General features: G+C 46.7%; 4 protein-coding genes across 10 annotated transcripts; all 4 read right to left on the bottom strand.

Annotated features, from left to right (window-relative positions):
- Positions 1–11,859: 11,859 nt before the first annotated feature.
- On the bottom strand, positions 11,860–20,580 carry CETP (cholesteryl ester transfer protein; the record flags this gene model as incomplete). The annotated part of the gene is given in 12 exon segments (XM_082677812.1): positions 11,860–11,982; positions 13,146–13,206; positions 13,441–13,510; positions 14,416–14,445; positions 14,834–15,019; positions 16,321–16,331; positions 16,335–16,366; positions 16,369–16,411; positions 18,219–18,316; positions 18,458–18,594; positions 20,185–20,204; positions 20,575–20,580. Coding segments are annotated over 12 exon segments (801 nt in total). The 3' UTR covers positions 11,860–11,875.
- An 11,864-nt stretch (positions 20,581–32,444) lies between these two features.
- On the bottom strand, positions 32,445–43,823 carry HERPUD1 (homocysteine inducible ER protein with ubiquitin like domain 1). Its single transcript, XM_082676295.1, has 8 exons — positions 43,580–43,823; positions 40,466–40,543; positions 40,304–40,378; positions 38,821–38,951; positions 36,583–36,705; positions 35,676–36,026; positions 34,232–34,337; positions 32,445–33,208 (listed from the first exon to the last, which is right to left on the bottom strand). The coding sequence occupies exons 1-8, from the start codon at positions 43,712–43,714 to the stop codon at positions 33,044–33,046; spliced, it is 1,164 nt and encodes a 387-aa protein (XP_082532421.1). The 5' UTR covers positions 43,715–43,823; the 3' UTR covers positions 32,445–33,043.
- A 17,114-nt stretch (positions 43,824–60,937) lies between these two features.
- On the bottom strand, positions 60,938–97,128 carry SLC12A3 (solute carrier family 12 member 3; the record flags this gene model as incomplete). Of its 6 annotated transcripts, none has more annotated exons than XM_082677770.1 (26): positions 60,938–61,079; positions 66,244–66,311; positions 67,802–67,937; positions 70,593–70,679; positions 73,004–73,115; positions 74,015–74,116; positions 74,806–74,883; positions 76,033–76,115; positions 77,572–77,678; positions 78,704–78,844; positions 79,184–79,295; positions 80,503–80,602; positions 81,275–81,430; positions 82,351–82,452; positions 84,110–84,233; positions 84,700–84,807; positions 85,090–85,244; positions 86,181–86,265; positions 90,822–90,952; positions 91,774–91,885; positions 92,917–93,027; positions 93,420–93,559; positions 93,876–93,971; positions 94,692–94,767; positions 96,264–96,410; positions 96,847–97,128. In XM_082677770.1, 26 exons carry the CDS (start codon positions 97,126–97,128, stop codon positions 60,938–60,940), a joined length of 3,093 nt encoding a protein of 1,030 aa, XP_082533896.1. The 6 variants fall into 6 exon arrangements, with proteins under 6 accessions (XP_082533896.1, XP_082533898.1, XP_082533897.1 ...); XM_082677772.1 differs by having other exon boundaries at positions 74,836–74,883; XM_082677771.1 differs by having other exon boundaries at positions 96,264–96,407.
- A 16,352-nt stretch (positions 97,129–113,480) lies between these two features.
- NUP93 (nucleoporin 93) lies at positions 113,481–216,175 on the bottom strand. 2 transcript variants are annotated; one of them, XM_082677360.1, is made up of 22 exons: positions 216,075–216,175; positions 201,509–201,701; positions 189,533–189,650; positions 152,423–152,485; positions 146,619–146,747; positions 135,612–135,686; positions 132,865–132,954; positions 131,043–131,182; positions 127,433–127,565; positions 125,848–126,005; positions 124,596–124,761; positions 124,232–124,325; positions 123,230–123,421; positions 122,382–122,508; positions 122,197–122,269; positions 121,859–121,903; positions 120,189–120,305; positions 119,315–119,433; positions 118,432–118,549; positions 117,908–117,991; positions 116,325–116,453; positions 113,481–113,727 (listed from the first exon to the last, which is right to left on the bottom strand). In XM_082677360.1, exons 2-22 carry the CDS (start codon positions 201,685–201,687, stop codon positions 113,617–113,619), a joined length of 2,460 nt encoding a protein of 819 aa, XP_082533486.1. In that variant the 5' UTR covers positions 201,688–201,701; positions 216,075–216,175; the 3' UTR covers positions 113,481–113,616. The 2 variants fall into 2 exon arrangements, with proteins under 2 accessions (XP_082533486.1, XP_082533485.1); XM_082677359.1 differs by having other exon boundaries at positions 113,585–116,453.
- Between the last annotated feature and the right edge of the window lie 1,631 nt (positions 216,176–217,806).

The raw sequence follows: 217,806 nt of genomic DNA, 5'->3' as shown, positions 1-217,806 counted from the left end.
TTATTATCATCCCATTTAACAGATGAGGAAACTGAGGCACAGAGGGACCCAAAATTAGTATTTCAGGATACCGGGCTTTGGACCCAGATTTGAAGGCCAAGCCTTCCCTCTGCGTTCCCCATTGCCCAAGGTTGGTCCCGAATACCAGGGGCCTATCCTGTCCTGGGTCAGCAGCCCAGGGGGCAGGATGTGCTTCCACAGGACCTGGCCTTGGGCAGCCCTTGTTCCCTGGAGGAAACAGCAAATGCCCCCACCCATGCTGGGGGACTTCCTGGTCTTTTGTCGTAGGCCTAGGTCTGAGTTTCTGGGCTTGGATGGAAGGGCCAGGACTGGGAGGGGTCCAGCAAGTTGGTGCTGTCCTGGCAAGCTCTGGGGTTCCACGTCTGTAAGTCCTCCTGTGCAGACCTGGCTGAGACGCTCTCCTGCGCCTGGGGCGGCAAAGGAAGCTGAGGGGCTGCACCTTTCTGGAGCAGAAATGAGCCCCAGGGCCTTCTAGGGTCCCAGCTGGGCTGGGGTCCACAAGGGGCAAGACTCCAAGCAAGCTCTCTGTCTGCCCCTTGTGATGGTGAAAGTTTTCATTTTGGGGAAGGAGCTGCCCGGGGCTGCCAGGTCATCCTGACACTGTCCTTGGGGCATCAAGTTGGGGGCCTGGGCTTCCCAACCCTTTTGGGGGTGCTCTCTTGAGTGGAGTGAGTCTCCCAACTGGTGTCACTATCCTGGAGGCTTACATCCCAAGGCCTGGAATTTCCACGTTGGACTCAGGACTTAGGGACTGGTGAAACCACTCTGACTCTTTGTGCCAGGGGCCCTGCCTTCCAGCCCCCAGGAGCACTCCTGGTCAGCTTAGTGGGTCAGATCCTTTCTTTGGACCCTGAGGGAGGAAGAGAAACAGGCCCAAGAGAGCATTTAGAGGGGACCAAGGAGGAAGGAACCGGGCTCAGAAGATGGTGCCTTCCCCTCAAGTCTTCCCAAACCTGAAGAGGTGTCCCTCTGCGAAGCTCCACCCCAGATCCTGCCTCCTGGCCGTCTCTCCTGCCCGTCAAAATAAAGGCCAGGCCCCCTCTGCACCTTCATGGTGTGGGCCCTGACCTCCTCTCTCTCCCTCTCCTCTTTGCTCTCCGTGCTACTCCGGCTTCCTTTAAGTTTCTTGACTCTCTTATGGTTCCTCCTAGGGACTCTGCACATGCCAGTGTCTTCCTATGCTTTTCCCCCTTCCATTTGGCCAATGTGGCAGCGAGGGATTTTCTTCACACACCTTCCCTGGAGCCTGGTACCTCCCAAGACTGAGATGGCAGAAAGAAACCTTCTGTATTCTAGCCTGAGTGGGAAGAAGACACGCTTTGCGCATCATAAGGTGGTCTGGCTGGTGCTCATAAGAGGTTACTCTTCCATGTTAAAGTCTGATTTGCTTTTTAGAGGCTCCATCCTCCTCCTCTTCTACCAGAAACCAGACCTCTGTGAGGGCCCCCTACCCTCCCTGCCATCCTCCGGATCTGAAGCCCCTATGGTCCCATATTTCCTATCCAGCACTGGAACCACATGGAACACAGAATGGGTGACACCTCATACAGAAAGCTGGTCAGAACAGGAGATGGGACCTCGGTGGGTGGGTGGGGAAGAGGGCCCAGTGCTGTGGGGGAGGGAAGAGAGATGGTCTGAGAGACGCTTTCTGTTGACCGATGGGGAGGCTAAGAAACCCAGCCAGGGCTTCCCTGGCGGTGCAGTGGTTAAGAATCTGCCTACCAATGCAGGGGACACGGGTTCGAGCCCTGGTCCAGGAAGGTCCCACATGCCGCGGAGCAACTAAGCCCGTGCGCCACAACTACTGAGCCCGCGTGCTACAACTACGGAAGCCCGTGCGCCTAGAGACCGTGCTCTGCAACAAGAGAAGCCACCGCCATGAGAAGCCCGTGCACCGCAACAAAGAGTAACCCCCCGGGCTTCCCTGGTGGCGCAGTGTTTGAGAGTCCGCCTGCCGATGGAGGGGACACGGGTTCGTGCCCCGGTCTGGGAAGATCCCACATGCTGCGGAGCGCCTGGGCCCGTGAGCCATGGCTGCTGAGCCTACACGTCCAGAGCCTGTGCTCCACAACGGGAGAGGCCACAACAGTGAGAGGCCCGCGTTTACCGCAAAAAAAAAAAAAAAAAAGAGTAGCCCCCACTTGCCGCAACTAGAGAAAGCCCACGCGCAGCAAGGAAGACCCAATGCAGGCAAAAATAAATTAATTAATTAATAAATTTAAAAAACCTCTCCTTAAAAAAAAAGAAAAAGAAAGAAACCCAGCCAGCTCCTGCTCCCTTTCTCTCTACCAAAGCCACACGCACAGGCAGATAATCAAAAAGACAGCAGGGTCAGCTCAGCGTATCCTGTGGGGAAACAGAAAGCTCTGGGCAGGGCCTTCTCCAGAATACCCCCTGCACACCCCAGTAATGGAGCCTGAGACTCCGCCATTAGAGTCATCTCATGTGGACAAATACCCTACAAGGTCAGCATGGAAAGGGAATTTGGGGATCATCAAGTCTAACTCTCTCATTTTACAGGAAGGGAAACTGAGGCTCGGGGCCGGGCGTGAACGAGCCTCCCAGCCCAGGGCTCTTCCTGCCACATCAGGCGCCATTAGGAGACCCGTGCCCTTAAGGGGGGCTGAGCTATCCGTGGGGTGGCAGAGACAATATTCTCCAGTGAAGCAGGAACAGGGATCCACGCTCTGGCCAAGTCATGGGTGTGCATTGCCACCCACAGGAGGAGGCGCCTTGAGGGAAGGGGACCCAGGACTGCTAAGCTTCGATGACTGGAGAACCAGGGGCACTTGCAGCTCCGCCTGGGAAGGGCCTAGAAGATGAATGAGAGCCTCCCTGTCAGGCATGTGTCCCCAAAGCTCCTCCAGCCCAGACTTTCGAGACATGACCTCAGGGGTGCCCACTGTGGTGACCCTTGTCCACAGGAGGTTCTGGGCAGACTCAACACTGCTCCTCAGATGACAAGCCCACTGTGAGTGCTCCCTGGGGCACAGAGGTGACCCATGGGGCAGACGGCCCCACAGCCTGCAGGGCCTTCATCTATATGCCCATGAAAAACTCCATCTCAACCCACCCTCTCTTCCTGTCCCCACCCCCCAAATGGTACCTCTCCCGAGTGGTCCCTCCTAGGCCCTGGGGAGGGCTGTGACTGCATCCCATCCAAGGAACCAAGGCCCGGCGAGCGGCCAGCTGGCCAGTGCTCTCCTGCCCTCCCCGCCCCCTTAATCCACACCACCAGGGTTCCATTTCTGCAATCTCAGCGTCGTCCCAACAGACACACAGGCAGAAGGGTCACAAGATAAGGGAGGGATCATCTGGTCCCGTTGCCTGATTTCCTTTAGGACTCTGTGTCCACTTTCTTTAAGACATGAGGTACACGGGGCTTATTTTTTGGCCGCACCCCGAGAACCCTTGCCCCCTACAGTGGAAGTGCGGAGCTTTGACCACTGGCCGGCCTGGGAAGTCCCGCTATGGCGCTCATTTCTCCAGGTGCGCCCAAGACCACCTACCTTGGTCAATGTGGAAAAAGTCAGTTTAATCCTGAAGTCAAAAAGATGAGAATTTGGCCCTCCATTGTGCTCCCAACCCCCCAGAAAAGAAACTCTAGGAATTATTTCAAGTGTTTCCGTCTATATTTAGGGCCGTCCACAGAGAGCCCTTTTGAGCTCTCTCGTGAGATTTGCCATTCCAGCCACCAGGGCTTTGCTCGGGCAGGCCCTTCCTCTGGCTATGCCCTCCCTCCCTCCTTCATGGTGCCTCTTCCTCTGAATTAAGACTCTAGGAGGAGTCTTCTCCCCCCAGAAGTCAGGTCCTAAGTCCTGGAGGGAAGGAGCCATATTTCCCCACCAATATCCTGTGCCTGACATCAGAGGGACAAGGGAGGGATTTGCTGAGTCAACCACTCACCCCTCTCTGCAGACATACTGGGAATCCAAGAGGCTTAAGTTCTCCTTCCTGGAGCAGGAGGCCTGGGTGGTAGTGATGGTGTGTGGTCAGGCCACTCGAGAAGTTCTCTTGTTTTTTGTACATCCCGTGCTTGACCAGACCCCGCTTCACCTCCATCCCACTCACGTTAACGCATTTGCCCCGCCCCCCACGCCCCCACGCCCCCCCCACGCCCCGCCCTGCCCGTGCTTGTTTTAATCCTTAGGCCAGAGTGGCTCCACCTGCTAGTTTATTAAAGGGAAACAACTGCCCTCCTGATGGTCCTTAACCTGAGGGTCAGTGAGGGACACGCCCCAGCTGCTGGTTTCCCTGGTAACTGATGACCCCACCTGATGTCAATTGCTATGAATGGTAGCCTCCTTCTCCCCGCCCCACCCCCGCCCTGTCTGGCATTAACCAGTGAGGTGTCGCTCCAGAACATTTTGCTTAAGATCCCCTGTCCAAGATCCCCAATGGTCTTGAGGCTGGGCAACTACAAGGCTCCCAGGCCTGCAGACTGCAGCCCACAGGTGGTATCCTGGGGAGAGAAACCAGGTTCCCTGTGAGCAGGGGCCCTCCTCAGAGCAGAGAGCAACCCCCAAGCCCAGGACCCTCAACTCTCTATGCTGAGTGATGGGAGAGGTGTGGGGAGAGGTGGACCCTGGGGACTCTTGGGGTCAGCCTAGCATTGATATTCTACAAACAAAAGGGAGTTCCCCAGGACCTGCCGCGTGGGGATTCTGTGGCAAGTCCTCTCCTGGATTCTCACTCATCCACATTCCCATCAGCTTCTTCCTGGTTTGAACCTGCACCAGGACTTTCCCGCATGGCTCACTTCCTCCACCTCCAAAATGAAACCATCAGCAAAACAAGGTGACACTTCATCTGCTGGCAGTTGGATTTAGCTGCATTTTTACATTCCAGAGACCAAGTATGGATCCTCAACCAGGAGCATTAACTTTACCACCTGGGAGAGAGCTTGTTAGAAATGCAGACTCACAGGCCCTACCCCAGGCTCACCAAACCAGAAACTCTGAGGATGAGCCCAGGAATCTGTGTTTTAACAACCCCTGCAGGTGATTCTGATACAGGCCAAAGTTTGAGACCCATAGCACTAGATAACTTTCAAATAGCCTCTTGATTTGGGGTTAGGAGTTGTATAAGCACCCAACCACCCACCCCTTTTTGCTTCATAGCTCCAGGCACAATTAGTGGTTATATAGTCTTTTGTTTGGCTAGATATTATCTATCTCTGCCTATGTCCCCTAGACTATAAGCTTCACAAAGTCATGAACCATATGGGCCTGGCTCAGAGTAAGAACTCAACAGATATTGTTGAAAATCCATCCATCCATACATAAAAATGCTGGGGCCACAGAAAATGTTGACTCTGATATGAATGTGACATGTGACCTTGAACAAATGTCCTTCTAGTTCTCAGCCTCTGGACCTCCCTTTGTACAGTGAAGGGGTGGGTCCAGCTGACCCTTGAGGGCCACGCCACTCTCTACTATTTTAGCAGAGGCTCAGTTTGACGCCTCCCCAATCCAGGCATCCCGCACCAGCGCCAACCAAGGCATCTCCTCCCACACCCCACCCCAAAGCCTTCTGGAGCTTCTACTGCTTCCTTCTGGCCTTTAAGTCTCCTTGACATGATCTCAACCTAACTCCTGGCCTGATCTGCAACTCCTTTACCCCCAAACAACCCTTCCCTCAGCCACGCTGGGCTTCCTTCCTCCCCCGGTCCTGTCACTGCTGTTCCCCAGGCAGGACACCTGCGCTTGGCTCTCTCCCTGCCCCTTAAGAGCCAGTCCAAACTGCCTTCTGGAAGCACTCCAGCACAGAGAAGTCTTGGTTAATAGATTCCTAAAAAGCATGTATGTCCACAGTCAGACTCAAAAGCAAGAAGGGAAGTCCTCAGGACCCAGAAACAACAGGGGACTCTGAGAAAAGTCAGGGGAGGGGAAATGAAATGGGATATTCTGGGAGGTGGAGTTTACAGCTGGGTGTTAAGAGTACTCTAAACTTTTCAGATTCCTAGATTAAAAAAAAAGTAAATAATACAAAATTTAAAAAGATTAAAAAAAAACAACCTAAATGCAGTGTGCTAACCTGGATTGGATCCTGGGACAGAAAAAGTCTATCAGTGGAAAAACTGGTGAAATTCAAACAAAGTCTGGAGTTTGGTTAATAGCAATATACCAACATTAATCTCTTAAGTTACAACAAATGTGCCACGGTTGTGCATGACCGTGGTGGGTTTTCTTCCTTATACTTCTCTCTGTTTTCCACTCTGTGCCTACATTACTTTTGTCTGCCGTTTCATGTATGAAGAAATATTGAAGACATGCAGAGGGGCATTAGGAGTAGTACTGATCATCAATTCCTTACCTACAATGACAAAATCAAACACGCTCTGAAGACTACAAGTTTTTTTCTTAAGTTTGTCAGCAAACCTGGCCGTTTGGATGGAAGGCTGTTTATAGTACTTATCTTGCTTTATGTGAAAATTCATATGCAGAGAAATGTCAGTGGACTTGACTGTGGGGTGCCACCCCAGACCCCATGCGGGTGTCCCGCAATATATCCAGTGTGCATGTACCTGTACTACCTTCTAAAATACACAAAATTCTGGATTTGGAAAGTCATGTGGCCCTAATGGAGATGGACAGTGGTTTGGGGACCTATGTTCCAAACACCCACGTCCCACCACCCAGGTTAAGAGATAAGATATTACTAAAACTGTCAAAACTCCCATGTGTACCCCATTCATAACTTGTATTGTGTGATTTTGATGATCAGGAGGACAGCCATGTTTTAGAAACAACCAGTCACAGCAGAAGCAGTGAGAAGAACTTGGAGGTTTCAGAGGTCCATCTGTGGAGGGGTTGCCAACTACCGGCCTCCCCATCTCCCTGCCTTCCTCTGTCTGTACTCACTTCACCTCTTCAAGTGTAAGCCTCAGGGACTTCCCTGGTGGTCCAGTGCTTAAGAATCTGTGCTTCCAATGCAGGGGGCGTGGGTTCAATCCCAGGTCGGGGAACTAAGATGCCACATGCTGCTGGTGCAGGCAAAAAACAGTGTAAGCCACAAAAAGTTGGCTGCCTGGGTGTAGGGAGGGGAATTATACCATCAGTGGAGAACCATGATACCCTTGTTCTGACAGTAGAGCTTGCACATCCTGAGGCTGTAGACAGTTACCTGGGCCTGGTTGGCGGGGAAGCTATGGGAAAGCAGTGGGAGACACAGAGGAGGTCCCGTGGCTAGGATGGGGGCCCATCAGAACAGCTGTGGCCACTGCCTCTGGAGACACAAGGGACAAAGCTGACTCGGGGTTCCCAGGGCTGAGAAAAAAAGGAAGCAGCTAGGGCAGTGGCTGGGGCCCAGGCCACCCCATCACTAATTTGCCAGTGACCTGGGCATCACTCTTGCCCTCTCTGGCCCTTGGCTTTCTCACCTGTGTGATAGTGAAGTAATCCCTTGCCCTGCCCACCTCTTAGTGTGTGGAAAGGCCTTCTGTGCCTCACTTTCTTCAGTTGTAAAATGGGGATAATAATAGTACCTACCTCCGAGGATTGTTGCAAGGATTAAATGAGAGAATCAACATAAAGAACTTGCAGAAGGACCTGCGCATGGTTACCCTCCAAAAGAAGCCGCCGTTGCTTTTGTGTAACAATAGTCACGAAACGCTGACTATGCTTCAGCCCCGGGTGAGGATATGCGGGGCAGCGCAGAGCTCAACAGACCTGGTCCCTACCTTCAGGAGGCTCAACATTTATCAGATAATCCCAGAACTAAATGTAAAATGGCACCTGAGGAGCGTCTTAAAGGATGGATCCACCGGGCTGTGGTTTGAGAGCCCTGGAGAGCAAATCTCACCTAGTTAGGGAATGGGGAGGCCCTCTCTGAGGCTAAGGAGTAATCAGATGGGGCAAGGAAGAGGGGACACCTCTGGGCAGGGGGCACAGCATGTGCAAAAGCCCTGTGGTGGGTGGGGAACATGGTCAATGCACAGAGTGCACAGGCAGCCAGGGGCTGGGAAGTACGGCCCGAGGTGGCCTGGGCAGGAGGGCAGGACCTCCGATTTGCAGACTGTTGGGCTAGGCTCAGGGAGACCTCTCTCCATCAAAAAATTGAACCAATAGGTACCTTGCAACGAAATGTTTTATTTAATACACAGCTGAGCTCAAACAAAAGAAAGGGACAATCCCAGATACTAAAGATGAAGAGGGAAATGAGAGCTAAAACCATAAGTAAGGTGGCCCAGAGAGACAGGCACTGGATGTGGGTTCAGACCACAGTAAAACGGGGTTTTAACACTATCAGAGGGAGAGAAGTGAGAGGACGGGGGATGGAAATACCTCCTCTCAGTGAAAAGGAGACCAAATGACTTCACCCACCAAAGGAAGCCACAAGAAACGTCAAGGTGGGTCTGGGAGGCTATAATTTGAGAACCCGAGCCTGCAGCTCGGGTTCAGCATAATTCAGATGTGCAGCTCTGAATTATGTATGCATTTATACTGCCAGCATGGTGCAGGACTTTCTGAACTGAGAAATGGACCTACAAAGCCAGGAAGGAAGGAATGATGTAACCTTTGGGGTCCCTGGCAGTAATAAGTGCAAAATTATTCTCTAAGGAAATGTGGGTGATTCAGGGAGCAGAGTCTGTCCACAGAAAAACCAAATTCCACTAAAGGTGAGCTTCTAAGAAAATAAATATTACAAGCCACACAAGGAAACCACGAGAGAGAGCTAGCAAACACAACCAGCAAGAGGATAAGCACCTCAAGGCTCTGACATGAGAGAACATGGAAGAAACTACAAAGGAACTAATTTTTCAATGATTAAAGAAATAGAGCCATAATGAAAGCATAGGACTCCAGGGGGAAAAAACAAAAGATAGATTTGAAAAGGAAAACTTGAAAATAAACTCAAGAAGATGTGGAGAAAAGGGAACCCTTGTGCACTGTTGGTGGGCATGCGTATTCGTGCAGCCACTATGGAAGACAGTATGGAGATTCCTCAAAAATTAAAAATAGAACCACCATGTGATCCAGCAATTCCATCTCTGGGTATCTTTCCAAAGAAAACAAAAACACTGATTCAAAAAGATATGCACCCCCATGTGCACTGCATCCTTATTTGCAAAAGCCAAGATATGGAAGCAACCTAAGTGTCCATCAACAGTTGAATGGATAAAGAAGATGTGGTATAACAAATATTACTCAGCCATGAAAAATAATGAAATCTTGCCATGTGCAACAACATGGATGGACCCAGAGGGTACTGTGCTAAGTGAAATAAGTCAGACAGAGAAAGGCGAATACCGTATGATTTCACTTATACGTGGAATCTAAAAAACAAAACAGATGAACAAACATAACAAAACAGAAACAGACTCGTAGATACCCAGAACAAACAGGTGGTCGCCAGAGGGCAGGGGGCTGGAGGGATGAATGAAATAGGTGAGGGAGACTGAGGTACAAACTTCCAGTTATAAAATAAATGGGGACTTCCCTGGTGGCGCAGTGGTTAAGAATCTGCCTGCCAATGCAGGGGACACGGGTTCAAGTCCTGGTCTGGGAGGATCCCACATGCTGCGGAGCAATAAGCCCGTGGGCTACAACTACTGAGCCCACGGTCCACAACTACTGAAGCTCATGTACCTAGAGCCCGTGGTCTGAAACAAGAGAAGCCACTGCAATGAGAAGCCCGTGCACCACAACGAAGAGTAACCCCCGCTCAACACAACTAGAGGAAGCCTGCGCTCAGCAACGAAGACCTAACGCAGCCAAAAATAAATAAATAAATAAATTAAAAAATAGAATAAAATAAATGAGTCACATGAATGAAATGTACAGCATGGGGAATATAGTCAATAATATTGTAATAACTCAGGTGATAGATGGTACTTAGACTTATCATGGTGATCATTCTGTAATTTATAGAAATACTGAATCGCTATGTCGTGCACCTGGAACTAACATAGTGTTGAAGGTCAATTATACTTCAATTTTAAAAAATGAACTTAATAGAATTTCTAGAAATGAAAATTATTAATTTTAAAATGAAAAACTCAGTGAATGAGTAAACGGATGAGCCACAGCTATAAAAAGAATGAGTGAATTGAAAGAGATAATTGAAGAAATGATTCAGAATTTAGCATAGAGATAGAAAAAGATGGAAACTATGACAGAGCAACTAAGAGACATAGAATGGAATGAGAAGGCGCAACATACGTCTAGTGGAAATTCGAGACGTTAAGAATAGAAAAAATAGAGGAGAGACAATAATTGGAGAAAGAGTGGTTGAGAAATTTCCAAACCTGATGAAAGACACCATCCCTTAAACTGAATGCTTATGCTGAGTCCAAAACAACTAGATTGAGAGGTAAACAGGGGCCAGAAAATACATGACCCTGGAGTCCATGTCAGAGAATTTTGCTTTTATCCTAAGACTTTTATTCTTGATGAGTTTTAAGCAGACAAGTGAACAATCAGCTTTGCTTCTGGAGGCTACTGTGGGGAACAGATTCAGGAGATGTCAGGATGCAGGAGGCTGTAGATGGGTCCCCACAAGTGATAATGGTAGCCTGGCCCAGGTGGAGATGGAAACAGAGAAAAGTGGACAGGCTCCAGAAATACTGAGGACATAATAGGGACTCCGTAATGGGGATGATGAGAAGAGCAAGTCAAGGGCAAGCTTAAGATTCTGAGCTGCAGAGACCTAAACAGACATTTCTCCAAAGAAGACAAACAGATGGCCCATAGACACATGGAAGTGTGCTCAACATTGCTAATTATTAGAGAAATGCAAATCAAAACTGCAGTGAGGTACCACCTCACACTGGTCAGAATGGCCATCTTTAAAAAGTCTACAAATAACAGATGCTGGCGAGGGCGTGGAGGCTGCCCTCCCACCACTCCCACCTCGTGATGGGACCCTAGGTGGGTGGTTTTGATGACAGGCAATCCTGTCAGGGAAACGTCCACCCGACGTCTCCATCCGAGGGGATGTTGGCTGTGGGGAGGGAGAGATCAGGGTGGAGCCTCAGGATGGGGCGCCTGCCCTGAGTCACCTGCTCCTCCTGGCCCTGCCCAACACTCACAGGTGCCCCCAGCCTCCAGCCTCAGGGCTCCCATCTGTAAAATGGGTCCTGGGGTGCACAGGGTGCACTTTGTCATTCTCCCTCTTCTCAACTTCTGTCTGTCTGGGTGGCCCTGCCCTGCAGGAGCCCTTCTAGAAGAGTGGTTCAGAGTGTGGGACTCTGAGTCGGAGATGTAGGCTGTAATCCCAGCCCTCTACTGCTGGGTGATCCGTGGGCAGGGACCAAGCCTCACCCCCAGCACCCTCGGTGTCCTCGTCTCCAATGAGAGCATCCACCTCAGAGCTATGTATTTAATGGAACAATTTGGTAAAAGTGGGTGAGCGCCCAGTAACATGAGCTACTCTGATTTTCCTCCTAATCTTCTCCCAAGAGAAACCTGGAGATCGCCCCCACCGCCAGCTCTGGTCTGCGTCATGGAGTTCAACAGGCCAGACCAGGAGTCGGCAAACTTTATCTGTAAAGGGCCACATAGTAAATATCTTAGGCTTTGCGAGCAATGCAGTCTCTGTGCAACGACTCCACTTTGCTACTGCAGGGCAAAAGCAGTCACAGGCAAGAGCATCTACATGAGTGGGCATGGCCATGAGCCAATAAAACTTTATTTATAAAAGCAGACAGCAGGACGAACTTGGTCCTCGGGAGGTAGTTTCCAACTCCTGGTGCAGAACCAGCACGAGGGCTGGAGGGTGGCGGGGGAGTGTAGTGGTACTGCATCCAGAGCCACGCCCTTGGTGAGGCCCCCGGGCCCCTGGCCCTGTCTGTGTTCTGGCAGCTGCTTGGGCCTGTCCAGGGAGGCTGGCCTCACCCTCGCATTAGCTTTGCCTACGTGCACTCTGATGGCACAGCCCCTGGCGTGGTGCTCCCAGAGAGACGAGCAAGGTTCCCGTTCCAGGCTTGGCCAGTGATGGGAGTGGGGTCGGGGGAAGGACCTAGCACACAGGAAGACGCAATTATGCTCACTCCACCCCCTCCTCCACCCCTCCACTGCCAGTCCACACTGCCCCGGACCTGGTGCCACCAGGGGTCTCCCCTCCTAAGGCCCCCACAGGAGCCCAGAGGGTCTACCCAGTGGGTTTCACTGTCCGTTATTGCCTCTGTTCACTGAGTACCTACCACGTGCCAGGGTCCAAAGAGCCGGGTGCATCCCTCAGCCTGGCCACCTCCCCCTCTGCTGGCCAACCACAGTGGGAGCAGTTATGACGTAGTAAGAACAGGGACTTGGAATTTTTAGATGGCCCAGGCTCAAATCCTGCTCTTCTGCTTCCCAGCTTGGGGGAGGGGGGATGGGTTCCCCTCGACTCCCTAAATTTCAGTTTCTCCATCCATAAAATGGGGTGATTGTGAGCATTCCACAGTTAATCTAAGTCAAGTATTTGGTTGGTAGCACGTTCTGCAAACATTGGCTTGTATTCATGTTAGGACTGGGACAGGACAGTGCTTCCTACCTCTCAGATCACCTTCTCCTCTTGTCCTGGGTCTCTCTCAAAGGCCCGGTGATGTCCCCATTAGACAGATGAGAAAACTGAGTCCTGAGTAGTTTTTTCTTCACTGCACAGCCTTGTGGGAGTTCCCCCTTAGCCCAAGGCCGTATGGGAAGGGAGGGAAGAGACTCAGGGAGTCTTAGATCTCCAAACCACTTTCTTCCTCTTAGCTTTCACCTGTTGTTTGCTGCTGCTTGAGAAGTACTTGACAGTATGCTCATGCTGGGGGTACCAGGCTAGTAACAGCAGTAGTAATAATAGGGACCAACTGGGCCGGGTACCATCTTAAGCATTTTATATACGTTTTTTTCCACTCAATTCTCACAACCACCATATGGGGTAGTTGCTATTATCACCCCCATCTTGCAGATGAGAAAACTGAGGTTCAGAGAGGTTACGTGACTTGCCCAAGGTCACAGCCTGACAGGCTGCAGCCCTGAGGGAAGTGACTTGCCATAGCCTGAGCATAACTAATCACCAAACGGTAGAGCCACACAGGGGCTGTGAGACCCAGATAGGGGCAACGACTGTCCCAAGGTTCACAGTGACCACAAGTGGCCTCCTGGTTCCCACCACTGCCTTCCAAGGCATGCAGACCAAAGCGCACTCACCAGCCCTTGTCTGGACTAAGTTGGCTATGATGTTGGAGATGATGCAGATCTCTTCACAGATCTGGGGCGGACAGGGCAGGCGGCTCACCAGGCTGGAAAGGAGACCAGAAGAGGGGCAGGGCCACGTGGAGGTGGCAGTGCTGGGAATAGGCACAGGGGGCTGACCACACTGGGAAGTGGTGGCTGTTTCTCAGGGAAGGGCAGTGGGGGGAGGAGGACCCAACCTCGGGGCATAACCCTGGACTGCTCCCCACAACGAGTGGTCGGGCCAGAGGGGTAGGCGAGCCCCACTCACCTGTCCTTTTAGGACCAGCTTCAGGGTGAAGGAAATGAAGTCTGTGAACAGCTGCTTGGTCCACCTGGGCCTGAAGGGAGCGAGTGCTGCGGTGCTCCAGTTCTGTGCATGCATTGAGCACCTACTGTGTGCCAGGCACTGCTCAGGGCTCTGCCAGCCTTGGAATCCTCCCATAACCCAGCTATAACCCCATTTCACAGCTAAGAACACTGAGCCTCAGAAGGAGCCTCAGACCTGAGTGTTAACCAGCCCAGAGTCCCTCGGGAGGCCCCATTGCCTGTGATGTTCATACCTGTTACACTCACACATACGGATATGCCTGAATCCAGATTCACACACGTGTCCATCTGCTCCATGGGCAGAGAGGGGCCTGAATCAGGGATGCTCACAGCAATTTGACAGAGGGTTGGCCAAGACAAAGATCTGAGTAGAGTACTCAGGATCTCAGGTTCCAGAGTCAGGGGGCTGCTGGGTTCAAATCCTGCCCCCATCCCCTAGTGGCGAGCTGTGTGTCCTCAGCCAGTTACTTAGCTTGGCTAGGAATTATAGCTGCGAACTTGTGTGATGCCTGGGATGCCAGCAGATATGAGTTTTTCTTTCCTTCCTAAGCTCTCTGTGCCTCAGTTTGCCCATATGTAAGAATGGGGTTAATAACACAGTCTACCTTCCAGGGTTGGGTTGTGAGGATGTAATTAACTAATCCATGCAAATGGCTTGGAAAAGTGCTTGGCTCATAGCAAGTTCTCAGTAACTGTAAGCGATTATTTTTTTCCAGCCTTTAAGGGGGCGTTGATGGGGAGAGGTAGGTAATGACCCCACTGAAAAGACTGATCCCCCAGGTTTGGCTGCCACAGGCATGGTCTGGGGTTGACCCTCGGAGGGGCAGTGGACACACCACCCTTCCATACTCCTGGGGCTCATGCTAACAGGAAGGGGCACAAGTAGAAATGGGGGTCACAGAGGCAGCATACTTACTTGCACTCCCCTTGGAGATGCAGGAGCAGCCTGTGGAAAGATAGGTAGCATTCAGGGGCATTGGTCCACACACTGCCAGAATCACAGGCTGCAGAGTCCCCTGACACCACATCAGGGCAGCCTCGGCCTCCAGGCAGAGCCCATGTGCTGCCCAGGCCAGCCAGGAGCTAGGCTAGCTTTGGGCTCCCCCAGCCAGCAAACTTCCCGGGCTGGACTGTCTTTGGCAGCCTCAGAATCCTCGGTCTGCCTAGCCTTCCCTCTCCGCTGCGGCCGATTCCTGGAGTCCAGCCTCTCTGCCTCCCCAGAGGGAGTAGGACACATATTCAGCTGTGTGTGTTGACCTGAAGGTCAGTAGAGTCGATTTCAAAGTCGACAGGCTGATCAACCCTCAACCTGCAAGGAGGCCACGGCCCAAGACCCTCTCTCTGCCCTCAGCCCAGAGAGGGCCAGGGAGAGGCATGTCAGCTGAATGGGAATGCTTATCTCCAGGCGCCCCAGCGTCCCCTTGAAGATCACAGGTGCATTCTGAATGGAGACATTGGTGGACTTGTCTTCCACCAACTCTACCTGGCTGCTGGAGACGGACAGGTGGCTGATCTGGACGCTGGGAGAACAAAGGGAAATAAGGAAGGGCGTCGGGGGCCTGGGAAGAGGCAAGGGGGTGTTTTTGTTACATCTCCACTTCTTGTCATCCTGCGCTGCCCAGGGATGCAGTGGGCAAAGCCCTGCCCTATCCTCCTGGAACTGAGTCCAGCTTCACCTAGTATCAGTCATGGTCAATCACATTTAATCTCTACTCCACCCATGTTTATTTTGGATAAGTTATATATTAATTAAATTTATTCTATGGAAGTTTGGTCTTATTGAATTGTTGATGATTTATTCAGGGTAATATCTCTTTTAACTACTCCAGGCAACTTTGCCATCTCTGACCTCTTGTGATGTAGGTCTAAGATGGCTTTATCCTCATTTTATAGAAGGGAAACTGAAGCCTAATGTCACACAGAGAGTGCAGGGCTGGGGCAGCCCCGTTGGACGCCCCACTAGACCTGGGATACCCCCACTCCAGCTGCTGGCGGCAGGTGCTTTCCTCCCAAGAGGTAACGGTGGCATTCAGCATCGCCAGCGCCCCCTAGTGGTAGTAAAATGTTTACACCGACTCCAGCACCAGGTTGGTTACCTGTGCAAATCAGAGTCCACCTTTATTGAGTTTGTCCTTGGGGGGGGGGGGTTGGGGAAGATGAGGTTTTAGGACAAAGATTAGGTCCCTGAGCAGTGTTTTCCCCATCCCTGAGGGCTCACACAGATATACAGACTCAGAATCTGTTCCCTTGCCGCCTGAGGGGCCCGGAAGGTGGATGTGTCGTGTTCCAGGGGCCAAGCCTAGTGCTCAGACCTGGGTTGGAACCTGAGCTTGCCGCTGCTAGCCTCGCTGTGTGACCTCCAAGCTGCTTAGCCTCTCCGAGCTCCTGTTTCCTTGTTCAGTAAGAAGGGCCAGTAGAGGGATGCGCTGAAGGTAAAATGAGGTACTGTTTGTAAAGGCGCCTGGCCTATAGCACAGCCTCAGCCCAGTTTGCCAAGAGATCTTACTACCCTGCCTCCCTCTACCCAAAAAAGACCCCATAGTAGGGGAGAGAAAGGGCTGTTCTAAGGCCCGAATCTTACTGGGGCTGTTGGAGAGACTGCTACCTTCCAATAAGTCCCCACAGGGGCACTGGGGGACGGTGAGTGGGTTGAAGCAGCATGGTGGGGGCAGGTCGTGCAATACCAGGCTTCTGGCCCTGGTGTCAAGTCAGGTGGGGAGGTCTGAGTTCTCCTGGCTGCCCTTGCTCTCTGGGGGCTGGGGGCAAGTTTCAGGCTACTCCCCACCAATCCCCAACTGTTCACACCCCAGGCCTGACTCACTTGTGCAGACCTTACTTGACTTGGCCAAGGATCACCATGGCCCTTTGCCCTTGATATCGCTGGAGGCTGTCTGGATCACCTTGGTGGTCTCCTGGCTCATGAGAAGGGAGGGCAGTGGTGAGGGGCTGCAGGACCAGGACCAGTGCCCTGTCCCCTGGCCTCAGCTGTGGCTCAGCCTCTTTGGGGTGAGGGGTTGGACTTGGCCTCACTCTGGCATAAGTTAGATGGCTACGCTCAGGGCACATAGAGAGAGAGCTCTGACCCCTGACCCTGGCCAGAGATCCCAGTCATACCCTAGCCTCTGGATCCCAACACACAGGAACCCCATGATCCTAGTCAAATGGCAGCCTCTGAACCCAGCCACACACTAAGCCCAGCGTCACCCGTCACTGTGCTGGGACACCTCCTCCCCTAAATACAAACTGAGTGTTTAGTCCTGGGACTCAAACTTTGAGATCCTCCATTTTAGAGATCATTGCATTCAGCCTCCCTATGCCCTTAAGAGGCTGGGGCCCAGAGAAGGTAGGGGAGCTGACCAAGGTCACACAGCAGTGAGTGAGTGACAGAGCCTCCCCATCCTGGGCTCATGCTAACCCGACTCCAGCCATGGAAGGATCCCCAACACCAAATACACACGGACCTCCTAACCTTCACCTTCTAACCTGACCCTCAACCTGGCTCTGCTCTGAAACTTAACTCGAACCCCAGAATGATCCTGGGTCCCAGGCAAACACAAACTCCCACATCAGGCTGTTTGCAGCCCCTCAGGGACCTTCTCACCAAAGAGCTCGACTTGAAGGTGAGGACAGGAGAGAGTGAGGATTGCTCCACTCGGCCCAGGGCTGTCCTCTCTCTGGGCTACAGTGTGGCAGCCCCTGCATCAGAGCTGGCTTCTGGCCAGGGAGTCTCCTTCTCAGTGGGTGCCCCCCAGAGGAGCCCTGGACCGACAGACAAATGGGTGGACAGACAGATGCATGCACAGAGCAGTGGTGGTGGTACTTACACCCCAGGAGGGCAGGCTTGGTAACTCGGTACACAACGCCTGGTACAAAATGCCTTTGGGGCAGGCGCGGTCACTGCGGGGCAGGCGCGGTCACTACCCAGCATGGCTTGGGGCAGGAGAGAGGCAGCGAGCGTGGTTCTCGGGCAGCCGTGGGCGGGTCCACGCGGAGCTCATGTCTGCACAGCTCCCACGGGACAGGAGGCACTTCCGGGGCAGAGGGTCTTGCCTAATTCGCTGCCCTTCCGGCCTTCTCTCAGGTTCAGAGCCAGGCATCCAGCCAGGATTCCCACCTTCTGCTTGTCTCCCCTCTACCACCTGGCACCATGTTTGCCCTCTCCTATGTATCTGGATAATTGCTTAATACTTAAAACAAAATTTATTCTTTTTTTTACTTAAACAAATGTATGTAAAAATAAACGTTATCTCTTTTGCCATAAATAGAAAGAGGCTAACATATAATGACAATAAAATGAAGACATTTCATTGTTGCCAGATACTCTCGCTTGACAATGACCCTAAGTTTGAGGCATGCTGTTGCATGTAAATCAAAACTCAGTTCAAAGAGGGAGACAGCTTTGTGGGTTTTCCCTCGCTGGAATTTGGTACCAGGGTACTTAACGCTGCATCTGTGTACCGCGCAGCAACATCTTGCACGCCCCCAGGGGTACGTACCCCACACTTCCGTACTCTGGTTTAGAGATCATTGCCCTTAGCCTCCCTTATTGAACTGCGCAAGAGGCTGAGGCCCAGAGACAGGAAGCGAGCTGCTTGAGGCCGCACAGCAGTCAGTGAGAGGGCCTCCCCACCTTGGGTTCTTTCTTTGCCCCCATTGACCTGCTGTCTCCCCAGAGCTTTTGCCCTCCTTGGAGCTTCCCAAACCCCCTCCCTCACCGACAGCCTGTCTCTGGGGCAGAATGAGGCAAGGGGCTATCTTGGAGTACACCTCCGGCCCCATGCTGGTACCCTTCAAGGTCTCTTTGCGATTACAGTAGCCTGGAATCAGAATTTTGGGGGTGTCGGGACCACTCCTGCCAGCTGGGTTCCCGTGTCCTTGGCTTCCAGAGGATTGAGAGGTAGGAAGGCAACAACTCTGAGTGAACGCCTGCCACACCCAGGACCGAGCAGCGCACTCACCGTCAGTGTCCCCCTCCCGCACCGCCAGGAGCTCTACCGACAGGCGAACACACAGAGGGACGTGCTGGCACTCACCTGGCACCTCACAGTTGCAGCTCCGGAGGTCTGGGAAGCCTAGGTCCAGCGGGGCAGGAGGCCTGGGGACACACCGAGAGAATGGCGTTCTGCCACACTGAACTTAACCCCACGTCCTAAGATGGTAACAGGAGCCAGGCTGACAATGATCATGGCTCCTAGCGCCACGGTCTGTCTCTGTGGCCACCCTCTATAGGACGCCTTCCTGGAGTACGTACCTCGTCCTTGCCGCCCCCTCCCATGCTGAATTCTCTTCAGTACCAGTCACAGGACACAGAGCATGGTTCACCATGGATGAGCTCTTGTGCCATTCCATTTTCAAATATTAATCAATTAAGTTTTAAAATATAACACTGGTATCTGCATAGTCAAAAGTCACAGAGAAAAGGAAATCAAGTCACTTGTCAGTCCTCCCATCCTGGAGCAATCTGTGTGTGTGTCCGTGCATGCGTGTGTGTGTGTGGCGGGGGGGTGAGGGGCTTTCCTCCATGAAGGTTTTTTTTTTTTTTTTTTTTTTTTGGCATTACGCGGGCCTCTCACTGTTGTGGCCTCTCCCGTTGCGGAGCACAGGCTCCGGACGCGCAGGCTCCGTGACCATGGCTCACGGGCCCAGCCGCTCCGCGGCATGTGGGATCTTCCCGGACCGGGACACAAACCCATGTCCCCTGCATCGGCAGGCGGACTCTCAACCACTGCGCCACCAGGGAAGCCCCTCCACGAAGGTTTTTGCCTCTGCACATTCATTCCACAAATATTTACTGAGCACCTGCTCAACTAATGTGACCCCAGTCAGGGACACAGAGGGTGGGGAACAAGATGCCGGCCCCTCCTCTCACAGTCCCACATTCTAGACTTGGGTGGAGACTCAGGTACGGTGGTCTCACCTCCGCTTCCCAGAACCAGGAGGCAAGATGACTATTTGCTGAATAATAACACCCACCGTTCATTGAGCTCTTATTGTGAGCCTGCTAGGCTGTGAGCTCCCTGAGCCAGGATCACGGCTGCACTGGATCCTCACACAGTAGGTGCTCAGCACATAGTAGGCCCACAATAAAAGCGTGTTGAATGGCGTAGAAAAGCCAGGTGCTGTGCTGAGCTCTTTACATGCTTTGTCTTATTTTGTTCTTACGATAACCTCATAGGAGCTATCAGTTATTATCTTCATCTCATAGGTGAGGGATCTGAGCTCAGAGAGGTGCAGTAACATATTCTAGATGATGAAGCTGATAGACATTAGAAGGAGGACCTAAACTATAAGGTCTGTATTCTGTGCAGAGGGCTTTCACAAGTCCCCGAGCCCCGAGTGGGGGTGGGTAGGAGCACACACTGGGAGTCAGGGATCGGGTCTAGTTGGCCCTTGACTCACTCACTGTGTCACCGTGGATTGGTCACTGGCTGTCTCTGAACCTCAGTTGCCTCATCTGTAAAATGGGAAAATGTTGACCGTTGCCCTTTGCATCCAAGGAGATAAAGGCAGTGGACCCAATATGTATACATATAGCTGATTCACTCTGTTGTACAGCAGAAGCTAACAACATTGTAAAGCAATTATACTCCAGTAAAAAAAAAAAAGAGTCCTATATATAGGCTTTGGCTTGATCAGCACGAAGTATCTCTGGGTGGGTACACAAGATCCTGAAAACATGGGCTACCTCTGGGAGGAACTGGGTGTCTGGGAGAAAGGGGTGGGGGAATTCCACACCTTTTGAATTTTGGGTCACATGAATGTATTATTTTTCAAAAACTATGACATATGGTGTTTTACTCACAGCTGGGGCCAAGAATTCCCCTTAGCAGCTGAGATCAAACAGCCGATTTCTCCTTCTCAAGAGTCCTCAGGCAGGGAGCCAGGGCCGCAAGGATGTGACAGGATGCTATCCACAAAGGGAGGGCTTGCCCAGACTGCTCCCGGGCAGGTCCCTCCCTAGCCCCACGTGATATACCCACTCACAGAGCTGGGTGAGCCTCACTGATTCCCAAGGCCCAGCTAGGGGGGGCCTATTTCCCCTGGGCACCCAGCCCCTGGGGGGGTACATACCCACCGTCATCGCGAGGGTATGATGAGCAGGCATGTGCCCATTGGCCACACCAGGGTGGGGGCTGGAGGGCAGAGATTCCGCCCAGGAATCCCCAACACCCCCATCCACAGGCTGGGGCTCGGGAGCCTCGTTAATGGGCTCCATTTCCCAGGAACGGGAAGACTCCCTGGCGGGCTACTGTCCTCCTGGCTGCTGTTCATATTCCACTCCTGGGGTCGTGGAGGGCAGTGACTGAGGGTGCCCCGGCCAGGGTTCTGGTGGTCGCGGCTGTACCCACAGCAGAGAGGGAGGCATGTCCATCCTTTAGTGCAGCTGGCTGCTGGGGGGCCTGGCATGGGAGTGTGAGAGGCCCAGGGGGTAATGGATTAAAAAGCAAAATAAGGGCTTCACTGGTGGCGCAGTGGTTAAGAATCCACCTGCCAATGCAGGGGACATGGGTTCGAGCCCTGATCTGGGAAGATATCACATGCCGCAGAGCAACTAAGCCCATGCGCCACAACTACTGAGCCTGCACTCTAGAGCCCGCAAGCCACAACTACTGAGCCCGTGGGCCACAACTACTGAAGCCCACGCACCACAACTACTGAAGCCTGCGTGCCTAGAGCCTGTGCTCTGCAACAAAGAGAAGCCACGACATGAAAGGCCCGCGCACTGCAACGAAGAGCAGCCCCCGCTCACCACAACTAGAGAAAGCCCGCACGCAGCAACAAAGACCCAACGCAGCCAAAAATAAATAAATAAAATAAATTAATTTTTTAAAAAAAGGTTTAAAAGGCAAAATAAAACAAATAGAACCAACCAAGCAACCAACCAAAACCAAAAACCAAAACCAAAAAAAAAATCTATCCCTGGCCGGGAGGGATAAGTTAAGAGGTTGGGATTAACAGATACACATTACTATACATAAAACAGATAAACAACAAGGACCTACTGTATAGCACAGGGAACTATACTCAATATTTTGTAATAACCTGTATGGGAAAAGAATCTGAAAAAGAATATATATATATATATATATATAAAAAAATCACTTTGCTGTACACCAGAAACTAATACAACATTTTAAATCAACTATATTTCAATAAAAAAATCTATCCCTTCAAACTTAGAACCCTGCATCTTAAATTCTTAAAACTTAATAATCATAATCTCAGCTATATTTCTGAGCTATATGCTGTTTACATCATCTCATTTAATCCTCTTTTACTTTTATCATGGTAAAATACACATACCTTAAAGTTTACCATTTTAAAAGGTACAGTTCAGTGACATTTAATATATTCACAGCGTTGTGCGCAAGCGTCAAATTCCAGAACAACTTCTTCACCCTAAAGGGAAACTCCATACCCAATAAGCAGTCACTCCTCCCAACCCCCCAGCCCCTGGCAACCACAGATCTGCTCTGGACCTTTTGTGTAAATGGAATCCTGCATCCCGATGATTGTAAAAGTACACAAAGTCAGCTAGGGATTAGGGCGGGGATATCTTTTTAGTGGGGGGAGGGGGGAGGGGGGCAGTATTCAGTTTACCACAGTTTCACTGGGGGAGAAAAATGTCTCTAAAGCAGATAGTGATGACAGCCCCAGACCCTGATTATGTCTATGTAGGGCCATATCGGATTATTTGGAAGGACACACACTAGATTGGTAACTTGGTCACCTGGGGTGGGGGTGAGGGCAAGGATGGGGGAGATAAAGTCACCCTTGAGGCCCCAGGGGACTGACTTGCTCCTTCATGTTCAGTCACAACAAAGAGTAGGCGGCTGTGTCTACGTCGTGCCCAGGGGTCTCTAAAGAAAGAGAACTTATGAATGTGAGCAGGCTACACGTGGCTCCCAGCGTGGGCCACACACCGGCTGTGCAACTTGGGTAAAGCCACTTAACCTCTCAGAGCCTCAGTTTCTTCAAGCATAAAATGGGCGCATTTTACACATCTCCTAGGGTTGGAGGGAGAATTAAAGGGGGTATTGCTTGCCTGGCCCACAGTCGGCTGTCTTATCATCATGGCTCATCCTCTTCTCCAGGCTGGGAGGAAAGCTGCTGGGTGTTAATATACTCTGCTCTAGCGAGGCCTCGGTCCTCAAGGCTGACGGGGAAGAAGTGTCGCCCATCACTAGAAGGTGAGTTTCTGCAGCAGTGCCCGGCACACAGTAGGACCTCGTTACATATTTGTGGATGGAAAGACTGTGGGGGCTTCCGGGATTTGGGTTAGTCACTGCCGCCACTGGGCTGACCTGGGGGTGCTCCTCCCTGTTAGCACAGGTGGTGGCCCTGGATGCGGGGACAGAGCCGAAGGGCTCTAGGATCCAGTTGCCCCTGTGATGCCAACCTGGGAGCCTCGGAGGGGCCTACTCGCCACAAGCCAGGGGTGAGCCCAAGGGTTCAGCTGTATTCTGAACAGGCATGGGGCTGAGAGTAGGGGAGACAGACAGCTACAGAGCACCCCTGAGACCCAGAGCCCAGCCTGCAGAAGAGTCAGAAGTGGCCAGCCAGCTGTACACACCCCCAGAATTCCAGATGCCAGCACCTCAGGGACCCGGGTCCCTTCCCCCCATGACCCCAGGAGTCCCACACCACCTACGACCACAGGTCCATTTTCTGAGTCCTAGGTCTTCCAGCAAGCCTCAGCCACGGGCCGCTGGCTAATCTGGCAGAAGCCTGGGGCGATCTGGGGAAGTGGGGACAGAACAGAGGGAGACTTCCGAGGGCCTCGCATGCCCAACTCAGAGGAGACCCGTCCTGAAGAAGGCCCTGCTCGGCCTCTGCTGCCCCCTGGTGGCTGGAGACCAGCTGGCCCCAGGCTTCCGGCCCAGCCCAGTGCCACTGGGTAGCGCTGAGGGCTGGGAGGGGGAGGCGGCTGTAACCCAAAATGCTCGCATACCTGGTGTACCCGTATCCACACACCTGCCCAGATAAAGCAATCCACGTGCACATGCAAATAACCTTGCGTGCGTGTGTGCACGGATGTGCACATCCCACGTACACACACAGGTCCCCTACACACCAACCCCAGCTACATCCGCCTGAGACGTACACGCCCACACGTGTGCACATGAACCCACGAGGGCCACCCAAACACAAACGATCGCGATGAGATTCGTGTCTTTTTTTTTTAAACATTTTCATGGGCTATATGTTCACAAAGCTTTTAGTGTTTCCTGACCTCCATCATTCAAAAACTACTGCCATGATTTCTGCCTTCTCTGCACATGCTTTAGACTGTTACTTACTTAACCTTTTAAACCGACTCGCTTTTTTTACTTAAATGTATTTTAAAAGGGAACTCCATATCTCCACTTTAAGTAGAAAAATACACTTATCTAATACACTGAAAAGTAACACGGTTATTAAAATAAGGGACAAACCCTCTAGATTTGGTTCTGCACACCCACCCCAGGGCACGTTTGCCACCTTTGGAGAACACTGCGTTATTCTGAGCCTCATGGCCCCTGTGGGGTGGACAGAGCAGTTTTTTATGTCCTAGGGGTCTATGTCTTGGATGAGGGAGCAGGGGCTCAGCCTGGAGAGGCCCCAGGGCTCAAACCAGCTCTCCTGCCCTTGCACCCTCTGCCCTTCCCTAGGGACGACCGCTCTGGCCTCATCCTGCCAACACCTCCCTGTCTGTCTCCAGCACCACCTATATGCGGGTCTCCCAGTCAGCCCACACCAGGACTCTTACCCTCTGCAGCTCCCTGCAGCCCTCAGCCAACCCAGCCCCTAGTCCTCCCTGACCCCAAATCCTCCCACCTGCCTTCTGTCGTCACTGGCACTCTCCTCCATGCCCTCAGCTCCTTGCTCTGACCCTGGATTTGAGGCCTTCCCCGCAGGTTCTCAGTGAGCAGTCCTCCCTCCTATACCCCTTGTGTGTAAATCGTTTCTCCTCCCTTCCCCTCATCCTGGAAAACTCCAGCTCCTTGAACTATAATCCATCAGACCATAGTGTTCCCTCCCTTATGACTCCTCCAATGGACCCCATCTCACTTTGACTAGAACCCACATTCCTTACGATGGCCTAGAAGGTCCTATATGATCTGTCCCCCCACTTTTGGATCCCTTCACCCACCACCCCCTTCACTCAACTTCAGCCGCCTGCCACCTTCTAAGGCATTGGCTATGCTGACCTTGTTCCTACCTTAGGACCTTTGCACTCGCCTTTCTACTTGGAAGACCCTTCCCCAAATCTTTGCTTGGTTTGCTTCAGCTCATCATTCCGGTGTCACCTCCTCAGAGGCCTTCCCTGACCACTGTCTAACCACTTGTCCTCCCCCAAACCCACTGCTAACTAGTGTCCCCCATCCCATTATTCTCTTTTCTTTCTATGTTTTTTCCCCAGTACTTGTCATTTTATGTCCACTTGTTTCCTTCTTTAGTCTCTGTCATCCTGCCAGGATGTAAGCTCCATGAGGGCAGGAACACCCGGCACCAGGAAGGTCCTGAGTGCGTAACTGTGAGTGTCGACCCCGTGACACGTGCCTGCCTGTGTGCTCTTCAGCCAGCTGTGTGGCAGGGAACGCAAGCTCCTGCCATGCCTGAGTACCACAGGCATCAGAGCGTCCGAGTCAGCTGCTGCCGGGCCACTGGGTACCACTGCGGGCAAAGCCACTCTTGGATGTGTCACGTCGGAGACAGCTAGCCCCACCTCACTTCCTGCTCCCTGCACCGTTATATCCCACCCCTGCCACCCTAAGGACGTGCTTCCAGCGGAGGCTGCCTCTTCCCATTTCCCCAAGGCTGCCCAGCTCACTTCTGGAATGGGAAACCTTCTTTGTGAGGCACAGAGCAAAGCCTTATACCTTCTCTGGAGCTGCCCCCATATGCCTTTGGTCTCAAGCAGAGCCGGGGGGCGCCTGATTCTGAACAAGGGACACAGCCTGCCTGGCAGCAACCCCACTGGTCAGTGTGGTGCACCAGGCTGAGGAGCAGGACTCCTAACCTCCAGAGCTGGGGCCCTTTAGCAGTCAGGGCTCTAGCAGAGAAACAGAACCCATAGGAGATTATTTGCTTGTTTCTGTCTTTCAAGAAATGGGCTTACATGATTGTAGAGGCTGGCTAGGTGAGTCTGACATTGCAGGGCAGGCCGGCAGGCTGGAAACTCTTGAGAAGAAGCTGATACTGCCACCCGCGGCCTTAACGGCTTCGTCCTCTGGAAACCTCAATTTGTCTCTTCAGATCTTTCAGCTAGCTGGATGAGGCCAACTCAGATGCAGAGGATAATCTCCTTTACTTAAAGTCTACGGATTGTAGATGTTAATCACATCTGCAAAATAACCTCCCGGCAACACCTAGATTAGTGTTTGATTGAATGACTAGGCCTAGCCCAGTTCACCTTTTATCAGCTTGCTACCCAGGCACACGTCCTTAAACCACACTTAATCTCCAGATAAAGAAAATAACAAAGACTTGCTTCCATCTAATGTGATGCAACTATCCTGTCTATAACCCAAAACACACAGATCCTTTCCCCAGAAGAGAATGCCAAGTCCTTGGGTGACAGTTACTCTTCTCTATGAGATCCTGTAACCTAAATCCTGTGATGTAGGGACTTCCCTGGTGGTCCAGTGGTTAAGACTCTGTGCTTCCACTGCAGGCGGCAGGGGAAATATGATCCCGCAGGCTGCGTGGCCAAAGAAGAAAGATCCCGTTATGTAAAGTTAACTATTATTAATTCATCTTATGTTACATGATAAGGATATAAGGGAAGAAGACAAAAAGATTCACTTTATACTTACTATGTATCTATACAAGTTTGTGTATGAAGATAAACAGCACAAGATGATGAATTACATGAAAATTACAAGATGATTCATGATAATTACAGGCCTCATTTCTGCAACTGGTCACATAGATGTAGCTGGTCTTTACAACTATTTTCTTCCACTACCCATTCCACACCCTCAGGAAGCACCTCAGCTGGTCATGGTTGCTGGGGTGTCCCAAACCTTCATTCCTGAAGAGTCAGGGCCATTAGTAGTTCTGCCTTAATTGCATTTTCCATCGACTTTAAGGCAGGGTAGCCTTAGGGATCTCCTGTATTCTGCACATCTTCTTCCTTAATTGTATAGTAGCAGCCCGATTTCCTCTTGGTAGTCGGGGTCAGTCACCCCAGCCAATAGGATGACTCCCTTCTCTGCCTGATGACTTGGAGGCTTAAGGAGCCCAAAGTGGCTGGTAGCTGTCTGAACTTCCAGTTCAATGACATCAATGTTGTGTCTCCGGAAAGCACTTCTCCCTGTTGTGGGGTGAATTGCGTCCCCCCAGGTTCACGTCCATCCAGAACCCTGGGATGACCTTATTTGGAAATAGAGTCTTTGCAGATGTAAATCCAATGGCTCAGTAGTTACTCAAAAGGAAAGGGATTATCTGCAGAGGATGGCAGGACTTTGCCCCCAAATCCTAAGGGCCTCCACTGTGATTCATCTGTAGGGACCTGTCGCAAGCTCCAGACAGCATCCCTGCCTGCCCCCGCCTCTTCAAGCACCAGGAGAGCTGCTGGATCCTGTGGCCCAAGTGGCAGAGCAGCACACACAGCAGCCTGGACCTGGTGCAAGTCTTTCTCTTGTTCTGGGCCCCACTCAAAATAGGCAGCTTTTCAGGTCACTTGGTAAATGGGTCAGAGTGACACACCCAGAGAGGTCCAATATCCAGAGAGGCCAACTAGGTGTTGTGCCTGGTTTTTTGGCTGCAGGAGGGGCCAGATGCAATAACTTATCCTTCACTGAAAAAACAGGTATCTTGACACGCACCCAACCAGTGCATCGCTAGAAATTTCACTGAGATGGAAGGCCCCTGACTTTTGGTGAAATTTATTTCCGACCATCGACGATGCAAATGTCTTACCAGTATATCTATAGTTACTACTTCTTGTTCTCTAGATGGAATCTGCATATATCATCGATGTTAAACCTGTGGGATATTTTGTGGAAGGGAAAGGTGATCAAGATACCTGCAGACCAAATTATAATGACATCAAGCTGGAGAGCTGATCTACCCGAGGCAGGACAGTGAAGGTGTACTGCTGGTCTGGCCAGCTGAAAGCAAACTGCTTTTCGTGGTCTTTACTAACAGGTACTGAGAAAAGAGCACTTGCCAGATCAGTAGCTGCAAACCAGGAGCCAGGGGATGTGTTAATTTGCTCAAGTAATGAAACCACATCTGGAAGAGCCACCACCTCCGATCATCAGTTTATGATCATCCACTGTCATCTTCCACGATCCATCTGTCTTCTGCCCAGACAGAACGGGGGTTGAATGGAGATGTGGGAGTGGCCACCCCTGCATCTCTCAAGTCCTTGATGGTGGCGCTGATCTCTGCAGTCCCTCCAGGGATGCGGTATTGCTTTTCATTTACCATTTTCCTAGGTAGAGGCAGCCCTAATAGGTTGCAATTGGCCTTTCCCACCGTAATAGCCCTCACTCCACACGTGAGGGAACCAATGTGGGGATTCTGCCCGTTGCTAAGTACAGGCACACCCCGGAGATACCGCGGGTTTGGTTGCAGTCCACTGCAATAAAGCGAATATCGCAATAAAGTGAGTCATATGAACTTTTTTTGGTTTCCTAGTGCCTGTAAAAGTTATGTTTACACTATACCATAGTCTATTAAGTGTGGAATAACATTATGTCTAATAGAACAATGTACGTACCTTAATTTAAAAATACTGTATTGCTAAAGAATGCTAATCATCATCTGAGCCTTCAGCGAGTCATCATCTTTTTGCTGGTGGAGGATTTGAAATATTGAGAGATTCACCAAAATCTGACACAGAGACACGAAGTGAGCAAATGCTGCTGGAAGAATGGTCCTGATAGACTTGCTCAGCGCAGGGTTGCCACAAACCTTCAATCTGCAAAAAAAACACAGTTATCTGCGAAGTACAATAAAGTGAAGCACAGTAAAACAAGATGTGCCTGTGTGTCTATTTCAACTATACATCCTGGAACTGGGGACATAACCACAAGATGGGTTCAGGGACCCACTGGACCTACTGTGAGATGGACCTGACCTCCATAAGTTTCTACTCTTTTTTTTTTTTTAATTGATCATTTTTAAAAAAATTTATTTTTGGCTGCCTTGGGTCTTTGTTACTGAGTGCAGGCTTTCTCTAGTTGCGGCGAGCGGGGGCTACTCTTCGTTGAGGTGCGCGTGCTTCTCATTGCGGTGGCTTCTCTTGTTGCGGAGATCGGGCTCTAGGTGGGAGGGCTTCAGTAGTTGTGGCTCACAGGCCCTAGAGCGCAGGCTCAGTAGTTGTGGCGCACGGGGTTAGTTGCTCCGTGGCATGTGGGATCCTCCTGGACCAGGGCTCGAACCCGTGTCCCCTACATTGGCAGGCAGATTCTCAACGACTGCTCCACCAGGGAAGCCCCATAAGTTTCTACTCTTGACTGGCGGACCACAGTCACGTTTTGGGTCTCCTTGAATTACTTTTAGTTTAGAGGCTGTGTCCAGCCATCCCCCCAAAGTCTGATTATTTCCTTTTCCCCAATGCACAGTCACCTTGATAAGAAGCTTCAGGTTCCTTTAGGGGAAGGCTGGGCAAAACAGTGTAAATTTTTTCAGTGTTGCAGGGTCCTTCCTCAAGGAGACTTGCCCCCCTTCATTCGAGGGTTTCTGGGTCTGGAAACTGTCTCAGGTCCGGGAACTGATGGAGAAGCTGATTCCGTTTGAGTGATTCAACTGAGATTTCTGTTCACTTCTGCTTACACAGATCAAGAATTCAGTTAGCCTGCCCCCATTTCTTTCTTTCCAAGGGATACCATGATCAACTGGCCAATGCCCTAGGTCTCTGCAAGTCCAATGATTCTATTTCTTTTTAGACTCCGCTGGTACCATAATGACATCCACCACAGCCACCTTATCTCTGGTGATTTAAGTTCTACCACTTGGCCCCTGCCACCCAGGAATCCGATTATCCCTATTGCATTTAAGGATCCTAGTTCAGTAACTGTTGTTCCCACTGTAATTTCTGACCTACAAAGAAGAATGACCACAGAGCTCTGCAATGACGCTGGGCTCCCCTCACAAATTTATTTCTCAGTCGTGGTGAAAGGTGTGTCTCTGGACCCTCGCAGGGTGGGTGAGCAGGTCTGACATGATAAACCCACTCCGATGGACTTCCCTGGTGGTCCAGTGGGTAAGACGCCGCGCTACCAATGCAGGGGGCCCGGGTTCGATCCCTGGTGGGGGAACTAGATCCCACAGCCATGCCACAAGTAAGAATCCTCATGCTGCAACTAAAAGATCGTGTGTGTTGCAATGAAGATCCCCCGTGCCATAACTAAGAACCGGCGCAGCCAAAATAAATATTAAAAAAAAAAAAAATCCACTCTAACATTCCAATCTTCCTAAGATTCAGAATACCTTCCGCTACAGTTCCCTAAAGCAATCCTGGCACTTCAACTTCATTGAGTGTAGGCCACCTGTTAGACTATGTTTCAGCCAACTAAACTATCAGTGTCCTTCCTCACTCTTCATGCTAAAACAGTAAACGCAGAATCTCTGCTTAGTGCATCCACGTTAATAAATTCAGCCTGACCCAACTCAATGTTGCTTCCACCACTAACCCACACCCATTAATATCCATTCCCACGCACCCCCCCGAGATCTGTCTGTATAAATTGGAAAAATCATGCAGCTCTTTCAGTGTGTAGCAAAAAGCTGTTCACTCCTTGAGGCCTGCTGGGACTTGAGTCTGGTTATAGGTCTAGAAGCAAAGAGAGGTGGGGTGGGCATAGGTCCTGAGAAGAATCAGCAGCATCTCTCAAGGTAACTACACCGGGGAGGCCACTACAGTTTCTTCTGACAAAGGGCTAACTTCCTTAGAAATGGGTAAAATAGCTACTTCTGACAAAGATGACCTGTAATCTCTCCCTCTCAGTCAGACTATAGATCCGCATGGCTTCTGATACCCTCCCTGGCCACATAAAGAATATTTATCTCCATTGTTCATTATGGATGTATGCCATCACTTCTCACCATGCATCTGTTTGCTGCTTAGAATGCCAAACAAGGTGTTGATTAATAGTAACAACTGCATTTCCCCAACCGTGGCACACCATTCAGTCATGGGCAGGTTCATAGAACAGAGGGGCCCGCAGACCACATACCCTCCTTCAAAAGTACATCAGCATATTAAAGGCCCCGGGAATCCTGCAGTGAAGAAACCCACCAACTGGAATCAACCTGGTTTCCAAATTTACTTTATCATGGGCTCATTTTCTGGAGTGTTTCTTCTACAGAACTAGGATTCTAGTTCTTGGAAAATGCAAACTTAAAAAGCTACTATGGCTTGAGCTAACATTTGGAAATTTTTTGGTTTGTGCTTTTAGCTTTTTAATTGCTACTTAACAACAGAGACCCCAACCAATAATTTCCTAAGTATTAACAGTGATACATAGTACATCCTTATGCTATATTTAGTAACTGTTGTGGAAGCACTGTTATTTCTGCCATGTCACCCACCCAACAGCGCTCTTAAGCCTTGGCTCTTGTCTGAAGGTTCTTCTCTTGTATTAGTGGGGCTTGGGACAACCTGAACCCTTGTCAGCTGTCCTCAGGAGCACCAACCATCCTGGAACTATTTTGGGCTGGTGGAATCTGGAGTTGAATCGATGCAACCTGACACCACAGGGAGAGAGGCCCCACTCCTTCAGAAACAGGAGCTGGGCACTGCCAGCTGCCTGGGGCTCCAGGCCCCTCTTCCAAAGGATGACGCCCCTTGCTCTGCAAAACGATAGGATTTTCCACCCAACAGTTTTAAAAGGCCTTCGTATCAACTCTTAATGACCACTTTCATCAATCCAGCTTCATGGCAGGAGGGAAGTCTCATCTCTGCACTCTTGCTTCTGCTGTGACCCTTCTCTCTCCAGCTCCTCAGGCGTTTTCTGTCACCTACTTCCTCACTTGTAAAACTACAAAACCTCTAGTCTCAAGTCACTTCTTCCTTCAAGCAAACATTGCCTTCATAACTCATCAATAATCACTGCCTCCTGACTGACCATTCCTTTGTTCTGGAGGTCTGGTATTATCTGAAACTCTATGCCATTTCACGTCTTACGTAATTATCTTAGTTGGCTTTTTAAAGCACGACCATACATAAAACAGCTTTGTATCCACCCAGCACCTGGCTATGAATTGTTCAGTGAATGTTTATTTGATGTCAATGTGTCCAGTCACAATTCATTCAAATGATCGTGACCATGACACAAGAAGCTCATTATACTTTGCCCAAAACAACACTCCCAGGCCGTCAGCATTCTACTTACAGCATCACTCATGTTAAAAATTACACAGGGCTTCCCTGGTGGTGCAGTGGTTGAGAGTCTGCCTGCCGATGCAGTGGACACAGGTTCGTGCCCCGGTCCGGGAAGATCCCACATGCCGCGGAGCGGCTGGGCCCGTGAGCCATGGCTGCTGAGCCTGCGCGTCCGGAGCCTGTGCTTCGCAACGGGAGAGGCCACAACAATGAGAGGCCCGCACACCGCAAAAAAAAAAAAAAAAGTACACAGCACTTTGCTTTTCAGATTAGTCTCAAAAATAATACTTAAAAGAAGGACTAAAGTCCAAAAGTAAGCTCAGCATGACACGTGAGCAGGTGAAAGGTACTTAATGCCATTAACTTTAAATCGTGGGAATTTAACTCTGATGGGTTACAACATAAGCTAGTACTGTTTAAATCAGGAAATGGGGGGCAAACACAAGCATAATCTTAGTAAATTAAAACTTTCGTGGCCTTACCCTATCTTCTTCATCAGTACAAACAGTCCTTTAATAAAAAGAAGCACAATATTCAGGTTACTCAAAAATCAGCAACTCAGCTGTTGACCATCCAGGGATGATGGAAACGGAGTAAACTGGAAAGATGACAGGAGTCTCTGCCAGGGTCATTCATAGTAAAACTTTATTGAACAGAAAACCCAGCAAAGGTTTTCACCTCTGCAAAGCTCCTCTTGGTTTAAAGTAAAGCACGCATTTTAAAAAGCAATTATACATAAGTCTTTCCTAGAAAAGTCCTGCTAAAACATGTCTAGCAATTTCATTGATTATATAAAGTAGTACACTTAGTGTAATTTAAACATTCCAACAGGAATCAAATCGTACCAGCAGAACCGTTTCTGCATCTATGACATCTATGTACAAACACACATGCAGACACACACATCTGGAAAAGTTCCTCAGGCATAAACATGCGACACTAATGCCTTCTACTTACAATGTCTATTAAACTACAACAATATATATTAAAGCTCTTCAGAATAAAGATATGAGAAGCCTTAGGCATTTTTTGTTCATCAATTTGTATCATGGCTTCACGTCTTACTTTCTGCCTTTGCAGAATCGCAAAAGCATATCATCCTCTTTGTTGATTCTTTTACTAATTCTGTGCTGTCGCCACATCCAGGTAAGGAAATCTAGCCAGAACCAGATGATCCAGTCCACGCCTGCCAAAGCCTCTAGCAGCCAGAGAGCAAACACCATCAGTTTGCTATGGCTGGGGGACCTTCTGGAAGAAGAGAGGCAAAGAAAGTCTTGAAGACGAGCCAGGCTGTGCTCATAAATGAAGGACTGGTCTGCTCCTCATCCACTACGTCTCTGTCTGGAGGGAGGCGGTTGGGGTCTGCAATTTCAGGATCAGGGTCTTCCTACAGGTAATAAAACACAAGGAGAAAAGAGGACAGTGACAAACACCCAATGATGTCAGTAAAGGGCAGAGTGGCTCCCTGGACCCTTGCCCCATAAGCCAAGCCAGGCAGGCAGGACCCCAGGGACGACACCCCGGCTGGACGGAGCTCCTTCTCCAGCCTCCGTAGCACAACTGTGCTGGAACATTCTCATAGTTTTCGATATTCCTGGCAGCAAGTATCAGATCAAATGAAGTACTGTAACTAGATCTTCAACTATTATTAAACTAGTAATTAAGTTAGCCACTTCATTAAATGTGGGTATTTTTCTAATTCTGGCAGTGTCCCGAGTTAAAGAAAACTAAAACTAAAAAAAACGAAAACACAGGATTCTAAAAACAGATTCGAGGGTGACACTTTATATTAAAAAGAATATCCTTTAGGATTATGCATTAAACTGCCTTATAAAAATTCTATTTCTTTTTTTAAATATTTATTTATTTGGCAGTGATGGGTGTTAGTTGCAGCACGTGGGATCTTTGTTGCTGCATGCAGGATATTTTAGTTGCAGCATGTGGGATCTAGTTCCCTGACCGGGGATCGAACCCAGGCCCCCTGTACTGGCAGCACAGAGTCTTAGCCACTGGACCACCAGGGAAGTCCCTAAAAATTCTATTTCTGTATGTTATTTTCCAGGAAATCTATTCTGTGAGACAGGCTTATGTTCCTAATCCTTAATTAGAATAACTCTCCATTAGCAGTTTCCATGGTATAACATATTATTGAGAATGAACACTAAAAAGAGTGAGTTTAAAAAAAAATTACATATATATGCCAAAATGCAAATTGCCACATGACCAAAATACCTGCTGGATTTTATGACACAATGTTTTAAAAACAGCTAATGCTATAAGAATAAATTTGAAAAAAATCTTGAAATACTGAGCCTAATAAAATGGTACACCACAAGGTGTCTAAAGATTAAGGACTCGAGAGCCCGGTGTTTCACACCGAGATCGCCGGGCTCCAGCAGAAGCTCCATACCTGGAAGTTATTGTTGGGGTCCTGATTTGCAGCTTCCTGAGGAGGACCATCATTCGGGAAGTTCTGAACTGGCCTCTGTCGAAATGGAAACCACCCGACATGATGCCTTCAAAGGAAGCATATAAAGTCCATCTTAGTGAACATCAGAGTGACATGTATTCAAGAATTTAAGGGTCCTCTCAGTGAGATGAGGTCCCCCTTGCTCCCCTCCTCTCATCAGAGCAGAACCTGATTAGAAGCTCGCAGCCAGGCCCATCTACAGAGACATTCCACCACACCAGCTCCTAGACTTTCTCACTGGCCTGTCAGGTTCTCGACAGGCACTATGGAAACTAGGCTTTATGCATTATCATGTGCCCAGCAACATAAACAGCACCTGACACATAGTATGTGCTCAATAAATACTTCTTCATCTGACCTAAACCTTAGACACGAAAACCTGAACAGAGGGGAAAGGGGAAATACATACACAGCCGTGACTATATGTAATAACATACTAATAAGACCTAGATTTGGTCACCTACATATATGATTCTAGAGACTATAGAATTTAAAGAATTAACTAAAAGTTGCATCTGAAAAATCCAATTAAACCCAAGTCTTGAAGCAAATATGACAAAATATAACAATGATTAATACTGGATATGAGTACTTAATGCATTATTCTAAATATTTCTTTTTTAAGATTTTTAAAAACTAAAATAAAAATCCATTTTTCCTATAGAGGAAAAATTTCTTCTGTCAGTTTTCACCACATACAAGGACATATAACTCTAGGCCAGGGTTTCTGAACTTTGGTACTGCTGACATACCGGGCTGGATATTTACTGTGGGGCTGTCCTGGGCACCAGAGGATGTTTAACAGCTACCAACCAGATGCCAGCAGGACCACCCCCCTCGCTGTGACAGTCAAAAATGTCTCCAAACACCACCAAACGTCTTGGGGACGGGGGTAGAGGCAGATGCAAAACTACCCTGGTTGAGAACCACTGCTCTAAGCCATGGATAAAGCCAAATGCCAGGTCTGTGACGGATCTCTGGCCCTTCAGGACTATGCCACAGCCATTGCCTGACCTTTATCCTAGAAGGCAGCTGGAGCCTGATAAAAGACAAATATGTTCTTATTCAACACAAATACAATTTTCCTTTCCATGCCTCAGTATGGTTTTTATTGTGGTTCATGAGCCTGGCAGGTAACTTAACTAGAGGAAAAGAAGAGAATGTTGTTGCTGTATTAACACAGAATTAGTTGTGTTTTTGGCAATGCGTAACCAAGCCATCAATTCTTTGCATCGAAAATCCTGGAATGACATACTATTTAAATCCACCTCCTTAAATATTGACTGAGACTGCTCAAAAGAGCAAAGTCTGCACTTGGTTTGAGTCACCACATAGTGTAATCTGTAGTAAAGGGAAAAAAGGGAAAGCGAAATCATCTGCTTACAGGTACATAACGACGGTGGCCCCCATGACCATGAGGAATCTGCTCAGGGAAGAGTAGAAGTAGAGGATACTAAGAAAAACGGAAAACGTAGCTGCTGAATAGGTCCAATCCAACCAATCTCGATTTATCTCATCATCTTCTTCCACAATAGGGCCACCCTGTGCATTCATCCGCAAATTCTGATTGGCCCCAGGATTAACCACCACTTGAGGAGCAGCGTTCTGATTGGCGGGCTGGTTTTCAGCTGGAAACTGGTTGTGGATAGGGGCTGGAGCAGGCGCAGAGACCACAGGTATCTCTTGTGCACTTGGCGAGGGGACAAAAGCCCCTGACGCAGCAGTGGCTGCTAAGCTAAAATAAAAATGACAGAGGCAAATACTGTTGAGAGCAAGGCACCATGAAGACTTGTTCTCATAAGCTCGTTTACGCAGGGATCTTTTACTATTAAGTAGCCATACACAAACTTGATTTTTCTTTAACTTAGTGAAGAACTTCTTTTCTAATAGTCATATCTATAAATGTCTTTTCTACTCCTAAGAGAAGGTGCTTGGTAAATTTCATCTGGAATTAAACACCAAGGCCACCATGAAAATATGGTGCAGTAGCAAATTAAGATTTTCATAAAATGCTAAAGATATCACAAATTGAAAAGAAAAAGAGGAAATAACATATTCTAAATAAAGTCATCAAACTACGGATCAGTCAGCAAACTATGCATCAATACACAAATCAGTAGTTATCATTTATACTCTATTCCACCCACAGAAAGGACTCTGCAGATAAGTGATGAAAACACACTCATCCCACCCATCCTAACTTTATGGGTAAGTTAGGCATTTTTGAGGGATGGGAGTTCCCTCAATTTCTGGGAGCCCTGGCCACACCCAGCACGTGAGGAAAGACTCACTACTGCATGTAGTACTGCCGTGCGTATATCTGCTGGAACCAGGAGAGCTGCAGCCACCCATAGGTTGTGTAGCCTGAGAAACCAGGCCCCAGGCCTTGGAACGCCGGCTGGGCAGCTTCAGGCCTATGAAAGATTTCAAAAAATGCTCTTTTTGAGTTGGTTTAGTATGAATAAATGAAAATTAAGTTTAAATTACAATCAGGAATTCAAAACAAAGAGACAGAAGACTGAGCTTTATGATAGTTACCTGTAGATTTCTGGGTGATGCACCTGTGTAACACAATCACAGGAAGTGCTGACAAAGCCCCCCTCCCATGGCCTGGATCCCGTGGGAAAACAAGAGCCCTCTGTCCAGCACTGGGGTCTCATGATGTCATCACCATGAGGTACAAACAAGCTGGACCCTTTCAGTCTAAGTGGATCCCCACCCTTATTTTAGACTTGCTGAGTCTCACTGAAGGTCTAAACCCCACTATTCATTCTTTAGGGAGCAGCTCTAAAAAGTCACACCTCTCCCAAAGTCTTTTCTGCAGGAAATACTCCTTTCCTCCCAATACCCATTTCTCCCTCACCCCTAGATCTGAACTATACGGGGAGCAGAGTTATGTGTGGCACCACCCATGCGTGCTCACTGACCACTTGTGCCTTGTAAGGCCTCCGGGCTGTTATCTCACGGGATCCCCAACAACCTTGTGGGGAGGGAGCTCTCCACCGCGCCATTTTACAGAGGGGAGCCCGAGTGCAGCTCAGGGAAGACAAAGGATCTGCACGTGGTCACTGAACCTGTAAGTAGTAGGGCTGGATTTGAGACCTGTTTGACACCAAACTCATGCCTCTATCATGTAGCGCAGCCTGGGGCAGGGTGTGTGTGGGAGTCATCTCTGGTTTTGTGAACTCTACACAGTGAACTTCTTTGGCATCACTTCACAAAATTCAAACTAACAGAACTGCAGAAAGATCAGGAGTTGTTATGTGGTCATCTCTGCTGGTCAACTCCTATCCTTAAACAAACTTACATGCACCAGCTGTCCAATAAATATTTGTTGGACGAAATCAAGTTTTATTATGGTAAAATTCATAGTCAGATATGAGCCTAAATTCTCAAATCGTATAGCCAGAAAAAGCGAAACAGTTTTAAGCGTTTCTATCCAATAATGAATTCAATTATCCACTTTATATGGTAGGTATGGAACTTAAACCAAATTCCATACCCAGAGTATTTCTAAAATTGTATTCTAATACAAATAGGTCTTGGTACGATACTGTTTTTGATCATTTAAAAAAGATACAGTACATGGAAATGAGAAAATAACAAAGTGCTTTTGTTAGCTCTGATGATGATGACACTGTAGATATGCAAAATAACTAAAAGGTTTTTAGAGTTATATCCTGAAGTATGTAGAAGTGAACTGACATAATGTCTGGGAATTACTTTTAAATACTTCACGAAAAAATCGGAAGCAGGAATAGATAAAGCAAGTACGGCAAAACTCTGATCATTATATGGAGATTCATTATACAGTTCCCTCTACTTTTGTGTATATTTGAAAACCTCCATTAAGAAAAAAACCAACTCTTCATTCCTCAAACACCTGACTTTATCAACAATCAGATATTAAAAACTACTAGGAAATGGTGGGCAGAGGACTCGGGGAGTAACAGAGTTTCAACTTGTAGTTAATAAACTGTTTTTTCCCATAGGATCTTTCGTAGTAAGGTGTTCTAAGAGCTGTGAAATCCGAACATCGCGGCATTTAGTCGCTTCTGGCTTTTGCGCTAAAGGAAAGCTCTAATTGCTCCTTTTCTCCTAGCACCACCGACACGGTACTTGGCAGAGCATTTCTCAAACAATCCCTTCACCTTTTGTCACCCACTGTTACGACAGACAAAGCACAAAGCCACCCGGCAAAGCAGCTGCACAGTGCTTACAACAGCTGCTTTTCTGCACCAGCACTAATTCCCTACCATGAGGTCAGCGCAATGTGAAGCACACCCACGTAGGAGGAGAAACGCCCAGATCTTCAGGACATGCACCTCCACTTTTTAGATGTTCCTAAAAGGCTATGTATTAAGAAAAGTTAAATACAGAAGAGATCTTTAAAGTGAAGCCCTTATAAGGCAAAATTTTGTCCATTTAAAAATTCTGTGACTATATAGTATAAACAGAGCTTATTCTTAAGTTGATGCAAATAATGCACATTCATGTTGTACAACCTGCTTCTTTATTACAACACTCACCTCGAGATATTCTCCCATCCAGAGGGAGAAGGGTTCCGAACAACCTCCCTTTGCCTTAAACCGTCACTTGAGGAATCCCCAGGAGACTGTCCCTGATTAAGACCAGCGGGCTGCTCTATGGATTCAGCAACCTAGATAAGTGTAACATGAACATGAGAACAAAAGGCCTGATGCAATTGTGTGAAATCAAGCTTCAAGGATTCTTTCTCTGTGAATGGCTTATGTCCCCAACCCTGACCTCTGAACTTGACAAAATCAAACAGATGCAATGTTACATGAATATTCTAAAATTTGTTCAACACAGTATCAATACAGATACTAAAAAAAAAATCCATATTTTTCCTAGAATAGCTATGCTGTAGTTTCACTAAAATCTCTCAATGAAGTTATCATTGGTGAGAAAGCTTCCTGTTAATGCTCTATACGTCTTTTTTTTCCTATACATCTTATGGTGTTAAATTTACTAAGAAATTAAATTTGACCAATAAGATTTATAAACACAACCCAGCCAGCAACCTAAAGAATTTCTTACACTATATTCAGATGTTTCAGGATGTACAGTTGTAATGCAAATTTAGAATGTATCACATTAGAATATTAATACTGTATATATATATTTAAAATAAATTTATTTATTTTTGTTTGGCTGCATTGGGTCTTTGTTGCTGCGCACGGGCTTTCTCTAGCTGAGGAAAGCAGGGGCTACTCTTCGTTGCAGTGTGCCGGCTTCTTATTGTCATGGCTACTCTTGTTGCAGAGCACGGGCTCTAGATGGGAGGGCTTCAGTAGTTGTGGCACATGGGCTCAGCAGCTGTGGCTCTCGGGTTCTAAAGCGCAGGCTCAGTAGTTGTGGCGCGGGGGGGCTTAGTTGCTCCGCGGCATGTGGGATCTTCCCGGACCAGGGATTGAACCCGTGTCCCCTGCATTGGCAGGTGGATTCTTAACCACTGTGCCACCAGGGAAGTCCCTTAATACCGTATATTTGAACTAACACTGTGAAATGAAAAATGAGGGATTTTGACCATCTAACATAAGCAAGTCTTAAGAGATCACTTGATTAAGACTGCGGCCTTTTCCTATCCAAACAAATAATCACAATGAAAATTTCCAAAGGAAATATAGTCATTTTTTACTCTTTATAAAAATCAATGTTGCCTTAGAAGAAATTTATTATGTGCTAAATTCATGACTGCCTTGCTAGTTCGGTGATCTGGATACACAGCCACTACAGATCAAATCAAATTCCAGAAAAGAGTGTACTGCAGAACTCCACTTGTCCACTACAACACTAATGGAATAGTCTACTACTATTATAGTGAACTCTCACTTGTATTGATAACAGTTTCTTATTCCTGATTCTCACTGGGGAAGAGACAAAATATTATATGATAAAAAGACTTAAGAGTTTTATCCAACTTCCTTTATTTTGACCTTGAGAGTCTGAATGACACCAACTGCTATCATCATGAAAAAGCAGACATACCTTTGCGCTGGCTTCTGGCATTTTGGAAGGACTCTTCACACTGCACACCAGATGCAAAACATGCCGGGTTTCCTGCTGAAAGTAATAAGGAGGTACTTTAGGACCTGAATTCAACCTTGTTAGTGCTCAAAAACATTCAAAAGTTAATATATTTAGTGATACCTTTGGAAGCAAGTCCCTGAGACACTGGTGATCCAACAACAGCTTCCCAGAATATATTAACCTCTGGTCTTCTGGATGCTTGTGGAAAGAAAGAGCAGCACAGATCAGCATTTCGCCCCCTCAAGTTCCCAACATTGAAGAAACTGTTGTATACAAATAATTTAAACGTGTGTTTTTCCCAGCATCATAGGAAAACATTTTTCCAAAGGCTCCATATACAAAACTTTTACTTAGGAAGTACTTAACTTTAAACTGATCTCTAACATGCAAACAAATTTAAGACGGCAAACTACCTCCAGTCCACAAAACCTATGGCAGGCTACCTGACTTCTTAACTCCCAGGGAAATTGCTTTCTGCCACAAAAAGCACAAATCTGGGGCTCCTACAGCAACGAACTTCAAAACTCAAAGTTTGGTCTCAGAGAAAACTCAAAGTCAGCCTTCCCTAAAACCACCTAGCATTGTCCCAAGATAACATGAAGCAATTCTAAACTTAAGCCCTCAAAGAGACTTTTCCCAACATACAAATGCAGCTAAAGAGATGGTGTGTGGTAACATTCCACACCACAACCCTATATTTACCATGCTTATTTTAAGGGGGAAAGTCTAAAATTCACTTGTCCAAGGTCACCTGCTGCTAAAGAGTCAAGATTCCGAACCCTCTACTCCATTCCAGTGATTTTAAAACCACAGTCGTGCCACACACTTTTATACAAATCTCACTTTTAAAATCCATTTTTAATTCCCTTAAAAACTGGACTTAAGGGACTTCCCTGGTGGCACAGTGGTTCAGAAGCCGCCTGCCAATGCAGGGGACACAGGTTCAAGCCCTGGTCCAGGAAGATCCCACAAGCCGCGGAGCAACTAAGCCCGTGCGCCCCCACTACTGAGCCTGCACTCTAGAGCCTGAGAACCACAACTACTGAGCCCATGTGCCACAACTACTGAAGCCCGCGCGCCTAGAGCCCGTGCTAGGCAACAAGAGAAGCCACCGCGATGAGAAGCCCACGCACTGCAACGAAGAGTAGCCCCCGCTCGCTGCAACTAGAGAAAGCCTGCGCACAGCAACAAAGACCCAACACAGCCAAACATAAATAAATAAAATTTAAAACTGGACTTAAATAATGGCTTCAAGTGATACATACCAAAGTCAGTACACCGGAGCTCACCAGCAACTTCTCAATCTACTCTTGCCAAAATAACCAATTATGCAAGATTTGGAACAAAGCTGCTCCTGCCAAGTAGCCCATGATTATAAAGCAAAAGCTGTTTAAAACTAACAAAAAATAACTGTACCTATTTATCTGCATAAATCAGGAGGTTTTTTTTTTTGGACACTGGGCAACTATAACAAACTGCAGAAATATACTGGATGCTGTGTTCATCATTGTTCTCACTGACTGAACTTCATATGTAAATGCTATAAACCTGGACTTGTAAATGTTATTGTATAGGTGGGGTCCTGCATTATATTAAAGAGTTTCACACTAGAAAAGGTTTGAAAACCACGGGTGCCCGTGATTTGAGGCCTGTTAAAGGCCTGAACCGACACTCTGCGTCTTTATCCAGAGGCTGATTTAAAAATATATATATTAAGCAAACAACTATTATAAAGTAAGGCTTCTCATATTAGAAAGCAAATGACGAATGTGCGCCAACCAAAATTTTTAAACACAAATATACAGACCTGAGAGACCTTTTATTTACAACTTTGGATCCTTGGACTTAATAGGAATGATGTTCCTCACCCAAGGAAGCCCTAAAGGAAAGCCCTCCTCCAAAACACCGCCTTTTACCAAATGACGCAACTAGAGGCTGCACGTGCTTCGCCAATTTGCGTACCTAATAGCCATTCTTGCAGCAGCACTGCCACCTGTTTCTTGGGAGCAGCTATGGTGAAACTGCAAATAGTGCCAAGGCGAATGCTAGAGGAATGGGAGCTTATTAAATAAATAAGCACATTTCAAAAGAACGACTCAGAAGGGAAACTCACTACCACATTCTTGACAATATGAAACAAAAACAACCTGACCCATGAGCTACAACCTGACACGTTGCAACACTTCAGATAAGAAAGAACAATTTCACAATCTTGTCCTGTCCTGATGCCCTCTCCTGTCTGATGCAGAATTATAGTTGTGGGCAGTAAAAAACACTGTTGACACTTACATAATATCAGAGTAGAAAGTAAACATAGGAAGGTCCAGCTCATAGCCTCCATCACGTGGTGGGGAGGGAGGGTGGCCCTAAGGGTGATGTTGACAGATATGTCAACCAAAACAAAGCAAGGAAGTCTCTGCAATTGAGGGACCAGAGTCTTAAAACCCAGACTCCAGGAGATTCCTTCCACCTATTTTCCTTCTAAATCATTTTCTACCGGAAAGTGCCCCGGGCTCCTCCCTGGGACTAAGCAAAGGCTGTGGAGTCCAGCTCACAGGGAGGGGAAGCGCCATGTCCTGTTCCTGGGTGTGGGGCCTTGAGTACACGCTGCCTGGGCGCTCACCAGGTTTCTCTAGCCACTGGCAAGGCCTTGGCCCCTGCCCTCACCTCTCTGCAATGAGAGGCTACATTCAGAAAACTCATTTCGCAGCACTTATGTTTCCTTATTCCTACCCATCGGATGCAATCCTAACGAGGAACACCCAGTCACTCCGACGTTTGGGGAAAATTGAGGCTTGGAGGGTGAAATGACTCACTCAAGGTCAAACTGCTGTTTCAGCGGCTTGGCTAAGGCTGGAAGCCAGATCTAGGGGACCGGGAAGGGGTCTGAAGAGGTATGGCGGGAGTGTGACAGCCGTTAGAGTTTGGGGACCTAGGACGCGAGGTGACAGGGGAAGGCGGCCCGTCAGGAAGGCGGGACGATGGCGGCCTAGAACGAGGAAGTGACAGCCTCTGGGCCACGTCAGAGAGCGCCTACGGCGGCAGGGCAGAAAGGGGGAGACCACAGGCCTGGGAGAGGGGACCTGGGGAGCACCAGGGGAAGGCCGGCGAAGCGAGAAGTTACAGGGAAAGGGGAGGAGGACGTGGCATCCCAAGGGGCACGCGAGGAGGGCTGCGAGGATGACAGCCGGGGTTAGGGGAGTGTTGGCAGCTGGAGCCGGGGGCTCCTCTCACCGGGCGCTCGGGGTAGACGCGGCTCAGATGGGCCTTGAGGCGGCTCACGCTCCAGCTGCGGTCGACGCTCAGCTCCAAGTCGCGGTGGCGCTGGTTGGGGCTCTTCACCAGGAGCGTGACGGGCTCGAGCTCCATGTCGACGGTGCTGTGGGCTCGGCGGCGCTCCCAGATGCCAGGCAGGAAGTGCCGCCGCCGCCACAACCTCCACAAAAACGGTTCGCTTCTCTGGGGCGCGCGCGCCCGTCTCGGGGACCTTTTATAGGAACCCCGCGCCCGGACTCTGCGGACAGAACCCTCTGTGGCTGCCACCCATTGGCTGGGGCGGAGAGCACTGCCCTAACGTGGCCCAATCGGCGCCCGGCTCCGTGGGCGGAAGGGCGGGCGGAGCACGTGGGAGCAGGCTGATGCAACCCGCCGCCGTGGCGTCACCCACAGGCGCGGCTGCGGCCCGGGACCCTGGGTTCGGCGGCTGTGCTGGGGTGCGCGCGGCCCACGCGGGGCCCCTCGGCCCTGAGACACTGGCTTGCTCCCCGGCTCGAGTTGCTCACGGCACTTTAGGGAGGGCAGACCCTGCCGACTCTCCGGTTTGGCAGCCTCTGCAAATTGTTTCCTCACAAAGAAGCAGCTCCGCCCTTTTGACACCAGCCCCATTTCCCCTTTCCCTTCCCCGGGTGGCCCGGGACGTCAGGCTCCCCCAGGGGAGGCTTCCCCACCCCCACCCCGGCCTCAGCTCAAAGAACTGCTGGGGGAGCCCCGTTTGCGAGCCCACATGGAAGGGCGACCCGACAAGCCTTAGAAGGGCCAGGAAGAAGGGAGATTCTTCCTGGGGTTCAGGATGCAGGAATCTGAGCCAATGTTGCCCCTTCACCTGTGACCTCAGAATTGATCGTTGTACCCCTAACTGTGGGACGTCATCCTAATGAGTGGCAAGCAGGCCACAGTCCAGCTTAGGCTGGGAGACGCTCGAAAAAGGCCTCACTTTATAGGATACTAACACATACTTCCTTGAAATTGGGGCTGAGACACAGAAGGCACGTTTCTCAGTTTTCCTAAAATGTGACCACAGAGGCCTGGCTGATGTAGACACTCCCTCCCTCTGTAGGAAAAAAAAAGTCTTGAAAAACAAAACTGACATTGTGCTGGCCCGTCCTTGTTCTAATCCTGTTGGGACATCTGTTTTGCCAGGTGTGTCAGGACATTGGCAATTGTACATACAATGTAAACACTATGTAAATAGTTTCCAGAGTGGGGCAAATTTAAGGAGGGTAACAGGAGGAACCTGGTGTGGTTGGTGGGTGTAGTACCACAGACTGGGTGGCTTAAAGGACAGAAATGTATTGTCTCACAGCTCTAGAGGCTGGAAGTCTGAGATTGATGCCAAAATATTGGCTCCCTGTACACCGATGCCAAAATGAGATACAAAGACAGAGTCTTGGAGGAGAAAGAAAGGGTGGCTTTATTCTTTGTCAGGCAAAGAGGGACCACAGCAGGCCAGCACCTCAAGAACTGTCCCCCCCCCCTCCCTGGGGAATAGGGAGAGGTCTCATATTCGGGGCTTGTGGTCAGGGGTATTCAATAAGGATCAAGGCGGTAATAGTCTTACATTCTTCTTTCTTCTGCGGAGTTTCTAAAGGGTGGGGTTGCTGACAAGATTAGGGTGTGTGCAGGGTCTCCTAATCTTGAGGAGCTTCTCTGGTCCCTGTAATCTTGCCTCAGGTGGCTTCGTGGCTGCTCCCCCCTTGATTAGCAACTGTTCGAATCTGCCCTTTGGAACTCAGGGAAGGTCATGGTAGCTGGAGTCTTGCCTACAAGAAATGCGGGACAAAAAGGCCTCTGTGTCCAGGAGCCCCACAGGGCCCCGCCTGGTTTCAAGATCAAGGTGTCAGGCAGGGTTGGTTCCTTCTGAGGGCTATAGGGAGAATCTGTTCCATGCTGGCAATCTTCGGCATTCCTTGGTGTGTAGCTGCATCACCCCCATCTCTGCCTTCGTGTTCATAGTGTGCTCCCCCTCTGTGCGTGCCCTCACGTCATCTTCTCTATGCATGCCTGTCTTCGTGTCCCAATTCCCGCCCCCCACTTTTTTTTATAAGGACACCAGTCATGTTGGATTAGGGTTTTACCCTAATGACCTCAACTTGATCATCTGCAAAGACCCCATTTCCAAATAGTGTCACGTACACGTACTGGGGGCTTAGGAATTCATCTTTTTGGAGGACACAGTTCAATCCATAACAATCAGCCGTAATATAACACAGAACATGGGTGGTTTCCTTTTCAGCAGTGTTTGTACTAAGAAGGGAGGTGAAGCGCTTTGGAGATAATTGTCCCCATGCTCAGCTTTCTGTGATTGGTTTTTGTTGGCTGAGAAGGGCTCAGTCCCTTTTCATCCAGGCTGGCTTCGTGGGTGTGGCACCTCTGGGGCTCTACTCTTTGTTTAATGCTCTTCTGAAAATTCTTAATAAATTTTGAACAAGAAGTCCTGCATTTTCATTTTTCACCAGGTCTCACAAATTATGTAGCTGGTCCTGTTTTTCATACATCAGTATGGAAGAAATGACTGATTATAATCTGATAGTCTTCCAACTAGCTAGAAGCTAACCAGTGGAGCCAGGCCAGATAAAACAAGCAGAAGCCTTAGAGCAGGCAGCCAGGCAGGAGATAACAGCTTCATTGGGTAATTAAGGAGGCCACATAACATGGTTTCCTGTAGCCTGCTGTGACAAGCGTCAGGTCCCCTTAAAACAGCACATCCATTTTCGCTCAGTAGTAAGAAAGTAAAGAGGTGTGCTTTTCCCTAGGGAAAAGGCAATCCAATTTCTGTGATTCCCTCTTGAGTCATCTCTCAATGAGACAGCTCCTTGGAAAGGACTTTTGTGATTCTGCCTATAGTACAGAATTGTTCCTCATATACATGGGGTCCAGGACTCCCCCCCGCCACCCCCTCCCCCATAGAAAAATCCTTGGATGCGCGAGTCCCTTCTATAAAATGGCGTAGTATTTGCATATAACCAATGCAACATCCTCCCATATACTTTTTGTTTTTTAACTTTTTGGCCGCGCTGCATGGCATGTACAATCCTAGTTCCCTGACCAGGGATTGAACCCACGCCCCCTGCAGTGGAAGCGTGGAGTCTTTCTTAACCACTGGACGGCCAGGGAAGTCCCATCCTCCCATCTACTTTAAATCATCTCTAGATTACTTATATTACTAAATACAATGTAAATGTTATGTAAATAATTGTAAATACAATGTAAACACTATGTAAAGTTTCCAGAGTGGGGCAAATTTAAGTTTTGTTTTTTGGAACTTTCTGGAATTTTTTTCTTCAGAATATTTTCGGGACAAAAAGGCCTCTGAATACGTGGATGTGGAACCCGTGGATGTAGAGGGCCAACCATATTTATAAAAACATTGAATTCAGGTCAACATGCCAGGAATAGAGAGATAAACGGAGTGACCCTGTTCTCAGTGATCTTACAAATACAGCGAGCATGATAAGACAGTCAAACACAGAAATAAAAGACAGCCCAAAAGTCTCATACATTTCTGAAGGACTTACGATTACACTGAGGAATTACACAGAGGCAGGAGGAGAGGGGGAGACAGAGAAAACTGGATGGAAGAGGTGGAATTTGAGCTGAACTTTGAAGGATGAGTAGCATTTGAATGAAAATAATAATGGCAGCAATTATTGATAAGCCCAACAGGGGACCTGTATACACAATTTGCATGGACAAGTATAGTTCAGTGGTTCAACTGATGGGCCCAGAGCCAGACTGCCTGTTTCTAAGCCAACTTGTGTCACTTATGAGCGTGACCTTAGGCAAGTTACTCAAACTCTCTGTACCTAATTGTCCTCATCTGTAAAATAGGAAGAATAATCGTGTCTATTTCAGGGGGTTGTTGTGATATTTCAATGATATAGCATCGTTAAAGGTCTTGGGGAAGAGCCAGACACTTAGCAAGTGCTCAATTAATATTAGCCATTAATATTTAGGAAACTGCAAGGAGTCCAGTCCACAGGTTCCCAAGCCTGGCTGTGAAACAGAATCACCTGAGGAACTCTTTTTTGTTTTTTTTTAAAGTGAAGTCTTACAACACCAAGTATTGACAAAGATATGGAGCAATCAGGACTCTCATACTTGGCTGGTAGGAGTATAAAATTGTACAACCACTGTGGAAATCAGTCTGGCAGTTTTCATAAAGCTAAACATACACCTAACTTACAACCCAGCTATTACACTCACAGGGATTTACCCAAAAGAAATTAAAGACTTGTACAAGAATGTTGATGGCAGCTTTATTCGTAGCATCAAACACTGGGAACAGTCGAGGTGTCCATCACCAGGAGACCAGATAAACACTACTGTATATCCATACAATGGAATACTACTCAGTAATAAAAAAGAAATGAACTACCATACATGTAGCAACATGGATGAATCTCAAAACCGTGCTGAGTGAAAGAACCAGACAAAAGGAGTACATATTAAATGCTTCCATTCGTATGAAACTCTAGAATAAGCAAACTGAATCTATGGTGACAGAGAACAGATGCATGGTTGCCTGGGGATGGGGTGGCAGAGACGGACTTGGAAGGGGCTGTGCTGAAGTCGGCTGGTGCTGGTTTTCAAGAACCGAATGTGAGCTTATCTTCCTGACTCTGCTTTCAGTGTCATCACACTGACAACCTGAAATTGGCCATGGTAGGAATATTCACACCCCAGAGATCAGGAAACGCAATAAAGCAGAGCCTTTTTCCCCCGGGGAAGCAGTTGTTCACCTCTACTAATACACCACTGGGCATGAAGGAAATTTCTAGGGTAGTGAAAAGTTCTGTCTTGGTAGGGTGTGGGGTAGGCAGGCACAGACATTTTTCAAAATGGATCTAGCTGTATACTTAAGATATGTGCATTTCACTGCATGGACATTATGCCCGCAACTAAACATGTAAAAACAATAGGATGGGTGTCTGGTCCCATGTCAGGCCTACCAAATGGGACCTGAGGCATCTAAGTCGGTACTGATTCAAGGGCCAGCTTTGGAAACCACTGGTCAAGTGTGGCAGTAAGGACAGAGTTTATTTTAAAATACTAATAATGATGACGTCTGGACTTCTCTGGCAGTCCAGTGGTTAGGACTCTGAGCTCCCAGTGCAGGGGATGTGGGTTTGATCCCTGGTCGGGGAACTAAGATCCCACATGCCATGCCGAGCGGCCAAAAATAAAAAAATAAATAAAATAAAGTAAAATTAAAAAAAATAGCAATGGTGATGTCAGCAAGAGGTAAGACTGGAAAGAATTCTTGGGACCAGTTCAGGGAAGACTTTGCATGCTCACCCTTGAGAGTTGGCTTTATTTTGTGGGCAATAAGGTTTTTGAGTAGTAGGACGTGATCAGAATCAGCATGGATCGTCATCATTACGAAGGCTGGGTTCGAGGGGGAGAGACTTGGGGCCACGAGACCTGAGTGGTGCGTTCAAGAGAAAATGTAGATCAGTGCTAGGATCGAGCGAAAAAGGAAATGTGAAAAAAAAATTGGAAAAAGAAAAAGACATCGCAGACATAAAGCAGGAGGGAAAGAGGCCTGGGAACAAAGATGGGTTCAGGAACAGAGCTAATGGCTAACGGGGGAGTGCTTACTACGTGCCAGACACACAGCTTCAAGAAACTTGCATTTAATCCTCACAGCAACCTTTGAAGTAGAATGCTTTTATTATTGCCGTCTCACAGCTGGGGAAACTGAGGCACGGGGAGTTTAAGTAACTCGGCTACAGAGCTAGTAACTATGAAATTTTTATTTTTTAATGAACTGGTACTGAGGTATAATTTACGTATAGTAAAATACATGGATCTTAAATGTACAGTTCAAAGAGTTTTGGTAGGTGTCTTCACCTGTGTGAATTCCTATCATTCCAGATACATTCCTATCATTCTAGAGAGTTCCCCAGTGCCCCCTCCCAGCCAACCTGCTCACCCCCCCACCAATCCTGGTCCCAGACATTACTGGTCTGCTTTCTGTCACTCCAGTTTCGTCGGGCCTGTTCTAGAAGTTCATATAAGTGAAATCATACAACATATATTCCTTTGTGCCTCTCAAGAATAGAAAGTAAAGCGGCTCAGGGAAAGAAAGATAGTGAGTTCAAGGAAAATCCATACTCTTTGTTTTTTTTTTCTTTTTTGGCCGTGCCATGCGACATGTAGGATCTATAGTTCCCCCACCAGGGATAGAACCCATGCCCCCTGCAGTGGAAGTGCAGAGTCTTAATCCCTGGACAGCCAGGGAAGTCTCGGAAAATCCATATTCTTAAATGAGATTTCTGGAAATGTGGAAATGGAAGACTATGGAAATTTTAAAACTTAAAACTTGATGGTTAGAAGCACCTCTGTGGTGCTATGTCTCTGCTGTGACCTAATTCATCTTTAAATTCTGAGGGGGGAGAGGGAAGGAGCCGAGACCTGTTTTATTTTGTACTCAGGCTGTGAGGGTCTAGAATCCTTTGCAGAACCTGAGCAGGCAAAAGGTCACTGACAGTGCACGTGCTTTATTTCAAACAATCTGGTGTCTTAGGCCCTGCTGAACTTCTGTACTTTGTTCTTGGAATTCTTGTTTTTACTTGGTTTCTAGAGATTCTCCCAAATAATTCAAGCTCCAACCAGAAACCTTGCCTTTTATGGTCATTTCTGAAATCCTAATTTGGCCACACACACGAGCCATCTCCTTTAGGCCAGGAAATGGACATCCTGTCCTGTACTCATGAAATCCATCCCATGGTGACCCATGCCCACGCTAAGCCGGAAGCAGCTTTCTTTCCTCACCAGAAGTAGCGCCCACAGTAAATCCTCCCAAACAATGTGGTCAGTGATCGGGACGTGTTTTTGTTCGATAAAGGAAGGAGGTATCTCGGACTGGGATGCCCAAACTTCGAGTGTGACACCCACTTCCCTGTTACCTTCTGATATCTGTTTCTTAAAAGTGCATGTTACATACATTTTTATAATCAAAGGGAATGAAAACTGATTTGGCTTTGAGGACCCCAAGTATCTCTTGAATGGGAGACACTGAGGGGTCTGGCCAGTCAAGACCGACCACTGGGGGCAACAGTGGGCCTGGTAGTTAAATTCAGGGTGCACTTCTATTTTTTTAAATAATTTTTAAAAATAGATTTATTTATTTTTATTTACTTATTTTTGGCTGCGTTGGGTCTTCGTTGCTGCTCACGGGCTTTCTCTTGTTGAGACGAGCAGGGGCTACTCTTCATTGCAGTGCACGTGCTTCTCATTGCGGTGGCTTCTCTTGTTGCGGAGCATGGGCTCTAGGCACGTGGGCTTCAGTAGTTGTGGCTCACGGGCTTAGCTGCTCTGCAGCATGTGGGATCTTCCCGGACCAAGGATCAAACCCATGTCCCCTGTATTGGCAGGCGAATTCTTAACCACTGCGCCACCAGGGAAGTCCATGCATGGTGCACTTCTATACTCAGCCCTAAACAGAGTTATCATATGACCCAGCAATTCCACTCCTAGGGTTATATCTAAAGGAATTGAAATCAGGAATTTAAACAAAAACTTGTTTATGAATATTCACAGTGGCAACATTGATAGTAGCCAAAACGTAGAAATAACTGCAATGTCCAAGAACTGATGAATGGATAAACAAAATGCGGTCTATCCATGCAATGGAATATTATTCAGCCATGGAATAATACTGGAAAGGAATGGAAAGGAATGAAGCCATGGAAAGGAATGAAGTACTGATACTTGCTATAACACGGATGAACATTGAAAACATTGTACTAAGTGAAAGAAGGCAGACCCAAAAGGCCACATATTGTATGGTTTTTATTCATATGAAATATCTAGAATAAGGAAATCCATAGAGACATAAAGCAGATTAGTGGTTGCCAGCAGTTAATGGAGGGTGATTGCTTAATGGGTCCATGATTTCCTTTCGGGATGATGGAAATTTTTTGGAGCTAGATAGTGGTGATGGTCGTACAACATTGTGAATGTGCTAATTGTCACTGAATTACACACTTTAAAATAGTTAATATGGTGAATTATATATATATATATATATACACACACATACACACATATATTTGGAGTAGACATTAATTCCTTTTATGTTTTAATTGAAGTATAGTTGATTTACAATGTATATATACCTTGATTTACAATGTATATATACCTTGATTTACAAGGTATATAGCAAAATGATTCAGTTATACCTACTATATAAATGTACATATATATGTGTATATATATATTCTTTTTTATCATTTAGTATGATAATCTCTAGGTCCATCCCATCTATGTTACTGCAAGTGGCATTACTTCATTCTATTTTATGGCTAAGTAATATTCCATTGTATATGTTTCTTTCTTTTTTTAGCCACACCGCACAGCTTGTAGGATCTTAGTTCTCCAACCAGGGATTAAACCCGGGTCCTCAGCAGTGACAGCAGAGTCCTAACCACTGGACCACCAGGGAATTCCCCCATTGTATATGTTTGCCACATCTTCTTTATCCATTCATCTGTCGACGGACATTTAGGTTGCTTCCATGTCTTGGCTATTGTAAATAGTGCTATTGATACTATGAGGTGAATTTTATATTATACAGTTGAAAAAAATCAGAAGTCCTACTTGGTTCCCTCTTTCCTGTTGAATGCTATCTCACAGCCTTTCCTCCAATGGAGGGAGGAGCCCAAATAAAATAACCGCCACTGGACAACAAAAATCCTTCCGATTACCGCAAAAAGGACGGGGTAGATGAATGGGTGGTGTCTGCTTGATTCAATAATCTCTCTCACAGAGCACATGCTTGGCTCTTCTCTAGGCTGCAGGCGCAGCCAGCTCCAGGTTTATGACTCTCCTGGCTGCTTGGGTTTGGTTCCAGGGAAAACACCACTCAGGTGAGCCCTGCCCTCCAGGCCTGCATCCTGGGCAGGATCATGGCTGAACTCTGAGGCCCAGGAAACCTCAAAAGCCCTCACTTCCCCATCACAGGTGCCAGTCCAGCCCTCTTCTAAATATCCTGATCGTAGTCCAGCATTTTACTTTAAAAAGAAAAGAAAAAACCCATATTTATTCATCTTAAGTTTTATAGTACCTTTTCATAAATACAGAATCTTTCCTGTACTCTAAGTAAAATTTTGACTGTGTGTTAGTTTCTTTCTTTTTTCTCTAGCAAAACCCCCAGCTTCCCCAAGCTGGTTTCAGACTAGACCTAGCACTTAGGCAAAGATGCATAAGACTACAGAGATAGCTATAGCAATATAGCAATATTCTTGTCAAAATGGTGGGACTGGGCTTCCCTGGTGGCGCAGTGGTTGAGAGTCCGCCTGCCGATGTGGGGGACGCGGTTTTGTGCCCCGGTCCAAGAAGATCCCGCATGCTGCGGAGCGGCTGGGCCTGTGGGCCATGGCTGCTGAGCCTGCGCGTCCGGAGCCTGTGCTCCGCAACGGGAGAGACCACAACAGTGAGAGGCCCACGTACTGCAAAAAAAAAAAAAAAAAAAAAAGTGGTGGGACTTGATACTTTCCTCCATGAATTTCCTTGCTCAGCCCTCCCATTCAACTCTGGATTTTTCCTTTCCCAGCCCATAACAAACATCTCCACTCATTCCCCTGCCCCAGGCCTACATTAATCACTCAGGTCAGCAAGATTTCACTTACGGGTCTGGTTCTTTGTAAACAAGCTCTGGCCCCCTCCCCCTGCACCTTGCCCTAATTCCCCAAACCTCCTTATGTTAACCAACCCTACCTTTCTCCAAGACAGGACCCTCGAACATCTCCCGTTGCAGGCAGCCCTGTCTCCCCCTCCTCCTCCCCATTGTTGCTTCTAGGCTGGTGTGCATCTTAGCAGCCACTTCTCACCGGAAGGCTTACCTGACTGCAAGTATAATCTCTTGACCTCTAGGGCTCTCTTCCAAGATCACAAGCTTCCCTCCCATCCCTTCCCCATCTTAATAATTCCAGCTTCCAGATCATACTCCCTTTCATTCAGTTCTACTTACATTTATCTCTTCTCTGCTCCCACTGCTCACTGGCATAATCCATTCTTTTGCCATTCTTTCGACAAACATTTATTGAGTGCCTACTCTGTGCTAAGCCCTGTGATGGGTGCTGGGTTGCAAAGATGAGTTGATGTGGTCACAATCAGGGCTGATATGCACTCACTCAGCCATTTCAGCAGTTAAGATATTGAAATACCACCATGCCAGCTGGTAAGCATGCCGTGAATACCCTCCAGCTGCCCCGGCCCTGAGACCACCAGGTCTTCCTACCATCCAGTAACTAAAAGTTTCATCCCAACTGCCACCTTCATAGAGCTCACAGTCAAATGATAGACACCCTAGATTTTGCTCAAAAATGTTTACCTCCTGGGACTTCCCTGGTGGCGCAGTGGTTAAGAATCCGCCTGCCAATGCAGGGGACACGGGTTGGAGCCCTGGTCTGGGAAAATCCCACATGCCGCGGAGCAACTAAGCCCATGCACCACAACTACTGAGCCTGTGCTGTAGAGCTTGCGGGGCACAACTACTGAACCCACGCGGCAACTACTGAAGCCCGTGCGCCTACAGCCCACGCTCCACAACAAGAGAAGCCACCACAATGAGAAGCCCGTGCACCGCAACGAAGAATAGCCCCCACTCGCCACAACTAGAGAAAGCCTGTGCACAGCAACGAAGACCCGATGCAGCCCAAAATTTAAAAAAATAAAATAAAATAAAGTTTACCTCCTGCAGAATCTCAAACTTTGAAATGCACACATACTGACCACAAATTACCCTGTATTCTTCTCTGTCTCCCTCTCTCCCATTCCCACTGAGCATACTTTTTGTCCTCCTGCTACCAGCCCCTCAAGTCTTCTCAACTCTTGCAGCTCACTTCCGGTGTCTCCATCCATCTTGGAGCTCGTGGTCAGCCATTTTCAGGTACTTTGGTCATTCTCCTTGAATTCCTCGTGCCTTGGCCTTCCATCCTTCTTGCTTGGCCAGCCCTATCACTGGGGAACGTGTCCCCTGCATTCTACACATTTGCTTTCTGACTTGGTACTCGGGAGACCTGCCAGAGAAAGGCACCAGGGCAGGTGTTCTGAGAATTTTGCACCCTTGGACTAGCAGAGATCAGCTATGCCTTCCCTGCTGCTTGGCAAAGTTTCCGCCACATTTTATTGATTCACCATTACTACCTCTTCATCAATTATTCTCTTCATTGCATCTTAAATCTTTCCCCTCAGACCTATACATACACCCATGTCTCTCTTTATCACTCCCACCTGTAACAGAGACATGGATTGCTCGATGAATACTCTCATGTTCCCCCCAGTTTTCCAGACGCTTGCAGGGAGGTGGTGCCATGTGACTTACTTGGCTAACGGACTTTGAGTGGAAGTAACAGGTCGCTTCTGAGCTGAAGCATTGGAAAGCCAGGGCATGACCCTCCTACTCTCTTTTCCGTTCCTCAGTGAGTTAGAAGCTACTGGCTGACGTGCTAGCCTCCCAAGATGGGAATAGTTTGGATCACTGAGTCCTGAGGTGGAGAAGAGGGCTTACCCAGCACAGGAATATTTGTAGGAGAGAAATCAATCTTTGTCATGTAAGCCACTAACATTTAGTGGGTAATTTATTACTGCAGCAGAGCATACCATGATCCTGACTGATACACCCCCTAAGATAACAACGCTTTCCCTGGAGTCTCCTTTCCTTTGGAGTCTCCTCCAAGTTTCCACCTTATTTTTTCTCCCCTTATTTTCCTTATTTTTCTCTCCATTGCTGGGTTACTGAAGCACAGGTCAACGTGCATGGCTGCTGCTTTCCTTTCCCCTCCAGTAATTATTCCTCAATCTCTGGTACCTGAACCACCACCTTACCAAATTATTCTCTGTAAGGCTCCCAGGGATTCCCAGAACTGCAGTTCAGCAGCGGCTTCACTTCTGCAGTCGGCTGCCATGAGGGTCGACGATTCTATGCTTTTTCGATCTCTTCTCTGGTACCTTCTAAGGCCCTTGGTTACCTGGGTTCTCCTCCTGCCTCACCAATGATCTTTTCTAGGCTGCTTTGCTGGCTGCCTATTCTTCCTCCTACCCCTAAATGTAGCCCTTGCCAAGGTCCAGCCTCCAGCCCTCTCCATTCTCTTTACTTTCTTTCTTGGTGATCTCACCCAAGGTATGACTTCGATTTCCTGTCTTTTAGTGTTGACTCCCAAATCTACGGATGGTCTCTGTTCTTACAGTGTCAGGCTAACAGTGGACACCCTGAGCTCTTCCTGAGCTCCGGGACCACAATTCTGACCACTGGGATGTCTTCATACTTAAAGTGTCCAAAACCAAACCCACCTACTTGCTCATTTTCTACAGCAGAAAGCCTGTTACCTCGCCCTCCATATTACATGGTTTGTTCATTCTTACAGCTGCCCAGGCTCAACTCCTGGGGCCCTGTTCCTCCCACACATACATCCAGGCAATTCCCAGTTCTGGAAGATACTATTCTTCCTCCTCTTTTCCCGGCTCTTCGCCACTCTTAGAGTGTTGAGACTTGCTGACTTGCCTTTGCAATTCTGCACAGCCTCCTCTCTGGGTGCCCTGCCTTTTCTCCTCCAGCCTCCTTCATCTCCTGTCTGGCCAAGCTTCCTCAGGCTCCCATTGCCCCTTCCCCTTCAGTGGCTCTCCAGCACCCCTGAGTCAGTCCTGAGCTCCTCAGCCTCTCAGTGGGGGCCTTGCACACTACAACCTTCTCAGTCTTATTCTCCCCGGGTATGCATCCCTCATACACCAGGAAGACTGGTTTATTTCTTGTTCTCCAAACACACCTAGTAAGTTGGTCCTTGCTCAAGGCATCCTGCCACTTGGGTTACCTTCTCCCAATCCCAGCTCCCATCTCTGTCTGTAGAATCCTATCAACTGTTCAAACCTATTTTAAATACCATTTTCTCTAGAGAGAGTTTCTTAATTCCCTTGACCTTAGTGTTTGCTCCCTCTTTTGCATCCTTAGAGTGTTTTATTTTGTAACTCTCCTATGAGAAAATGAAAACACTTGTCCTTTCTTGCCACCATCTTTTGTCCGTATGATGTTCTGCTGTTCGGCCTCCCAGCCAGGTGGTTCTTCTTAACGCTCTACCACATGGTATTTTTAGAAATTGAGTTTGTTGTGGCTCCCTTTCAGGAAGCGGCGCTCATGTCATGCTTGTGTTTTTAGTCATAAGGTTGACCCTCACTTCAAGTGGCCAATTAATAATGAAGCCGGTGGCTGGGCTTTCCGGGGCCCCGTTTCTGTAAACACTTTTGAAGTGGGCGGTATGTATTTTCTGATATCCTGAGCTATACACATCTACAAGTGAAACCTGACTGTTTTGCATGTGCTTGGGGGCCTCCCAGCCAGGTGGTTCTTCTGGAACGTTCCAGCTATTCTCTTCCCTGTGAAACCCACCTCTCCCTCCTAGCCACACGAGAGGCTAGGCAGGTGTGTAAAAGGGAATTCAGTCCAAATGGGGCTCTCCATGCTCTAATGAGACCTGGGAGGTGGAACTCAGAGAGCCTATCTGGTGGAAAACAGGCGCTGCTGTACTTACGTCAAAGCCATGACAAGTCTGGGCAGGAACAGAAAGAGGATGTGAAATCTGGAGGCTGAAATGCCAAGGGGAAAATCAGGAGCTATCTGAGCTGTGGATCCTGGGGGAGATAAATGAGGAATTCCTTCTGCAGTGGCCGTTGTGGCTGCTGGTGGGGGCTGGGTCCCAGCTCTGATGACCCAGCTCTCTGTGGCTTTCCATGCACAGTGCAAGGGTAGACTACTCACTGATGTGGAGTATCTACTCGTCCAAAAGCAGAGAAAGACACACACACACTGTAGACCAAAATCTCGTACCCTCTCAGGGCCCAATATGCCCAACAATGACTTGGAGGGCCTTCAGAGCCTCTGAGCACACAGTAGGGCAGCAGGAAGTGGTGGGCCAAGCTGGGGGGACTGAAGAATGTGTCCTCCCCCTGACCCCTCCCCTCACTTCCACAACTTTGATCAATCACGCGTGGGCCAAACCACAGTCAGCAGCAGGCCAGCTGGCTGGTGACACATGCTTTGGTCCAATTCTCTCATTTCACAGACCGAAGCTCAGAGAGGTTAAGGGGGCATAGCTGAGGTCACAGCCAGTTTTGGGGGGAGACAGAAACTCAAGTCCAGGTTCCTTGGTGGCCACGCTGTGGCTCTTTCCACTCAATCTCTCTGCCCCTCGGTTTGAGGCAAGATTGAAAATTCTGGGAGACTTTTTAAAAGACTAAAGGGACTTCCCTGGTGGTCCAGTGATTAAGGCTCTGTGCTCCCACTGCAGCGGTCACGGGTTCGATCCCTGGTTGGGAAACTAAGATCTTGCATGCCGCGCGGCACGGCCACCAAAGAAAAAAAGACTGAAGAAAACAGGTTCCCTGTGTGTCTGCAAAGACATGTAAGAGAAGCAAAGGGAAAACAAGTGGCTCCTGTAAATGTCCATGTGGAAATCTGGCAATATGACCTGTAGAACCAGTGGAAGCTCAGCACAAAGTTCAATCCAGGGTTGAAAAAACAACACAGTTTTTTCATAACACTCAGCCTAGTTGAAACACAGTGCGTTCCAAAACAAATGAATTCTGTTGACTGAATAAATGTATTTTTATTCATTTCATTGTTTTTCACCTTACTGTTAACTCAAGGCTTTAAAAAAATTTTTTTTAATTAATTAATTAAATTTATTTTTGGCTGCGTTGGCTCTTTGTTGCTGTGTGCAGGCTTTCTCTAGTTGCGGTAAGCGGGGCTGCTCTTCATTGTGGTGCATGGGCTTCTCATTGCCGTAGCTTCTCTTGTTGCGGAGCACGGGCTCTAGGCACGCGGGCTTCAGTAGTTGTGACACATGGACTCAGTAGTTGTGGCTCACAGGCTCTAGAGCGCAGGCTCAGTAGTTGTGGCACAGGGGCTTAGTTGCTCTGCGGCATGTGGGATCTTCCCGGACCAGGGCTCGAACCCATGTCCCCTGCATTGGCAGGCGGATTCTTAACCACTGCGCCACCAGGGAAGTCCAAGGCTTTTTAAAAATTATTTATTTATTTATTTTTGGCTGCATTGGGTCTTTGTTGCTGTGTGTGCGCTTTTCTCTAATTGTGGAGAGTGGGGGGTTACTCTTCACTGTGGTGCATGGGCTTCTCATTGCGGTGGCTTCTCTTGTTGCGGAGCACGGGCTCTAGGCGCATGGGCTTCAGTAGTTGTGGCACGCAGGCTCAGTAGTTGTAGCTCACAAGCTTAGTTGCTCCGCGGCGTGTGGGATCTTCCTAGACCAGGCATCGAACCCGTGTCCCCTGCATGGGCAGGCGGATTCTTAACCACTGCACCACCAGGGAAGTCCCCAAAGCCTTTGTTTTAAACAAAGCTATTATCATTGTTCAAAATTTGGTTTTCAACATGGTGAATTTTTTTTTTTTAATTCCCAAAGGCAAAGCATTCTCTGTTCTTGGATCAGTGACTCCCTGAGGTCAGAAGAGGGAGCACCTGTTTGCCAGGAAATGGTTTTCCATGCGGCTCTAGAAAGGCAAGCATTCCCTGATGGAGCCTTTGCCTTATCTGGAGTTAGAGTTGGTCCAGGTCCACTGAACGGCTCAGAGGCAGCCCCCTCTCCGTCCTTCAGGAGCTCAGCCAGGCGCTCTGGCTCCCTCAGCAAAGGCCTGATGTAGTAACAGGACAGTGGGGCTTATCACAGCCTGGGAACCCAGGGCCTTGGTCTCTGTAGTGGGACGAACACTAAAGTCCTTTAAGTCCCAACCCCGAGAAAGAGACTTTCGCCTTCATGACTAAGTGGGTGCTTCAGTGCACTTGGAGGGGGTCAACCAGACCCAAAGATGCCTGGTTCCTTGGCCACCCCAGTGCAATTGGAAGAAGGCTCAGCCAGTGGAATCCCCCAACAGCTCACCTTTATGCTGCTTGGGTACGTCTGAGCTGAAATGCCCTTTCAGAGAGCCTCACGCACCAGCATTGGACATATCTTAATGTACATTCTGCTCCTGCATCCCAGGTGGTGGTGCAAACACTCTGGGGGGTTCCATCCACAGTAACCTGAACACACTTACCTGAGCAAGGTTCGTCTCCCCCAGGTTCTCTCTCTTCTCTGAGCCCCATCTTACGTTCCCCGCACTGCAGCCCCTCTGCTACTTACTCTGTTTCCATCTCTTACTGGTGGTTCCTCCTCCCTGTCCTTCCTCCCAGCCTTGGGCTGGGTTTGGACCTTTCTGATTCTTTGCCCAACGTTGCCATCTTTACACCCACCTCTCTGCTTCCGCATTCCTGACCCACCAAACCTGCACCCCCAACCAAACCTGAAATTGAACACTCCTGCATGAGACTCCCTAAACCATGCCCCTCCTTTGAAGCTCTTTCCTGACACACCCACCACCCATACCCCTCCTCCTGGTGTTTTTGTTGGTTCCCTTTCCTTCCCTGTGGGATGAGCTGGGGAAAATGGCAGTGATGCCCACCATGGCCTTTCTCCAACTAGATGAACTCCCTGTTGTATAGAAAAACACAGGGCACAGAGGAAAGTCTAAGCTGTATTTTTCAAATCATGAGTCAGCACCCATTAGTGGATCCCAAACTCATTTTAGTGGATTGCAACCAACATTAAAAGGAGAACAAGAAGTAGAAAGAATAGAAAATACCAAAGTGCATCACTCATAGTAAGGACAAGGATTGTTCTGTGACACTTCAGTTTCACTCTGTTTGTTCCAAACCTCAATGTAAAATAGATTTCTTACTGTGGGTTGCAGTCTGAAAATGTTTGAAAGTCCCGGTCTACCAAAGAACCAACCGAAACATGAAGACATGCTATTGAAAGCAAAGGAAGTGAGAGGAGGTTAAATAAATTTGCATTGCTATGGAGGCTCAACGAGCCCCTGTATTCCCCCTGTAAGGGCTGTAGGTGGGGTGCCCACTCTCCTGATATTGGAGGGGGGAGGCGTGTTTAGGGGGTGCTCCCAGGAAAGGTCTGTAGAAACGGCCCAAATTCACACTCAGCACTCTGACTAAAATTTGTATACAAATCAAAGATTGAAATCTTAATTTGTTGTAATCAAGAGCAAAAGAAAACTTAAAAGGAATATGAATCCACCAGAGAGTTTTCCAGACAGCTCCACCTGCTACTTCTCCAGCCCAGAAAAACAAAGCCCAGAGGACTTGTCTGATGGGAGTGGGGTCCAGATGAAATTTGGAAATCTACCAGCTTCTTCCATGAGATCATCAGATGCTACCTCTTCAAGTGTGCTGGGGCATGTGTCCTGTCCCCGTGGACAGGCGGGCACCCCCTGCATCCCGGCTTTGGGCAGGCGCAGACAAGCCCAGGGTTACTGGCAGTAAAAGGTGAGCACGTTTTCCTGGTTTCCTCGGATCAGGACGACCGGAGGTCTGAGGTCCTGGGACAGCGTCTCCAGCCAGGCCATGTACAGCGAGCTCGGGCACTTCCCCTTCCTCCCTATGGGCAAGGTGCTGTGAGGCAGGAAGAAGCAGCAGATGGGGAATTACCAAGGGGCCTTCCCCACACGGCCCAGTTCCTGGTTTGCTTTCTGAACAGCGTCTCTGTGTATTGGCCCCTTCAGAGCTCTTTCTTCCCAGCCACCCTAAGAAGGACCTGCTGCTCTCCTTGAAAGCATCACCTGAAACGTACCTTCAGCCGCAAAGCATTTCTTTTCTTTTTTTTTTTTGGCCGCGCCCCACAGTTTGTAGGATCTTAGTTCCACGACCAGATATCGAACCTGAGCCCCGGCAGTGAAAGCGCTGAGTCCTAACCACTGGACCGCCAGGGAACTCCCACAACGCATTTCTAAACAAAGCCATGGCCTGCAAGGTCCCCATGATCTGGTCCCCACCAGCCTCCACAACCTCACCTCCCACCACCCGCAGCCTCGCTTACACCGCTACAGTCACAGAAGCTTCCTTTCCACTCCTGAAAAAAATGGCAAGCTTGCTCCTGCCCCAGGGCCTTGGCATGTGATGTTCTTTCCACCCAGAAGGCAGTGGTCCCAGCTCTTCACCGGGTTGGCTCCTTCGATTCCCTCAGGTCTTGGCTCAAGGGCACCTCCTTCTCTGATCACCCTCTTCGATAACATCTTCCCATCTCTCTTCATCATGTCACCCTGTTTCATTATCTTCATAGCACTTCACACTCTCAAATCCTATTTTTATTTATTTGTGTGTTGTCTGTCTCCCCCCACTAGATGTATGTTCGCTCACGAGCAGGCTGGGTCTGTCTTATCCGCCTGTGCCTAGAACACAGTCTGACACAGTGAGGCTGTATGCCACTCATCCGACCACTCAGGTCATGCCAGCCTCGCCTCTCCAGCTACACACCTGCCTGTGGCCACAACAAAGTGATATGTTCACGTGTTTCAGCTGAGCGGCCTGGTCCTGCTCCCTGCCCTGTAGGTAAGGCCCTGGGAGCAGGACTCCGTTGTCGCCTGGGGAGGGCCCCTTGTCCGAACTGCAATGCTGTGCAAATAACAACATGCCCTGGGAATGCTCTTCAGCCACATTTTCACGGCTATGTTGGGAAGTGACTTTTCTACCACACTGAGATTCCAAAGACACGTGGTGATGCCTGCAGCCGTCCTGCTCTTGGCTCTTGGAGGTGGCAGCATCTCAGCTGCCAGCTGGCGCTACGTGAAGCTGGGGCACCAGCACCTTACGTGGGACTGCATTTTGTTTTCCCAGAGTACATCCACAGGTACTATTTCATCTGAACCTCAGAACCACCCTGGGGAACAGCTGAGGGAACTGGGCAGCCAGGAGGGTGCTGTGCGACACTGGGCTTCAGAGCCTGGCTCTGGGGTCAGAGAAGCTGTAGGAGTCATGGCTTTGCCACTCCCTCAGCCACGTGGCTTTGACAAATGGCTCACTGGCCCTGAGCCTCTGTTTTCTCTTCCCCGAAGTGAGAACACACATGCCTCCTTCATGGACGCTTGTAAGCTCTAATGAAAACCCAACTTAGGAAGGGTGCTGCACAACAACGCTCGCACAGAGTAAGCACTTCACGGTGTCAGCAGTCCTGTCACCACGTATTACTATTTACCAGCTCGAGATGACCAGCCAGTGAGTGGCAGAGCTGGGACTTGACCTGAGGTCCTGGGATCTTTCCATCCCAGCGGCCCCTGCTCACTGCAACTCCCACCTCCACTGAGAAGGTAAATTGAGGTCCTTAAACAGCTGTCCCTTATTTAAAATTCCATCCTCAAAGCTTCACTTGCCACAAACACTATTCTCCCTTAAAAAGCAAGGTCCCCAGGATTGGGGAACCCGGTGGGAACAAGGACATTCCATTAAGCCAGTGTCACTTTAGTTCGTAGACTGTGTTTATGTTTGTCTGGTGCCTTTCCAGGGAAAAGGGAAGTGGAAATATGGAAAGCAAACTTTCCTGATTTAACAGTTACGCTAAAGGCTGGAAATGCCCTCCCGGAACTTCTACATCATTTTCCGGGACTGAATTCAAAAACTTCAAAGGCCACGAGGGGACTGGTGGCTGCGTTATCCAGGGCAGGGGACTCCCATAGCTCCTGCTGTGGCCTTTCCCTCCCGGAGCGGACCCTGTGCACCTGTCCATGCTACTGATTCCCTCGGCAATCTCCCCCAGTGCCAGCCAATGACACGCTCTATTTATGTTCACAGGATGTGTGTGCTGTAAGCGACTAATCTTTAGAAATAAAGCTACTCCAGAACAAAGGAGCTTATTGTTCAGAACTGCAGCTCTTAGCCACAAAGAAAGGCAGCCTTGGATCAAACCTAGATGCGGAAATATAACCGTGCTTCAGAATCAGCATCTCAGGCTTCAAAACCCAGTTGCCACTTGACAGCTGTGAGATCCCGGCAGGTGCTGAATTTCTCTGAGGCTCAGTTTCCTCATCTCCTAAGTGTGTGCGCTGCGGAGGGGATGGGGGTAAAATAGAACCACTTCATAGAGTTTTGAAAATTAATAAGGCCCAGTGGGTTGGGATTTGGGGATTAGCAGATACAAACTATTATATGTAGAATGGATAAACAACAAGGTCCTACTGTACATAGCACAGGGAGCTATATTCAATATCCTGTGATAGGAACTTCCCTGGCGGTCCAGTGGTTAAGGCTTTGCCTTCCAGTGCAGGGGGTGTGGGTTCGATCTTTGGCTGGGGAGCTAAGATCCCACACGTCTCGTGGCCAAAAAGCAAAACATAAAACAGAAGCAATACTGTAACAAATTCAATAAAGACTTTAAAAATGGTCCACATCAAAAAAAAAAAACTTAAAATAAAAGCCTATGATAAACCATAATGGAAAAGAATATGAAAAAGAATGTATATATATATGTATAACGTAATCACTTTGCTGTAGAGCAGAAATTAACACAACATTGTAAATCAACTATACTTCAAAATAAATGTTTAAAAATAAAAAAATAAAATTAATAAGGCCGAATGCCTTGAGTGTCATAGAGGCCCAACCGATAAAGTGCAATGTCGATCACTATTATTTTGACTACTACTATTTGGCTTTGAGGAGGGAGCCTTTATAGAAGACAGAGGGGTCTAGACACAAAAGTTATGCCAGAAGTAGGCTGTTACTGTGGTCAAAGTTTGCTGGGCTGGTTACAAGGCTGCTTTATCAGCAGCGCAGGTTAAGTTGAGCTCAAATGTGGGCCGTTAATCAGATAAACCGCTGATTAGCAGACGGCAAACGAGCCAGTTCTGCCTCAAAGCTGCTCTAGAAAAGAGTCCAAGTGCGCTGACGTGCTGGAAAATGTGATTTTTGTCATTTCATGGAGGCTTGGGAGGGTTTTTCATCCTTAGAATTTCTGGGAAATGCAGGCTCCTGGGCCCCACCCCAGGCCCTGATCTGGAAGGAATTGAGGAATTTGCCGTTTTCCACGGTCTCCCGGTGCTTCTGATGAAGGTGACCCTCAGAGTGAATTTTACGGGCACGTCTCCGGGCTGGAGACTGAGCAGCGCAGCTGCTGCGCCCTCCCAGTGGATCTGGCTTGACAACCAGGGCCCCTTTGGGCAACAGCTGCGGCTGCCGCCATTGCGGGGGGACGCTGTGTGCAGGCCTCTTCTCTAAGGTGACTGGACTCCTGATTATTTGTATCAGCCAATCCCACAAAGACTGGTGGGTGGGGGATTGGTTTTCCCTATGAGATCCAGGGCGTGGAGGAGTGGGAAGGGAGAGGTGACAGCAGGTAGTCACCTCCTTGGATGAAATTCCTCATCTTACTGCTTGAGAGATGGACTCATTTTAGCGTCGAATAAACTTAGAATCATAGCATGTTAGCGTGAAAAAGAATCTTGGAAATAATTTAGTTTAACTCTTCTCTATAATCAGGGAAACTGAGTCTCAGAGAAGGAGGGTTACCTGCCCAAGGCCACACAGCGTGCTGGCCGATGGCAGAGACAAAACGCAAATCTGTTTTGGAGGTGGCACTCAGGAAGAGGTGGTTTGGCACACCCACACCCCCTGGCTGGCACACAACAGGTACCACACCCAGGGAAAGTCGGGGAGCCATCCCAGGATGAAGCCATTGCCACCGTCTTGCCGTCTGACCCAGTCAACGGCCAGGCTAACCTGGCCCTAGAAACATTTTCTGCAAGATGTTAGCCAGAGGCTTGGAGATAAACCCACTTTCCTTATACCACAGTCCCCACATCAAAGGCAACACGAAGCACTTTCTTTGTACAAAAAATGATCTTCCTAAAAGCTCCAGGAAGCATGGCTTCATAGAGCCATCTTCGTGGGCAGCCACCTGTGCATTCACAAAATCCCCCACTGAGAAGGGTCCCAGGCTGGGCTTCATGCTCTGCTGTCACTATCTTGACATTCTTAATCACTTTTGAACAAGGGGCCCCACCTTTTCATTGCACGCGGGGCCCTAGAAATCGCATGCTCCATCTTGATTTCTGGGTACGAACAAACAGGTTCCACAGGCTTCCCTGCTGTCCTGCGGAATCCGGAATCCGCAAGTGGCTCACCCCAGGAAATGTCAGGTACTCCGCTTGGCAAATGCCGACATCGCCTCTTGAGCTGGGCCTTTCCCAGCCATGGTCTGTCACCCTGAGACTCCCTGTGCCACTGTTACCTTCCCCTCATCTTCCACTCAGCCTCAGCCAATACCTGCCTTAGCGAGGCAGCTCCTAACCAGACACAAGCAGCAGCAACGGAAGCTCGAGGAGCTGACAGGCACGGAGACTGGAACAGCCAGGGCTGGGGCGGGGTTCTGCTTCCACTGCCTAGACCTGGCACCAACATCAATTGGGGGTGGCCGGTGGCCAAGGAGGGCTGGGTGGTTCCCAAACAACTAGGAATCGATTTTCTTCTGGAATGAGCTGGGTCCCCTTTGTCAAGCCAAGTTTGGCAGGAAAAAGCAGTGGATAAGGGAAAAGCGGTGGTGAGGGGAGCCGGTGAGACCCGGGACACTGGGGCCCCAAGACCTCTGCCAGCTGGCGCTCAGGCGAGGGGCATGGGGCAGATGCAGGCCCGGCCACGTGCTGAGAACCCACCCGGGCTGTGTTTACAGGAGCTTGGGGCCCTGCATCCTCACAGGGGAAGGCTTGGGTCCTCAGCCAGTGGCCACCCCTGCAGAGCTGACACCTTTGGGCTCGGCGACAGACTTCTCCATCTGCAGGGCGCTACTTACATGATGACCAGAGCAGCATCCCGGGAGTAATCCAGCAGAATCTCGTTCAGCCTCACCTGCCGAAGGGACTGGGCGAGGGAAAGCCATGTGGTCACTTCCCATGTCTGGTGAGTGGTCCCGGCCAAGCCCAGTGGCCTCTTTGAACACCTCAAACCAGGTGTGTGAATTGTTGCCTCTAAATTATTATAGACTCTCCCACCTCCAAGAAGGTAAGTGAATGCCAAGCTCACCTCCTGGAGAAGCCCCCTGGGTGTTTCCTTCCTGACTTTATCACCCTGACCAGCAGGATCATGGCAGGGAAGAACCCCTCACATGGCTGGGAAAGCTGGGTTCAAATCTCAGCCCTGAGGGTTCCTGGCAGAGAGCCTGAGCAGGTAACTCACCTCCCTGAGCGTCACTGTCCACAGCTATGCAATGGGTACAACAGTGCCCTCTCCCGGGGAATTTGGGGAGGCCTGAGGGAGATAATCTATGCAAAAGCTCCAGGCTGAGGGGAAGCACTTGATCAGGCGGACTTGGAGCAGGGGTGGAGCTGCTCTACCTCTCCCGGAACAGAGTAGCCAAGAGCCTTCTGTGGACACGATGCTTTACTCAGTGTTTTCCAAGGAGCTGGGCAGCTGTGGGAGGGTCTGGGGTCTCAGGGCTGCTGGGTCAGGGAATTCCCCAAAGCTGGGGTGGGCGCTGGGTTGTGTGGGGCTCCCTCCCACACCAAGGCCTGTCTCCAAATTGTTCAGAAACGACTGACACTCAGGGTCTCATAGTGGACGGCCACCCCACGTGAGAGAATGGAAAACCGAGGGGAAGTGAGTTCACATAAACGTCCCAAGGTCGGCATTTGGGTGGAATCATTCTTCGCTGTGGACCCGTCCGGTGGGGTGGAGGATGTGTAGCAGCATCCAGGCCTCTACTCGCTAAATGACAGTAGCAATCCCGTCCCCCCCACCACCGGAGGTGACAGCCAAAAATGTCTCCAGAAGTCACCAGGTGTCACACTGCCCCTCAGAACCACTGACGCAGAGCACACGGGGAGCAGAACCGTGGTCCCCAGGCCCCCAACTGCTCACTCCACCTGAAAATGGCCTTGGCAGCCGCCACTCTCCTTTAGGCCCTATCAGCGTCCTGCAGATGCTGCCTGGGAAGCGGGGCGGGGTCTACAGCTAAGGGGAGAAGATCAGCCAGCTTTGTTGGCCCACAGGACAAATTGTGCCTTGACCTTCACCACCTGCCTTATGCATCCCTTCCTGCACACATGGAGGAACAGGGGAGGGGAGGGAGAAGGACTCCGGGCAGTCCATTGCCACGGCCAGGGGGCGGTGACTCAAAATGGGCAGGGGGACCAGGCTCCCACGCCAAGGAGGCTCCGAGATCAACCACTGGGTCACCCGTCAGCCCGAGCATGTATGGCTTGAGGACACCTCAGAGGCTTGGGGCAGGGAGAGTAGAATCGAGGGTTGGGGAGGGGGTTAAGGAAGCCCAGGACAGATGGGGCACAGGTGCTGATGCTGGGGAGCCCCTGGACCCCCACCCCACACCAGCAAGGCCCATCTCTCTCCTGCACCTTGATTCTATTCTTGTTAATCTCCTCATCCGAGATCTTCCAGGGGCAGTCTCGCCTCATCTCGGTGACCGTGGCCTCGTCTTTGAAACCATCATTCAGGCGGAAGGGCGCAATCATGTCCTCAAACCGCTTGGTGCTGGGGACAGACAGAGCAAGTGAGACCGGGTGAGATGCCCGTTTCCAGGGGAATCAGGTCCTCAGAGGGAGATGGAAGTGGGTGCCACGGGGACATACATTTCAGGCTAAAACCCATTCTGACATTGCCTCTTACATCAAAGCAGCCTCTGTGTTGAATTCAGCACTGACGGGTGGGTCTGACTTTCAACAGAACTTCCACAAGTCGTCCACGAAGACCAACCTGTGATCCACCTCCATCCACCTGTCCATCCCCCAGGTATTTACTGAGCACTATTCTGTGCCAGGCTCTGTGCTACACAACAGTGAACAAACCAGACAACATACCCCACCCTCACAGAGCTCACGGTCTGCTGGGCAACAAATAAGCAAATAAATACAGATTGGAAGTATTATGAAGGCACAAACTGAGTACTGGGATGGGGACTAATTGGGCAGGAAGACCTCCCTGGACCCAAGGATGCCCGTCCTTCTGAAATCAGCTATGCACAGGGCAGGGGGTGCTGGAGCAAACAGAACTGAAGGTGCAAAGGCCCTGAGGCAGAAGCATGCTTGGGCTGTTTGAGGAGCAGCGAAGGAGCCCATGAGTCCGGAGTAAGGCAAGTGCAGGGGAGAATGGGATGCCAACCAGTGTAAGTCAGGTAAAGTCAGGTAAAGGAGGAGCCCAAACATGCTTGGGCTGTTTGAGGAGCAGCAAAGGAGCCCATGAGTCCGGAGCAAGGCAAGTGCGGGGGAGAATGGGATGCCAACCAGTGTAAGTCAGGTAAAGGAGAAAGAGCCAGCAAAGGATACTGAAAGGAGGAGCACAGAGGTAGGTGGGAACCAGGAGAGGGTGGTGTCTTAGAAGCCAAAAGAAGGACTGTTTCAGGAAGGATCACTGTGTCAAATGCCACTGAGAGGCAGAGAAAGATGAGGACAGCAGTGGGCTCTGCGGATCTGGTGGTGCGGAGGTCACGGCCGAGGCTGGAGAGAATGATTTCAGCGGAGCAGTGGGAGGGCAGCCAGACTGGAGTGAGCTGGAGAATGAGGGATGGGGAGGAAGCGGCCACAAAGAGTGTAGCATCACTTTGGAGAAGGTTGGCTGTGCAAGGGAGGAGAGAAATGGTCCAGGAGGTGGAGGCAGATGTAGGGGCAAAGGGGGGCTTAAATATAATATGTGCTGGATGGGGTCTGCACGCTGGCTTGCGCTATCCTCTGCACTGAGGAAGGTCTTCCCCCATCTCTGTTCACGGCCTTTCTCAAGGCTCTGCTCATCCACCAGCAGAGACGACCCTATATCCTGCTGTGCATTCTGGTCCCTGTCTGCAGCATTCTGATGGCTCTTGATAACCTCCCTACACCTAAGCCGGGGTAAACCCTGCAGGACAGGGCTGCAATTCACTCATCTCTGCCCCTGCAGCTCAAGCACAGCCCTGAGAGAATGGGAGAGTCAGTATATCCGTCACTATTAAATAGTTCCTTTCTTCTCTTCTTGATTTCCTTCCCTCTCCAGGTAAACAAGGGCTAAAGAGGTCAGGACAGACCTTACTTTATTGAGAAGATAGAGTCCTGGAAAACCTCACATAGACAGATTGAGATAAAGCAATCCTATTGTAAATGTCTTCTTTTAAGAATATAAAATTGAACCATTAGGAGAGTAAATCATCCCTTCTGGCCCCACAATTGAGCCCTGATACAAATTCACACAGGAGTTTGCTTAAAGTCCGCCAACTTGCCATTGCATGGGCAGGCAGGGGGAGTGGTCCCTCAGACCATTCGACATCTTCCCCCCTCCAAGTGCCAGTAGGTTAACATAACATCAGGGGCCGCAGCTGCCATGTTTCTGCCTCAGGGCCTTTGCACCTTCCGTTCTGTTTGCTCCAGCATCCCTCAGCCCCGTGGAGGGGACGTGCCTCTGACATGGCCCCTGCAGAAGGAGCTACCCTTTAGCTGTGTATTTCGGGGCATATGATTCTGCCATTCCTGGCCACAGCCAACTGGACCAAAGGTAGCCAAGAAATAGGCCTTCCAGTGGACTTTACCTTAGCTTGGCAGGAAGGGATGAGCTGGGCCAGTCACAGTCCCTTTTTTAGGCACTTAAATTAAGCAATGCCCAGAGAAGGAAGGAGGCAGCTTGTAGCGGACTGGGACTGCAGGGAAAGTTCGAGACGCAGAAAGAACTCGGAAGCTACAAGCAGGCAGAAGCCACAAATCTGAAGAAAACCAGTGGAGGTAAAATCAGCCTTTTGTGAATAGCAAGCAGTCTGGGTTCCTGAAGTGTGAAGCTGGAGACTCCCTCAGCCCCCAGGTCTGTGGGGTAGGTGGGGGGGTCCCTGGCAGATGAAACACCGGCTTCTGCTCGAGGGGCAGGTTAGCCATGATTTGTACCAGTAAGAGCTTCAAAAACACTTGGTGTGTGATAAAGCGTAAATGTGAACACTCTTTGGCCTCCCGCCCAGGTGTGTTTCTGGCAAAGACCACAGCTCTGATATGCAAAGGACCAGCCGGCAGGGGGAAGAAACACAAACAGAAATTAACAGCTGCACACTCGACCCTTCCTCTTTCTTTCCATGAGCCCAGTCTAGGTGGGGGCAGGAAGGACCATGTCCTTGCCCTTGGCTCACCCGAGAGAAAGGGCCGACCCTTCTGCCTGGAACCCCCAGCACAGAAAACTCACTGCTCAGCCTGCGGCTTCTGGTTGATGTCGGGAAGGATGTGAACTTCGTGGAATCCTAGCCGGAACTTGCTCAGCAGAGAAATGATCCTGGGAGATGGAGATTTTTTTTTTTTAATATATTCATTCATTCAATGAATTTTTATTGAGCTCCTGTGGAGGATATAGCAGCAAGCAAAACAAACCCTGCCCTCGGGGAGTTTACACTCTAACCTGGGAGGAGGGCAGACAATAAATAAATATTGATAAAGCAGGTCAGGTGATGATGAGTGACATGGGAAGGGAGTTGTCCTAAGTATCTGGTGGCCACCTCTGGACTAGGGCGCCTCACATTTTAATGTCGGAGCACCTGCTGGGGATTGTGTTACAGTGCAGATTCTGATCCAGCTGGTCTGGGCTGGGACCTGGGATTCTGCATTTCTCACCAGCTCCCAGGTTATGTGAGGCCTGCTGGTTCACCGGCCACACTTTGAGAAGGAAGGGTCTAAGGGATGGGAGGCGAACTGCAGGAAACTCCTCAGGTGGCTGAGGAAACAGATAACACACATGAACTAAGTACAGAACCAGGAGCAGCAAGCCAGATGGCCCTGACTTTGCATCCACAGGGAGGAGACGCCAACTGTGGTTTGCGGCAGTCAGGGAAGGCTTCACAGAGGAGTTGGTGATCTGGTTGGATGGTGAATGGTGGGTAAGACCTATAGGCCAAAGAGGGTGTCCGCACTGGAATCACTCAAGGAGCCTTCCAGACAGTACACGTGCCTCGGCCCTAGCCCCCCCATTGCATCAGAATCCCGGGGCAGGACACAGCGTTGGTGATGCCCCAGGACGAGGTGGTGGGGAGTGAGCACCCCAGGAGGGGAGTCCAAATGACCAAAGACATGGGGGTGCAGGGGATGGTGTGGAGCACGTTAGGGGACAAAAAGGAGATAAGCCCGAAGGAGCAGGCTGGGGCCCATCTGTCAAGCCACTGCTGGTCCCTGAACTTGGGAGTGAACTTAGGAACGCAGAGCTGTGGGCAAACATCTTGGTGTGCGGTGCTGGTTGGCAGGCCTGGGCAGGGCCTGGGTGGAGGCAGTCATGAGGAAGGCAGAGGACGTGGCCTGGTCAAGAGTCAGCTGGGGGGCAGAGATTTCACACCCTTTGCTTGAAAGACATCCTGTGACCCCACAGTGCTGCAGCCTTGAACTAAACTAAACCTGCTGAACCCAGCTTTCAGTTGGAGCTGGAACAGGAAGCCGAGAGGGCAAAGCAGCCTTCGAGGTGCGTTTACCTTTTGGAGAGCACAGGGAAGCTGATGCTGCGTCTCCCAGGCAGTGCTCTCCTCTGCATTGCTGAGAAGGGCCCTCCGGTAGAGAAGTTCTCAGTGGGGGATGAGGACAACGAGATGGGATTGCTGGTCACCCTTAACTCACGCAGTGGGTGATTCAGAAGGGGTCGTGGGGATGTGGTCCTGGCATAGGACTAAAGTGGCACAAGCCACGGGGTCCTGACCCTGGGGCGTCATGGCGGGCACTAAAGGCTGGGCAGGGTTTTCTCTCTGGTTAATTAACTACATGATTGGAGGCAAGCCACCCACCCCGTCCTTCCCAGCCCGGCTGCACCTTCCAGCAGTCCTCCATCCTACGACCTTAGACCTCACTTGACCTTGCTCTAAAGAAGCAGGTGCCCAAATCTAGGCACATATGTGCCACCTGCCCAATTCCTGCCACCTCTACACCTATGTACCTGCCTACTATTTACTTCCTTCTCAGCTTAAGTCAACTCACATTCTTACTTAGACACATCCTGAAAGGAAATTGTCATCACAATTTAAACGGAAAACCAGCATCTCTTGCCAGAAAGATATGACCAATAAAGCCAGTAAACCAATGTCACTAAATTCTGGTGGATCTCATTTCCTGCCAAGCACTCCAGCCAGGCCTGCTTCCTCTTGTTTAGACAGAGAATCAGCCACAGAATTGGAGAATTAAGTCACTTCTCACCAAGAGATTCTTCAGGATTTTCCGCCCCTTATCCTGGCCACTGAAGTCACCTCTGGTCTCACCACGGGCAGCAACCCAAGCTTGGGGGGACTTTGCCCTGAAAGATTCTAAGCTCCGCCTCATTTCTGAGGAGGAGGGGCCTTCTCCATCCTTCATTTCACACAAATCTCCTTGAGGTTTGTGGGTTTAAAATTTAACAGCTCTCCCTGTCATGGCCGGGACTAGGGCATGTGCATCTTACTAAAGGGGGACAGGACACCAAAACCACCTCTGAAATGGAGAGAAACCTGCTCCTGCCCAGAGCTTCCTCACCACGGCTGTGACCTGAGAGGGGCAAGCCCCCGGGGGCAGTGGAGTGGGGGAGGCAGGCTGGGGCAGTGTTGGGGTGACACCTACCGCTCCCGCGCGACCCACACAGTGCCCCCCACTTACGCCTTTCTCTCCTGGTCCAGCCTGTTGATCTGGCCCCCCACGAACACGCGGGTCCTGCATTTATTCCATCTCTTCTTGCGGCCGAGGAGATAGGGGATGAGGAGGGTGAGGCCTGGCAAAGAGGGTCTCATGAGTCAAGAGGAAAATGCTCTCAGGATCCAGCCCTCTCTGAGTTCCTGCCCCGCTCTGCCACTAGCAAACCGCTTCCCCTCTCTGGACCTCAGTGTACCCACCTCTGTAATGAGTGTGTCAGACTAAACCAGGGGTGAAACGCGGGGCTCTGTGGGCTGGGGTTTATGTGGCCTGCACGATGCTTTTAAACAAGTGAGCTGGCATTTAACAATTGGGATATTTCACACGTAAATCTAGATCGCTGTCACTTATCACTGTGTAATCCACAAATGACCTCACTACTCTGTGCCTCAGTTTCCTTATTTGTAAACGGGGTTAATAATCGTTCCTACCTGGGGATTGCATTAGGTTAACCCATGCAAGCACTTAGTGTCAAGCATACAGTAAGTGCTCATTCAATACTATCTATCACATCCTATATACAATAGGATATATCTTACTGGAACAGAACATTTTCTCTGTATCTAGGACTCAATCAGGGTGGGAACAATAAAGCTGAGAATGATATGCTTTAAGAAAAATGGGAGAGAGTGTTTTTCTTTGGGAAGTGAAGGATATCCCTACAGCTTTCCTGTGCACCAGGCCATCTCTCCCATTTATGTCATGTGCCTGTGACCCCAAGGGCCTGTCCAGTCTGAAGGTTCCACCTCATGTTGACCTCAGCTGCTCCCCTAAGTCTCTCATTTTATAGTTGAAAAGCATGGGGCCAAGAGAGGGGCCCAGCCAGGCTCCTGTGAGCCCAGGGGCCCCTATTTCCCTTTGCTGGGTTCCAAGGTCCCACCAGAAGCCTTGTCGAGAGTGACCAGGAGGGGCATGCTGAGAGAGTAAGTTATAGAGGGGAGACGGCTGGGGGGGATCCGGCATCCTGGGGGCACTGACCTCCATCGTCGAATAGCCAGTAGATGTCAATGGTCTTCTTTCCCTGCTCCGACTGGAAGATGGTGCTGGCCTGCTCTTCCTGCACCAGGCCCTCGGGGTCCACTGCAGGAGCAGAGGGGCAGGTCACATGGGAGCAGAGCCCATCCAAATACCCGAGTGTGTCTGAAAACAGAGCGAGCTGCCCTGGGAGGTGGGCTTGCCGTCACTGGGGCTGTGCACGTGGTGGCCGGAAGCCCCTGCTGCAGGCATGCACTGGGGGACTGGCCCGGAGCACCGCCAATGGGCCCTCCTGATGCCGAGACTCAAGGAGCAGGGACCCGGGATGGGCAGGGCTGGGATGCGCCCCTCCCCTGCTCCCAGCTTCTCTCTCCTGGGATTCTGGTTGGCACTGGGGGGTTGGGGTCATTCTCTTAACAACTCCACTGTGCCCCTCACAGATGCGCACAGGATGCCCCCAGCTCCTGCACTGCAGGTTCCCCTGCCTGCCAGAGAATCGCTGCCCCTCCAGGTTGGAGCCTGGCCAGGGGGCCCTCGGAGGGGTTGGGACTTGGGCTCCAGAGCTCACTGGGTGGGGGTCCCATGATGCCTGGACACTGAATTCTCCAGCAGGGCTGGCAGTCTTTATCCTGCTCCCCGCCCCACTCCCCGACTCCCTGTTGCTTAATCCCAGGGGTCTCAGGCACCACTGTCACGAGCAAAAACCTCCTGCCCTTGCCCAAGTTCCCCGGTGGCCCGTCACTAGCTGCTCCCAGGGTGAGAGCGCCCTGAGCCTCTGAGTGGGTGGGACTGACCCGTGCCGGAGACAGACGGCCTGGCTCCACTGGCTCTGGCTTCCTTGCCATCCTCTGCTGGGTCAAACACGGGGTTAACTGCAAAAAAGGGGGAGCTCTGTTCCCAGGCTCTCCTGCTTGGGGCTCTTCCGGGCTCCCCCTTACCCTGGGAAGAAGGTCCTGACTCTCAGCTTCCACAGATCTGGCCTCTGCCTCCTTTCATGCTTCGGCCCCACCCGGCCTCCTTCTGCTGCTCAGACAGGCTACGCTCCTTCCCACCAGGCCTCAGTGGTGGGTGGCGTGGTGAGTGGTCCCTGGGCCGGGAGCCCTCTTTCCCCAGCCCTCCCCTTCTAGCCATAAGCCCTCTCCTCAGAGAGGCCCTCCTGCCCGCATGCCCTGTGTTGGCCTCCTCAGGACACCTCCTCAAGACACCTCCTCAGGACGCTGTCGCTGCCTGAAGTGAGTCCAGTGTCCGTGTGTTTCCCGCCTGAATGTCAGCTCCTCAAGGGCAGACTTTGTTTTGCTCCCTGCTGCACGCCCAGCGCCTAGAGCAGCCTCGGTCAGGAGTGTGGCCACTGCTCTGTAAATTCTGGTTGCATAAATATTCAGTGAACTACTGCTGGGTGCCAGGCATGCCCTCGGTGACCTGGATGAACAAGACTCAGGCCAGCCTGCGGCGTCCACACCTCCCGGTTCCCTCAGCACTGCCTCCCCGTTTGTCTTCATATGCGTTCTTTCTTTCACACCTCTAAAAATTACTCATTCAGATCTGCCTGTTTACATGTGACTTTACATGTAACACACATCCCTACTCAGTGCCCCAATCCTGGTTTTGGAGACCAAAACACCCAGTTTTCATGGCCTTTCTGGGTCTGTTTTCATACTCTGTTGTCTTTACGTGACCCTCTCTCACCCCTCTTTTCCTTTTTCCTGGCTATTAAATCCTCTTTATCCCACTGGTTACAAAAGTTCTTATCATGATTCGGGGACCTCTGAGGTCCAGTTCTGGTTCTGGCCCCAGCAGGAAGTAAGACCCTGAGCTCGTCACATCCCCTTTCTGGACCTCGGTTTCTCCATTTAGAAACCTGATGATCTACATCAAAAGCGGACTTTCTAGGAGTCTGTGACCTTTTATTTACTAATTTCCCCCTGTCTTCCCTGTACCACTTTAAAAAAATGTGTTCTAGAACTTCCTGATATCCTGCTCTGATTTTGATGGGGTGTCAAGAAGGTGGGGTGTGTACTCACTGTGCGCCTGCATCACCTTCGAGATGTTGAGCCCCTCACGCATCCTCATGACACACACGCTGTAGTTGAAATCAAAAGCGTCGCTGGAAAGAGAGGAGGTGGGGTCAGCCTCCCCTTGGCCCCAGCCTCCAGCAGGCCAGGTGTCTAGAGCTGACCCTGCCTCCCCTCATACCCTTCCTCCTCTCTGGGCCTCAGTCTCCCCATCTGTATAATGTGCAGGCAGGACTGGAAAGGCCCCCAGGACCTCTCTAGCTCTACCGTCTGTGGCACTATGGATCCTACAGACCCTGTACTTGGGGAAAACTGAGTCAGGCCAGTCTTAGGGCCAGGCCCTGTCCTCCTGATACATGCAGCTACTCCTCACAACTCTGCCAGCAGAGGTGGGGATGGGAATTACTCTCTCCATTTGACAGATGCAAAACCTGAGTTTTAGGGAGTAACTTGCCCATGACACACACTAAGGAAGTGGCCAACTGGGATTAGAATTAAATAGCTGAGGCTGGAAACCCTGAGGACAGGTATGCACACAAGAATGGCCTCGCTCATGAAGACATCAACAGGTTGTCTATATAAATGTCTACAAGGCTCCTACCCCACAAGTATATTTACTGCCTGGTTGACACAGTGCCCAAGAGCCCACCACTAGGGCTAATCTAATAGGCTAAGCACTGCCCTCTCTGGACTCCTTTAACTACACATCACTGGGACAGGGGCCTTTCAGGCCCCAGCAATTTGGAGTTTCGGCGTGTTGAAGCTGGGGGTTCCTGAAAAGCAGGTATACACCGCCTCCTATTGTAATTTTGTTAGAGGCAGTGAGATGCACTGCTCAGAGTCATATAGCTGGTTCACAGCAGACCTGGAAGCAGGGCCCAGGTCCCCAACACTCAGCCTCGCGTTCTTTAAATGCTCCTGCACACTGCCTCTCTGTACCACGTCAATGCAGAAAACAACTCAGGTAGGCATTTTCTGGACCTTGCACAGCAAGAGCTGAAGGAGAAAGAGTTTGGAGTTAACCCTAAAATCCCTAGGGAGTTTATCCCCCTGGTCCCATCTCCCAAGCTTGTTGCCTCCTCGGAGGCCTGGTTTCAGAGGTACCACCTCACAGCTTGAGAGCTGGCCATCTGCAGGTCTTCTGAAGCCTCCAGGTGGACACAAGATTTTCACCTAAAAACCCACATTTTCATCTTCTCTGAAAAACTAGATCTAGCAACACCGGGCCCACATTTCTGCCTGGGCACGATTAGCTGGAGCCAAATAGCAGCTGTTCTCTCCAGTTTGCCACAATCCCCACTGTTCCCTAATGCCCATTCTGGGCCCACTTCACTGTGTTACCTGCCTGTTTCTGCTGATCTTGGTGTCTATGACTCACAGGTCAGAGTGGGGAACCCTCAGACTGTCTTTTTCTTCCTCAGCTTCAAACCAGTGGACTCAGCTTCTTATAGCACCCACTGTTTCCCCCTCTACTTCCCAAGGCCCAGGAAACTCCAAAGGCCCAAATTGAGACACCACAGGCTCTGCCTCCCTCATGCCCTCACTCACTGCAGGATGCCGATGTAGTCTTCCACTGTGGCCGGGTGAGCCGACTGCCAGTTCTTCTTGAACCCGACCACCAGAATGTTGGGTTTCATCCTCCCGAGACCTGCAGCCTGCCGTGGGTGGGGGGGGAGGGGATGAGGTGAGGAACCAGGCCACAGGCCCCACGGGGCTCTGTTCTGTGACTAGGGTGGGGCTCCATCTCAGCCCCAGCTGTCCTCTCTGCCATGTCATGGGGGCTTAGGAAACACATCTGCCAGTTCAGGGTCCTGTCTGCCTGGACACACCCACGAGAAAGGTGAAGCTACAGCCAGAGTTATTCCCCTGCGGCCTCTCCAAGCCGGGGCCAGCGGCTGGACTGTCCCATAAGTTCTGGATTATCCCAGCTCCAGCTTCTCTAGTAAATTATTTCTTATAACAAGGGACTTGAATTTGGATGTCAAGCTTGGAGTATTCCTGGGTCATCTAATTCTTACATCTTTTATATTTCTCTTTTTTTTATGTTAAAATTTTTTTTTTACTTTTTGAGGTGAAACTTACGTAACAGAAAATCAACCATTTAAAAGTGTATAATTCAGTGGCGCTTAGTATACTTAAAATATTGTGCAATCATAACTTCGACCTATTCTCCAAATATTTTTATAATCCCAAAAGGAGACCTCGTATGCTCTTTTTTCTAATTTTGAGAAATACTGAAAAGGATTCCCCTATGTTGACTCAGAATTAACAACTGTTATTTTATTCATGCATCCCATTACAAATGAAAAAACTGAACAGTAAAATGAATTGCCCAGTGGAATGTTCTAGAACTTGATCTGACTGGTGGTTTCACAGCACTGAGCAGTGTCTGCATATGTAAACATTTATCAAACTATACACTATTTCAGTTTGCTGTGTAAAATTATATCTCAAAAAAACCAAAATCACAAAATGTGTCATCAGCTCCCACAGGCCTCCAAAGCAGTTTCCCCAGGCCCTGGGCACTTTGAGAAAGTGCCCTGAATCAGCACATCTGGAAAGGCAAGAAAGGCGGTACTCCTGTTGCAGCAAAAGGGGCTTTAACTAGCCCCTCACGGCATCCCGCCTTCCAGGTTGTCACACCAACTAAGTTCTGTGAGGAAGCCCCGGGCCCGCGCACCTGCATGAGAATCTGGACACCACTGCGGAGGTCCTCAGCGATGACGTCGGAGTAGAAGGCCTTGATCTTCCTCTTGTTCAGCCACTTGGTGTGCCCGTTGGCGATGAGCCGGAGCTCAGGCATCCTCTGTTTGCGGGGTCCCTGTGGGTGACAGGGGCAGGTGACATCAGGGGTGGCCTTCACCCTCTGGGCTGGGACTCAGCCCCTCTCCTGCCCCGGAGGCTGTCCCCTGAGCTCATTGCTGGTTCTCCTTTATGGAATTAGGGGAGAAAAAGCAGAGGAGGAGGGAGAGGGAGGGGTGGAAGGAAGATGGAAGGAGCAGGTGAGAGGCAGGACAGTGTGGGCAAGCCAGGGAGAGGGATGGGGAGGGAGAGAACCTGCTCTGGGCACCACAGCCCCTCCTGCTGCCCCCGGGGGTGGACCTGGTGCCCAGGGGCTCCTCCAGGAGTACAGCCCCGCCCCCCTGCAGGGGGCACTCACAATGAGCACGTGGCCGCAGATCATCAAGCTGAGATTCCGGGTGAAGGTGCCCACGAAGTCCACCAGGGCCGGGCGGAAGTTGGGGGGCCCCGTGAGCACCAGGCACTGGGGGCTGAGGAGAGGCAGGGAAAAGGGTGTGAGCCGTCAGGACAGAGCTGGGGGTCTGGATGCCAAATACAGGTGCCCCTGGAGTTCCACCACCTCCCAGGACTCCCTTCCTAGGACAGGTGAACCACCCTGTGGTCTTCCCGTCTATGATTCCTTTCCAGCTCTCTTGGTGGCCACCACACCGGGTGCCCCTTTTCCTTCCTGCTCAGGCCACCAAATGCTGCATGTGGGCAAACCACCATCTTGCTGCTCCATCTTGTGCTCCTGCCCCGCCCAGCCCAGCAGGATGTGAAAAGAATAAAGACTGGGAGTGGGGAGGCCCATCACTTATGAGATCACTGCGCCACTGGGTGGGTGAGTCAGCCTCTGGGTCAAGAGGCAGCCAAGGGCCATGGTCAAGGGTCACTACCAGACTCAGCTGGAGCCAGACAAAATGGGCCACTCACCAGCTGTGTGACCTGGCACCAGTTATTTAACCTCTCTGGGCCTCAGTGTTCTCACCTGTGAATGTGGTTAGTAACTTCATGTACCTCAGAGGGTTGTGGTGAGGCTACGTAAGGCACTTTGAGCGGTAATGCAACATAGATACGTCCGATTATTAACATGGTGATCTGATGGAAAGGGGGTCCTGGGTGCACACTTTTCCTCACTAAAGAGGGGAATCAGCTTCGAAGAATACTCGGGAGAGGCTCATCCCAGTCAGTCTCATGATCACAACACCAGAGCACCCTCACAAACACAGGTGGCCCTGTGTATCCACATCCACAGATTCAACCGAGGGTGGTGGCTGAATCTGTGGATGTGGAACCATGGGTACTGAGGGCCAGCTATGCTAGGCTTTTTATGTAAGGGACTTCAGCATCTGAGGATACTGGTATCTGGGGGGTGGGGGTGGGGAGGCGGGGCTGGAACTAATTCCCCGCAGATACCGAGGGACGACTGTATTGTCCTTTGCGTTTGTATTGCCCAGAGCATATTCCGCTGTGGAAACTTAGGTACAGAGAAGTCACTAGACTTGCTTGGTCCCCATTGGGCAGTGTCAGCCCCAGTCTCCTGACTGCTGGGCAGTGCTCCTCCACCCTGTTTCCTCTCTGTGAGGGGGCCGTGCCCACCATGAGTCTGCCGGTCAGGTGACAGGCCTTGGCCTGGAGCGTCCCGGAGCACGGTCACGGCCAGCCCTGCCTCCCAGGCATCCGCAAGGCTGCACTCACCGATAGTTCTTGATGTGGTCCTCCACCTCGTTGAGACCCACCGAGTAGCTCAGGGCCAGGTTGTAGGAGCCAGCCTGTACCGAGGAGCCCCAGTTCACCTCTGAGGGGCGTGTGCAAGGTTAGACGTCATGGGAGAAACCAGACATACATATGTTGACCTTCTTCAGGAACCGAGCACCGTGGGAGCAGGTAGACAGCCTGTAGATCTGTTCCTAACGTTTGCACATGCAATATGGCTACACGTTTAAAAGTTATGCGTCAAGCTAACGACTCTACAAAACATTCTCCTGCCTTGACGAAAAGATCTTCACAATGACCTGGAAGGCCGGGTTCTACTTTACAGCGCTGGGCTTTCCCGGCATTCTGCATCCCACCCCCAGACTGCTGTCACCCTGGGATCCTTGCCTGCATGCGTGTAGACATCCCTGCCCACACGTCCAGGCTTGGGCTGGCTGCCCTTCAGTCAGGCAGCCCTCGGTCTGGTGTGCACACCAGTGGGCCGGCCACTCTCAGGAGGATGGACCTGGGCAGGCAATGTCAGGCCCTGCGTGTCCGGGGGGGTGGTCTAGTAGTAGAGGTGTGGGCTCTGAGTGGGCACACTCCCGGGGGCTCCTCAACCCGTGGGAAGGGATGAGGCTGGAGCACCAGAGGGGGGCCCTTGAGAGCACAGCGCCTGAGGCAGGCCCTCCGGCTGAGCTGACAGGCAGGACGGCTTGGCAGCCTCAGGGCGAGAAGGGACGCGTGACCCCCTGGGCAGCCTGTGACCGCACACCTGGCTTCTTGTAGATCACATAGAGCAGGAGGAAGAGGACCACACCGATGGCGATGAGGGCCGCCCACCAGGTGAGAAGGAACATGATGACCACGGAGATGATCGCCCCAAACAGCGCCGCCCACTTGCTGTAGTATCGGAATGAGGGTCTCCACCCTGGGCGGGGGGCACAGGGCAGGACGTACGCTCAGTACTCCGGAGCCTCCTCCTGGGCCAGCATAGCTGGGCAGGGCCTGGGTGGCAATGCCCGCAGTGCCCAGGGCTGGGGTCCCAGTCTGTGCCCGCCCCCCAACCCTGCTTCCTGGAGCTGGGCTTGGAGGCTCTGGTAGGGCCACACACCTGCCTTGGCTGGCATCCTGCCATGTGAACAGGCTACACCAAGGGGGAGGTGTCCAGCTCTGGCCAAATACGGCCACAGGACATCCAATGTCACAGCAGTGCTGGTTTCCAGGGCTCACACAGAGCCGAGGGGGTGAGATGGAGGGGAAGGACATGATTCTGCCTAGCCCCACACCTGCAGGCCATGCCAGGGCCGCCACTAGTGACAGCCGCTCCACGGCACAGCTCCAGGGCACCATGGTCCATGGTCTAGGGAAAAGGTGGCCCCAGCACCAGCCCATCGGCGATTTGGGGCTAACTAGAAAAAGTCTTCCTTGAGACTCTTTACTGCCATCTGCCAGAAAATTTTCATAATAAACATAAAAATCTATAACATCTATGAGTGGCGTCCCCTGGAGTTGGGCAACGTGCAACCTGCAGCCACCCCGTCTGTGACTGACGATTTTGTTCCCTCTCTGGGGAATCAGACTCCTGACTCCCTTAAAACTGGTGTAGGAAGGCACTAACTAGTAAAGTCTCTGCATACTGTAAACAGTGCCTGAATCCATGTATAGTGTATACTGTAAGTGCTTGATAAAGGATAGCTGTTATTACTGTTATTATATGAATGGTCCCTTTAATTGATTTCAATTTGAGAGGTGACCTTGGTTTGCCCACCTGCATCCATGCCTTCCACTCCCCGCTCCATACTCCAGCCCCAGGTGCCTCCCCCCATGAAGGGGGAGGGTCTCGCTTACCGGGTGAGTTGGTGATGGAGGCGTGGAAGCAGCTGAAGTTGATGAGGGCATAGGAGCACAGGAAGAAGTTGGAGATGATGGGGGCGATGGTGTTGAGCTCAGCTTCAGGGACCCAAGGGAGAGAGGAAACAGTCTACTGGGCAACTCCACCAAGGAGTCCTTGGTACCCTCCCTCTCAGGATAAGGGGACCCCAAATGGGCCACCGAGGCTCAGTGAGTCTCAACTTTCTCATCTGTGAAATGGGTCCGTCATTTTGTGAATCTCAAAGTCCAGTGTTTTGTAAACTGTAAACTGCCGGCTCTAAAGAGGATGGAGAGCAGTGTGAGGGTAGATCCCATCAGGCTACGCGATGGCCAAGGACAGTGGCTATCACACTTCTTTGTGTGACCACAAATTACAGTAAGAAATACATTTTACAGTGTGATCCAAGACACATGTTCTCTGTTTTCTGAAACCTTGAGACTGTATCGCAGTTCCACCCACAATGGAAACCCACTCAAGAACCGGCTCCTTCCCTTCCCTGTCTCACGAGCCCCTGCCCTGCTGCAACCCCTGGCATCCCTAGACACACTTTTGCATGTGAATCCTTGTCTCAGGGCCTGCTTCTGTGGATCCCAAAACAAGAAAAACAACTCTTATGTGCCAGGCCTTCTGTACATGAGTCCTTTGAATTAGCACAAGAGCCTTGCCCCAGAGCATTTGAGATCGTGATCCTCCATCTGAGGTACAGTCAGAACCACCCAGATAAAATGACATCGAACCCGAGGCAGGGGTGGACGGCAGGGTGAGCAGAAAACATCCAGGAACATCTGGGAATGCCAGGCCTGACTAGGTGTTTCCATTCCCTGCTTGTGGCCCTGCTGCCTCTTCATCTGGTGCAGGATCCAGGAGTATCTAGTGTCCAGAAATGTTCCCTTGAGTGGAAGTGGCTAGACCATTGGGTTATGTCTCATGGCTTGGTGACGCCAGCCTAAGTATTAGAGCAGGGATTCAGCTGTGGCAGGAAGGTGCCCCCCCAGCCTGGGAAGGTTCACCAACAGCTGATCCTGACCCCATTCCTGCATAGGGAGCAGGAACCAGGGGTCATCATGCCAAGGCACGGCGATTGCCCTTGCTTGGTAGGGCCACCTCTCTCCTAGCAAGTTCTGCCTCGTTGGCTAAGTAAATCAGGAAGTACTGGGGAGTGTGCACACATGAGTGTGTGCGTATGTGAATGCATGTGTGTGTGTGTGTGTGTGTGTGTGTGTGTGTGTGTGTGTGTGTGTGATATATACACATGGTCTCTTCCTGCCCATCTGTGACACCCTCTATGCATCATTACTCCCATTTTTCAGATGAGGAAACAGAGGCTCTAGGAGGTGAAGTGATTTTTTCCAAGGTCACACAATTGGCATATGGCAAAGCCAGGATAGAAAGTCAATCTAACTAACTGATTAACTGGAATCTTTCTCCTAAGGCAACCCCTACCTTGGAGCCCAAGGGATCCAGCAGCTCAAGGTCTGAGAAATGAGGTTGGTCTAGGTTCTATACCTACAGAGATAGTGATCCAGCTGTTTGTACCAGCTCCCGAGGAGGAGTCAGTCAGCTTGTCCTGTGCTCCCAATGTGCTCCTGGGGGCTAGTTCAGACCTGGGGAGGGAGGTCCCGGCTGCCAGGACACAGGAATGCAGAGCCAGGGAAAGCATGTCGGGCCCTGTCCCCATGGCCCTCACGGCTGGCCGGGAGAGGTGGCAGCCCTGCGTACCATGTGGCCACTCACCGATGATGATGAAGGCCACAGCAATGGCATAGGCCAGCAGGTAGCCACGCACTGGCTCATTGTTCTTGCCATAGCCTTTGCCGAAGAAGCCGATCAGCGGGTACAGCTGGTCTCTGCACAGGCACTGTGGGCACAGGACGACGGGCTCACCCCCTGGCCGGGACCTGCCCCATCCCCTCCCCTGTGGCCACCTGGACCCCAGGCCCTGCTTGCTCTCTCTGTGACCTCAGCAGGGCACTTCCTGAACTGGGTCCCGGCTTCTGTCTTTTGAAAGGGGACAGATCTCCTGCCCTCCCCACCTCACCACGAAGACTGAAAGGGCAAAAGGGGCTGATCACATCAGAGGGAAACTGGGAGGGGGTTGCAAACGGGGTGCCAGGCTGCACAGAAGGAGTGAGGGGTGGGAAAGGCAGCTGCTCTTCAAAGCTCGGCACAGGAAGGGGCTGCTTCCTGCAAGCGTTTGCTTTACTAGCTCCTTTTCCTTCAGTCTAGACACCGGGTCATATGACTCCTCCAGGCCTTTGTGGCAGTCACCTGGGGCCCCCTGCACCTGGCCTCCTAGACACTCCCGCCCCTTTCCACAGCCTCACCTGGAAAACTTTGGCGGCAGAGACGAGACAGGCCAGGGCTGAGGAGAGGGTGGCCCCAAAGATGCCGGCCGTGATCAGGGGTGCGAAGCCCGACACCATGCTCATGGTCTGCAAGGACATGGGGTTCGGGCCCCCATGGTGAGGGGTGGGGTCCAGAGCCCCCACCCCGGGCACCCCAGTCCCCGCTGCAGGCAGGGGTTGAGTCTGGGAGCTGCCACCTGAGTCTGCAACCCTCACTGGGGACCCAGTGCCCGCCACGGCAAAAACTGGGCCCAGGCCCCTACCTGAAGCTCTTTTCCCAAGCCTGGGGCCAGCCCCCCAAACCTTGTCTACCCCAGCCCAGTCCAGCCTCCACCCGGCCCTCCCTGCCTCTGGCAGGGCCGCGCGTACCTGGTAGTGGTTGATGAGGCCGTAGCGGCAGCTGTGCTGCTGGGAGCACTCAGTAAAGTTCCAGCCGTAGCCACAGGCCAGCCCCTCGCAGGCGCCTGAGCCGGGGGTCACCGTGTCATTCAGGATCCCGGAGGCATCTCGAACCACACAGGAGCCTGAGGAGGAAGGAGGGCGTGGGGAGGCCTCCTTTCCCTCCTCTCCCCTCCCCTCCCCTCCCCACCCCGAAAACGCCAGACGCTTCTGCAGAGGGCGACATGCTGCTGATGGGCCAGCTCTTCCTTTACTTTATGATAATAATGATGATGATGATGACGACGACAATGAGTTTAGCTACCATGCAGGAGCACCTCCGATGTGCCAGGTCCTGTGTTAAGGACTTTAAACGCTCTGGGGAAACAGGTATTACTACTACTTTTATTGTCATTGCCATTCTACAGAGGCACAGGGAGCTTAAGTGACCTGAGGTCACAGTGTCCTCCTTAAAATGGAGAACCGGATCTCAGGCCCTAAGTGGCTAGGACCTGGGCCACGTCCCTTGGCCACCTGCGAGCAGCTCTCCCCACGATGTGGCTATTGGGAGCAAGAGCATGTGTGAGGATCTCAGTGAGAGGCGAGTGTCAGCAGCCCAGGCCTGGTCCACAGCCCACCTCTACCACTCAGGCTCTGTGACCTTGGGCAGGTCGCTTAACCTCGCTAAGCCCTTGTTTTCTCCTCCGTCAAGTGGCAGAAATGATAGTGCCCAGATTAAATGCAATAAGGCATGTAAAGGGCTGGGCACGTGGTGATAAGTCAGTTGCTAGAGTCATCTTCCTCCTCCTCCTCCTCATTGTTTTGATCATTATTCCTGGAGTTGGAACATGACTTTTCCTATAGGATTTTCATACCATGGAATCTGTAACCTGAGGTTTGAAGGGACCAGAGGAGCCTGGGGTGATCCCCCATCTCCACCACAAACTACCCCCCAAGGGGCCCCCCAGATAAAGTTCGAGGCTCCACTTCCTGGGGGTGCCATGTCCTCCTGGCCCAGCCATCCTTGTTAGAGAGCCAGGAGGCACCCTGTGACCCCTCCAGGGTCTGGGTCGGCAGCTTACCAATGGTGGCCGAGATGGCTAGGTAGGAAATGGTGGTCCAGAAAATGGCCATGAGCGTTCCCTTGGGGATGGCTATAGCAGGGTCCTGGAGGAGGGAGGGAGAGAGGGCATCAGGCAGCCCCTGGGCCTCCTCCCAGGCCCTGTCCTTGTCAGGCTGAGGGTGGGGCAGCAAACACTGACCTTGACCCACCAGAACCCCCTTCCCCGGGGCACTGAGAGGAAGGCACCTCGAGATTGAGGACCCACAGAGGGGGACAGGACAGAACCAAGGGGACGGCTGAGACCACATTCAGGGCCCTGGGAGCCCAAGGCAGAGAGAGGAACTCCAAGCAGCCCCAGGCCTGGTCCCCGAGGACACCTGGCTGACGCTTGCTCTGGGGGCTGTGAAGGGTGGGGTGAGGTGGAGGGCTCCCGAGTCAGCCTGCCTGGGGTCAAATCCAGGTGATCGCTGGGCAGCGTGCATGTCCTCCCGTGCTTCAGCCCCTCCAGCCTCACAGGGATGCTGGTGAAACCAATTAATCCTTGTCAAGCTCCTAGACCAGGGCCCAGCTCACCAGCTGGGCTCACTGCGTGCAGTCACTATTATGCACCAGTTGATTTGTCTGGTTCCACAGCAATCAATATATAGACAAGCCCCAAACTCTCTCCTTCCCCTTCGAGAAAGAACTCTGCTGGTGCTTTCCTGGCAGTAGTAGCCGACCTTCACATCCACGTCATGTGTTTCATTCTTCCAGGCACTTTCTCAAACATAGCTTCCTGAGAAGTGGCTGGGGCGAAACTGAGGCCAGGGAGCTGTGAGCAAGGCCCAGCTCACTGAGCCCCAGCGGCTTGGTCCTGACCACACCAAGGTCCACAGCCTCAGGCCCCCCGGGGGTGCTGATCCTGGGTGGAGTAACGCAGGCTGGGATTTTTATGGCAAGTTTCCCATCCAGGCACAGACCCTAGCTTGGAGGCGAAGGTCACGTCAGTCATAGGAAGTAAATTCGTAAACCTGCCAGGCTTTTCTGGGCCGTTCTGCTCACCGCTCAGCTGGCAGGAAGAATCACAGGTGACAGAGCTTGGAGGGACCATGACACTGTTCAAATTCACTGGCAAGTCGAAGCAAAGCTGGCCATGGTCCAGCTCTCTGCCTCAGACACTCGGAGCCCTGTGCTGGAACCCATGGTCAATCTGTGATGACCAGGCCCTGAACCTGCCCTTAAGGAGCCCTGGCCCAAGTGGAGGAGGTACAGGTGGGATCCTGCCAACACAGGGCAGATGGTGCCCGCCACAGAGAGGATCACAGTGCACTGGGAAACAAGGTGGGGGAGACACTGCCAGGAACGCTGGAAGGCCTCAGGGTGGAGGGGACGATTTACGTGGCTCTGAAGGCACTGGGGTGGCAGGAAGGGCGCGGCGGGTCAGAGAGAAGTGGGAGCAGAGCTGGAGAGAGGCTGGAGGCTCTGGAGCACCCCAGGCTGCTGAGGTCTCTGCTCTGGGGGCCCTGCGACTATGGGCCAGCCAGCCCTGCCCTGAGTCCCTGGTCCCAAGGCCAACAGACCAGGTCAACCTCCCAGATCTCCTATGGTGGGTGGAATAGTGTCTCCCAAAATTCACATTTATCCAGAACCTCAGAATATGACCTCATTTGGGAATAGCATCTTTGCAAATGTAATTAGCTAAGATGAGGTCACACTGGATTAGGTGGGCCCTAAATCCAATGACTGGTGTCCTTGGAGAGGAGAGGACACACAGAGACACACAGACGAAAGAAGGCCACATGAAGACAGAGGTAGAGATTGGAGGGATGAAGCTACAAGCCAAGGAATGCTCAGGATTGTTGGAAGCTACCAGAAGCTGGAAGAGGCAAGGTAGTATTCTTCCCTAGAGCCTTCAGAGGGAGCATGGCTCTACTGACACCTTTTTTTGGACTTCTGGCTTCTAGAACTGTGTGAGAATAAATTTCCATTGTCGTCAGCCACCAAGTTTGTGGTAACGTGTTATAGCAGCCACAGGAAATGAATACACCAGGCTTCCATCCTACCCTCATGTCTCGGCATGAAATCTCAGAGCCCAACTCACAAATCAGGCATATCTGGGTCCACATCTTGCTTATCTCTTCCTGGCTGTGTGCCTGGGAACAAACCGTTTAACCTCTCTGAGCCTCAGTGTCTCTCCCCCGCTATCTGTGAAATAAGAAAGTAGCCTGGCATGTAGCCAGCACCTGTAAACATAAGCGGTTAGGGGTGGGGACTGTAACGCGACACAACCTGGGACAACACCAGCCTGGCACAGATCCCACGGCAGTCACTAGGAAGTCCCTTGTCTCTGAGCACCCATCCCCCGCAACAGCAAATTGAGTTAATAATGATTTTCTTGGCCTTAGCACAGGGTGGTTGTGAAGATTAAACCAACATGAGATCATGGTCACGAGACTGCTCTGTAAGCACTAAAGGGTTGGGGGATGTAAAGGATTAATAGTAACAATGACAACTTTGTCATCACCCCTTTAGGTCTCGGCTCACCTGTCACCTTCTCAGGAGTCTCTGGTCACCTTGTGTAAATTCACACCATGCTTCTGCACCCCTGACCCAGGGATTGCCTCCCCACTTCTCTGCTTGATTTTTCTCTCCATCGCTCAACCACCATCAGGCAAAATACAGATTTTACTTATTTATTTGTTGATTGTCTCTCTCACTAGCATGTCAGCTCCATGAGGGCAGGAATTTGTGTCTCTTTTGTTTACTGCTGCATCCACAAGCCTCAAAGCAGGTGCTCAAAAAATATTGGTTGAATGATGGAGTTGTTGTGATAAAGTTGAGGTCTCTTTGTTTTAGAAACTTGAATTCCAGATCCTCTGACACCTGTGTGTGGGACCCTGGGCAAGCCCCTAACCCTCTCTGAGCTTGGTTTGCTCGTCTGTAACATGGGAGTGATGATGGTAGAAGCTTACAGCTGTCCCACAGATACTATTTTTAAAGAAGGAGGCACCGGGCCGGCCACATGGTAAAAATGACATTGACCTTGACAACCAGCCTTTAGCACTTCCTCTGGGCTGGGCACTGTTGTAAGCACTTTATGTAAATTAGCACGTTGAATCCTTGCTCCCTGCCCTGGGAAGCCAGGGCTGCGTGAGTCCCAGTTTACAGCTGGGGAAGCTGAGGTCCAGAGAGGTTTTAAGGGACTTGCATAAAGTCCCCATGAACGGGAGCTGCTCTTCGCTGAGGACTTACTGTCCCACTGGATGAGCAAGGGGCCAGATCTAGGAGAAAAGTGTCCCTTTAGGGCTTGAGGGCATTTAAGACAGAAGAAAATGCCTGCCCCTACCCCCAGCTCTGGGACAGCTGCCTGACCCTGATGCCTGCACACTGGGCCAGTTGGTAACCTAAGAAGCTTGATAAAGCATCTAGATAAATCCCCAGGCTATGATGATCTATAACGGGGCTGGGAGGGGAACCAGGCCACCTGAGCACAAGCCCGAGCTCTGCAGAGAACTCGGGGCAGACAGACCAGGCCCCTGCTGGCTGCTCCCCAGAGAAGGGAGAGGAGCCGGGCAAACACAGCCTCCCTCCGATTTCCAGGTCCTGCTAGAGCCACGCTGCAACTCGAGATTGCCTCCAGTGCACAATTCTTAACTCATTTAAGAAAATGCATCAGGGAGCACCTTTCAAGCGGGACTGAGATGGAGGGTGAAGGTCCCCAGCACAAAGCCAGGCTTCTCACTGTTCATCCCCACTTGTGTACCAGCTCCTTTGATAACCTCCCTCTGGCAAAGATGCCGCTGGCTTTCTCGTCTCTCAGAGCCCAGCTTCAGCCCCACCTTCAGCCAGAAGTTTTGCTGGAGCCTCTGCCACCTCAGTCTGCACTTCTCCCCCACTTGTGTGCATTGTACTTCTGCTCTAACACTTCCCATTTGCCACATCCCACCACTGTTCACTCAACACACAGGCACCAAGCACCTAGCACGCGTCAGACCCTGAGCTGGGAATAGGGACATAGAGGTAGGCCCCAGTTCTCCAGATGCGGCGGGGCAGAGACATAAGTGGCCTGACATCACTAAATTAGAGGAACCAAGACTCTGACAGAAGGGCTGGGAGAGGTGTAAGGATGGAGGCTTTAATTTGCAGGAGGAACAGAACTTTACAAGGTAAAGAAATGAGGATGGCGAGTCCCAGGTAGAGAGCACAGCAGAGGCAAAGGTGTGGAGGGAGGGACAGGGCAACAGGGGCAAAGCAGTAGATCCTCAGGGCTGGGGCAGGGGTCATGGGAACAGCAACAGTTCCCATGGGGCTGGGGCCTCACATGCCGTGCCAAGGAGCCTGCCCGCATCAAGACGATGGAGAGCCCTGGGAGGATGTACCCGATCCCGTCTGAGTTTTGGAAGGTCAAGCTGGGTCAGTCTTCCCCTTAGGCTGGGAGTCCCAGGATCGAGGGAGGAGACTAGCCCATGTGGGGGTGGCCCTCAAGGCCTAGAGTGCAGTGGTGCCAATCAACAGCCTCAGGATGGAGTGGGATGAATGGGATGGATTTGGGTTGGCTTGGATTGGGTCGCACAGAAGTTTAGAAGCTGTGGCCCTGGGGTCTCAGGGCTCCGCTCAGTGCCCAGTGGGACATCCTGGTAGGATAGGGCCAGGAGGCAGGAGGGCTGGGCGTCTTGCTCACCTTGAGGTCCCCGGAGATGTTGGCTCCCGCCAGGATGCCCGTGGCTGAAGGGAAGAAGATGGAAAACATTCCGAAGAAGCTGCCGTCCACGCCCCGCCAGTCAGGCACCAAGTTCTGGGCAAAAATGTCCGCTGGAAAAACAAGGCCTGAGTCAGGGCCTCCTGGAAGGCCTGGGCACCCTCTCTGGGCCCAGCCGGGCGGGCAGGAGGTTCCCATGGCAGCTCCTGGCTGTGGGGGTCAGGGGTGCCAGCCTCCCCATGTAACCGAGCAGGACCCTATGGGGCCTTCCCAGAATTGACCCCCACCCATGTCCTCTGCCTGCCTTTTGTCTGTAGATAAGCTTTAGTCAAAGAATACATTTAATCAGAGAAGTGAGAACATGCAGGAAGAAAACAGTCAAGCAAGACAAAATAATAGTAGCTTAACCATTAAACAAAGTCAAGGACTTTTAGTTCCTCCTCAAGGGCTATAGATAATATTCTGGGCCAGATCCTTTGAGCTGTTTTGCAGCTACTGAAACCCCCATCAGGTGGGAGAAGTTAACTGCGTGCTGCCCACAAGCACGTAGATCCCAGACCAGCTGGAACCAGAAGGCTGATGATGTTGACTCCCGATTACCTCACCACCAGCCAATCAGAAGAATGTCCACCAGCTGATCACACACCCCACACACCCCCCCTCCCTCACTCTATCTTTATAAACCTTTCCCTGAAAGCTTTCAGGGAGTCTGGGTCTTTTAAGCACTTGCTGCCCTGGACTCCTTGCTTGACCCTGAAATAAACGCTGCACTTTCCTTCACCACAACCCAGTGTCAGTAGATTGGCTTTACTGCACACGGGTAAGCGGACCCAAGTTTGGTTCGGTAACACCGGTGCCCACATAATGGGCCAGATTGGTGGGCAGACTGTCCCTGTCCCCAGAGCCACGGGCAGTGGCCCCAACCCGCACGTACCCCGGTAGCTGAAGAAGCCTTTGGAGGCCTTGTCCTCAGAGGGGGGGATCAGTGTCCCAACCAGGTAGTTGGCAAAAGAGACCATGATGACGAGGAAGAAGAGCACCTGGGCCTGGGAGGAAGGGAGCCTGGAGGTCAGACGGTCTGGCTCCGCCTGTTCAGGGAGCCCCAGCAGGGAAGAGCTTGCCCCAGGTCCCTTACTCTCTCATTCATTCATTCATTCACTCATTCAACACCCATTACTCCACAGGCTCTGTTCTAGGAGCTGGCGACATAGCAAGGCTCCTGTCTTGCTGATAAATAAGGAGGATGAATCTAGAGTAAGAACAGGGGGTGTCCCGGGGACTGGGTTGAGGCTACTTTAGCAGGGTGGCCTGAGAAGGTGTCTTCAAGGGTCCTGAAGGAGGAGGATAATGGAGCAGCAGAATGATGGGGGCATAAGCTTGGTGCATTCAAGGAACAGTGGGGAGGTGGTGGAGCTGGAGGTCAGAGCCAGGGGGCGAGAGGCGGGGCGGCCGGCGCCTGGGCTGTGCTGGTCAAGGCTGCCGGCTGTGGCCCAACATCTCTTCCCTTATTTCATGCTGAACCTCTGACTCGGGGCTTGGGATAGGTTCAGATGAAGACCACGTTTCCCCAGCCCCCCTTACAGTGAGGTGTGGCCATGGACCATGTTCCGGCCAACGGGAAGTGAGCAGAAGGAACATGTACAACTTCCAGGCTGGGACAGAAAAGGAAAGGGGAAGGGGATTCTCTCCTTTCCACCCTCTTTCCCCTTCCTGCTGACTGGGCTGTGGACATGGAGGTGGGGGCCGTCATGGGCCAGGTGGATGAGGGCCACACCCCAGGGGTAGAGAGGCCACAGGATGGAAGGCGCCTGAATACCTGGTCCCCAGGGGCCACACACACACACACACACACACACACACACACACACACACACACACACACACCTGGACTGTTCCATGAGAGAGAAATGAACGATTCTGGCTTAAGGCCCCCTTCCTTAGGGTCTGTGTCACAGCAGCAGAACTTAAAGCTCATCTGACACACACAAGAGGCAGAACCAAGACTGGGACCAGGTCCCGCGATTCCCGCTTCCGCACTCGACCGTGCCCACATCCCCCCCCAACATCCTGTCCTCACCTTGGACTCCCACTCCATGCCAGCCAGGGAGATGGCCAGCAGCACAGTGACGGTGACCACGCCAACGATGCGGATGTCGTTGGTGGGGTCCACGATGGGTGAGCCGTACTCCTGGGGGAGGTGACAGGCTAGGCTGCGTGCTGCCTCTGAACAGCCCACCCCACCCCCCAGGCTCCTCCACCGTGATTTACCTCATTTATGGTTGCCCTCTCATAGGAAAACACAAACTCAAACTCCTCCCCTGCCCACAAGTCCTCCAAAGCAGCTACTGCATGGGTCTGGACAATTTGGCCCTAAAGGCAACACGCAACCCTGAAGGAGACTTCTGGGGACGGTCTTTATTTGAAGAGATCATCAGAGTCACCCACAATGATCGGACTGTGGCTTTGGTCCCTAAAGGCCAAATTGGGTAGAGGGGCAGGAAGGCCAGGCCCAGAAGGTGTGGAGGAGAATGTGGCAGGCGGCCGGGGCTCTGTCTGCCCGGGGTCCAGCCCCTACCTCACCTGGAGCAAGTCCTGCACGGTCTCTGCGAAGCCCACAGTGTGCATGGCCACACCCACAGCGTTGGCGAAGGCAAAGATGAGGCCGATGGAGCCCCCTAGCTCTGGGCCAAGACTCCGGGAGATGAGGAAGTAGGTGCCGCCTATTGGGGACAGAGCCAGGAGCCATGAAACCAGAGGAGTCACCTGGCTGGGGTGGACTTGGGGCAGGCAGAGCTGAGGCTGGGAGGGGGTGAGCATGGGGCCCAGGGGGTTCATGGAGCAGGAGACAACCAAGGCCATCCCATCCCATAGGTGTGGAGAGCCTGCCCGAAGCCTACATCTGGAATCAACAGGGGCAGCCTGGGGTGTCCCTGTCTGGGTGGGGGTGGAGGGTAGGGAGTGGTTCAGAGACCCGTTTCCGGGGTGAATACTCGGGGACCTACACGAGGAGGACCTTGGGGCTGGGGAGGGGCCCACCTGACTTGACCTTGCCGTTGGTGGAGATGGCCGAGATGGAGAGGCCCGTGATGGAGGTCACCGTGACCGAGAGCAGGATGATGATCCAGGTCAGGACTGTGGGGGTGGGGGGGAGGTGATCGCCCCAAAACTCAGTCAGGACATTTCTCAGAAGGAGCCATTTGAGGAACCTGAATCAGCCAACTGATTCACCACATGACTTAAGTCACTTTCCTTCTCTGAGCCTCACTTTTCTCATCTGAAAAATGGGTCTCTGTCTACCTCCTGGTATATTCTAAATAGCCAGGGAGCTGATAAGCCAACATGTAAAGAATCATTACGTATGGAAGGGTAGGTATCCTCTCTTAATAATAAAAAATAAAGTAATAGTTACTACTTGATGGGCACCTCTGGGTGCCAAACCCTGTGCTGTTTTATGTGCATCAGAGGAACCCCACAATAGATCTGTGAGGTGGGGACAGTTATTGCCCCCATTTAACTGATGAGGAAACCAAAGCTCAGAGAGGTTAAAAACTTGTCCAAGGTCACACAGCATGGTACAGAGCTAGCAGCTGGTCTGTCCACAGTGTGAGTTCCTAACCCAGATGCTCTGCAGAAGAAACTTGGCTCCAAGAGGTTAAGTGACTTACTGAGGGCAAACCGAGCCAGGGAGAGCCCCCAGGCCTGCTGACTCCACGTCCAGTGCTCCTTGGCCACACTGCCCTGACCTCTGTAACCCGTGGGCTCTGTAACCCAAGTTCAAGATTGCTCCCGTGGAGCCTGGGAGGACCAGGACCCGGGTGCACCTTCCCCCTGCCCCCCAGAGGCAGCACTCACCAATGCCTGCCTGGGCGGTAATCCAGGGGAGCCGCAGATAGAGGATCACACCCCAGATATTGAGCATGCAACGGATCTGGGAGGAGAGGGGGGTCAGAGGCCACCTGGGGGGGGCTGAGTACCCCAAGGTCAAGCACATAAGTCCCTGTCCCCAGTGTTGGCATGGCATCGGGCACCTAGGGGACACCTGGGTTCTTTCCTTGCTTCACCCACTTTAGTGGGTGCCCACTTCAGTGCCTCTCTGGTTCTGTGGGGCAGGGAGGGGAGGGGTACCCAGAGACCCCCCTGTCCCTCCCACCACTCTCCTACCCTCCTTCCATCGAGGCCTGAGGATGGGCAGCAAGCATTATCACCCCTCACCCTGCTCCAAGCCCAGGGTCCTGTGTCTGCCAGCCCCATTCATGGCCCAGTGGCCAGCTGTTGGCCCAGAGCCTGGCATTCAGGGGGAACTCAGCAAACGCCAGCTGAGCCAATGCCCTACATACAAGCAGAAATCAGGGCTCAGGTGGCTTTGACTTCAGCTTCCGAATTTAAAGCAAAGCCAGACGCCACAGCTGAGGCTGGAATCCCATGTGGGAGGGGCTGGTGTGGTCTTTGACCCCAGCCACGTCTTGGGGTGGGGGACATATGGCATTTACAAGCCCAGGGGGATTTCTTTTTTCTTTCTCTTTTCTTTTTCTTTTTTTTTTTTTAAGCCTTTAAAAATTTTTTGAATGTAATTTATTTTAAAAAATTGAGGTATAGTTGATTTACAATATTATATTAGCTTCAGGTATATAACATAGTGATTCAAAATTTTAGGCCTGGGAAATTTCGAAGGCCCTCCATATGGTCTGAGGTACTGAATGGGCCCACACCAGGCTCTGGCCACCACAGTGAGGGAGGGAGACCCAGACTCCGGATTACGGGCCTCTGGAGCTAGAGGGGGGTTGACTGTTCAGATGGAGAAAGAGGCACAGCCAAGCAGGCAGTTGGCAGAACCCAGGCTTCCTGCCTCCCAGAGCGGGAAGCTTTCTCCTAGATCTCATGCGATCCCCTCTGTAAAGTGCCATAATGTCTTCCAAAGCCAAGTACATTAGATTGTTTGCTATCTTCGGGTCTAAAACAGCAAACCTTCTCCTTCCCATCGTGGAGAATGAGAAAACAATGTTGTGGATTTGTGTTTAGTACTGCCCTCTGGTGGCTCTTTGGGGAAACACAGTTTCTCTCAATAACTCCAAGGTGGGCATTCATCCAAGCGCTTTACATCTATTAATTCATTGAATGCTCATCATTTCATAGACGATGAAAGTGAGGCATAGACAGGTTAAGTAACTTGTCTAAGGTCACATGATGACTGAGCAGACAAATAGAGATCTTCCCCAGGGTTAGGTCTCAGTCTGGGAGGTAAACGGAGGTCAGGAAGTACAAAAGCAGAGAAAATTTGAGGTCACTAGGCAGATGGGGAAACTGAGGTCCGGGCTGAATCTTGGGTCTGCCTTGACTACTAAGGCCCGAGAGTCCAAGCTGAGCCTGAATGGAGCTCTGTCACCCTACCCCCATCCCTGAACATCCCATCCACGCCCCACTCACCATCACTCCCTTGACCCAGCCAAAGCGCACAGGCTCCTCAGGGTTCTTCTCGCCGTTGGTACCTGCCTCATCCTCCACCAGCCCATCGGTCATCTCATGGCTGGGCCGGCTGTCAAAGGCCAGGGCATGCAGGTGGCTGCCTTCCTGCTGGGAGCGCAGAGACCGTGGGTCAGGCAGCCAGGGGTCATGACAATCCAGCTCCCCCGCCTCCCTACCCTCCACCGTCCAGCCTCCCAAGTAGCAAACCAGCAAGCCCCGTCTCTGCTGCAGACCTTTCTTACCCTCCTCTCCCCATCTCCTTTAGGTGAGTGTAAACTCTGTAAACTTCCACTGACCGGGAGCTCGTTACCTCTCTGGGCAATCCTAGATTGCTTGACTGGGTCGCCAATGACTGGGCAATGAATATTACATGTGCCCAGAGCTTTACAGCTCCCATACCCGCATTCCATGTGGGCCTCTCAACCCATGAGGAAGACACCTGTTTGTCCCCATGACACAGATGACAGAGCCAAGGCTCAGAGAGGTTAGGTAACTGGTCAAGGTCACACAGCAGGAAGGGCCACTCCTCTGGGACGGTGTTTACCTTGAGGAAGGAGTGCAGGTCGGCCAGCGTGGGCCGGGCCTTTCGGGGCTCGCCGGGCAGGGTGCTGTTGGCATAGTGCTCGTAGGCAGGCACCACATCGATAGTGTTGTAGCCAAAGGTGCGCATGTAGAAGGTGCTGCCGTGGGTCAGGTGGCTGGGGTGGCTGCTCTCATAGGCGGCCGGTGGGGGGGGCTCATCGCCCCCCAGCAACGTGCTGATGGTGAAGCGCCCACTGCACAGAGCAGGGTCCCTGGGCATCTCCGACACTGGCAGCTCTGCCATTGTGGCTCTGGGTGTCGGGGGAGGGGGCCAGGGTCGGCGGGTACACGCAGGGTGGCTTTATAGGCTGGGGCCACAGCAGGGAGGAGGCGGAGAGGTTGGCCCAAACCGCCCACAGCTGGCGAGCAAGGTCCCTGGACGGGGTGGGAGGCAGAGCATGTGCCTGATGCTGTCCTACCCACCATCTGATCTTGGAGATAGCAACATGGCCTTGGACTGGGAGCCGGGGCTGGGTCAGCAGAGAAGGGGGGCATGCCCAGCCCCTGGGTCCTAGAGAGGCTCTTCTGAGTTTGGGGGCAGTGGACATCAGCAGCCAGACCCTACGAAGGAGTGTTCACCAAGAGGATCCTTAGGGACCCTACAAGGGTCCCCAGAGACAGCCTGATGGCCTGAGGACCCACTCCACGCAGGTTCAAAAACCTCTTGTTTCAGTATATGGTATTTAGTTTTATATTTTGTTTAGTTAGTATGTTCAAATAGATGAATGGTATGACATTTAAAAAGATACACACACACACATATAAAAGGTTAGTCTCTCTTACTATGAGAGAGGTAGTGTGGTGGCCACCTGATGTGCCACCAGAAAAGAAGGACAACCCCCAGCTGCTGCGAGGGGTCTCAGTGTCAGCTCCTATGGCAATGGCCTTGCCTACGGCTGAGGTCCCCCATGGAGCTCTCATCCAATGATAGGTGCGGGATGCAAAGGCCTGATGCCCTGCCCCCGGATCTGAGGAGCCACCCCACCTCCAGAAGTCCCCAGGGTCAGCTGAGGCTTTGTCTACACAGCAGCCCACTCCTCCCTCTGTCCTGTCCTGCTTCCTTCTCCTCTCGCCAGAGGTACTGACCCCAAGAGCTCTACTGGTGAGTGCCCTGCAGGCTCACCTTTGTCTCAGAGTCTGCTTCCTGGGGGTGGGTGGCCTAAAGCTCACAGGAAAACCACTCATCTCTTTGTTATCCCTGCTGCGTTTTGCATCTTTCAGCCGTTCAACTAACAAACCTTATTGACCATCGACCATGTCATGGGTGGAGACAGGAGGCAGGAACGCAGACGGCGGGCACAGGCCTACGTTCACAGGGCTGCTGAGTTAGTGGGGGAAACGGACCTGGAAAGAGACCAGCCCCGCTGTGTGAAGAGGGCGGCGATGGGAGAGATGCACATGGAGGACGGTCAGGGTGGGGACAACCAGGGACAGGACAGACCCCTGACCGGAGTCTTGGAGGACAAGCTGCTCTTCTGAAGGCAGGGGATGGATGGAGGCCTCAAGGCCACCACCAGCCACAGGCCTCTAAGCTTGGCTTATGCCCAGGCTCTGGCCCTCCTCATGAGGGACACACTTTCTCTACCTCCCTGCCCTGCCTCTCAGACCTGAGCTGGGCTCTCAAAGCTCACCTACGTCCCCAGAGACCAGCTCTGAGATGCTCAGAGCCCCCCGGGGCTCCATGACGTCCATCAGCAAGTCAGCACCAGTGGACTGAGAACTTGCGGGGGGCCTGGCTGGCTTCTGCTGCCCCCTCACTCCTGGTTCAGAGGGGCCCAGGACAGGAGGAAATACTCAGACTGTGTTAGGGTAGCAAGCTGCGTTAGGGAATCACCCAAGATGATGGTGCTTCAATTGGGGTCCAGGAGCCCCACAAATTTGTAGACAAGTTTTCATACCTAAGTGCATTTTCCTGGAAAGGGGGGCATAAAGTTCATCCAACTTGCTAGAAGACCAGTCCACGGGGGCAGGGATCTGGGCCCATCTTGTTCACTGACATTCCCAAGCAGTTAGAACAGCACAGAGCAGGTCCTCATTAAACGCTTGTTGAATGAGTAACGAAGGGAAGCCAGAACCAAAGAGAGGCTGCCATAGAAACCCTTGGCTGACAGAACTACCCCGGGGGCGGGGATGGGGACAAAGGGTAGATCCTCGGGGTCCTCCCAGCTCAACCAGGCACAGAGGTGAGCTGAGGACGGCTGGTCCTCGATGACAAACCCCAAAGATTATGATCACTGTGCACTGTTTTGCAAAGTTGATATATTTACTATGTGTTCAATTCTTTAAAAGACTCTTCTCGGGGCTCCCCAGACCCCCAGACTTGCCTACTCTCTCTCCAGGACGTCTGGTCCCTCCTTAGAGAGGCTTCTGCAAGAGGGTGTCCCCAAGCCCGAGCCAGCTGCCAGCACGGGGGAAGGCTCCAAGGTGAGGACTCCAGGGCCAGGACCACAGCTGTGGTCAGTTTTCCACCTTCCCTGCAGCGCCCTGCCCCATCTGCCAATTACTCTTTCCCTCCCACGGGGCCTCAGGGTAGAGCTTACAGACCTTATCGCCCTCTCCATCTTTAACTGCCACTTGACTGGTGAAAATCACAGCTGCCCAACACCCCCTTATGCCGTCCCTACATACCCTGTACCCGGAGCAGCTGTGGAAAATTCGTGATTAAGATCTCAAGCGAGGAAGTGGTCAGAGGGACCAAGGCTGGTTTCCAGCAGCACTGGGGCCCCGGCAGAATGAGGGCCCACAGCTTTGCTGGATGACCTTGAGCAAGCCACTTCCTCCCCCTCTACAATCCCAGGCCTGGGTCAGCTCCAAGGTCCCTTCCAGCCCTGGAGGGGAGCATTTGCTTTTTCGAGAAGCCTTTCCTGTGCCCCCCATACCTGTATGTCTCTGGGTGGGGGGATTTAAGCAGGACCCCTCAAAAGGCTTATCAATAGGACAGTTGAAGGGACTGTTGGAACTCCTTGTCCCAAAGCACAGACGCCAAAGAAAGGGGCTTCCTGCCCTTGGATGGAAGTCCATCCCTTTGAGAAATGCTCACAGAGGCACTCTTCTTGATGGGAGCACCATGTGGGTCACACACGACTCCTGCCTTCCAGGGCTTCAGCTGCCAGGTTGCCCAGAGCCTGTCAGGTCTGAGACCAGGAGTGGAAGTTGGAGGAACCCTGAGTGAAACCCTGGGATTTGGCCTCAGGGGCTGTCAGGCTCCCGTCTCAGTTGTCAGTTTCTCCAGGGCTCTGAGCAAGTCGTTCCCTCAGCCCCCTCAGTCCCCACTTAGCAGCCAAATGGAAATGACACCTACATCAGGCTGGCTCTCACTCACTCAAGGGCCCCTGGCTGGGTGACTTAGGGCCCCTGGACTCTCCCAGATCTCGGAGGAGGAAGAATGGGGTATTAAAGGAACAGAAAGACTCAGGAAACTCCCTGGAAGGGAAAACCCCAGGCACAGGGGGCTGAAATGGTGAGGACAGAAGGGCCTGCTGTCTTCACAGCCACTGAGGCACCTAAGCCTTTATGCACCAGGACTGGAACTCACAGCCTAGCCTGGCAGACTAACCAGCAAGGAGATCGCAGCAACTGGCTAGCAGAGGAGGGAGGCTGCCCTGGAGGAGGGGGAGCCTTGAGGGGAGACGTAGGCAAGGATGGAGGGGGCTCTGGGTCATGGGGGCTTGGGAAGGCGCGGTCAGTGGGAGGGACCAGGTGGTGGGACTGGAGCTCACAGTGCCATGGTGGGCGGGGGAGGGAAGAAATGGTGGGAGATGAGGCTGAAAGTGGTCCGATTGTTTCTTCAGTCACTCACATTTATTGAGTGCCTACTGCATACCATACCCTGTGCTAGGTAAGGAAGGCACCACGGGGAACAAGACAAAGGCCCTGCCCTCCTGGAGCTCACATTCTAGTGGAAGAGACAGACAAGCAGTAAACAAGCAATCATCATGGTACATTCAGTGATAAGTGCTATGAAGAAAACAAAGCTTTTTTTTTTTTTTTTTTTTAAAGGAGGGGCATTTAGGCCTCTCTGAGAATGAGAATTTTGAGCTGAGATCCAACAATAAGGAGGAGACACCCATAAGTGAGCAGGTGTGAGCACAGGGGTTCCAGAAAGAGGAGAGAGCATGTGCAAAGGCTCTGGGGTAGGAGTGTGGCTGGGGATTCAAGATGGCAAGGAGGCCAGGATGGCAGGAGCCGAGGGACTGAGGAGATGGGTTTGAGACATGGAAGGGGGGACACCAGGCCTTATAAGCCAGGGTTAGAAGTTGCACGTTCTATTATGTGATGGTCAGATTTATATTTTTCAAAGTTCACTTTGGTCATTGTGTGGAGATTGGATGGAGGGAGGCAAGGGCAAAGCAAGACTAGTGGGGCCACTGTGGGTGAATGAAGGTGGTGGCCGGGCCGGGGAGTAGATGTGGATGGCAGGGTCGTGAGAAGTGTTGGGAGTTGAGATATATTCTGAAGGCAGAGCCGATAGAACCAGCACACGGATTCATGTAGGACAGGAGTTGGAGAGAAGAGGGGAACAGGGAGGACTCTATGGGGGAAATGTGGTGTCATTTCTGAGTAGGGACACCTGGCAAGGAGGGCCTTGAATGCCAGGGTAGGAGACTGGCCTTTGTCCTGGGGAATCAGATCTCATCTGTTTCTGGAAAGCTGGTGGGGAGCATAGTGGGGTGGTGAGCAGTGCCAGGAAAAAAGAACAGGGCCAGGGAGGGCCGGGAGGGGCTCTGGTGACAGTCAGGCAGAACAGACAACTGCACAGCTCTGAGCCCTCGGGCTCATCCCTGACTGCACACAACACTCAACCATCTCACTGGGACCTCTGACAAATGCTGACTCCTCCACTGGAGATGCTATGGGCCTGGGGCCGAAAAGGGGGTGAGGGGCCGGCATCAGTATTCTTAGAAATCTCCCCAGGTGGAACTGGGCTGAGACCCAGTGGGCTAAAGAGAACAATCTTTCACACGCAGACTGCCCACCCCCACACCAACCCCCGCCCCATCCCCACGTCCACATCCGCCCCGGTCCCACGAGGCTCGCCTGGAGAGGATGGGTATGATGCAACCCTGGTGTCGTGAAATAGCCGGGTAAGAGGATGCGCTGCTCGTCGGCCTGATTCACAACACCAGCTGCAGCAACGATACCAGAACTCGGCGAGCTTCCTCCTCTGGATGTGGCTCCGAGGGTTTGAGGCAGTGATGACAAGCCTGGGCAAACATCCTCCCCGACCGATGGCTGCCCTGGGCCAGCACCATGCAGAGGCCCAGGGCTGCAAATGATGGAGGCTGGGTCCCTGCCCACAGGGGGGGCGCACAGACTTGATGGTAGTGAGGAAGTGGGGAGCAGACACAAAACCCTGTATACAGTGTAGGGGGAAGGGCAACAATGGAGGTGTCTGGCACTGGAAAGGTCTGGGAAGCCAGAGGCTGACTGCAACCTCTGCAAGCAACCAGGACCAAGAAAACTGAGATTTCTCTTGAGCCTTGCAAACCACATAAGTGTGTCTATTGCAATCCTGGTCCTTCTATCCGGACAGTGTTACAGCAGTTGAACACTGAAGTACCTTGAAGCTACTGGCAGCTAAAGCAAAAGGGAAACATGTTTGATGATTAAGGTATTTTCATTGTTAAAGGAACAACTCCTGGTTCCTTTTTCTTCACGGTTAGACTTGCTTTTTTAAAAAAGTCTTTTTAGCCAACATTCATTCCACAGTAATTGTAGGTAGTAATAATGTATTAGACACAGCCTGGCTGTTTTGGAGGATACACAGAAGGACAGGGCACAATGTCCTCAAGTAGCATATAGTTCCTCAGAGGAGGTAACGACCACAACAGCCACAACCCAAGGCCCAAAGGCAGAAATCCCTGATAAAATGCCACATGGGTTCAGAGAAGGGATGACTTCCTCTGGCTGGGGTAATGATGGAGTGGGATGTATGAAGTAGCACAGTTAGAATAAAGGCAAAAAGAGATAAACAAACATTTAAGGCAGGAGAGTGCCATGTGTTAGCTTGGAGCTTCCTGGCAGCCAAGGCAAAAAGTAGAATTATAATCAGTAGTCACTATCTGATAAAAAGAGATTTCACTTTTTTTCCCCCTCTTCCTCTTCTTATAAAGAAAATAAATCTCCATCAACCCTTGACCCCTCCACCCAAACTTGGAAAAGATCCCAAAACAAGGGTGGCTTGAGTTCATTCCTGCTGCATCAACACAAACTGAAGCAGTGATTCTAACAGAAATTCGGTCCTGTAGTCACAGGCATGACCATGTGCTCTTCACCCTGATGACTCAGCCTATGTGCTCTCCAAGAGACCAAGGAGCCAAACCCATTGTTTCTCCTAGCCCCAGCTTTTCACTTTTAAATACACCTTCAGTTTTTCTAACTTTCCTGTAAACCTTTTTGTCTTTCTTGAAAAAAATAGAGGAAAAACATGGTCATTCTGCTCGATTTTGAACTCCACAGTGCATTCCTTATCAGAATACTCCTTAATGGCAGCTTTTGGAGCTCAGGAGACTCTGACCTGATACTGGAGCTGGGGCCAGGGGACCTAGAATCAACGAACTGCTTTAAAAGCTCAGCTTCCCCCACCCCATCGCCCAAATTGGGTCCAGCCCTAGACACATGGAGGGAGATGGAGGGAGTGGGAAGGATAAGAGTCAAAGGAGGCCTGGACCTGGCTCTGCACCACCTACCTCATGACCTCAGGCCTGTGTGCCTTAGTTTCATCATCTGCCAAATGGATAATTCTTCTCAATGAGTGTTTTGATGATCGAGAGAGGGAACTTGTGGAAGAAGCATTTCAGAGGACATTAATATTGCTCTGCAAATATGTGTGTGTGTGTGTGTGTGTGTGTGTGTATTCCGCCCCCCACCCTTCCCCCAGCTCTTTAGCTACCAGAAAAGAAAGGTGGGGGTGGGGGAAGAAACCAACTCATTCTTGACTATTTAAGGCAATACTTTTTAGTAAGGGCAGGCACTAAAATTTATTAACAAACAAACAAAAAAGTTAGGGCATTAGGAGGAGTTGCGGGGAAGGGTTGCTTGGGATCAGAAGGTGGAAACCCAAAGAGAGTTGGATTTGGTCATTTGCATTCATCACAACTCGGGCTTCGACAGGGCAAATGTCCAGAGGATCCCAGAAGCCCAGAGAGAGGGTCTCCCCCATCATCTTGTTGCCCCTTTACCAGACACTTGAAATAAGCTACTGACCTCCTTAATATATATCCCAAACGATCTTCTGCCGGTGGTCACCAAGGGTTCAGCTGCAAGATGACACTTGCCATCCGGAATGCATTTGTGCTAAAGTGGGGAAGGGGCTGGATCCAAAGGGAGTCTGCCCTCCAGACGCGGTCCCTCTGGCTGGGTGCGAGTTCCCAGGGTATGGAGCCCTACAGCAGCAAGTCCGAGGGGCTTCACGTGGAGCGGGAATCGAGTCCTCACTCCCAGCGAGCTTCGTTAGCAGCAGCACTGAGTGCTGGAGAGGCTCAGGACAAGCCCGGCAAGGCCTGTACCTGCCAAAGGTGGATGCGGGAAGGCTGGGGGCAGGTGGACACTAGGAAATAACACCCCTGATGAGGGCCCAGGGATTCGGCCAGAGGTGTCAGATGGTCATTCACGTGTGATTTCCTGGGAAATGGACACTGCGGTCCCTGCCACCCCCCCCTGCCCCCACAGTAATGCATTTCAACTGGTGTCATTTTTACTGATTAACCATCAACATCAAAAACCATCCTAGACAACTAGCTTTGACCTTGGTGGGTACACAATGGGCAAGTTGACCCAATGGGCCCTAAGTAGTTAGAATTTTCATCTTCCTATTTAGTGCATCTCTGACAGTCTATGATTTATTGAAAGTCCCTGTTGAGGAAGGTGGGGGGAGTCCACGTTTAGAGGGGCCTACTTCACTCCCTGCTTCTTCAGAACAATGGTCTTGACCCTGTTCTTGACCCAGGACATGAAAATCACCTGGGGATCTTTAAAAAACCAGTCAGCGCCTAGGCCCCTCCCCAGACCAATTAAGTCAGAAACTCAGGGGGCAGGGGCTTGGAAGCCAGTATTTTTAAGAGCTCCCCAGGTGATCCTAATCGGTATCCAGGGTTGAGAATGGCAGAGCTGGGGCTATAAGCTTGAGAAAGATGTGTTGATTAAGGCTGTGCACAGCACAAAATCTGGCTTTTCTTGATAAAGGTAATGCTGATTTAGGGTTCTTAAAAATAATCTTTCATGTTGTAAAAGGATTTTAAAGAGCTTTTTTATCCTGGGTAGACTCATGAATATATAAGCAGGTTATCAGCCCTTTGCTTGAATTCACTGCCTAAGGCCAACAGACAGCTTTACAGTTATTGATTTGTAAGACAAGTGTGTGTCCCCAAATGAGACCACCCCTCGTCACTCTGCCTGATGGACCACACACCCCAGGTGCAAACCCCACATACTCACCTCTTGGACAAGATGGATGCCCCACAATCAGGTTTCTGCTCAGCCAGGAAGGGCTGCACATGAGGCCTGTGACCTCTGGCAGTTCTCCACCTGGCTCCAGGGCCCCTCAACTCACCTGAGTCCTGCTGTTTCCCCAGCTTCAAGGTCATAGGAGAGATTAACGGCTGCATGAGACTGCTGGGGCCGAGTGGGGAGCTGGAGTGGAGCTCACTGTATCATTCTGGGATGGCTGGGTGGCCACACCCAAACCACGCTGGCCCCCCCACCCCACCCACCCCTCTGCGGTCTGGATCCTCGTCAAGTGCAGATGGTTCCTGCATCCCCCAGTCACAGGAAATCTGATCTTCTTTATCTAGCCCTTTCTTGTGGCATTTCCTAAGGCTTCCTATTTTATTATAGTGTCTGTGCACACTGCTTATCTCTTCTCCCCGCCTACCACACCACACCATGAGCTTACAAAAGCAGGAAATGCAACTAGGTCTCACCTAGGAAGAAGCCCTTTACTGTTGGTCTCACCTCAGTAAAAGGTAAGCTTCTTGAACGCAGGGATGTCAATTCATTTCACCACTGTGTCCTAGAACAATGCCTGGCACAGGATAGATGCTCAAACATTTGTTGAACTGCATTCTTCAATCAGTGGTCACTGAATCAACAGGAATCACAACTTGAACTTGACATGCCAACGTTGGTCCCCTTGTAGCAAATTTTTGGCTTACTAATTTTAACCTAAATTTGTCTCTTGCAAAAAACAAAAAGATTGCCATCCCTGGGGTGGGGGTAATTGAGTCCACCCTGCACCCATGTGAAAAACCTGTTGTGAAGTGCAGAAGCCAAATGGTAGAGGACATACCTATAGCCCTAGAGACCCATCTAAACAACGCTGGGAGTAGGGTGGCCAAAATTAACCTTTATTGAGGGCCCACAGTATGTCAGGCAATAGGTAGGTGATTTCTATAAATTAACCTCATATTCCCATTAGCCTGATGGAATATGATTGGTATCCCTGCTTTACATCTGAGCAATCTAGTTCTAAGCAGTCAAACGACTTGCCCTCAGTCACATGATTACCAGATGGTGAAATAGGGATTTTAGCCCAACTTTCAGGCCAGCTCCAAGGCTTGTGGTGTCTCTTGAAAATGCCAGGCCCTGAGGCCTGGTGGGCTTGTTCCATTCAGGGCTCTGTGCTTGGAGAGCCTTCAGTCTTGGGCTGGTCCCACAATATTCATTTCCTTTTCCTCCCCCCGACCCCCACTGTTGCTGAGCTCTTTCCTTTCAGAATTTAGTTTTCAAAGAAGTCTCGAATGGGGCTTCCCTAGTGGTGCAGTGGTTGAGAGTCCGCCTGCCGATGCAGGGGACACGGGTTCGTGCCGCGGTCCGGGAAGATCCCACATGCCGCGGACTGGCTGGGCCCGTGAGCCACGGCCGCTGAGCCTGCGCGTCCGGAGCCTGTGCTCCGCAACAGGAGAGGCCACAACAGTGAGAGGCCCACATACCGCAAAAAAAAAAAAAAAGAAGTCTCGAAATCTTTCTTAGGCCTTTTGTGCTTTCTAAAGCTAATAATCGCTGCCAGCCACCAGAGGGCCACATCCCAAACATTCATATTTAGGGAATCAAAATGCCCTTTTGGGTTTGGTTTAATTTTCCTAAAAATACAAGCCAGCTGATGTGTGTGGCTGACCAGTATGAAAGCTCACCCAGGGACCCACTCTGAGTGCAAGAGGGTCAGCCGGGTGGTGAGGGTGATGCCTCTGGGCCGGCACTGTTTGGGGGGAGGCATTTGCAGCAACTGGGCAGAGGGGCTCTCCAGCCGACCTCCCTGAGGAAAATGTCTTACCCCAGCAACAGCACCGCCGGCATGCAGCTCTCCTGGGCTCTGGGGCCTCACTGCCCACCATCAGTCCTCATACTTCTCTGTGGCTGTGTGCTTCCCGGGGCTTCTATGGAAATCTGGCTGTTCCAAGGGAATGGCTAAAGCACCCCTCATTTGGGGTGACCAGTGGCCCTAACCTTGTCCTCTTTCCTCGTGGGTGGCATTTTAAAGGTTTTAACTAGGACTCCGCTGAAAAGCTTCTAGCTCTGAGATCCGGGTAAACTTGGCTACGCCTTATTGCACAGCAGCCAGCTCTCCACCTGCCCCCAGCCCCTTGACAGATTCCCCTCTCCAGCCACCGGCTCTTGCCAGCCCCTGCTCCAGGAGGTGCTGCAGAGCGTGGAAGAGACCACTAAGCCCTACATGGGGTGGGCCCTACATGGGCACTTGTCTGAGGCCCAGATTTCCAGGTGATTCATCAGGAAGTGGCCTCACATAGGTCGCAGGGGCCAAAACAAGCTGAGGGCCCCCAGGCAAAGGGAATGGGCTGAAGCTCTTCCATGTGGCTCCTTCAAGGAAAGAGTATCCTGCCACCAGGCAGCTAGAGCCTGTCTCTTCGTTAGGGCCAGGTCTCCCAGGTGGAGAGAAATGAAGACCCCCTACCTCCTCAGCCATTTGCACATCCCCAGGCAGAAGCCCAAACCCCAGACCCTGAAAACCCTTCCTGGTCAGAAACACAGGCAGATACTGCCCAAGAGAGCAGGGGACAACTGTCCTGTGACCAGGCCCAAGTCTCTCCCACCATTGAAACAATCTTGCATCCCCTTCCCAAGGCCAATAACTGGCTATTGACCCCCATTTAAAATGCTTTCCACTGAGAGCCCAGTGTCAATGGTCACAGAGCTCCAACAGCTCCTAGCCCCAGAATGTATGCCACATGCTGGGTCACCATCAAAATACTCTGGATCTATTGTCCCACCACACCTCCAGCCAGTCCGACCTCCCTCAGATCCCTAGCCAGGGGACTGAACTCTGAGGCTGGTGAGGGGAGAGCAAGACTTCGGAGCTGGGATGGGAGTCCTGTACTTACAGAAACCTGTGGGGACTTCGAGGACCCAGGGGCTCGGCAGGCCTTAGCCTTCCTTGCAGGGAGTGGAGAAGGGGCCAGGCCCAGTCACCCCCAGAGGCTGGGAAGAGGCACTTCTGCTGCCTTCCAAGGAGCCCCAGGCTGTGCCTCAGTTAAGGACATTCCCAGGAAAGGAGGCCTGAGAGAGGTTTCTGCTCCACTGAAGGACTGAACAAAGGGGGCACATGACACTTAAGGAGAACATTCCGGAAATTTACTGGCTACGGACAGGGGTGGTGGTGAAGGAACCATCCTAAACAGAGTAAATGCAGAAGTTACTGTACAGGAAGGAACGTGAGAAAACATATACCGACTCTCTCCCACCCTGCCCCTTCTCCCCACAAATAGCACACAGAGCGACAACGTCAGCAAAGCAAAGATGAAAGGAAAATAATCAGTCAACCAAACAAAGCAAAGAATTCTCCCCCCCCACATCTCTAATCAAAGTTACTGATCAAGTGAGCAAAGGCTGTACTTTGCTTCCTTGCTCTCTTTATAAGATACACATTTGAAATTCCTGACGGAAAAATACCCAGTAGAAGCTAGCAGCTGAGGTCAACGGGGGTCCACACTCATGCAACTCAGTCAGCCTGCCTGGCTCTTCAGAACTGAATTCCCCTTACTGCCCTCTCTCCAGTGACTTCATATCTCACTGTCATTTCCGCTGCCCACAGAGGCACAAACAGTGCAACAAATCAGGGTAATCCAATGTAGCTGGAGAGCTACTGGCAGCCTGTACCAAGCCTGGAAGCCTCTACGCAGCAGATGCCAGCAGAGGCCAGCCTGAATAAGGCAGTCAGAAAAAACTGGGACAAACTTATACTAAGAACTTATTCACTGTTTATCTGAAATTCAAATTTAACCAGGTGTCCTGTACTTTTATTTGCTAAATCTGGGGCAGATGAAGGGGCCTTAGCTGCAGGCCGTGCCAGCCCTGGATGCCACCTGAGAGCCTGCCTAGGTCAGCTCTGCTGCGGCCAGCCAAGAGGCTACAGTATGTCTGTTTCTCTGTTAGAAGTCGCCTCTGGGATCACGGGCTCCCCTCTTTCCTGTTCAAACAGAAGCTACTGTCTGAGGCAAACTCTTTTGCCCTCCCCATCCTAAGAAACAGATTCTCAAGGACCCCAAGGGCAAAGGCAACAGGGCATATAGAGTATGCCAATATGCAATGCTGGGCTTCTGCCAGCCCCTCAACCTTTTATTTATTTTTTTAAAGGTCTGGCCTTTATCATTGTTAACAGTAAATCAAATGTCCACCCCTTCTTCTCAATGTTTCCCTACAGACTGTGCAGCTCTGCAAGTTTCCTTCTTTGAAGGATCAGCCCTGTTTTATCTAACCCCAGGAGACACTCCCCTCTACCTTCTTTCAGACTGAATGCCTGTTAAAGGCCCCTAAGTCTGAATCCAGGCATGTGGAGCTGGTACAGAGGACGTGGGGAGGGGGCTGGCACAGGAGGCTGAAGCAAAGAATCTGCTCATTCAAACCTTTGCTGAGCGAGCCATCGTGGGCTAAATACCTAGGAGAGGGCACACGGAAGCTATTTCAAAAATCGAGATTAGGACAAAGAATTTTCCTCCCTTCCTGGGTTAGCCACTTATAACCAACAGTATTTCCACTTAGATGATCCTGGCAAAAAAAGGAAAGAAAGAGCCCACTTAGACATCTGAACAACTCTGGGATGGGGACTTGATGACCTGGCTATCCCCAGCTACCTAGCACAGCCCAGCACATGCAGGACTGTAACTGCTGAACTGAACTTAGGCTGACACATCAACACACAGGCCTGTTTAGGCAGGCCCTCTCTGAGCTATAGCCAGTCACAACAGTTACATGTATAACAAGGCAAGGAGAAGCACAGATCACTTGAAAATAATTTTGGAAACATTTTAGTTAGTGGTTTTAAGCTTTTTTCCACCAACCCTTTTTAGTTAGAAACAAGTGGCAAGACATTTATTTCCCTCCTGTCCCTGTCCTGTGAGGGATACTAGTATACTATGAAGCTGTCAAAAGATGGGCCGGAGATAGGTGACTTCTGAATTCAACCTACAAAGGATGAAGAACAGGGGACCATCCAGGACCTCAAAACAGCCTCATTTTCCTGCAGGGAGCTACACAATTTCCGCTTAATGAGTTGCTGACTTCCTCCTGATATTCCTGAAATGCAGGCACAAAAGCCTTTTTTTTACTGATATAAAATGAGCATCTTGAACAATACCATAAAGTGCACATCTCCATTAGGAATTTTATAACGTTTTCTCCCAATTTGCTGGACACAGGGCTCAGTCAATCTCTATGACTGACTGAGGCTAAGTGAGAGTCCAGGCAGGCTGGTGACTGCCAGCACTCTGGTGGGCCTGGGACAATGCCCCAGCTTGGGGTTTTATTCAGCGTTTGGCATGCCCGAGTCACTTTCTGAGTGACATAATGGAAATGTGGCAGTGATGTGAACTACCTAATGAGCTAGACAAAGGTTCAGATGCCTAATGGAGAAACAATGATTGTGGGGATCAGTGTAAAGCAGTAGGACGTTGGCACATCTGCACGTTATAGTTAAATTAAGTATTAAAGCTTTGGCCAAAACAGTTCACTCAAACAGAGCGGGCAGGGGTGAGAATCCAAAGAGTAAATGCTCCTCAATTTTTTTCCCCTCTATATCAGCAAGTGCGGGATTCTGTGGGAAAGTCTATAGTACTGTTCTTCAAGTAACCTAAACCCTAGAATTTAAATGATTCATCAAAAGAATAACAATAGTGGCTGCTCTACTGCCATTACAAGTCCCTAATTAGACTGTAAGTTATTGGAGGGCAGGAGCAGGGCCTACATTCTGGCTTCAGTGTGCGTGGGCATCTCCTGCTCTTTGATGAACGCGTCCAGCTCAGGAGTGATAAAACCAAAGGATTCGCGCTCTGAGAGCTCACTAGTTCCACTTGTTTTCCCTTAGAAGTTAGGCGGCCACGGTTGTTTTAAAAAAAAAAAAAAATCAAAGGAACAGAGTCCATGCAATCAAATCCCTAGGCCTCTGAAAGGGACTCAGATCAAGTCAGTACATCCCTCTGAGTGTCTCAGTGAGTTTATTATGAGCCACTCGGAGGCAGGCACTGACCCTGTCAGCCTCCAAGTACCCTTGATTTTGTTAGAAAGATTGGAATCTCATCCTGGGAAAATGAAAGACTACCAGGACCACTTTCTCTCAGTTTCTCTGGGTAAATGGTGAAATCATGGACCAGTATCAAGGGAAAGGATTTAGCTCCCTGACCGAGTGAGCTAAGGATGACTTTTAACCTAATAATTTATCACAGGACCATGATTTCTGGCCACAAGCTGTAACCATGAGTACACGGGAACCTGTTAGATGCTGTGGCCTTCTAAACTCGGCCTCATGTCTCCTGCATCTCTGCACCCAGCAGGCCTTGCTTTACCACAGAATCCGTCGACAGGACAAGCCCTGGGTTTGCTCCATGAGCCTGGCCCAGCCCTTCTGGTATGAACCAAGTTACCTTATTTCTCCTATAAATGTCTCTCGCTACGCAAGTTCTCAAATGCCAACCAGGGACTGCATTCCTCTCAACTCCACCCAGCTCCCCCTTCAGGGCAGCTTTCCTCTCCCTTCTGTCCAAGGGTAGAGGACCTCATCCCCCTCTGCAGGGCTCACGTGCAGCTCTCCTATTTGGAGCTGGCAGAACTGCATGACGCAAGGAAAGGCAAATTCACAATTAATTCTCACAATGAGAATGATGAACAACAGGTGAGCCAGGGAGCAAATACATATTTAAACACCTTGCGCCTTCTCTCCTTTATGACACTGTTATATTTCTATCTACAAGACCTAGTATCAAAAAAGAAAAGAACCCTAAATCAAACTTTATGAAAAGTCCTCAGAATACTCTTTTTAAGGCACTGTTAAAGCAAATTGCTTGCTTTGTTTAAAATAAAATCAACACATATAAATTGGGCACAACTTGCTAAATCAAGTCCCCTGCCGTGCTTGCGTTCTGAGACTTTCTTAGTAAAGCCCAATCGAAGGTGAATAGATGGGACTAGAGGAGGGAGACAGCCCCTTAGGCTACATCCTTGATAGATATAAGGGGACCCAACTGATGAACAGCAGATGGCCCCATTATCTATCTATTAGCTCTTTACTACAAGGAAAGGCAACAATTAGTATTTTTATAACCAGAGGATTGTGAGGGTAACCATGCCCTGTGACAAGAGAGAGTTTCCTTCCTAGAAGCAAAAAAGTACCTTTGGAGACTCTGGGGATCTTAACATCCTCCTGGGAGAGCCCGCCTCAGGAGCAGTCCATAAAACCGGTAGAGCCGACCATACCCAATTTCTCGTACCCCCAGCTGGTCCATTCAGGAACAAACACTCGTCCTCACGTCCTCTCTAGTTTAGTCCAAGGCTTCGGGAGAAACAGGGCCAATGATGGGGGACAACCTCTGCTCAGGGACCATACATCCACGGTGCTGATGCCCAATGTAATGAGACCCATGAGCCGGCCCGGCCAACTGGCTTCATGAGTGGGAAAGGGAAGGAGAGGGGAAGCTGTCCAAGCAGAAGAACCAAGCACCAGAGAAGGGAAAAGAGGGGCTTAGGAGTCCTCTTGAAGAGGAGAGCACACAAGGCCAAGCAGTCGCCTCGCAGTGCTGCAGCTACAGAGGGCTCCCAGGTTTGCCCTCCCTTGAGCTCCAGCTGAGACCCCGGCAAGGTTCATTTACTAGGCTATCGTTTCCTAGGCCTATGTTTTCATCTCCAGTGGGATTTCAACAGAACAGCAAACCAAATAATTTGGAGGATGGTCTTGGACCCCCGGACGCCAAGGCCCACCTTGGTGAGGTAAGAGGGAAGAGGACATGGAGTGCTTGGTATTTCACACACAAATCTTAACTTACCAAGGCTGAGACTGGCTTTCACATTCAAATAAAAATGTGAAAAGCAAACTGTGACCCTGCTACAGGGAATGTTATATCTAAATAAAAGCAACTCCCAAAGGCTTCATTTCCTTGCTCATTTTGGGTGAATTTTTAATCATTTAAGGTCAACTTTAACCAAATCACAGATGCCTATATAAGCCTATAATTTTCTGGCCCAAGCACTAGTGAAGACATTTCCTCCCACACAAATAAAAATTTGAACAAAATTTCAAAGGAAAAACAAAACAAAACAATGAAAATAAAAGAATGTGAAAAGAAATACAAATCAAAGAAATTTATTGGTGTTGACAAATATACATAATACAAAAAAACAAAACAAAACTAACACAACAGAAACAAAACCAGAAACTCCCCCCACCCTGGCAGGCCCACAGGCCTGAGGTACTGACAGCGAGCAGCCCCAGGAGCCCCTTGGAGCATCGCACTTAATTCATGAGGACCTCCATCTGCACCAGCCTCGCGTTGGTGTCCCCAGATGTCCGGTAGGGTATCATCCCAGCAAAGGTAATCAGGGCTCGGGCTTGGCTGCGGAGTTGCTGAGAGAAAGGGGAAGAAGAGAAGAAATCCAGTTAACTTCTGGGTCAGGGCACTGTCCTGAGAACCACCACCCCGGCCTTCCATTTTCTACCCCTTGGGGTCAGGGCAGATTCCCGGTGGGTGGATGACAGTCTCACCCTCCACCATCATGTTCCTCCAGCATGGTGCAGAGTTAGCAAAGCTCGGCTGCTGGGGCCTCAGTTCCAAAGCCCTTCTGCTTAACAAAAGATGGATGGGTGTGCCGGGCAAGCTGCCTCACCTGACACGTCTGACCAGCTGCTGACACGGCCCTGTGCTTCAGACTGCCTGCTCTACTTCTCTGAGCCTCTCTCTCTCTCCTGGCTGGTTTCTGTCCAACTGTTACCATGGGGTCCTGAGTTTCTTTCTAGGACCCTCGTGAAGCACCTGCGCTACCAGAGGCAACAGTCGTGCATAAGTGAGGCCCATTCCAGCTCTTTCCTCTCCTGCATCTTCCCCTTTCCTTCCTTTCACTCCTTACATTCCTTCCTTCCTGACAGAAGTGCTTGGTCCTCTTTTCTCAGGCAACAATATTTATGAGATTCCTGGATTGCTCCAGGAAGGAAAAAGATTTAAACTCAGGTGTTTCCAACAACAAAAATAGGAACCTTCACTCCAATTTCCAACTGATAAATTACTGAATAAAGAAACGTAAGAGAACAGCTTCAGGTTGCCCCACATTGAGGTGTGTTGGATGCTTATACCAGCAGGAAAGGAAACCATATCTGGAATAGAAAAGGAGGGTCTACACACATCTTTTGGATCAGTAATGAGATTTTTAAGAAAAATTCAAGGGTCACTTACTAGGCTTCTTAAGGACCATTCAAGAAGAAAACTGAAAGGTAAGTGCCTTTTACCTGATATGTGAAGTAAATTGGCAAGTAAAGGTCCTAATGAATGTCCAAACCAAAAGAAATTTACTTTATGATGAGAGTATCCATCAGATTTTCTTTAAAAGTGCAAAAATGTGCATGGGTTCTCCTGCCTAACTTGCAGCTACTTTACGTAAGCTCTAGGGGTATGCAGGCCAAGCGACCCATCCACTACCTGGCAACACTGCAGCTTAAACCATGAGGCCAATTCTTGGGCAGGCAGCTTTTACACATAAGTCTTTCCTCGACTCCACCCATCCCTTCCTTTCATTACAAAGGAGAGCGGTGGGTAAAAGGAAGACAGGAGAATGGCTTTATCCATCATATGTAAAAACTAAGTGCCTAAAAAAGAGAGACTAAAACACACAGCGTGTGAGTCCAGCTAGTCTTAAATCAGTTCCCTTCAGATGTGGAAAATGGACCTGCCAGGCCACCAGCTCTGCTCTCTGTGAGCAAGCCCTGCTCTGACCTGTAAGCAGTAGAGAGTATCAGAAACGCCCACCACTTCAGTAGTTGTATTCACAACAGCACTGCTGCCAAGGCCCCAGCACAGCGAGCCCACTGCTGGCACATCTCCTATGTAGGCTCTTGCCTGTCCAAGGGCAGATGGCAGACCTGCAGCTGCCTCTCATGCACACACGGATGGGCCTACCACGTCAGAGGACCACTTCTGAGCACTGCTATGTATGCTGCTAAAGGTGAAAATTCCCACCGTCACTCACGAGGCAGAGGTTCTGACAGTGACAATGCCTGTAGGGGTCATAGCAGAGAGAGCCCTCAGATATCCATGGAGGCGGGAGATAGATTTTCAAGGCTCTAGTTTCTTGATTGCCAAAATCAGGTATGGCTGTTGTATACCATACTGAGAGACTCACCAAACATTAAGTGGAAATGTTAAGGGAAAGGTAATTCTAAAACACTGCCTGTTTTAATGGTTTAATTGGAAGTCCAATGCGCTATCCATTGCGCGACGGAATTAATGGTTTAATTGGGTCAAACACCTTTCTTTCCCCTTTTGTCAAATCAACTGTACACCATACACTGTTGGAATCCCAGGGTTCTATCTACCTGGACTCTGCGTGACCCAAGCAATGCTGGAGGCCCCACAGGCAATGGAAAGGGCACTGGCCTTGGTATCAGACAGACCCGGCTTCCAGACGTGGCTCCTTCACTTACCACCTGAGGGGCCCACAAAAGCAAGACACCTCCTGACCCAGGCCTCAGATCCCTCAACTGTAAAATGGGGATAACGACTGTCCTAGGTACCTCTCTGGAGTCACTGTGAGATGACAGCAGAAACAAGGTTTGCATCAAATTGTTGACCAAAAGTAAGTATGGTTTTCATGAAAGTGCTGAACTGAGACTCATAAAATGACCTTCTATTTAAAAATATTTAAAAAAATATATATTTTTAAAAAAAGGGCTGGAATTCTTGTGGAATCCGTATAAATTAGCATTTTGATTTTTTAAAAGGTGATATTCGCTGACTTAGCACATCTTTGTTTTTTAGCTTGAGAAGAGTAGCAACCCCATTAATGTTCGATTTCTTCCGGGAGCCCCTGACACAAACTTTACCCAGCTGCCAGGTAGTAAAGAAACGAGCAATTTAGGGTCATGAGCAGTGGTCTCATGAGGTGCAATGGACAGCAAACCAGAAAGGTGGTTCTCAGCGATGGCTCTGGCCAACCATCTGGCTGGGATCTTACAGAATCACGGTCCTCGATGACTCGCTGGGGCCTGGATGCCGATGATGGACTTGTCCCCTTGAGCCTCTTAAACTGTGTGAACAAGATGTTCATGGTGGCGAGAAGCACTTCTGAGAGGTTGTGCCTGACCTGCACAGAGGGACACACATGAAGTAAGGAGAAAGAACCAAGCCCTGGGGCCAACCACAGGTTGGGGAAGGGGGGAGCAGTGCTCCAGGAATGCCTGGTCACATCACATCTCCACAGCTGCCAGGTGGAGCACCACACAGCCACCAAAAAGGAGCTGATGGCATTGAAATGTCAAGCGTGAAAGCAAAGCTCAGGCAATGCTACTCAGAAGGTCAGGTAGGTCACTCTTCTGATCCCTTGTTTATGCCAGTCCTCCTAGGCAGGGGCAGTGAGCAAAACGCATGCCCACTACGTCTGGCCACCAAGAGTGATTAGCAAAAGCCTGCATTTGAATGTCAGCAGGCAGGGACGCATACACTGGTTCTCCAGTCCCTACCACTCCCCACTGTCTCAGACCCACCAGACTGTCTTCATGGGACCAGCACAGCCCGAGCAGAGTCCTTGGGAGTGTCTATGAGGACAGGCCCTGGTACAACACTTCAGTCCATGAAACACTGAATGATGTAACCAGGGGAGGGCAAGAATCAACAGAAGGAGTGGCTAGGGGTAGAACTGCAGCAGGTGTGAAGGGATGGTCGGCAAGAGGTAAGACCTCCTGAACTGTGTGTACCACAGCAGGCAGCTGCCTCACCACATGTGCAGAAGCCGGCCTTTCTTCTTCCTCTAGAACAGAAACATGCTTTCATAAAAGGAATGTGCTTACTAATGGTTTTAAATTGAAACACTGTTAGGAACATCCTGGAACCAGGCAGCTGGCCCTCAGTGCCTGTGGTTCTAGAGAAGAGTCTTACCCTTAGCTGCACATGGGAATAACCAGGGGAGTTCTGGGCTGCAGCTCAGATCAGGGAAACCAGAATTTCTGGGCCTGGGCACACAGATTTTTTTAAAGGTCTCCTAGCAATTCCAGTGTGCAGCCCAGTTGAGCACCCTTGGGCTAAGCAGTGGCAACATGCTAGAAACCCTGCAGAGAGACAGTAGCTCTGGGGCTCTTGGGCTGATAACTGAGTCCGTGGTCACTGCATCTGCTTCTTGAGACAAAATGGTTCAGAGAAGGGAAAGAAGGATGTGAATCATGATGCATATTTCATGTACCCAATGGAACTACTTAGACAAGATCAGAGTTAAGCACTGACACACCCTCTAGAACAAGTGCATAATAAAGAATCAAACCAGATCCCACAGATCAACAAGAAACCTGTTTCTCCCAAGAATATGTCTGGTCTCTAAAGCGAGTGTATTTTCTGAGTCAGGAACTCAGACTATAATCTGATGGGGATATGTGTACTCACAGAAAAACCAGCCCAGGATACCTGAAATTGGACTTGTCTTAGAAAACTCAGTCTGGATGGTGACTGTAGTAGGACTGTTAAAGTTATTGGCTATGTTAAAACAAAAGCTTTCAGTTAGAAGTGGGGGAAAAAAGAATTTTATAATTCAGGAAGAAAAGGACTCACCTCATCACTGAAATTTCTGAAGGCAGCCACTCTCTCTTCCACACTTTCCTGATTCAGGGGCACCAGCTTCAACCGATCAATTATCTATTTAAAACAAAACCCATCGGTCCCATATGATACAACCATCACAGTCATTTCATCTCCTCAAACACATAGTCAGCATCTAACACATTCATAGTGGGCTTCTTAATAGGAAATGCTAATCCCCTCATTCAAAGGCTTTGATTCTAACTTGCTGACTGACTCAATTCCTATCCTCGTTTTCTGAGGCAGTTTTACAATTCAGAGATTTCAAATTACTCTGAGAAACCTCTCTGTTTTTAGACTAAAGAAGAAAGGAAGAGAAAAAGGAAAAAAAGAGCAACACAGAAATCCCTTTTATATTCACAGGATCATACTTGTCCTTCTTCACTTAACAGGCATACTGGTGACATTTCCTTTGTTTTAAATGAATCTCACGAAGTGTTTTGATTTTTCAAGGGCATACATTAACCTGCACTTCAAACACCCCTCCTGAAACTTACATCAAAGGCTCTGTCAATATGCCCACTGTGATACTCGTCAAAAAAGGTGATCAGGTCCAACAGAAGATAGAACGTGGAGTCCACAAATTTATTTGCACTGATTCCCTGAGCCCTATACCTGACGGACAAAAAAGAAGTAAGGGGGGTATATTAGGAATTTCTGTGCAATCTATAACTTGAGGATAGCATCTAAAAAATGTCAAACAAAACCTCTTAAACTCTCTAGATGAAGTGAACTAAGGAGTGGAAAATAGTGTTTCTTTTGAAATGGCCAAGCACTTGATGGCGGGTTTGACAGAAATCCACCTATAAATGTTCTGTGTGAAGCACAGTTCTCTTGCCTCAGCCCCCATCTCAGCAAGCATCTCCAACCCAGTTTTCACTGGGTCACTTTATTGGGCGTATCTGCAGAGGGCACAGAAAGTGACAACTATTGCCCCAGCCTGGGAGTTACACTGGTTAAAGTATGATAACTCCTCGAACTCATGGGGAGGAAGGTAGCTTCTGAAACACTGGCCACTACATCTCTAAGAATTCCCCATCCATCCATCCATCACTAGCTTTGTTCCAAAATGTCTTTGAGATGGCTGCTAATGACATATAGATGAGTATAATGCCTAGAATTAAACCTCATGTACAGGATTAAAATGTTGAGATACCCTTTCATACCCTTCCTTTTCGCAAGAATGTTTACCAAGTGACAGTGCCAAGTGACAGTTGGTTATGACGTGGGGGAACAGGAACTGTCAAACTGTCAGTGCTGGTGGGAGGGTGAGTGAGTAGAGCCATGCTGGGGAACTCTTTGATGCTACGGTAAAGCTGCAGATGCGTCTGGGTGGGCGCTGGGAGCCCCGGGACCCCCCGGAGCCAGCCCCGGCCTTACCGCTCCGCGACGGAGAGCGCCATGTTCTTCAGCCTCTCCTTGTTGGACTGCGGGGCACTGATCTGGGGGACGACAGGGCTGAGCAGTTTGTTCATCAGCTCCAGCACCTTGTCAGCATTCTGTTCGGTTTTTTAAATTAAGAAAGGAATCAATTAAAAATAATCAATAAGAGGAAATAAACTAAATAACCGAAACCAAAGAGGTAACTTTTGTTCTGTATCTTGATCTGGGTGGTGATGACACAGATACATACCTGTGGGAAACTCATCAAGCTGTTCACTGAATATGTGTACATTTTTCTACTTTTTAATTAGACCTCAATCAGAACACTTTTAAATGAAAGGAAAAATGAATTATAACCCTCTTTTTGCCCACGTTGGTCAGCTGATAAAAGGAGAGAATGTACTCTTCTTCAGGCCCTAACAGTCATCGGTATTCCCCGCATGTTCTCACAACGAGCTACTTCCTCCAGTTCTCTCAGAACCCCTCAGCTGTGGTTTTGTTCCCTGACACACACCGGTCAGTGTTTGTGCGGCTGCCCGGAGGGTGAGCACCAGGCATCTTCACCAGCAGCTTCACCACCCAAGCATGATGGGCGCTTCCTCTGCTGCCAAGGGAGGCTTTGCTCAGTGCCCGTGGGACAGCCTTTCAATATGTCACTCTTGTTTGGCCAGAAAGACCTTATGGGCAGAAATAATTCTGTAAAATAGGAATTTCACCCTGACTGGACTATTAACTGCCTAAGCACTAGGAGAAAATGCCTCAGCAGGGAGAGGGGTACAACAATGGCACCATCGAAATGTTTGTGCATTTAATGCCAAAAGGCCGATGACAGATCTATTAAGTGCAGAAGAAAGAAAAGAGCACATTTTACCTTGGCAAGGTCATAAAGCTTTGCTGCTTCTTCAAACAGTCCTTTATTTTCTGCCACGGAAGCAACTTTGTTGATAATAGGCTTTGTGTCACTAGTAAACTTATCTATGACTCCAGGCTGACAAGACAAATCATGGAGGGGAAGAAGAGAGAAATGGGGGGACAGAGCTGTTATTTTAAACACAGAGAAGCAACTGAGATCCGAAAACTACTTTAACTGAAAATACTTGCCCTGGGCAATACACATATTTCATCAGCTAGACTCTGGCTTTCTTGAAGATATAAGGTCGTACTAAACATATGAAAAGGACCAAGGAAACTACCCATGAAGAGGCAGACTCAAAGGCAGCACAGGAGTCACCAGTAAGACTGTGCTTTCTAATTTTCCAAAATGACCTAGAGAATCGGTGAAATCATCAATGATTTTAATTTTGCTGATGAGTAGGCACTAGGGGGAAAAAAACCAGGAGGCTCAGAGAAAGTATCTGAAAGATTCTGAATTTGTTTTCTAAGACAGATGGCAAAAGAAATCCAGTCCTGAAAAAATACATGGCAAGTGGTGTCAGGATACTAAAAACAAACAAAAAAAATCTGCATCATCACTCAACAGCAACCAAATGGTCAAGAAAGTATGGGAGAGGCCTGAGGTACCGTGAAGAGAGAGGGCAGACTATGTGACGTCTGACTGGCCATCTGATTCTCCATCAGCCCTGGACCAAGTCGGGTGACCTGCTCCGCCACCCTGGCAGCACAGGAGATCAGTGAAGAGCATGGGCTCTGGGGTCAAGAAGGACTGGGCTCAAATTCCAGCTCACTTCCTTACTAGCTGTGTGATCTTGAAGAAAATAACCTCTCTTGTCTCCACTTCCTCCCTTGAAAAACAGATGACGGTTCCCACTGTGTTGGGTTCTTGTGATGATTAAGTGAGAAAATACATGTCAAGCATTCAGCACAGGGGCCTGGCAGTTGTCACTGCTCCATAAGCATGGCCACTGTCACCAGCACTGCCACTGTTCTTCTTCTGGATGGTGTGAGCAGTGGGAGGTCATCTTGAGACTGCTGTCTCTAAACCACCCATTTTTACAGATGAGGAAAGTGAGTCCCTAAGAGAGGCATGTGGAGAGTGCCCGAGTGGGTCAGGAGGGGTCTCTGACACTAGGGCCTCTGCCCCTTCTACATTGCCCAATAGCCATGATGGGTCTTAGGGAACTGCTAAGGCTCACGGGAGCAGCTGCATCTCTGGGGTCAGTGTAGAGTTCTGAGCCCTCAAAAACTATCTTTGGAGAGAGGTCAAGTGCATTTGTAATTTTCCCCTCTGGGGAGAGTAAGTGCAGTAACCAATTTCTTTCTTGCATATTTTCTGAGCCAAGAATGGCAGAAATGTAGCCTTCTCAGCTGAAAATATGGCAGGTGTGAACAGATGAGTATTCTGAACATAATAAAAAAACTATCTAACCACAAATTTACATATTTTAAGGAGAAATGTAAATGTATGTAAAATCAAGGTCATCATTTGGGGCCTGTAATTTTCATTCTTTGTTTTTAAAACTAAGCAACTTCATTCAGATTTGCATCTTCAGTACCTTGAATCCTAAAATCTAACTGTATTCTTTGGACAATTATAAATCCCCAACTGCAAACTAACACACCTCTGGGGTGCACTTAACCCACCTTTCTACTTCCATCGTTCTCTAGTTTCCCAAGAATCATATCGAACTGCAGAGACAAAAAAAAGTTTACTCAGTTGATTGGACGAGGATATATACATAATCCACAATTCTTTGAAGACAAGAGAGGAATAGGGGAGGTGGGAGAAGTCTTGCACAAACTAGAGAACAGTGAGACTGAATCAACGTTTTCATTGTCAGAAACCAAAGAAAACTCTAACACCCCCCTGCCCCCAGCCACATCCACCAAACTCATATTGAGGTGACCATCCAGTATCACATCAGCATGAGAACTTGTACACTGGAAATCATGGGGGCGTGGAGAAAAGTTAACAGACATACCTCTCGACTTTCTATCACCAGCTCGCTCACACAACGCAGAAACATGTTTTCTCCTTGACTGTCTTTCTCGTCTCTAGAAGGGAACAAAATCAGCCTGGTTTCTGGTGTGGCCCCAAGGTCTCTGTCATTCTCACAGTGGCAGAAATCAAAACCAGATGAAGTAAATGGTCAAAAGCCAGTCTAACCTGAGGAAGTAGAAGTATTGGAGGGCCTCTCTCGGGTCCGTGGATTCAAACTTCCGGGTGTAGAGAATGAGTAGCCGCACGAAGTTCAGCCTCCGCATGCAGGGAGGGTCGCCAGGCTCATGGCTGACTGCACCGACGGGGACAGAATTGGTCACAACCACACTGCCCTTCTGACCCATGCAACGGAGAGCTATGGGAACTGAGTCCAAAGACCCAGTGGTGGCACCTACTCCTGCAGCCCAGCCAATGTTTGCCACTGTGAGCTTAGGCCAATCCCCTTCACCACCCTGTCCTCAATTTCGTCCCAAGTACAGATTGGAGAAAGTGGCATTTTTAGTAAATCACTAGGTATGCTGGTCTCTGAGTGAAAAGATGGTGACAACTGACCATTACGGCATGTGCTCTGGAGTGAGTCTGCTGTGCCACTAAGGAAGCTGCAGCCATTCATGCACAGGTATCTTCTCTCCCTCCCCGGACTCCCACCCGATGCAGGTAGGCACACAAGATGGCTGGCTGTGCCTTCCAATGTCTCCAGTTAGAGCCCTAATGGGAACCAGTCTCACGACTCTAGGGACTGTTTCTCCTGCACCACCCTCCAGGCGACCTGACTCACTGGCCACAAAACTAGCACTTAGCACAGCATTTTATCTATTAAACACCTCAGGGAATACTAATGGAGGCGGGAAAGGCAAGAACCCTCATACTAATCATCTCATAAGCCCAACCGCCTACAACACTCTAAAATGATTGGTACCACTTGCCCAAATCCCTGCTGGCTGCAGCTATGTGTCCACTGCCATCTGATGGGGGGATGTGTTATGGATGTGCCACTGCCAACAAATACTCACGGAGCTGAGCGCTCTGTCCCGAGGATTTTAAAAGCAGCTTTAGCTCAAAGAGCACTAGCGCCACGTGGACAGCATGGCAGCGCAGCCGCTCCATGCGGAAGAGAAAGGCAATGGCAGCTTCGAACTGCGCGGTCAGGAACAGCACTTGGAAGTAGAGGAAGGGCTGATGGTTCACTGTGAAGTGGGACTCGCCTGTCCAGGAAGAGGAGGTCAAGCTGACTCAGAAGGAGCCGGCCTCTGCCGGCAGCCCCGAGCCCAGAAGAAGCCCTATGTGCTCAAAGGACTTGCTGGGCGGGACAAAAGCACCAGCCTGAGCCTGAACGGATGCGGGGGCTCTGGAGACAGTGGACGCCACTCCAGCCGTGGCCTGTTTCCACAGCCTCCGGACCTCACAAAACAACTGGCGAGCGGGGGCTGTGTTGTAAAACCCAAACTGCTTGCATTAGTTGGGAGAGAAACAGAGCACAGGACCTTGAAACGGAATACAAAAGGGGCTGTTTCTCTCCTTTATCCTGATAAAAGTCACTCAATAAGGACAGGAATGATTTCAAAGCTTCGGTATACTCAGATTCACAGATATCTGCGTTCAACACTGCGGACCACTAGTTGGAATCTCCTTTTCTTCCCCCAATTTTTAAACAGTGAGAGAAAGAAAAAATTAAAAGCTATTTCTCCCTTGTTTGTGCTCAGATATAGTCACTGCGAGGTCTCTGAGGAAGCAGTAACCAAGTCCTCTTATGTCTCTCCCTGAGCCAGTGTCTGCCAGAGCAGTTCAAAGAACTAGTGGAGTTTACTGTCAACGACCATGTAAGTCACATACTCTGTTTACGGCCACGTGCGTGGCCTCTACCCAAATTTGAACTCATTGTTTTGTTGTGTTTTGAAGATCCAGAGGGTTCTGAAGGAGAGACAGAGTTCAGAGATGGATTTTCCCAGAAAAAAGCTAAGCAGTGACCTTAGGTGGACAAGAGAGGAAAGGTAGTTATGTTCTGGGTATCTTACCGTAGTCTTCCAACAACTGTTTCTGGAACTGAGAGAGAGTGAGCCTGTCTTGTGGGGAGCTGGTGCCGTCATCATCGAAACACACCTGGTTCAACTAAACGCCCAAGAGAAATACAGGCATTGGTACAAGCTACTTCTTGTGCCGGGTGCGGACTTGTAGCTGATTAGCTGCCATGCTCAAGGCTACGCTAATGGCTGTGTTACTGGTTGCGAATATTACACAATAAAAAATGGGCCAGGAGACAGGAAATCCACTAGTCCAGTCACCCTATTGGCATTATACATTAAGCAGTAACATCTGTGTGCAGTGTGTGAGCAGGGGGAAGGGGAGAATGCCCTACTGGGCAAGGGAAGCAGCGCCTGCCTTCAGCCACAGGTAGTCCTCAGTTTTGTCGGCCACCTCGCTCTGGTTGTCAGTGATGTCACATCTGCCAATGATACAGTACACAGCCCGTTTGTAGGGGTCCGTGTTGTTCCTGAGGGCCCTGCGGTAATGCAGTCGGAGCTTGTTCTCCGTAGCTGGGGACAATCTAGAGACACAAGGGAACACACAGACACATATGCTAAAGACCCTCACGGGCATCTGAAAGCACCCAGGTCCCAACCACACAGCAAAGTCACAAAGCCTTCCTTCATGGAGGGTAACACTGTCCCACCCATACCCACGGGCACCATCACTTTAACCAGACTTGCAGCTACCAACACCTGCGTCTCCACCCACTGGCTTCCTCAAGTAGTGGCTGTCAGAGGCACGTGAGAAGGTCTGGGGAATTAATCCTCCACCCACCTCCCTGGCAGCCCTCAAGCAGTGATGGGCAAGAGAGAGTCAGTCCCTTAAGTGCCTCAGCCCCGCTCTGGCTTCTCCACTCCCTTATCCCTGTGAGATCACCTCCCAAATAAACTCCATGCACTCAAACCCTTGCATCTGGGGGAAGAGTCTGCATCTGGGGGAACCCTAAAGCACTGTCCCTACTTTACACTCTCTAACATGAGCAAGACAGGGCTTATGGTTTAAGACAATCTCTGGACACGGCATTATTGACACTGCCAAAAAAGTAACCCTGGTTTTCCACATGTATAACTGGGGTAACCACCATTATTTCTTCTACATACATGTCTGTATATTGAAACTGGGTTTGAATATGAACTTAAGTCCTATTACATTAACAAAAACCAGAGAAAAATGAATGCTTAGCAGTTCCTTAATGCAAGAGAACTAAAAAAAAAAAAAAACTTACTGAATTAATTCAATGATTATATCTCAAGTTTGCTAACTTCTAACTCTGGCCTTTGAGTATGAAGCGTATATTGTCATTTGGGTCAACCGGAAAAGCACTAAACGTGAACAAGTGAAGTGTAATACAACAAAGTTTCATTTACTAAAGCATCCTTGATGTGCCTGGGACTTTGTAAGTGTACACATGGTGTTGGAATGGGGCTCTTTTAATGTTCTCAACTGTTATTCTACAGAGTTCTACTTGCTTTCTAAACTTCATTTTTCTCCCAAGCAGAAACTTATTTGGAGCCACGCACAAGGAAAAGAGAGCAACGCCAGTGGGGGCCACCCTGCTGATTCCACGTGGCTTCTTCTGGATGCACCATCTCATTCACTGTACCTTCTGTCCTTGCTGTTCATGTACTCCTGGAACCAAGTTTTAAACTCTCCCAGCTGGTGCTGGGCTCGGTTGACCACCTGTGAAGCGGCAAGCAGGTCTCCACAGCGCAGGCAGTAATAAATTAACGCCCACACAGGATGGCCTTCCACCTCTCCATCCTAAAAGAGGAAAGGTTTAACTGACGACTTTTGATGTGCTGGCCCTCAGCTAAGCCCTCTTCTTGTATTAAGTCACTTAATCTCACAACTCCACTAGGCAGGGACCGTGAATGGCCTCCTCCTCTCTGTTTTACAAACTAGGAACCTGAGGCATGGGGATGTTAAATAATTTTTCCAAGGTAAGCTGGTAAGCGGCAGTCTGGCTCGAGAGCCTTTCCTCTACAGCACTGTGTACACAGGCTTCAAAGACAGCCAGTGGGTTCTCCGTGGAACCCCAGTACCCACAGCAATCAGGTGACATGTTCTTCTGTGATAATTTACAGATGTGCACTCAGGCTAAGGACGTTCACTGACCAATAAGAGACTATCATCATATTTGAGTTTATAAAATGTTAACCATTAATGATCAGCTAAATGGATTCTGGCACTTCCATTCACCTGTTAGTTGTTCACTCACTTAGTATCTTTGTTTTGGACACCGTGCTTCGTTATGCACTGGGGAATCTAGGAAAGCAGCTCTGTTCCCACTCTCCCAGCACTAGAGCTTCTCTCTCCTAAAAGTGGCTTTGTCATCACCTGCGCAGCAGCCCTGTGGTTACTCCTCTCTCTCCTTCTCCCCAACTCCTCCAGAAAAGTGGACCTCAGACTTCCTTTCTTGGCCCCTCCACCCTTCCCTCGGCAGGACTCTTTCTTAAGTCCAGATCTGATCGTGTCACTTCCTCACTTAAACCCCTTTGAGCAATTTACATCCTAAGTGCTTAGCCTGGTGCTCAAGGCCGTCACCAGCTGGCCCCAAGCTGGTCCAGCCCTACCACACACCCGATACACCAGATACTCTTTCCTGCCTCCACGCGTTTGTTCACGCTCCTCCCTCCTCCTGGAATACCCTTTTCCCAGACCCCTGGCTGGCAAGCCCCTACTCTTTAAGCACAAATGTGGGCCTCACCTCCTGTATGAAGCCAGGAGCCTGCAGCCCACCACCCGTGGTACACAGCTCCGGTTCAGCACTTTGCACAGGGTCTGTATCTGACTGTAACTAGACTGTGAGCTGAGAAGAAAGGCACGTTCTAGGACCCATATCTAACTCTGTTCTTCCAGCTGTTTGAGCCAACAATCTCAGAAGTCAGCCCTGACTCTGCCACATCCAAGTTCTTCCACAGTCCTACTGGGTCTACTTTCAAAACATGTCCAGAACCCAATGACATCATCCCCCTGCACCCTCCTCCACCCTAAGCTGAGCGACCACCATTATCACCTGGACTCCTGCACCACCAGTCTCCCAAGGTCTCCTAGCTTCTCTCCCTGCCCTCTCTGGTCTCTTCTCCATATAGTAGGTCCCACACATAACCTCATTTAAACTGAAAATGCCTATCCGAGAGAGACTGCTCTGGGAAGGTAACTCATCACATAGAGAAAGATGCCAATACCTGAAGTCCAGGCAAGGGAGCCGGAAGTTTAATGTTCAGGAAACTTCGAACCAACTGGTAAGTCCCAGGCACCCCGCCCAGCTGGGCCTGATGCAAGTTGCCAAAGACAGTCACAAGGGTATAATTCTTATAACTGGAAAAAATTTAAAGGCAAAAAAAGGGAGGTTGAAAACACATATTACATGTATCTATGTCCATACCCACAAACATTAGACTGTGAACTCCACAGGGAAGGGCCTGGATTTCAACCTAACATAGAAGAGGAAACAGTGCATGCTTAATGAAGCAAACTACATTATTTATTCATTGGGCAGTGGACCACTGTGAAGATTTCTCATCACTGCGGATACTCAAAAGAATCCCTTGAGCAATATAATAGTGGACTTCAAATGCATTAAGGGCTAATGTGCAGAATAATAACTGCTCCAGCTCACAGCCTAATGCTCTAGTGGGATCTTTTCAAATTTTTCATTTCAAAAAATTTTAAACCTAAAAAAATGAATAGTCCAAAGAATGCTCATATATCCTTTACTTAGATTCGCCAATTGTTAATATTTGTATGATGTTTTTTTCTCTATATATATACGTAGATATACACACATATACAAACACACATACTTTTTTTCTGAACCATTTGAAAATGTTACAGAAATATAGAAATCAGTGGCTACCTCATCTGTAAATACTTCACTGACCTTTTAAAAAGAATCCAGGCTACTAGCTACCTGGTAAAATGTCCCACAAGCTGAATAGTTTCTCATGACTTGATTCAGGTTCAACTTTTTTGCCAAGAACCCTACCTACACAGCACCACAATGAGGCAGGTAATACCATTTTGCCCTTCTTGGTAACATTTAATTTGATCACTTGGTTAAAGGTGTTGTCCACCAGATTTCACCACTGTAAAAGCACCTCCTTCCCCCTTTGTAATTAATAAGTACTCTATGGGGTAATACTTGGAGGTCATGTGAATAATCTGTTCACCAATAATCTTTCACCCAATAGTTTCCACTGGTGGTCCTTGCTGAACCCATTGTCACACTGGTGGTTGCAAATGATTTTCTATCATTTCCTGTTTATTTATTTGCTAGTAGGTTTCTTAAAATCCTTTACAGTGTTTTAAAATTGCTTTTATATTAAGATTAAATGGTTCAAGTTATAGATACCCAAACATGGGGTTAATACATTGAAGAACTTTCTAAATATGTTTCTTGTCTAAAACAAAACAGACTGCCTCAAAAAGTCAGGTGCTTCATATGTTCAACCACATAATAATATTAATATTATACCACATTAAGTATAATAACCAACTGAGAGAGACAGAGTGAGAGTGAGAGAGAGAAAAAGAGAGAGAGACACACAGAGAAAAACACCTAACTGTCAATTACAGAAAACAGACTCAATGGAAATTGATGTAGTCATAAAAAATGATACTGACAAAAAATTTTAAAAGCAAACTATATAAAACCATATATTGTACACATTTGGATCATAAGCTGTGTAAAAGATACATATCAAACAAAATATTCATATGTCCAAAAAGGCGGCAGGGGTGGTGTGGGGGTAAGGAAATACAACAAGGTGCCAGGGGCCTCTGGGCGGGGGAGAGGGGACTGCTCCCTTTTTCAGGTCCTCTTTTTGGCATCTTCCAAAATTTCTGTAACAGTCATGTAGTATTTTCATAATGAAAAATGAACACAATTCAATTTAGCAAAATGAGTTCGCCATCACTGGAAGTAGTTAAAAGCAGAGGTTGGAAAAGAGATTACAGAACAGTCCTGGAGCAACCAGGACAAACAGATGCTCTCTTCAAACTCGAATGAAGACAACTCACATGCTGGAAAGGGCCTCAGAGCCTAAATTCCTTGAGAGCTAAGAAATGTGTACCTCGCTTCAAATTTGGAATGTGGCAGGAAACAAAACAATGCTATGTTTTCTCAACATTTTCAGCCTTATACCCCAAAAATAATTTGGGACCAGGTCTACTTTGCCACCTGGTGTATTATATCACTTGAAATACTGTACGTACGTTACACTGTCGGTGGATTAGCATTAGAAAAAATATTTTTTTAGTGAGTACAATTATCTGAAATATTCCCTTTATCAAAAGGGACAACAAATCTTAAAAAGGATGTCATCCGAGAGTGATGCTACTAGAGTGAAAAAGAAAATAAGCATACAATAGTTGTTCACAGGAAACTCCCAAATAGCTCCAAGTGCTGCTAAAGGAATTAATGGAACAACATAATTCCAAAAAAACTAAATGAAAAGAATAATAAAAGAAATGGGATAGCTTACATATATAAAACCAAAAACTGCAGCCTGGTACCACTGGTGAAGTCAAGCAACAACGTTAAGGATGAGGTTTACTGAAGAAAAAGCAGTCACGAGCAGTCATATATGTACACACGTTAAAAACTAAAATCCTCATGTTTTTTATATACTGTAATAACTTCTGACTCATATTTTGCTGACTTGTAGCAAATAAATACCACTATATACATTAGGTTCTTTATGGCTGAAGACTTAGAAATTTACATTACAAAAATTTAGTGAAAGCCTGATATAATACTTTATGAACTCTTTGTGCCCTGTGCTAGAAGCAATAAAAAACCATTTGGAGTTCCAGATTTTTCTTAACAACAGAATGGAGGCTAGCGAGTTTAATATGTCTGATGGTGTTCATCTCGTGTAGCCATTATATAATTAATTTAGTATTTGGTATAAAAACCTGTTCTCTCTGTGCTGTACCAGGTCTGAATTACCTTGACTTCCTAATGAACTATTATTTTGTTAACAGAGGGTGACCACACTACAAGGCCATTGGCAGCTGCATGGGCTCAGCAGCAAAGAACTGCAATTGAGCAAGTATATTCAGCTTGGTTTTCTCTTCTCGAGCTAACAGAGAGAGGCCCAGCACCCTGTCTCTGAAATAAAGAGGGTCTGTTGCACGCTCACGACAACCCCTGCTGGCCAATTCAGAAGAAGAAGTGTCCACAGGGAGTGGATGAATGGCACGGGCCCTACCAACGAGGGGGACAATAGTTAGGGCACAAGGGCACAGCCACAAACCCCTTGGTGACCAACTCCAATTAGTGAGGAGATGGCAAAAAAACCCCAGGCACAAATCAGAGGCAGCCGGGAAGGATCTGGACTCACAAGGATTAACCAAGTAGAGCCAGAAGGAAAACAAAGGATCAAGGGGCCTTCCTAAGGTTTGAAGGTGGTAATGCTGGGTGGGAAAATTAAAATGCCTAGAGAAAACAAAGAGCCTAAGCAGTAATGGCTGAACCACAGGAGGGACAAGGATCCTGACCCAAGGCATCGTGCTCTAATAATCATGACTCTGTACTGAGGGACAGAGAGTGGACAAAGAGAAAAAGAAAAGCCTAACAGTGCTCAGTGCTCCCACTCAAAATGATTTTATATCGGTGCATAAATAGTTCTGGTAGAGAAGTGTTTCTGAAAACAGCCTAACACCTCTCAGACTTGCTCAACCTTGTTTAAATTATACCAGCTACACAGCACTTAGCTTGAGGACTACTTGAAACCCAAGAATGGCTGCCTTCGGGGGATTTTAAAGCCAGCCTCTGTGCTGCCGTTGCCTTACCTCTGCTCGAGGTATCCCAAGGCCTGCCTGACGAACTCCATGCGCACTTCCACGCTGTTGCGGCTCTTCAGGGCATCAGTCGCGGGTGTCAACAACACGTCTGTCATTTGTTTTACCATGGTCCACATGTCAGAGATGTTCTGCACATAAATGAGACTGCATGTGACAATGCTGTGGGGCCGGGGAAATTGCCTCGTTCTTCATGGCAATCTGACTCAAAGGCAGGCGGGACATGGAGCGGGAAGAGGTTAACGTCCTGTCTGAGGTCCTCAGGCTCAAGCCCAGTACAGAAGACGCACCTCTTCCCAGCCAGCTGCCAGCTCCCGTCTTCCCTGCGAGCAGCCCCCGTCTCGAGCTGGTTTTCAGATCAATTACTATTCCAGGTCTGACATAACCACCTACATAACTAAGACCACATAAAACTAACAAGAACACTGAATCTCAGTGGGTTATCCCTTAAGAGAGAGTGAATACATTTATAATCATCCAAAGCTCTAGGAGTTTAAACTCAAGTAGCTGCATTTCAGTCCTTACAAGGTCACTGGAGTTTTTTAAGGCTTAAAATAAGAGTTTAACCTAAATAATACAGGTTCTGTCCTCCCAGAGGCTCTCCAGGGTCCACTGCTCTTACCCCACCGTGTGAGTGGCACAGCCTCCTTTTCTCCTGCCTATTCACTCCCTTCAAAAGATGGCTTCCTGTGGCCTCCCAGGAAAGGCACTGGTGATCTCTCCTGTGTGTTACCACCACACAGCTGGACTCCCTCTTCCCAGAATCCTCCTGGCTATAAACCTCTCCTAAAAATGTGTTCCCTGAATGCTTTGCAAAATATAAAGAATCCTTGGAAGACAGTAGCGATTAGAGAAAAAGCAGGTTTACACCTTTTCCAAAGGAAAAGAGAAAATCCTGTTTTCACTGTTTCCCTCAAAAATTAAAAACTGTAGAAAATCCACCCTAAATGTGACCCTTTTTAGGTGGTGAGATGGTAGATAAATTCTTATTTTCTTTAGATTGGTTTGTATTGCCTTATATTTACTATTAAAAAAAAATAAAGCATTTTTGAAGGAAAAAAAAAGTGTGTACGAGTGCTTGCTTCCGTTACAGCCTTTCCTCCTTTCTCCCCTCCTCCTGGCCACCTACCAATCTATCCATCCCCTTTTTAATTTTTTTCCCCCAGCGGGAGAAAATTGGCCAAGGATAAGAACTGAGGGACAGGAATAAAGATGGGGAGTCAGAGAGGAACAGAACCAAGTGGCTTTTAAAGACCCCACCTGAGTCAAGTTCAAGGGGCTCACTGGTGTGAAAACCGCATCACCTTTACAATTCACATCTCATGAAAGAGCCTGTTAGTCTGTCTAAGGAGGGAAACTGGCAGGGAGGAGCTGGAGCCTGACAGAACTTCAAAGCAAACACAGCTTTGCTGGGCCTTTTGCAGATGCATAAAGATACATATATCTATATATCTATATATATAGGATCATCATCAAAAAACCACCCCAAGGGCTTCCCTGGTGGCGCAGTGGTTGGGAGTCTGCCTGCCGATGCAGGGGACGCGGGTTCGTGCCCCGGTCCAGGAGGATCCCACATGCCGCGGAGCGGCTGGACCCGTGAGCCATGGCCGCTGAGGCTGTGCGTCTGGAGCCTGTGCCCAGCAACGGGGGAGGCCACCCCAAAATTATTTAAAATAAAACTCTGAAGAACAGCTAACATCTTCTTCCAGGGCATGGAGTTTCTCTTCAGCACATTTCTGCCAAGTCAGCAAGCTGCTAATCCCATTGGAACACCAGACCCCACATGTCTCCTCGGGTCAGCTCTGGGCGCTACCTTATCATCCAGCTCTGTGACGGAAGCACAGAGGTCCACAAGGTTAGGCTGCAGGTGTCCGTTGACAATCTTCTCGTTATAGATATAAATCTGAAAGGAAAAGCAAAGTAAATCGCACAAATTCTATTTTCACCTTTTCTTTTTAGAACCCCTTGAAGCAGTTCTGAAACCAGCTTCTGCCCAATGGTCAGAAGCTTTCCTTCTTCAGAGTGGCTGAGCTATCCACACTGCCTGGAGGGCAAGGCCTCCGGCCAGCTTCCCAGTTCTGTGCCTAAGCTTCAGAAAGCAGCATCGACACCCACGAAAGCTAGCCACTAGCCCAGCCTTCCTAACATCTGCGGAGTGGGAGCAGGGTGGTCCCGGGGGTGGGGGGGGAGTCCCACGGGCAGGTCTGCATTGCTCTGCCCAGCAGACCATCAGTCCCAGAGAGCAAGGACCAAAGTGGAAGGTCTCCTGCTGCTGCTTCCTAGGAACCCAGGGAAACATTTGGTAATCTTTCTGGCAAAAGGACTGAATGGCCCCAGGCCCAGGGCTTGTGGACTTAGTAAGGACTGTCAGGTCGCAGCCCTCCACGTGTTTTATAAGAGCAGTTGCTGCCCATCTGCAGTACCCGTTTCTCGGGAAAGAATCCCAGCTCCTTAGTAAAATTTTCTCAAGAAAAAGGAACTATGTGACGTTCAACAAATGGAAAAGCCAATATTACTTTGGATTTTATTTTTTAAAAACCAACATAATGATGGTAAAAACTATTAAGTTCTACTCTTTGCATCTGAAGTCCTTGCTCTACCGAGGACTGAACAAGGTAGTGATGTTAGACAAGTCAGGACCCTGTCAAACCTTACCTCCCTCTACTCTAAATGGGGGAGAGCATCATGCAGCCTCCAGGAGTGTTATAAAGATTAAATGAAACGGTTTTTAAACCAGAACGTGGTGTTTATTCACTCATGAGCATTTATGAGGAGCCTTCCCTGGGGTACTGTGTTCAACATGGGATATAAAGATTCGCTCTCCACTGGAGGGGATAGCCATGTAAACAGATACATGACATTCCAGTGTCCTGAGTGCTAGTAAACCTTAGTTTTATGAAGTTTTAGTCTTCACAGACACAGAAGATACATGGTTTCTCTCCTCAAAAGCTTGTAATTTCATTAGGCCTGAATTCTGACGGTGCCTGTGGCAATGGAAGTCAGTCACATAATGAAAGTGAAATTTAAAAAAATGTAGATGTAGTGTGGGAGAAAAAGAAGATCTAAAAACTGAAGAAAAAATAAATGAAGGCCCAGCAGTAAAACATGAGGGAGTTGGAAGGAGGGGGACTTATGTGAGGGAAGCTGATGTGGCTGGTTTCAGATGCCTAGAGTTAGAACTGGCAGTGGTACGCTGAAGGAGAGAGGCTTAAAAAGAGCATTTAGAACATTTTTCTCAACAAGGGGTACAAGAAGGATCTCTGATAATACCATCAGCTCACCAAATAATTCAGTTACGACATCCCTCTGTCAAAGGCACAGGGTCTAGCAGTTTCTCCCCTCCCCCTGTTCACCTCTATAGCCACCACGTGTTTTTGTCTCCACCTACCCCACCCCACCCCAGCCCAGGTTGGACGGAAGAAAGGAATTGGGTGATGCTGAGGGCCACAGTGGCACCGATTGCGGGAGGGCTTCCCTGGTGGCGCAGTGGTTAAGAATCCGCCTGCCAGTGCAGGGGACAAGGGTTTGATCCCTGGCCCGGGAAGATTCCACATGCTGTGGAGCAACTAAGCCCGTGCGTCACAACTACTGAGCCTGCGCTCTAGAGCTTGTGCTCCGCAACAAGAGAAGCCACCACAATGAGAAGCCCGTGCACTGCAAGAAGAGTAGCCCCTGCTTGCCTCAACTAGAGAAAGCCATGCACAGCAATGAAGACCCAACACAGCCAAAATAAAAAAATAAAAAACAAATGAATAAATAAATTTATTAAAAAAGAAAAAGAATCGTGGGAGTTGGTCACGACAGAACAGATGTTCCTTGGTCACTGCTGGTGCAGGACAATTTAAAGGGGATGGAAGCCCACCACCCTCAATTCAAGAAACAAGACTGTTTCCCCTTCTTGATACTTTGTGCAGCAAAGCAGCAAATTAGAATAGAATACACAGGTGGCCGGCACTGCTTTATTCAAAAAGTCAATTCCAGGTATGTACTGTCCTAAGGGCAGTTTCAGTCAACAGAGTCCCAGAGCTTTACCACAAAGTGTCTCAATCCATACTCAAACCATCGCATGGTCATGATATACCACAACCCCCCAAATATCGCAAGCTTCTCCAGGACAGTAATATCAGGTAATGGTGAGTACATTATGCTTACCAAGGCAGAAAAGCATTCAGAAAATTTCTCTCTACAACGGGGTGAAGAAGCATTTCTGATAATACCATTCACCGACCAGGTGATAGTTAATACAGAACTCCATTTACTTAGCAGTGCAGTTACTCAAAGCTTTACTGTACATGGGCTGTTGCCAAATGCAAAATGAGATGCCTTGGTCAGTGTGTGAGGCAGATTTCAATTTCCTTAAATCAAACCTGAGTCATTCTATTACCCAATTTGATAGACTTCTCCAGGGACCTAGATGGTAAAATATTAACGCATCCTCTGAATGAAAACCCAACTTGTTTTCAGGGTTGGACTTTCACATGAAGTCTGTGTTCTCTTTTACTTCCCAGAGGGCTCATAGAGGATTTTCCTGGATTCGATCTTCCTTGAGAACACACTCACCTGCCGGGCATAGGCCATCTCAATGCTGTCCAGAGAGCTTCGACCAGGGGGTCCCGCATCACTGATGTAACTTGGCTGTACAGAAATACACATTCAGAATTGGTTCAGAACAGCATTCAGTCATGTAAAGAAAAAAAAAACTATAAACATATGTTTGTCTTTAACAAAGCTGTTTCTGTTTCCTAGTCAGACTTCCTCAAAACGATGATTTTTAGGGGCTTCAACAGAAGGCAACTCTCTTACCATGATCACATGAGAAGGGAGCAGGCATGGGACTCAACTCAAAAATAACAGGAGGCTGGAGAAGCTGTAAGGATATCTCAGTAACTGTTTCTGGAAAGGCACCTCTTTGTAACATTCGGTTTCAATCCCCCAGTCCACCTCATCTTCCCCCTCCATGTCTTTACACCAGTGAGGCTGTGGTGTATTTGGGTCTCCTGTTTCCATCACTCAGATCAGATAGCTGACGAAATGGAGTTTATAGGGTCACAATACCAGGATTCAGACATTTCCTATCTAGAGTCCACACTAAGACAACAGCTACTGATGAACTTTATGCATCTGAAGATATGAAGCCAGCCTAAGTTGGGCATTCATTCATTCAGCAAACATCTGCCAAGTGCCTGCCTGCCACATGCACAGTGTGTACACATCTATCCCCACAGGATGACAAGACAGCCCACAGAGGCTGTTCCCAAAGAGCTTACCATCTGATGGGGAGAGTTAGACACCAACATATGGAAAAAATTATTAGTCTTTTTTAAGAAAGACTAAAGATAATTTTTAGCTAAGTTTATTCCCTACTGTAAAAAAATATGGACCAAAATCAGGTATGTTCCAATTAGGTATATTAGGCATATTCTTAAATTTCCAATATTAGTTTGTACTGTACTGCAGCAAAGATCAAATTCTTCAAGCTTCTCTCATTTTAAAAAAAAAAAAAAAGCAATGCTCTATTCTCTAAAATCTAAAACAAAGCAGTTTAAAGTAGGTTTCCTGGGAGACACATGACAGATAGCAGCAAAACTTCCTAGCACCACCAAAGCTGGTAAAAGGGATACCAACACGAGCATGCACTGGGGCAGGACAGAGAATAGGAAGAAGCAGGAAGCAGAAAGGTGGGCTGTAAACCCTCAGGTTCTAGAATGAACACTGGATTGTCAGGACACCTGGGTTCCAGGAGGACTGCTCCACTCCCTTGCTTTGGCGTCTGGGCAAAGCACATATCCTTGGAGCCTCAGGTTCCCTTTGGCTGATGAAGGGGCTGTCCTAGACAATCTCGAGAGGTCCTCCCCAGCTCTGATTTTCTGCAATCATTGGTATTAAAAGAGCTTTAAACAGTTTACTGTTCAAAATATCGAATTTGATCTCACTACAGTACAGTAAAAACCAATGTATTGGAAATTTAAGAATATAACTAATATACCTAGTAGAATACACCTAATTTTGATCCATACTTGTTTATAGTAGGGAATAAGCTTAGCTAAAGGTTAACTTTAGTCTTTCTAAAAAATGGACTAATAAACTTTTCCATATGTTGGCATCTTACTCTCTCCATCAAATGGTAAGCTTGGAAGATGCTGCTGCTTGGATGACCCAATGACCATTTCACATCCCTACCTCTCACTTCTACTCACTGCCACTTCCCACTCTGGCATATGGAGTTAAATATATCCAATGGTGTGCTGGTAAATGTTTAACAACTGGCTTGGGAAAGGGAACTTGACTTGTAGCGTTTGCTGGTTTCTGGTGTAAATATTCCCACCATGGCAGAAATCAAGCTATTCCAAGTAGTATCAACTAGATGGAAAATTTTCTGAAACTCTAACAATAGGTCCTCATGAGCTGACCCCTACACACTACCCTTTCCCAGCCTCTACTGCAGCTAGGAGTGGCCATGAACCCTGGTTCTAGCCAACCGGATGAAAGCACAAGCCTGGTAGTACATTCTGGCTTAGTGCAGTTTCTGCTTTTCCTGATAAAGGGAGAAAAAAGAGCCTGGCATGGCCTTTCAGCTTTCTCCCCTGAATGCAAACAGGCTGTCTAGAGCTGCAGCAATCAGCTTGTGAGCCCAAAGTAAGTGTCCGTGCTAAAAATGGTGGTATACAGAGACAAGGAGGTGCCTCTGATGGCACTGCAGAGCTACTGAATTAAGGCCCATACTCTCCACACCTGCAGACTTGTTAGGTGAGAAAAATAAATCGCTATTCAACCTACAGAAACTCAAGTTTTCTGTTACTCACAGCTGAAAGCATTCCTATCTGAAATGATTGAAAACCATCAGGTTATAGTAACAACAGACACGCTTACTGAGCAACTACTATATGCCAAGCACTGTCTTAATTTCTGTGTATTAACTCCACAACCCTATGAGATACATACTTTTATTATAACAATTTTACAGATGAAGACACCAAAGCGCACAGAAAGCACCCTGCCAGAGGTCACTCTAATAGGAAGTAGTGGAGCCGTGGTTTGTGCCCACAGCCTGGGGCCACACTGCCAGCCAGGGCAGCCTGGGGCAACTGTCCAAGGATGGCCATCGAAGAACAAGAGAGAGTAGCAGTTAGAAATCCTGGCTCCACTACTCACTAGCTATGTGATCTTGATTGAGTATATTGCTTCTTTTGAGCCTGGGTTTCTTTAGCTGTAACACAGGTGCAGCAATGGTATCTCCCTCATAGATTTGTGAAATAATCTTAAATTAACTGGGAAGAAAACAGTACTTATTTCACAAGGAGTAAGTAGGAGTAAGTAGAAAGAGCTCACTGTCCAACATTTGACCAGTAAATGCTAGCTGTTACCACTTTTTAAATAAAAAATAAACCATAATGAACATGGGACTAAATCAGATGTTGAACAGTGGATAGATATAGACACTACAGAAACATAATCTAAGATATTTTCTTTGTGCTGGCTGGAAATTCTCATCTCACTCCTCTACAATGAAAACACATTCCTTGTAGGAAAAGAATCCCCCAGCAGCTCATTTTCTATTTCTGGACTAATTCTGAGTGTTCCCAGTAACACTGCATTTTGAGGACTGTTCTATAATGTGGCCATCTTTCTGGAACAGAACTCTCTGAAAGTTGATGATCCCCGAGTCTCTTGAAAGAACAGAGCACTAAGCCTGTTAATTCCAGTAACCTAACTGGGGGGAATAAATGGGGAGGAGAGGGGTAATGGCGCTAAACACTTCTGCAAGGACACAGTTGTTTCAGCTAAATATACATAAACAGCCTTGAGAAATATTTTCCAGTACTACTAAAAACCTAATTTTAAAAAGTAGTTGGTTTTTCGGCCTTCAAATTTCCATTTAAATTAATTTTGCCTAATGCCCTTGTTTTCAAACGTACCTTTCCTTCATTTGCCCTTGGCTGAGCCTCTATTTCACCACACACAAAGTCAGTTATCCATCAACAGGATGTGTACATGCACATTCCTGAGCAGAGGAACCAGCAAACATTCAATGGAATTTCAAAGCCAGGAGCTGCTAGAGGGCGGGGAAAGGAGACGCCGGTATGCTGTGTGGGAATAACATTCCAAACTCTTCAGGTTTTCTCTGTATTGGGGCCTGATCGGAGCACAGTGGGGATAACAGAAGCACAGAATCAGAGACCAGAAAGGCAGGGAAGATGGGTAGGCAGGGCCAGAGAGAACAACAAGGGGCTCACCCAGGAGTCTGGAGATAATGTGAAGAAACAGCAGTCTCTGGGAGCACAGACATGAGAAGGGTCTTCTCAGTGTACCTGGTGTTCCCCAAACAGCCATTTTCTAAGTGAACATTCCTGAACAGGCAGGATGTGGTTGGAGAGTGGCAGGAGGGAACTGCAAGCTTTTATCAAGCAATACTTTTGTACATAACATATCCAGGGATGAATAAATCTCTTTTCCCAAGGAGAGCACATTCCAGGCAGGGAAAAATGAATGTAGCACTCACTTCTAGCAAAACAAGTACAGAGTAAAAAGAAAATGTGATGATACTACAGAAGAAAGAGAGTTTTTAATTTCCAAGTGGAATGTTTTGGCTTTATGTAAGCAAAACAGAACCAAAGTAATTAATGTACAATAGTTGGCTACAGTATCTGTACACAGAAGCCCAGTACTACCAGAAAAAACACTGACTGGGCACCAGAAGACCCAGGTTCTAAACGCAACCCAACTGTGTGACCTTGGGTAATGACATCTAACTTTTCTGGAGCATCATTCTCCATGGAGAAAACGGACAGAATACTTGGGTCATTTATACAATGAAATCTATTACGGCCACTAAAAAATGACAGACACCTACATGTACTAACCTAGAAAAAGCTCCAAAATAAGTTAAAAAAAATCAAAACATAATGCTAAGTAGAATCATTTATTATATAAAATGGTGCCGTTTATGGAGTAAATTGATAATAAACTGATCAGATGGACATATACGTATAAATGTGCACATAAATACCTGAGAGGGAATTGGAAGGATAGAATGTCAGAGGTTATGTTTGGGTTGGGGGTAGAGGAGAGCAGCTGAATTTTCACAATCTCTATCTCTATCTCTACCAGTAGAACGCTGTGCAAGAAGAAGGTGTTCATGTGATATATCCTGATGTCAAAATGAAGGGCCCGTTGAGTTGTGTTCTTTAAACTTCTTTTTGAAAGAGCAGCTGAGCACTTTCTATACTTGAAATCCTACTCAAATTCCAATACATGAAACAAATTAGGAAACTACCAGGGAGCCACAAAATACAGCTTGGAATCATCTAGTCTGGGGTTTTCAAACTCATACTGTCAGTCTATATTTTTACTGTATTCCATCAAATCTAATACACCATCAACTGCAAGGCATCATGTTATTTATGTACCATTAGGAAAGAAAAATGCGGACAAACTATGACACACCACTGAATTTAAGGTGTATCCTGATTTCAGAGATGTTAAAATATAGAAAAGATGTGTAACTGGGAATTGGTGAAATATGGTATTAAGTCAGTGATCAAAATTAGAGACTACATTCAACACACACTGTTCACACATCACATCATTATCTGTAATGACTAAGCTACAATTTAGCTTCTCTACTGAGCCTATTGCTTGCTAGGCTGAGCCATTTTCCAGACAACACATTAAAGCAATACATTAAAGCAACGTCCACTGACTATGTCTAATATCAGTTCAGCCACGACACACTGAGGCTAGGTAAAAATTTACTTTTAAATGTTGCCTAAGATATATCAAGGATTCTCAACGATGCTCAAAGCCCGTAGTGTCATGCAAGGAGCGCAGACGGGGGGTGTTCTTCCCCACAGGCCAGACGCAAGGACTAGGGTATGGGAGTTCTTAGCCAGGAGTCTCTTTCTTGCTTCAAAGCACATCATTTTTATTCAGACTACAACCTGGAAAGTTATTAACAATCTTTCGATTCCTACCTTTCTTTAAAAATTATACCTTTTTCTTCAATGATATCCTAAGGAAATTAACTTCCCAAATTGAATTTATGCTACTGAAGCATCATTTCCCTTATTAAAACTTGCCAGGAATAGATATTACTAACGTGTTGTTGCTCTTCTGTTATTGGAAGGCTTGGGGGAAAAATGATTCAGGAACCACCATCTCCTACTTCATTTTTGCTTAAAAATAAAAGCCTCAAGCCTCTCTTCATATTAAATTAACCAAATTTGGACATTTTCCTTCAAATATAAGGTCAGCTCAAAATGACTGGAAGGCTCTTTCCTAGCTAATGACTCTTTGGATTCCAACAAACCTTATTCTTGACAATAAAGTGCCCAGGAAAGAATGGTTTAGATGGCAAGTCATGCTTTAATTATTTCTTCTACTTATGTCCTGAGATTTTTTTTCATTCCTAGTGACTTTATAGGTCAAGGGACACTTAAAAAGGGATAGATCCATATTAAAATGATAAAAATAAACTTAATAGTGTGTAGCTTACCAAATACCAGCCACCACCATAAAGAGTGCTGCGATATGCTGAGCGTGCACTCTATATCAGCTCTGGGCCAGGCACCTTACACACGTTCTACGTTCCTTCCAACGGTTCTTCAAGAGAGGCCTTTTACAATGAGGATGAGAACAGGGAGGTTCCCGGGAGAGCCCCGGGAACTTAGGCCTGCAGAATTCCAAAGCCTGTCTCAGGCCTTCACACTCTGCGGTTTCTTACAAAGAGGGCAGAGAAGGTGCCTGCCCAAGTGGAGATAATACCACCTTTCCATCATTTTGAAGAAAATTACACGGAAAAAACCTGTAAAAACATGGTTCTTCCACATATCCACCAGAACGGTTGAACTGAAAAAGACAAAAAATACCAAGTGTGGCAAAGGTATGGAACAAAGAGAATTCTCATAGTGCTGGTGGGAGGGTACACTAAGAAACTGTTTTGGAACAGTGTTGAACATATGTGTACCCTCTGTCCCAGCAATTGCCCGCTTAGATGTGCCCAATGGATGTGCAAACGTATGTTCACCAAAAGACAGGTATAAGAATGCTCTCAATAGCACTCTTTATAAAAGCTAAGAACTGGTAACTATCCAAATGTCCATCAACATCAGAATGGATAAACAGATTGCAGTCATACTATTCGGCCATGAGAATGAATAGTCTTCAACTACATGTAACAATATACAGAATGTTAAGCAAAAGCCAGAAACAAGAGTACATACCATATGACTCCATTTACACAGAGTTTAAAAACAGGCAAAAATCTATGACATCAGAAGTTAGGACAGTGTTTCTTTTGGTGGTGGTGGTGAGGGGTGGTGAATGAAAAGGCACAGAACAGGGGATGCTGGGATGCCAACAATGTTGTTTCTTCATCTGGGTGTGTTCCCTTTTGGTATACTCATTGAGCTGTATACTTAAGAAGTGCATACTTTTCTGTATATATGTTATACTTCAGGAAAAAAGTTCAAAACAGCAACAAACAACAAAACCTACAAGGTTCCAGAAATGGCAGTTCCCTGGATTATCTGAAGAACCATCTGCATCATTTGCCAGCTTTTTCAGCAAAGCTATCCACTCCGCTAGGTGTCACAACAGACAACAGCAAAAGCATCAATAACTCCCTTCCAAGAGGGAGGACTCGAGGTCAAGGAAGCAGAGTCTACTAAATAGATTAGTCTATTTTAAGACAAGAGCAATCAAGAAAGAATATCTCATTAGCAGCTTATAATTACTTCCAAATCCCAATACAGACTACAACCTATTAACACAATTTTAAAAAATGAAGTTTATAAAACCATGAGCTGTTCTACTTATCTGCCCAGACTCACAAGAAATTGAGAAAGAAACATTAGGCTAGCCAAGGATTTTATACATTAGCTCTTTTTTCCCAAAGACTCTACTCTTCTTTGAAATCTTTGAGTCTAAGAAATGTGGAACAGGGTCATTAATGAGTAATTTCCTAAGATAAATGACTTTAGCATCTATTTATTTGGGGGGCTAATTTAATAGAAAAACTGGGTTTTTAAATCAGGAGCAAATTTGTAGATACAGGATGTGTGAAGTTACCCTGCAGGCATGACACACTGCCAAGCTACCCACCTTTGACCCAGACTTCAACAGAACGATGGCCTAGAAGCCAACAGTCCTGGATCTCACCAGCATATTACACATCTCTCTGAGCCTTAGCTGTCCTATCTCCCATGAGAAAAGAATGCTAGCTAGTTAAGAAACAACTTCTGGTAAAAAGATTTATCAGGAAGCACTGGCAATATTACTTGAAATGTCTAACGCTATAATTTTTGTGACATTATAATTTTTAACTTGCACCTCCAAATTATCTGAAACTACTTACTTTAAAACAATAGTAAGGGACGCCCATTATGAGTCAGGTGCTTTATGTTATCACTAATCTTCCCAATAATCCCATTTCACCAATGAAGACATTAAATGTCTGCAGGATTAAATAACTTGGATGAGGTCTCAGAACTAGTCAGTGGTGAAGCTAGGATCTGAACCCCAGGGCTGTTCTCTCCCCAGCACCAGCGTGGTAAATGTGTGGTTAAGTCACAGCTCCCACTGGCACAAGGGCAGACATCACTAATCAAGCACGACACACTTTCCTGCTGATCCCAAGATGCAGCCTCAAATCCCTCTCAGGAAAGATCTCCAGGATAAATAAGTGAAAAAAACATGATATAGAACAGAGCATATAGTAAAATAACTTTTGTTTAAGAAGGAGGGAAGATAATATATTGCCTTGTATTCATATAAAGAGACTCGAAATATTACACAAGAAAGTAATAATAGTGATTACTTCCAGGGAGAGGCAAAGTGGGGAGGGAATGAGATTCTGGGGACAGGGTTCTTTAGTTCTTGAGTCATATGAATACATTGCCTTTAAAAAAATTAGATTTTAGGGCTTCCCTGGTGGCGCAGTGGTTAAGAATCTGCCTGCCAATGCAGGGAACACAGGTTCGAGCCCTGGTCTGGGAAGATCCCACATGCCGTGGAGCAACTAAGCCCTACTTAGTTGGGCTTAAGCCCAACTACTGAGTCACAACTACTGAGCCTGCACATCTGGAGCCTGTGCTCTGCAACAGGAGAAGCCGCGACAGTGAGAGGCCCACGCACCGCGATGAAGAGTGGGTCCCGCTCACTGCAACTGGAGAAAGCCCTCGCACAGAAATGAACACCCAACACAGCCAAAAAATAAATAAATAAATAAATTTATTTTTTAAAAAAAGAATTAGATTTTAAAGAGGAGAAACCCCTCAACTTAGCACCACCACCAATCAATGAACACTGGCAATTAAAATAAACCCTATTAAACATACCCACTCTAAAATCATACTGTTTCAACATATCCCTAATACTCTGGTTAGCACAAAGTTAGCTAAGGCCAAATGATTTATTCAACAAATATTTCTAGAGCATCTAATATGTTCCAGGGACTCTTCTAGGCACTGGAGATATGAGTAAACACAACAAACAAAAATCCTTACCTTCATGAAGCTTACATTCTACTGTGAGAAACAGACAGTAAGCAATACAAAGACATAAAACACATACAATGGTTTAAAGTGAAGAAGTGCTAAAAAGAAAAATATAGGGCTTCCCTGGTGGCGCACTGGTTGAGAGTCCGCCTGCCGATGCAGGGGACACGGGTTCGTGCCCCAGTCCGGGAAGATCGCACCTGCCGCGAAGCAGCTGGGCCCATGAGCCATGGCCGCTGAGCCTGCGCATGTGGAGCCTGTGCTCCGCAACGGGAGAGGCCACAGCAGTGAGAGGCCCGCGTACCACAAAAAAAAAAAAAAAAAAAGAAAAAAGAAAAATATAGCAAGAAAAGGGGATATAGAAAGTGCTGAATGGGGAAAGGTTGGTTTGGATTTCAGATATCAAGGCCCTGGAAGGCCTCACTGAGATGGCACTGGGTAATATGTGAAGAAAGTGAGGGAGACAGCCATGCAGTTATTTGGGGGAAGAGCCTTCTAGGCACAAGTAACAGGAAGCCCAGAGGACCTGAGGCAGAAGCAAGCCTACCCGGTTCGTTCAAGGAACCTGCAACGAGCTTCTTTGGCTGGAGCAGCAAGAGCAACAGGGAGAGCAGAATAACTTGAGCTGCGAGAGGCAACAAGACCAGGTCAGGTAGGGACTTAGAGATCATGGTAAAGACTCTGGCTTTCACTCCAAGTGAGATGGGTGTCACTGGAGGATCCCGAACGGAGGAGTGACACGATCTAGCCTGTGTCTTAATAGCGTCACTCTGGCTGTTGTGTTGAAAAGACTGTACAAGGGCAAAAGCAGGGAGACCAGTGTGGCTGACAACCTCTAAGATGGCTCCCAATAATCCCCACTTCCTGGGATCCGAGCCCTCGTTTAATCCTCTCTCCTTGAGCACAGGCTGAATTTAGTGACTTACCTTGATCAAAGCAAAGCGACAGGATATTACTTTCAAGATTAAGTCATGGAAAGACCGTGGTTTCTGTCTTGGGGGCCCTTTAGCTCTTCCTTGGATCCCTCACTCTTGCTCCAGGGGAAGCAAACCACCATGCTGTGAGCAACACAAGAGAGACCCACATGACAAGGAACTGACGTCCCTAGCCAAGAGCCAGAGGGGACCTGAGGCTTGCCAAGAGGAATGTGAGTGAGCCTGGGAGTGGATCCTCCCCGAGTTTAGCCCTGCAATGAGTGTTGCCTCAGCCAACATCTTGACCACAGCCTCAAGAGACCCTGAACTATTTCTGGTAAATGCAGCTAAGCTAAATGATTGTTTTCAGCCACTACGGTTTGGAGTGATTGGTTACATAGCAATAGATAATGGAAAAACCAGTTAGGAGGTTAGTCCAATAATGTGAACAAGAGATGATGGTGACTTGGACCAGAGTGCTAACAGCAGAGGTGGTAAGAAGTGGTTGGATTCTGGGTATATTTTGAGAGCAGGGTTAAGTAAATTTGCCAACATGTAAGAGAGTCTAGGTGAGAGAAAGGGAGGACAAAAATGAATCTGAGGTGTTTGATCTGAGCAAGTGAAAAACTGCAACTGCCCTTTATGAAGAGGATAAACTCTGAGAAAAGAAGGTTGATGCCAGGAGGGAGTTGAGGGCAGTTGCTACCATGACTCAATTCTAAACATGTTTAGCTTGATGGCTCTGAGACATCTGAGTACAGCCAAGAAGGCCACTAGAAAAATGAGTCTGGGGGTGTTTGGGGCTGTGATATAAATTTAAGTCTTCAAGTACATAGATGGTATTTAATACCACAAGCCCAGATGAGATCAATGGGGCAGTGACTGAGGAAGAAACAAGAACAGGTCAAGGACTGAGTCCTGGGACACACAAACACCTAGGAGTCAAGGAATTTGAGGAAAATTCAGCAAAAGAGGCTGAGCAGAAGCAGCCAGACATGTTGGAGGAAATCCAGGCAAATGTGGGCATCTGGAAGGCAATGAAAAGAGGGTTTCAAGGAGGAGACAGTGATCAACCGTGCCAGGACTGTCAGTAGTCAAGCAGACAAGCATTCTCTGACCTCAGAGTTTTCATCGTGGTTTACCTTCTGGACTCAACCTACCTCGCTTTCTTGAGTAAAGTCAAGGGCATCTTCTCCCGATGCCAGCAGGGTGTGGAGAATCCGCTGTTTCACTTGCTCCCACTCAACCAGCATTGACTCTCGATGGTACTCCTCAGCCATGCCAAAGGTCTGTTGGAGAGGAGCAGAGAGAGATGACCCAAATGAGAAGACAAAGAACACGGTTTCCCTTGAAGCGCAACAGAAATCCAAAGCCCTCCAGATCTGCCATCTTTCCATAAGTGGAGCAAAAGCAATCTATTTTAAATTATCCTTAAAGAATTTACTGACAACTGTTTGCAACATGCCCTATTTCATCAAGTCTAACACATTACATTTTTTTTTAATTGTGGCAAAATGCACTTAACAATAAAACTTACCATGTTAACCCTTTTTAAGTGTACAGTTCAGTGGTATTAAGTTCATTCACACGGCTGTGCAAACATCACCACCATACATCTCCAGAACTCTTTTCATCGTGCAAAAATGAAATTCTGCACCCATTAAACAATATCTTCATTCCCACCCTCCCCCAGTAACAGGCAACCACCATTCTACTTCTGTCTCTATGATTTTGACCACTTCTAGGTACCTCATGGAAGTGCAATCATACAGTATTTGTCTTCTTATGTCTGGCTTATTTCACTTAGCAAAATGTCCTCAAGATTCATCCATGTTATAGCATATACAGTCTCGTTCCTTTTTCAGGCTGAATAATACTCCACCGTATGTACACACCACATTTTGTTTATCCATTCATCTATCCATGGACACTTGAGTTGCTTCCAATTTTTGGTAATTGTGAATCGTGCTACTGTGAACATGGGTGTACAAATATCTCTTCAAATTCCTGCTTTCAATTCTTTGGGATACATACCCAGAAATGGAATTGCTGGATCAGATGGTCATACTGTTTAATTTTTTGAGCGATTGCATAATATTTCCAAAGAGGCTGTACCATTTTTCATTCTCATCAACAGTGCACAAAGGTTCCAATTTCTCTACATCCTCTCCAATACTCACTATTCTCTGGGTTTTTTTGATTGCAGCCATGCTAATGGGTGTGAGGTGATAACTCATGGTTTTGATTTGCATTTCTCTAATAAGTAGTGATGCTGAACATCTTTTCATGTGCTTATTAAGATAAATATCTTCTTCAAACCTCTGAAATTAGGCTACATATTACAATTGATAGCATGTCAAAAGCTTAAATTGAAGTACTTTTTCTTTGTAGTACATAAAATAATGACGGATTATAAAGTCAATGGTATCTTAAGATTTAACGAGCCTCTAAGATAAGACAAAAAGTAAGATTCTCCCAGTGTCTATTTTTTTAAGAAACAGTAATATCTTCATATGAGGAAGCAAATCAGTAAAAGAAAAAACAGAGCCTTTTGCAATTAGGTTTCCTATCAGTCTTCTCAAAGTCACTATTGAAATGTCTGGCAAACCTCACTTCTATCTGCTGGTGACACAGCAGGTTGCCAAAACAAAGGCACTCAGAAGGAAAAGAAAAAAAGAGAAAGAAGGAAAACAAAGAAAAGAGGAAGGGGGGCTTCCCTGGTGGTGCAGTGGTTAGGAATCTGCCTGCCAATGCAGGGGATATGGGTTCAAGCGCTGGTCCGGGAAGATCTCCCATGCCTAGGAGCAACTAAGCCTGTGCACCACAACTACTGAGCCTGTACTCTAGAGCCTGCGTGCCACAACTACTGAAGCCCATGTGCCTAGAGCCCGTGCTCCATAACAAGAGAAGCCACTGCAGTGAGAAGCCCGTGCACCGCAACGAAGAGTAGCCCTGCTCACCACAACTAGAGAAAGCCCTCCGTTGCACGCAGCAACAAAGACCCAACACAGCCAAAAATAACTAAAAAAAAAAAAAAAATCTAGGAGAGTGGTTAAAGAAAAGAGGAAGGGAAGAAGGAAGGCAGAAAATACACACACACACACACACACACACGCACACACACCCCCCCCCCAAAAAAACAGGAAAAAAAAAAAACCCCAAACAAAAGCAAAACCAAAACCCCTCTGAGGAGATTAAAGCAACTTATAGAGACATACTGAATCATAACCATTCTTAGCCTATTATTCTTCAATTGGCAGACCAGGTTTCCCATCAGCTTAAGCCCACTTCTCAAAAAGCCATTTCATTTACAATCAGATTGGCATCTAATTAGGCAGCACCAAGAGTATGAGTATTAGTAATGCCTGCTTTATTTTGACAATGCAGATAATTTATACTGATAATATTCATATATATGAGCTCTGGGAAACTATCAGAAAAATCATATACCCTTTCTACAAATGGGATGTTTGAGTGTGGACCAATATTTATTAAAATGTGAAAAAGAGAACAGAAACCCACAAAAATGATTAGGAAGAAGGTTGGCACATCTTGCAAAGAAACCCACAAAAATGATTAGGAAGAAGGTTGGCACATCTTGCAAATTTGGTCCATCTATCAATGGATCTCTTTTCTAACATGTATTGTAAAGACAAAAAAAGAAATGGCTATCAAAAACTTTAAAAACAGTCTTTCATCTGGTTTTCTTCCCACTGAAGGTCAGGCAGAATGGACCACTCCAAGTCGCCTGGATTGAAAAATATACCCGGAGAAAAATCATTTTCTCTTGCTACATTAGTGACCTTAAACATGAAAGCTATGCATTTTGAACAGAGAAAAGTATGCTGGAATAGAGAGGTGGGGTAGAGGTGAGGGGAAAAGGTAGTTTCCCTAGAAGCTATCCAGAAATAGTGCACATGTTGAACCACATTTCTTCTAAAACTCTTCCATTTAGTGGGCATCCACCTCCTTAACCTTGAACCTGTCCCAGAAAGGGAAAATAAGAGGGTCATGGGGCAGGAGGACCAGGGAGGGCTGAAATAAGGAGGTGGAGGGCTGGCATACCATACAGCTTTGCAAACTTGTAATAGGAAGTGAGGCACTGACTAAGCGCTGCCACTGACCCAGGACACCACAGTGTCACAAGAATTTTTCTTAAGGGTAAGTCCTCTGGCTGATAAAGAATAGCAGAGCACTAAAGGCAATTGAAGAAAACACAATCTGTCTCAGAGACACTGTTGATGAGGATGGCAGGGGCAGACTTCCAGCATCACGTAAGGGTCAGGGCGACAACAGTGGGAATTAACCATCCCCTGTTAATCAAGCTGCCCACCTGTGTGCCAAGAGCTCCTGCTTCAAGAACACAGGAAATACTCTGAAAACTGGCAGCTTTCTGGGCTCAAATCCTCAGATGTATCTGAGAAATATGCCAGGCTACTCATTTAGAAACGGCTCCACAACCTGAACAAACGGCACTGTCGTTCCATTCATCATTAGTGTGATAAGGAGCTTCAAATAAAAATAAATGGCCCAACATTAAAATTCTCTTCCCATCACCATGCCACCCCCAGCTTATCTTAATTACATTAGAGATAATGGAACATCCAATTTGTGGGCTAATCAGGGATGATCAGCCACCCATCTGCCCTCTTCCAGTCTATTCCCTTTAGACCCACATCTGAACCACCAGATCAGGTGCAAAGGAGAATGTCAACCAGAGGAGCTAATGAGAGAGAATCAACAGAGCTACTCAAAAGAGCTAAGAACTAAGAGAAAAGGAGGACAGTGAGGGTCTGAGACAAGGTGAGAGACAGGAATAGCAGGGATAAGGAAAGACAAACCACAGAAAATGACAAAGCAGTGGAGAAACTATTATAAATTAAATCCGGGGACTTCCCTGGTGGCACAGTGGTAAAGACTCTGTGCTCCCAATTCAGGGGGTCCCGGTTCGATCCCTGGTCAGGGAACTAGATCCCACAGGCATGCTGCAACTAAGAGTTTGCATACCACAACTAAGACCCAGTGCAACCAAAAAAAAAAAAAAAAAATTGTCATTGTCAAGACAGGCAGACCTCAGATATATTAAAAAAAAAAATTAAATCCGAATCTTTCAAGTTATGTGGGGAACTATATCTCTTTGAACATAGTTAAGAAAGGAAGGCAGGGAAAGAACTGGGCAACTGAATTAAGAACAGGTGGGGAGCACTCGAACCCCATTTTCATAAAGGGAAGAGGGCAACCTGCTTTCACTTCACACCCACTTATTATTGAGCTGTTGCTGGCGTTTAGAAACTCTACATATGTTCTGATAATGTTGTTCTGTTTTTGCTAGGATGCACCAAATGGGAAAAGATAGTACACATTTGTGGTTTTGTAGCTTGTTTTCTTGGCATTTCAGCAGGATATTGGCAACTTATTCAAACGTGAAATTACCACCAATAATGCCAAAAAGCTGCTCACCTTTTTGTTTGAAAATGATTCTTGTTCAGCAGCAGCCTCTGGTGTCCAGACAGGTGAAAGGTTCCCCACCAGGGCCAGCTCCCAACACCGGAACATCTCCCTCACAAACACATATGCACACATTTTGCACTGTGGTATGTCACTTAAATGTTTTGGCTGGCTGCACATTCAGCCTCAATATGGCAAAACGTTCAGAGACTGCCAATTTCAGAAACACATTCCGCAGGGTAAATGGATTAATAAGGCTCGGTGGCATTCGACAATCCTAATTTAATTTCATCAGTCCTTTACAGTAGGAGAATCAATGTTGGTGAGTAACTCACTCCAAGTGTGAACCAAAAAAAACCTTAAAAAAAATATTTTCAGATCTGGATCAAGTGAATTTCTCTATTTCTAGGAATAAGTACTATTGCCAAAAATATAATTAATTAAATTTTAGGGAATTTTACTCTGATAATTAAACATATCAGTCATTTAAATAATGTCTCTGAAACATATTCTTATAAATTAGAGCTGGCAAGCCCCCCTGAGGCCCTATCTCACTCATATCAGCCCTACTTAGACACTTCCACCTGTATGGAATATTTTAATAAAGCACAATGAGAAGCAGCATTTTTTTTTTTTTACTTTCTTATTTTTTGAACCACTTAAATAATACACAAATACATTTCATTTGATCTAAGGCTTACATAAGTAAACAGCAAAACAGAGATTCCCTTCACCCCTACTCCCTTGCAGAGACAGTTACTGCTTCCAGACTAATGTGAACCCTCTAGCCTCCTTCCTGGGAAAAGCTGCATTTTTAGAACCAACTCCACATGACCACTAACCTTCCTCCTCCCTCCCTCCCCAAAAGACCCCCGGGGCCTGAAAATCTTACTCCATAATGGAATGTATTCTAAAGGTTTTGATCTTTTAGTCCTTGTCAAACAAATGGAGATAACTCACGTTAGTAAAGTAAATGATCTTTGACTATCTTGAGGGAATGCTTGCTGTGAAATATTGCTGCACATATAATGGCTGTTCTGGCTGACTTATTTACTATCCTCTCAAATATCAAGACGTTTTTTGTTTGTTTGTTTCAAAGAGCTTGGAGAAATTGTTAATTTAAAAGGTGGTGTAGAAAGTCAAATTGTGTGATAAAAGGAAAAGAAATTGAGGAAAATTATCAATATCATAATTGCTTTTCTGAACTGCTGATTCAGTAGAAACCAAAATACCATTTATACTGTAACAATGAAACCAAAGAATTGTCTGGCCCTTCCATTTTATGATTAACTGAATAATTAACTGACCAGCCCAGTGTTTCAGATGCAGTCACTAAATACACGTAGAGTTACGAGCATGGTATTTTCCTCAAAAATGGTTCCTGTAGAACTCCCTCTGGTGAACTATCAAGAGAGCTGGGCCTGGAACACAGAATCCAGTTTCTAGAACCTCCACGCCCCAGTATACACTGCTGCTCTCACAACAGTATACATATACATTTGGGTTCATTTCTTACCCTCTTCCGGGACTCTTCGATGGCAGACAGCAGGGCATTGTCCTTTTCATTCTTTAGGAAGCCCTAGGAAGGAGGAGAGAAATGACACAATTTAGGTTAAAATTAACAAAATTAACCTTCAAATAATCAAAAACACACTGTAGGAAAAAGAAGAAAACACCCGTAAGGATAACTGCTACCCTGCCTACCTTCACCCTCACAAAACTCTCTCAAGTTGAATATGGCCCATGTTATAGATACACCTTTGGCTATGCAGCCAGTCACAGTGCCTGTAACTGTTCCTCAGTCTATATTTCTCTGTTGTTTTCAGTTAATTCTTCAATTTCTTACTAACACTGAGGAAGGCATCAGCCATCCCTTTGTTTGGGTGTTTTTCACTTGTTTGTCAATGGCTGGGATACCTGAAAAATCATTTATTTATGCTTTTCTTCTGGGGTTGTGCTACGTGCACTCCCTATTTCAGGCCTGATGACACCTGCTGCTTATTTAATACAGGTGGGGTGAAGAGGAACTGGCCCACAAGGCTGGTTTAATACATACAGGGTTAAATGTCTGCAAAATGCAACTTCATGATAACACAACAGACCTAGTTTTACATCATGGTCCCCCATTTACTACTTGCATGGGTGACGATTTTAGACAAGTCACCCAGATTCTCTAAACCTTAGTTTATTCATATGTAAAATGAATATTAAATGAGACAATGTAATCAAGTGCTTGGCCCAAGGCTCAATACATGTAGCTCTAGCATTAGTATTGATTAGATCTAGATCTGTTGGCGACATTAAAGAAAGATGCCCAGGGTGACTTCCTAGTTGCTATTCATTGTCCTAATTGCTCAACCTGAGATCCTGGGGAGGAGGACAAGGGACAGATGCAGACAGAGTGGGTTTCCATGCTGATGCCTTGCCATTCACACAGGGGTGAAGCTTTCTCCCCACAGCCTGGGATGTGGGGGCCAAGTAGGAAAGGAAGATGATCCATTAACTAATAAGTAGAGATCAAACTCTTGGTTGTAATACAAAAGATTCTGAGTCACCCTATACATTAGATCCACCTACACTATGGAATGCAAGGTACCTGCATGTCAAGCACACTATGGGTGTATTTATACATGTCCCAAATCATCTGTTTTTTCAGAATCATGTTTTTGCTCTTTTTCTTTTAGGAACTCTTTGGGGGAATATAATACAAAGTAGAATTAAGCTAAAGTTTTTTTTTTGTTTGTTTTCTTTGGGTTTTTTTTGCGGTACGCAGGCCTCTCACTGTTGTGGCCTCTCCCGTTGTGGAGCACAGGCTCCGGACACGCAGGCTCAGCCGCCATGGCTCACGGGCCCAGCCGCTCCGCGGCATGTGGGATCCTCCTGGACCGGGGCACGAACCCATGTCCCCTGCATCGGCAGGCGGACTCTCAACCACTGCGCCACCAGGGAAGCCCCTAAGCTAAAGTTTATAAAGTGACATGCTAAATTTTAAAACATCTGACAGTTTTCTTGAAAGTTTACTTTCATGGTTAATTGATTAATTTATGGATCACTTATTTATATTTCAACAACTGTAACATTTTAGTGTATTTTGTTCAAACAGTCGCAGATATAAGTCTGTGATTCTTAAAACAAAACAAAACAAAACAGGAGTAGGGGGCTGGATAAGAGTGGGGACATATATTTAAATAAAATATTACTAATCTTCACAGGATTCTCCACATCTGTTGTTACATCCCAACCTGGGCAGTGCACTGGAATGGACAGAGACAATGGCCAGCAGCTCGGGGAACAGTTCCCTCATCGGCTCCTCCAGGGCAGTCCCTGAGGCAGCTCTCAGGCAGCTCTGAGGACACGACTCAGAGGCTGCTCCAAACACCTCTACTGATATTCGGTGGTGGGGACGCGGGGGTGGAGGGAAGCATTGGCCACTTGCTTCTAAAATAATGGCCTCAATAAACCAGAGCACATAAAGCTAGGACCCCACGTAATCCAATCAGAAGGGGGCAGCTTCTCACCACGTGCCTGTTTCTGGCCATTGCAAGGGAGCCAGACACGAAATCATGGGAAGGATTTTAATGGACCTTGTTCATACCCTTCTCAGCAAATGATTACATCAAGTCAACAAATCTTTATTATGATTTCCCTTTTCTTGAGCGGGTCTTCAGTGGCTAAAGCTAAAGGCAGTTTACAGTGTCACAGTTTATAAACAAAGCTATAGAACTTTTATCTTCAACTGCTGTTCCTGAACAAAGGGCATAGATTGTGCTTTGTTGCACCCTTTCATGGCTGCTGCTGATGGCCAGAGTGGTGGTAATAACCACTGCCTGACAAGGCCTGGTCTCATTTTTTTCTTTTTGGCTGGGGTGGCAAGGAGTGTGCCAAGTGCCCCACCCCCTCTCTGGGCTTCTCTGCTCGTCCCAGTGACCAGCCCATCCCATTCTTTTAACTGCATCCGTGTCTGCGTATAACCCATATACACATAAACACAATTCAAACACAAATGCAAAGCAATAATCAGACACATTTGTTTAAAAGCAACATAATATTCTGTAAGAAACACAATTTTGAAATTTCTAAGAAATGAAATTTCAAGTAGTGGTTAAGAAAGAAAAAGAAGAAAAAAAGGCACTGCTTTGGGGGGCAGATTACTCTCTTCTTTATAAACCTACTTTCCAAAAATCTCACTTAATAAATTAAATGAAGCATTTGTGCATGAGAATCAAATTACAGACATCACCTACATATGAACAAAGATCATGAGCCACTATGCACCTCTACAACTGGGCTTTCTCTATAGCACAAACCAAGCCCACAAAATATATAGATTTTGAATTTTAATTTTTCATCCTTTGTTCCTTCTTTCATCATTTATTGCTTATGTAACCTATGTAAAATAGTCCCCTCCTATCATATTTTGTTTTTAAAAACAACGTATTAGTGAGCTATCTTTTGAAAAGAATCTTAAATAATATACAGTCAGAATAGTGCTGGGATCCGTGTGCCATCTAGTGGCAGTTAGTTTCTTGTAAAGAATATATACCTTAAGGAAGAACAACAAATTAAAGAACTAATAAGTTGGGCAAGAAAATACCTGCCTCAGCCCAAGTTTCCCATGGATCTCTTCTACTTCCCTTTTCCATGTGTGTGTTTCCTTTCCTTCCAGCTCCTCCTGTGAGGCACCTCTCAGCCCCCTCATCTCAGAGATATATTTTTATAGTTTATCAGAAAATGGGTTTTCTACAGCGGTGAGCTGGGGTGTGAACAGTGTACTAGGAGGTGCCCTCACTCATTGGGTGGGGCTCCCTGCCACACTGAAGACTCTTGGTCAAAGCAAAGGCCCAACAGCTCACTTCCTACTTGGAGATGCCAGCCATCTAACTGACCCTCAGAGACACTCATCATTAATATCTCCTCTTTTTGCCAACAAGTGCTCCCACCCAGCCCTTCTACTGCTGGCCCACTCAATAAAGAACATTCCATAAACATCTGCAGGCCTGCTAAGTAAGATAACTACCCCTGACTTACCATCTGTATACCGCTCCTCTCTGCCAGAGTCCTGGAAACAGACCCTCTTCTAACTGACTCCTTGAATGGGTTTTGGTTTCAAGCTCTCTGTAACATATAATAGCTCCCATTCGAGAAGCAATCAAGGGCCAGACATTGCTCCAAGCAATTCAAAGACATTATTGCTAATCTTTTAACAATATGAAAGAGTAGACATGATCACTCCATTCTCCTCCCTCCCCCGCCAATCCCACTTTACAGGTAAGAAACAGATTTCAGCATTCAACTAACATGACAAGAGTTTCTGACCAGGAAGAGGCAGAGGCAGAATTCAGCTCTAACTCTCAAAAGACCAACTGTTTCTGAAATACTTAGGGAATAGTAAACTTCTAAATTTAGAAAATAAACATAAATTTCCTTTTATCTCTAAAAGGATGGGAGTCCAGGAGGGGAGCAAAATATCCTTAAATTTGTTTTCTTCATCAGTTATTAGTTCCCCTTTAGTTATTAGTTTATGATGAAGTTGAAGGCTCAGAGAATACTAATTCTTATATCAGTACTAGTAAGAGCTAACACTTATATGGATATGGTGATTACTTTGTGCTAAGTGTGTTACACACATTTGGTTCATTGGCTTGCTTTTAACCCAATGCTAAACTGTCTCTCAATAGTACTTAACTGGATGATCCTTTAAAGTATGTTCTTAAAGGGCTGTGTGAGATGGTTTCCAGAGCTTCTATCAACCCTAAAACACTGTGGTTTCATATTAAGACCACCTGGTTCGTAAGTAGCCAAGTTCAGACTTAGAATACAAATTTTATGACCCCTTTTCTACCTTTTTCCACTCTACCGTGCAAGTCAAGATGAGCCAGACAGCTATTTTACGCTTGCATATTTATTCCTTTCCTCCCCTACTTCACATAGGTGAGGAATGAAACAAGTTTGGGGCATTCCTTTAGAATGGTGTTTTTCAAAATGTGTGCCAGAACCCATAATTGGGTTATGAAATCAACCAGCATTTTCTAAATGAAATAAAATGTAATACAGATATGTGGTATGGGTAAATACTGTTTTGTGAAACTTTCTTTCAATTATATATACTTATTTGTATGTATGAAGTGGGTCATGGTGTTAAATGTATTTCTTACTATGGATCACAGACAAAAAAGCTGGAGAAATCACTGTTCTAGCCTGCCAACTCTATAGTGTTCCAAAATATTATTATTATTTATTGCTGTGGAACAATAAACACTGTACTCCTGCACAAGTAATATCTCCAGCCACATGTTCCATCTTTAACAGAGGAAGTGGGCTGCCTTGCAATGTATGCAGTCTGAGAATAACCCAGAATGTAACTGCAAGGTAAGCCAAGTCTCCTATCAAAACTGTAGTCACATCTCAGGGACCTGGCAGCCAAACTGGCTTTTAAATGGCTCGGGTTTAGAAAGACAAGTATGAAAAACTGCCTTATTTTAATCACCATGAAGACTCTGGGTTTCAGAATATAAATGACTGTAGAAAAAGTGAGTGGGCAAAGGATGTTTGTTTTTGTCAAATGGCCAAATTCTCTTCACTTATTTGCCTTCCAAAAGTGAAAGCTGTAAGAAAGAAGGGTCTCTGTGAGAAAAATTTTAGTATCCACTTTAGCTAGGAAAGTATGATGGCAAAAAGAGCCTGCATTGATTCTTTCACAGTTCTTTGCTTTCCACCAACAACAAATAAGTGATTTATTGAACAGTTACGTAAACAGTTTGAATTGAAGCATACAGACTTCCTAACCATTAAAAAATAAAACAAAAAAGATAAAATAATTAGTCTAAGTTGTCCCCACAAAACAAAAGCCATATTTTACATGGCCCTCAAAACACAAAAGACCGTTCTAGGTCTCTTCCCCTTCAACAGACCAACTGGCAATCCACCCTATCAAAATTTAAAGTGAGGCAGCCATAGTAGGCCTGACTTTCTATCAGAAGGTATCTGACATGAGACAAAAACACATGGTGAGTGCTATAAAAAATCTTGTCTCTTCTCTCATTTAATATATAAAATATATACAAATTTATAGGCAGTCAATAACCAACATTCCAAATCCAAATAATATTAACACAAGTAAGCAGTGACCGTAGTTAATGGTCACTGTGGTTTGAAAAAACATTGCCAAGACACAAGCAGGAGCTAGGAGGGCAATGAAAAAGGAAAGAAAAATAAGCAGGGCAAAAAATAAACTTAAAAAACAGAATAATCAAGAGGGTCTGTTCCAAGATGAAACAAGAATTCCAATAAGCATTACAAGTATTCCTTAGAACTTTAGATAGTGAAATGGAGAAGTGTCCGCTTTCTGTCAAGACAGGAATATGAGCTGTAGCCATTATTTTGCTCGAGCTCATTCTGAATAAAATACCACTCCCTTAACCTCTCCCAAACCTTCTTCCCAATTTCTGAACGAATGACCTCTTCTGAAGTCTTCTCTTGGGTAAAATTTTTACAAAGGTAAAACTACTACTAAAGGAGAAAGTGAGGAAGGACAAAGCAAGATACTGTTTTCAGATGAGCACAACAGAAATCCTGCCAGCACTTGAGCTGCTGGGCTTATCAGATGGTGTGGACATGCTTTTCATTAGCTCCCTTTGTGGTGCCTACAGAGAACCCTCAAGGAATTTTTCAGGTGCAAAGAGATATTCTTTACTGAAAGCCCAAAAGATGAACAGAGAAATTTAAAATTTGGGGCATTTTCAAAATTTGGGGAACATTCAAATGGTTTTATAGCATGCCTGGTTATTTTATTAGATCAATATTTAATGCATTAAAATAAGAGTATATAAAACATCAGCTTAAAAGGCCCAAGAGAGACTGAATCTCCCTTTGTAAGAAATACAGACTAAATAGCAAATCCAAGCTTTATTCTCCAACTCAGATATTCAGAATAAGTTCTACTGCTTGTTTTCTACCAAAATTTTAATATTTTAAATTGTTTGTTCACAGATTGCATTAAATATTTTTTCAGACTGCATTAAATTAAAAAATATATATCTCTTTAAAATTTAATTTTATATATATATATATATATATATATATATATCTTCAAAAAATACCCCTGCAGAAAGCAGTGCTAAGCTGGTAGATCTGACATTGTCAATTGTAATACATTTTTAATGCTGTTGTACGATTTCTCACTGTGCATTTATGCAAAAGCCTAGCCACCCTCATTCAGCAGGTGGCAGCAGACCCTGCAAGAGTGGCTGTGGAGTTTGTCCCATCATTTGCCAGTTCAGCAGACCCATTGGCCTACAGGCAGCTCTGGAGTCACAGGTGGCAGACCTTGGTGCTGTGTGAACACCAGGCCATCTGTCACTGTTAGGCTGCAGGGTCCCATTTCATACATGGTTTCTGCTACTGGCCTAAACAAAGGGTCACACAATTACATGATGGATTTGGGCCCATTAAGGCAAAGCAAATCACTTGCTCCCATATAATCCAAATTGGTTTACAAGATGGTCTACAAATTCTCACAGGCTGAAGAGAACTCAACGTGTGCAAAGAGATTCTAAACCCAAGAATACAGAGCTCTGAGCAGTGCTTCCTCCTGGGCCCACCTAGGACCTTACCGGCAGCATTCTGACTCAAGTGTACTGGCTTGCCTGATCTCTTGCAGCCATGCCAACACAACTGTGACACAATTCCATCTCCCCTGTGCCTTCTGGAAAAGCCACAAGCCTTCGAGAGAGCCACTCATGTAAGTCCGTCTAATAGCCTTTGTGGATCCCTACCTATTATCCTCTCCATCCCACAAAAGAACAAAAAGAAGGGGGAGGAGTGGAGAGGGAGAGAGAAGAGGAAGGGGAGTTGGGAGAGGAAAAGGAGCAAGGACCTCAGGCCTACAGCTTCAAGAATTAGCCTTCCCATCTTAGGAGAGGGAGAGGGGGAGATGGGGGAGGAGGGAAAATGGAGGAGGGGAAAGAGGAGGAAGGGGAGGAAGAGAAGGGGAGGTGGGGGAGGAAAGAAAGGGGAAGGGAAGGAGGAGGAGGGGGAGGGAGGGGGAGGAGGAAATAACTATCATATAACAAACACCCAAACTTCCAAGATTTTCATCACTGGGTAAAGAAAGAATATAAGAAGTAGGACTCACTATGACCCAGAAGGAGAAGGTCAGCTTTGAGAATGCCCTACATGTCATTTCTGTAGGGCACTGGTGAGGGGTGCAAGGATGTGCAGCACACCTCCCCTGCCAACACAATGTAGGCATATAACTACTAGATGCCTCTTCCTACTCCTACACCAAGGCATCAAACTGGGGCTGCTTAGCACATCTGGTTGCTGCACTTGGAGAATAAGGCCAAGGTTAAGGTCTGCAATCCTGTGAGGGCCATTTAAGTCTCTTGTACTGCAAAGCCAGTTCTGTCTCTTTTAGAGGGCCCAGGGCATCCCTGCTATCTATCTCTGGCCATCAAAGAAAGGAAAGCATCTGTCCAGCTCAGTTATTGGGAGACTCTATGGAGAGGGGGAGCAAGTAGTAAGGGCATAATATAAATGAGTAAAATAAAAAATGGTGGCCATTTAGTCAACTAGGGAGGGAAAATGCTTTTCAGCAGAAATGCCCCCTCCTCTCAAATCCAGCAGAGCCCTTCAATAACCTTTCAGGGTTGTGTAAGCAACTTTTCCCTGCTGGTCACAAGAGGTCTGGGGAGGATGTGACTTGCTCAGCACTGATACCTCACCACTTCCAGAAAACTAGCCAGAGCCTGCACCCTAGTGATGCAGCAGGATGTGCCATGCTGCAGTCGCTGGACCTCTGCTGGCCATCCTCTCTCTCCACTCCTGGGAAGGGGGGGCAGAGGAGCAAGAAAACTAGAAACCAAGAGAGGGAGGGAGAGAGGGAGGGAAAGCAGCCAGCCAACTGCTCTCAGAATGCTGAGGTGGCCCCACAGGAGAAAGCAAGGACAGCAACTCTGAGCATTTTATCTCCTCTCCCTGCCCCCCAAACCCGTACCCCTGCCCCACCCTGCCCCAAACTAGCATACTTGCTAGAGCCACCCTTTGGGGACACAAGAACAGGGAGGATTCTGAAGAGAAAACTTTTCAATCTAGCTTTGCAAATGGAATAAACAGTGTGCCAAAGTATGTGTGGCTTCAAAAATCAGCTGAAGAACCCTGTCCTTACCCAAAGGTATGAACAGATCTAAAAAATATTAAACCCATAGCCACTCTTAGGTGATGGAAAGATAAGGAGGATACATTAAGGGATGATAAAATGTTTTAATATGTCTTTGGGGAACTGATTTCCATCTTGGAGATGAATTAGTCCACATTCAAAGAACTTTGAGTACTAAAACCACACTGCAATATAAAATGGGAATGCATCAATCACGGCCCTTATCATGGCCAAAGCCCCCTCCCACTGCCCCCAAAAACCACTCTAAAAGAACTTATTAAAAGAACCCCATGTTATTTAAAAAAATATATAGGTTGCCTGCTTTGTCAGATCTAGTGTCTTTTCCCTTTGGAAACAGGAGACAAAAGCAAGATTTGGGGGCCATGAGAAAGACAGACAGCAGAGTGTGTGTCTCTGAGGCACTCAGGTGGGAGCTGAGTGGTTTTTGCCAGGCTGGTTTCCACAGCACTCAGATTAAGCCTGAGTTCTACTTAGCAAGCATAAGGAACGCGGTTAGTCAAGACAATGTTTGGGAACCACGTGTCATATTAATTCCCTGCTGGTACACGGTGTCAGTCATTTACACTGCAGTCGAAAATCACAGCTCCTCCCGCTATGCAGCACTGTTTATGCTGATGGGATTGGAGCACTGATCATCATGGCTGTCACAGAAAACGGAGCTTTGGTTTTGCTGCAGTTTCTTCTTATTCAGAAATTGTTTTTCAAAAATTCATTTGTCTGGAGACCACTAAAACAACAGACTTTCTCTTTTATAACTTCCCGTTGCCTTAAATGGAATCTGTCATGGTACCCCTTTGCTAACAGCACTTGGGATTTCACACTCTCTTAATTAAGTTTGGAAGCGTTTTGACTTTGCCTTGTCAGAGCTGAGGGAATACTGCAGGATGCACTACCACTGTCACCACGGGTACAGAAAACATAAAACACTGCTTAGCTAAAATGGCAAATACAAGCAACAGGAAAGGAGAGGGCAAGACCACTTTTCAAACACAAATTGCCCCAAACTTACAGGGAGCTAAAACCTTTCACCCAGCTCATGCACACTCGGAGGAGAAGGGGCAACCCTGCACTGTGGGACCGAGAGATAAAGGAGTGATCTGCTGGGAGGACATGTCAGAATGCCTGTGCCCATCCCGGAAGACAAGCACTTCGCCCTTCATGTGGAGCAACACAGTGAACCTAAAAAGCTTGACTTGCAGGATATATCTTGTTTTAATTCTTTGGTTATAAATGCATATCATCTACAACAAAGGACCAGGAGGACTCCAAGCACAGCTCAATAAGCCATTTCCGGTAAGACTGCGAAGGAACATCTATCTCTGTGAGTAGGTTGCTAAAGCAAAGACAGACTTTGCTGTAAGCTCAATCCATTAGATCCATCACCAACCAGTAAGCCCACAAAGAGAAAGAGTCAAATGCAAGCAGAGGCACAGCACAGATTACGAGTCTGATGGCCTAGATATAGGCAAAATTGACTGCTTTCCAGATGTATGACCTTGAGAAAGCTGTTTAATGACAGTAAACCTTGCTTTACTTGACTGTAAGATGAGCTGACTGCACTACATAAACTCTAAGACCAGCTCCAGAAATTCCAACTCCATGAGAAGTGGGAACAGGTAAGAAATTAGCATTGTCACGACTATATAGTTCACTTCTGAAATAATCCATACCTTAAAACCACACAAGAAATACAATAAACTTTGTTTTTGAAGGCAGCCAACATATACTTAATATTTAAAATAACCAAAGCCCACAGAGAGCTAGAACAAAAATCAGAATCAAAGACAAAGTATTTTTATAGGAATGCTAGTTTCATCTTGCCATAAAACAGAAGCATACTGTCCTGTTTTCTGAAAATTCATCCTATATTGAAAGGAGTACATTTTCACAATTAAAAAAAGAAGACAGCACAAAGCAAGGAAATTCAGAAGTATTAATAGAAAATAGCTATTTAAAATTTTATTTTATCCATATTTTTCACCAAGTTCTTGAAAGCAACAATCAGAAGCTATCTAGATATAAGTGCTAATTAAGTCTTTAGTTCAGGAAAACCTCAAAATTTCTATCTTCTAACAGAATAAAAAGTAATTGTAAATTGGCAGGCAGTGCTGCTAGAGGTATCTTCAAATTTGATTGAAGGAAAATGACCCGTGCGGTCCACCTCTTATCACAGTGTTCCTGGTGACGCCATTTTACTCCTTCCTCACTGCCATCTTAGTGCCACGAACGTCTCCTAGCGGGCTGGCCAACAGGCTTGCTTATCTACATTTTGGCACTGCCAGAGCATTCAAAGGTTTGGTATGAATATATTTTTTGCAGCAAAAAGAACCAACCTCTGACTCTTTACTACCAGCCAGGCTAAAATTTCAGATTGAAGAGGTTTAGGAATCCCCTACAAGTACCAGAAAGGAGAGCCTCTTCCGAGTAGCCAAACTTGAGTAGACCATGATGGGGGCAAAGAAAATGGGAAGCAACTGGGTCTCTGCTATGTCCTCAGAGTACCTGGTACACAGCTTACAGAAAGCCAGAGAAAGAAAATAAGACCAGAATCTTCAACCAAGTTTTACTTTAAAAATTTCAAAGGAAGCCTCTGTGATACCCTTTATGTCATCCAACCAAACATTTATGCAAGCAAAGATGCAGTTAAAATGGAGTTCTAATTTGCTGCCCTAAAAGTCTTATTTCAAAGTGCAAGCCTTGTAAAAAACCAAAGGAAAAGAATCCCTTTGCATTCCATTATATAGTAAACAATTAATATATTAAATGTCCTTCTCAGGATTAACAAAATTATATGGAGATCTAGGCTCTTATGCTACAAGCATAAGATTAATGCAAGATTTACGGAATCTTTGTGGGATTCTAAACAGGGCTTAGGAAAACTGAGCCTTCTTATTTCAATGAAAAGACTGATGTGAAAATCCTCCTCTCCCCTAGTTTCAAAGACATCTCCTAATTAGAGAAAACAGCATTCAGTGAGCAGGATGAACAACAGCTAGTGCAACAAGACTTGGAAGAACAGCTGGCTTTATCAATTTGATATCAAGTTAAAAGGTATCTAGTTCTGTGAAGATTCAACTCCTGAAACAGCTACTAGAGCATTTTGAGCAAATTCTTCATGGTACAGTTTACTGTAAAATACACTTACTATAAACTCCTCAGGGTTAAGTGCCTTTAAAAAGATAAACACACAAATCAAAGTTAAAATCCACTTGTTTCCTCTTAGTAACAGCATAAAGGAACAAAGGAATAAGCTGAGTCAAATCCAATTAATTTTAAGAATCAAGATTTTCTAAGCTTACAATCACAAACAAGAGTTTTCCACAAGTAGCTTTGAAGTCACAACTATTAATTAAACAGAAGGCACTAAAAATTATCCCCATTAATGAGAGTGAAAGCCCTCAATCTACTGATCTTTTAAGATAAAATCTTCTTTTGTTAAAACATTTTTCTTATATATTTTAATCAGCTATTATAGATCATTAACATGGAAGCATTTTCTTAAAAAAAACAAAAACAATAAAATCCAGCAATTTTCTTCATAAATGGAAAATAAACTATAAAAGACAGTGAAAAGAAGCCTGGACTCTCTTAAATACACCATATTTAGATTTCTTTTTTCTCTCAAGTGTCATTTTCATCTTTGACTACTGATAAATTCATACCTTTCATTAACTTAAATTACCAATGAATATTTAATTAAAAGCATGTATTAAAACCACTCACAAAACCTATATTTCAAGTATATATACATATATATATACACACACACCAATATATATCACACCTGGTTTCTAACACATACATTAAAAAAATACATCTAACAATCTCTGTATTATACCTTTAATATTTGCAGCGTTCATTTTAAAGTCTATTTTGCCCATTCAACCAAAGACAAATTTTCAACCTCCCACCACTTTATGAGTATGAGAAATACTTACTGTAGACAAAAGGATTCCATTTTCTTTCTGAGAATGCTCTCCACCCTCCTACAGAACTCTTTTATGCAGTGTGCAATTTCATTTTCTGAGTTTTACAGTAACAAAGCTCTCGTGCCACAGAATCTAATGTAAATGAAATGGCCCTGCAGCTGCCTTCAGAACCCAGCTCACCTCAACCATGATACAGCTAATTGTTAAAAATGGTGGCTGAGACATTTTCCATACATTAAATTAAGGAGCTCTGATGAAGGCACTGGCATCCTCCCACTTCAGACAAAGGAAAATAATTTGCGACTGTACCAAGGCACGGATAACTGAGTCATCTCCCATACAGGGTCAGTGTTAGAGGTTTCCTCCATCTTTACAAAATGCAAACCACAGCTCATTGTCTCATCCCAGAAATCAATTCTCTGTAATGCTGCACTGGGTCAGAGTTTTAAAGGAATCTTAGTCATGGGTAAATCCAGACCTCCAACGCCGAGACAAGTGAAATTCTCACAGTTCCTCTCCCTTCCCTGAGCAGCTCTCTTCTATTCCCCACTTGACAGCTCCTCAAGTCTTCCTATTGTTAAGAGTACAGAAAGTCCCACACCTCTGAAGGGAGCTAAATCTCTCAACTAGGTGAGCAGTTTCCAAGTACACGCTTTGGAAAGAAGTCCAGACCCTATAGGTCCCATGATACAAATACATTCCTTGGGGTAAAAAGCTATACATCATTGTCTTTTTTTTGGGGGGGGGGGGCTTGTTTTTAAGGGAAGACAACTATCAAGCTGCTTTTTAATGCTGAATTAAAAGTATTTTATCTCTGATATTAATCAAGGTATTAAAAGTGGTATAGGCAACATTTATAATTTTACCACCCTCCAGATAATGCTTACGTGACTTGGGAAGTTTTTCATTTCACTTACACAAATCACATTCTCTGCACCAAAAACTGGAAGTATACTTAAAGCATTCATATCATACTCTTTTGAGGATGAATTTAGGATAGGAAAAGTAACTATCTTAATTCAAATCACCTACATTTGATAATACTTAAGAATCCACATTTTAAAGCCTTGTGCTAAAGCATTTCTTGTGAAATAATTCCAGATATATCAAATAGTAATTTTTCCCTATAACAAAATATAAATGACTGAATTCCTTGGTAAAGCATCTACGCACACACACACACTCACCTACAATCCCAAAGAAGGATCTAATTTTAGCAAAGAAAAATTCTATTTTAATATTTTACCTCTTGTAAGAATTCTGCACTTCGTATGCATCTTTTCAAAAAAATCCTAAAGAAAGACCACACTATTTACTACTTAAAGATGAAGCCTGCAAAAATCCTAAATAACCAACTATTTAAATCTTTAAGCAAATGCTTCTCTGCCCCACCCAACAGATTTTTTTTTTTTTAAGAAAAATGTAGAATGACAGGGCACAAATCTGAATAATTATCAGAAGAATCAAGTACTTTTTCTACTGAATGAGTTAAATGCTTCTGAATTCATCTCAAAATTTTAGGCAAACCGAGACTTTGTCTTTCAGAGGTACTGCAACTACATGCTATCAATGTATTTACTAGGGCGCAATAATCTTAATTTCTTTACGAAACATAGGCAATCCTACCTGCAGCTCTCAAATTTAAGGAGTTACAGACCGGTCGACGCTGTTGGTCACGCAGCTCTTCCATACCTTCTGTGTGGGATGAGCTCTGTTGGAACCAGAGCTCAAGTTTTTCCCACTTCGAACAGCCAGAATTGAGAGGGGGGAGGAGGGGAGAGGAGAGAGAGGAAAGAGAGAAAGAAGAGAGAGAAAGAAGAAAAAGGAAAAGAGAACACCCTGCAAATGCTGATATGACTGAAGCACTAAAGAGTCTAATTAGACAATGAGATTGCAGGGTCCCCTTAAAAAGGGTGCACACAGCCCCTGGGTGCAGCATCATTATTTGTGCTGCTCCACACAAATTCAGAGAAGTCAGCCATCAGTTTGAAAGCACAAACTGATGGGAGTAACAGTTTATAGGTTACAGAAGGGTATTTTATTGTTAACGGACTGTACCAAGTTAAGATTTAAGAGGGGGAGAGACAACATGTAGGCAAGGAATGCTATGATACTTTTTTTTTTGACCCAAGCCACTGCAATTACTCTGATGTGAATTTTTGATGACTTCCGACATCTTGCATGGTTAATAATCGCTTCAGCTGTCATGTTTGGTTAATGTGGAAAATGCATTTGCTGCATTGTGATGCAGTGCTGTGGCCACAGATTTTAACACCAGTTGTGAAGCTGGTCCCTTAACTGAGCAGCAGGAATTTGCACATGCCATGATGCTAAAATAAATGGTGGTTAAAAGATTTTATACAGCAGCAGGCAGATTCTGCCATTTTAGCCTACAGAATTTGTAGATCCAACATCCACAAGCATCTCAGATCACTGTACCCTCATCAAGTGCACTGTCCTTCAAACAGAACAGTAAATTCACCATCTTATATGTTTGGCCTCTCAGTAGTTAAAATATTTCGATACTGTTTAAATAACTATTCAGATTAATTACAGCTTTGAACAGAACCGAGGTTATTTGCATTTCAGGAATATACAGCCAATGAAACTGTCAGTGACACAGGAAAATGCAGACCTTTTATTAACATATGCTCAGCTCAACTGTCACTTCTCTGTATAACATTTAGGGAAAAATATATGATGTGTAAATAATGAATATTCCCATACTACCGTAATGGTTTTTTAAAATGTTCCTCAGAAAGGATTTTTTTCCCTCCATGTTTTAATGTATAACCTGAAAATTAAAGACTACATCAAAATACTAACATGTGTTTTTTATTGTCACTAAAAGAAATTCAATGCAGCAAACAACTGTGCAATTACAGGAAAGCTTGTGCAAAAGCAGAGATGAAACTGCACTGAGAACCAGGCACCAGATGATTAAAGTCAGGCCAGTAAGGTAGTGGACGGTCATTACGGTGCAGATTGCAAAAGAAAAATCGAGAAAAAGACCCTTCCATCTTCAAAAACAAAACCCACAAACCCTTAGATGCAATGTGTTGGCTGCAAAACCAATACCTATACTGCGGAACCTGAAGGACACATGATTTGCCAATTTCACAACACATTTTTATACAAATATTAACTTGGCTACTTAGTATCTAGAATTTGGCTACTTAAGGTTCTTATTCATCTATAATAATCATTCTGGTATTTAAAGAAGCAGAACCAGGTTACAGGCTTTGCTGCTTTAAAAGATAAATAACTAATATAATCAACTTGTATTTCTTATATCAGAACTTTTGCCAATTAAATGTTCATGGCTGAGATGTTTCAGACGTTTCTGCCCTGAAAAAATAAAACTAAAGGGAAAAAGAATGAACATAAGAACACACTGGTGTCTGAACAGTGAATAACAATGAAAGAACTTATGTTACTAACATAAAAATCAACCCATGATTTCCTTTGTTTAATTCATTGTGATAGCACCAAATGCATAATTTGGAGGTGCATGTGTTAACAAGAGCTGTAAGGCTGAAGAGCTTTCTAGTTTTGTTTCTTCTCCTAACTTAAAATTAACTGCACCAACAGTGCTATTTGGTGCCACAGCAGATGTCACAGTAGTTGTAGCTAACATTCAACAACTCAAGCTTTTTTGTTCCAGACCCAATACAAGATAGCACTAGCACTCAAAACCGCACAAGGAGGGAGAGGGGATCGTGTTGGGGGTAGCTTTGAAATTAACCAGGCTCAGCTTATGCTCCAATTACTGAACAAAAGACAATCCTGGGGGACCTCTCTCTGAACCAGTGCAAGAAGCAAACTCTTTTGTTTCTGATCAAATAAATACAGCATTGGAACACAGCGGATATGCAGCAATAGGAGTCTCTGCCTGGGGATGGAAGGGGCAAGAAAAAAAAGAACTCAAAGACCTCAGTCTGGTTACAGTCAAACCACTTCACTGACGGTTAAAACCTATTCCTGAGGGAGACATCTGAAGTTCACTACAGGGGACTGAGAAAACCCCCTTCAATTACTTAAAAAACCCATGTCATGGAACCACATTTTTCCATGCCACTATGGCCAAAGAAATACATTCAGAGGATAGATCTTTATGCTAGAATAAACCATAAACAAGCTCAGCCTCAGTCTTCCCTAATCTATGAATATCCCAAGGAGACCAGATGAACTGGAGAATATTCTGACTGCAAAGGACCTCGGAGCAGAGACTACTGAGAAGTGTTAACTAACCTGCCTCAGACTCCAAGCCCGAATAAGTATGTGGAGATCATTAAAACGCTGGACAGAAGCCACCTTACAAAGGAGGTACTTTTCCAATTGATTTATCACTAGATGAGTTAATCCATTCCTAAATGCCTATTTGGTAGTCCATTGTTTAATTCTGTGTTTTGCCTTTATATAGCCCTAATCACCAAAAACTAAAATAAAGAGAAAAGGACAGACAAGTAGTGGACTCAGCACTTATTAATATAAGGGACATAAATGTGCCTGCTTATACAAATGCAAAGATGATGTCTGATTCTTTCTACCAAAGGGGATCGATACAATCTTTTCAAAATCCTCTGTACACTGCACCATTCTGAACTACAACGGCAGCTAATTTGTACATCAGATACACACACACTCTATGTAAAAAACGTAGACACCCAAGTGTAAAGACAGATGGATCTTACTATCACAATGACCAAAGTGTATTAGGTCTTTGTGTATTTGAAAGATCTCCAAATTTCAGGTGAGGGCTTGAATTTTTAAACAATATTCCATACAAAATTCCAACAAAGTATGCCTTTAGATAGTTCCTTAGAATTCACTGTAATGAGAATCTTTAATAGAAGTTTCAAGTTTGTTGTTTTTATTTCCATCTCTCTACAGATTCTCCCAGTTAGTCCATTAAAGAACTTCTTAGCAAAGTACAGGTATAGGACCAAGAAAGAAAGAAAAAATATTCCGAAAATAGTAGGAACACTTCCTCCAACTTAAGATATCCAGGTTCCAAAGACTCTCAGACTTTCTCCCTCATGTAGTTAACTGGTTTGAAAGATCTGAGAAGGTTAAAAAAAAAAAAAAAAGGAGGGGGGAAAACAGTTCCAATTTCCTTAGGCCCATGCTTGAAACACACCAAGGATGAGGAGACATTTTTTAAGGGGTGGCATTAGTACTCCTTTAAAAAAACAAACAAACCTGTTACCATTAACAAATAAGATTATAGAGTAGAAAAAGGAAGCCACTGAAATTCTATGGTTCTTATAATCATCACTAGGTGGGGACTTCCCTGGCAGTCCAATGGTTAAGAATCCATGCTTCCACTGCAGGGAGCACGGGGTCAATCCCTGGTCAGGAAACTTAAGATCCCGCATACTGCGCGGTGCGGCCAAAACTAACTAAATAAAATAAAATAAATAAAAAATCACTAGGTGAAGTTCAAGTGCACAACTGTAAAGCTCTAAAGTACATTAACAATATGCAGGGCTCTACCCAGAAATCAAGCTTTTACAGAACGCTGGTTACCTGTGTTCTGCCTTCTGCCAGGCTCACTGGGCTGCTGGGAAGATCAAGTAATATCACTGGTGGCTAAGTGCTTTTAAGAGTTAAAAATGAGAGGCCACATGAGGTCGGGCAGTCACTGTCCCCTACTTGCTAGTCTTCTGAGGCACAGCTGGCTCCCAGTTCCCTTCCCAGCCTCCATCACCAACCTCCTCCTGGCTCCTCTCTCCTTGCTGAGACCTTGGTCCCTTGCCCCATGCTATATGTTTCCTGTCCTGTACAGTCATTTGCACTGCCACAACTCTTACCTCTAGACCAGTGGCTCTGGAAAATTCTGTCTGGAGCTATTTTCTGAGCAGTGTTTCTTATCCTACTTTTAAGTGTTTGAGGGGCATTTCCATGGTGATGTCTTGCCAGAACATCAGAAACTAAAACAAAATCTCAACTCTCAATCTAGTTAACCTTCCTAATTCCTCAGCTTCGACCAACAGCACCAATCCTTCTCTTGCCACAAACCTTGAGTTATTTCTGAACATCCTTCTTAAGCCCATCAGGCACCAAGTGCGGCAGATGTTTTATTCCAAATGTCTCTCACACATCTTTTCCTCTCCGTTTTCTCGGCCACCAACCTGGTCCTGGCCATCATCACTGTGCCTGGATTACTGCAATTGCCTCTGAACAACACCGCAGCAGGTATCCTTCCACTGGCCATGCTAATAACTTCCATAAGTGTTTCCACACCCTCCCTCCTTCCGTGTTGACATTTACCTACTCCAAAACTTTTAACAGCATGTACTGCCTACACTCCACTGCTTGGCAGTCACTCCTTTCACATTTGATCCCCCCCTCACTGACAGACTTTATTTCTTAGCACATAACTTCTATTCTCATCTCCCTGACCTTGTTCAGGTTATTACTCTCATATCTTCTTTCACTTCCTGCAAGCTAAGCCCATTTAATCTTTCAAGGCCTACTGGGATCCTGACTATTCCAGGGGATCTTCCCCAATCACCCTTGAAGTCATTCGTCATTACCCCCTTCCTCTCCTCTGAACTCCGTATGGCATGTAGAATCTCATGTCATTCCCATTCAGTTTTGCCAGTCACTTTACACTGTTTTGGACAGTTTGACCCTATTATATAGGAATGTTAGTCTGGGCTCTCCAGGTAGAAAACAATGAGCTTCTAGGGGGCAGTATCCAGAATTTATGTTTATTCTAATTGTCATCAGTGCCTACCATAGTGCTGTCCTTAATGCGCATGCAACAAAACCACTTCATTGATTTTCATTAGTGTTCACTAGGCCCCACCCAGGGAGATGGAAGCATCTACTTAAAGGGGAGCTAAATATTACTTTCGCTTATTGTTTGTTCTTTCAAATCTCTTCAGCTCCTTGAGATGACTGCAACCTTAGGTACTAAGACAAATGCTGAGGTGGTTCTTGGCCAATGTGCAGAGGCACCAAATTCTTCTTTGTGACTAAGCAATATTACCAACAGTATTCAATTCCCAAAGTCGGCTTCCTTCTCAGTTGCATCTAGAGCCAAGGAGGTTCCGGGAAAATGAGATGGTCCTAGCCAAAGTCAGTGGTGTGGCATTCACAGCTGATCTGTCTTGACAAATCAGCTGAGAATGAAAAAGCAACCTGCTAATTTTATCAATGACATTTCGCCTTGAGTATTAAGTGAGGACCACTAGATTTACGCAGTCACTAAAGAGTCGTCTGCACATCTTTTTTAACAGTAAAACAAATTAAGGTCCACTCTCTGTTGCTCAAATGCAAACTTGTCTGCTCAGGGGTCAAGAAACAACAGGGAAAAAGAAAGCTCTCTGCCTGAGAAGCTGATGAGTTCCTGCTGCCCAGCGCAGGGTTCTGCTTTGGTAAGCCTATAAGCCAAAAGGGGTGGGAACACAGTTTAGAAGTGGGCCAGAAACTTTAAGGCAGGTAGGTGAAGGTAATTTCAGAAGTAAGATTTCCACTTTAAACATGTTTTCGGGAAGTAGTTCCTCAGTAAGTGCAGTTACTAATGGGAATGGGCTAAAATGGGAGGAGGAAGCAGCTCTCCTCAAATATTCCTCCAGGGCAATTTACTGCAATCCCAAGTTTCAGAAATTCAGAATGAGAGCTCTCTGTCAGTCTGGGTCTGGGTCTGGGTCTGGGTCTGAGTCTCTCTCTCTCTCTCTCTCTCTCTCTCTCACTCACACACACACACACTCACAGCATCTCATCAAGCCTTAGTATTTAGATAAAGGGAACAAGAGATTTTGGCAAGAACGTGTAGACTATATGAAGAACTTCTACCTCAATAATAATAAATGAAATAATACAGTAAATACAGACTCATTTTCGTTGTAGCCATAAAATTTCAGGGGTGACTCATTTCCCTTGTGGCATAGATTAAGAAAATAAGGCACAGAGAAACTCAGATTCTCACAGCTCCAGGTCCTGGGTTCAGGGCCTGAGTTCTCTGCACAGCACTATAGGACACTGTACCAACAAAACCTGGCCGGGTGTGTGCTTGATGGACTCTATTTCATGGAATCTGAAGTTCTTACATGGAGGATGATGGTGGATAGAAAAGAACAGCTTCTGGCTTGCTAGTTTTGTTACCAATGTACTTTACACAACAGATGTATTTCTTACCAGGTTGATTGTAAATAGAACTCTTTTAAACAACTTCTATTTTAAATTCAGTAGGAAAAAAAAAAAATTCAGTAGGGAAGCTGTTATTTGAAGGAATACTAAAGCTAAATATCGCCCCACGATTTCTTTAATAAATGCAGATATTCAGAGTTTGGATTTGCTTCCTAAAGCAAGGTCTATCATATTATTACTATTATTTTAGAGAAAAAACACTAAAACCCCAATTTTCATGCAATTTTTTTGCTGCATATTATTTACCATTTCTGTTATTAACTAGAAAACACTGATGAGGCCAGAAATTGATTAAAAAAAAAAAGACTCCTCAATAGAAAAGGATTACTAAAATTACTCAATCCTCAATGTAATTTAAACAAGGCAAAACCTGTATATATTTCATTATCTGGTCAGAATTTCAAATTCACTGACATATAAAATATAAGTTCCTGAAATTTTTCTAAGAAAAATTTTATAAGAAAAAAAAGAGTTAAAAATTATATGCAAAATAACAACAAAATGAATTTGCAACAGAAAACATGGTGACTGAGTTCCCATGGGATGTTGGTCCTACATGATGGGGTGGGAGAGGTGAGAGGAGGCCCTGCCTTTCATCACCCACCACTTTTAGGCCAGGACAGACAACCAAGGCAAGTTGGACAGATGGCCTGGTCTAGGCCCCAGGAGCTTATGCTTCCCTGTAAGAACCTCGGCTCAGGTTTCCATCTCAGTACTGTACCCTCCACATCTCTACAACAGGAACATGACGATCTGCAATTCTAAGACAGTTTTTTGAAAACTAGGCTGATTTTAAAATCTGCTCTTCCCACACCATTCTCTCCACCATCCTTCCAGCAGTGACACAGGTGAAAATCATTTAAAAAACAATGGTCCAGTTTTACTAACATGCTTCTTACATACTAAATCCTCCAGCAAACTACTGAGGTGATTAAAACATTTCCAGTTCTACTATTTTGCCATCTTACATCCTTAAGTCGGTACTGGGACATTTCAAGTAGCTGAATCCCCTTCGGTAGACCTAAAACACTGAAGATCTAATAAAGATGGGGACTATATTATATCCACTTACAGTGCTTAACAAAGCATCATGCACAGGGTTAAGTGCTCAAATATATTTATTGATTAACCTATGAGTTGTTGAAGGTTATTATGCAGATGCTCGAGAAATGTCTACAGAACTGCAGCTTGCTGTCAGCCTTCTCCAACTGTGGTGCTTCTGGGCAAACTCACATTTAGAATTTAACCTGAAGTGTTCCTGTGAAGCTACCTATATATTAGTCACACTTAATCTAATTAAGTTCTATTTAAGCCTTATGGGTGAAAAACCATGTAAAGCCACCTACATATGATTTCTAAAGGCAAGAGGTTATTAAACCTAGTGGAAAGCATGCTGAAGTTGGGAGTCAAAAGAACTGGGTTCTAGGTAACCCTACCCAAGTTATTCACACCATGCCTCAGTTTCCTCATCTGTAAAATGGGAAAATGCTACACCTATATGAAGAACACTATGTATATCTTCAACTGCCTATACAACAGGATTACTCTTCAAAGCAAAGAGAAGCCATTTCAAATGATTTCTAAGACACACAGGCTGCACACTTTAATACATTTTTAAAATATTCAGACTGATTTAGACATTTCCAAGGAAATACTTATTCTGCCTCTCTGCTTTCTCTCATGGCATCTGTTGTTACTAGCAGGTAAGGAAAAGTAAAATCTAATGTCATTAACAGTAAGACCCAAGATCTTTAGCGCTCACTCAATGCAGGAGGGAGTTACAGAGAGAAGCAAATGAAAAGGTAAACAAAATGAGGATGAGAGGAGCTGAGGAGAAAGGCAGAGAAAATCAGGTTAATGAATAAAAACAATAAGTCCATCTTTCATCTCTCCTGGCTCCTAATGATGGCAGACGGTGTATTTAATCTGCTGAGAGACCAGATTTAAGGCCTTCTTTTGGCACAGTCCATCCATGAATTATTAACATTTGCAGAAGCAATAGCACATCCGCTCACAGTGATCAGAGAGGAAAGTGATGATTAACTAAAATGGGATTATTAATCCCTCCACTTCCCTTTCCTCCGTCCCCCTCTCTTCATTCCCCACTGGGCTCTGACTGCTTTTTAGGCAGTGTATTTTAAGCTACAGCCTCGGTATCAGAGTCAATACCTCCATGGTAAAAAAAAATAATAAATGTCCAATTATAAGTCATAGGTTTTTAATATATGTAAGTTTTTAACATATTTTATTGACCACTGTGTCCTTCATGAGTGGTTACAAATTCTTTATGGACTCAAACACTTAGAAGATAAATACACTGCTTTGCAGGCTGAAAGTTCAGGGTTGGTCCACAGGTGGACTAAGTATAAAAGTTGGCAGAGATGGCTAGAAAAGGGTTTACTTATACTAACTAAACTTCTGTAATAACTTAACCCAGTGGACCTCATGCTGGAGGGCTTGTTCAAACACACATTCTGGGCCCCACCTCCAGAGATTTGGATTCCGTAGCTTTGGGGTGGGGCCTGAGAATTTGCATTTCTAACAAGCTCCCAGGTGATACTGATGCTGCTGATCTGTGCACCACACTTTAGAATCACTGATAAAGAGCTTCTTTCCTGTTGTCAAATGCATTCAGGGCATGAGAGGAATGGAGAAGGAAATTAAAACCAACCTGAAGTAGAAAGTTAATACAAAGACAAAGGTGAGATTTGTAGCTCCTTTCCCCTCCTAACCCCCAAAGAAAATCCTGGAGGCCTCAAGGGCTCTGCAATGTTTGCTGCTCCAAAACAAACCCTATTCCATAACACTCCCCCTTTCCCCAAAATATGAGCTAGTAGGATGAATAGTTAACAAATGGTGAAGAACATATATGAAGTTGAGAGCTAGATTAATTTATAACTTCATTCCTAAAACATGAAAAACAAAATCAAATGTGCCCTTTTCCTTGGTCATTTTCTTCCCCATCATCTTCTCTACTTAGGATTTGGCTTTAATGTATGATCAATCCTCAAAAAACAAATAAGTTGAAACAGCCTCACCCAAAACAGCTATGTACTATATAACAGAAAAGTTTTATACACCCTCAATATCAAGCTGAGTCAGGCACCAAAAAAGTAGAATATTAGCAGAGGCTTTTGGCAAGGGCCAAAAATAAGGAAATGCACTTCAGAGTACCCATCAAAAGAGCAAAGCATGAGCAGGTTAGCCAGATGGATAAACTAAATTCCACCTCTTCGGGGTTTGCAAAAGCAGAAAACACAAGTAACAAGAGCACGTGAGGAAGAGGCCCACCTCTGGCAGCCAGTAGACCCAGCCTCTCCACCAGGCCCAGCCCCAACCCCACACCTAGACTCACTCTACAGAGCAAGACAGCGCTGGTGGCTGCACGCTGCCAGGCTGCAGAAGCCATTCTTGATTGGCTTCTGAAGCCAATTCTTGAAGCCAGCCATGATTTCACAGCTGCCACTTGATTGCAAAAAAGGAGGTACACTCCCATTAGCAATGGCTGCTCTGGATGCCAGCCAGTCTAAAAGGCTGGGAGGGACTGGGGGGGGGGTGGGGGAAGAAAGAGGGATGCAAAAGACAGAAGGAAAGCAAGAATGAAAGGAAAAAAGGAGAAAAGACAAAAAGAACAGACGAAAAGAATGAAAGAAGGGAGGATAGTCCAAAGGAAGAAAGGAATCAGGGAGAGTGAAACAGAAAGCAAAAAACTGCCAAAAACAAAAACAAAAAATCTTCCCCCTAACCTGCTCTGAACCCTGACAGCCTAGTCCACCTAAAGTTTCAAATATGATATTTGTTCTGGTTTGCCACTTTGCATTTGCTTGGCACCAGTGACCTACTCAGCACAAACAAGGCTGATAGGCTCTAGTGTGACAAATCTCAAGAAACCCTGGGCCCCTTCACATAAAGGGCATCTGTAAAATATATCAGCAGCAGCAGCACTTTTGTTCAGTATCACTTTTTGTTCCAAAGTATATCCCTGATGGAAAAAGTGAGGTTTGTCCCCATTCAGACTACAGTATTACCCTTCTAAGTAGCATTTTCATACCTACGACTGATTTAGTTAACCAGCAAATCTTTCACATGGAAAGGAATAAATGGAAATGTCATTTCAAAGAAAACAAGTAAGAAAAGGTCTAAGGGGAAAAAGACAGAACCAAAACATCAAGAAATTTGACCAGTGGCAAAAGAACTAGCTTAGCATCTTTGTGGTGGTGGTGATGAGGAGGAGGAGGAGGAATTTATCCAAGCAGTCCACCCCTTGATGCCTTCCTCAGCAAGGCATGATAATAAGGATACAGGGCAAGGTATTAAGAAGCATCTGGGTTCAAGTTCCACCTTTGATAATAACTAATCTATCTTGATTTCGGTTTCTTCTGCTTCTAAATAAAGATGATGCTAATACCCATTCACCTCACCTCAAACACTGCAGTAAGGAACAAGACGGTGATGGACAAAGCCCACTGCAAAGTATTATATGAATGGAAAGATTACTATGGTGTGTCCCTCAAAGTTCACATAAAATTACTAACCTGTTACTTCTCCCCTAAAACTTCTAAATTAGGACAAAGTCATAGAGCTTCTCAATAATTATTTTTCCCAACAGTTTTTTTAAAATAATTTTTTAAATTTTTATTTATTTTTTTTTGACTGCGTTGGGTCTTTGTTGCTGCGCACATGCTTTCTCCAGTTGTGGTGAATGGGGACTACTTTTCATTGCGGTGCGAGGGCTTCTCATTGCGGTAGCTTTTCCTGTTGCAGAGCACGGGCTCTAGGCGCATCGGCTTCAGTAGCTGAGGCGCGTGGGCTCAGTAGTTGTGGCTCGCGGGGTCTAGAGCACAGGCTCAGTAGTTGTGGCACACGGGCTTAGCTGCTCTGCGGCATGTGGGATCTTCCCGGACCAGGGATCAAACCCGTGTTCCCTGCATTGGCAGGCGGATTCTTAATCAGTGTGCCACCAGGGAAGTCCTTTCCCAACGGTTTGAGGGGGAGAGTGAAATGACATAATGGTTGCTCATGAAATCTGCACATCTCAGATCCCTTTTCACACATTAGGAAGTTTTTTCCATTACAGAATAAAGGAAAAGACTGTATATTACTTTATAGGAATTGACCAATTCTGAACTATGAGGGCCATTCTTACAGTCTACCTCTAACACATGCTTCATGGACTAATTCCTCACTGCCCTGTTAAAATAAATCAATTTCCCTTGTCATTTCAAAGATGTTCTACAGCTTCAAGTACCTGGTCCAAACAATTCAACACTCCCAAAATGGTGGCAGTCAAGAAAGTACACTATGGAGCCATTTTCCAAGTTCTGTGAACTAAGGACATCTTGCTTTTGTAATTAGAGGGAAAAGTGAATTTTCCCTCATTCACACCCTTAAAATCCCAAATTTAATGTTTTCTTGTCATCTAACTCCCTCAGCCCTCACTTACCCTCAATTCCAGTCAAGAGGTGTCCAGGTTGTGAAAAGGAGGGTAAAAGTCTTTCATAGGCAGTGACTGCTTCCCTTCCAATCACTCTGAGCCCAGCTCCCTCCATAAGCAGGCCACTGTACCTGACCCTCAACTAGATTCTAATTTCAACTTCACACTGGGAGAGTGGCACCAGGCACACGCTGAGGACCACTTACGTGGGAGTGCTTGCTTAGCTGGGACCTACTCTTTGCACACCATCACCCCTGCCCAGTTAGTTCCCTGCTGGTCTTCTCTTCAAGATTCTGTTATGTTAGTTTGCATTTATTTCTAAGAGCCAGTTAGACCAAAGAGTACCAATTTGCATGACTTCAGGTATTAATGTTCTGCTGAATGTCAACTCCTCACTTTTGTGCTGTCTCCTAGAAGTGAGTAATTTTGCTGTGCAGAAATTCTTTCCTGTATTCTGGAGCACACACCAAGTTGAGGGCTCTGCCTGTGTCTTTAAAAGCCAAACACAATAATACCCATAGGCAGCCAAATCATATTATAAGATGCAAGATTTCAACATTCCGGCACACTGCCAGAGCTTAATGGCCAGTCAGACACTAATAAGTAAGGAAATGGGTCTGCATTAAACCTACAAATAAGTCAACAATCAATAGTTCAGGATTACAGTAAAAATTTGATGTGCCCTTTAAATTGCTTCTAGCATCATCCTTCTAACTCCAGCTCAGCTTCAGAAGCAAAACAAAACAAAGATGATCAAGCAAGAAGCTGAACCCAACCTATTTTTACAAGCACAAAGCCTTGGCATTTCAAAACTAAAAGCTGCTCCAGGATTTCACAGAAATCCTTTACAGTGTACCTGTAGGGCAGCAAAACTGAGAAATAATAGGCTGGGCTTTAGACAGTAAATTAAACTGACAGCTCAGCAAGCAGAAAACTACGGCAAAAAAACCAGCACCTGGAGATAAACGGAGGAAGCACATTTGGCCTTCCTGCAAAACTCATCTTCCCCCCAAACCAGCAGTGTTTGTATTAAGGTTTAGAAAGCACATTCCAGCTTCTCCCTCAATCAACATTATTTTACTACTAAGCTTATATAAATAAGAGCGATGCCCACCACATCCATTCTCTGTGGGCTTTATACTCTTTATTTTGCTCTAAATGAGTGATCAATTATACTTCTATTTCCTATTTCTACCATCTTTCTCCTTCAAATATAACCTGAAAATTAGTCTACAATGAAATTTAAAACCTAGGGGAATAAGGGCACAGTACTGAACTCAAACCCACAGAAGGGACTTCAAGTCTGGCATAATAGCCTTTTAGGCCTTAGGCTCCTCCTTGGTGAAATGGAGTTAACAGTAGTAACTGCCTCAGAGGGTTACTGGAAGGACTGAATGAGGAAACCCACAAAGTGCTCAGTACAGTGTCTGGACACAATAAATGTTCAGTAAACCTTAGCTTTGCCTTCCCTATTCTAGCTGGGGTAAAACAGAAAACCGGAATTCAAAATTGTCTTTGGTGCCATGTTTCACTGTACCAACAAGTAAACTAAACAAAAGAAAGGAAGGGAGACAGGAAAGGAAGGGGAGAGAGATGAGGAGGGAAAGTGGAGGGGAGGAGGGGAGGGAAGGAGGGGGCGGGGAAGGAGAAAGGAAGAAAACATAGCTACTGAAACTAGTACTACCCAAAGTACAGCTGAAGAAGCACCCGTCCACAAGTAGTTTGTTCCCAGTCTGCAGCAGGTAAGTACAAAATCTGAGAATCAGCATTTAGAAACTTTTATAGCAATCTGACAGAGTAATTTTATGTCCACTGAATTTAATTTAAAAAACTAAGGCTTACAGGAATTCCCTGGCCCTGGCAGTCGTTAGGATCCATGCTTTCACCGCTGGGGCCCAGGATCAATCCCTGGTTGGGGAACTAAGATCCCACAAGCCTCATGGCATGGCCAAAAACAAACAAACAAAAAACAAAACCTAAGGCTTATATTCTGCATGTCTTTTATTTCATTTTTTTCTAGTAATTCTTTTTTGCTGTATTTTATAAAAGTATCTCTCAGTCTGAGATAAATTGGGAAAAAAGAAATTTGAGAAGCACGGATTATGTAAGCACCTTCTGAATACAACACCCATCACCATATTCCTTCAACAGGAAGACATGTGGGGCAGTGTGGGGCCTCATCACAGAGCCAAGTGCTACTGTGAATGCCTTAAACCTTCAAGGATTCACCAGGCCCTGCTCATTTAGAGACTGCTTCTGCTGAGACAGGCTCATATGCACTGTGGATAACAGAGAACCGAGTAAGAAATGAGAAAGCACTCCCAGATAATATCATACAAGTATACTTTGGTACCTTGAGCAAATCAAGCATATTATAACCTTCCATGGCTGTGTCTACCTGTCCCTAAGATAGTAACAGCTTTTTTTAATTAGACAATATTTTTTTAATAGATAAAGGAGGAATGGAGAAAACTCTGCCCCACATCCTTGTGCTCGTGTCATTTAAAGAAATAAATCAAATCAGGTAGTAATAAAAATCAGCCAGTGAATCCACACTCCCACTTATGTTCTGCTGACCTAATCCTCCCGTTTGTGTTATGAACTAAACGAATAGCCTGGCTCTAGTTGTAAATGTGTTTTATAAGACAAAGGTTCTTTTTGTACAGTTTCTTGGAAGCTGTGTCACGCCCAGCCCTGCTCAGCAGATTCTGCTGCAGTGCTTCAAGTGCTGTGGTTTTCTGAAAAGCACAGGCGGGATTTTGCTGATGGCATCTTGGCCTCACAGCCACTCCATGGTGAGAAGCGGGGACTAGCCCTTCTGCCCTGCAGGATAACTGAAGCAGCGCGTGCACCGCTGCTCATCATTAGTGTTGGAGACCAGGAGCTGCCTTCACCCTGAGCATGGGACTCATTCAACCTCTCCATATCTGATGTGCAAGATGGAAGCCAACCATTTGCGAGACAGGAAAATGCTCAAAAAGGAAGCAATACACACTGGTTCTGGGAGCCCTGCAGCAAAAGAAATTATAGTACTGGTCTTGTCAGTAGAGGATGTTGTTCATCCTACCTCCCAGCTTCTTTTCCTGGTCCCTGCCAAACAACAAACAGAAAAAAGCAAAACCAAGAGTATCTCCTGTCTGAGCCCCTCTCTCAGTTCCTTCACAGAATGTGGATTTTTAGTGGAGACAAGGAGAACCTGAGTCCCAAAGTTTTATGACTACGGAGCCACACTTTGTAACCACCACCAATGGAAGGAGCCGCATCAGGCTGCTGGCCTGGAAAGCCTTGGACTGAACACTCCGAAACAGAAATAAGAGATCACAGGGCGCTGTGGCAAGCAGATCAAAGTGGCGCACAGGGTCAAGGGCTGCCATCTGAGAATGACAGACTGGTCTACAGTAGTGCATTCAATATTTGACAAGGTTTTAACCCCCATTTAAATCAAACAGTTTAGCCCATTTCTGATTCCTGAAACCAAGCAATTTAAAGATACCAGAGTGAAGATAACAATATATGTTCCCCATCTCCGGAGTACTGGGGCATCAATAGATATCGGCAGGTTAAGAGAAGCTGGTAAAGAGGGAGGGGATGACTCAACTCCAGTTCAAAGGCACCAGGGCCTGGCCAATACTTGAAGTGCTCTATTAAATTGTTAGATAAATATTTTAGCTGTGGGCTTCTTCCAAAATACTCTTACAGAACCATTCCCACTTCTTTCTTAAGTTGGTAATTGATATTCCCCTGCTCACTACAGGATATAAGAAACCTCTGAGAAGACAAAAAAGCCTGTCATTTCCTGCCTGCACAGAATGCATTCAGCATCCATTTCCTTGCTTGTTCTGAAAGCCCTGCATTCAGGAGTAAGTGTGAATGGTTAGGTAAAAAAGCTGAAATCTTATATCCTTGGCTCACATAAAAGCAGTTTTTCACATTTTCCACAGATGATGCCTTTAACAACCATTTTTATTCCAAAGTTACCATTTCTAATTCCATTCAGAGGACACTTTAATGCAACTGCATACTTTGCCACCATACCATAATGTCTACCTTTCCTCTTATCACAAACAGGCAGAAAAATTAAATCATTTCAGTACTTACCACAGCAATCAGCATTAGACTACCTAATTATAAACACAAAATAGGATGGCATATTAACCTGCCTCTGTGAAGACACTATTTTTTCCTTTTTACATGTTTACTGGTTTTTACCAGTTCTGAGATTTACTCTGAGTAAATCTGGGATTTACTCTGGGTCAGGGTTTAATGACAAGGAACAGCAAATATACTCATTAAGTGGGGGTGATGTGGGCACTGCAGTGTTTACACAGCAGACGAAGCCTAGCACAGCTACTGCCCTGAACAAGAACACAGGACACAGTGTGATGTGTGTCTTTTCCACATGCACCTCAGCCACTACAACTGAATTCTGGCCTAAAACGTACCTGGTATTTGTTCTAGAAAAGGGTTTCTCTCTAACTAACGGGCTTTGGATCCAGTGGGAATTGGATTCATTTGCTAGTGAACCCAAGAGCATTACCTATAGGTTGTTTCAAGTCCAGGATAGGCAGCTGTTATAAGCTGGGAAAGGGCAAGATTCAAATATCCATTAAAGTCCTCTAAAAATTCATAAGAAAGGTTACCATGAACTTCCCACTGACTCTCTTAGGAGCAAGAGGAATATAACAAAGGAGGTCAATAAATCAAATGCTTAACTAAAAATCTTCACACTGTTAGATTCCATGCAAGTCTCTTACATTTTTATATTATGTGAAAACATTTGAAGAGCAAAGTTTTATTCCTTCAGAGTCCATCAATTCAAAATTTCTAATCATCCAATTTGGGCTAGATCACTATTATTTGCAGAAAAGACTGCTCAAGCATATTAAGAGCAGAAACAATAAGGAAGATAAGTATGTTTTGCCTACTTAAACCATTTCTCAGAATTGCTATACAAATTATCAGTATGCAAATAGATGCAACTCTTATGAAAGAACCTCATCTCTTCCTTAATTTACTAAAGCAGCTTTGGTAAGACCTCTCCTTGGTACACACACTTAGCAGTTTCAGTTTCTAGGAATAGATGAAAATGACAACTACATTTCTTTAAAAATAATTCCAGAATTAAGATATTGTTCACCCATTCAGAATGCACCCTCCCTCAACTAATTTGAGCTAGGGAAAGCTTACTGCACCTTTCCCTCAATATTAATACTTTGCCAGTACTAATCCTGAAGAGCTGCTATTAGCATACTAATCATTCTAAGAAAGTCTGAACTTCTTTTCAACAAACTGCCACAGGATTTCTGGAACCAATTCCCTACCAACAACTTGCCAGTACTACACACACACAATTAGCACTCAAGACAACTACTTTTCCTCTTAGCTGTAATACACAGCTGCATTTAATCAGCAGTACCTTAATTCTGAAGGTATAAAATTAAAAGATAAACCATGAAAATAACAATTTAGGTGATATGGGATTATACCACCGGTGATTCATTTTTATGCTTACCAAAGCCATTTAGTTTCTTCTGATTATTTAAAAGATAAGCTAAGAGTGGTTTGAGTATACTCTACATTTCCAAGGACAGAAAAAGGAAGGAAATAATGAAAATTTTATTATAGATATAGTGTGGTAAGTAGAACGAGTTTTTAACAAGTCAATTATTATTGCACCATTCTCTTATATTTTATCCTCTTTTTAAGACTTCTTTTTCTCTTTATTCATACAGGACAGATTTCCATCTGGAAATTGAGCATATTATGAAGATGTTTAGTTCCATATAGAGTTTTTTTGTGTGTAGAAGGGGCTACATTTTCATTTATCATGATTTAAATTGGTTGCTAAGTCAATTCCAACAACATAATCTAAAGTTGTTTACTTTGTGGGGGAACATTCAGAAAGTTTTGTTTTTTCCTAAGCAGTAAAGCCAACATGCTATATTTGGAGGCCATGGCAAGAGAGATCTGAGACTATGAAAGAGGTGGCATCTAGGAAAGCCTTTAAGAGGGTCAGACTGAAATTATGGCTCAGACATTTTCAGAGGTGCTACTCCACGCTAAAGGAAGGGGGTGAGCAAAGGCCTAAAGTATAAAAGGAAAATCAAAGAGTTTGGTAACCTGGTTAGCTGAAGTAGAAATCTCTTTCTCACACGCCCCCACCCCCCCACAATTTAATCCTACCTATACTTACCCTGTAAACTAGAGTACTTAAAAATACTTAAAAAAAAAATCAGACTGTTTCTAGTTGGAAAATGTCTCTTGAGAAATCTCTTAAACATATTATAGAACATTAACCTGTTTGGAGAAAATGACTATGACTAAACTCTGGAATCCAACAAGGGTAGTCAGCCTCACTTTCCAAGGCCTGAAAGAGAGTGCTGAGGATGAGATCAGATACTTGGTTGAGGTTTGCAGTCCCTGGAACAACTAGAAATAGATGTCTTATCCTGAAACTCCTCCATGAAACAGAGTTAGATTTGAAGATGTTTCATTTATTACAGTTAATTGACAGTTTTAAATTTTCTGGCACTGTAAGTATAGTGGGTTGAAGTGGGTACTGCCAAAAATATATGTCTAAGTCCTAACTCCTGGTACCAGTGAATGTGATCTTATTTGGAAATGGGGTCTCTGCAAATGTAATTAAGGTAAGCATCTCAAGATGAGACCACCTTGGAGTTAGAGTGGGCCCTAAATCCAATGGCTGGTGTCCTTATAAGAGAAGGGAGAAGTGGATTTGACACACCTGACAACAAAACCTATGAAGATGGAGGCAGACTGGACTTATGCTGCCACAGATCAAGGAATGTCAGGAGCCACCAGAAGCTAAAAGAGGACAAAGTCTCCTCTCGTGCCTTCGGAGGGCACTGCCAACACCCTGATTTCAAAGTTCTGAGCTCCAGACTGTGAGAGAATGCATTTCTAATGCTTTAGGCCACTAAGTTTGTGGCAATTTGCTGTGGCAGCCATAGGAATCTAATACAGTAAGTTCAGCAATAATATTATTATATTTTGGTTTAATGCCATTTGGAAATATTACAGCCTAATGCCGAGAAACTGCAGCTCCCATTTTTTATGGCCAACCCAGGCTATTTCTGCAGAGCCTTCTTGAAAAATACATGTAATCTAGTGGAAAAGCCCAGGATATAACTAAGCTGTGTAACTGTGCACTTTATTACTATATAATACACATCATCCATGGTACATTAGGTCTGTTCAGACCACAGTAAAAATGTGCAGTCTGCCCTCTATATTTTTTTCCAAAGACAGAAGTGAGCAAGTGGATCTCTGTGAGAGGAACCATACTTGCAAGCACCACAAAGTCACTCAGAATAGAGCAGTACAGTTGTTTTAGTACCATGTCCTCTTAACAGTTATGGCTCTTCAGTTCCATTACAAAAATGTGCAGGCCTTCTTTATGACCATTTCCAAAAATTAAATCAATAAACATTAAAAAAAATTCCACTAGCATCAGCCATACATATATTTAAGTGGGTTTATTTAAATATGTTACCTTTGCTGGCCACAGCAGTCTTTCAAAAATGCATTATCAATGCATGCCAACATCACTGTTTATGACAAACAACAAAAAACCTGTATTAATTTCAAGCTCCATTAGAAAAAGAAGCAAATACAATCAATGTTTACCAAACAGAAAAGGACAACCTATTCATGGGAAAATGCCTTTCCAAGCTTATAGGTAATGCAAACAATGGATGGTACAAAGTCTTGGACAGCACCTGTCAAAGGATCCTTCAGCATTTCCTTTTATGAATTTATAAGCTGACATAAATTCACTCTGACTGATACTCAGTGGGATTAGGGTACGTTCTCATCTCAAAAACTGCACTGATTGGAAAACAAAAGCTCATACACAAAAATCTATCAGATTTATGGTATGTGAATTATATTTCAGTAAAGCTGGTAAAAATAAATGAGAAAAAAAGTCCATCAAAAAGTATATCTGGGGCTTCCCTGGTGGTGCAGTGGTTCAGAGTCCACCTGCCGATGCAGGGGACGCGGGTTTGTGCCCCAGTCCGGGAAGATACCACATGCCGCAGAGCAGCTGGGCCCGTTGAGTCATGGCTGCTGAGCCTGCGCATCCGGAGCTTGTGCTCCGCAGTGGGAGAGGCCACAACAGTGAGAGGCCCGCGTACTGGAAGAAAAAAAAAAAAAAAGTATATCTGGCCTTTTTAAAAGCAAAAAATTGAAAATATCCCAATTAACTCTTCCTGGACAACTAACACATTAAGAGAAGAATTAAAAGGAGGACCACTCCATGCTAAGGGCGAAAGCTGGCTTGGCTCCTATATTTGACTACTACACAGGAAGTCAGGGAAGGACATGATACTACTATGTGTACAGGAAGTTTAGGCATAGATCAGCTGAGCCACACAATACAATCACTAGAGCTATCTCAGATTAGGCCAAAGACTCAGCCCTTTACAAGTTAAATTTTCTCCTTTAAGCCTTTGCTGGCAAGAAGATGAAGTCAATAGAGGATTTTATTTTGAAACTAGTTAGTCTTAAATCTTTACTTCAGGTCTAGATGATCCATTCCCAATTAATCAAAACTTACCTTGGAGTGACCATTTCACATTTTTTAAGCTATTCCAGAAAAGCTCAACTGAGAGGTAAAATTTTGAAATGGAGGCATCCTTCCTCTCAAAGTTCAAAGACTTCCCAGTGGTGCAGGACCAAAACTCTTAGCCGTGCTCATTCCAAATTAAGAAACTCTCTTTGATGTGACCAAGCATGCATTGCTAGGAAGCCACCTAATGGGGCTATTGAAGGACAGTGTTTATGCATAAAGTAGAAGGTTAGAATAAATGATCATTATGACTCAATACATTTATAAACCTGTCATTAATATCTCAAAGCAAAAAATGTTGTACCACATCAGCTGGAATTCATGAAGTGCATCACTAAATGTTGCTGGGTATTCCAAATATGTATTACCAATATGCCAAAGAAAATCTAAAAAGCAGTTTTTAAAATAAACAACTTATTTGGCATTTTAAACATTAAAAACAACACAAACAAATAACCTTTCAGCAAATGTCATTTCTTTCCACACTATTAGGAATACTTCTGCACGTATATGGTGATTATTCAAATTATCTGAGCTGTATCTCATTCACTCACCTGTTATGGGAGTAAGTATTTGTTTCTAGGGCATCAAGCAGTTGAAATAGAAGGTGGGGAGAGCAACAGCTAAAACTTCAAAAAAAAAAAAAAGAGGCAAGTATACATGCCATTTTAAGATTACATGGAAAGGGTTTCCCTGGTGGCACAGTGGTTGAGAATCATCCGCTTGCCAATGCAGGGGACACGGGTTCCAGCCCTGGTCTGGGAAGATCCCACGTGCCGTGGAGCAACTAAGCCCGTGCACCACAACTACTGAGCCTGCGCTCTAGAGCCCATGAGCCACAACTACTGAGCCTGCGTGCTGCAACTACTGAAGCCAGCGTGCCTAGAGTCCGTGCTCCGCAACAAGAGAACCCACCACAATGAGAAGCCCGCGCACCGCAACAACGAGTAGCTCCTGCTCGCAGCAACTAGAGAAAACCCACGCACAGTAACGAAGACCCAATGCAGCTAAAAATAAATTAATTAATTTTTTAAAAAGAAGATTGCACGGAAATAAGAAGGCATCTATAAGGTGACAGGCAAATATAATTTAGTATATAAAACTGGAAAAAACTGGATTTTCATACTCTGGGAACATATCAATAACAGGGAAAATAATGAATATCTATAGTTACTGAACTCTCAACTCAAAGTTGAGGGTTTTAGGTTTCTCAAGTGGAATAAATGCAGTAGAATTATGGCCATTACTGTAGATGGATTAAAACAGTTCTCGGAAGGGTGGGGTAAAGAGTATTAATTCAAATTGAGCCCAAATAATAAATAACAGATTCATCTGTACTAGGATTTGCCTTTGTAGGACCTGCATCCTTTCATCTCAAAGGTAAATCGATGATAAAAATGGTATCCCACTATCCCTTCACTCTAACACAAGTCAGTGTTCCAATTCCTCAGAACTAAATGGATCACGGGACTTCCCTGGTGGTCCAGCGGTTAAGACTCTGTGCTCCTAATGCAGGGGGCCTGGGTTTAATCCCCGGTTGGGGTACTAGATCCCACATGCATGCCGCAACTAAGAGTCCCTGTGCCACAACTAAAGAATCTGCATGCCATAATTAAGGCCTGGTGCAGCCTGAAGGAATGAATGAATGAATAAATGAATAAACAAATATAAAAAAACCCAAACAACTAAATGGATCACAAGATTTTTCCTTAACAATTTTGAACACACACACACACACACACACACACACACACACACACACACACAAACCCAGTTTCTGATTAGATTAAAATAGCAATCAATTGTGCCAGTGGCATGCTAGGTTAAATGAGACAGGAGTGCTCTATTAGACCATTTCCTGGTGCCACTAATGGAGCCAAATACTTCCTAGAAATCGATGAGCAGGTTTCAGTAAATAGTAAAGCTATTTAGTTTCCCCAGCTCTTTGCCAAGCCACACAAGCAAGATGTAGAAAAGAAATGTGGAAGACGAATAGTAAAATTATTTGAGATCTAGCAAAGAAAGCAAGAGAAACTTACAACTAATGTCTCCGTGCCTTGGATTAAGCCCAAAGAAGGAAGAGAAATCTGTGCTCATAATTACAATAATTTAAAAAGTGCAGGTTGGAAATGCTTTCCTAAATTCAGCCTTACAGAGCACTCTGAAAATAATCCAATGTTCCTTCAAAGCTGAGCCTCCCATTCTCTTAATATCTGAGGAAGAAGAGAATTAACAAAGAAATGTGGTATTCCTAAACCAGCTGGTTTAGGGCCTTCAGCCTGGGTTGCATGCTCAGGGTTGCACCTGCACCAGTCCTGGTACCTGGCAGCCCTTACCTGAATGTCTGTGTCCTTCACAGGCTCAAGAGGCTCAAAGGTGGTGGCTGCACTCAGACTCTCCAATCGCTGGGAGATGTGGGATATGTCAAGTCCCCGAGACCCGAGGAGAACTGACCTATATGAGGATATAGGGCAGGGAGAAAAAAGTAGAATTAGAACATCTAATATGCTTCCTAAAATACTAGAGAGTATTTTTAGTATGAAACTAAAACTTCTTATATACTGCCCAAACACTTTTGTATGGTTGTTTCATACCTTTCCAAAAAGATCTACCACCTGGGATAACAGACACAACGTTGCATTTGGTAGTGAGAGAGAGTTCTGATCATGCCTAAATTAGAGTGAGGGACCTGTCTAGATAAATTGATAGCATATCAATAAAATTACAGGCTAGACTGTTCCAAACACTTTATAGTGAAGAAAATCGTGAGGTAGATATTATTCTCAATCCCCGTTTTACAGATGGGGGAACCAATGTGCAAAGAGGTTAACCAACTTATCAAAAGTCACAGAGCCAGGAAACAGCAGAGCCAGGTCACCAAGCTCCACAGCACGAACTCTTAACCACCATCCTATATTTACAGCCTCTATAAAGACAGATGTAGTAAACCACAAAATTTTAGAAGCTTCAGGAGAACCTAGTCTAAACTTCATTCATTAATTAAGGAAACTGAAAGTCCAGGGCAATCAATAAATTGCAAAGGGCAGGGAAACCAGAATCCAAGGCCAGTTCTCCAAAGCTTCTCTTCAAAAGCCAAACACCATGTGCAGTACATCTTCAAATTCCCTCTCTGCTGCCCAGTCCAACAGTAGAGGAAGCTGTCACCTGACTAATAAATGCTTTTGAAGAGAGATGGGAACACTACAGCTGGCTTTATGTCTACTCATCTGGAGCAATGTAACAATGGGAGAGCAAAAAAAAAAATTATAGATTCTCACTAATATCTAGAACACTCTCTGGAAGAAAGAAACTTAAGGAAATTAATTGTTTAGACTGTTGCTTTTGGATTATGATTTAGTACCTCCAAATCCCATCGACAAAGTCTGTGCTCATTCTTATTAACTTAGAAGAAGCTAGACCACCTGGTGGCACAAATAACACTAAAACCTATGGGTGTTACACTGAAGATGACCAATTCTGAACTAACATACTTACTGGAAAAAAGAAAAGACTTCTCATGCTTATTTCCATTCTACTTAGTACCACAGGAATAGATAATGTGCACCCAGAGGGCTCCGCACTGTAGATTTTTGTCTCTTCCGTGCAGACTGGTCAGCTATGATGCCATCCCTGAGGCTTCCCCTCCAGGCTATCATTTCAAATAGATAATCTTGCCTCTCTCTTCTAACAATCCTTGATGGCTAACTTTCTAGTACAGTGGTTCCCAGTCCTGGTTGCACATTAGAATCGTCTAGACAACTTTCCTCCCAATGATTCTGATTAGTGTTGGGTAAGCCTGGAGCACGGGTATCAGTATTAGGCTCTCCTTCCCTTTTTTATAACAGCTTTACTGAGATATTATTAACATATCATACAATTCACCCATTTAAAGTGTAGAATTCCATGGGTTTTAGTATATTCACAGAGTTGTACAATCATCGCCACAATCTATTTTAGAATATTTTCATCACCCCTCCCTGCCAAAATTTCCCCCACTCCATAAGCAGTCATGGGAATGTATCAATAAAATGCTCATGTCTCCACAAATCTCCCCCTAACCACTCATTTATTTTCTGTCTCTATAAATTTGCCTACTCTGGACATTTTCTATAAATGGAATCATACAATATGTGGTCTTCCATGACTGGTTTCTCTCACTGAGAATAACGTTTTCAAGGTTCATCCATGTTGTAGTATGTATCAGTACTTCATTTCTTTTTATTACTGAATAGTACTCCATCATATGGATATGCTATATTTTATATTAATGAACATATCATCATTTGAAGGACATTTGGGTTGTTTCCACTTTTGGTTATTATAAAAAATGCTGCCATGAACATTCATGTGTAAGTTTTTGCGTGAACTATGTTTTCATTTCTCTTGGGTATACACCTCGGAGTGGAACTGCTAGATTATATACTGACTCCCTGTTTAACCTTCTGAAGAACTGCCAGACTATTTTCCAAAGCAGCTACACTATTTTACATTCCCATGAGCAATGTACAAGGATTCTAATTTTTTCCACACTCTTGCCAATACCTGTTACTACCTTTTTGATTATAGCCATTTTAGCCAACTCCTTTTTAGACTATTATAGAAAAAAATCTTAATATGAAATTAAAATAATAAACCCTGTACCTATCACCCAGCTTCAAAAACTAGCATGTCGTAGCAAACTCTATTTTCACCTACATCCCTACCTACTTTCCTCTCTCTACCACCCAGATTATTTCGAAGTAAATCCAAAATATTCTCTTAATTATTTCATAACATTGTGTTTGTTTGAATGGAATACAAGTAAGTTCTCTACCTGCAAATAATTGATATGCCTCCAAATGTCTTTTAATCTTTGAGTTGTCCCTCCATCTCATTTTTTTTTTTCTTACAATTTCTTTGTTGGAGACTCTAGATTATTTGTTCCATAGAGCAGTGCTACTCAAACTTGAAATGTGCATGTGAATCACCTGGGAAGCTTGTTAATAAGCATATTCTGTTTCAGGAGATCTGGGATAGGGCCTGAGGGTCTCCATTTCTAAAAAGCTCACAGCTGATGCTTATGCTGTTGATCTATAGACCAGACTCAAATTAGCAAGGATGTAGTTTCCCACATAACAGGTTTTACTGATTGCATCCCCATGATGTAATTTAACATGTTCCTCCTGCCTCTCCTATCCAACTTCCTGTAAATTGAAAGTAAGTGCTAATGGTTTGATCAGATTCAGGTGGCATTTTTTTGGTTCAATTACTTCAGACTTTTATCAAGAGGTATGTAATATCTGATTACCTCTTTTTGGAATGTTACCAGACACTGATGATCATTGCTTAGATGCATTAATTCCTTAGAGGTTGCAAAATGGTGGTATTCTGTCTCTATTAGCTGGAATATTTCCCCTCAGAGACACTCTTCATCAACTACATGGTTATCTGAATAATGAGTTGATTCTCTAGCATTCTCCAAAGGTGACTGATGAGTTTTGTGTCATTATGAACTCATGAATTTAAACATATTTGATGTATTTCAATCCACTGCAGTTATTATCCTTATCATGCTCAAAATCATCTCATCTTTGGCCAGTAGAAGCCTTTTCAAGTTGGTTTCTCAGTTCTTTTGACATGACTCAAGTTGACCTACATAACTTCCTTGCCATCTGGTATGACAAGACAAGTTCATCTTGCCCCAGACCTGGAATCGGTCAACTCTCCAAAGAGCCCCAGTTACTTTTTATTAAGAAATGGATTTTTAGAGACCACTATCTGGGCACTAAGATGTGCTCATTGCTACACTGTTTCTAAGCCTTTCAGTAGGCAGAGCTAGAAATAGAGTTTTTACTTTTGTTTCAGTTTCCTTAAGATAAATTACATCATGAGTTCATACTGACACTTCCAATTCAAAATTAAAAACGTAAAGTTTGGGGTTAACCTCATAGATTTTCTATCTGTATCTCCTTTCTCTCATACCCAAAGTCCTAGTTCTCAGCATCACCACCTTAACTACTTATTTGCTTTATCCTACACTATACACACAATAGTCTCAAAACAGCAGTATCAATCCCTCTACCAACGATATCATTATTGAAGACCGATTAAGATATTACTTGGAAATGTTCCTCTCTGAATGATTATGTCACCAACTGAATGAGCATTTATTTTCCTTCTTTAGGAATTCCTTTTTTGAAATTTAGTTTTGTTTTATAATTACACAAAATATTTATACAATTCCAAAGTCAAATCTATAAAAAAGTCCATCTTCACCTTATTTTTTCCCTTTTCCTATAGGTAACCCTTTGTTTCTTTACACCATTTATATTAATCACAACTTTTTTTTTTTTTTTTTTTGTGGTACGCAAGCCTCTCACTGTTGTGGCCTCTCCCGTTGCAGAGCACAGGCTCCGGACGCGCAGGCTCAGCAGCCATGGCTCACGGGCCCAGCCGCTCCGCGGCCTGTGGGATCCTCCCGGACTGGGGCACGAACCCACGTCCCCTGCGTCAGCAGGCAGACTCTCAACCACTGCGCCACCAGGGAAGCCCTAATCACACCTTTTAATTTCCTGTATTTGTTGCTTTGACATCTCGGGCCTTGCTGGCACTGGAGCGACTGCCTCTCCCAGAGTTTGCTACTTCCTAGAGGCCTGTAAGCACATATAAGAACATATGCACACTAATCAATCCAGAGCCCATACCTCAACCACCTCCTTCAATGGGTCACTATCCCCTGCTCTAATCATCTCAGGGTGAGGTACCAGACAACTTTACCCTAGAGCCCACTGAGGCTATTCAAACTAGCCAATCCTAAGCCTGCTCACTCTGCCTTCCCAGAGAAACCTCAGTAAAGGCTCTCGCCCAGGTTCTCCCCTTGCTTCCTCTGCCCCCTGACTGACCTCAGTGCTCCCTCAGTGGCCCTGCATGGCATGCCCTGCCTCCTGTTTCCAGAGAAATGTGAGTAGAGGGCTTCCCTGGTGGCGCAGTGGTTAAGAATCAGCCTGCCAATGCAGGAGACACGGGTTCGAGCCCTGGTCCGGGAAGATCCCACATGCCGCGGAGCAACTAAGCCCGTGCACCACAACTACTGAGCCTGCGCTCTAGAGCCTGAGCTCTGCAATAAGAGTAGCCACAGCAATGAGAAGCATGTGCACCGCAACGAAGAGTAGCCCCCGCTTGCATCAGCTAGAGGAAGCCCGCACACAGCCATGAAGACCCAATGCAGCCAAAAAAAGAAAAAAAAGAAATGTGAGTAGAAACTTCTTCCTTCATGATAGTCATGTCATATCCATGTTTGCATGTCTTACCATACCTGATTATAGTAAATCTCAGCTATTTTTAAACACCTTCCTTCTTTTTTTTATTAGCAGTTATGTATATGTTTGTGTTACGTACTTTTTAAAAACAGCTTTATTGAGCTATAATTCACATACTGTACAATCACCCACTTAAAATGTATAATTCATAGATACATTTATAAATGAATCACTTTGTTGTACACCTGAAACTAACACAACATTGTTAATCAACTATACTCCAATATAAAATAAAAATTAAAAAGAATTTAAAAAAATGGCAGAATGTTGATATGATAGGTGACGGGTACCTGGGAGTTTATTATACTGTTTTCTCTACTATTGTGTATGTTCTAATATTTCCATAATAAGTGTTAAAAGTAAGTGCAATAAGAGGGGAAAAAAGAATCTCAAAAAAAAAAAGTATAATTCAGTGGGTTTTAGTATAGCCACAGATTTGTGCAACCACCACTACAATCGATTTTAGAATATTTTCATCACCCAGAAAAGAAACCACCCTACCCACCAGCAGTCACTCCCTATGTCCCCTAATCTACCCACTCCCTTGGCAACCTCTAATCTACTTTCTGTTTCTACAGATTTGCCTATTCTGGACATTTTCTATAAATGGAACTATACAATATGTAGTCTTCTGTGACTGGCTTCTTTCACTTAGCATAATGTTTTCAAGGTTCATCCATGTTGGAGCATGTATTAGTAGTTCATTCTTCTTTATTGCCAAATAGTATTCCATTATATGGATATGCCACTTTTATTTATCAATTCATCAGCTGTTAGACATTTCGATTGTTTCTACTTTTTGGTGATTATGAGTAATGCTGCTATGAACGCTCATGTACAGGTTTTTGTGTGGACAACTGTTTTCATTCCTCCTGGGTATAAACCTGGGAGTGGAACTGCTCAGTCATATGTTAACTCTATATTTAACCTTTTGAGAAACTGCTGGATGTTTTCCAAAGTGGCTGCACCACTTTACATTCCTACTGACAGTTTACGAGGGTTTCAATATTTTCCACATTCTCACCAACATTTGTTATTATCCGTCTTTTTTGATTACAGCCATCCTAGTGGGGGTGAAGTGGTATCTTATTGCGGTTTTGATTTGCATTTCCCTGATGGTTAGTGATGTTGAGCGTATTTTCATTTGCTTATTGGACATTAATATACCTCCTTTGGAGAAATGCCTGTTCAGATCTTTTGCTCATTTTAAAATTGGGTTGTCTTTTGGTCCAGCCACTAAGTAAAACAATATGGAGGCTTCTCAAAAAACTAAAAATAGAACTACTATATAATCCAGCAATTCCACTCCAGGGTATGTACTTGGCAAAAATGAAAACACTAAACCAAAAAGATACATGCATCCAATGTTCACAGCAGCACTATTTACAATAGCCAAGATATGAAAACAACCCAAGTGCCCAGCCACAGATGATAAAGAAGATGTGATACACACATATGGTGGACTGTTACTCAGCCATAAAAAAGAATGAGGGACTTCCCTGGTGGCGCAGTGGTTAAGAATCCACCTGCCAATGCAGGGGACACAGGTTTGATCCCTGGTCCAGGAAGATCCCACATGCCACAGAGCAACTAAGCCCATGCGCCGCAACTACTGAGCCTGCGCTCTAGAGCCCACACACCACAACTACTGAAGCCCGCATGCCCTAGAGCCCACACGCCACAACTACTGAAGCCCATGTGCCTAGAGCTCGTGCTCCACAATAAGAGAAGCCACCAAAATTAGAAGCCCACACACTGCAACGAAGAGTAGCACCCGCTCACAACAGGTAGAGAAAGCCCGTGCAGCAACGAAGACCCAATGCAGCCAAAAACAAAAAACAAACAAAAAAGGATGAAAATCTGCCATTTGCAGCAATGTGGATGGGCTGAGAGAACATTACGCTTAATGAAATAAGTCAGACAGAGTCTGATACTGTATGATATCACTTACATGTGGAATCTAAAAAATAATGCAAACCAACGTATACGCAAAACAGAAACAGACTCACAGATATAGAAAACAAACTAATGGTTACCAAAAGGGGGAGGGAAAGGGGGAGGGGCAAATTAGGGGTATGGGATTAAGAGATACAAACTACTATATATAAAATAGATAAGCAACGAGGATATATTGCATAGCACAGGGAATTATTATATCCATTATCTTATGACAACTTTTAACGGACTATAATCTGTAAAAATATTGAATCACAATGCTGTATACCTGAAACTAATATAATATTGTAAATCAACTATACTTCAAAATAAATTGGGTTGTCTTTTTATTATTGAGTTGTAAGAGTTTTAATATGTTCTGGGTATAAGCCCCTTATTCAACATATATTGTAATATGCAAATATTTTCTCCCCATTCTGTGGGTTGTTTTCTCTCCTGATAGTGTCCTTTAAAGCACAAGTTTTTTAATTTTGATGAAGTTCAGTTTATCTATTTTTGATTCTGTCACTTATGCTTTTGGTTTCACATCCAAGAAGGTCAGAAGATTTACACCTACTTTTAAGAGTTTTAAAGCTTTAAAGACAAATACCATATGATTTCACTTATACGTAGAATCTAAAAACCAAATCAAATGAACAAACATAACAAAACAGACTCATAGATTCAAAGAACAAACAGGTGGTTGCCAGAGGGGAGGGAGGTGGGGGGAATGAGTGAAATAGGTGAGGGAGATTAAGAGGTACAAACTTCTAATTACGAAATAAATGCGTCACTGGAATGAAATGCACAGCATGGGGAATATAGTCAATAATATTGTAATAAAGTTGTACGGTGACAGATGGTAACTAGACTTATTGTGGTGACCATTTTGTAATGTACAGAAATATCGAGTCACTATGCTGTGCACCTGAAACTAACATAGTGTTGAAGGTCAGTTATACTCAACTAACAAAAAAAAAAAAAAAAGGAATTGTTTCGGTCATTCTAGGTTCCTTGAATTTCCATATGAATTTTAGGATCAATTTACAAATTGCTGCAAAAAAGCCAGCTGGGATTTTGATACGAATTGCATGTAATCTATAGATCAATTTGGGGAGTGTTACCATCTTAATAATATAAAGTCTTCCAATCCATGAATATGGACTTTCTTTCACCTGCTTTCTTAAATAAATGATAAAGTACTATACCCTTTCCTCCACCTTGCATGTTTATTTTACTTAACGATATGGCCTGGAGTCGCTCCATCCATGGCAGTGTATATTCTCGTTCCTTTGTGCTACTGAAAAGCTATGCACATGTACCAATATTCAACCAGTCCCATATTGATGGATGTCAGAGTTGTTTCCAACTTTTGCTATTACAAATAATGCTGCAAAGAATAACCTTGTGCACACATCTTTTCGTACTTTTGCCAGTGTATCTTTGGGAGAGATTCCCTGGAAGCAGGACTGCTGGGTCAAGAGTAAATGCACTAGCTATTGCCAAATTCTGTGCCGCAGGCACTCTATCTCCACCAGAGATACATGAGAACGTATCCAGTGCCTAGTGATTTTAAGGCATACCAGGACTGGGAACCTTGGCATTTAAAAATTAACTATTAGAATTATGAGAAGAGAAAGGTCATCCAAGTGGCTGGTGCCTGGAGGAACTGTGGGCCTGTGCAGTGCATATGCAGAAGTCCTGATGGGGGAGGCAGGGAATCTAGGGTAGGGATGGTTTTACAAATAAAGGCTGTACCAGAAACTTTCAGCTTCTAAGGGTGGAAAAATCCAAAGGTTCCCTGCCCCCAACCTGCCCCAATTTTTGTACGCCAGGCAGCTTCTCTTGAGCACAGAGCCAGAGAGGCTGGAGTCAAACAGTCCAGTCCCAGGAGAACAGAAGGACAAAAGCTGTTCTCAGTCAGTATACATGGGGAGCAGAAAAAAAGTCAAGAGGCTTGAGTTAGTCCCACCAGTCACTTACTGACTGAAAATCCTGGGTGCATCACTTTTCCAAGCTTCCTTTTTCTCCTGCTAACATGTGAAGGAAAACCCTGCCCCTCTCACCTCTCAGGCTTGTGAAGACCAGTCAAGAGAGCACCTATTATAAGCCTAGGGGAACTGAAAGTGCCTTACAAACGTGAGGGATTCTCACTGCCCAAGCTGGATTTGAGTTCTGGTGTGACCGACCACTTGCTATCTGACTCTCCTCAATTATAAAACAGAGACAGTAACACTTATTTCACAGGGTTATTTTAAGAGGAAAGTATAAAATGCATGTAAAGTACTTGGCACAATGTCTGACAAACAGTAAGTGCTTTAAAAGGTAAGTTAGTACGAGCATAGTAAAGTTATAATCTGCTGTTTAACTTTGGGCAAATAAATGTTTATACATGCTTTGCCTGAACATGAAGAAAAGTGTGAAAGAATAAGTAAATTAATAACACTGATTACCTTGGAGGGTACAGTTAGGGAGAGAGAATGATTGCTGCATTTTTCTTTGTACACCTCTAGGTTGTTTGGCTTCTGAGCTGAATGGAAAAATCCAATGAGGCATCTCCAATGAGAAAAAGGGGGGATGCAATTGACGATGTGTACCCAGGGAGGGCTTCACAGCTAGTGATAATATTCCATGTCTTAACTGTGACATGTGCACAGGAGTATTCATTCATTTTCCTATTATTTACACCAGGAGTCAGCAAACTTATTCTGTAAAAGGCAGACAGTTAAGTGCCTCAGGCTTTGCCGGCCATACAGTCTCTGTCATCACTACTCAACTCTGCTACTGTAGCACAAAAGCAGCATAGACAATACATAAACAAGTAAGTGTGCCTGTGTTCCAATAAAACTTTAACAGGCAGCAGGTTGGATTTGGGTCCTGGGTCTTAGTCGGCCAACCCCTGATTTATACCTTTATATATGTTATACATATGCTTCTTTATGTGTGAAGGTATTTTACAATTTAAGAATATCACACATGCAAAAAAGCCAGCAAATCTGTTCCCTAAAATGAAAAATCCAACAAAGTCTATTTAAACAAATGAATTTCAACACAGAACAATTCACTCTTAGGTCTACAAGCTAATCTTAAATAAAATCTTGAAGACAGAAATTTTTTTCAAAATTTATTTCGTGTAAGAAAATTTTCCCTATTCACTTCTCTCCTCTGCCCTCATCCTGTACTGAAATATTCACATCACACTTTATGTCTCTGCCTATCAAGGAGATGGAAAAATACAGTCATCAGCCCTTTGGTTTCTTTTTGAGCACCTGCCCCACCCTATACCCATTCTTCCAATGTTCCAACTTCCTCCTCCCTAAAATGATGAATTTAAGGTAGAAAGATATGAGGAAGAATGGAAATTTACAAGAAAGAGAGCATGACTGATAATTGTTCCCAAGAAAACATTTTCCCTTTTTGCTCTTAATAGGCTGTAAAGCTAATGCAATTAAATTATAACTATAGCAACTCAGCTGGCATCTCAGTCCTTTCGCTCCAGCAGCATCCTTTCACACAAGCAAAAGCCTGCACGCTAAAGACCCGGGGTAACTGCAGGCAACCAGCAGCAGCAGCAGTAGGAGCCTGCACGGAGGGCAAGTTAGCAGAAATGTCTAAAGGCTGGATGGGGTGCTGAGGAAAAGTGTAGTGGAGCAGTTGGCTGCATTTAGCTACAAGGCTGGATAGTGAAAAACCCCTGCCAGGGTTCCCCTGATTTGCCTTTACCAATACCAACAGAACACAAACTAACTAGTATTTTAATAAATAAAATTCTGGGGAGGCCTACATAAGAATTTCTACAACATCCTTACTGACTCAGCAGAGCAGCCAAAACATTCAGCTCTCAAGATTAGTTGGGAAAAAAAAAATGTAGCCCTTATACTCACCCCCTGTGACATGTATCCAAAACAATGTCCCCACCTTAACACCAGCACTTAGGTCTTATCAAGTTTAAGGAATGAAGACTGAGCAGATGACTGACGATTTCCCATACAGTATTTCCCACAGAGAATCTCAGCCACTTTCCAGACCCAGCAAGGTCACCAGTAACAGCACCTCTGCATCCTCCCATGACCCTTCCATCAGGGCTAAAGGAGCATACACTCTGGAGTCAACCTCACTGGGTTTGAATCCTGACTCACTACTCACCAGCTGTGTGATCTGAGAGTTACTTGCCCTTTCTGAGCCTTAGCTGCTCATCTGTAATACAGGGACCACAGTCCTACTATTTGTTGTGAGGATTAAGCAAAATCTTACTGATGCAGAGTAAGTAACCAGTAAATCACATTTCTTATGGAAAGAGGCGAGATTTTTTCCTGCCTCACCAAATAATAAGCTTCTTGAGGGCAAGGACCATGTCTAATTCATGGTTGTAGTCCCAGAGACAGCCCAGGCCTGGCACAGTGGGGATCCCAAACACATGTCTGTGGAATCAACAACCCAAAGCATGTTGTGAGGCAGCAGCAGCCACTGGTCAGTCAACCTGCACTTTTCTCCTGCTGCACTCTCTTGAGGCTCACCCACTTTCCTCTTCTACAATCAACTGGCAGCCACTGCATTTCCAAGGCCTTTTAGAAGCAGCCTCTGGGGTCGCTGGCAGTAAGCAGACAGGATCACTCCTCACTTGGATGGCTTCTCATCACTAACTGCTCATCAGTTTCTTCCAAGTACTCTTAAAAACTCTGCTCATCACTGGGCCCTCTCTGGCTTGGAGGGTAACATTTATCTGTGTGACCCACATTTACCAATATACTACGTGAGCCATTTATCACCAACAGTCAGTGAACCCAAGCAGGAACGACTGGGACGGTTTCTGCATGACAAAGCCCTTCGCCCTTTCTCACCCTCATCATCTCTGCCTGTGATAGGGACTCGCAGCTTGGTCAGGCAGACAGGCTGGAAAACCCAGGAGGCAGGGTGACAAAGCAAGGCTGCTGACCTGTTTATAAAACCTCTCTTGAATTCCTGAGACTCTGGCTTGTATCTGTCTTTTACAGACTACATCCAAATTCAAGGCAGGAAAGAAGCAGATCCTGCCCCCGAGCCACCCAGCACCAGTGCTGCCTCCCCACCAGTACTCACGCCTTGACATCTGCTGTCTCCTGGGATGTGCGTGTGAGGGTACGGGAACGCAGGCGCTCGCCTGCCTGCTGGATCTCCTGTAGGTTCCGTTCCACATGGGGAAGCTCTGAGATGCCCTCGGTCTCAGCGGCAAGCTGTTCAGCTTGCTGAAGGAGCTCACCAAACCCCTCAGTATCCATTGGAGATGCAGATCCTAGGTGGGGGAGAAAAAGGAAGAGACCCAAATCAAGAGGAAAGATAGGCTTCAAACACTGCCTGAACCTGTCACAAGCTTAACAAACACTAGGACTTTTTGTAAACAGACAAGGAGACAGCTCGTCAACAAGCAGGATTTGTTCCTGAACATAGCCCAAGAACAACAGTCCTGACAGAGAAAATGAGTCAGACTGAGAAGAAATAGATCATTTCTGTCCATACTGACAGCCCCAAGATTGATTTCTGCCACCAGAACAAACGCAAAGATATTAAAGCACAGATCAGGATTCCTGCCTCACTTCAGACTCAAAGCCGACAAGGCAACAGAAGCCATGGTGGCAACCTCTGGGAGGCGTAAGGAACCCTCACTCAAACTTCCTCTCCCTCCACCTGTCTTAGACAGAAAAACACCTCCACCCGCAGACGGCTGGCAATTTATATGGCCATCTCATCTCATATGATTCCCAAAGAACCCCATGAGGACCCTGAGAAGACAGAGAAGGAACTCCAGTCCACAGAGCTCAGTTCTGTGCCTAGAATACTCTCTGCTGCAATGAGGCTGAACTGAAACCAGAAGAACACAGGTCTTCTGACTAATCCCATTAGTCTCCTTCGCTAACATAAAAGACAGTCTTTTTAAATTCATGTCCAAGTCTCCATTCACTCATTCTTCAGCTTTATCTCTGAGAGCAGAGATCCATGTCTGCTTATTATATATGACATTCAGAATATGACTTAATATACCTACTACTTTTAGAGATACTGTTGCAACTAATAATTATATTAATTTAAGTAGCAGCTGGCTTCTAGACCATGAATATTAGCAAGATCACCTGTTTCTCCAACAACTGAGAAAAGCTCTGTGAACAATGTTGATATTTAATGCATATATGATATTTAATGCATTTATGAATCTTCTATATACTGTACCATCCTTGTATAAGGTTCACAACTAAGAGAAGGAGTTTTTAACTCCTACCACTATTTAAGTCAACAGAAGATAAATAGTATCAACATCATTTTAAAAAATTACATCGCTAAAAGGTTAACAAAATTATTATTTATGGGCTTCCCCGGTGGCGCAGTGGTCGAGAGTCCGCCTGCCGATGCAGGGGACACGGGTTCGTGTCCTGGTCTGGGAAGATCCCACATGCCGCGGAGCGGCTGGGCCCGTGAGCCATGGCCGCTGAGCCTGTGCGTCCGGAGCCTGTGCTCCGCAATGGGAGAGGCCACAACAGTGAGAAGCCCACATACCGCAAATAAATAAAAAAATGTAAAAAAAAATTATTATTTATTAAAAAAAGAACAATATTCTTTAAATAGTAGCTCTTGATTATATTTTTCCCCTTTGTTTTAAACCCATGGCTTCTATTGTACTTTAGAAATCCCTGTGGTCTAGAATTGTAGCTACAATGTTAATGTAATATATAATTATATCTCAGCTATGAAGCTCAGGTTAATGTTAAAAGAGCATGGTTTCCACCATAAATCCACAGCAGCAGAATAAGGACTTTTAAAAATGAACATTAAAGGACATTAACTTTAAAGGCAAGGGCACAAGGTTAAAACAAAAATAGCTCAGCTGGAGTAAACATGAAGATATTTTGGTATTCTTTATGAAGTGCCAAGCTGACTTTAATCTTTAGACAAAAAGTCATATACACTACAACTCTTTACCTAAAGTTTCTAGATAATCATTGTCATTTTTTTTTTTTTTAACTAATAGAATCAAGCTGTAACTGGCCACCTCTACCTGTGAGAAAATGTGGATCACAGATTGAGAAGGTATTCTCAGGGACAGAAGAAGAAAGAAGCAGAGAGTATAATTAAACGATGGCTCCTGCTTGATGGAGATATGTTTTTCCTCAGAAACCTATAGGGCCAGTGATGTTCTATGAACTACCAGAAACATGGTCACTCACCAGAAAGAGGAAAAAAAAAGAAATATGCTGCCTCTTACCACCACACTTTTTTTTTTTTTTTTTTTTTTTTGCGGTACATGGGCCTCTCACTGTTGTGGACTCTCCCATTGCGGAGCACAGGCTCCGGACGCACAGGCTAAGCGGCCATGGCTCAGGGGCCCAGCCGCTCCACGGCATGTGGGACCTTCCCGGACCGGGGCACGAACCCGCATCCCCTGCATCAGCAGGTGGACTCTCAACCACTGCGCCACCAGGGAAGCCCTCCCCACACTTTTTTTTTTACTCTAAGATAAAAATAATTTGTCTAACAGAGCCAAGGAGAAGGAAATACTTTTTTTCCTTCATAAGGAAAATTCTGGAACTCCCTGAATAAAACAAAACTTTTTTATGTTCAAAAAAAGAAGAAAAATAAAGGAAAAAAATATATCTATCATTTCACGTAACATTTCCATGTCAGACAAATTCAGACAAAGGAAATGCTCAACTTCTCAAATGACTTGCCCATACAAAGATTTAAAGTGATGGATCTGAGGGTAATAAATGCAAAATAAAAGTCATGATTTACTTTAATATGGTCCAATAAATATGATTTTTAAAAGTTAACTGAATAGAATTATTTTGACCATAGTAAAATAAAGGCTGAATCTCTAAACAACATCCTAAACTTAATATGCCCCAAACTGAGCTTTAACCTTTCATCTACAAAACCTGCTCCTTGGCCTGCTCCAGTCAGTTGCTTGGGCCAAAATTCTTAAGGGCCTCCCTGACTCACATCCCACATTCAAATAGGCCAACAAAGCCTTTCAAATCTACCGTCAAAATGCACCCAGAATCTACCTCTTCCCACCACATTCCCCCACCCAAGTCACTCTCACCTCTTCCTGGCTTCCCGGTTTCAGCCCTTGTCTCCTACAGTGTCTTCTCAATCCAGCGATCAGTGAGCCTTTGAAAGTCTGATCACATCCATCCTCTGTTTAAACTTCTTGTACAGAGTGAAGTCCTACAGAAGCAAGCCATCTCTTCTTACCTCCTAGACTCATTTCCAGTCCTGTCCCGCTTCCTTTCCTGGGCTCCAGCCACCCTGGGGCCTCCTTGCTGGTCCCCCAGTGGGTCAAGCACATTCCTGCCATAGAGGCTTTCTTTGTACTCCTTACTTCCTCTACCTGGAACGCACTTCTCCCAGATATGCTCATGGCTGATTCCCTATCTCTCTCAGCTAAACTGTCAGCTTGCCTCTGATGCTGACCTATAACAAAATATTTACGAGTGCAACCTGCAACCACCCTCAGCACTCCCCCCCACCCCCAGCTAGAATGTAAACTGCACAAGGATAGGGTTTTTTGCCTGTTTTGTTCACTGAGGTACCCCAGGTTCTTAGAACAGTGCCTGGCACATAGTAGGTTCTCATCTGTTGAATGAATGGGAGTTTTATTCTTCCGTTTGTGGAGACTGTTCTTCTTGAAGGCTTCCTACACACTCTTGCCAAATCAGCACCCACTGGCAAGCAGAGACCAAAGCAAAAACATTCCCTTCCGACTACCAACTGATACTTAACATTTCTGAGGCTGCACAGCATAAGGCAGAGACAGTATAAATGGCATGAATTCAGATCACACTTGGTCCAGACTAGTGCTTTCCCTCTAAATACCCAGACAAAAACCCAGTGATATTTTAGAAGAAACAGCCCAGTTTTCAGGTGAACAAATTCCAAACTAAAAGAACAAATATACATACAGGAAGAACTGTGCTATATAAGTTTAGAGTAGAAAATAAGCTTGTTCCATGTCTGTCTGAGAGAAGAGAGAAATGTATATGATACCATATTTGGGAAAAACTGGATCTGTCCTGCATTATAACTCAACCAGTGGAAACTGATTTACAAAAAAGTTATCAAAGTTTCCAAATGTATACTTTGATGTAGTCATCATCTCATTAAAATTTTTAAACATATGGTTAATTTTACACATTTAAAGATGATTTTTAACCCTTCTGCAAAATAAATATCAATTTAGCCACAAAATATAGGGGTTAAACAAACTGAATATCAATTCTGACCCAAGATACTGAAAACTGATCATGAAAATAACCTCACTAGCTTTGTCCAATAGTGAGAACCAGAATGATTAGCCAGAGCGGAGGTGAGAGGGTGAAGTCCAAGCTCTGTGTTGGGAAAAAAATCTGGCCAAGACACACACAGAGACTGGATGCCAGCTGCACCCCTGGGGAGCTATGGAGGAGGGAGCCAGGAAGAAGCCACACTGAGAACCCACAGAAGTGGGATGTGGAACAGTCAATGCAGCAAAACTGGGGCTGGACCGGAAAAGGCCAGCAAGGACAGACAGCACTAAGACTCCTCTCTGTCAGCATGACTCTGAGCCTGATTGTTGAGTGGCCTCTGGAAACACCGAAAGGTGCTTCAGAGAGCATGGCAGGGTACGAGGGCCCTGAGCAACAAACTGCTCTCCGTGCCTCTTGGCAGAAGTCCTACTGAGCCTCCACAGACCTCCTCAAACACCCGGGTAAGCCTTAAAATGAAGGGCAAACTTATCACTGCTGTTAGAAGGCAAGACTGGTTATCCTTTGGTGGGGGGGTGGGGGGGTGGGGGGGAACAGGAGGAGGCAGAAAGGAGACTTCTGGGGGGCTGGTAACTTTGTTTTTTTATTCTGGGTGCTGCTTAATAGTGTGTTCATTTTAAGACATTCACTGAGATAGACTCATGATTTATGTACTTTTCTGACTGTGTACTGCACTTCAATAAAAAGTACCCCATCAAAATGAAGGACAATGACCCACTGTTTTTCAGAGGTTGCAGACACCCTGCTATATTAGAAATGGTGGGACTTCCCTGGCGGTCCAGTGGTTAAGACTGTGCTTCCAATGCAGGGGGTGCAGGTTCGATCCCTGGTCTGGGAACTAAGATCCCACATGCTCCACGGTATAGCCAAAAAATTTTTAAAAATTAAAAATAAATAATAGGGCTTCCCTGGTGGCGCAGTGGTTGACAGTCTGCCTGCCAATGCAGGGCACACGGGTTCGAGCCCTGGTCTGGGAGGATCCCACATGCCACGGAGCAACTGGGCCCGTGAGCCACAACTACTGAACATGTGCGTCTGGAGCCTGTGCTCCGCAACGAGAGGCCACGATAGTGAGAGGCCTGCGCGCCGCGATTAAGAGTGGCCCCTGCTCGCCGCAACTGGAGAAAGTCCTCCCACAGAAACGAAGACCCAACACAGCCAAAAATAAATAAATAAATTTTAAATATATATAAATAATAATAATAAATAAACAGAAATGGCGAATGCTCTTAGTGGGAAGTTCCCAAGATCCAGACCTCTTCACCACACCTAGAGGATGATGAGAAATTAACTAGGGGAAAAAATTAAAGCCACGGCTTTAGAGAGACAGCTCTCACCTAGAGCTAAAACCAAGGACTGGGCAGACTTCCATTTCTTCAAATTAGTCAGCACTCACCTGTCATTCACTGTCCAAAAAAATGTCCCTTCCAGGCACATAAACATTCTTAACAAAGAGAAAAAAAAAATCTCCAAATGGCATATAGGATGAAATGAACTTAAAAAAAGGGCAGAGCAAAAATGCATCAAATAATTTTGGTTCACTTGCTATTAACATGTGTCTTAATTATGAAAAATATGGTCATTTCCACATTCCCAATATAACCATGTTAAATATTTAATCAAGCCAAAAAAGAGTAGTGTAGTATAATAAGAAATATATCTGGTCTTTGTCCCCAAGTTCCTGGCACACAGCTTCTAAAACCCTTGGAATGTCCTGAAGTTCTGAGTCTTTTGTAACTCACAAGGAACCCCTTTTAAGCACACCTGAATGTATGCAATTGAGGTAAATTGGAAAGGCTAAGCTAGGTGGCCTCAGGATGGGGCTGGTCACCAGAAAGACCAAGTGATTAGAGAGTTGGAACTTTCAGCCTCACCCACCAACCTCTGGGAAGGGGAAGCAAGGGCTGCAGATTAACCTCTATAAAAACTCTTGGGGGCTTCCCTGGTGGCGCAGTGGTTGAGAATCTGCCTGCCAATGCAGGGGACACGGGTTCGAGTCCTGGTCTGGGAAGATCCCACATGCCGCGGAGCAACTAGGCCCGTGAGCCACAACTACTGAGCCTGCGCATCTCGAGCTTGTGCTCCGCAACAAGAGAGGCTGCAACAGTGAGAGACCTGCACCCTGCAATAAAGAGTGGCCCCCGCTCACCACAACTAGAGGAAGCCCTCTCACAGAAACGAAGACCCAACACAGCCATAAATAAATAAATAAAATTTTTAAAAAATTGGATCATATATTCACCTTCCTCTTTAAAAAAAAAACACTCTTGAACAATGAGATTTGTTGAGTTTCTCAGTTGGTGAATGCATCCACACGCTGCGAGAATGGTGCACCCCGGTCCACAAAGACAGAAGCACCTGTGCTAAGGACTCTTCCGGACCCCGTCCTATGTACCTCTTTACCTGGCCATTCATCCTTCATAATAAATCAGTTGATTTACCTCGGGGATAAAACCCAAATAATTTCCTCATCTCTAAAGAGGAGATGATAATGCTTACCTCCTTCAAGGGGTTGATGATACACAGAAAGTATTATTAACTCTCCTGATTTATATCACTGTAAAATGCTATTTTAGCTTTTTCCCAAAGTTGCCAACTTGGCAACACTTTGTCAATTATAAATGTCTCTGCTTCAAAAAAATCTTCTAGCAAATATATGATACTAAATTATGACATTTAATCACAGCTTCATATCATTCAGTAAGAACTTCTGGGAGACACCTGCAATTTTTAAATGTACAATTTTTACATTCCCCACTATCAAATATGGTTTTAATTATAAATACAAATTTCCACAATGAAGGTGTGATTCAAAAGAAATTTAGCATTGAATTTCAAGTGGAAATCTTGCCCTCAAACTTATTATTAATTAGACTGCAACAGGATTAAAACACAAGAACAGTGTTCAATGTCCAACACCAAGATTAATGAGGAAAGCCTCACAGGAGGTGTCAAAAGCTGAAGACTGGTTCTGCTCTCCTCTCTTCTTCTGAATACATAAACTATGGTTAAATGACAGCATCATTCTACTTTGTACTATATCTGTCAGCTGTCAATTACAACAACCAAAAGAAAATTACATCCTAACAGATACTATTGTTTCAGATGCCTCTAGAAGACAAAAACAATGATTAACAACAACAAAAAAAGTGCTGTTGGATTAACTCTTCATAGTCCTGTGAAACTAAGTAAAAGAGTTAGACCTAATCATTATTCAGAAGGTAGACTTCTGGAGAAAACAAAGAACTACTTTTGCAAATATGTTCCTATAAAAGGGTTTCATCTTCAAGGAATTCATGGAAAAGACTCTGACAAGTACACGTTTCTGGTAACTGACTATACTGCTGAACTGAATGAAAAAGCATTTTTAGAACTCTAATGGAAAACTCATGAATTCATAAAAGTGCTAACAAAAGATCAAGATGAAAAAAAATTAATTACATGGGACTGAGTGAACTGATGAGGATGATTATAATTTTTGTGACTTTCTGTTTGAATAAAAAAATAAAAAATCCCACAAGAACTCAGAGGCGAAAAATATACAAATCAATTTTTACTGAAAAATAAAGGAGCTGTTACAGTGGAGGATTACTGGACTGAATGTCAATATTATGACATAGTATGAGTGTGTTTCGTGTTTGGTAAATGCAGTCATTATTGCTTTTGTTGTGGTCATCCATTTACAATGCTTGGTGTCAGTTTATTTATCTCTTGTAAAAATAAAATACAGTGTGTGTGTGTGTGTGTGTGTGTGTGAAAAAAATTTTCTTAATAGCTGTTCTCTATTTTAAGTAATAGATTTATTTGTAAACATGTTGTAAATAAATGCTATTGGTTGAAAAAAATAAAATAAATAAATAAAATAAAATAAATCTAAAAAAAACACAAAAAAACAAAGAATTAAAATAAATTACCCTAGACAGAAGAGAAATTAAAGACCTGAGTGATTCAGTACAAGTATGGGCCTGGATGACTCAGTGTTTGCAGTAAGGAGTGTGTAGTATCAGCTTTCTTGATACATAACACTTGTATTATTTCATCTTCAATGAGCAAAGAGAAGCAATCTGGCATCACACAGAAACATAAAGTAACCACACAGCCTACCTTCTGACAAATTCTTGGAGTAGAACTGTGCACCCCTACCTGGCTTTGCCCTGCATCATCTCTCTGACCCTGGGACCGGCCCTTCCTCATCTCTGGATCCCAGTTTCACCACCGGTGAGAGGAAGGGGTTGGCTCAGGTGATTTCTAAGGTCCTGCCCGCCGTGAAGAATCTACAGACGTGGGATATTTTAATTCAGTCTTTAAACTCACTTAATGAATGTGTCCTTCGAAGGAGCAGCCCCATTTTAGCGGTGATGAAAAGTATCTGTATAAAGAACCTGAGGAATGATACAGGCCCCATATTACAGCTGGCATAATCGGAGGCAGATCACCAAGTCTACCTCCAAAAGGCTCTGGCTCATCTCTCGAAACCAACGGTTCTCAGCTGGGGGCAGCTTTGCTCCCCAGGGAGCACTGGCAATATATAGAGGCATTTTTGGTTGTCACAACTGAGAGAGAGAGGTGACGTGCTACTGACATCTAGATGGCAGAGGCCAGGGATGCTGCTAAACATCCTATGATGCACAGCACAACCTCCACAACAAAGAATTATTCAGCCTAAAACATCAATTGTGTCAAGGTTGAGAAACCCTGCTGTAAACTAAGGAAGGCTTCTTGTCCTGAAAGCCATGACACCAGCATCACAGGCACCAGGAACCCCGGGAAATATATGCATACATTTTTTTAAAAATATAAGAGAAGCACTATAGTTGTTATCAGATTCTAAAGTCTGAGTCCCCTGCCCCCCCCACCAACCCCAAATAATCTTCAAACACTGTATATACAGAATTATACCATTTGAGTTTTTAATGGTGGTAGTCATTCCCCGGTATACCACACAGCAATGGAAAAGATCAAACTAAAGCTACATGGAACAATAGGGATAAATTTCACAGACATAAGAATGAACTAAAGCACCAGACACCAAAAAAAGACACTGCATGATTCGATTTATATGGATTTTAAGAAGAGAAAAAACTAATCTGTGGTGCTAGAAATCAGAACACTGGTTATCCGGGGGGTTGGTGGGGATGGGGAATGACTGGGAGGAAGCACAACAGAACTTTTCCGGTACTACAGACTGAAATGTGTCCCTCTAAAATTCATATGTTGAAGTCCTAACCCCCAATGTGAAGGCATTTGGAGAAGGGACCTTTGGGAGGTAATTAGGTTTAGATGAGGTCATGAAGAGGGGGCCCTCATGACAGGATCAGTACCCTCCTAAAAAGAGACACCAGAAAACTGCTTCCTCTATCTCCCACCCCTACTCCACACACACATTCACCCAGGAAAGTACATGTGAACACACTTGAGATGGTGGCCACCTACGAGCCAAAAAGAGAGAGGGTCTTCACCAGAACCCAACCATGTGGCACCCTGGCCTTGGACTTCTAGCCTCCAGAACTGTAGAAAAACAAACTTCTGTTGTTTAAGCCACTCAGGTCGGGGTGATTTATATGGCAGCTTTCCTTCATTCATTTAACAAATACTTATTGAGCATCTACCACATGCTAGGTACTGTTTGTTCAAAGCAATGGGGATGGAGCTATGGAAAAACCAAAGTTCCCCAGCCTCAGGGAGCTTATGTCTATTAGGAGACAGACAATAAAAATGCATAAACATATAGACACATGATGCCAAGTATTGATAAATGCTATGAGGGAGGTAAAACAGGGAAATGCAGCAGAGTGGATGGTAGGACTGCTTTAGCTGGGGTGTTCTGAGAAGCTTCTTTTAAAAGGAAACCTTTGAGCAGAGACCTGATTGAAGTAAGGGGGTGAGCTATGTAGATATTTGGGGGAAGAATGTTCTTGCCAAGGAAACAAGGCAGAAGTGTAGTTTGCATAGTTGAAGAGCAGGAGGCCACGTGGCTGAAGCACATAATCATGGGGAAGGGTGGTGGGAGAAGGGGTTGGGACAGGGTCAGATCATGTCGGCTTCCCAGCACCAAGGACTCTGGATTTCAGCCTACTTATGACAGGAGCCAGTGAAGGGTTGAGCCTTCTCTAAGGCTCATTCCCACTGCTGTGTGGAGAACAGACAGGGGGCTTGAGGGGACAAAGTAAGAACAGGGAGACCAGTCAGGAGGCTACTCCATCACCCAGATGTGATACCTGAGACCCACGTGGACCAGGGTGATAGTGGTGGAAGAGACAAAAAGTGGGTCTGATTCATGGATACTATATTTTAAGAGTAGATTTAGTGTAGACATGAATTGCTGATGTAGAGTGTGAGAGGAGAAAAGAAGTCAAGGACAATGCCAAGGTTTTAAGCCTGAGTAACTCAGACCATGAAGGTGCCATTTACTGAAACGAGGGAGACAGGGAAGGGAGTAAGCCTGACATCACAGGGTTGCCGTGAGGATGGCATTAGATTATAGAAGTAAAGCCCATGGCAGAGACCTGCGCACAGCCAGAGCTCAGGAAGTGATGGTTGTCCTTTTTTTCCACTGTCATTGGTTCCTTCTAGGATTTAGGTCTCTCCTTCCCTAAAATAATTCCTCATCAGTAGGGGAAACTGGGTGAGGGGTACAGAGAACTCCGTACTATCCTGCATGTGTTCTATAAATCTAAAACAAATCTAAAATAAGAAGTTTATTTTTAAAAACTTCCTCGACCCCGTGTCCTCCTCTGGCTTCCACTCCCTTCATAAAGAGACGGCCATCCCGTCACGCGTCATTCATTCATCACCACTGCCATCTAACTTTTGCTTGCCTGCCTCCCATTTCCTGAACTCCCCGGCAGTCACCACTGACCCAACTGCCAAATCCAATGGACTCTTCAATCCTTCCTTTCTCACAGCCTTTGACATCCTAACCACTCCTTCCTTCCTGAAACTCTCTCTTCCCAAGACGTGGAGACTCCACCTTCTCCTGGGTCTCCTCCTCCTCCTCCCTCTCTCAGCCTCCTCTGCTATGCCTCCTTCACCTACCCACCCCTCAAATGCCAAGCTTCTATCCCTGGACCTCCTCTTCTCACACTATGTATTTCTCTGGATAACATCCACTTGAACTTCAACTACAATTCCTACCACAGCCATTCATCTCCCAGATGGCTACAGACCTCTCTGAATCCGTTCACATACACATGTGCATCCAAGAGAACCACACACACACTCCTAAGCAGGCAGTGCCAGGAGGCTCAAGGCTGCCTTTCCGTGGACCTCGGACGCCTATCTGGGCCCAGGCAAGGACACTGACCTATCAAAACAAAGGTGACTTCCATATCTCTATGTCCAGCCCAGCTCTCTCCCAGGGTCAATATTTCCAACTGTTCACCTGACATCTACAGCTGGCTGACCAGTGGATGCCTCAAACTACATATTATCCCAAACGCTTCACTTCTCTCCCCTCTTAGCTGCCACTGCCACCACCACCAGCACCACTTCCTCCTCCTGCATTTCCAGTCTCTCTTGATAAAACAATTAGCACCAGTCAATTCAGCCAGAAACCACCTCAGGCTCCCTTTCCTCTCCAAACATCCAATCTCCAGGTCTATCTCCCAAACCTTTCAGAAAGTCGAACCCTCATCTCTTTTGCCCCCACTCTAACCTCACGCTCTTCTCCTGATTACCTCAACAGTCTAAGCCTTCTTGTTCCTCTAACCTACACTCCCCTTGGCTAGAGAGGTCTTTCTGAAACGTTCCCCTGGCTTTATACCCTCAGGAACACCTTCCATCTCCTACAGAAGGAAGTGCTCATGCGTTGACACGGCCAATAGGGGCACCCTCCAAAGAATGGGCACTGCCACCCTTACCATCCTCATCTCTTACTGCCTCCCAGCAAAGATACTCTAGCAATTCTCTACTCCTTGGGATGCCTCATGCTGTTTCCTCCCTTCACACAATGGCACATACAGGTGTACACTCTGCTAGAACACAAACATACCCTGGCACATGGGAACTCCTGTGGACCTTGCAAAGTCAGCTGGGACAGTCCTACCTACCTCAAACCCCTCCCACACTATTCTCAACCATCTATTACTGTTCTTCCCTGGCCAGGTGAAGAGTTGTGATGATTTTATTCCCAAGTCTGTTTCTCTCTCTACATGGAGAATTCCTGTAGGGTGAGGTCCACAGACTGCTCAGCTTTGAATTCTCAGCTGCTAAGTTTGGTACAAACTTAAAAAAGTTACCGAATAAAATGTCTGCTGAATTAAAGTGACCTGTTCCCTGAACATACCTCAGGTCCTCACCTCCAGGTCTTTGCTCTGACCCCTCCTTCTCCTTGGCATATCTATCTTTCTCTACCTTATTTTCTACCTCAGCCCATCAGGAAGCAGGTTTAGACACTCAAGTTCACCACATCTCTAATGTTCCCACCTCAGGGTATTTGCACTTGCTGTTCCCACCCCAGGAATGCTCTTGCCCGAGATACTCCCCTCTCTGATTTCAAACAGGTCTCTGTTCAGACATCCTTGCCCTCTTTTTAAAAAGGCCCTGCCACTACATGCTACCCCTGCGGGCTTATTGCTGATGATGTGCTCCACAGAAACAGCAGCTCAGTGAGCACAGGCCTATCTCAGTCACCACTGGATCCCCAAGCCTCTAACAGTGTCAGGAACATGGATTTATTTTCTATTTGTTGAGCACCTACTGTGTGCCAGGTCTAGGTGCTGGGGATACATCAGGGAACAAAACAGATAATGTTCTAGAGGGGGAAAACAAACAATACACAGATAAATGAGTAAAATATAAGAACGACTAAAGCAATAAAGGAAGATAGGAAGTGGGGAATGTCTCACTAGGTGACCCTTGAATAAAAACCTGAAAGAAGTGAGGGAGCGAACCATATGAATATTGAATCGCAAGCACAAAGGTCCTGAGGTCGGAGCATGTCTGCCATGTGGAAGGAGAGGGTAGCAGAAAACGAAAGTGGGAAAATAACAGTGGGTCAGATTATGTAAAGCCATATAACTCACTGTAAGGAGTTCATCTTTAAACAAGATGGGGACCCACTGGAGGGTCCTTCTATCTGCTGTGCTGAAAATAGGGGCCAGGGCAGAAGCCAGGAGACCAGGTGGGAGACTATTTCAATAATCCAGGAGAGGTGATGGTGACCTGGCCCAGGATGCCAAGCATTGGATGTGAAGTAAGAAAGAAAGAGAGCAGTTAAGGATGACTCAAAGGTTAACGGTCAGAGCCTTTTACATTACTGAGAAAAAAAAAAAAAAAACAGCAAGAAAAGCAGTCTGGGAAGAGAAGTGGAGGGAACCTTGCTAGCCCTATCTTGAAATGTTCAGTTTGAGTTCCCTACAAATCATCACAGTGGAGATATTAAAGTAGGCAGCTGGATATAGGTCAAGGGAGAGGCCCAGGCTCGAGATATTCATGTGGGATCTGTTAACCTAATAAACAGGTATTAAGAACGATGAGCCTCGAGTGAGATCACCACGAATAAAAAATGAAAATGTCCCAAACACAAATTCACAAAGAATAACTGAAAGAAAGAAGGAAGGATACGATGCCCAAGGGCACCCTCTCACAGCCCCCAAACAGAACAGAAAGGTGACCCTTGCTGAAAAACATTTTGGTCTAAACAAATCATAACCTCTTCTCACACCCGACAGAGGGGCAAACCTGGACCAGCAACTCTGTCAATGGGTCGTCCAAACTTGGAACAAAGACTCCTGCGGTCGGCCCCGTAATTTTTAAAAAAGAGACCCAATAAATGCAGGCATTGCCTTTGCAGAGGATGGGGTGCTGTGGGCCCAGAGAAAAGTGCGGGCCACCTCCAGGTTCTAATCACTAGCATCTCCCTGCATGGGATGGCGCCTTCCGCTGGATGCAGACAGAGGAGATAGGCCAAGGCTCACAGGGTAGTCCCTTTCCCGAGAGGGAAACGCCTCCCGATAGAGTATCCCCGAGGAGCGAGCGAGGGAGCTGACAGGGCGCGGTCAGGAAGATACCAGGCGGAGTGTGATGGCGGGGAGGGGTACCGATACAGCCAAGGGTGGACTCGCAGGGCAGGGGTGGGCGTGGCGCGCCGGTAGAGCGCTGTAGTGGGACAGGAGGGTCGCCAGGGGGCCGAGGCTCCGCATTCAGAAAGAGAGCAGATAGCAAGCACTCCCGGAGCGCAGCCCGACGCTATAATGGGGGGCGGTTCGACAGGGCGCTGTGTCGCAGGCGTCAGGCGTGCCGGCTGCCATGAGGCGAACGGGAAGTGTGAGCAGCACGGCTCCGAGCACGGGGACCGGGCTCCGCCCAGCCTCTAGACCTTAGGTTCAAGGACCTGCCCCGTGTCGAAAGGACGGAGCCACAAACACCCTTACCTGGCGTTGCAGCCGCGTCAGCCGCTCAGGTCCGGGTTAGAAAACGCGGCGGCCGCGTCTCGCGCCGCTCGCCCGCGCTTCCTGATTGGCCGAGACCGGCCTTCCCAGAAGACCCAGCGCGGCGCGCCGCCAAATGAACTTTATGGAGACCCGAGGAGGAGGACACGGACATGGGCGGGGCTTGGGCGGGGCTTGGGCGGGGCCTTCGACTGAGCTGTCCCTCCCCACACGCACCCAGCCACCGCCCTCACCCCTCCCACGTGGTTAGAGTCGGCTCCTGCCGGAGAAAGCGATCCCACAATTGCCTGCGCGGATTTCTTACCCTTCATTGAACACCATCCGAGTGCCAGGCACTATTCTAGGTACTGGGGGCATAGTGGCAGCCACGGCAGACAAGATCCCTGCCCTAATGGAGTTCTCAAGCTGGTGGGGGAAACAAAATATAATAAATCACCTCCAGTTTGTAAGGAGGGCAATGACGGGAAAAGCAGTGTGATGGGAAAGAGAATGTGGTCAGGGAGGGCCAATCTGAGGAGGTGTTGGCTGAGCTGAAACATGAATGATGAGAAAGGGTCAGCCTTGCAGAGTCTTGGCTGCAGAACATTCTAAGTAGAGGGAACAAATCTGAAGGCTCCACCGGGAAACAAGCCTGGTGTTTGAAGAATAGAAAGAAGGGGAGTATGACTGCTAGAGGATGATCCAGCTCAGGTGGGATAAGACTCACAGTTGGCTGGGGCCAGACTTTGCAGGTCCTTCAGGCCACAGCAAGAAAGTTGAAGTTATTCCTCATGCAAATGGAAGCCACCGGAGGATCTGAAGCCAAACTGTGACATGAGCTGACTTACCTTTATAGACGATCTCTCTAGCCCTCTGGGTAGAGAAGAGGGAAGCAGAGAGGAGCTGGGAGGCTATTTCTGTGTCCAAGACATAAGGAGAGTGGACCTTTGATTGTCACAGTGCCCACTCATGCAACATACATTAGTGCCCACAATATGCCCAAAATGAATGAGACCCAGTCCTTACGATCTGGTGAGGAAGCAGAGTGTATTTCAATGTAATGTGCTAAGTGCATGACAAAGCTATATAAGGATGCTAAGGGTGTTTAACCCGGTCTGGTGGGTTGAAAGTCAAGGAGGCCTTCTCAGGGGAAGTGACACCTTAACTGAGCCATAAGGATGAATAGGGCTTAGAATGGCAGAGAGAGAGGAGGTTTTTCCTGGCCTAGGGAATGGTGTAAGCAAAGGTAAAGAGGAGAGAAATAGTGCTATTCCCACCCTCACCACACCTTTCCTCTCACTTCTGACAGATTCTCTCCTTGACAGAACTCTAGCCAGGCTCCTCTGAGCCCTGTTCTCTTCTAGGGCCTCAACCTCAGCCTGTAACAACTTGAGCAAAACAACCAACATAGTTTCCAACAGCTCAGGGCCACATCCTTAGGTGACCCTAGCCCCTCTTAAAGTACCTGCCAGAGAAAACTCAAGGCTGCCAAAAGAATTTACCATTTTTTCCAGCCAACACCTGAAGATAGGGTCCCTGTCTCCCAGCCTCTGTGCGAGGGCAGCAGCCTAACTTCAGTGAGCACCAGTTAGCAAATCCAGATGAGTTTCACATGCACTGACACCTCCTTCCCACTTTTGGTAATTTTTCCCTAACTCAGCAGAGCTCAACCCCCTCCCTATTCTCTGATTCTCCCTTTGAAACGCCCAGTCACCTCTGTACAAATCAAAGTTGA

Source organism: Grampus griseus (assembly GCF_964374135.1).
Source record: "Grampus griseus genome assembly, chromosome: 19".
Lineage (NCBI taxonomy): Eukaryota > Metazoa > Chordata > Mammalia > Artiodactyla > Delphinidae > Grampus > Grampus griseus.
The sequence above is the reverse complement of the archived record's forward strand: the minus strand, read 5'-3'. Positions and strand labels throughout refer to the sequence as shown.

Coding starts and splice junctions, on each gene's coding strand:
- HERPUD1 (XM_082676295.1), bottom strand. CDS start 43,714: ATGGAGCTCGAGCCCGTCACGCTCCTGGTGAAGAGCCCCAACCAGCGC. Junction 36,027..36,582: donor CGGCAGTACTACATGCAGTA/GTGAGTCTTTCC, acceptor TTTTTATTTTAG/CTTAGCAGCCACTGCTGCGT. Junction 34,338..35,675: donor GCCACCGTCGTTATGTACCT/GTAAGCAGATGA, acceptor CTTCCTTTGAAG/GCATCATGTCGGGTGGTTTC.
- NUP93 (XM_082677359.1), bottom strand. CDS start 201,687: ATGGATACTGAGGGGTTTGGTGAGCTCCTTCAGCAAGCTGAACAGCTT. Junction 124,762..125,847: donor ATGAACAGCAAGGACAGAAG/GTACAGTGAATG, acceptor TTGTGTCTCTAG/ATTGTCCCCAGCTACGGAGA. Junction 120,306..121,858: donor AGAACGATGGAAGTAGAAAG/GTGGGTTAAGTG, acceptor TTGTCTTGTCAG/CCTGGAGTCATAGATAAGTT.